The 243,793-nt window shown below is 38.1% G+C and overlaps 2 protein-coding genes across 8 annotated transcripts; both read right to left on the bottom strand.

Annotated features, from left to right (window-relative positions):
* Nucleotides 1–680: 680 nt before the first annotated feature.
* On the bottom strand, nucleotides 681–33,391 carry CSGALNACT2 (chondroitin sulfate N-acetylgalactosaminyltransferase 2). Of its 3 annotated transcripts, none has more exons than XM_050335776.1 (8): nucleotides 33,258–33,391; nucleotides 16,481–17,715; nucleotides 8,926–9,142; nucleotides 8,286–8,387; nucleotides 6,471–6,649; nucleotides 4,804–4,898; nucleotides 3,776–3,857; nucleotides 681–2,679 (listed from the first exon to the last, which is right to left on the bottom strand). In XM_050335776.1, the coding sequence occupies exons 2-8, from the start codon at nucleotides 17,142–17,144 to the stop codon at nucleotides 2,387–2,389; spliced, it is 1,632 nt and encodes a 543-aa protein (XP_050191733.1). In that variant the 5' UTR covers nucleotides 17,145–17,715; nucleotides 33,258–33,391; the 3' UTR covers nucleotides 681–2,386. The 3 variants fall into 3 exon arrangements, with proteins under 3 accessions (XP_050191733.1, XP_050191724.1, XP_050191740.1); XM_050335767.1 differs by lacking the exon at nucleotides 33,258–33,391 and adding an exon at nucleotides 29,777–29,871; XM_050335783.1 differs by lacking the exon at nucleotides 33,258–33,391 and adding an exon at nucleotides 22,583–22,754.
* Nucleotides 33,392–45,555: 12,164 nt separating this feature from the next.
* RET (ret proto-oncogene) lies at nucleotides 45,556–129,325 on the bottom strand. 5 transcript variants are annotated; one of them, XR_007631455.1, is made up of 21 exons: nucleotides 129,046–129,313; nucleotides 86,261–86,512; nucleotides 84,369–84,662; nucleotides 83,652–83,893; nucleotides 81,805–82,006; nucleotides 81,148–81,347; nucleotides 76,577–76,835; nucleotides 75,189–75,314; nucleotides 74,213–74,323; nucleotides 70,979–71,098; nucleotides 69,189–69,445; nucleotides 67,862–68,009; nucleotides 64,502–64,609; nucleotides 62,829–63,043; nucleotides 62,615–62,737; nucleotides 60,410–60,480; nucleotides 56,338–56,475; nucleotides 54,288–54,387; nucleotides 52,591–52,738; nucleotides 47,820–50,678; nucleotides 45,556–47,065 (listed from the first exon to the last, which is right to left on the bottom strand). XR_007631455.1 is itself a non-coding variant. In XM_050335634.1 (20 exons), exons 1-20 carry the CDS (start codon nucleotides 129,089–129,091, stop codon nucleotides 50,521–50,523), a joined length of 3,318 nt encoding a protein of 1,105 aa, XP_050191591.1. In that variant the 5' UTR covers nucleotides 129,092–129,325; the 3' UTR covers nucleotides 45,556–50,520. The 5 variants fall into 5 exon arrangements, 4 of the variants coding, with proteins under 4 accessions (XP_050191591.1, XP_050191602.1, XP_050191611.1 ...); XM_050335634.1 differs by having other exon boundaries at nucleotides 45,556–50,678; nucleotides 129,046–129,325; XM_050335645.1 differs by lacking the exons at nucleotides 86,261–86,512; nucleotides 129,046–129,313 and adding an exon at nucleotides 85,059–85,154 and having other exon boundaries at nucleotides 45,556–50,678.
* Between the last annotated feature and the right edge of the window lie 114,468 nt (nucleotides 129,326–243,793).

Below are 243,793 nucleotides of genomic sequence, written 5' to 3'. Positions count from 1 at the left end.
ACTCAGCTCGGAGCTTCCTCAACTGCCTTCCAGCATTGACACTGTAGACTGTTTTTGATCACACAGATGTGGACAACTGACACTGCTCTCACTGTGCTGATAAGCACAACCACCCAGTGGAAAACTGCACAACGTGAGAGATCTGGTTATCAGCATCAGCAGTCTGCTGTTTCCAAAACATGAGAATTGGAACTGGAGCCTTCTGGAGTAGCATCTGAGTGCCAAGAGCTGAGGTGCAGCAAGGCTATGCACTACCTCAGTATCTGTTTCAGTGCATGGCAAGTTGTGGTGTTGCCAGTGAAAGGCATTTTTTGATGCTTATTCTTGTGCAGCAGAGCCAGGACAGCAGTAGCAGCTGAAATTTCAGTGGCTGGAATCTCAGGAGAACGCCCCACTTGTATCTTTACATCAAGTCATAATACCAATATATTTAATCTTATTCTTACCGGTACATTATAGGTTTTGTAACCATCAAGATATCGAAGACAACATTTGTTATAAGTTTAAGTTGTCTGAGGAACTCACTCTGCATTTGCATATCTGGTCTGGGTAGATGACTTGAGATGCAAAATTGAACTGGTTGAACTTCTCACTGCAAATGTTATTATCTGAATCCAGTGTGTTTCTGCCGTGTAAAATATTATTGTAAAAACTTAATTAAAAGAAACAGCTTAAAACAATTTCTAAAATGCAGAAATTCCATTTATTATATTGAGAATATCAATTGCAAGATGTCTTGCAATGCATTCTCTTCACTCTAAGTACAATACAGTACACTGGTTTCCACAATAAGTTACATAAAGGCAAATTTTATATACATATAAAAAGGATCAGTGCCCAGGACTATTTGCACAGCATATCTGCTATTCAGAAATCAACCATTTAAATCTTCAGTTGCCTTCAAAATTCTTGAGCAAATTAAATTCATAAACAGATCTTAATTACCTGGTTTGAGAAGGGTTTTCAACTAATACCTAAATTCAGTGGAGACCAGGCAAATGGTTTAAACCACTGAATTAGCATTCTCAGCATTCACTCTATAAACAAATATATTAAAAATGAGGCATGCCATATGGTATCATATAAGACAACATGAGAAAAATGACGTGCCTGCATGTTTATGCCTCCCAAAATACCCAAAAGGGAATTAGCGAAGTAGTAGTGCCATTGTACAAGGCACTAATGAGACCACAACATAATTCCACTTATGCATGCTCAAAAAAAACAATCAAGCAAAAAAAAAAAAAAGAAAAAGAAAAGAAAAGAACCCCCAACTCCCTAAACATCCTCCAACTGAAAAAATGAAGAATAAGGCTACTAGGATAATGAGTGGAATGGAAAGCATCATATAAAGGAAGACTGTAATAGCACTTGCTTTTTCAGTCACTGAAACAACTAAGAGTATATGACTACCTTACAAAAACACATCATGAAAATGCCTGAAAGAGAATGCAAAAACAATATTGGCATAATAGCAAACAGGCCTCTAATAAATTTATATGAGGATGAAAAGATGGTTCCTCAACTTAAAGGATGAGACACACAGGCAGGGCCTTTGAATAAGGAGGAGTGGGGCCAAAAATATTTAAACAAACAAGTTTAATAGCACAGCTCAGTTTAGAGAAGGGATTCTGTGATATAGCATCTACTATGGGAAAAGACCAGACCCAGAAACACACAACTGGAACATTCCCAACTTGTCTGATCCATTACAGAGATAAGAAGGTGGTGTCTCCTTTGCAGTATGAAGTTACTATATGCTCTAAAATTCCACTTAAAAGGATTTTCATTCCCCACCCCTGCAAATTATTCTCTATTCAACCATGTTAATGTCTGTTGATACAGCAAATGTAGCACCAAGCCCTTGCTGTGAAATCCACCCCCCAACAGCTGGTGTACCGGTCAGCATGTCCATGTACCTTCCATGGTGAGATTATTTTCCACACCTTTCTCTTGTTTCTATAATGGAGTATAAGTGTAGTATCCTTCTAAAGTCACAGTGCAGTGAGCCATACAGACTGAAAATACTTGACACAAAAGATTATTTCATTTAATTCTTAAAATAATGCAAACATAAGAACTGAAATGTACCACATGGAAAAGTGTTGAACTGTACATTCCACAAATTCTTCCAATCGATACTGAAGACACTTTCCTTGAACTACATATACCTTCCAGTTCATCTGAGGTGCTTGAACTTGCAAGAAATGTAGGTAACAGCGTAACAGTCAAAGAATTACTTGAAAAACAAATACAAGAACCAAAAACCCTCTAAACTCTTCTTCACTGAAAAAGAGAGGCACTGCATTTGTAAGCTGAATTAAGGCTGTAAAATGATGCTGGTTCACTGTGAATTTGAAGTCATCAAATGTCACTGGGGTGACATTTAACCCACTGCTTCACTGTTAGTCCTGTAAGCCTGCTTACGGAGGTGAGTCTCGATCTCCTCCCTGAAAACCAGCATCCCAAGGTGCGAGTGAGAGGCCTCGTTCATGGCTTTGGACTGGATGCACATGCGATACTGCTCCGGAGTGAGCTCGTCTGCACAGTGTTTCTCGTGCCAGAGGTGAAAGAGACCAGGGACCGGCGTCCTGATCACAATGAGGTCACCATGCAAGTACTTTCTGTAAAGGTGAACATCCTCACCGCCCCAGCCTTTCACTTCCAAGTCAAAACCCCCTGTAAAAACAATATCAGAAAATGTTATTGGGGTGCACAGGTTAGATGTAAGGCAAAAAGAGCAACACTCCGTGTGTGTAGCATGTTACCAGATCTGGTACAACATACCAGAAATTCTGGAGCAATTAACCAGTTTTCCATGCCAAAGCATGCCAATTTGAGGGAGAGGAGCTTCAAGAATACCACATCCTTTGTGGTGGAAAATGCCCAGGACACAGATCTGCTGATTTCAGAAGTCTCTTTAGAACAGTGTCTCCAATTTGCATTATGCATGACATCCCATGTGACAGCTGCAGAAAACTGTAGGCAAACATCACTGACTATGCTTTTAGGTTATATTTAGGAAGCATAATGGATTTTAGCAGCCAGAAAATGAAGCTGTCATGCCTCACAGGTCACAACTGAAAAAGCTGGATTAAGGAAAAAAACATGTTTCACCATTTTAAAGTTCTCTTGCTTTTCCAGGACCACAGTGAAGATGGACCCAGGCTCTTGTGCAATTTCAAAACTGTAGAATTATGAAGTCTTTGTTTGGCATATACCATACAGACCACATATGACTGTTATCAGAAATCAGTCTGTATTCAAGCCATTGTACAGCACGTAGGGCTATATCATTACATCTTCTAGCAGACTATCTTCAAGACAGTCTTCCACATCTAAGTACACCAGCCTGTTCTCAGTTTTAAGAGCATGCCACAAGAGGGTGGTCAAAGCACATTGCTAAAGCCTGGAACAACTGTATTCAACTACTCAAAGTTATTAAAAAGAAAGAATTTGGTTCTTGCCTATGTTAGTGGTTACTTATGTTTCTTAAACTTGATTAATTTGCTTCAGACAGACACAACGCACCAAAAAAACATATTTTAGAAGTTTTTACTAAAACTATTATGACTTTCAACAAACACTCATCAGATGGGACAAGAAAATCTACAAAAACTGATTTAAATCTCATTGGTCAAACTTGTCAAGCAAGTCTGACTGCTGGGCTTGAGAAAATAATACAACGAATAAATGCATTACTTTCTTGTCATTAGATAAGACCAGAGAATCAATTTTTAAACACACAGTGTTTCTCTTTACAGTTTCATCTTACCAACAGTCAGGAAGTCCGTCCGATATTGGCAAGTCATCCCAAAGCCAAAATCTCGCCAGAAACCAGAATCCTTCTTGTGTACCTGCAATTTTAAAACAGTATAATTCTGAAACATAAAATACATCAAATGCAGTACATTGCACTTGGTTTTGTAAAAACCTAAGCTCTTCCAATCATTTGCTCAGTGAAAGAGAGAGCATAATAACACTTCTAGTCATGCACTGATGTGGGCTTCCTAATGACCTGCTGATCACCTCACTCTCTCCAAAGAGAGTCAGGCTGGACACTGACCACGGCCATTCCATCTTCAAGTTAAAAAAGACCCAGAAATACAGTACTTCCTTCTTACTGCTGAGCCCCAAGTTATCCTTAAACCTATTTTCTTGAATGTTTGCAGAGTTTGTTTATTATTTTGACTACAGGCTTCACTAGAAGCAGTGTCTCATTTCAAAAGCAAGATAAACTGGCAGTATAACATCCAACAGTTCTGGTAGGTGTTGGATCAGAAATGTGAAGAAACATCTGCATAGAATACAGCTGTCCAGAACAAGAAAAAGCAACTGACTGAACATCTCAGCCCACCTGGAGCTGCATGGCACACTTCCTGCAACTACCATTTGTTAGTTGGCAAGGAGAATCGATACTGAGGAAATCTTATCAATTCAGAGGTTTTTTGTGCTTCACCAGTTCTCTGTTTGCTGGAACACGAGATGAAAGTTGCTGCCATGTCATGCCACCATCCTCCTAAAATAATGGCTTTCCAAGCCAGAATACGCAACAGATCAGCACTACCAACTTCATTTGATTAATAGCATTTTTTTTTAAACTAGGCAGAACTCCAAGTTTATCTGAATTTTGTACCATTTGATAAGCTTCTCTTCCAAGTGCTCTGCCCATAATGGAGAAAAGTGCTTAGATATGCACTGCCAAAGGTCATAAGATATCCCAAACAAACTATTAAGTTACACTTAATTTTGTTTTAATACAAAGCACACCTAATTCTATCCAGATTAAATCACGCTGCTTACCAATTGCTGCTCCACAGGGGGTGGTAGATCTTGGTTGGCATAGACAATAGCAGGATTGTAAAGGCTGAATACCACAGGATAAAAAACCTTTTTCCCTGCAAGGCAAAAGGTAATTGTTACTCACTGTGGGCATGCTTTCTGAAGGCAAGAGGAAACTAGAAACATTCTTTTTATCTAAAACATTACCTATTAGCCATCTAGTGAAAACAAATAAACACAAGGACTAGCTGCTAGGATTTCCCACTCAGGCAGTCCATAACATCAGCTGGGGCAGGGCCCCACAAGATTCAAAAATATATGTACACATATTTAATATATACACTATTGGTCTACACTTACATATAGTTATACATAGTTGTATACATAAAAATATTATATATCTCAGTACCACATCAGGTCACAGTGAAAAAATACCTGCAATAATGGTATGTAGTAAAACTAAAAAATAACTAATTCTAAGTAACACCTTGCATTGCTTGAGTTTTATGAGTTTTCCTGTTTCTACAAACATGTAAAAGCAGGTATATCCAGGACATACTGCAAGAGCATTGAGCATCATAAGCATCCTGATTATGCTGACACCACCAGTTCTATGCCTATTACAGAAGCCAGACAAATATTTATCATAAATGTCTTGCATCGCCAGTGCAAAGGCACTGACAACAGTCCACTAGAATATTCAGTGATCTGATCTCAGCATGAACTCTGAATGTGTGAAAAGCATTTTCAGAACTCACTTGAAGCAAAGGTCAAAAACTGCCAGTATGAATTGTTAAGCAGTCTCTAGAACTCCCTGCCTTGTCAAAGCTCACAAGATGCTCCTATCCAAAATTTTCCATTTATTTATACAACTTGTTTCATGAAGAGCAGAGACAGACAGAATTGAAAGAAACAGCAAGAAACAGAATCCAAATATCTGGCTTATCGAGGATTTTCTTGCTTGTTTATTATGTGAAGAAAAAGTATCTATTCATTCCAAATTGACATTTGGAGAAAATGGTTTCTGGCTGCAACAAGTCTGGAATAAAAGTAAGCATTAAAAAAAGAACCCAAACACATGTTTGACAGGAGAAAGCCTTAAGTAGCACACTTATTAATTCAAGAAAGCTTATCCATCTGGACAGAAGTTTGTAAAACAAGCAAGCCTCACACAACCTTGTGAAAAAAAGACAGTTTCAGAGCTTGGGATGTAAATGTGGAACATTAGCTCAGACTCTGTAAGGAGCACCTTGTAGCTGTACTGAAAACTGTTCATATGTAATGTGCCTTGGCCATACACAAAGTTAGAGATTTCAGTATAACAAAAATTATCTTCCACTGCAGACCATTACACTGAGTTTTGCTACACAAATTTACACGCAGTGTAATTGTTAAAACAGTGAAACTGTCCAGCTTTCTTTTAGACAACAAAATCTTAAGAAAACATGGAAATTGTACATGGTGTACAAAAAAGACCATGTGTTCTTAAAACAAGACACCCTATGGCACAAGTCATTTCTCAGTCTAAATACTACTGCCTTTTCTGCACAGACTGTGCTTCATTTTCCAAGGTGTGTGGTATTAAGTAAGCTCCACAACTCAAGTTAGTTTTCCATGTGCTCAACACATGATCAGTTAAGTCAAACAAGGTGACAAGACTCCGTTACAGCAACAGTAAGGGGACATACCGGGCTCAGCATTTAAGCGACAACTGTTGAGGAACTCAGCTGTGAAATAAACATCAACATCACAGAAGAACATCAGGACCTCGCCCTTTTCCCAGGCTCTGGCACCCATGTCAAGTCCTCGGCCTCGGTTAAATTCCTCATTCAGAGAGACAAGCGTGTAATTGTGGAAGTCAGTTTCTCTACAAGAAAAACAGAGCCAAATCCAAAATAAATCCATGGGGAGGGGTAGAGGGACCGTTTATACTTTTTCAGCATTTTACAGTAATTGCATTGCGGAAATATAAAGAAAAATAAACCAACAAACAGTTATATCATCAGAATGAGGAAAAAAAAAATATCTGTTCCACTTAGTTGTCTATTTTAAGTTTAGACATTGTAAAAAGACAGACCTCGGTCTTACTTCATAACTTCATGTTTAATCATTCAGACAGATTAAAAGGCAACTGACATGATAAACTGCTCTCTGGAATTACAATGTAATCTAAAATTGTTCCCCACGAACTAAGAAGTCCTGACTAAAAGAGCAATATCTCTGTCTTCACTAGTTCATACAGGAGGGCAAACACAAAGCCATAGTCCTGACATCTCCAAACTCAAGAGGCAAAGGCCACCTATGTGGTGATGCCACCATAACCCAATCAGTTTGCTTCTCCTCGCTGCTTCATACCAGAAGCACACATGCCTGTACCCACAGCAGAAGAGGGAAGGAGCTGCAAAAGAAAACTGGAAATACACCCAGGAAAATCTTCAAGCAAACTTAAGTGTCTACTTCAGAAACACTTCAGAAGGCAGCGCTTGAAGAGACCAGAGTGAAGGTACTCAAGAGTACCACCACTGAGAAGATACAGATCTAGATAAATGCCCAGTGATTTTGCAGCACTGCATCTGACTCAGTGCTCTGAGGGCACATCTCACACGGAGCAGGGCAGGCAGCAGAGTGGCCTCAGAGATGGAGGGGTCCAGCACATGGCAAGCTAAGTGCCAATGAGGCTTTGCAGGAGAAAGGCAGAAACTCTCTTCTCTCTTCCTAGAAGACACCTGTGCACACTAGGCCAACTGGCTGCCAAATGTTAAAAGCTGGTGACACAACAGCATAAGCCAAGTATATGTCATCGAGCAGAGCCCTGGCCAGCACTGGGAGACAGGGTTTATATGAGAGCTCAGCTTATTTTTGGCTAAAAAGAGTAACAGGCTTCCAGCTCAGGGATAAGCACAAGAGCTCATGTAGTTAAGAAGCCCCTTGGCTACAGGGTTACAGACCCTCTTACCTGTCCCATCCCTGAGGAGGAAGAAAAAGCAATATTTGGGTATTTTACATCCATACCAACATAACACTACTTGCTGAGACAGCCACGATTAAACTGTGCTTAAAATTTGTTTATAACACAGGGTAAAGTCTAGGCCTACTTAGACTACATTTCTCTTCCTAATCATTAAATAAAATTGTTCCTCCAGTGAAATAACATTGAAGAGTATATCCCAGTACCAAAGACCTTAGACTCTGATCAATCTGTTATCATGACTGGAGATCCACTACAAAACTCACCCCTCTTGTTTTTTGGACTGTCAGATAGAAACGTCATAGTCTTTTCTGGCCTATAAGTTAAGTTTTTGTAGTCTTCAGGAGACTCCTGCAACCTAAGGTGTAAAAATGCCAACCAAAAATAGCCTGGTGCAAATAAAGCTTACTTTTCCTAGTAACCTGTAATGGAGTATAAACTTATTATTTTGATTTTTTTCACCCTTATTTTAAAAAGTATTTTAATTGCCAATCAATATTGTTTGTATTGACTGATGTTGGATCGACACACTTACCTAGCTACAGATTCCAGGATGCTTTGTACTTCTGATAGCCCATCTTGTCCAAAATAGACCACTGTGAGGTGAACACGCTTATCCTGATGAATACAGACATCCCTAAAAGCACAAAGATAAGATGATATTAATAATTACTTGCAACACACCAGAAACTTCAGGTATTTTAAAAAGCTACTGCATTAAAAAGTATTAGCAGACTCAAGTATTCCAGTCAGGCACCAAATAGCTTAAAAAAAACCCCAAGTAAAGACATTTTTCCTCTCTTTTTTCCCCATCTTTCCCATTTGAATCAGAAGGTTCCAATACTGTGTGTCACATTCCAATACCTTATTTTATAAAGGGGCGCTCTACAACTAATGTAAATACAAAAATTATGTTCAAGATCACCTGTGTCCAGGTTCACAATGACCCTGGCATTTGGTCTAAAAGGGTTTTGCTGCAATTTGAGAATCTCTTAAATCATTTTAGAAGGAAATGATTTCTCCATACAGTAGGCTCAATCACAAACATCCTAAGGCAGTTGCACACAATGTTGGAATCATTAGTTCTGTCGCAAATCAACACGAATTCAGTTTGAAAAGGAAACAAAACACTGAAAATCAGCAATACAGCTCGCTATTTAATCTCATGCACCTACCTAAAGTTTTGCATAAATTGTGCAAATGCCTCAGTTCTTCCAGCAAGAGGAACAATAATGTTAATAATGGATCTAGAAATATCAACCGTTTCACTCTTCACTTTCATGAGGGGTCCAAAAGGTCGGAACAAGGTGACATGCCTGTACTCCATGCCATCCATCTTCTTATAAAACAGCTCATACTGTGTCCCCTTATCTCTTTCTGTACGATAGTAACCTGAAGAATAAGTCACACAAGTAATTTGTACAGTCAAATGTACAGTCAAAGATGCCAGCAATTGTATTTCAAAAATACTGAATTTTCCTAAGAACTAAAGAAGTAGGGCCAAAGCTTCAGAGTTTCTCCTAAAAAAAAAAAATGTATATATAAATATATACACAAACCATTATCAATGACAATCACCATTCCACCTTTTAGATCAGATCTGAGAAACAACCCCACACAAACTCCAGCTTCCCCTGCTTCTTAGAGACAACAGGTTTCACAGTCCTACACCAACTTTTTATGCAGAATTAGAGGTGGGCCTTCCCAAAAAAAGGAATTCAGCTATTTGCTATGGAAAAAGATGGCTGAAATCTAATATTGCCTGCTCTTAAGCCCTTCAGTAAAAATCTTGCCCTGAGCTAGACCACAGTAAAAGCTGAGATCATCTGGCCAGCAATCAATACAACACAAGCTGTGGGCAGAACAAATGACAATAATTTGCTTGACAAAGCCTGCAAAATCTGACATGTGGTATCTAAAAAAACCCAAATTTGTGTGATAATGCTGGAATGCTTTAAAGTTGTTTTCACTGCTGACCACTAGCTAGTGCTTTCTATCTGATAAATAAGTTGGTGCTTTACTACAGCCACGGTCCTCTAAGGACATAGGCCTAAGTTTTGTATGTGGCTGTAACACTTCAAGAAAACAATGCTAGTCCTTCAGAAACAGGACTATCTGCTGAGAGATATTTTACTCCTAATGGGTAGGAAAAGTCTGTCCCATTCAGAACATGGTCCTTTCATTTAAGGACCATTAAGAAAGCAAGTTAAACCAACAGCCTCTTTAATTTTACACCACAAAGGAAAAGACCAAGGCTCATCTGTGGTTTTGACCAAACTAACCTCTGTGTGCTAATTCCACATCTACACCAACCTGAAATGACGACAAGAAGAATCCTCCAACAAAACTGCCCTATGTTCATCCCACTTCTGCTTTCCTCTCTCAGCAGCCACGAGCTACGTACGCTATGAAACAAACAATTTCCAGTTGAAGTGGCCACAAAGAAAACTGAGAAAGTTATGAAGAGCCCCAAGGGTGAAAAACACCTCTGCCCTTACATGATGCATTCACGTGGCTGGCCTGAACTGCCCCTTCTTCAAGTCAGCCTCCACAGCAGCTGAAATCCCCTCCAGCCCCCCACCCAGAAAGCAGGTGGTGGTGGGGCACAGAACAGATGAGCCATGCTGGTAACACAAAGGGCTCTCTTTTGTGCTCAGTATTAATATTATCTTTTTGGTTGTTGTTTCTTTTGCAACTGAAATCAACATGGGTATCTGAAGGTAACAGCCCTCCAACTTAGAGTCAGCTTGGTTGTGACTATCTTGGGAACTAGAAAGAAGTGATGACAGAACTTTGTACCTCTCCCTACCCTGGAACAAGTATTCCCTGGCTGACATTACCTTCTCATTCAATACAAGAAGCAGTGTGAATACCACCATGCCCTAACTTTTTTCTCTATACCCCAGGCTCCCTTTACAAAGATCCTTTCCCTAAATCTACCTAACTCCCTCTGTGTTCCTCTGCTCCCACCTCCACCCCCAAAGCAAACCCAGTTTTGTTCACTAATAGTCCCTCCTTACGTCAAACAGCCTCTCTTTTACACCAGGCTCCTTATTCCCCTCCAGTACTCAGCTCCATAATCCACTCTTCCTTGCGGACAAGACATGCACTGGTAGACCTGATGGGAAACATGACCACCCCCACAGAGGGTCTGTGGGAGACAGGGTGTAGCAGAACAAGTTGGTGCCATCTCACTGAAGTTAATGGTGACCAAATCTAACTTTTTAACAGAGATGCTTTTTACTCCTCTGAACAAATTTCTGCATTTTTGCTCTCTTTGAAGAGACAGAAATCCACATTTATACTTTTGTCAACACAGAGCTAAATTAAGTATGCACCACATTTTAATGCTCAGTTTCAAATCACTATTAATTACAAGTCCTGAAAACCATGTTTCAAACAATGAAAGTCAGTGCCTACTGTCAGAAGGAGCAACAGATTTTCAACCCCCATCAATCCTTTTCCTCTCCAACCCTCTGAACCAGACCAGCACTGAAGCTTGAAAACAGCATCTTGGTTATTGGAACAGCTGATGCACCACAATGCTTGCACATTGTGCTCTCATGTAAAATTCAGCAAATACTTTGTACCAGTACTCCTGTGTAAATTAACATCCAGTATTGTATATTATATTCTTTTCTATAGCATCCAATAGCTGTTTACAGATAAAAATACCATTTACAACATAAGTGAAGTTTTTAAAAAGCATCTTGTCTGCCACAAGCTTATCTTTAATCAAAGGATAAACTGTCAGCCTACAATTGAATGCTATAATACAGAATAAATATTTCTGTATTAGACTTGAAAAAAAATGCTGCTTTAACTTCACAAGGACCTTAATATGCAAAATCGAATTTGCAACATTCAACTGCTGGAATGCAAGATTATAAACTTTTAAATCTCAACATGCCACTAGCACCACACTTCTTTTAAATAGTAATTGTCCTTGCTATGAGCTAACCCCTTTTGGTAATCTACTAATTTGAATACTTTTATGGGATTAAAGCTTCTATACATGTAAACCAGAATTGAGAACAGCCAGGAAAAGAACTCACATCTGGTTTACCTCTTAGCATATTCAGGTTTTTAACACCCGGGACTGACTCATGTAATAAAACCTGTTCTCTCACCTTCCAACTAGCATATGCTGGCTGCCATCCAAAATAGAACTCCATAAGTAAAAAGTCAAAAAGCAGTGGAGATAATTTAACAGCTGCTATTCCTGGTCCATGAAGCTTTACTCCCTTTGCAGAAATTCTGTTTCTCACCAAACAAATTAAACATCTGAATACTGGGTATCAGTTACTATCAAAGCCAAAAAGTTGCTTCTACTGCCTTGAACAAGGTGTTTGGTCTATGAATTTAAGACCTATCTCTTTGTTGGCGTGTATTAAAATTCTCCACTGAAGTTCCCAGGACACTGGCCAGTTTCTGGTCTTATGCAGCACACACTGCAGAGGCTGTTTGCATAACAAACAGTCCAGACTGTTCTACGGATGTCAAGGACTTTGGAAGAGTTTTGACTTTGAGTTTGCAGCATGGGAATAAAGGATTTTTATGTGCCAAGGATGGGTGGGGAGTCTTCATTTTAGATTCAGACTAGGCCAGAAAGTTTCTGGCCTTTGCCCAGCTCCAAATGGAAACACAGAAGCAAGAGAAGTGGAGCCAAACAGCAGCACTGCTGGACATCCAATAACAAGACCTTTAATAGATGCTAGCTAATTGATAATTAGCTCCTGAAAATATGCTAATGCTTCTGTTTTCCAAAGGTTAATTTAAAATGGAAGCGCTTTTTAATCTCTTGATAAAGTAAGCCAGTTACCCTGATAAATGTAACCCAAATAAACCAATTACACTGATAGTGAAGTACAGATGTCCATGAAGGCTCCTCAGTGAGTTCTGTATCACCATTAAAGACAATCTCATAGGGTTCTGGAGAAAGGGAAAAAATAGAGGTAATACTATTATGGTCATCTCATCTTAATTACCCTCAATGTTACCAAATAGTGATCTCAAAGAAATCTATTTTTAATCAAGGACTATCTCTGAGTGTGCAGTTCAGCAATTAGGTTCGTTCTTTGCAATTCTAAATCCATCAGTTCCTGAAAATATGTAAAATTGCATCTTTTATCCTCTCTAGGGATACTCTTCATCCATGGGGAATAGTATACTCCTGTTTTTCATACACTTAGATCTAATGGAAATAATAATAAAAAAAACAACTTCAAAGTGTTTCTCAAACAGCAACTGCAAAACAAGGCCTTTTTCAGGTCAGATTTTTGTTTTGTTAATATTAGAATTCTGGAAATTTCATTATGGGTTGCAGCAAAGCAAAACAGGTGATGATGAAGCAAACAGAAGAAACTTGCTGTTTCTCTTCATCAGCAGAGCAAGACAATTGAGCTTTGTGAAGAATAATCTGGAGCTTTCAGAAAACATCTCTGTAGTTGCAATGTATTCTTAAAAGTCTTTTCTTTTTTCCCGGTGTTATTGCTCACCAACAGCCATGATGTGGCTGTGGCAGCTCTGCCTAATAACAACTCCAGAACAGATTTGGGTCATCACTTTGTCTTTCAACTAAAAAAATAACATCACTTTGGAAAACACTTGAACAGACTGCTCCTATCATGGATAGAGCTCCTTTCAACATTGGTAGAAGACAGAACATCTTCATGTAGGGACCACAAAGGCTCAGCATGCAGCAAAGATGTTGCATGAACAGTTAATTTAAGTACAAAGAACAAAAATACAGAGGGACAACAAAGTACTTAGCCAGCATATATTTTGAAGTTTTTTGGCCTACACAGTGCACAGTGTTAGAGTAATAAAAATCAGTCAATTTAGACTACCACGTGTATTATTGACTAATTAAGTCTATTTTTTCAGAAAAAAGTTGGTTTAAGAAGTTTCCAGTTATAAAATAGAAGGTAGATTCATTTTAAATTCGAAGTTCTTCATGTTTGTCATCTCCAGTTACTCCAATATAGATGACTCCTAAAACACAGTAAGAAAAAAAATTCTTGACACTTTTTCAAATGAAGTGAGTGGTACTTCACTGACTGAGCAGAGGCAATATAAATACTGGGGAAGAACTGCAGATATATTCAGCAGAGATTAAAAGATACCATTAGGTAAAACTGTTTTTAAGAAAAGATATTCTAAACTGAAACAGTCACCAAATTCTCTAAAGAAGAGTGTATCTGAAAGTACATATCACAAAAGATTACATAGTTCAAAGTTTAGTCTACTATTTCACAAGTCTATGAAAAAAAGCTGACATAAATCCCAGAAGCAAACTTTTTCCTGCATGAAAATTTAGCTGTTGAGGTAAGAAGCTACAACACTTCAAGAACAAAAATACCTGTTTCTCATTTAGCTTGTACTTGTGTCACAGTTTTGTGGGTAAGGTTTTGTAGATATCTGTGAATTAGTTTTAAGAAAAAAATCCTGCAAATCAGAACAAACCAAAATCACTTTATCTGTACTGAGCATAAAATATGATGGTTATGTATTAACTAATGCAGGATCATGTTTTCTCTTTTGTCCCAGAACCAAAGAAATAAGTACGCACACCAAGTTTCTCAGTCTCCAGTCTTCAAATGACGCAATACTCCAGGTTTAGTCCCAAACCACTTATTACAAAATAATCTATTACCAACTGAAGAAGATACAGAACTTATTTATTTTGACTGAGGACAAGTTTAAAAAATTGTTTCTCTAAATGAGCAGTGCTAATCCAGCAAAAATTTAGATGTGCTCTTAGGACAGCTATAGGACCTGTTCTGACTTCAGTAGATACACCAAGCCTGTTAAGAAACTTAATCCTACCCATTTATGACAGCTTAAGGGAGCAATATTTTCTAAATAGAAAGGCATCAGCTTTCCAATGGACTTCCATGAAACAGGGATGAACAAACTGACAATTGAGGTAGAGTGCCAGAGCTCACCCACAGGGCGGCAGGGCAAGGGACCTGCGGGTACCACTGCTGACTGGTTCCATTTCTCACCCATAACTTTTGCAACAACAAAGGAGGTGGGGGGGAAGGTGTTAATATTCAGAAGCAGACTTGTTTTGGCTGGCTAGATTAGCCAGTAGTATTTGCACACTAAAAAACCACAGAATGCCCACACAACCCACAACTTCTATCTGAAAACAGATACCAATAGATATAGGTATCACTAGGGTTAGTTGCTAACACACCCACATACACCATAGAATACTTTTCTTTCCCTATAGTTCCTGTAACCCTGTGTTTGAAGTGACTGTCTTCACAGCAAAATAAAACTAATTTGATTTCCAAAAACAATTGTCAATATACTGGTGAGAAGAGAGGCAGAATTATGTAGTTCTAAGGTCCTAAAGCTATTTTTTTTCTTGAAGGTCTGTCAAAAAAGGCGGCACGCTAGAAAAATCAACAGCCATTTCAGTCATGATAAAATAAAAATCCACTAGAATATAAGCAGTATCTAAAGCAGCAGTGGAAAAGCAGCTGAATACTTAATGTAGAAATAAAGCAATTAGAAGATTGCAAGAATGACTGATGCCAGACAAAAAAAATATGGGTTTAAATGAGAACTGTACTAAAAGCCTGACACTGTGCTGGCTGTTACACAGACCCAGCTGAGTGGATTGCATACCCTGCCCCACCTTTTGAAATGAACAAGAGTACTTGCAGAAAACTTTAAACACAGTAGCTGTTAAAAACAGAGACTTTTTGCACTACTGACTAATTACATCATCTGAGACTGAAAGAACCAATTATTTCAAGGGCAACACTACCTTCATCCAGCGTGCTTGCTAAACAGCACAGACATCAATACTGCTGAGATCCAGAGTCCCTTTTACAGTAATGGTCTTTTAACATGGTCCACCTTTGGTTCTTTTATGGCAGCATTAACTGCATTTAATACCATAAATATAAAGAAGAGGTACTAAGGCATTTTTTGGTAATACTTATCTCTATCAGCACTAGGCTGTACATTGAAAGAGACCTTCTAAGGGATTTGTCCCTAAAGCATCTTTTAGGGGTGTTACTAAGCGTTGAAAGCTTAAGTGCTACATACACTCATAACGTGTTCTGTTATTAAACTTACAAGCACTGAGACAAAACTGAAGAGAGCAAGAAAACACTTAAAGGCTGCACAACTTAATGGACCTCAAAAGTGGTATAGCAGGAAAGGTATATTGAGGACACCAATTCTTCAGCTGACATGACCAGAACATATTAGCCTTTCAACACTCTCTCCAATGAGTATGCCAGCTCTCTTAAGATTAAGCGTCAAAAGCCTGAATATTAACTAAAAGTGGCATAGAGATGAGTGAAGAAAACCACTGTAGCTTCATATTAGATTGCTTAAATACTCTGAAACAAGAAGTAATTTCTCACTCCCACTGCCACCAGTTTCACTGAAGTCTCTCAGGTTATTTAATACCATAAGTAGTTGTGTCACACTGACTTTAGCTACAGTCTATTACTATCTCAGCATTTTAAACGGATACAGCTTCCCCCGTACACTTCTTGTGGTGAGCCCTTCTCCTGAAATGCATTCCTCACTCCCTACTCAAAACACAAGATAATGAAGCAATAATATTCTCATCATTAGAAATAAAGGTTCTTACTGTGTAATTACTGTTCAAGACTATTAGTAAAACATCTGTAAGTACAAACACCATTAAATACCTGTTGTGACATTCTGCTTAACAGGTTGGAAAGCATGTAATAAACATACCTTCTATAAAATCATTTTCACTATACAGCTGCCTCTCTCCTACTCCATCATCTTCATCTTGTCCATCCTCTTCATCTGGATTATTGATAACTTCTAGGCCAGCCTCGATAACTTCCACCAATTCATCTCGTTTATCCTTTCTAACGGGTTTCTCTTCTGGATGCCGAGTGAGCCCCATTTCCAACTGGAATACTTTCATGGATGTAAAGCTTTCAAAAGGAATGACCCCATATTCACTAGGCAGTTTGGCCCCCATGCTCACCTCAGCTTTGTCAATCTGGGAATGAAGAAACTCTAGGAGATCATTGGATGTTTGTTCTTTGGTGCCCTGGTAGTTCATACCATTGACCTTTGGGGTCTTTTTTTCCTGCAGGGACTTTAATTTATCACTCATTTCCTGAAGCTCTTGCTTCAACTGGGCGATCTGACGTTTCAGACTGGTAGCTCGGTTTTGATAATGCTCTTCTTGTTCCTGCAAGAGAGCTTGGTAATATTCTTTACCCATGTTTTCACCTACAACACCAGGTAAAGATCCATTACCATCTGTTTGAGGAGCACACTCGAGCAAATACATGAGCAAGACTAAACTGAACAGTAAAGCAATGCCCACTAATAGCCAACGAGTCCTGGCTTGAATTACTAAGCCTCTTCTGGGCATTCTCATATTATTTCTGTTTCCAATCCTAAAAGCTCACGCTTTCCAGGGAACATCACCCCAGACATGAAATCTTAGAAAGAGAAGGAAAGTACAGCTGTAATAGCTACTACAAGGTCTGGTAACATAGCTGATGAGCGGTTTTCAATCTTTGCCTTAATTAGGTGTCATTGCAGAGATGTAAATCTGAAGTTCCTATGTCATCCATAACCATCAACTGTAAGTCTGGTTGACGCCATACAGTTTGTTCAGGATTTCCTACCCCAAACAAAAAAACCCTGCAAAAACGGAGGATGATGGAAGACACCAGCAAGGAGTCATATTTCCATTTCCTAATTCAGCCCTATTTGAAGGAGCTCAGCCTATTTCAAGTTCTTTGAGGAAAGTCTGCAAAAGTAATTTTCCAGGCTTTGAACAGACAGCAACTTTTTCCCCCACTATGTGTGAGAGCAGTCTGCAGTTTAGTAACAGTGATTTTCATTGGCTAGTCTTGCTTTTCCTCTGGCATTTGAGTGCTTTATTCCACTTCCCCTCCTTTCCTTGGAATCTGTGGTTTGAGTCAGCAAAATGAAGACAGAACCTAGAATTAAAAGAAAGGTGCATATTAGAACTACACAGCAGCCAGTCATTTGGAAAACACACGAACAAAGTCGTAACACATGGATGCAAAGGACTGCTGGTGGAAGGGGTGAGAAAAGGAGAAAGAAAGCAGTGTTTCTTTCCTCTACATTACCCATCAGTGACTCCCTTTGACATAGTGTCTGGAAAATAATTATATGAACAGCATAAGGAAATGCTTTTGTCACATAGCTAGCTAAAGCAGTAAAGGTTCTTCTAGTTTCATTACGTTTTATTTGTTTTAACTTCCCCACTCCTTCTTAGTTTGTTTCGTTTTACTCTGTGGGAGGAAAAAAACCACCAACAAACCCACTCCATGTCCTTCCTACTCCTCTAGACTGAAAAAAAAAAAAAAAGGTAAATATCTTTCAGGGTGTAACTATTCACTCACGAATAAAGTATTATAGATTTAAATATCAAAGCTTACAGAAATAGCATTTCAGATTAAGTCAAATTCAACAGAACTTAAAATTCAAACCCCTCTTCCTGATTGATGAAAAGGACACTCAGACTATCCATTCATTAACATTTCCATCTTTTGATATGGTTAGACTAGTGTGAAGAGGCATTGACTGTATGCACTCCTACACCACTGACCAAACCAGCCTGGAGGAAAAGACCAGGGAAAGAGACCAGCGTTATGCAAGAGGGGGACACCAAAATCCTACTCAGCAGTGACAGTCAGCTAAACATTTAATGGGTCTCTTCAATGACAGCATAAAAAGCCAAGAAGTAGTCCCAATGCATGTTAGGGTACTTTCTAACATTATTAAAATACTTCCACTTAAAATTTGCTTGCATAAAATAAGTGAATCTCATTAAAATATACTAGGGATATAGATCCATTTCAGCTGTGTTACGCAATTATGGTTTGGGGGAAGCTCTGAGACTTCCTGTTTAGTTTCAGTACACTTATGAGACTCGAAAAAAATTACCCACTCCTTATATATGGGTTGGGCAGACTTATCTAGCACGGCCAGCAGCCACAAAGTCTGTCTTCCTCTGACCTTGCAAGTCAGTCAGGGTGCCGCCATGCACTCCGTGTGTTTACAACAAATACCTTGCAGTGTGGCTCCCCAGTTAACGTCTTTGTGACACTTCTCCCTTGCCTTTGGCTTCCAGCATCAGGGTACTGCCTTAGTAAGAATCAGGTACCCTGATCAGTGGCATAATGATATTCAGTATCCTCATTTGCAAGAAAGCTCCAATTACCAGGCCTGAAAGATTAAGTGATTTATTCATACCACCAACAGCAATGCCTGTGATAGCTGACCCTAAGTTTGCAGGCATGTCAGGCACAAAAAGTTTGGCAACAACTGAACACCTTTGAGTTGTTCAGCTCAAGTCTACAGGGCTGCTTGAAGCAGTTTTCAGTATCTTCAGTGCTAAAAGTCTATTTTAATGAATAATTTAGACAGATTACGTAGGAATTCTTAATACAGCAGTTTAAAGGCAGCAGTTACCTGAAATTGAAGCTTTCTGAACTCACGGAAAAACCACTAGACCTTTGATAGAAAATAAATAACAGTCTTATCAATTGAATACTAAATAACATCATTCCAAGCTGAAATGAGGCAGAAGTTAGTCACTCCTTATTGCACAAACACAACATTATATAAATGCAAATTAAATACCCAAAAAGAGTGATCAGCACCAGATGTATCCTCAGACTACTGACCACCGCCCAGATGTGATGAATCAAGGGAGACAGAAGAAAAAAAACAATCTACAGAATAAAGCTAGTTCACAGAAATCACGTAATATCACCCCAAGATTTCTTTAGTAGAAAGATGACTAGATGATGTTTTTTTACATTTCTTACTGAATTCTTGTTCTATTAGAATGCAAGAGCTGAAGCTACAATTAATAGCATAAAAAACCATAACTTTCTTTAAACCTCACTAAATGCTAGACTGTACTAAACCCACTTCATGCAGAAGCTGGCACATCTTTGATCAGTAAAGGTATATCAAAAAGTGATCAAACTACCTGGCTTACATGAAATATCAATAAATCACATTCCAACTATTTTAACTGTTGACTGATAAACAGATACCCCTGAAGTTGGGACATCAGTCTACCTGGCCTTTGTATTCAATACTTGCTCTACCAATAAATTGCCCTGTGTTCAACTCTGATGAGTCACTAAGTTTCTTTAGGTCTCATTCATGTCTTCCAAGCAAGTGACAACAGATCTCCTGATGTGGTGTCAAGGGAACACAATGCACCACGAGATTAAGATTCCCTCAGGCAGTAGCAGGGGGCAGTGAGGGAACAACTCTGTTCTTCATAACTTTGTTAACTGTGGCCAAACATACATTATCATGGTAAGCATGGATTAAGGAAGTCAAAACGCCTCCACAGGGACTCACCGCTGGCTCCACATCAACAATGCAAGAACAAAAGTTAAGGAATATCTGCACATTTCTGAGCCTTCCCACTGGCACTTCACCTGTTTACATTAGAGGGCTGTTTGGTAGAGGGGTGCTTGGGGAAGAGATACAATAAGCCCTTTCTGTAGCACTAAGAGCTACACGTGGTGGGCTGTAAACAGCTCACTGGTCCTTTTCCTTTTAGGCTCTAATTATTGCTTCATTAGCAGAAACCCTTTATATAGAGGGCTAGTGACAATCTTATTAACGAGACAGCCTTTTTACACAGAGATAGTCATTGCTTATTTACGTTTGACCATTTTTGTGCAACACCGTAAGAACAGGCATTTTCCCTGCTACAGCTTTCCAGTGCCTTTAAAGGCAAGGAATGTTCATGCAACCAGTTATGTTGAATATTAAAATTTTAAATTGCACATGGAGAGCTGAACGGGTAAGCTAGCTTGCTAAAGCTGTGGGGACTGAGCCTATTTGGACAACTCTTTTTTTTTCCCTTCAGTATTACTTCTGCTGAGAAGAGTCATCATAAAGGAGTCAGACACAGATTTCATCTTGCATACTCCAAGGAGTGAAGCAAGAATATTCCCTCTTATCAGAAAAGGAGGGTTTATGAGAACTCTATTTCACTATCCTTTCTTTTCAGAAAAAGCCCTATTTTTACATATTTACAACCCAAATTTGATATGAATTAGGTCTGGCACAGCACTACTTTAGGAATTTCAGTAACTACTCCCAGGCTGTAAAATAGGATTACGAGAAAAAGCAGGCTGTGAAACCCCAGAATGAGCAAAAGCACATGGGATCCCAAGAATCCCAATAGAGAAATTAATTGTGTTACATGGTACATTCTGAAGTTTACAAAAAAAGAGCAATAAGATTACCTGGAAATAAATATGCAGAAGTCCCTGAAATTTAAGTGTTGAAAGGTAAAGTTCTAAAGTTTTAAACTGAACATGCTGATATCTCACTTTATTTCAATTCTTCAGAACAAGTATATTTGCAGTAGTCTCTATGATCTCCAAAGAATGAGACATCTCAGGCTTATACAATGCTTATAAAGATCTGCAAGCTTTCCAGAGGCAACTGGTTGTTAATTCTTCCTGGATTTCCAGGGCCTTATGTATATTCAACTATGGAAATGTTTCTGTTCCTTACAAAAGAGCTCATTGATTCTCTAAGCACAAGGGAATAGACCAGCATACTAATTGAAAATGCTTTTAAATTTTTTTTTATTGTATTAGCATTCTGTTTTGGTTCCTTGTTGCAAAGGATGAGTACATCTTTCTAAAGAGGGGAAATGTTCACACTTAAAGCAGTGACCTAATTCAGTATGCACTTGGCTCCATGCCAGACTGTATGGACATTGCTTGTGTGAGCACGCTTTACTTTAGACATGTCCTTTTCACTCAGCATGCCCTAGATGGTCATTGTTTAGCTGCTTATGAAATTCCAGCTGATAGTTATTTTATTGTTCATAATTTCACCCAGATGCCACAGATATTCTCTGTCTTAAGCCTCCTCCACAAACACATTCTTCTCTTCTTGGCAAGTTATACAATGAAAACATAAGGTCTAATCTCATCCCTTGAATATTCCCTTCTTACTCTGAAGAACAGTGTCACTGAAAACAGAATAGCTTAAGGATGCTGGAGAAACAGTACACAATTATTTTCTCACTTGATGAAACCAACATAAAGCAAACTGGGGGTCTGCTCTCACAGACAATCTTTGCATAAACCCTAGAGTAAGAAACCTCAAATCATACTTTATATACACAGCAACACATCATCTCTGCTTAGACAGTCTGCTGAGATACAGCCTGAGAAGAGACAAAGAAATTTTTTCACAGTTTTATTATACAGTTCTAGTCAAACAAGTACCAAAGTCAGATTTTTCAGCTGTTGGGAAGAAATGCAAAGAGTAAAATACATACACAAGACGAATTAAGGGCCATTTTCCATAGAGAACTACTCTTCACTCTAGTATCTCACCCTCACTGGAGTGACTATAAAAAACATCTTTTTATCACAATTCTGCCATCTGATTTACTTCCAGCTTCAGCTCTGCCTCACAAGCACACGTACACAGACATACACTTCTGGATAGGAGAAAAGTTGAAAGCCACTATTCATTTATATATGGATTATGATAACCTACATTCAACAAAACCAGCAGGAAAATGAAAATAATCACAAAATATTTTAGACCTTACCAGTTTAATATTAAATTCTGAAGAATTTGAATTTTGTACTTCTACACATTGCAAACCACTGCCCACAGTATACCAATCACATCGAGCACATGCAGCAGCGTATTTTCAACCTTTTCAAAGTTCAACAGAGCAGAAAGTTCAACAGAGCACAACATAATGTTCCAATTTATCACAACATGCCAGTTTAGTTGGTAAGCACTGAACTTCAGCTTTGCTACTCACGTTACCTGTTTGACACTAAAGTGAACTTTTCTTGCAGCTACCTCTTATAATTTTCATCAATTTCCTCATGTCCTCCTCTGTACCTTCCCAGCAATCCCATTCTGTAGCGTAGTACCTTGGCGTGCTCACATAGTCAATACCGTGTAGGACAAAACATGCAAGAGCACACATCAGCACTCCTCAACAGGTCAGAGCAGCTTCTGCAGAAAGTTATTCTTCCAGACACTACAGATCTAAACCACAGTTAAACCAAGAGTTAAATAATATTTAACCAAGACTTGATTAATACCCAAAACCGAGACACCTGTCTTGGAAGACTAGGAATCAGAATCAGCTCTCCATCACATCTAACTCAACCCCAACTCTGTGACTCTTAGTTCTTGTAAGCTTATCAGCTCCACTTGTTGATGAAAACAAAAAATGCATTCTGCACACATCTGTCAGTCACACAGCAGACTCCAAGCAGCATCAGAGAGGCAGCTGTGTTTGTCACTGCACCCAGCTCCACCTGGCTGCTCAGCAGCCAACAACCCAGGTAATGCTGAGCTAGCAGGTTAGCACTGCTCCTATTCACTCACTTTCACGCTTTTGTGTCTCCCTCTGCTTTCTTTGTTAGAAACTCCCACTGGTGAACACTGCCAAAGCCGGAGTCCCACGGGGGGGCACAGGGACAACGATGACTGCACACTGATCACTGAGCATCTCACTTCATTTTTAATTAAGGATGGGGGGGGGGGGAATCACACAGTGATTCTGTGAAACTGTACACATTGCAAACAGCCTGTGATGAATTATAAAGTACTCAAGCATATCAGTAATAGGTAACTTCAGATATTTGTTTAATGGGAAGAAATAAAACTTATGCCTTTGGCACAAGGACCATAGCAGTACTCACAGTAGAGCAGGAACAAGTAGTTCAGGCATGGGAACCATAAGAAAACGTTACTTCAGCGATGGGTGCAACAGTCACAGGATTTATTACCCAAAAAATAATATTCCTCATGCAAATGGTTTATTTTACAAAAAGCAAAATTGTGGGTTTGCCAGCAGAAATGCCTTGCTCCAAAATAAAATTAAGACCAAACCTCCACAAGTTTCCACTATCACATTATTGACTCCAGCATATAGGGGAAAATACACAGTGTTTCTCACCTCACTTCTTTTATGCAATAAATCAACTCATTCTCTATACTAGGGAGAGATTTAATCAATAATAAATCCTACCTTTTCCAAGGACCAGATCCTGTTAATTACAGCTTTTCAGGAGATGCAACTGAAGCAACACACTTTATACTAACCTTGAAAACACAGAAATACAGAAAAGAGTAATAATCTACTGTGAAATAACAAGAAAAAAAAATTACCTTTTCCTGAAGCAGTTTTATCTCCTATAAGTGAGAAAAGCAAGCAAGTTATCGCTTGTTTTGGCATTTGTTGTTCCTAAACAAAACTAAACCCATTACATAGTTAAGCAGACAAATGAAAGAACAGCCTTATTCACATTATTTACTTTATACCTAATCCAAAATAAGCCATGAGCTTATGAATACGAGCCCTGCTTTGGCTTCAGTGAAGCCAGAGCAAGTCCATTTGTCTGGAAACTGCTGAATTAAAATTGGAACTTGAAACTTAAACAGCTACACCTGAACTATGCTAGTCAGTATTATCCCATCTCAGATAAGGCCAGGAAATAAAAGTCAACTCACAGTCACTTTACTCTTTGTATGAAGAGAGACATCTTCTTGGCAAGAAAAGCTAAGTAATATGTCCTAGGTAGGACCAGCTGAAGGAGTTCTGTTTGCTTGCTTGCTTATTTTAAAATCACTATTGAATAGCTATCATGACAGGCTCACTACATTCAGCTTCCAGATAAATATTTTTCCTATTTTACACACGCTTTCCTACAGTTATTTAGCTTGAGGGTTTCTGCACTGCTGTAGGTGCTATTCCTCTTTTTAAATTTGGCAAGAAAACCACAAACTCCAAGTTTGGAGAAGCATGTTTTCTTCCTCTTATTGAAAGGGAATTGAAGGAACAGAAGTATTACACGACTACGCTTCTTGTGCCTACTCTGTTGGTTGCTAAAGTTCAACCTAGAACTGGGAACAGAAGTACAAGCAGCTACTTCAGTACAATTATCAGGGAAGCTCTTCCTCCTATTATTCCTCACATCTTGTAAGTAACACTGTTTTTCACATGAGCATTAGGCAAGAACCCAGCCTACTTTTACCTCATGCTTTGTTAAACCCTTATTAACAACACAGCCTCCATGAGGGAACGCATAAATTATATGGGCAACCAACATGGCAGCGAGGTGGTTCCCAGTCCAGGGCGCACCACCTGAGCAACTGCACCCCACTGATGGTACCACTCGGGTCTGCTCACTGAGGGGTGGCAGAACCTCCAAACAGCACTTGTAACACTGCACACCCAACCCAGGGCAAAGTGTCTGCTGTGGAGGACAGCTTAGCAAGACTAAACCCCAGTTCTTACAGCAACTGTTATTATCTTCAAGTAGTACAGCAGTCTCCATTAGACTACACGCTGCAAAACGTTGCTCTATCCTTTCAGTATGATAGAGCAACAGCTGCAGCAAGAGGCAGAAATTAAACTTATGGTGTCCATCAGTCTTTAGAAAGACAATGCTGTAGTAGTGCGTTTTTGCACAGGAAAACAGCCTCCTTTAGAAGGACAGAAAAAAACAGTTACACTTAGAAAGTATCACCTTGAATCAAAGGGAACGTGAAAAGGTGAAATATTCTTTAGATACCCAAAGTGTCTAAACAACTGAAAAGGCTCCAGCTACGTATTTCCCCCATACAAGATGAACACGCTCCAGCAAATGCAATGGAACAATAAAAGGTAACTGGTAATCCTAGCTCAGGCACAGAATAGCTACATTTTCACTGATGCCATGTTCTGTTCATTAAAAACAAACACTAAGAATGATCACAACTGACCACTGTGGAATGGTAACAGGCAAAGCTAAAGAGTAGAGAATAATGTGGCTTTCTTGCAACTGCTTCACCTAAGTTCCACATCTAAATACGTTCTCACAACCAAGTTGTCTTCTGTTTTCTCACATCTCTCATCTAGTTCTCTTCGTATGGAGACTGAGATAACATAGTTACTGTACCCTAAGCATAGTGAAAATATAAATGCCAATGTATGTAAAATCTCATGTGCTGTTTTTAAAGCATAATTATCATTCAAGTTGATACATGGAGCCAGTGGAAGATTTTGCACTGTGGGAGGTAAGGATCCAGTTTCCTTATACTGTAAAGCAAACCTGAAAATGCTGTAGAGCAAAACAGATTCCCTTTGAGGCCCTTGAAGGTACCTAGCAGGTGGTTATCACATAGAGATTTCTTTTTTTTACCCTATGAAAAGAAGAGACAAACCTTATCCAGAGTGTTCTTTCTAACAGTTGCCCATCTAATTAACTAATTACCTAGTATTTAAAAAACTGTTAGAGACTTAATCTTGTGGAGGAGTGATTTTTTTTTTCATTTTTTGGTAATTTTCCTATGGTAACAGTGATAATGTTTTCAAGGATGTAACAATCTAGACTATGATGCAGCTGTAGCAGTTTAAGAGAAAACAGAAGTGCTCAAGTGCCTCCAACTTTCTTAAAAAGACTTTCAAACATCTATTAACATCTGATTTAAATTGAATAAAAGAAGTTTCATTAGGCAACTGAGTACAACAGCAACTTTCTCACTGAAATTATGATTTATTACCAAATATTTTGGAGGAGTACCTTGGACCAGGGAATATTTGCAAAAAAAATCTCTTCATGGCAAGTTTGAAGAGCAGTTAAGACTCCTGAAGTGACCACTGGAAGACATTTCTGTGCATTCTGTCCAACTGGTAGTTTGGCCTGTGAGTTTTAAAATAACTAAACCCAATTTAAAATATTACTTGATACAGAAATTCTGAGAAAATGCTGCCTTGAAAAATCAATCAGCCTCAAGTTATTCTTAAATAAACTGAATCAGCTGGCTTCAGTTCACGCGTGGTCTACAAACTGTGCTCCCTTTGCAATTCCTCAGTCCACAATCTCAGCCGGAAGGAGGAACACAGTCTTTAAATATTTTTAGAATGGCTAAAAATCAGCATAGTAGTTCAGGTTCTGCTTTCAGCACAACAAATCAGCCACGAATATCACCAGATATGAAAGCTGGATGCCAAATGATTGAGAAACATCTGGTGCGTTCCAGAAGCACAGCTAAATGCACTTATGTCATCTGTAATTTTTCAATTTGACATTATAACTAAGCATTACCTTACTCTTGAAGGACTAGCAATGTCAAGCTTCATTAAAAACAGGGAAGCCAGCAGCTTGTCAAACTATCTCTCTTGTTATTTGCCTTACACCGAAAAAGTCACAAGCATGAAAAAACAGAAACACCAAACACTCAACATTTGCACTATCCTGCTTCCTCTCTCTTGTTTTGTTTCTCAAGTCCCTGAAGTCAGTCTTTGGATCACTTGAAACATCTTTCCTCCTCTCTTCTTAAAGGAAGAGATCAACATGGTTTGGAGGGGAGAGAAGCCAGGAGTTTCTGCAAACCTCTGCTAAGTTTTGGCAGGTTCCTTGTCCTGTTCTTTCGTTGTGCTCATATTCCACAACTTTTCTTTTTCCTTTAATTTTTTTTGAATTGTTTTGCTTCACAGCAGGGACATACAGGTTGTTAAGTGACAGACACTTGTCACAGGTGCCACATTTATCTTATGGTCCTACTGGCAACAACTTACATTACACTATTTGAACACTGGTTTAAAGTTTTTTTACCTTCCCCTCTTTTCCCTTCAGACAGTTGCCTTAAATCCCCATCACACTGTCACCTCTCCATCTGATAGTGGCTTAGGGCCTTAGTCAACTGAGGAATACTGAAGACTTAAATGCAAAAAATTCAAAGTCACTGGATTATGTCTGAAATTGATGGGGGGGGGGGAAGAAAAAAAAGAATCCAACCTAAGGAAACATGCTTACTAGTACTTAATAGCAGAATCTAATACAGTATTCTGGATGTCGTTTTCCAAACACTGGGGGTGGTGGGGCAAAATCTGCCCTGCAGAGACATCTTGCTGGAGCACTGCTTCCAGACTGTGTTGGGAAGAGACACGCACACAAGTCACACCAGCCTCTGTCCAGCCAGCATCATCTGCAACCCACACTCACCCCCTACCTCACAAATTGTACATCCCTTCTGCAGAAAGACGGACTAAACTGCTATCACTCTGCAGTCTTAATTTTCACTCTACCAGAGCACTAGGAAGACGTGCAAATGATCTGCTGCCCCCGTGGCTGGGAGTAATATCAACAGTGCTGACAAGTGTCATCATTTTTGACACCAGTGCTTGGGGAAACCTTTAAGAGACAGCAGAAGTCATCTGAAAGCTGTCACCCGAAACACTCTCACAGGACAGATTTTATTTCATACAAACTTATGACTTAGTCCTCCACACAATTCCAGAGACTTGGAATTGTGCTCAAGACTAGCATTTTATATTTCCACACTGTTTCAAAACACAAGCTCATTTACATCATTTCCTCTGCTTTAATTCAACAGGGCTCCCAACAAGCTTCAGTTGCTTCCTATGCATTGCTGCCCAACACTTGCCCTTGCAGCAGCAACACAAACTCAACGCAGAAGAACTGTCAAAGTATTATTTCTACAGAGAAGATACTCAGATAAAAGCACCAGACACGTACACTGGAGTAGCAGGAAATCTGCCTGCTTAGCTGCCTTGTTACAATTAACCATAACATGGTAAATGTCACAGGACATACCCACAACATCTACAAACAGAATTAGCTGCAGCTCCTCTGTTCAGCAGCATAGTTTTCAACTTTCACAGCTTCCTGCAGCTACAAACCCGAAAGCCAGAAGCTGTCCTTCCACATCTTCTGCAACTGGCATCTGAAAAACTATGAGGGCCCTTTTTCTGACATGATTAACTGGGACCAGTTAATACAAAAACACTCTAGATTCAAATACAACTTTGTGGAGAACACAGGTGTCCTGTAAGTTTGGTCTTGTATGAAAGCACTGATCTGTTGTCTTGAAAAAAGGAAAATGAACAATGCAGACACACTAACCTCCTTCTATGGTTCATGTTCATTTGTCAAATACAAGAAGCAGGAATCTACACAGGAACTAAAAAAAAAAACTAAGTTGTTTAGCAATTTTACTTGGAAATACAATAAATGCAAGTTTTGTATTTCTAAGATACTTTTAACTCCTTGGATTTCTACATTGTACTATTTTAACTTTGAACATTGAGAACCAGTCTTGAGTTCAGCAAAACGAGAGGACTGTTCCCGGTGACAGACATTAAAAGTGGGTAGGCCCCATCTCCAGAGAATTTTTTCAGCCATGAAAGAATTTTACCTCTGTTCTACAACTCACATATTGGTTTCCTTGAACAGAAATTCCCTACAGTATGCCAGAGAAGAGTAAAATTAATTTCCTTAGTTTTTGGGAGAACAAGTGCAAAAGTGTCCTGACACTGCTGAGACAGCTATGCCACTTCAATTCTGGACACTTCTGTAGTTGCTTGGTGTGTACTTGCACTCAAACTCCCACTCCTCTACTGACATTTTGGGTCATTTCTGGCCATGGTAAAGAAGCGGATGGGAAGCCTTGTTTTTGACAGCAGGACACATATACTGGCTGTCAGATGCTGATCCAGGCTTTCCAGACAGCTGCCCTAAGTGACATTCCTACCAGAAAACCCAGTAATGGACAAGGATCCTCTTCCAGGAGCTGCTTCATCAGTGAAACACCACCATTTAGTACAGGGGAAGAAAAAGGGGTAAGAACAAAAGCCAGACAGACCTGTCCTTTATCACCCACCCACTCCACCAGTGAAAGAATTAAAAGAGAGAAAAGGTGAAAGAAAAACACCAGCAGCGCTGCCAACACCACTATCCTCAAATACACCTACCCAGGGGACATGCTCACGCTCCACTGCAGGTTGGAGAGGCAGACGGGGTCCAGACCAAGAACCCCAGGGCCACAGTAAGGGCTACAAGGGCACGGTGCTAGAAGGCACCTGTACTACAGGCATCACAAAGCAGTAAACAGGCCAATCACTATAGTTACTTCTCATTACACTTGGGGATGATCGTCAGGAAATGGTTAGATTAAAAAAAGTGCGTGCAAGACTTCCTCACATGACAGCTTCCTCACCTCGTCATATTTGGATGCTCTGAACTTCACTTCGAAACACCAACACTGCTGATGCTCTTTCCAGCACTCACAGCCTGAAATGGCTTGCCAGTTTCATCAACTCGGTAATCACAGTTTTAGAGCACTTGGTTTGTGAATGGAAAGAGCCTTTAAAAACAGATAAGGTAAAGCAGAGACCGTTTCAAGATATTATTCCACCACACTCCATTCAGAAATAATTGTGGAGCAAGTGCCTCCTGCCAGCCTTACCATAAAAAAAAGAGCTGCAGCATGGACAGCCTGGTGCCAGCATAGAAAGAGTGAAAGCTCTCCTTTTCCTTTGAATCCATGATCTTTAGTGACTACATATGGCTTGCAATGATTGCCGTGTTACTCTTTTTTAAGAAGTTTCTCAGCTAGCAGTAACCAACAGAATCACCAGTTTAGATTACACACACCAAAAAGTATAAGATAACCAAGAACTATTAAGCCGAACAACCTGCCCGTCTGCATTTTTAGGTATACACAAGATAACTGCAGCCTTACAATGAAAATTTTTAAAAAGGCTTAGATGAAAGCACAAGCTAGCTGCACCTAAAAAAGCCCTCAGACAGTATCCTGCTCCATTCCTTCTGCACCAACAGACACTCATGACTGGAGGGCTGCAACTTGAATTTTTCCTGCCCTCAAAAACTAATTTTTCTTTTTTTCAAAAGAGCTTCATAAAAAAGAAATTAAGAGCATTAATGTCACTGCACACTTTCAGATTTTTTTAATAAACCATAATATTAATGGATGTGCTGGGCTTTTCTAATCATTATTCAGATTAAAACTGTTCCAGCAGACAGTAAGAAGTGCCCTTCTGCAAATTCTTATAAGCTGTGGTTCTAACTCAGAAATAAAACTATACTGCCATTCCTTTCAAAAGGTATTACATTTCTTTATGAACATCTTATGAGTTATGATTTCATTTTTCCCTTTCTAGCACTAAGCTAGCAAGAACATAATGAGATGTGTAGATAAAGCACAGGGTTTTGAGAGGTTTTTTCATGGTGTGGTTTAATTTTTTCCTAAAAAGAAAATTAAAAAAAAAAAATTCTCCTGAAACATTTTCTTTCCATTGTGCCCTTTCAGAATTCTTTTTAAATGATTTTTTAATTTTTTAAAAGAAAGTCTTGTGCTGTTGAAATACCTGCCTATATGACATTTTATGTTTCCAGAAGCAAGATTATCATGGCCTTTTCCCCATAGTTTTATTCTGGAGGGTTGGTCCTGTAGAGGTTAGATGAGCTAACAGAAAACCAAGGGCATTATCAATTCCAGCACTTATCCAAAGCATGAGTTTCATTCCACCTCTGTCATCCTGTTCCGCATTATTTAAAGAGAAAATACTGCAAGTCATGAAGCTTGCTTCATAATGACAGAAGCGTTTCAGAGTCAAGAAAAACACTGTGCAATTTGTTTTCTGCAGTGCAAAAACCTGGCCTCATATTTCCCAGACCCTCCCCTCCTCCAAGTAAAAGTTCAGATTGTTCTGCTGATCCTTTTTAGAAAGAGGTCCACAGAACACTTCTGGCAAGCCTGAAAATAGCAGACTGTAGTGCTAAGGCTGAAATTCTTGTGCCACATATGCTTGTGGGTTTTTTTGGCAACAGACCATAGCTACTTATCATCTAACTGTGCCCTCAGATGATGTTTCTCACTGACTTGGGGAGACCCATATCCTGGGCTTGGAACATAAAAGCAAAGAATTTAAGAGCAATTTTGTGTAACTTCTACCATGATGTAACAGCTGTACTGACAGGTTTGGGGGTTTCTTGTTTTCCTTCCTTCCCTCCCCCTTTAAGACTTGAGAAAGACACTGAAACAGGGTCATGGGATCAAGAAAGGAAAGAACTATTCAAGATCAACTAATCTTAATCACACCAAAAGTTTCATGTGCTTTCTCCAGAAACAAACAAGCTAAAGAATTTCTATTTGGGCCATACAGTCATGTACTTCAAAAATCATCATTCTTCCTTCCATGCCCATGGTTTAGGACAGTGGTGCTGTAGCAACACTCAGTGTGGTCTCCTGATACTTGTGATAAGGACTTACTGGCAAAGAGTCTTCTGTAAAAGCCTCGGGGTATAACTGAAACTCATAGCTAAAATCCCTCCGCAAAACACATCTACCTCCACTGACAGCTACTGGGAATATTTCCAAGCTGCTGTCTTTGACAGTGTTTGGGGACCCACTATCTAGCTAATAAATAAAGGGAAGCCAGAAGTTTCCTTCAAACACAGTAAAGCAAGATAGGAACTTGCAGCTAGCACATGCTGGAAAAAAAGAAACTGCCCTGTGAGGCCTAGCATTACAATCTCCAAGGAAAAAAATCCAAAAGGGAAAAAAAAGAATTTTTACTCTATGACCTTAACTTGAGGGATACTGGCTCAGTGTTAAAACAACCCTTCTTTTCTGCAGTTCTTTTGAGTTACCCATGAGAGCACTAAAGTCAGTCCTTATCCATCAAGTTTAGCAGAAGAGATCAGTGTCTCAATTTCCACCTTGACAGAGGGGCTTGAAGAGAAAAAAACTACATGCAAACAAAACCACAGAATAAAGTAAACATTAATTAAGCAGATCTTGATTTTCCTTGATAGTACATGAAAACATGTACTATCAAGTTTAAATTTCTCTATATACCGAGGTTTAACAATGGTCTTGCAAAGAGCAATCCCCCGTTTCTGCTTTAGCATTTTTTAATTAACTGACTGCTAACAACGGCACAATTAATTTTTATGTTCAGTACCAAAACGTCCCAACTCTCACAGTACAAGAACACAGGATTTACTGACCAAAAACGTAACTGACAAAAAAAAAAAAAAAAAAAGAGAGATGTAAACCACAGTTAAACAACACTCAATATTTTACTGAAAATAATTAAGTGCCCTCTCATCGTTATTTCCTCTATTTTTGGGGGGGAGGCTGGCAGAAGAAACGGAGGTTTCCCGCAGTCCGACCAAGTGAAAAGGCACCCCCGCACCCCGGTCCGGGCGATGACACGGTACCCAGCCCGGCCCTGACCGCCCGGGGCCGCCGCGGAGGGGGCAATGCGGGGGGGCCGCCCCGCCGCATCCCGCTGCCCGCGCCCCCGCAACCGCGGCGCCCCGCACGCCCACGGCCAGTTAACACAATGGAAACGCAGCCGTGAGGAGACAGACTCATTTTATTGTCGAGACAGCTCCACGGTAAAAACCGAGTGGCCCAGCATGCCCAGCCCCCGCCGCCAGGGCGGTCGGGCCAGGCCCCATCCCACCAGCGGCCCCGACCCACTGCCGCCCGCGGCGCCCAGCGCGGGCCGCCCGCAGCCCCGCTCCGGGCCGGGCCCGCCGCGATACCCCCGTCCGGGGCGGGGGGGTTCTGGGGCGCTGCGCGGCACCTTCGCCCGACAGCGGGGGGTGCGGCCGGGCCCGGCGAGGGGCCGGGGGAGGGCGGAGGGGCGCGGTGCCGCCGTACTCACCGCGCGGGCCGGCGGCGCCGCGGCCGCACTTCCTGCACGCTCGGAAATGAGCGGGCGGGACCCTCCGCCGCGCCGCTTAAAGGGGACGGACCGGCCGCCCCCGACCGCCCCCGGGGCGGGACCGGCCCCCCGCGCACTCCCGGGGGAGAGCGGGGCTCGGCTGCGCTGCTGCCGAGCGCCGGCGGGGAGGGGCGCGGGATCTCTCTCTCTCTGCCGACCGCCCGCCCAGCGCCCCGTGGCGCCCCGCTGCCCGCACACCGCCGGGGTCCGGGGCGCTCCGGGCACGGCGAGGAGCCCGTGCCTGAGGGTCCGTACGAGGGTCGGGAGCGTGATCGATGCCCCCTCCGGCGGCTCTGGGGCAGCGCCCGCCGGGCCATTCGCTCAGCGCCCCCGCCGCACGGACCGCCGGGCCCGCGGGGAGCGCCCCGGGAGCAGCCGCTGGCTCGGCGGGAGCGGCCCCGCAGCCCGAGCGCTGCCCGCCGAGCGCAGCCGCGCACCGGACAGGTGTTCGGGCCCGTGCTCTGGGTACCGCCGCGGCACTGCCCGAGTGCGGCGGAGCTCCGTGGCTCGCTTAGGTCCAGCAGCAGCACAGTGATGCCGATTTCTGAGATGCTAACAAAAAACACGGAATCGTGATTGTAGCCCTTGTGCTGAAAAATCAGGTTTTCCAACAGCAAGCGGAATTCACCAATATTTTTTTTCTGCTTATCCAAATATTTATTTACAGTTCTGTATTTCCAGAACATATCATTGCATTAATTATTATTTTATCTACAGGGTCTGACCTGAAAGGAAGCCAGGTTTAAGAAATCATGCAGCTTTCAGCCATCTGCATGAATGGTGGCCTATAACAGTTTAAAAGGGTAAAGCTTAGGAAGCCAGTGAGGTAGTAATGTTCTTTCACAACTATGTATCGAATGCTTCTGGTCCCACTCATCAAAAACAGTCATATAAAGCCAGTAAAGGCTTATTCTGTAAAGACCTGCACCCTCCACTTGACATCACTCTGCTGGATTGCTTGTGACTGCTCACCTTCCTTAGGTAGGCACTAAGGGCTTACCAGAATACAGCCCCCAATGGTTTCAGCAGCAGAGGCTGCATCCTCTGTCACGTTATTGCTCTGTCGAGGTCTGCACCCCATTTAGCACAGAGGAGCCCTTTGTCTCCAGGCAGGCAGAAACCCATTTGTTCATAAATAGATAAACCACACAGCCTGGGAGGGGGCTGGGCATCCAAGGACCTGCTCTGTTCAGTCTAGATTTCAAGCCCTCAGACAACAAAGGACTTTCCAGGGAATACTTTAAATGAGTGAAGAAAGAGCACTTGGATGGTGTGACCAGCCACGCATCCAAGTGCTTTCCTATCCATTGAAACTTGTCACGATGCTGGATTGTCATTTTAGGTATCCATCAAACATATACTTGAAAAGGCTCACAGAGAAGAGAGTTATCAGCAGGTTTAAGGTTTTCACATATGCACTTCCAAAACTAGGTAAATGTGGGTCCACTATTTTTTTAAAAACCTTTAAAAAGGATGTAAATATACTATTTTAAACCTGACCTCAAGTGAACTTTCTGTTGCATGTTACTGAGGACTGTTTAATATCCCTCAGCACCTGCTTGTCTCCTGCATTGTGGTAAGTGTGTAGGAGTTTAGTAGATACCCATGTTATTTTCCTGACACTGGAGACTGCAGTGTTCTGTAGACATGATGTTATTTGGAAGTAAAAGAAGATAACAGAATGGAAATAACTGAAAGTACTGATTTCATTACTTAATGCTGCAATGTAGGTCCAAAACAAACTCTGACAACCCTGTATCACCCAGTAGTTGGTCTACAGAGAGAGACTAGACTCTAATTATTGTCCTTCAGGCTTCCCAGGTACCACTTTCCTGGACATGAGCTGGTTGCTACTATGTGGGGAAATCTCTACAGTGCTGTACAGGAGATTGTACACAGAATACTTCAAGTGCCAGTTTATTCTGTTTACCAGAGTTCCTTCACTACCAGAACAATTTTTCTTTTTTTTTTTTTTTTTTTCAGATTGAAAGAAGATAAAAATAGGTTTCTTAAGCTCTACTAATAGCTACATGGGTATTCGTAGTCATCTCTATATAAGAGGTCTACCACAACAGGAAAAATGATGGTTTTGCAGTGATGATGCATATAGCTTCCTGACTTTTCTATCAGAATGAGATGTTCCAAGATTTGTAACTCAGACCTATATTTATGCTGACAGATGTTATAGTTCCTATTTGCTGTAACTCTTAAGAGGCCTACAAAGGAAATCCCAGTTTGTTTGTGAATAAAGCAGGCAAGAAAACATTTAGGAAACGTCTATATTTTAAGACATTGCATTTCAGCCTGAGGATTTTCCTTAGAGGGGTAGTTTGCACACCTAGCATCTGAGAGCAATAGTGTATGTGTGTATATATATATAGGTGACACAGCTTTGGATTTTCCTAAAACATTACGATAGGATGATTATTTAAAGACAGACTTTAAAAATGTTTCACTAAACTTTGGTAAACACTGTTCTTAAATTGGTACGGTTAGGGGAAAGGAAGTGGCTGGCAATAGCTTATTCAAAAAAAAAAAAAGAAGAGTTTTCCAGAAGAACCTTAGCTCCAGCCTCTAGTGGTTTTCGGTTTTTTGTTTGGTTGGAGCTTTTTTCCCATGCTTTTTATTCTTTTAAACATATGTGTGGGCTGGAGGGGAAGAAACAAAAGAAAAAAAGAGAGAGGAGCTGATCTGAGAACATGATAACCAAAGTGAAAGAGTAATGTAAATGAGACGAACAGAGAAAAGGCAAAAAGCAATCCTTCAACAGAGGATATTTTTGTTCTTTTATCCTCTTGAGCCGAAATAAAACATGTATGTAGAATAAGAAAGATGGTCTGTTATTTTGCCTGAAAATTCAGAGCTTTAATTGCCAAACAATAGTCATTAGTTTGCCTTGACACAGAGCTTTTTGTCAAATACCACAGCTCAGCTTTACTGATGGCACAATTCCAACATGATCCCATGTGAAGCTGCTTTCTTTTTCCTTGCTTTAATTGTTGCAAATTATTTATAACAGATACCGAACAATGCAAGCAAAAGCATGAAGAATTTTTAAAAGCCTGAAATAAACCACCCTACAGTATTTTAATCATCTTGATTTATATCCCCTAAAATCCTCAGTTTGAGCTTCTTTCTAAGTTACGCTCTCTAACCCTTTGTCACTGGTCCTGTCCAAATACATCTTGTTGCTATGGGCTATAAAATGAGGGGTCTTAGGAGAGGCTGTGTGCTATAAAATTAACTTCTGTCTGCCTTGGGGAACAGTAAGCTTGGCCTCAGACTTTGCTGTTGGTGCTGCAGTGTGAGCACCAACCAGGGCACCGAAAGGCCAGCCCAGGGCTTGCTTTGTTCCTCCCAAAGTAAAAAGGAAACAGTCTTATTGGCACCGTGGGGCATCTACAATGAGTATTAAGTGCTTCGACGGTCAGGATATTTTACTTCACTACCTTAGAGACTGGAATAATCTCTTTGACTTGTGATAGATTTAGGAGAGACAGTGCGTATGTAAACTTTGTTTATACCAACATACCGTGCAGAAACCTCCCTGTATTTATTGTTACTGTGCCCCTTCTTTTGCATTGAGCAACATTTTGATTTTGGCAATGCTTAGACTTTTGACCTCTATGTCTTTGAATGCTGAAGGACTACATTTAGTCATGTAGTGGTTTGGTATCAAATAAATAGTAATTCTTTGGTATTATAGCATACTAAATTTTGGACTCAGAAGCATATAATTTATATAATGTTTGGGAAATGAACTGCTATGGATTGCTTTTTTCCTGCTGTTTTGGGATCATAGTTGCTAAATTACTTCCTTTCAGAAATTCCCATTAGAAAACAGTATCAACCGACTTTAAAATTATATAGAGTCCTTTCATATATTAAAGCAGACTCAGTAATTTCGGTACTAATTCATGAAAGTGGAAGACATTCCTTATCAGAAAAAAATAAACAATACAATTGCAGCTGTAGGTGAATGTAAGTAAGATTTAATTTTATCTACTCTCTGAAAAAGCTTTGTTCTGATAACAATAGTGCTTATTATAGTTCACTTTTGTTTTTCTTTGAATAGTGATAGTTTAACTTCAGCAGTGGTATTAGCACCTGGAAAAGTGTGTGGAAGGATACATCAGAATACAATCTCTTAAAATAACTTTTCCTTTTTGAAATCAATATATAAGTTGCTGTTAGCAACAAGTGTTTGCTGAGCTCTGTGGTGGTAGCAAATGGACTGTGGAAACATTACCGTACAAGAAGTAGGGACGTCGCTCTGGTTTGTGCCACAGGGAACAGGAACACAGAAGGAGAATTCCAGGGAGCTGCATTAAGTGCCTGGGCTCTGCTGCCTGCTCCAGCTGAGAGCAGCAGGCAATATTCTGCAGTGGTAGCTGATCATTTTTCCTGGCCACTCAGCCTTATTTTTCCTGGCAGGCACAATAGGTCGTATGCCCAGGGTTCTACTGCTCACTTGCAACTGCACCAGGGTATCACATCAGAATAACCAGTAACAACGTATATGGAAAGTAATCCATGTATGTAGTGCTGGAATTCTATACCAGTTTATTTCTGCCTATTCCAAACGCCTTTACTATATAGCTTCTGTCTAATGGCACCAAGAGGTGCTGTAGGCATCTTTCCAAAAAGAGAAGAAAATTTTGTCACAAATATATTGACTACAAAACAGCTCAGAAACAAAGTCCAAGTTACTGTATTCTGTACCTAGAATGGAAAACTAATAGGAGGGCTTTGACTAGAAGACTCAATGTTATGCAAAACATATTAAAAAAAAGACATGTTCCTTTTTAATTTTTTGCTCTTCAGCATTGCAGAACATAATTTATGAAAACTATAAATTAATATATTTAAAATCAATCCTATTAAATTACTTTTTAAACTGTAGGCTCGACTATCTAGGATGCAACAAGAGAAAAAAGTTAGGTCATTCTAGAAATGTGAGATTTAAGCCACACAATCTTTTATGAACATTTCTTGTCTGATGAGATAACAATATAAATTATCAAGGTCTTTTGGCTGGTTATGTGGTTGGGCTCTTCCTTGTGCTGGTAAGTTTCATGCACCAGAGCTCAAGTTATTCAGATAAATATCTAGATTAAATACAGTATGTTTATAGAGAAAAATATTTGAGCTTCCTTAATCTGAGATGCTTCGGTTTTTTATAGAAAATACTCAGTATATCAGTATTTAATATTTGTTACTGTACAATCAGTTGTACCCACTAAGCCTGTCCAATAGTCAATAAAACCACAACCACCTTCCACACAAAGTAAAGACAAAACTGTAGAGAGGTACAGTACAGAGATGATCCTCCATGCTGATAGCTTAGCAAAGAGTTACTACAAAGCCAGCGTTCATTTCTTTGTACAATAGACAGGAGCAGAGACCAAGAAACTCCTCTTGTTCTTTGTTTGTACTGTGCTGATCCATTGTTTGCAATATCTATCTACTCCACTCCAGTTTAGGGTTTGGGGTTTTTTTCCTGTTAGCTACAGGCACGTCTGTCATTGCCCAAAATACATCTCCCTCCCTTTGAGTCCGAACTCCAGTCAGTTCATAAAATAAGTTGTTTGTTTCTTTTGTTTCTGGTACCATTCAGTATTGTGTATACATCATTAAAATGTTTGTAAGTGTAACAATTTTAATATTTGTAAACTATGCCTTCAATAAAATGACATGGAAATAAATAATAAAATCACATAACAACTTTGATTTTATTAGTACTACTTTACTACCAATGACTGAAAAAATTCTCACGGGGCTGAAACAATGTAAGACAAGGCAAAAGGAAGGTAGGATCTACACTATTCCCTCATCAAGAGAGAACCCTCCTGGGTACCATGGAATATCAACAGACAACCAGAACAAAACATCATACCTCAACTGAGCAGTTGAAAATACTCTGTTTAGATTTTCATGGAAATTGGCATCTGTTCCTGTGGTGCATAAAAGCAGGGGCTGATTTTGGAAATGTGTTGAAGCGTGCTGTTGAGACCTCACCACTACCATTACAAAACCAGTTGGTAAAGATGATTTGCAAAGTCAGGATCAAATGTCACTGCACTACCTTCCTAGCAGTCTCACAAAGCTCCCCTTTAACTGTTGACTTGTAACAATTCTTTTGTCTTTATCTTTGTTAGGAAAAAGTTTTGCTAATGAGAATCTTACAATGGCTCACATCTGTGGGTAAAATGGAACTCCAAATCAAATTAATTCAAAGCAAGATTTTACATTAGGAATGCAATCACAGGAGAGCTGAATAGCAAGATGCTTTGAAAAATCACTTGAATTTGTTGCCACTCCTTCTCAAGAGCAAGGAAAATGTATTCCTGCTTCTCATTTCCTGTTCCTATTTTTAGAATTAGAATGAGAAAGACCTGATCTGGCATCCTGCACCCCATTTAAATTAAGGAACATCAGGTTCAGAACTATTTACTAGATGGAATTGAATGGTTATAAATTACATTCCTATTCCAGTTTTTAATTTAAATTTAATGGATGTTAGTTACCAGTTCTGACATTGGGCTAGACAAGCAAGGATTTGTACAATTTTAAAAAACAAATCATGACAGGATAAGCATAGAGATAAAAAGTTTTTAAAATTGAATTTTTCTGCAACTCAAGCATCTTAGAAGCTGTGTGCAAGCTGTATTTAAGTTACTGACATTCACTCAAAACATTAAGTTGTTCATTATGAATGCAGAAAAATGTGAATTAAAAAATTTGGCCTTGTGTAGCAGGTGAAACAAAATAGCTTACCCTGGGAACGCTAAAATACTGCTGATAATTTTGTGTATGTTTGTGTGGGGTGAATGTTTGCACTTTTGATCTCTCAGTCAAGGCTGCTGCTTGACAGCTGTTAGCACGTGCAGGCTGGCTGTGAGGTTTGATAAAACCTGGGCTATACACAAGCAGCACATCCTGAATCCTACTGATAAGAAGGCATGAGGCAGAACTGGTGATTAGGATGATGCTCGCTTGTGCTTATGCACCCAGGCCATTTCCATGGCGAAAACCCATTGGGCTGGGGTACTGGAAAGATGAGGGCCAAACAAGAAGGAAGGAGGGGGTCCTTGGACATCCTTTGCCTGAGAGGAGTAACTGCCAGCAGAGGTGGAACAACTTTCTGTCCCAGACACCCAGGCCAGCAGCAACCTTCTTGCTGTGGAGGGAGGTGGGAGCACAGCAAACCTAAATCTGGGGTCAGGGAGCACCAAGGGAGCCACCAAGGGACTGTGTGGAAAAAGCAAGTAGGCTAAAAGCTTAAAAGCTCTAATTTCAGCTTTTAACAGAACTCCAATATCCAGATTAACTAGGCCCTCTTGTTGACTGTGACACATAAGGAGGTGCTGCTTAATTGCTGAGGGGGATGTGATATTTTTGTAAGCTTTCTGTTGTAGTGTGGATTACGGGGTAAATATGCAAGCTGCAGTACTCTATCTTCTCCCCCTGAGCTACACTCAAATCTTGTATGACAAGGTCTTTACTGTAGGTACAATGCCTTTTATAGAATAAAGATAATACGTGCTATTCCTATCACTGCATTTCAAGGTTTAGCACTGTGAACAGTGTTATTTATTGCCTATAAATACGTGATTATAATTTGAAATGGTAACAATTAGAAGTAATCTCTAGTTTAAGGCCTAGCATTTCAAAACATTCATTTCACATTTTATAACATGAATAAACCATAATGGAGACTCAGTTAAGCAAAGAGAAATGATTCAATAAACAGTATTTCTGTTTGGTTGAATGTTGCCTCTGATGACAACTTGTTGCAGTTTGATTGTTTACTTTATCTTTGCGCATATAAAGATGGTGATAAATGATTTGCAGTATTAATTAAAATATTCTTGGTAGTATTTTTACAAAACCCCACATCATCTGTTTCTCTTCAGTATTTAAAAAATTGTCACAGTTCATTTTGATAAGTGATCCTGGAAGAGCAACACTGGGTGAGACCTTCAACAGCCATGTTTTAAAATAAAAGTCCTTATAATCAGCATAAACGTAATGCCTTTCTATTTGCTACGTTGGACCAGGCCACTGTTCAGAAAGTCTCTCTGCCCAGCAAAACCAGTTAAGTGAGCGTTTGAACAATTTCCTGACTCAAGGCTAAAATCTCCCTCTATTCATACCCTGTACCAGAAAGAATAATTCTGGTCTTCTGCTGTCAAATCAATCACTGACAGTCTTGACCAGACAAAAACTACCTTGGATAACAGTGAACTCTGCTTGCTTCTTGCTGGCTGGTTCTTGAAGCTACATATGCATTAAAAAAAAGATACTATAAATCTGGTATTTATCTCCTGGATTTTTCCATAGGCTTTTCCCACATCTCAGTCTTTACAATGTTCTTCCAACCTTTTTATCATCTGAATATTAACCCTTTACCAATTTTCTTAAGAACGAGATCAGCCCTCCCTCACATCCTTCTCATGTGTCAAATCAGCCACCTCTTACTTGAGATTCCACCCTTTCGACATTTTCTTTCATGACAGATGTAAGGCTGTAATGAAGTTATTCCAAATCTCTTCCTTTTTTGTGATATACTCTTGAATAAAGAGATACTTTTCTTGTTATTGGTGGCAATTTGGCAAACAAGTAGGATCACTGTTTCTACTGTTTTAGTGACTTGCATCGGGCCATAGCTTATATCACAAAATCTGAAGGAGGAAATAGAGTTGTTTGGGTTTTTTCCCCAAACCACCCTAAAATACACCTAAATATAGGCAAGCAAGATTCATTGCAAACCAAATGCTTAAAATACATGTTCATTTGATTTTGTTTTATTAAAAAATTTAAAATACTTCCATCCTTAAGCACAGTAAATTCAGACAGGAAATTGCATTGGCAGGAAGCTATGAAAATGGCACATGTTGCAAATGGAAATCAGTGTTCACATCAAACTCTTTCAACTATTATCATGTTGGGAGGGAAAGCCCTGAACAGCTGAAAAATTATATAAGGGCTTTAACAATTATTTATGTGACCTGCTGAGTGCAGAAGAATCAGACTAGAAACTGCAATGATTGACTTGGGACTAAGGGAATACCAGGGTGATAGCAGAGAATAAAGAGACCACACATCTGCTCTTTGCAGTCATATGTTGACTCCTTGTCCAAGAGATGTAGTGCTAGTGTGGTATAAAGTAACTCTACAATTACTTTTGGCACTGTTGTTTTGAAAGCTTAAAATCATGTGTCCCTGAAGTATTCAATAATAAATTATTTTGCAAATATAATTCTAAAAGTACGGCCCTAGATGTGTTGGCTTACATTATCTTTTGTTCTTCCCTTACAGGAGATCGTGAAATACATAAAAACATAGTCCTGCTACAAAGGATAATCTTTCCAGCAGGAAAGTCATCCTTGTCCTGGGCTGCCTTAAAAGTGTGACCAACAGGTCAAGGCTGGTGACTTTCCTCTTCTACTCTGCTCTGGTGAGACCTGACCTGGGGTCCCCAGCACAGGAAGGGCGTGGACCTTTTGGAGTAGGTACAGAGGAGACCACCAAGATGATCAGTGGTATAACTGCAATGCTCTTAAATTTTCCCAACCATTTGGATTACATTGATCCATAGGAAAAAGCTTTCAGGTGAGGTTAAGTTGCATTTTTATGAGATGTACCTTTTTAGCCCAAAGTAAGGAGCTAATTATTTCAGCTCAAGGGGAAATGCACTTGTCAGGTAGGCAAAACGTTTTTGCTTAATTTCAGAAAATTATCAGCAAAATTAACTTTAATAACAGCTCAGAGAAATAGGTTTTAGCAAGAAATGTGTTAAGATACCATGTAACCCTTTATAAAACTAGGTAAAGCCAAAAAAACACACCATAAAAAGAGATGAACTATTAATCTTCTCAAAATGTAGTAAGAATATATATCTCTCTGTTGCCACTGAAGACACAGCCTTCTGTCCCAAACTTTAGAAATGAGAAACAAATACAAAATGCTGATTCACATGAACAACTCAGCTGTACTGAAGAACTCAATAAATACCAAAATGTATTTCACTCACTGTCTCTTCTAGGTAAACATTAGAAATATATTTGTGCTTACCTGTCCTCTATGTCTAGCACCTGCTTCTAAATACTGCTTGCCAACAGGCAAGTTACAATATTGTACTAGGAATGGGTAGACCAAGACTATTGCTACTTTGTCCACATTTTGGTAATATCCTTTGTACTTTTTCTAGCTGATTACTGGGATATTTGATTTTAGACCAGCAAATGTTTATGAATAATTTATTCATTAATGATTCCACTAACTCCAGAGGGGCTACTTAAATTTTATGAAGTTAGATTCAGTGGACCTGAACAGCTTAGGTTTTCTTATTAAAATTTTAAATACTTTTATACATCTGTAGGGAATGATATGGTTCTTTTTCAGAAAGCCTCCTTAGATTGAAAAAGTCAAGCTATTCATCGCACTATGGACAATCCACAATCTGTTTATGGGGAACATTGCCTGCTACTACTTAAAGGCTCGTGCTCTGGAACATTCTCTCTAGTATTTTGTTATATATTTACCATTGTAGCTACAGTGAGAAACCAGGTTTTCAGGTAGGTTGAATTTTGAACAGTAGAAATATTGTTGTTAGATATATTTTGAGGTTTGTATTATTCATATAAGATCGGTAGTAAAACATTAAGGAATAGAAACTTGTTTTTACTGTATGTTTTGGAGAGTTGCTTAGGGCCAGTTGAGTGTACCATAAAGATTCATGCATATTTTGCATAACAAATTGTAGATGAAACCCACAATTGTTATGCACCTTGTATCCATGGGACAGTATGTTTTAAAATTTCTACTATATGAAACACGTTAATGCCTGCAAATTAAAATCTGCAACCTCACAGTAGATTTCCTAACTACCCAACCTCTGGAAAAGTTTGTGCCAACAAATATTGCAATTATTTCCTTGTGCTACTCTAAGGACTGTACTAACACATAAGAATCATGCTCTCCCCCATCTGTCACAACTCAAAAGCACAGACCAGGTAAACCATGTCATTTTCACAGATATTTAGAAAAGGTTAGCAGAAATTTTTAGAAAGTTATTCCCTCCAACCTGTATATTTAGGTGAGTCATTTGTTCCCTTCGAATTCACTTTCCTCAGGGCAGCCAAGTACGTAAGTATTTCTGGCACTGATGGAAATAATCATCTGCTGTATCACTTTTTTCCCATGTGGGAAATACATCTACTCTCTAATGGGGAACTGAAACAAGATTGCCACCATTCTAACTAGTGGCAACACAGAACAAACAGGAAACACTTCAAGGGAAATATTTACAAAAATAGAATACGCAGAAGACATAAGAAGCTTTCATATTGTGAATGAATACTCCAAAGCAATAATCTATTTCTTGCCAATATTCATGAGCAGGAAGGGAATTTTTCATTAAACTGCACTTAATGCAGGTAATTGTGTATGGCATCTGTCGTTATGAGCTATGTGTTTTATATGCAGAATCTATGTCCAGTAACATAGGTGGTAATAACTATTAGTGACACTTTTCACAGGAATTAATGGTTGAAACAACAGACTTATGCTGGAAGTCTAAAATACATAGTACTCCCTGCACCCACTGGCTATTTCAGCATCACGGTCCCACTCACCTACAATATTGTCGCAGGGCTTGTCAGATTAAAAACCGGATGTTTCACATCTCTCAATTGCATACTGTTGCTGAAGGTAGCAAATAAAAAGAAATTCTTCATTTAAGGAACAAAAAACCAAAGCAAATCCAAAAATTTTGATGCCTTGATTGCTCAGGGCAAGTAAAGAATTCCCATTTACAAACATAAAAAAAAGGACTGGACAAAGCAGAAAGTTACCACAAGTGTCATTTTCCTCTCTTTTTTCATAGTACTCTGAATTAAAAAAAAAAAAAAAAAGAAGCCCATATGATAAGCTTAATTTTCAGTGCCATTTGTTTTAAAAGTATGCACTCTGTCAGTTGTGTCATGCCAGTGAAGATCACCATTATATCACAGTGGAACCCCTTCTGGACACATAGCTGTCTCTGTTTACTGTGCATAAGTATTACTCAACATGGCAAATGTTTGTACAAAGAGAAGGTCACTCTGCTTAGTGCTTGTCCAAAACCAGGACAGGATCAAGTATGCAATCCAACAGTGAAAGTCTTTAAATTTCAAAACGCCCATTTTTTGTAAAATGAAAATCTGTGTTCAGGTTTTGGCAGTCTGACTCAAGATCATGTTTCTGAAATCACAGACTTTAATGGAAACATAAAGTTGATACACAAAACAACATCTGAAAACAGATCTGAAACATCTAAATTGGATTGTAAGTGACAGGAGCAAGCTTTGGTAGAATTGGATTATTTAGAATAACCATCACAACGCTAACAAGTCACTCGGGATTTACATCCCAACATTTGTAGCAAACAAAAGGTTACCTTTAACCATGGTAGATTACAAATAAAGACAAAAGTAGTGCTGATCATTTACTCTTCCACACTGAACATGACTCACAGTCTGATTGTTCTCCCAAATATCAAGTCACTGTTGCAAGCATAACATTTTTATGTTTCACCTTAACAAATTCCGATGACATTTTCCTTGTATGGTTCCATCAGTAGAGTTTTAGAGCCATTTCACTGTGCAAGCGTTATTTACTTGTGACTTCCAAGGTAATAGGTTTATTTGAAGTTACGTTGTGGCAGTGTCCTGTGCATGGCAATTTATCCAGTTTGGAGCTGAGGAGGATTCCAACCCATAGAACAAGACTGCAAACAGAATCACTCTATTTGAATGTCTGCAAAAGGTGTGCTGAGGCAGAGGATCTCCTGCAGCAGGTGGTGAGCTGCAGGAGGTGGTGAGAAGGCTGCATAACTCCAGGGAAGCTGAGAAGGAGTTAGAGAGCTGGTTCCAAGCGTAGCCTGCAGTAAACTCACAGCCAAACTGTGCACATACAGAAGGGGAGGGGGGAAGGGGGGGCCACTAAGGCAGAAGAATGGACACTTGAAATGGCAAGGACCTGCAAGAAGAAGAGATTTCCCTTGAAACCTGAGGTGCCCCTGCAGAACCACTTCACCACTCTGCAGGCTGAAGAGGAAAGACCAGACCCATTACATCAGGAGAGAGGTTGATGCTGAGTAAGGCAGCCTGATCTCCTCGTGTTACAAGCATAGCAACTAAGAAAAGGTGGCAGCTGTTAGTAGCAGGGGACTATTCTGAGAGGCAGGGAGGCACCCTGCAACCTGATGTGCTCTCTGGAGAGGTGGGCTGATTATCAGGGATGTCACCAAGAGACTACCAAGCCTCATACAGTCCACAGACCAACTGCTGTTGTTTCATGTGGGCACCAGTGATACAGCCAGGAGCAGTCTGAGGATTACCAAGGAGGATTATAAGAGCCCTGGGAGTGGCAGTAAAGGGACTCCCCAGTATAGGCAGTTTTTTCATCAGTCCTCCCTGTCAAAGGGAAGGGTTTGAAAGGGCCAGTTGAATCTGGCAAATCTGCAAATGGTTACAGGATTAGTGCCACAGCCAGGGGTCTGGCTACCCCTGGGGACTCACGCTGAAAAACCTGGCTGATGGAGTCTGAGAGGGGCCCATCTGCCAGAGAACAGGAAGAGCATCTCTGGTCACAGGCTTGTCAAGCGGATGAAGGCAGTTTTAAACTGAAGTTGCTGGGAGAGGGAATCCTCAATCCATGCCACTCCTAGTTTGATGCCAGCACCAGCAAGAGATGCCCAGAGCCTGGAAAGGGATCACAGGTCAGCAGGAGAGAACCTGAACTGCTGCACAAAGAAATTCCAAATTTTCCTGCCAGTAAGCCTCCTTCATCAGGGGCCCAACTTAAATGTCTCTATGCAAACACACATAGCATGAGGAATAAATGAGCAGTTAGAGACCACGCATACCTGCAGGGATGGGATCTTACTGGCATCAGAGATGTGGCAGGATGGCTCCTATGACTGGAGTGCTGGAGTTAAAGAATATAGGAAGAACAGGCAAGAAAAGGGAGGAGGGGGCATTGCCCTCTATGTCCATGGCCACCTGGAGTGCTTGGAACTGTGCCTGGTGGTGGATGAGGAGCTTATGGGTCAGGATTAAAGGGAGGGCAGGGACAGGGGACATTATAGTGTGAGTCTGCTAAGGCCGCTCAGCCAGGAAGACTGAGTGGATGAGACCCTCTACAGAGACATAGGAGCAGCCTCATGTTGACAAGCCCTGGTCCTCATGGGGGACTTCAACTACCCCAATATCCATTGGAGGGACAACACAACAGGGCATAAGGAATCCAGGAGGTTCTTGGAATGCACTGATAATTTCCTTTTCCAAATGACAGAGAAGCAAATGAGGAAAGTGCTATGCTGGGCCTTGTTCTTACCAAAAAGGAGGGCTGGTGGGAAATGTGAATCTTTGGGGCAGCCTTCGCTGCAGTGACCATGAGTCAAGAGTTCAAGATCCTCAGGCCAGTGAGGGGGCTGCTCACAGCAAGCTCACTAACCTGGACATCAGGAGAGCTGACTTTGGCCTCTTCAGGGATCTTCTGGGTAGAGTACCATGGGATAATGCCCTGGAGGAAAGAGGGGCCCGAGGAAGCTGGTTAATATTCAAGGATCATCTCTTGCAAGGTCAGGAGAGATGTCTCTCAACAAAGAGGAAGTCAGACAAAAGCATAAGGAGACCTGTGTGGGTGAACAAGGAGATCTTTGACAAACTCAAACAGAAAAATGAAGCCTACAGAGGGTGAAAGCAAGGACAGATAGCCTGGGAGGAATACAGAGAAATTGTCCAAGCAGCCAGGAAAGCTAAAGCTCTGACAGAATTAAATTTGGCCAGGGACATCAAGGGCAACAAGAAAAGCTTCTATAGGTATATTGGTGACAATGTGAGCCCTCTCCAGAAGGAACTGGGAGACTTGGTTACCTGGGACATGGAGAAGTCTGAGGTACTCAATAACACTTTTGCCTCGGTTGTCACCAGTAAGTACTCCAGCCACTGGGGCCCAGGTCACTTTGTGGAGAAGGCAAAAGCAGGGACTGTGAGAATAAAGAACTACCCACCACAGATGATCAAGTTTGAGACCATCTAAGAAACCTGAAGGCACACAAGTCCCTGGAACCTGATGAGAAAATATGGAAAATAAGGAGGTGATTGGTGACAGCCAACATGGTGTCACTAAGGGCAAACCCAACAAATGCCCTTCTGTGACAGGATTACAGCACTGGTGGATAAGGGAAGAGCGACTGACACCATCTACCTGGACTTGTGCAGAGCGTTTGACAACATCTTGCATGATATCCTTGTCTCAAAACCGGAGAGGCGTGGATTTGCTGGATGGACCACTCAGTGGATAAGGAATTGACTGGATGGTCACACTCAAAGAGTTGTCGTCAACAGCCTGATGTCCAAGAGGAGAACCACTGATGAGTCGCATTCCTCAGAGGTCATTACTGGAACAGGTGCTATTTAAGATCTTTGTTGGTGACATGAACAGTGGGATCAGTGCAACCTCTGCAAGTTTTTCAACCACACCAAGCAGTGTCGACATGCTGGAGGGAAGGGATGCCATCCACAGGGACCCTGACAGGCTTGAGAGCTGGGCCAATGCAACTTCTTGAAGTTCAACAAGGCCAAGACAAGGTCCTGCACCTGGATCAGGGCAATCCCAAATACAAGTTGGGCAGAGAATGGATTGAGAGCAGCCATGGGAAAAAGGACTTGGAGGTCTTGATTGATGAGAAGCTCAACACGACTGGGCAACATGTTCTCACAGCCCAACAAGCCAAATGTGTCCTGGGCTGTGTGTCATGGCCAGAAAGTCAAGGAAGGTTATTCTGACCCTCTACTCTAATCTCATGAGACCCCACCTGGAATACTGCATCCAGCTCTGGGGTCCCCAGCATAAGAAGGTGGACCTGTTGGAGTAAGGCGAATGGAAAGTCACAAAGACAATCAGAAGGTTGAGAATCTCTCCTATGAAGAGAGGCTGAGAGAGTTTGGGCTGTTTCAGCCTGCAGAAGAGAAGGCTTCAGGGAGACCTTAGAGCAGCCTTCCAGCACCTGAAGGGAGCCTACAGGGTGGCTGTAAAGGAGTTTTTACAAGGGCATGTAGTGATAGCACAGGGGAGTGGCTTTAAAAAGGGCAGGCTTAGATTAGGTATTAGGAAGAAATTCTTTACTCTGAGCGTGGTGAGAAATTGCGGATGCCCCATCCCTGGAAGTGTTGAAGGCCAGGTTGGATGGGGCTTTGAGCAACCTGGTTGACACCTCAGGGAAGGTGTCCCTGCCCACAGCAGGGGGTGTGGGGGGGTGGAACTAGATGATCTCTTAAATTCCTTTCCAACCCAAACCATTCTATGATGCTACTATTCTATTCTATGAATTCAGTCTAAAAATCCTCTATTACCTATTTTTTAACTTATAAGAGAAATTATGATTGTACAAGATTGTATTTTTTAACATTACTAACATGTAGGTGATGGAAAGTAAATTATGTCAGATGAACACTCTTGATTGCCATCAGTCTACGCAACTTATATCAAATTTATCTCCATTGTGCTAAAGGTAAGAGAAGTTAAGACTAATAAAACAAGTTCTCTTCTCATTAAGACAAGACAATACATTTTACAAGACTTCAAATGTTGAATCTTAAGTCCTCTATTGAGTTACTTAATGTTTGCTTCCAAACCAAGATACACACTTCATTAGTGCCAACATCATTGCAACACTTGTCATTTGATAGCAAGCTCAGTAATTTCAGAGCCTGTTTCCCCCCTGCTTTCCATATATTGTTTGTGCTTCCTGCTTAGATCAAGTGGTCATATGCTAACAGCCACTATAAAAGTAGCAGTTCAAGTACATTTTACCATCCAGGAAAGCTGTAACACAGGATGGTTAGTCTAAAAAACATCGAAGATGAAGAGCAGGGCCATTTGCAGTACGAAGTTGCCAAATGGAACTATATGCAAAATGGCAACCTAGAAAGAAGTACTGGAACTACAACTCTTATCCAGCTTGATATGTTTTCTGAAAGGGGAAAGTACCAGTTATAGTCTTCAGCATGAGTAACACATTTTAAAAACTTCCAATAAAAGGGTTTGCCAATTTAAAAGTTAGTTGTTGACTGCACAAAGAGCCAATGGACTTCCCACTCTTTGCCTCTTTGTTCTCCTCAGGAGTCCATTACCTTTCACAAAGAAAATTTTAGCTATCAAACTTGTCCATAAATTTTGCCGCTGAGTGTGAAACCATCCAGTTAGCATATACACTATCATTTGCATATCTTGAAAACACAGAGTTAGTGCCATCGAATCTTGTGAGTGGAACGGGGCTCTCCTCAGGCCAGTTCGGGTATGACATGCCTAAAAATGAAAACAGATAATTTTTTCTGCACTGAAGAACCATAACTTCATGTGCAGACAGTAAGGCCCTTGGCAAAACTCCCGTTAATATTTTAAGCCAGTCCACTGGATTTTGTCCCAAATCAATTCATATAAATGATGTTTTGAAATCCCTGAAGCACAAATTCAGATGTAGGAAAAATCCCTGGAAAAATTAAAGTGCTTACTCGATAAAAAATTGTGTGCATACACTGCACATGTGCATAATAGAAAGCTAAGAATTGTTCTTCTCATGAGCCTCCAACTTTCCACAATTTTATTTTTTAACAATCGTAGCAATGTATTGCTTTGCAAGAGGAAGTTCTTGCTGTACAGGAAATGCTTCAAGAATTAATAAACCTATTTGGGACAGGATCCAAAGTCCATTCCAATGACTGAGAGTTATTTCCATTTACTTAAATGGGCACCTTTCCTTTGGCTTCAGTGAGGTTCTGGGGACACTCTCACACCCTCACCAGGGATCCCCTGCTTAATTTCAGGAAATCCCAGGAGCACAACTGAGTAAAGTCTAACAAAGTCCTGAGCACCCTTGTCTGGATTCAGCATTTAAATATCTATTTCAGGCTTGTGATTATTTTGCCTTGAGTCCAGTAACTGTTTCTCTGTTCAGGCACAAGCAATTACCAAAATGGACACGGAGTGCTCAGCACCATGTTTCAGCTGTACAAGCACAGAACCATACCAGGGTTGAGATTTTCAAAAACAGAAATCTGATTTTGTTGCTTATTAAGTATGTAGCATCTGCCATCAACCTCATGGCAACTTTTCCTGTCCCTTCATTCTTTTAACAATCGGACGACTAAGTGCCCCAAAGTCAATGTGAGTTGGGGAAACCTAATGAAGAAAATAATAGCTAAGGTATAGATCAAAAATGGACCCAAAGCCACGTATTAATGGCAACTTTTAAACTAAAAGATCCAACTTTTCAAAAGTCATACTGTTTGAAGAATGAAAAAAGTATCTGTGATGTTGGTAAATATCTAAAACCATGTAGAATATTTAATCAGGAGACAAAATGTAGGAGTTTTGGCAAGAACCATTTTTACTGTCCATCTCACCATCACAATATGAAAGCATATGTTCTTTTTAAAAACACTTGCTACATCATTCAGTCAATGTTTAGTACTAACATATTCATAACAAATCAAAGGACGTGAAAACAGCTGAGTGTAGTTTCAAAATGACAATTGTTAATTAAATTTTCAAAGGAATTTACATGTCATTTTAGTCTGTATATAATATTTATATACAGTATTTCTACCTTCTGTATATAATACTCTGTTTTCATCCTATGATACATTAAATACATTTCAGCTTATGGATCCAGAATGTATTAACAGCAGCTGAAATTTAGAAATCCTTCTTAACAAATGAAAAATATTGCAGATGGGTCCTATCATTGAGTTATGGCAAAAAACAGTATTTAAAAAAACCCAAAAAGTCTATTGCTTAAATTAGAGGTGCAGAATCTAACATATTTTAAATATTCTAGCCTCCCCCAACAGGATAGTTGAATTAGATACTCATTAGCATTTTATATTTCCCCTGAGAATACTTCCCTGATCTTTTTTTTCTTTTACTGTATGATATCTAGTCATTTTACTTATTTTCACATCCTTTTAAAAATGTTTATTTTAAACACAGCTGCAAAATGACTAAAGGATGATCCTGATGCAAACTTTGACATTTACCAAAAGAAAAAACAAACAAACAAAAGAAACCCAAAAGAAGCTTCCAAGCAAATTTTGATTGGCTTCATTCAGACAAGAAACACTGTAATGGGGTTACAGAGTCTGAGAACAGTGCAGAAGAAAAATCAATTTTTGTGTGTGTGTCTGTTGCTAGAATCTAGTAAATGCATGTGAAATTCTACCATAGAGTTTGTTTTCAATCCATGTGGAAGGGAGGGTTCGAGGGAGGGGAGCATTATTACAGTCCACGAGAGGTGTCTCCTCTTCTGAGAGCCCATCATCATAAAGTAAGGAATCAGAAGGTGTGGAAGCCGCAAGATCTAAGTAGTCCTAAGAAGTGAATACAGAAAAAGCTGGTTAATGTACGTGGCAGTGTTGCTGTTTGGGTATAACTTTGGGTATAACACCTGTTTGGGTATAACATCTGCTTTCTTTACAACAAGGAACTACAGACCCCACTTCATTTGTCTTTTGCTAGAACCTCTGGCACCACAGCATCTTTGGAAGCATCTGATTTGCCTGGACACTGGACATGCTAGAGATACAGTAATACTTCCCCTACTTCATTCTGCACATCAATAAGATGCCCAAAAAATTGAAGCGCTGTGCTGATTTCTTTGATTTCTTTTTTTCTCAGTTTCTGGTATGCTTGATACATATGTATGCCTGAAATACATATATGTAGATACATATGCATGCTTAAAGTAGAAGGTACTGAGATCTCACAATCATTTTAAAAAGCTATTATATAACAAGAAAATATTGTCAAATAAAGCTTTTCATGCTGTTCTAAAAGTAAATATTTAGGTCAACCATAAGAATTCATTGGTTTTCATCTATGCTGCCAAATTGCTTTGATGCAAAAAAAGAAACATGAAGCATTTTCAACTAATCTAAAACACAGTTTTTGCTTTCAAAATGGCTTTTCCTTTGGAAATTTACTGAAATTGAACTTTAAAAGATAAAGTTACCCAATTTTGTAAGTGAAAAAATCTTCAGAATTTGTCATTTAGAAATGCAAGAAGAAAAATGACTAATTTGTCAAGTTCTATTTTGGATTGGTTTTGTTTTAATTATGGTGATCATTTCAGAAAACTTGCCAGATTCTGTATTATAAGTCTGTCAGTGGACATGCATATCTTTGCATACAGATTCTCAGCAGCTATAAGTTAGTGGCTGGCAAATCAGAGTGATTTAATGTACAGCCTGGACCTTTCACTTTGCCATTTTTAATTTAACTTATTTTTACATTCACCTTCTGGAAAACAATTGTTCCCATTTATTAGCTCTTTTTGCACCCAGTGTAGATTCTCAAATCTGATGATATTGATTGCTGCTATTTCCTCTGTTAGTCATTTGTTGCTGCCTCCCTTCCCATAACTAGTAGATGTATACATTTTATAAATACATGCAACTTGGACTTATTTTTAGACCTCAGTATGCATTCATTTAAAGAAACTCTATACAGGGTTATAATAGTTCTAAAGTAACTTAGAATGGTGGGATCTTACAGCTTTCAGATCTCTGATTGCATGAAATACTGCATTATTCTAGTTCTGGTTTCCTAGGGTTATTTATTCAGGAGTGGAATTTAGGAGTAACTTTTCACAGTAATTTTAAAATTATTACTGTTATTTAAAGAAACTAGACAGATTAAAGATAACCCCATCTGCATTTCAGGTTGAAGTCTCCAAAGCCATTATAAGAGGTAGTGCTGTTTTCAAAAAGCTGGATGCATTTTGGAAGAAACTAGATATGTAAATGCTTCAAGATTTGATGAAAAATAAACTACTTTGCTTTAAAATAAAAATAATTATTTTTGTACATTCAAACTCAGATGATCCCAAAACCTTTCAAAAATCATGCTTTCAACACTTACCCTACTCTTCACCATCATTTTCTCTAGTTCCTTGCTGATCTCAGTAAACGTTGGTCTTTTATCAGGTTCTTGCTTCCAACAGCGCAACATGAGGTTATACCTGTGACCCACCACAAGGTGGAAAAAAACCCAAAATTGTTAGAAGTGGGTTGTGCCTCTGCTCAAATAATTTATAGTACTGAAACTGAACTGTGGCATGAAGGCCATCCACAAGTACAATAGTCTCTGCTGTGTTCTGTTAAATGTACCCTTAAATTAACAACTGAAATTCACAACAATGGGCTTTTATTTCCATGAGTCTTTATGAGTTTAAATAATGATGCACTTGGCTGTCCTTGAAGGACTGTAGTCTTAGGTTTCTTTCTCTGTTTCCAGTTTCTCAAGGGACCACCTCATGTGTAGGCAGCAGGCCAGATTTAAATTAATTTTGTTTGCATATGACACCGAAATTTGTATATCGGCCTGAAAAACTCTGCTGTTATACCAGAAAAATTTGTTCTTCATTTGCTTAAATTCTTAGAAGTTTCTGTAAACTTTTCTTCAAAGTGAAGTCTAATCTAAGACTATTTGCACAAACTAATGTTCTTTTGATTACTTCTATTATTGTTATTTGGTTCCATCTGGTTTTATTCTGTCTTTAACTGCATACAGTGTGAAAAGGAAAGGGAACAGAATTAAAGTTTTATAGTTGAAGTGACTATCAGACAAACACTGGTGAAGTTGTGGAAGGGTAACTCTCCAGCCTGTGCTATTCACGTTGTTTTTCTAGCTCAGGTATTTTCAGGACTAAGTGATCTTGACATGTAAGTGCTCTAATTGTGAAACAGTTGGCTATGAGAAGTAGAGTAACCTTTTGAAAAGCATTGCATTTTTTGCCTTCATCCATGATCTCTCTTGCTTGACTCAGTAAAGCAGAGAATGCAATTTAAGAAAAATGGTCCTTAAAGTGAGCTTTCAAAGGCTGTCACAAAATTTTCTGAGTAAAACAGAAAAATTTGAGAAAAGTCAGAAAACCATGATGTGGCTTGAGTAAGAAAATGAAACTCAGACATGGCCAGCTTGCCTAACCTAATAATTATCAATGATGTAACATGTTTGAAGACCAAGGTCTTATTCCCTGTGAGATGAAACAAAGAAAAAAATTAAATATTATACATTTCCTAGAGGATACCTGTTAATCACACTTGTAAACTTCTACACTGCCCTAAATTCATAAATGCTTAATGTTTTTTCTCTATGTATTAAAAAAAAATTGATTTATTATTTATAGTGTATTTTCTCAGCCCGGATGTGGCCAAAGCATCCTTCCAATCGAAAATCAGTCAGAAGAGTGGTCACAGTGATTACAATCTGGTAACTTCAAAAAAAACCATGACCGTGACCAGATTTGAAGGCTGAACAGAAAATCATGCCTCATCTCCAAATGCCGTGGAAGACCACAGACAGAAGATATTTCATATTGAGAGTGTTTTAATAAATCAGCCAACAAATTATGAACTGTCTCCAAATAGGAGAGAAATTGCCATGGCCTTAGCAAGTCAAGGAAAATTTATACTTTCTAGGGTGTAGATTTCTGGGTCAAGGTATTTCTCCTTTGTGATGCCAGGACAATTAATAGAGAATGACTGTAAATGCAACATCTGTCTCATTTGCAGGAAAGCATGAAGATATTTTCTTGAATATTTCACCTACTCCTGTGTTTTATGAAATTTTTCTCCTTCCCCCACCCTTAAAAGTTTTAAATGTTTAAACTCTTTTAATTGTTTGGCAAGCATGTTATTCAATATCCCACAAATATTTTTGGATGTAGCTGTAAGGATTTTGTCGGCAATTATTTTCCATCACTTTACTGTTCCCTAATTTTATTTTAAGCATTCATCATAACATTCATTAAGCACTCATTTTAACATTCTTTTAAGCACTACGTATTTTGACTGTATCTCTGACATATACAGAATAGTATTTCTGTGGTATTTATTTAAAACTTTTTTTTTTAAGTGTATTTATTAACAAGATGTTTATGAATCTAATCGGATCATGAGCTACTTACATTTCTTCACTGCAGTTTTCTGGCCTCTCCATTCTATAGCCTGTTTTTAGGAGGTTAAAGAGTCTTTCAGGAGCAATACCTGGATAGGGATTGCCTCCCAAAGTAACAATCTCCCATAGCAGAACTCCAAATGACCACCTGAAAAAGACAAAATGAGTTTTTATTTACAGTGGTGGGTTTCATGAGCTTAGTGTGCCATTCACACAACAAATCTCTTTGTATTCTTTTCACAACCCAACAAAATTCAAGACGTGCCAAGCCAGAAGGGCTGTACAGACACAAATAGCACCATCCTTGTTCTAAAGTACTGTTCACTGAACAGGTTAGCGACCAAAACAGTAGAGAAAATGGAAACCCCTCCTTTACCCATTGACAAAAGCTTACTATATGCTGGGAAGGTCCATCTTCTCTAGACAGCAGAAAAAGTCCTTCCCATGGTGGCCCAGCCCAAAGGTTTGGTCCTCTTCTATGCAGTGCTCCTGCATGTGCCTCTCTTTTTCCTTTGGCTCAGAGGGAGTGTGACCTCCCTAATTAGCCCGTTTAGTCCTAGTCAGAAATAACTGTCTAAATTAAATTTACACAGTTATCAAGGGACTGGTTTGCTGTCCCAACTACGAGACAGCACAATGTATTTACTTCAACCATAAGCAACACCTTTGGTATCAGCTGGTCTGTTGGGCCATTTCAGTGATTCAGGACTTTATTTTCTTCTTAGAGTTAATGAATGAAAAGGAAAGAATTTATTCTGGAAATACCAGATCCCTAAAATAAAGTTTGACGTAGAACAGATGAAACTATTTTCTGAAATAAACAGAAGAAATGTCGAATTTTTAAACCTACTTTACAGAGGAGCTCAAACAAAAAGACTTTGCACAAGAGGTTGGAAGTATTTAGAAGAATTAGTCCATACTTGGAGGGCAGGCAAGGAGAAGAGAGGCAAAAATGCTTCTCTTTCTTTAGTAAAAGGGTTTTTTGAGACACAAAGAAGCTACACATTCCACTGAATCTGCTCAACTGACAGAACTGACAAAATCTGGATGTTCAAAATAAGGGAACTAGCCAACACTTTTTCACCCAAAGGGAATGCTCAACAGGATTCATCTGGAAGCAAAATTGCATGCAATTTATGAAAAACTGTTACCTTTGGTAATTTCTCTGTAAATTCTACTTTAAAGAAAATTTTAGGAAGCGTTGCACACCTACTGCCAAACCAAACAGCAGTGTCTAATTCCCTATGAAAATTCCATCTCGAAATGTTAGCCAAATACCTCACCTCCTGTATGACTACATTCCACCTGTGCTTCTCTTATTCTAAAGAATAATGGTGAGCCCAAAAGTACAGCAAAAAAACTTCCAAAATGATCAGAGAAGTCAAAGTGACTCTCATGCAGTCCTAAGTGGTATGTTGCCATTCTTCTCCCTAATGCCATTCATTGAATTAATTTTTAATCACTTTGCACATTCTTGAAAGATTATGAATATTTATAGCATTTTCATATACTTTATTAATATTTCTCCTCATACCCTTTTTGAAGCCAATTATGCTCTGCCATCAGGTTATAATTCCATCCATGATTAATTCAAATAAACTTTGGAGCATGGCAGGCTTTATTTTTAAAATCCACTTCTGCTTAAGAGGAATTTTACAGAATTACGGAAGGAGAGATCAGAGGAATAATTTCTTAATTAAAGTTGTTTAGTAAATGGGTGTATTAGAATAGAATGCTATAGAATGCTGCAATACTTTGAAACTATTGACCAAATCAAATACTGTAGGACAACAAATGAGGCATGAAAAATTTTCCTCTGTGTTATGTTTATTGCTGAATAAAAATATGAACAGAAGAAGGCAGGAAAGAAAATTATGTAAAGAGGAAGACAGTATGCTTGCTTTCCACTGATGTAATTGACCTCTGAGGCAAAAATGGGATTTTTGTAAATGCTGGCAACTGGTACTGCTATTAAGCTTTGCTAACCACTAACTATATAGAACAGCTTTAGAGAGCTGGAAAATAGAAACACAAAATATCAGAAAAAAGAGCATATTGGAATGGTTGATGAGTAATATGTTCACCTAAAATATAACTGCATCACCACAAACAACAAAGAATATCCATAAAATGATATTTTCAGTGAGTGCAATTATCTAAAAAAATAGCAATCAATGCTGCAAAAAAAGTGCTTCATTGATCAGTCTGCTGCTGTTGAAATGGCATCCGTGGAACCCAGTGCTGGAGAGGATCTGGATTGCAACTCTGTATGGCCTTGGTTCTGCTCTGTAGGAACATGGCTAAATTAGGAGCTGCTGTACAGCACTCTTAGATTATTTCATGTATAATGACATGGTGAAGGTGACCCCACCAGGGAGTCGAAGGCACCATGTAAGCACGGCAGACATCTAGCTCCGTTATGCCCTTGTACTGAAGCAGACCTACAAAACACAAGGCAGTGCTCTCTTCAGAATGAATGCCTGATGCCTCTCCAAGACAGCCGTAAATCAGCACAGCTTTACACTAATCCAGACCTGGGCAGCAGGAAAGCCACACAGCACCAGCGTGTTGTGTCATTTGGGGCTCTGAGCTCAGCCAATGCCAGCCGGGCAATCTCAGCATGGTGCTGTACAAGAAACAGGCTCCTGGGCTTACATAATAGCAGCCCATCAGGAAAACAAATGGGGAGGAATGATACTGGATCCAGAAGATCAATCAGCAATCAAAGAAGAGGCAGTTACATGACAACACAATCTGTTCTGGCCCCAAACCATAGTGACAAAACTGTTCTGAAGAAAATGAAGAAATTAAAAATATGCTAAGAAGTTTTTAAAGGAATTTTAACAATTCTTTGAGAAAAGTAGATTTAAAGGAGCAAGTCAGCACAACGGATGCTCAGAGGAGGATTAAAAGAGACCCAGAAAAACCTGTAAGTGGACCTAAGTAAAAGTGACGTTCTCTCAAATATTACCCCAATCTTTTTTTCCTTTCTTACTCAAACTGAAACTAAGTAAACGAAAATATTTTGGAAATTCATTTTGTAAAGAATTTCCAAGGCATGCAAAATACTTTATTTCACTAAAGCTGCTCTGACTGCAGAGAAAAGAGTAAAAAATAAATGTAATTAATTTAGAAGTACAAATCAAAAGGTGCTTATTTAGACATATTGCTATTATCAAAGTGTTTTTCCCCTCAAAGTGCAATGCCATTGAAACTGGTAAGTTTTACTCCATTTCAGTGTAATGAAAACATTACTTTAGTCAGATCCTCTCTTTCAAGGAAAACTTGAAAGGTATCAAAATGTTACCCAGTAGAAAAGCAGGCATAAGTACTGCTGCTTTTACAGTCCTTTAGAGGTTTTTCTCCTAAATAAATCATACTTAATGTCTCCCTGGTGAAATCACAAGCATCATTCACCCCAGAGGGGAAGAAATGCACATATCTGATCTCAACATGAAAACAGCTTAGCTGTGGTTGGTTTGTCACCTCATCATCACAGGTGAAGAAGCAGCATATCCATCTTCAGGGTCTCTGTTTCCCTGATCATGCAAATGAACTTGTATCTTGGCACTGGAACTGGACCATTCCCTTAAGGTCTGAACTGACTGTAATTAAAATTAATTGGAGTTCTGTCATTGATTCCAATAGGAGTGAGGTCAGGCATCAAATTCTTCTTCCTTTCTTCCAATCTATCCCTCACCTGCCAGTAAGTGTTATAGACAAGTAATGAATAGAATTGAGAAGTTCAGGTACAGCTATTATCTTTAGATGTACCTAACATAATAAACACTAATCATTTGTATTTATAAATTCAAAGGCAATCATGTCACATGGACATATCCAACCCTGGTTGGTTTCAACAGGAATTATGTACATAAATACCTCTGATAATCTTTTATTCACATTTAATTCAACAACAAAAATCTTATGTATCATTGCCAGTTGATGGTGCCATCCAGACTTGTTTTTCACGTTTCTTTGCAAGAGTAACAGCTCTGGTTCCTATGTACCTTGTTGTGTTTCCTCTCTCATCTGCTTAAACAACTACAGACACCAGAGAGTATGCAAGGATTTACACTTACACATCACTTTGTGTTGTATAGATATGGTCAAATAGGGACTCTATGGCCATCCATTTCACAGGTATTCGACCCTAGGAGGTAAAAATGCAACAATGCAATTATTGGTCAGAAAATTAGGTTTCCTAGTGAAAAAACAAGGTATTTATCTTCAAAATGGTAAAAGATATTCTATCCATACTACAGCATTTTCCCATGGACTTTATGATTTGGCATTTCTTAAGAAAAATAGTGAGGACAGCTGTAATTGTTTTCAAAATCACTTGTTCATTTCATTTCACACACTTGGCAATCTGATTATGTGCAATAAGGTAGTGTGGGTTTTTTGCAGGTAGTCACCAATTTTAAGTCAGATAAACTCAACTCTCTTCTTAACGAAGAAGAGAGTTAAAGAACTTCCAAAGTGTGCAAATGCAAAAATGATAGGGAATGATGATTAAACGGAAAGAGCTATCTCATTTATATAAGGGATGATGCATAAATAGAAGCACCTAGATGTTCAAGATACCTTTGGTTTCAGAAGGGAACCTAGCCAGTCATATTTGGTTACTAGTTTCTAAATGGAATCTACACATTGCTACTTTTCACTGGTAGAAATTCACTGAGAAAATCTGAGAAATACGCCCCAGATATTCATGAAAATCTAGGTTTGCAAAATTTCAAGATGTTTCATAACCTTTGCAATATGACTAGCATTCATATGCCTTACTTTTCATTCTCATGAAATTCATATATATCTATGCAAAACTTGTTTCAGTAGGACTTGAAACTTATCCTTCTTCCTTCCTCTCAATTTTTTATTTTCCCTGTCTCCTCATCCAAGCAGACAGATGCTTGCTGGGCTCTGAATAATACTACAGGCAAAGGGTGTCTCAGAAGTAAAGAGAAAATATCCATTCAGTACATCATGCCCCAGCAAGTGAAATGAATCGGCCTAAATGCCTTTATGTGAATGCATCATCCTTAAAATACAGAGCAACTGGTATGGATCAGTGTAAAACCACTTATATCAGAAAACAGCTAGACAAACATGGCAAAACCCTTTTACATAAGACCATGTCTTCTACAAGGTTTTTTTCTTCTCGGCTTGTTTTGACTTATGAAATATTCACACAAACTGGCCTGAAAAAACAGGGAAAGATAAACTAAAAATCCACAGTATTTATGGAAATCCTTTCATAAAATTCTAACATTTTTACTTGCAAGAATTCTCTTGGCAACTCTTTCATATTAAGTCAGAGAGAGAACTGAACCAACAATGGTCATCTCACAAAGGTAATAGAAAGTTGTGTTCATGAAGATCACAGTCTAGCCTGGGACTGACTCGTGGAAATTCTTCTGATGTCAGAGACAAGTAGATGAAAGCAGGCAGAAAGCAGGATTTATCTTGCTGTATTTGACAGTACCTTTCAAAAGAATAATTAAATGGCAAGCCTTATCTTCTTAGTCTCAAAGTTATAATGCTCAAGTGTTTCTTTTGCAGGAAAGTAGTGACGTAACAACTTCTCTTTCCATCAAATTTCCTTTCACATTCCTACAGGTGAAAGGTTACCATATGCTTTCTACTGCCATGAGCACTGTGAGAAGGCAGAACTGTATCTAAGCACCCAACAATAATTTACTCTGGCAGGAAAACACAACTGCTTTAAATAACCTCTGGCAGGTATCATGAGCTCCTGATCCACTCTGACTTGTGATGTCAAATTTTGATTAATATTTAGCATCTTTCATACATTTGGAAGTGTTTGTAAAAGGGCTTTGCTTCAGGTCTTCTGCATAGAAGTGATCCTAAAATTAGGATCTTTATATAAATTGACTATACTTTTTTCAACTCCTTGAGATTTTTTGTTTATATTTTTAATTATAAAAATGAAGAAACAAAGAAAAAGATGCATGTTTTTGCTTGTGTTTTCATGTAGTGTGATGAGGAACTGGATAAATAAGAAGTGAAATGAGAGGACTAGATAAATAAGGAGTGGAAGAGCTAATAGTGACTTAAATATGATACATCTTTTACACATATATATACTTCTGTCCTAATGATTAAGTTCATGATTTTGCTTCATCTTCATTTTTATTTCTTTAAAATAGAGAATTATTTTAAGTTAATAGCTATTATTCTTTTCATCCATGCTCGAGTGCTGCAGTACAAATTCATTTTCTTGATTAGGTAATAATTTTCACTACTGCTTTTGATGTGCACTGTACCTTGCTCCTCTTTACATACGAATCTTCTTCATATACATCACGTGAGAGGCCAAAATCAGAAATCTTCATTTTGCGCCCTTCTGCCACCAACACATTTCTGGCTGCTAAATCGCGATGCACAAGCTTTTGGAAGGAAACAACAGCAGTGTTAATGCTGCCTGTGGAGGAACCAAGTGCTGATGTGTCTATCACAAGCACTGTTACACTGCCCTACCTTCATCTCCGCAAGGTACTGCATTCCTCGGGATATCTGCCATGCAAATGAGATCAGATCTCCCATTGTCAAGGCTCTCTCATCAGGATTGTCCAAATAACTTGAATTTCTGTTGCCATCACTACCCACGTAGCTTGGGCCTACTTTTCGACTTTCCCTGAGGAAACTACGCAAGGAGCCGTATTTAGCATATTCCACGATTAAATACAGTGGGCCTGAAAGAAACAAACATACAGATAGGTAAACAATTAATAAATAACTATTTTTTTTTCTCAGAAAGTTTCTTCTAGTCAGCACATTGTTTTGAACAGAGACTCCAGACACCTCTGGCCTTTATGTAAAAAGCACTGAATCAGCCAGAGAATGAGAATATTTTTAGTTTACATCCTCTATGCAAAGTGAGTTTCAGCCTAAATCAAAGCACAATGCTGGCTTTTGCCTATATTCCCTCATCGAGATAATTTGAGACCAAAAGAGACACCCTTCTTACAAATCAGATCTGTGAAACAGCCTAACTTAAAGAAACTTTAAAAAAAAAAAAAAAATTCTTGAGTTTGTGATACTGAGCTCAAATCATCTGCTAATTCCAGCATTGAATTTAAGGTGCCTTTTCAGAGCACTTAAAAACATTCTGGCATTGCAATCCATTAATTTCTGCTCCCCATTATCCACATGAATAATACCTACTCAGCGCCTTAATGTTAAATAAATTTGTCTGCTCTATCAAAGCCCTCCCACCTCAGACACTAATGAATTAACTTGATATTTATTAAAAGCCTGTGACTCAGAAAAATTTCACTTCCTTTGGGATGAAAAAATACATTGTACTGAAAAGAAAAAAATAACCCGCCCCACTGGCTCATTGCCTTACTAAGACTCAGAGATGACTCACTCCTGAATTACATTCTCTGTCTACAACTAAAAGTGCCACTTTGCAACAGAATTTGGAGGCAAAGAAGGCAGGCCTTTGCCCAGGGCTGCAGAATCCATACTGTGATTTTAGGCTGCACAACTGCAGAAGAAAAAGGAAAAGAATGTTTCCACACAACTTCATTCAAAATGAGCAGTTCCTACACACAACAACATTTCCTTCATTGGCAGATTACAATACATGTGTCTGAAGATTCTGCCCCTTGAAATATACCTGTCCATGACTGTGGCTTTTAGCAACCATTTCACAAAAGGGAGACAATAGTTTTATGGCAGTGGAGGAAAACTGAGTATTAATCTAACTATCCAGATATATTTTAACAGAAGAATTCTGTAGATGTCTTTTTGCATTGTTTTAGTTTAAATAATAACAACAATACTGAAAACTCAATTAAACTTGAAATATAACCCATATTAGAAAACACTGAGTATCAACATAATATAAAAACATATATTGATTGGAAAAGAATTCATAGGAGACTTGTTAATTTAAGATAGCTTCAAAATCAAAAAGTGCACTGAAGAAAACCAGTGAAGAATGCTTAGTTACACTGGATTAGTATTTCTCCTTCCTTTCAAACGTTGTACTGAATGTTTTCTTATACGCCCCTCATTTTTTTCAGCCAACAGCAAATTTAAAGGGTGCTCAGCAATTATTAAGCAGTGGTCCAAACCCATCAATGAACTGCTTTTTGTTTCCTTGCTTGATGGTTTTGTCTTAATAACAAGCTTCTAATATTTACCATCTTGACTGCAGGCTCCATAAAGTTTGATGACATGGGGATGGTTCACCTGTTTCAAGAGGTTGAACTCTGAAAGTAGATCTCGCAGCTCACTCTGGGAAGCATTTTCTGCAGAAAGTGACCAAACACACAGTTATGATTAGGAAAACATTACTCAAGAGTTCTCTATTTATCATCTGAAGCACGAAATAATCTACCATCAGTCCTGGAGTTAGCAACAGGCTGGGAAACTCTCCATAGGAGAGGAATTTCCCCATATTCACTGTCCTGCAGTCATTCACATCAGAACCAAGGGAAAGTGGCTGCTGCTGTTCTGGCTTGGTAGTGACCTGCTCTGGTCATCATTCTGCCCTAATACAAATGACTACAGGACAAGTAGGTCAGGCAAGAATCAGGACCAGAGTCTGTAATGTGTTGCAGATGCCATAAAATTACTACAGACCTTTCTAGTGTACTAGAGCAATGTTTTTGGGTGAATCAGTGCAACTGAAGCTTCAGAAGCATAAGAAAGCCAAGATTTTATGTTGTTTTACCAAAAAAAGTCCCTCTCAGTTAAATGACGTGATAAAGCCCTCCTCCTCCTCAAAATCGTTTTCCAACAGAGTAAAAATCCTACTAATCTACTGGTTTTCACTTGTAGAACAGATCCAGATTTAGAGTTCAGAAGCTAAATGTACAGTTCAGACTGATTTTACTGGGTGACATTTGCAGAGTCAGTGAGAATCATGTGATAACATATGGTCCCTAGAGGCTTTCTTACCCTTTCTAACGTTTTGGTTTTTTGCAGAATTCTTCAAACTGACAAGCGTCCTCTTTGAACACACTGGGGCTTGAAGGAGATCCCTAGACATAAAGACTCTGTGGGTGAGAGATAACCCTTTTCCTACCTCATCTTAAATCTCTCTGATGCACAGAACCTGCCTGGATAGTTTCTACACTGTCAGTATTGGGCATTTGACAAGTATGGGTTTATCCTGATTTAAGGCTAATAGAAGCAATTTCAGCTTCTGCTCTTTGGTAGTTTGCTGTATGTTTTCCCACAAAGGCTGTAAGCACCAGAAGATTTATTTATATATTAATTTAAAATGTATTTGCAACTAGTTTGCTCTGATCAAAATAATTTTTATTCTATTCTACTATATGTTTGTATCTACCATATATTATCTTATGGTCTGAATCTCCACTCTTAGTAGAGTCTTCTACCCTAGGGAGTACCATATCGGATGGTCTCTCAATACTGAGGACTACAAAAAATACCTATTTATGTAAATCAAAAATTAAGAACATTAACTTAATGCCCATGAGAAAAGTCCTATTTTTGTAGTTCTAGAGTAATGTGACATGAACACACGAAACAGAACAAAATTCTCCACATACCATGCCTGTTTATCTGCTGGAAAAACTAACTTCAAATGGAGACATCAGCCCCGAAGCTTTAAGTCCCTTTTTTTCCACAAATTACCAATAATTTGTATTTACATATTGGCTGCTGCTTTCTGCTTCGATTTTATTGCAATGAGGATATTCATATCAGGCAGGATGTCAGATTTAATTCATATGAGAAAAGTGGGAATAATGGGCTAACGAAAAATTATCCCTCTGTTCCTTTAAACCTCCATCCATAGCTCCAAGACTATTTTAGCTCAGCCAATTGCTTTTTGATCCCCTCCCCAGTACATAATGCCAAGTTGACACAGTAGGCAGAGTCCTGCCCTGGTCTGTTTTTAACCACAGATTGTGCCCATCTACCCAGCTCAGGTAGGAGCTGTCTTTTATGCAATAACCAAGAAGTTTTCTTTCTCCATTAACATACTGGTGCACCTACCATTGCCTTTTAAAGATCAGATATAGTCTGGTATAGTCCCTGGCTTGGACAAATGACCTATTCTGCATCTGTTACTGGGAAAGAACAGGTGATGTTGGTCTGATCCAAAATAATGTCCTTTATGCTTCCCGACAGCATTGTAAAGGGCACTGAAAGCTAATACAATGGTTCTCATACTTTGATTGGCATGTGTGAACAGTGAAGTTAAGCCAATAATAACACATAAATATTTGCAGAATGACAAATGTTCTCCACTGTGAAGTCGTAAAAGAGAATTTCAGGTGACTATTAGCAATTTAATTTACATTACAGAGGGACTCATTAGAGTCTAAAGCATTACTGTAAATGTCAGATCAATTTATTAAAATAAGGTGCTTAAAATAAAGTTTTACTCCTTCGCATTGTCAATTCTGTCAATTCTTGCCTTCATAATAGCTAGGGGAAACAATGTTAAATTATCTGCAAGTAAAAGCAACATTTTTATCACTGCGTCTTGGAATCTAAACTCAGTCACAGGTTGTTGATGAAAATGTGGAAGAAAAAGCACTGCCACTAAGTGCATAAATAAACATGAAATTAAATAATGACTATTGATAATGACAATACTCAATATTACAATGACAATACTCAAGTATTACGAGCAATAATTAACTATTCTTTACTTCTTTTTTACTTCTGAAATATCTTAGTTCCTAGACTTCCTCCATATGACCTATTCTCCACTGAGCGTCTTGCAGTGAAGGCATGCACTTCATAATGCATTTATTTCTTAGGTAAAGTAATGAGATATGCAGCATCTTTCAAGCAGCAGCAGATGTATTTTGAATATAACAGAAATGGTAATAAGTACAACATTTTTCTATAATTACACGCTTTTACTTATAAGCAGCAGGGAGTGGTTGAGTTCAAGGTCTCATAGCATCTTAACATTATCTAGGCATACTTTGTTTTTCCCAGTTTTAAAGTCTCAGGGAAAACGAAGACAGCAGGAGACAGCACTGGGTTATTCAAGCCAGTTTGGCAGAGCTCCTAATGATTGAAAAGCAGATCAGAAGAATAAAACTAGATGGAATGCTCAATCAGAAGAGTAACTTAATAGGTCTGTTCTGTCTCTTCACATGATTATAACAAAATTTATTTGAAAAGTTTTGTCCAAGAAAACTAGATAGATGGAAAAAAAAATCAGAAAGCTTTAACAAACCCTCACAATATTTCCAGCAATGCTAAACAAAATTAAGTACATTAACCAATTGCTTGGTTAAGACAGAAGCTCCTTGCACATCACGATTTAGAATTACCTACTTGGATCAATGTGATGCTAGCTCCTAAAGTCATAAATCTGTCAGAATATGCCAGAAGTCTATCAGAATATGTCAGAAATCTGTCAGAATATGTCAGAATGCTGGAAGAAATAGAGGTGGTGACACTGGTTGTTTTCAGCCAACCTTTTGCTTTCATGCTGGCCCCTCTTAAAATTGATTTAGAGTTTACCACAAACAGTTTGCAAATAATTTCAAACCCAGATGAGAAGGTACCTTTTAACATTTTCACTGCTACAGTGGTATAGCCAGCCCTTCCCTTGAGTCGGAATGCTGTTGCCTTGACGACCTTTCCAAATTCTCCTTCTCCAAGAGTCTTGCCCAGAACTAGGTTCTTCCGAGGGACTTCCCACTTTGGATCTTCCTGCAGGAGAGGAAAGTAACTCTGAGATGAAGCAAGGAAATGAAGTGGTAGCTGTGCCCAAAGTATTAATGTTCAATAGAAGACCATTCCTCGGGAATAGGAACACTTCAGTGTACAGTGTTGGTTTCTCTTTTTATCTGTATCAGTGTATTCCTATAAAACCTTATGAATATGTAGCTATCTTGCAAGTGTTTTTTCCATTACCTTGAAAACACCTCCTTTAAAACAGGCTGTACATGTAGTCTATGGATAACGGATTGCATTTGCAGGTCTGGGAAAGAGGGTACAAATGAAAAATGAAGGGATACAGGAAAAATGCTTGCTTTCAGAATAACTGAATATATGACCTTTGTGAAGAAGTAAGTTAGTTTTACTCACAGAATAAGGCTTTCTCTTAAGATTTCATCAGAAAAAACAATTATCCTCTCTTATGAAATTAGCACTATTAAGCCTTGAGGTTGCAAAATGATGACAAATACAGAAATCAGACAAGCCATTAAAGCAAACAGAGCACAAGACCTCAATATCTAACATTCAAAGAGATGTAATGTTGCAACATATGTCACATAAAGTGTCAGTGCTTCTCTACCAGGTTGGTTCATGAAAATGCACCATCTGGCAGGCACCCTGGGTAGTATGGGATTCAATGCAGAAAAAAATAGATTAAAGGTATGATAGTATGACTGGGCAAAAATCCTTAAATGTAGATAAAACTCCCACATCAATTGACATCTACAATCTGTATGTAAGAAACCAGGAAGAGATCTCAGTAGGGTTTTTTTGTTATGTTTTAAAGTTAGCCTTGTTGTAGTATTATGGCTTATCACAGAGGACAAACCTGCTGATTATTAGGATTTAACTGGACAATGTTAAAAGTAAAACCACACTACTGTCAAATGGAGTTACATTAGGAAAAAACATGAGCTCAAATTAGATGTGAAGTGTTACAATATGTTAAAGCATAACAAAAGTGGAAGAACATACTGGTCTTACAAATTATAATGTTTATCCAATTACTCATTAAGTATCTCCAGTTCCCAGCTTGTACCTGTGAATTCCAATATCATTACTGGTACTGGGTATTTCTATGAATAGACTGCATTTCTGTAACATTTTCTGCATGAATAAACAAGCCTCATATCAAAAAACAGATGACATGCAAAATGACAACAGGCTTACTGGTATTTTAAAGGCGTCTACGGACACCTGGTTCTCCATGGAATCTAGGGAAGGCCGGCGGACATTACTGGAAGAGTAACTGATGGGGTAGGATTGGGCTGGGCGCCGGAACGTCATTTCTGCAGAGGCAATAGGTGGCTTCGGAGAATTCTTGTGGTAACGATGGATGAAATAGGAAGAAAGCAGCACGGAGATGATGAAGGACAGCAGCACTGCCCCTGCTATCACAGTCTTGCATACTTCATCACATAGTTGCTCTGTGGACCAAGAAGAGCTTCTTAGAACGTTCCTTCTGATCTCCTACTTCTGATTTGGGAGGGTACATAACACACACAGGTGTGGTAGAAATAGAGCTCAAAATAATTTAATAACCTAGAGAAAAACTTAATAGCTATTTCTCAAAGAGACTGGAAAAGTTGCAAATATGCCCGTTCCACTACTAATTCTTTTTATTTTGGACAATAGCAAGTAATTGTTTGCCTGTGCCAACGAAGGGACAGTCAGCTTGACCTCACATTCCTCATCTTCATAGACACTGGCTATTTCTGACACTCTTCCTTAACAGCCAGCCTGATATCAGGTACCACTTATCTCTCTGGATACCTATGATCGAATTTTACTTGTGGACAACAGTTTATGGTAGAGTCTTTCAATCTATCAAATAAACTCTCCTTTGAATAAAAAAACAGTTAATTATTTCAACTGTTAGATAATAAAGAATATTTCTCTTCATCTTTCAGATTATAAGGAGACATAGAATATTTCTGCTTTGTATTTTATGAAGTAACTGTTTCTGAAAACATTGCCTCATGCTGCAACTGCTGCTAAAGAAATATGTAGGTTTTTTCTTCCCCATTTACTACTTCTCCTTTTGCAGAAGCACTTTTAGTGTCTTACTTTAGAAACTAGGTTTCTTTAAGTCTCTGTGCCCCCAGATAGCAACCCTAGGGGGTCACTTCCCAAAGAAACTGTGAGATCCAAAATAATGACCTTTGCTCTACTGTATCTGAAGTCAAGATTAACTGTAATTAGCTACATTTGTATGCTGTACCTCAGAAATAAGTGGAAACAGGACACTGCCTTTCTAGAAAGGAAAAAAAATATATATTAAAAAAAATTTAGGGAAGCATAAAGCTTTTTCCTTCCTTTTTTTCTTATGCCTATTTAATTATTTAGAATATATATAGAAAGAGTAAATTTTCAGTTTTAGAGATGCAAAATATTTCATGTTACGCTTATTATTAACCATAACAAAAACAATTTTAAAAATCCATTTTCTGTTTCAATCTGATTCAAACAACTGCACAGAGCTTTTCTGTTTAAACAAAGGTCAATGAAAAAAGTAATCCACCCCTCCTCCTAATACCATGGGGTCTGGCTATCTCTGACATTTTGAAGCTGAGATTTTCAGAAATTATTAGCAAGCTGGAATTACTTAAAAGTAATAGAAGTCATTATTTTAATTCTCCTAGCTGCCTCTGCAAATATCAGGTGAATCTCACTGAAATGCAAATGCTGCTGGAAATCAAAGGACAACTGACTTGTTTGTCATGTGGTAATGAATAAAAAAGAATCTTTAGCCAAGGCTATAAATAACCACTCTGGAAATTTCCAGGTTCCACAGTAGATGTCAAGGTGACAGTTCTTAACTAGTTCTATGGTAGCAGTCTCTGACCAAAGATATTGCTTATTAGCAAGCCCACAAGTGTAGATCATTGTACATATGCACATGGTAGATAAAGACAGAGAAAAATATTACTGTGATAACAGCAGATAATGTTCAGACTCACCTTTGATATCATCTTTCTCACAATAACAGTTCTGTCTTGGGAAGCAGTAACAAATTCCATGTCCTGACTTAATTCCAAGATTTCCAGTGCCCTTCCCATGGCCACCAATAATGTTTCCACCTAATCAAATACAGACAAAAGCTAAGATTCTTACATGTAGGTGAAAGGGAATAAAAGGCTCAGAGTTTGCCATGGATTTATCCAGTATCTGGAATTTGACAGGGCAGCACAATGCAGTGATAATGGAAGGGACTCCTCAGGGGAGACTCTAAATTCTGAAATTTCTGAGATCCTGAAATGGGGGGACTTGGACTGTTTAAACATTAGTCCTCATTAGCAGTTATTGAGTTCCATTCCCGGTTCTGATGCCAATTTCCTCTTACCTTGGAAAAGTCAGCATACTGTTCTAGGTATCATTCGTTCCCCTGCCAAATGGATAATGATAATGATATTTAACCACCTCTGTAAAATGCCACTGGACAGTCTAGTGAAAGCACTAAGAGTAAGTGCCAAGTGTAAGTGATTAAAAAACGGATCTTTCATTATCTAAAAATGCATTGTTTAATATTATGAAAAAGCACAGAAACTCTTACTCTTTGTTTCCAACAGTTTTTCATGCAGAGTAACAGCAACTCCTCCAAGTAAATAATTTTTTTCTGTATATATTATAAAAATTTTCATTACTTAAGACGTTTTCCATCTATAAACTTCCTTTAATCACCAACATCATTGTAAAGACAGAAACCAGTTAAATTCTGAAGCTTAGTTGATTTTCAGAAAAATCACCTAAACCATGAAGGTATTCAAAAGATTAAAAAGTGGTTTTTTCAATATAGCCTTCTTTTTATTTCAGTTCATTTTCCTCCATCCCTTCTAACTCAGTAGTAGAGCAAATATTTCTTTTCCATTTCTTGGGACTTGTAAAATGAATGGAGAAAGATGATATTTTTTGCAACATAAAGGCAAACATCCTTTATTAGGATAGTATTTAAGCAAAACAGATTTTGACCATCTTTCTAGAGAGGCCACACCTACTAAACTGTCTGCAGCTAACTGGTTAATTTTGGAAGAGACTCTGCTGAGTCACTGCTCTCTGAGCTGATACTTCAAGAAGCATCAGTGTTCCCAAAAAGCCTTGATTATCCTCCCTGCCACTCCCTAGCCAATTTTCTCTGTCATGACAAGGTGATGAAATAAAGTTTCCCTTAGCCTCAAAAGATTTTATGTATTTATCTATATTTGCCCATGTTTGAGGACCTGGAAAAAAGGGGAAGCAGGGAATGAGCCAGTCCTACTTAAACTGTTCTTGAGCAAGGGATTTGAAGACAAAGAGGTTTTACATAGCAGGGAAAGGAATAGTTTGTCACTGCATTAGAAACATAGAACTTCCTGTACACATTCCAGAGACCAAAAAGTTTAATTTTTACCAAACCATTGCCGGTAGGGAAATTCCAGGAGTCATCATTATTGTTTTGAATTGTGTGATGTTTCACATAGTCTGTTTAAATCATCAGCTGTCATGTCCCATAGTGGGAAAGAGCCTTCCCTGTTTCAGTGTCATTTGGAAAAACAGAAAAACATGGTCCTATTCCACACTATGTAGAAACTTCAGAAATTCACAAAGTAAAAATACTGGTTGTTGGACTGGACTGGTTGTTTAGCAACTACTGCTAAAAACAAGAAAGCAGCAAGGTATATAGGGCTGAGTAGAAAGCCAAAGAGCAGAGGAACCTACAAAGATCATTAATTTACAACTGTTTATCCAGATTCCCTCACTGCAACCAGCTCTGAAGCAGTTTCTTACTACAAGAAAGTCTCTTGCTCAGAATGCAATTAGGTTGCCTCTATCTGATAGGCACAGCCATGACAGCAGTAGTTTCAGCTGAGTGCCCTTCAATGTAATATTCATAGTGTTCGTGTGAGAAAGCACTTTTGGAACTCAAGTACATGGCCATCATAATGACAAATGAATTACAAAAATAAGTCACAACTGTCTGTACTTACAGAATATCCTTGATCTCAACACATCTGGGCCTTTCTATTTATTGCTTGCCATTCCCAAAGAAATGTTCCCTGCCAGTCAAAGCTGATAAAATGCTACTCCTGCACCTCTGAGCTCCCAGAATACATTAATTTCTTTGTCTGTAAGTTCACTACTTTTGGGTACCAACCCAGGTTCTGATTTGTGTCAAGTCATGTATACAATTATTCAACTTGGGCAATAAAGGGCATGCATAACATCTTGAAAACTTGTTTTACTTGTTTGCTTATTATCTAGTAAGACAATATTTCTTTCAGACTTCTGTTGAGCAAAACATTTGATGCTGCATATGTTGCACATTACATGTTTTAGCATTGTAGCCCCTGGCACAAATATTTTCACTTTTAGAATTAAAACTGATTGTGGTTATTGCCATTAAAGGATTCTTTTCAGACGATTAGAGAAGTTACATTTCCTTCAAGCATTTCTGGCACTTTAAGGATGGTTATTATGCACGCTAATGAAATAATTATCTTTGCAATAACACTAATTTACAATACACAATCCCATTCTTGCATGTAAGAAATACAAAGAAGTCTCTTTAGTAATTCATTTTATTGAAGAACACTAAGTCCTTAGGCCTGTAAGAAAACACTAGTTCCTCTAAGACTGTTTTAAAAGCTAAACTTGGAGTATATGATGTCAGAGTCAGAAGTAGTTGTCAAGAAACATCTGTGTCTTTATTCTTGAATTAGATACTGATGGATAAAAACATCAACTTAAAAATTATCATCTCACAGAAGATGAAAATTGCTTAAGAGTGTTATGTTGTTTTTCTACCCTTTGTCTACCCATGTGATCCTCTGGAAACACATTTATTTCAAGTTGCAATTTGTTTCTTCTTACTTATTTATCTGGGAGTTCAAATAGGCATGGTTCCTATCATACTGTATTTAAGTTAGGAAGTAGGACATTAATGTGCCTAAAACCTATACCCTCTTCCAGCAAGTGCCTCCACTGGAAAACACTACCTGCTATTTAACAGAAAAAACCTTATCCTTCCATCACTGTCAGCCAATAGATATTACCTGCCTGGTTTAAAAAGGACAAGATTAATCCCCATAACCTTAACTCCCTTGTATAATTTGAATGCAGAGATGCTGAACTTGTGAAAGTATCCAGGATCAGGAAAGTGTAATTTGAGAAGTGATCAGTGGTGACACAGATAAGCCCATCCTAAAACATTTCCATACTTGTGCAGTCCTGGGGGCACACAGCCGGATCTCTGCTCTCCACCGCATCACAGATGCCATCTGGACAAGTCTTGATGCTCGGGGTGCACGTGGAATAGTTTGTGGTGATCCCTGTCAACACATAAACAGACAGCTGCAAAAATACCACAAGGCTTGGAAGGAAAGTTTATTGCATCTTCTCACTCCACACTGACACTCCAAAGCACAGGTTTTAAAATAAACATCTAGGAATATAAATATCTGCTAAAGTTACAAACAAGACAACAGCTAAAAGCAACTGGACGAAACTTTTTTTGTTATCTTTTCTGCCTTTGCTATTTTTTCAGCCTTTTGGTCGTGTCACTTGCAGTTAAAGTAAGTATTGCTTAAGCAAATAGAGCAAAAAGAGCTGGCTGATCAATTTGAGACTGAAGAGTGGCTTTCACAACTGAGGATGTCTCTACACAATTTTACACTCAAATATGAGGGTTACAAGAGGTTGTAGAGAATTTGCGATACTTATGCACTTTGAAGAGATAAAGCATTGACACAGAAGCATTGTTCTGGAAGAGTCAAGAACGCTGTCACCTGCCAGATCATTGCTACACACCACAGAAAGCTGAGACAGTGCTTTTGTGCTCACCAACTCTCTGCTGGGGTGTACCTGCTCAGAGGCTCAGTGCTATGTTCCAAACTCAATTCACAGTCACAAAGATCATCTTGCATCTTGCCATGGGTCACCTGTTCCAGTTACACTGCTGCAAGCTCAATTCAGTACCTGGTGTTTTACATTTCATATTCAATAGGGTCAAGATCAAGAACGACCATTCCAACTTAATCACATTTTCCTTCCTAGTGCACATTTCATACAGGAATTAACTTTTTTAGCTCCAGCTTCTCTGTACTTTACTATACCATGTATAAATCAGTTAATATCAGAAGTCAAATGCACTATTACAACTAAACAGAAGTTTAATTTCACACAACATAAATGTACCTTTTCCACTGCCTTGTCTCCACTGGCATCTTCCTGTTAGTACTCCCAGGCCACCACACTCTTCACATTCAGCACGGTGCTTACTTATAGCACAAGAGTCAGGGCAGTCCTCTTCTTTTTTTAAAACTGTTGGGAAAAGTGTTTGATGTAAGTTCATGACAAAGGAGATGAACACACAAGCAAGTCAGTTCAAATTAGGAAAACTCTGGTTTTGGGGATAGATAGGAAGGAAAGAAAAATGAAGAAAGCAGTGAAAGACTGAACACTGACTGACCCAACTATGAGTAAACTTAAATAACCATTTAAGAGAAGTCCAGGTGTTTCTTTTCTATGAAATAAAAGATAAGCAGCAAGACCATAATGGCATGGTTATCTTTGCTTGATAGTACTCTGTCAATACCTAGAACTGTAGATATGTGTGCTAACATACCAATAACAGAGAAATGGAGACCACAAATACTCACAGCTTCATACAGAGCTTTTAATTAAGAGAAAATACTTAGTTCTTAGGTTAACAACAGGGTAGTAGCCCAAACAGCATCAGCTGGAAATGTATGTTTTCAGACAATACAAAATCTTTGCAAAAACACAAGTCCACTGCAAGCTTTCTTTTTCTTCAACCCATTTACTCTTGCCAGAGGAGTTCTGATTTGATAGAAGGGACAGGAGGTGATTATCAGGTAGAATTGTAAGGTTTTGAATAAAATGCAATATTAGTTTGGAGAGAAGTTAGTATGTTTCCAGTGAAATCCTCTTCTGCTGTGGATCTTATAGAATACTTCTAACTTCCTTCCCCTTAAGGGTGGGTCAGCACACTGCCCTTATGAACTTTCCAGTAAAATGAAGTCAAGTGCAATTGCTACAAGAATGTTAACAAAACTTAAAAAAAATTTAAAAAAAAAAAAAAAGGATAGAAAAGATTGCAGAGAGAAGGTGGGGAGAAAAATTATTTATATATTTTTATATCTATATCTACATATATAGGTATATAATAAATATACTTAGGCCAGAGATTTCTTGTTTCATATAGATAGACACATATATGCACAACTCTTTTTTCTTCCATGGGAATATGTGAAATACAAAATAAAGGTCACACAGGCACACACTTATTAAAGATTCTTCTAAATCAAATGTCATCAGGAACATTATGAATTTCATATGATACACTGCATTAGTTCTGTCCATTAGTTCTTCAAACAAATATCTGCTACAGGAAGGTCTGAATCAAAACTCAAAACACAACCTTTGTGATCTGTATCTTGCAGCTCAGATTCATTTCCATCGTTAATGCCATCAGTCTATAGATCACTCTGCTACTGTTACTGGCATCACTAATACCAGTGACACAGTAACAGCAAGTGAATAGTCCTCACTGGGGTACTTACGAGTTCCTTCCAGTACAACAGTGAGGAGGGTCTTGGTGTGTTTCCTGCTCTGCTTGTCTGTAGCTTGAACAGTGTATTGTATTTCCTTGCATTCCGGTCTGCGCAGCACAGAGGAATCATTCACATAAAGGCTTCCATATTTGTCTTCTCGGCCTTGAAGGATGCCAACAGGATAGCAGCTTGCATTGGGGGACAGTAACTTGTAGGTGATGTTTACACCACGGAATTTCATACAGTTTTCAATGCAGATTTTTCCTATCTAGGCTCAAACACCAACAAAGAAATCACAAACAACGGAAACAAAACTATGCATAAGAAACATTAAGTGCTTCCCAAAAACATCAGAAATAAAATGGAGGATATTACTACTTGCAGAATTCATCATTTATTTTGGGTTTATAGATTTTATATTTTACTACAAATGCTTTAAATGAGATGTATTCTCAGTAAAAATGAGAGGTAAAGCGTTACCATTGTCTTTAGGCTAGAAGTGGAAATGCAAAAAGCCTTGACCCAGAGAATCAGCAGTATTTGGTGCCTACTGCAATGGTCAGCAGTGTTCAGTAAGAACAAGACCCTTGGGAAAGTCTCCATTCAGTCCCTGCTCTATCCTAGGCTGACTAGTGAAAAAAAATACGGTCGTCTTTGAGAAAGCAAAGAGCTCAGCATGAACAAAGCTAAGACTCTTTTCAAATAACATAAAAATTGCTATTACTTCATGTTTATAATATTACAGTCAAAAACTTTCTGTCCAGCAGAGTTCTCTGAAAGCCTTAAAAGGAATACAGAACCTCATCAGTTTCCCATTTGCAATTTTAAAACATTTTCATCTAAAAATTAAAATACATTGGTTTGCTATAGTTGAACTTGTGCCTGCCAGAATATCTATGCTACAACACTCCTTAGTTTGAAACACATCATCTAAGAAGCACAGGAATGTGAAGCACAATGTCCTGTCCAGCTCCTACAGGAACTGATCCAAAGCTCACTTTGGTTTTTCCATTTACAAGAGTGGGATTCGGATCAGGCCCAGAGGCATTGGCTTCCTTTGCAGGGAAAACCACAATGTGAAGGGTGGGGTGTTATTCAAGGGAACTTGGTGATGGATTATTTTCAAATGCTGCAGTTCAGAAATGTTTTCAAGTAATACCACTGCTGGTAAAACCATATCTGTACATCTTAGTTTCAGCATTCTTATTTAAAAATGTAACAACAACAAAAAAAAGGTTTTTTATACTAAGACCTCTTCCCATGAACTTGGCCTATTTAAAGTCAGAGAGGAAGCCTTTGAAGTTCTACAAGCATACTTTGTTACAGGATAGTCCCATTTTATCTAACTTATTCCCACTCACATCACCGATTAATGTACATTTGGCACCATTTTTGCTGGGTTCTTTTGGTGACAGGACAACACAGAAAGACTATTAAAGCAATCAGAAGCTAGGCCATTTCTTTCTGGCTGTCTCCTCTGCATAGCATGCTGGGACTGGCAGGAAGAAAAAGAGGACAAGATTTCCACTGTTCATAAACTCTGTCTAGACACAAGGTCTAGACATGTCCCTTCCAGAACCACGTCATCTCAGCCTTGGTGCAGCATTGCAACTAGCAGTGGTTTGCAGCTGCTGAGATGGTGTTCCCTTGAGGCAGTAGGAGAACACAATGATGTTCAATGGCACTGACCTTTATATAGACTACAATGAACTGCCCTTTCTGCCTACTCTGTCATAACTGCTGGTTCCAGGCACCCTTCTGACCAACAGAAATTTCCTTCAATGGAGATGGACAGGATCCTATAAATTCAGGGTCCCTGAAGGGCAGATTATCCTTAGAACAGTACATTGGCCAGTTTTGTTTCTCTGTAAAAATCTGAGGAGAAGCTAAAAAGGCACTCCTCCAGAAATTTCTGCAAGAAAGATTAAGATAGGCTTTCTCTTTTTGCCTGATTCCACTACAGAAAGCCCAACCTTGTAAATTTGCTCTGCTCCACAAGTTCTAGAGTCAGCTCAGCTCTCAGGTGCAGCAAAGCACAGCCCTAGGGAAAAAGGTGGAAGCAGCCAGTTCCCCTTTCTCAGGAGGGTGAAAAAACAGGTAATCAGGGTTACCAGGGTAAAGGATAATCAGGATTAACATCAACTTATAGAGGAGGAAGGAACCTTCAAAGGTGCATTTTGCAAGAGTCTCGATAGTTAACATAGAAATATCATTATCAGAAATAGGAACAAAAAAAATCCATCTCTTGAGCTCCAGAGTTTACTGAAGTCTGGATAATGATAACGTTCCTCTTCACTGAATTCTGGGGACATTTGGACATATAACCTCTCCAAAAATCTCAGCCAATGTTATTCATCATTTGTCTCAGTAAATGTCAATAGATCTTTAAGTCCTTTGATAAGTTAAATGCCACTGGGCAAGCGTGTACCGTCAGGCCATGCTTCTGTTATTCAATTCATTTAGCTGCTCAAATAGACAAATGGCATCAGCCCAGCAGTTAATAATTTCTTCACGCTCCTGTGTTTTCCTTAGGGCAAGAGACAGTTCAGCCTTCATATTGATTTGGCCCAGTACTTTTCCTGACTGCTCTGGCACATCATGGCTAATTATGCAGCCAACTTTAATAATGTGAAGTGCTGGGGACTAAGCTGCTTACATTGACTTGTGCTCCAAGCTGAGCACACTGTAAATTCAAACCCAGTCTCAGAAGTAAGTGGATGACACTTTTAACTGAGATGACACTGACTGAGAATACCACCACCAAAGCCAGGACGAGTTTTGCACTTCTCTGCTCAAGAATCAGAACAAAATCTCTTTGTGAATTTGTGTTTAGAAAGCACAAAGAAAAAGATCTCTCCCCAAAGACTTGAAGGAATTCTTGCCAGGAACAGTTTTCCCTGCTACTACTGCCACCCAGTGAAACTGCACAATTAGTGGAAAGCACCACTGTTTCCAGAAATCCTGTAACTCCTTTTCAGATGTTTGACTCTCATGACAACATGCAAAACCAGCAGCTTTAAAGGTCAACATTTGTGGAGGTTTTTTTTGTTTTGTTTTGTACTCTGGAACTAAAAATAAATGCATACTTCCAGATTTTAAAACTAACGTGTTCAAGCAATCTAGGGTATGCATAGATTGACATGGTTGGTCAAATTTAATGTGGAGCTCATTCATTCATAATATTATTGTATGCATACACCTATATATAAAAACACACAGAGAAAAAAACCCAATCAATTAATCTAAATTCATACGTACCTAACAGGTAAGTTTTCACACTTTTTACAACTACAGTCATGCTGTGACAAAGATACAGTTGGGGCACATTTCTAGATGCTAAAAGCTTAGGCTATGAATATCCTACACACCTATGCTATTAATTCTTTTAGGGGGAAACCCACCAGTTTCACCCTATCCCCAGGCAACAGGGGAGAGTAAAGCTTTCACAATCTGGTGCTACAAAAACCTCAAGCGTAAAATCAAAAATAATTTGATCTGCACAAAAAGAACAAAATAGCCTCTGTAGTTTCTAAAGACTGCAAATTGAAACGTTGCAGCCACAAGGCATCACAAAATGTCATAAAGGAGTAGCTTTTCGTAGGGAGACTGCCATGTGAGCACTCTTGGTATCTTTCTCTTATTTAGGATATTCAGTGCAGACCATGGACAAAATGTCCCTTGTTAGAGCAGTAGCATTTTTATTGCTGATGTACAGCTTGTTCTGTACTTTGAAGAGCTATCAAGCCACAGTGTATTTCATCAGATTAAATAAAAGAACATGCAATATATCTAATCTCCCTTTTTCTTTCTTTTTACAATTAGCCAGAGGCTTAAGGATTAATAAAACTTAATTCTTCCCTAAAAGTCCTCTAATGAATTGGGTTTCTCTGCAATTGGGATGATCATATTTTAATCTCAGTCCTCCTCTCTGCTACAATAGTTACAAGGCATGTTTTCCAGCAGCTCTCCCAGAAAGACTCATCACTGATGTTTTAAATATTCACTTTCATAACATGAATTAAATTGAACTAGTTCATTACTAATGTACATGTTCCATAGGAATTACATTGTAATTTTCACCTGATTAATGTCAACCTGTTAGAAAGTGTTTCTGGGAAGCATTATTAATGGCAATGGTGGTGATTAAGCTAAAATGAGGGTTAAGTTAGGATACACATTAATTACTAACTAGCCATTATCTAAAAAAAGCCACTAATATACTGGAATATGTAGAGCTGGGACTCCAACAGCTGGGCAAATTTCTTTTTTTGCTCTTGATATTGTTCCAGTTATTCATGCCTAAGCCACTCATGGTTGAAAGTCCTCCTGTCCATAACACACATTATTTTTCTCTATTAGTACTTCCATGTGTGGCCCCTTCTCTATTACTATGTGATGGGAGAGCTACTGCCCAGTCTACCTGCTACCCACTGCATCCAGCACCAACCATATTGGTATCACATTTTTCACTGATTCTACATAAAACAGTTAAAACCAACAAAGAGTTTAATGCACCTCACCCCAGTGATCCATGTCTCAGCTCTATCAGAAAGTGAATGTATAATTAACACAGTTCTTACTTGTGCAAAGCGTTCTGCGTTTCTGTTCACTGTGAACTGGTAAGTCACGTTTGAAAACTGAATGCTGACGGGGAGGATGGAGACATTGAAATGAAGCATCACTGTTCTTTCTGGGCCGTGAAATTCCGTGTCATTCACCAAAACATCCAACTGGAAGTAACGATGCTCTGTGACTGAAATGCTTTTATTCAGTACCAGTTCTGCAAAGGAAAAAGACTAGTCTATTACCAGCCCACATTATCTGTAAGTGCATATTTTGATACAGCAACCCCAACAAAAATAGACACAACAAAATTAATTATATATATCAAAATTTCCTAAGAGGAAACAGAAGGCAATACAAATAACAAATATGTTCTTATGGAGTTATGTCTCTGCCATTCAAGATGTTTGGGAGGCCCTCTTCCCTTCTTACCTACCATGCTGAGAATCCTACAATCAAAACCTCTTGCTTATCAGTTTACAAACTATCATCCTATATGCTCCCTATGCCAGAGATGCACAAACTCCATTTTTTCAGTACATGTTTAAAAGTCTGTTTTCTTACCTTGAAATTTCTCAGCTTTCTTTGGCTCAATATTTACAAAATGCTTACAACAGCTTACTGGTCAATTATTAACAAGCAACTTCTCCTTTATTTAAAGGAAGAGACCTTACTGTACTCATGTCGAGTTCCCCTCACTTGGCTGCCATTTGGGCTGAAGTGGATTTCATCAAAGATGTGCTCCACACGAAATGTTTCACTTATCCAGGGATCATCAGTGACAATGGTTCCCGTGTATTTCTTCCTGCTGCTTTCAAGGGGATAAATGGGTGTGGTGTCTGCATCGTACACAGTCAGAGTTGCAAGAACAGTTCCCTAGAAGGAAAAGATAAAAGGACATGTGTTTTGGAGATTGAAATATTGCTCAAACAAAACTTTACAACTTTCACTGAAACTCACTTTCATTCAAATTAATTTTAAGATTCAGGTTATCACTATTTCAGACCTATTCTGGATCTGAGTTAAAAGCTCAAAAGAGGATGACAGTGGAAAAGAATCATTTGAGTCTGAGTCTAAATACAGTGCTAAATTACTGAGGTAGGAAATAAGTGCACATGCACAGTTCATGATCTTTTTCTTTTCTTAAAATCAGTTATTCTACAATGCTACTTTAAAAAGTAGGTAATTAATATTGGCGCTTACAAGACACAAAATACATTCAGACAGGTCAAACTCATTACCCGCATGACAGAAGTGGTCTGGGTTGTCTGCTTAGTCTACTGGATTGCTGTTCTCTACCTGGACACTGCGACCAAAAGGCCTTTAAGATTTTATTAGCAATTCTGTTCTTTCATGTTTGTTTAGTCACTAGACGGAATGTTTCCAGATATAATGCCCTTTTTCTTTTTTTTTTTAACTACAAAAGATCACTGAAATTCACTACATTGTGAACACTTCACAGGTACGTAATTTCAAAAAGAATATTTTACTTTATCAAACAGTTTTATGAGACCTTCACATTCTATCATGCAGAGCTAAATGAAACATTCATTTCTCAAAATTTTCAAAAATAAAAAGGAATTACTTTACGCCCAGGCAAATGGGATCTTCACAGGTGTATTGTCAAGACCTCTTCTAGTCAGGAGATGGCAGCAAACTCCCAAATTAGTCTTTTCCCTTCCAGACACAAATATGATCAAAATGTACTTTGAAGGGAGAGTTGACTACCAAAAGAGATCTTGTTGTTAGGAAACAGAAGTTCTCTCATGACAAACACATCATTTAGGCCCTCAAAGAAATGTTTTCTCTATACCATTGACTTATAAAGGGTTGTTGCTTCCATGGAAGAGCCAAAGAGCCCACCTGTGCACTCCTCTACTGATGCAAGTGGTGTTTGTGTGCAAAGGGCACCAAAGACATGGAGAAATTCAAATCCTTAGAAAGATCACCTTGGTATGGTTAAGGGGGAAGTGAAAGAGCACCATTAAAAGAAGATCCTGGAGCTCTCCCTTAACAGCCTGGCCCTGGAAACTTCACAGGGGTAATGTTTGCCTGCAGAAGTCAACCACTATTTCTACAGCATCCTAATAAATGTTCTGAATGTAGTTCTGATGTCTTATATAGATTTGCATGTATGGGACTGGTACACATATACACTTGCTCTAACACCACTCAATTTTCATCATCTGGGGGAAAGAACCATGTAAAAAATAGAGCAGAGCTCAGTACAGAGAGATACAGCAGTCCTAACCACGGACTCAGCAATTGTCCATCCTGACCTTAGAAACCGCTCAAATTTCTTCACGTTTGATTACTAATCCAAATTCTTCTTTCTTTGGGGTCCAAATAAGATATAATTTGGGGGAGAGGAATCCTACAAACAGCATTTTACAATCTGCAGAGCATGGTGTGGTGATGGGCTCGTTGCTGAGATCCATTACCCAGAACATGGTGCTTCCCAATAATCAAACCTCCCACTGCTGTGCTCCAACTGCAGGCACTGGGTAAAGGAGAACATTACCTCTTTCCTGTTGAACTCCACAACAGCATCCGCAGTATCAGTGCCATTGGGAAGGAAGGGAGGAGAGTCATCTTCATCCAACACATTCACCAGGAAGGGCACCTCAACATGCATTTCCCTGAATCCCTCCCTCACGGTGCACTTGGCAATCAGTTCGTATCTCTCTCTCTCCTCTCGGTCCAGGCGCTGTGTCACACGCACGCTGGTGGTGTTCTCATTGTATCGAAAGGGCAGACCCTCAGCTGGAAAACACAGCCACAGGATAAAGAGGGACAATCACTTCCCAGTATAGGGTTCTGATAGTTTTCTTCTTTAATACTTCTTTGCAATCCATTTGGGCATCATGACTACACAATAAAAGACAGATTCAGAAGTGAAAAAGAAGTAATTCATGCAGTTATATTAGGGTAGGGAGAAAATATGGAATAGATGGGAAGATTCTACAGTCTAGAAGCAGTACCACTGAAAGCTCAGGATACTCTCAGTCTGCTTTTAGCAGGTACAAACTTCTAAAACTAATCTTTTCTTCAGGAAAAGGGATAGTCCTCCTTTCCATCCCCTTTGTATATCTCAATAGAAAAATCTTCAGGTTCAATTTACATTTGCAATGGAACTTCCTTTACAGAATCAATCTAGAGGATCTACTACAAGAGATCTTAAACAGTGCAGCTGTTTGCATCTATAGCTGGTACGCAACCAGCTCAGTTCCAGTTTTACCTGCTAGCAGTTTGTAGGAAATGCTGAGATTCTGACACAGATGATGAACTGAGGGTAACTGGAGCTGATGAAATGTGCCAGGTGGTTTATTCTCCTTGATGTGAAAGGAGAGATCCATTTCTGTGAAGCAAAGTTGCCTTGCTGTCAAGGAACTGCAAGCTGGTGCCGTAGCATTGATCAAAGAGAGGAAAACCGTGGTGCGTGTAGCAGAGTCACATTCCTTCTCTTGGAAAGGGTGGGATGAAAGGAAGACATACAGCATCACCTTTGATAATGGCATCCAGTTTCCTACAGCTTCAAGGGAAAAAAAAACCACCAGAAGAAATATTTTACAGAAGACAAGTCAACATTTCTTTTCCTCATTTTCTACTCTGTTATTTCATAAATGATCATTTAGTCCTATTGTGTGATAAAACAATTATTGTGGTGGGAAGACCTTAAAACTCAATAATCCCAGTGAGCCGAAAAACTAAGGGCTTAGCACCAATTTTACATTATGGAACTTCACAAACAGTATCAGCATTCTGTCTGTAAGACACTGACATAAACCAGGACTCTGTTAGTAATCATTTCTTTGTAGGACTGCTTTCTTAAGGGACTAGAGCAGAGTGGGGTGGAAACAGGAAAAATAATGCATGAAATGGCAACAGATACTCAGGACAGACACATAACTACTGTCATTTCAGTCACCGCATTCTGACAGTTCATTCCAATTGAGGATATGGGTCAAATTGTTCAGGTTTAGAGGATAGATTGTCCGTCATTTTTAAATATAAAGACCTGGACAAAAGATAAAATAGGAGTTAAAATTAACGTGTGGCATCTACTAATACACGCTCAAACCTTATTTTGATTACCTTGGTTTGACTACAGACAGCACAGTAATATCTCTGTAACAGATCTAATTCACTTGAAAAGATGTAGGTCGCTTTGATTTGTAGGAACTAAACAAGGCTCTCAGGTGCTGGATAGATGCTCCTCCTTTGTTCAGTTACAAATAGCTCTCTGATATTCATGAACACCAAGTACCAAAAATGCAGTGAAAATGGTATCATTTTCAGATACCAAACACTCAGCACTCCAAAAAATAAAACAGTAAGTGTGTGAAGTTGAAAATTTCAACATCAAGGTAACTAAGTCAGAGGGTAGAGTTGATATATGGTTCTTACAAACTGAAGACAGTTACTACAGACTCTCCCCAACAGTAAAATTTCTGCAACTGATCACAGCACTGTGCCATTAACTCCTCACCCATTTCCTCCTCCACCGTCTAATGATACCTAATTTCCTCATAGATCAAAATCACCAAAACCAATTTACTGCTAGAGTATAAAAGAAGGGGAAAAAAAGGAGATAATTAATTTCTGTAGTTCAACAGTAAGCTTCTCTAACAAAGCCAAATCTCAAGAGAGGGAGAGAGCTACAATTAGCCATTTCTTCTAAGAGCTCTTTGGTGTTACGTGCAAATGTACTTTGTGAATCCATGTAACCAGAATTCAGGAGTTTGAACCTCTCTAACAGGCTTGCTCTGGGCACTAAGCATTGGAATTGGCCTCACTTGCATCAGTAGATGAGCAAACTTCAAACCTCATAGTAAAGTTGTGACTTACATAGTTGTGGAATGCAGAAAAAAAAAATTTCAAGTAATGCAACTTTCCCACCCGACTGGAGTCCCCAGTGTGAATAACTGGATCTGTCCAAGGTCAGCATTTGCTTTGGCATATTGTTCCCTGTTGTGGGTTTCATTGGGTCAGATTCCTCATTTTAAAAGGGCAGGTGTGGTTTTTTTAAAATGTGATGCTCATCTTCTGCTGGAGAAATCTCATCATCTGAATGTGTTTTTCTCTGTGAACAGACACCTCAACAAGAAAAGCTAGTCTCCTCATACTTACACAACATGTTAAAGTCGTCTCTATCCAGGCTTTTGCTGAGGTAGAGAAGTCCTGTTTTTTCTCTGATTTGAAACCAGTTATTTTCATGGGATCTTGCTCGAGAAATTATGAGGTTCTGGCACAGATGAAAGTGGGCCACTTCCTCAGATGAATCCTTCAAGGCATGGATGCGCAGGAGCGGCATACCTGCTGGCTCATCAATGTACACATTCTCCAAGTACTCTTTCCTGGGGAAGTAGAGACCAAAGGCAACTGCAAAGGAAGGCATACAAGAGAAGAGGTAGTCCCAGTTAAATGATTTTCTGCACTGGCATTTTCTTAAGATACGTATTTCAAAGGAACCAAAGGTTTCATTCTCTAAAAAGCAAAGAAGTACTGAAAAAGATGTGGAAAAAGGCAGATCCTCATCTGGTGTAAATAAATACAGTTTTGCTGCACTCAAGCCAAGGACACAGCCACTAAAAATGTCCTCTATAGTTTATGTTCAAGTTACAAAATCATCTGCTTTTTGAAAGCAAAACTCCCTTGCTGTAGACAAGGTCCAGTTTAAGCAGAACACTTAAGGAAGCTCTGCTTGCCAAATTTTACTTAAGTTTCTACCTGGCAGTCTCAGCTGTAATTCCATTGAAAGCCTAAACATCCTCTCTGTTGAGAGAAAACACAGAAATGTATCAATGGCTTACACACTTATCCTCAGATTACATAAAACCTCTCTTACAGAGGAGTCCTTTTGTGACTCCCTCCTTTTTTCAACACGCCAGCACGATACTTTTGGTACAGAAAATTGAGAGTTGTTTTAAAAAAACTGATATAAAAGTCTTGTAAGTACTTTAAATATGACAGATGAGAAAGCTGAGAACCGAATGAGGATGAAAACATACATTTCTTTTTAGTACAATGGTTGTGACTGACCTGATCATCTCCCACCCTGGCACTGGAGACATTTACATTTAGCAGAGCTCTTACTGCCTTGACGCCCATTTCTTCAACTGGTCTCACCTTACTAGGTCATTTTGCAATGGCCTCTCTACCAGTTTCCAATTCTTCCCTTCCAATTTCATTTCTTGCAAATGTGATCACAATGGAATGCTCAGTAAGCAAGGAAGGGACAAAGTGATGCTCACTGCACTCATATGCACTGAAATACTGGAACTGTCACTCTTGGACTTCACATGCACTGACAGTCAGTACTTGTTCCCATCTAAAGAACACTTGCATACTGCAGAACTGTGCATCATTTAATCCACTTTGATAAGGAGTCAAGCATGTAAAAACTCACACATCTGCTGAACAAATGTAAACAATAACAATTTCCTTATGTCATTACTACAAAGCTCTCTCAGCTTAAATCAAGCCAGATGCAACTGGAAATGATAGTAATGCAGCAGTAGAATTAGGGATATAATGCCAAAATATCTTCAAAATAGCATCAGGCTACAGCACATATTTATTTTGTATTATTATTGGATCCATACACTGTTCTACTGAAAGGAGTGCACCGCAAACAAACTGTAAACAAGAGACCTCTAATTTCATTTGGAAATACCACAGAAACCATTGTACCTTGCAATGATTCATGACATCATCAGTATCCCTGGATGCAATTACATCCATGAGATTTACAGGGGTCCATTATTTTTTCCTACATATACTTTGCAATATATGAATAAGGTGCTAAAGTAATATGGTAGGTGAATTCACTCCAACAGACTTAAATCAAAGAGAAGCCAACAATATTCTTTTTGAGAGTTTTAGAAAAGCATTAAATCCTGACATCCTCTCTCTGGAGAAAATTATTACTTTTCATTATGGTGCTATCAACATCTTCTTTTTAAGTTAAGATTCCTGAACATTTGTAATAAATTTCAAATATTTTTTCAGTCCCTCTCATTTTTGAAGTGAAGGAAAACCTGGGAATATGAGCTATTAGAAGTCCTACCAAGAAGGTTCATTAATGAGAGGGATAAGGTGATATCCAAATAGCAAGCCCAGTCCCAGCCCAAGCACATAGACTCCCTTGGGGTATTTTGTATAAAAACTTGATTCTGGAACAATGAAAATTTCCTCACAAGAAATTCAACACTGAAAATTCACTACTCAAGTTTAAAAAATTACTTTTAACCCACAAATGCATACAAATGAGGCCTATACAACACTGGCTACAGGACAGAGGAATAATTATTATTTCCATATTTCCAAGCCTGTAGTCCTAGCATGAGTGATGCTGTGTGCTCAGCACCACAAATATACCTTGTGGTAGAAGAACCAGCACCACAGTGAGATATGAAATCACCTCCAGTTAAAGGAATATATAGAAAGTAGAGTACATATAAACAGTGTATCTTGAAAGTGAAAAAGGAAAAAAATGGAATATTTTGAGTGGCAATTATTTGCTTCCTTGTCTTAAAGAAGTGTGTTAATCTTTATATGCTTTGCTCTATAAATTGGGGCTCATGATGCATGAGAGTACAGTTGTGTTTAACCAAATACATAAATAATTATGACAGACATGGCCACTTAAATGCCTAAAACCTTGCAAGCAACTACACCTCAGCAGAGGTCAGCATCCTGACTGCTCTGCACTTGAAAGAAAAAGTTAATATTTATACTGCAGACTCTCTGAAGTTCTCTGGCATCAGTTCACAGGAGGAGTCTTCTCCATCATCAAAAAAAGAAAAAAAAAATCCTGTAATATAAAAATCTGATTTCTCTGTAAATAACAGAAATACAAAACCAGGCTTTGTATTTTGAAAAGAGAGGATTCCTTCATAATATAATTTAGAATCAGCACCACAAATTAACCAGAAATGTATTTCAAAAGTTTAAAAACTGAGATTAACTCAGTTGGTTAGAGCATGGTGCTAATAATGCCAAGGTCAGGGTTAGATCCCCAGAGAGGTCATTCACTAAAGAGTTGGACTCGATGATCCTTGTGGGTCCATTCTAACTCAGAATACTCTGTGACTCTATCTTGAATTAAAAGCCACTTCAGACAAGGAGGGAACACTGCTGCAGGGAATTTAAGTAGAAACAAGATCTTTTACTCCTCCATTCACACCTAAAAGCTGATGAAACTAAATTTTGTCCATCAGAAGTGTTAGTTTTTAGTACAGAGCAGATTTCTATATTGAGGACAACACCCAAGGACAGTTTTAACTTACAGCAGTGGATATGTAATACTTCCATGTTTAACTTGAAAATGTAAAGAAAATGTATTTCAAGTGAAGAGACTTTACAATATTATAAAATAAATTTTAAAAAAATAGGAATTTGATTTAGCCATGTAACAAGATTCACCAAACATTTGAAATTACTGGGATTTTGTAAAGTTGTTTGTGTCATCCTAACTCCATTTTAAGCACGGAAAGAGATAAGAGATATGCAACAGGCTGCCCAGGTCACAACTACACTCTGAATATAAATCTCTGGAGTCTCAAGTTAGAGGAGACCTTTGAAGTAGAAACACAGCACCCACATCTCATAGCTGTATTCATTCCTTTAAGCCCTAGTGAGTTAAAACCAGATTCAATAAACTTGCCATCTGGCAAGTATGCTGCAGGAGGAAGAGGTTCTAATCCTGGCCACAGTTTCTTGTGTCCTGGAAAAAAAAAAAAAAAAATCCATTTCCAAGGACTTGTGCAAGCTTCCTATGGAAGCCAGATGAAGTTTTTAATGAATCTACCATTTAAACAAAGAGGAATCGAGATGGTTACATTCAAAACTGATCGTTAAAGTGCTTTTGCTTAGGAATTAGAAGCAGAGAAAAATTTCACATTACAGCTTGAAATACACCACGAGAAGGTTGTGCTCTGTAATATACATGAGTAACATAATAGAGAGAGTGTTGTTGAAATATTTTGGGATCTCTGAACTTTTTTTCAGAGGATGCCTCAGCTCTCCGTACTACAAACGGCACAGGAAACACGGCAACCTCTGACGGATGAGCAATATCATGGGATAATAGCATATCAGTAACACACAGAAGAGAAAAGTGATCACGTTTAAGCGGATGTAATGCTACTAACTAATAGCTCCTACAGGAAATAGATACAGTTATGACAGCAGTTTTCCAGTTCAGGGAGAGAAAGCACGTAAAATGAGAGTAAAGAAATGAGATTATATCTACTTTGAAGCCTTCATGATTGCCTTTTGAAATAAGGCAATTTTTCATGTGGCTTTTTTCAGTCATGAATGATTAGGTAAATAATGCCTTTTTTGATACAAATTGATTTTTTTTTTTTTTGGTACACAATTTGCTGCAGAAAACTTCACATGTTTTCAGTACTTTTTATGCATGTTACTCTGGTTTTGAGTAGCACTGGGGGGCAACTCGATGAAAACTGTTAAACAGACTCTAGAAACATTATGTTCTTACAATCAACCAGGATAACAAAAAACATAGTTTAATTTTTTAGACACAAAATGAAGTGGCATGAAATTTTTTATTAGCATAGAGGAAGACTTCACTGTAAGACATTCTCCCAAACAATGTCTGTAACCATCTTTCAAGGTACAACTGCAGATTTCAGACAACCTGTATTGAAGTGAACCATCCGAGTCACAAGATTTGTCCTGGGAAAGGACATGCTCAGATAACTGGAAAACCATCTCAGGTCTGGGTGGATCACCTGCAGAGTCTCAAAGCACGTGATGGTGATAAGAGAGGACAACTAGCACACAGTGGGGTTGCTGGTCAGGAGCATTCCATTACCCTGGTCCATAAAACAGAAGAATCAACTCCAATGTCCTCTTCCAAAGAGAAGCTTCAAATGGCTGGAATATACCATTAAACTCCTAAGTTATTTTAGGTTTCATTACTCATGTAATTTGAAAACTGTCTCTCAAGCCTGAGTGTTTGTTACCTTCCAACTTCTTTTCACAGATCTCAAGGTGGCTGCTGGACGAATGCGCACTTAAAAACACTGGGCTGTGTTTTTAAAAAGACGTGAAGAAAAAAAATGAGCAAAATGGAAATGGAATGATGGTTTTCATTCAGCAAGTAACATACTCCTATATAATCCGCATCTGCCAAAATTTACTCAGAGTTTCTCAGCATTTTGGAGGATAACACAAGTTATTTAGAACAGAACAGCCCTCATGCAATCAAAATCCTTAATCAAACATTGACATGCATCTCCAAGAAAAGGGGAGTGCTTTTAATGAAATGATAGCCCTATCATTGTAATATACAGGATTTAATGATGTAACAGATGAACATGGGAGTCTGTTGTTAATAATCCTCCATTTGTTATATAGCATCAGATTTCAACAAGCAATTATCTGCCGTTAGTTTTGTGTTCCTGAAATAATTATCTTTACTTCTGACGAGTAGCCATTATGTTCCATTACTAGTATTAATATACCTAATGTTCGATTCATCAAGAACAAGGGCAGTAATGCACTTGTATATTTTAAATTAAAGGACTTCCTCACTTAATTCCCTCCTAGTCCCTACACAATTAGGAAATAAACTTGCCCTCATAAACCAAAAAATCTGTAATTTAGAAAAAAAACCCCACATCACTTAACAGAAAAGCAGTATGAAACAGCAGAGCTAGGAACAACACTTGGGATTCAATCGTCAGCTGACCAGGTGGCCACAGCATGAGTCAGCCTCTCCCAGATGGGAACACAGCTCCGGTGCCAGAGGGACTCTGGGGCCACTGAGCTCCCCCTCACGTGCCCACACAGCCAGGCACCAGGGCAAGCCAGCCTGCCAACCACCCTGGGTGTACGACCACCACCCAGGGGACACTGCTTCTGGCACAGATCATAAAAATTTCTTCCAGTTTTATATGGAGAAGTCAAATTCCACCAACAGCTCACCGAGTTTAGGTTGCAGCATTACTGCCAGGTGTAACTGCTAGTGTGTTTGAGGGTCACTAGGACAATGACAAATAGAAGAAGAGGTATTCACTTAATTAACTAGCAAGACATTAACATGGCTCAGCAGCATGACATTATTTACTTTTAGGTGTGTTATTTTTAAGTTGATCATTACAGAAATTGTAACAGATGTGGTATGGACCAGAAAACATAAGAAACTCTATTAAAGTGAAAATGAAATAAATTGGTTCTTTTTAAAGCTGCTTGTCTGGGCCCCAGGTTAGAGAAGACTGGGGAAAGACCGCTGTAGAGCCTCATATCAGAATTTTCTCAAAGTGTACTCCAGCTTTATAGAGCTGGGTAATTGCTAAGTTTCACCTGTTGTGTACATTTAAATGCAGCACAATTGTTAGAGAACAATAGAATAAATTTCAGTAACAGCAGTATCAGTGAAATACATGTGTTTTACAGAACATGAATGATACCTCCAGAGAGAACAGGTCCTTACGAAGTGATGGTAAGCAGAAACAGTACTTAACTACAATATACTCCAGACCTGTTAAACTGGTCTGCTTTAAGTTAATTGCCTCTCTTGTGATTTTCCTCAACAGATTCCCATGCTCGTACTGAAAAACAACCCTAAATTTTAGACTGAAAATATAGAAATTAGGTAGATAGAAATACTGCATAAAGAAAGCTCAGTCAGCCATATATATTGACCTGCTAGTCAATAAATGAGAATGAATTCCACAAGACAATAGTAAGACAGACCTGGTAAAGCCAAAAGATGGATTTGACAAAATGAAAGCCTCCTTTCTGTATCACGCATATGGAACATAAATTTCACAAATGTCAAGATCAAAGACAGACCCTAAATTTATCAAAAAGAAATGAATTTGGACTTGTAAGAACTGTGGAAAATCTGTGCAGCTCAGTATCTACCAGAGAACAGAACAGCACTTCTACTTAAGCTCTACTTGCCAGTTCAGACCGAGGTCAAACCTGTGCCTAGGCTTTCCTTCCAGAATCTGTACTTCTACGTAAGTTTTAGAAAATCACTTTTTAATTTTAAGTGCAAAAAATGCTACAAGTTTCTTTCCTCTTGCTTTCTTATGATTTGTCACTTGTTTTGTTTGGTTTTGTGTTTTTCAGGAGGGGGCTTGTTTAGTTGGTTGGTTTTTGTGGGTGGTTTTTTTTGTGTGTTTTGGTGGTTTGGTTTTTTTTTTTTTTTTTTTGTGTTTGGGGTTTTTTTTACTTTAGCAAAAGGGCAAATTTTTGATGCTTCACTGTTCTAAATAAGTAAAACTTAAACTATCCCTCATAGAAATTAACATGCATGGAAAGCTTCTGTGAGAGATTGCAGGGGTTTCTGAAAATTCTTCAGATCCTGATTCTGCCACTCCTATAAAGTATGGCTTAATTACTTGAGAATACCTGGATATAATTTTGCTCTGCAGGAATATGGAGCTGAAATGTAAGACAAGGAAACTTACTATTGTTTTGCAGCACAAATTATATCAATAAATATTTAATAGAATTTATTTACATCTGGGTCAAATTTAGGGTGTTTACGCAGCAGCATAAAAAATTAAGATGACATAATGGTTCATTTTTATACCACTCCAGTTCTGCACAGACTCGATTTATCATGTTTCATACTTCTGTATTTCTAGTGACCTCTCTGTATTTTGCTTTGAGAATTAATCCAAATTTGCAAGCATCAGAGAAATGATCTCACAAAGAGAGAGCCCATGCTCGTAGCCCATTTTTGTAACTAAACAGCACCTTATTCAGTGCAAACCTTCTAAAGCAAAAGGAACACTAAGAACAAGAAAAATCAGTTTTTTAAAGTAGTAGCCGAATCTTCGAACACAGACAAAGCTTTCAACAATTCCAGCATCGGAAACCAGGAAGTATCTCCACTGAGGTGCTATCAGTACTTCCCCAGCACTGGAAACATTATACAATCCTATGTACACTTTTCATTATTTTTTAAAAAGGTAAACTGCAATAATTTTCAGTTGAACTTGATGATCCTTGTGGGTCCCTTCCAACTCAGGATATTCTATGATTTAATAATAATAGTTCATAGTATGCATTCCGTAAACAAACTCTCCCCGCAGCAGGAACTGGATAGGGCTGTGGGCTAACCTAACACTGCTGAAGATACACAAAATAAGAAACTCAAGTATTCAAAGTTTCTTTTTACATTTACATCCTCTCTTTTCTGCATTATATAGGTTTGTAGAAAGGGAATAAGATTATTGAGAAGAGAAGCAAAATTGAGAGTAAAGTGTTGCAGTGCGATCTTTGTAAAACTCCCAGCTGTGTCAGAGACAGACTGCAAATCCTGGTTCACTCTAATCTAACACTTCTCAATAATTTTCTTTTGTTTTCACTAGTTTCAATGAATTACAAAAACCCAGCACATTTGAGGCTCATTCATGTTGTTCATATTTCTGTCAAGAGGAATTATTCTGCATTCTATGACAAGATATGCTAAGACGGTGGACTCAGTCTGCTGTTTCATTTCCAATTTTTAATTAAAGATTTCTTTTTCTAGTCACCCTCTGTGCATGCTCTCTCTGTGCCTTCTAGGATGTGTTTATGTATTATATATACATAAAGATTGTGATAATGAGAAGCTAGAGAAGACCAGTGACGTTATGTATCACTGTTCTGTGATAAAACTGACATACACTAGTTGTAAGTCTCAAAACCATAAAATCCTCAACTAACAACGTAGTAACATACAAGTGCTCTAAATTCTTGTTATACTTTAATTAGCTTTCACATATATTTACTCTAACAGTGCTTCACTCATATGGAAGGTAAACATTATAGCACCGATTAGGAGAACAAGGTACTGACAACTAAACATATTCATTTCATAAAAACTTGAAGATAAATCACAAGACACTCTTATCTGCAGAAATTGTTCAGCATACTTGACAAGATGAAAGGATCCTTGAAGGCAAAGACAAATAACTTTAAATTCATTATCTTAGTTAAAAGGACATCAGTATCACAATGCATTTCCTAAATTAAGATATACATTTAGATCACTGTGTTACTCCTCAGTAAAGTACTAAATTTTCACTATCCCAAGTCATGAAAATGAAAGAAAAACAATTAACTGTTGATTTATGACAAAGATTTGTATATGCACAAACTCCTGCATTCCATTACTACTTAAGCTCAAGTTTCCCCATTTCCTTTCCTCCAGCTGCACTTGATTCTACATCATCAAAATGAATGCAAGTCTTCCTGTCAATTATAGATAGATGGAGTCAGGCATAAGGGATCACTTTCTGACAGCTCAGTGCAATTCACAAGCACCTCCATCCATTTCCTATGCCTAAGCCATCACACTCAAGTGAAACAGCTACCAATATTTCTCTCACATAGCAAATTTCCCCCCCCTCAATATCACTGGATTACAACAATTAACAAAACCTTGACCAAACAGTAACAGTGTAAGTTTGGGATAATTGTACAATGTCTAACTCTTCAACAAGATCAACCCCTGTACCTGGGCTGTGGTGAGAGGGACCTGATTTTCAGAGAAAAGCTGTATTTTCAGAGAAAACCTTCTCATTTTCTGGGGAGTGGATGACTTTACAGCATCTGGATTGAATTTTTACTTTGGATTCTCCATTGTTGCACAGGAAAATCTATTTTCTATATTTACTGCAGATGTGTAAAAATTAGCCTGCTAGACCACATATAGTGACATAGGAAATAGTTCAGCCTGAATTGTGTTTTACCCATATCTAATATCTCTAGCTCCCCTTATTTTCTGCAATTCCTGCAGTTTATGAAAGAGAGACATAGCAATGTAATTACTGCCTTACAGCAGGAGGCAATCAATGAAAACTTTTGCTGCTGGTAGTTGAAAAGTTGCCAGAAAAATGGTAATGACATGAATGTCCACCTCTCACAGGAAAGTGCTCTGTTATTAAGAGCTGCTATTCTCTTTCCAAACACTCAAGGGAGCTATGAGCCTGCAGTTCAATTTTTCAATCCAGGAAGCAAAATCTCAGTGTGACTGTGAGCTTATTTACTGATTAATTTATTTAAAGTTTTGTCATGAATTAACAGAGCATTTTGGTTTAATTATTGCATTTAAGGTGTAGTTTACCACATTTTACATGAACTACGAAATGAAATAGAGAATATAAGTTCTTTTTATATTTTTATTTTTTAATATTCAATTTCTATTATCTTTTTAACAGATATACATATAAGAACTAAAACACTAATAGGACACATCTGCATTTGAACCTCTAATTCCTTAAGACACTTGGCAGCAAATACATTTTCCTAAGTACTCTTACAAGGCAGAGCTGCTTCTAAAACAGGTTCACAAAGATCTATCTTACACCTGCCATCGTAAAAAAAAAAAATCATCATAAAAGGACAAGAACCACACACCCCCCCAGCTGTCAAAATCACTGCTTAATAAAACAGAAATTTTCCTTTGGGGACTTTCAGTCATTACTGCACAGTAGCTAGTCATTATGCTGTTGTCTTAAAGCATAAATGTTGTCAGCAAAAGGGCAGAAATTGTATTGACAAGGCTTGGAAACAGGAAGACAGACCACTAATGATATGCATTGGACAGAGAAGACTGTTCTAGACAGCTCTTCTCAACCAGCTTTGAGCCAGACATGAACTACACTGAACTCCTAACAAGTTATAGCAATGAACTAGAGAAGTCTAAAAGAAACAACAATAAAAGCAGCAGTAAAACCTGGAATGGCAGGGGCCTGTACAGGATTTTACAACAGCTTTATTTTCCTTTAAGTGAGCTTCTGGGTTCCAGCCCAATCCCTTGCTGGAGGGCATGCCAAACCACCACAGACTGCCAAGCAATTGCACACACTCTGATTATTAAAGACTGAATTTGCTTAACACATTTCATAACTATTTCAATGCCTTTTTTACTTTAAACACATTTTTACTATATAAGTTAAAACTTTGCCTCATGTTTATATCCTCCAATGCCAACAGAAGACAATTCTTTATGTCTCTCATAAAGTCACTTTTGATAAAGGTTTTAGTGAGGCTGCTAAACAGCAGCTTTTCTGTTGAGTAACTTCTGATTACTTACTGCCTATAATTATTAGCCACTTCTACTACATCAAGGTCTGCACTGAGTCCTGGCTTGCACTGATGCACACAGATAGTCCTTGATGTTGACATTTATTCTGAACTGTAAGACTACCAGAGTAGTCATTCTGATCACACATTTTTGATGTATAAACAAACTGTAAGTGACAGTCCCAGAGTCAAAGGAAGTGCTATCATCGTTCAGCAACTAGCTCCTGGGCAACCCAACCCAAAAAGAATACTGAAGCACAAAGTTTATACATTTACATTTTTATCTGATGGTGAAACTGATGCTTTCTGCTCTGTTTATGAGCTGAAAACACCTCCAAGTGGCATCTCCCGTCACAAAGAAGTAATCCGTTCTTTTTCCAGCACAGTATCTCCATGCATATTTTATCAAGGCAGTTTGATTTTTCAACTCCTCTGCAAAGGTGCCTGTTGCTCTATTTCATCAAGAGCTCATGTTTTAAATTTAAAGTATCAGTAAAAAACCTCATTTCCTCTGCTTCCCCTCTTTCCTTATCAAGGCAGTAATATTCCCAGGCTAAAAGACTGTAATGTGTAATGAAAACACAAGCTCAGATTTCAACTGAATACCAGAGAAATGTAAATTAAAAATTGCAGGTTTGGTGGCTCTGCTCAGAAACTCTCACCTGTGCCTTAAACCCTCCATACAGGCACCACAAACATCAGCAGGGTTTTAAAGTCATGGCACATGCCAAGTGCATTGACTTTTCCATGAATGCTTTTCATGAGACCGTTTCCCTGCTCCAGGAATGAATAGCTGCCTGGCTTAATGCTTTTTCTTGTAAGAACTTAACATAGCTTAAGTTTATAGCATACACTTATCTATTCCCATTTTATCATTAATGACAACTGTTACATTTCATGCCAAAAGGAGACCACAACACACAAGCCTTTATAACTTACAGATTTCTTTCTATGCTACAGTTACCAATAACATGCTTGCAGTAGAATGTACTCTTCCTTTCATAAATATCCTCTGCCAACAGGTTCAGGACTCAAGGCTGAAGCTAAATGTTCCTAGAACTTCTGAAGTCAGTGTGACAGAAATCAAAAATTGGGAAAAAAAAGAATGCTGGACTAAACTCCTGGGGTTCTCATGCTACACGGGATTAAAAAATGCCGGACCAGGAAATTTCAGATGGAAGTTCCAATTTGCAGTTGCAATTAAAAAAAAAATAAGAAAAAGAATAAGGAAATACAGCATGATCTCTATAATATAATGAAAAGTCCATAAAAAACATTATCTGTGTACATTTTTGTATTCAAAACTTGATCAGAACTCCAGAGATGATTCTTCTAGCGGGAAAAAAATACCTAAGGCATTATTTGCTAACCCAGGCTTTACTGAAAACAAACTCAGTTTCAGTTTTAACGTGGATCCACATTGACTCCAGACACCACCACAACATATATGATGCAAAATGCACATAAGAACCAATCTGGATATCTAGAAAAATTTTTGAACAATATTCTCCTATTTTCAGGCTAAAGAATAAAAGGTTCAAGGTATAAATCAATATTCAGATCCCAGAGGCCTCTTGCAGAACGAGGCACTAAAGCTACTTCTCAGAGCATTACCCAACCACAGGTGTCCATATTCACATTTTTGGTGCACAGTTCTTTTGCTGATGTGCCAATATTTTTCTGTGGACAGTAAAATATACTGGGCAACTTTGCTACTGAGACTTCAATGTGATAAAAGTGAGGGCAGAGTTGCTTAAAAGTATTTTGTAGCTTTCCCATTGCTCTGCTCTGGAATGAACACTGACAAGTGTTGCTGGCCCTCACTAGGAGTTCCCACATACTGGCTGGCAAAGACAAAAGCAGTCAGAAGGAAAATAAGTAAGTGTCAGTCCATTCCATGTTTCTCCAATTTAAAGCAATTAACAACTTAATAAACACGGATTTCAAAGAAAGAGATAAGATTCTGGTTTTGGGTTTGTATGAATCAGTTAGAAGGCAATGCTGTTTCCAGTGACTATTCCCTAGTTATTATATGTTATTAGAAAGGGCTTGACCTCCCGTATTTTTCCATTCACTGGAGAAGACTTTGCTCAGCTATCTAACCCAATTGCTTGTGTATCTTGAACACGATTTAGAATTAAAAAGAAAACAAAATAAAACAAAAAACAAACCAACAACTTGGTTTCTGGTACAAAGGGACTTCCAGTGAAGCCTGGCACCCTCATACCTCTCCCTGCACTCTCTGAAGGGACTCTGCATAGATCTGTCTCCAAGTACCTCAGCACACCAATTCCATTGAATGCTGCAAATACAGTAGCCCACTGAGAGGCAATACAATTGTGGGAAGGAATTTAGACAAAGGTTATTTGATCTGCTGCAAAGGTGTCATCCTCACTAACATTTTTAAGGACGGCATGACACAAACAACATTTTAATACTATATAAAAAATAAAATGTCAAAAGCACTGGAAGCCCTCACCCCCACTTCCTGTGGTGCAATCACAACATTACTGTGTGGCCTTCAGCATATACTTACACACTTGCACACAAAACTGAGTGCTTCAGAAAGATGCAGAACAACTGACAGGCATCAGACGCTTAGTTACATGGATTACAATTAGTGTTGAAAAGAGGGTAGATATTTGGGTAGCAATGTGTAAGTGTAAGATTTGTAGAAATAGACCTACTATTTGCCAGCAATTTTGTCTAACTTTCAAGCTCACCATCTGACTGGTCTTGCTGAAAGAGGAGAATCCTGAAATCCACAGACTGATGACTATGTCTCACTAAAGGGTGCACAGCAGGCTCAAAATTTTCCTTAAATGCTTCAAGTTTTAAGGGCCAGGAGTTTTTCATAAGCAGTCTTGACTCTTAGATTGAAAACAGCTTGAGAAGAGCTGGGTGGAAGGTAGAGGTGAATTGGCAGAAGTTTCACCTCAACATGAGGAAGAACTTCTTTACACTGCGGGTGGCAGAGCATCCTGGCTGCCCAGGGATGTGTTCCTGTGTCACTTGCTCCAGCTGATCCTGCCTTGGTGGGGGATTGGACTGGATGACCTCCAGAGGTCCCTCCCAACCCTAACAATTCTGTGATACCACAGCTGGCACTACTGTGCCAAGCCTGCCCACACTTCACAAAAGAGTCCCTGGACATGCAGCACTTCAGCTCTCCTCAGAGACCACGGATTAAAAGTACACAAACAGTACTTCATTCTACTGCCTCAGTAATGCTGAGCCTGTACCAGGCTACAGACTCAGAACAGCTGACAAGTGCAGACATATCTCACGAAAACACCTATTTTTAATACAATCACTGGCCTTATCCAAATTTGCTGAGGTCAAGAACCCTGGAAGACTTCACCAGCTCTGAGACTACATGCAACACTTTGTAAATACTTGTAGACAGAATAAGAACACAAATTTTAGCATATCCACAGTGACATAAATGTGTGAGAGTATGGGTTACACCTAAGGAGAGAAGGATGCATGCTTGGGGACTATTGCATGAAAATGTTTAGTCAAAAAGAATGATAAAGTGCTATATTTTAAGAACTTATGCTAAGGAAAACATATTTCAAAGTCTTGGCTACAATTCCCTGGGTAATGATGTACATTGCTTTAAACATTTTTGTCCAGAATTTAGGTTCAAAATAGTATTTGGACAATTAGCACTACTCTAAGAGTTTAATGTGTTTTTTTCTGTAGCTTTAATGCAGTAACATTTTGTTTTCAAGGTTGAACAATATCCCCTTTTAAACCAAAATTAATGTAGCACATCAGCTGTAATTCTTCAATGATCGCCATCCATTTGAATGAATGCTACTTTACCAAAAAGCCCAGTGGAGTCAGTCAGTCTATATATCATTAAACCCACTATTTTTTATTGGATGCCATAAGGACTTTGTGGGCCTACTCAACTCAAATCTTTTTGGCCGACCCAATTTTTGCTGAAATACCACTTTTTACAAAGACCACATTGCTCTGACTCTGAAAATGGGAATGCCTAGCTGCACATATTTTATTTTGTACTGTACTTTGCACATTTGATTGGCCAACCTCAGAAAGGATCTCGCATGTTGCTGCAGTGAAGATCAACAATGTAATTTTAAAATTAGATTTATTCATTAGGGGTTTAATTCACTTTTCTCCGAATAAAGGCAGAGCAAATCAACTTATACAGCTGTACGAGTAAAATATAACTCTCTCCTGGAGCAAGAGAGAGAGTTCTACAGCAGGCCTCCACAGTCATAAGGCTGAGGTCCAGAACAGAATGGGCAATCTCTATGGACATATGTCTTGGATCCTTTGTAAAACAGTTTGCTCACCTGCAGACAATATTTCTGTCTCCTCAGCATTACCCTACTCATAGTAGATTGGATTTATTTTTGAGACACCTTGTCCATCTCTGAAGCATATATAGTTACCAATATCATTTCCACTTCTAAAAGAAAATTTGAGAAGGCACAGATGGTATTTTTTCAGAAATGGTAGTCTTGTGCTATAGATTCTTTAAGGAAACAACACCCCACAAAATCACAGAATGCTTGAGGTTGGCAGGGACCTCCGGTGATCATCTGGTCCAATATTGCTACTCAAGCAAAGCCACCTAAAGCCACTTGTCCTGTTACTCAAGAGAACCTTTTTTATGCCAAGTCCAAGAAGTACACTAGCAAAAAGACATTTTGATCACACAGAGACATTTACAGTCCCAATATTATTTTCTACGTTTCACCTTCGATTCAATAAATTAAGTTATATGCAATTGAAAGATGACCTTCCTGGAAATGTGTAGGTTTACAAAACGAGAGCCATCTGTCAAAGATTGAGTACAATGATAAAAGATTTAAAGTAGCTGCATTAAAAAGTTGCTATGGATTTGATATGTATAAAAGCAAACATATATATACAAAATCCACAAAATAAATATATATGATAACACAAACAGCACTGCGTAGATATTAATTATAATCAGGAAAAAATTCAAATTGCTTCTTTAACCTGTAATCATGTTTTTTCTAGAACAATTTGGATTAAATCTGTTTCTTCTTAAGCATGAAGAATATCTCGTTTTCTAAAACAATTAATTTATCCTAGAAAGCTCATTACAGAGTCCAATGTTTAAAATACAGAAACAAAGCAAGGAGAAGATTAATACTGCTCATATTTATATTCTGATTTAAACAATTTACATCTCAACACTTAAATTTCATATTGGTTGTGCACAGACTAGACTATGTACTAGTAGTACATGCTCATTCATAATCATGTATATGCATCTGTGAACATCAAACAAAAGTAGCAATACAGATACACACAAACAGACTTTGGATCCAAATCTGTTGGCTACAATCAAGAACTGTTCAGCATAACTGTTCATATGCTTTTTTCTAGATATTTATAGGTATTTCTATACATATTAGGTAGAGATTTTATATCTGAATACATCACTACATCCAGTAGACTCTATAAAATTGTAATTAGTGTTTCCAACGTTAACTTATAGAAACCTGTTTGTTCTTATGGTTTCACATCCCTCCTAACTTCCTGCACAGCTCCATTTCCCAAGTTTTCTTTCAATTGTCACAAGGTTGGCACCCACAGCACTCCAGAGCTCAAGCAAACAAAAAGCCTTCTATTTTTCAGCTTCTAGTTATCAACAGATAAAAGTGAGTAGAAGTAGGTTTTTTTTCCTAAAATAATGCACCACAACAAAGTTTCCAGTCCTGGAAACACAGTTCATATGGCTATATAGAAGCACACAAGTGGTTCCTGTGAAGCAAAGTTACTCATATGGTCCGTGCTGAGCTTGTGCCTCGAGGCTCTTGGACCTTAATGCCACAGACCTTTGCTGTTACTGGCAAAACTGGCAGAAGCTGTTCTCATCCACATGTGGTCTTTTCCCCTCTCACTCCATCACCTCAGCTGTGTCAATGCACCGCAGAACTGTGCATGACTAAATGAGTGAGCTGGGTTTAAACCAACTCTGTCCAGAAGAAGGGCTGTGTGGCACAAAGGAGAAGAGTGCTTACCCATCCTGTCTCTTCTCCCTTTCGCTCTGACAGAGGTTTCAGCCAAAGCAAGGAAAAACTAAGTGCCCTTTAAAAGCTGCTGTTTACAATACAGTTGATTACAATTAGCCAAAATATCCTCAGCTGAAGATGATGGTGGTTCAAAGTGATTTTCCAGAATTTTTTCACCTGCCTTCGAGGTGCCGCATGTTCTCTGGGAGTGGAAGGCCTCGCAGCCAGGAGACACTATGAGGCACTGTTAACTGAGAGTAAAAGCTTTATACTTTCACTAGATCAAGTCCTCTGGGTAGTTCCTCACAGAGACTACAACCTAGAAACTCCAGCTCATTGGCACAACTGAAAGGTTTTATGAGATAGTAGCACAGAGTTCTTTGTTTGGGAGATACATGTGACTTGTCCATCTGCATGAAAAGCGTATGCTAAGGTCTTCTAATGAGGACTACATGCAATGTTTGATAAGAGAACAGATTGGTGTATTACCTGTTCCAGCATAATCCAGACAGATTGTCAAGAACAGACTGGGTCAATCACCATGTGTCATGGGGGGGGGGGGTGTTGTTGTTTTTGTTGGGGGTTTTTTGTTTGTTTGGGGGTTTTTTGGGTTTTGGGTCTTTTTTTTGCAATTCCTCTGAAGATTGACAAGAGAAACACAGAAAACCTGAATGAAAGAGTTGATGGCTTTTGTATTTTAGCATTACTTTACTCTGCCTTTGGGATGATGAACTTTCTCACACATTTGATTGATGTAACTGGCTTAACTGATTAATCACTTTGCCTTCTAGCAGTTCCTTCCTGCTTATATCCAAGGAAACAGTCAATTAGGACTATAATTAATTCTTCCTTTCATGATGGGGTAAATTTGGAAGGTTGTGACCACATAAATGCAGGCAGTGCAGCTGGTTAATCTGCAACCCTGAGCCTCATGGTCCTAATGAACAAACTACAGCTCTTCTACTTCAAACAACAGACAAAACACTCAAATCCTCTACAGTCCATTTGGATACCTACAAAATAGCACATGGAGGAAACACAACATTTAATCAGGCAGTAGCACTGAAAATTTATGAACAGGCTTTTATGCCAAAGATATATTAATGGACATTTCAACAGAAACCATCAGAAACTACAAGACAAAACAAGATACTGGAAACTGGTAAACCAAGCACGTTCAACAACTAGGAGGGCACGGCTAGAGAAACCGGAGTAAGATTTTTTGCACAAAGATAACAATGGAAAGCCTCACCTGGATAAAATGCAGATTGTTCCTTCATGTTTTAAGATCTAAACTAGTTGCTGGTCCAAAACAAACTCCACCATGGCAACAGACCTTGAGAGGTAGAAATTAATTCAGAGAAAGTGCAACTACAGGTTGTTCAAAAGCCAGTTTACACAGCTATCTAACACCTTTCTCACCTTAAAGTAGCAGTGTTCAGCAAACATTTAAGGAGGAACTCAGAGAATTTTATTAGGCTGACTGCACTCTTACAAGTTTCAGTGGTTTATCTTGACAACATTGACTCCAGAAAATACAGAGATCTCCTCCTCCAAGGTATTGTGACTTTGCAGATTGCTAGGTTATTTTTATGAAGTATTTTTTGAAAATACATTCTAAACATCTAAAAATTATTCTGGTAGGTCATACCATGTGAAATTTAGAATACTTTAAATTATTTAATGTATTTCTTGAATTGAGCATAATTTGCTACGTTAATCTGATAAAGGCACGAGACAGGCAGATTATCAAACAAGCGGGAATAAGCTTCTGAAATTACAAGTGAGCTAGAAAGGAGGCCTCAATTAAAATTTTTTGAATGAGTGAAGAGGTGATACTGAATTCCATATATACAAATTTCCTCTGAGATTTACAGATCTGGATCAGACTTCAGACAGAGAAGCTTGGTTTCCTGCCCAGATCAGCTGCAAAGCAATTTCATGAAATTTTCACAATTCAAGAGACATGAAAAACCTTAACCCCTGTTTTGCTTCAGCCTTGAAAAATGCTGAATTTACATACATACATACATTTAATCTGGGTCTGTACTTCACTCTTCAGGACATTCCAAAGAGGAATATCAACTTAATCCAAGTCAGCATTACCTTCATACACTGAGCTCCTACCCTGCTCACTCCTTTTCTTTTTTTTTTAAACCCCAATAAAAGGAAAAATTGCTAACAAACATGCTAAGTAATGTAGCAGTTCCCTATTGCTCATCATGATTTACATGGAAACAGAAAATGGGTACTTAAAATAATGATAATAGTCACTTGGTAATTTGATCACAGATTCCAGATGATTTTTCCAATGTTAAAGATATTAACCACAATAAAGTTTCATTTACTATTACATTTTGTCTACTTTTCTCCCATGAATGGAATAAAACTGTCACAAAGGAGCAGATAAGTAAAACAAAAATGACCTTTCATTACTCTGCATGTGTATAAATGTGCACCCAGAAAAGCACTAGATAAACTTTTCATTAAAATCCAAAATATTTTTTCAATCAAATAATATTTGAAATAACAACTAAAAAAAAAAATCAAGTCAACTTCATGCCATTTTTTTTTCAAATAACCGAACAGATGTCCCAATGAAATTTGCCATTATTCTTTCCAGGGGGAAAGCATCCATGACCTTTCCAATAACTTTAACAGAATTCACTCGAATTCTGTTTTCCTGGACAACATACTAGGAAAAAATGGGAAATTGGTTTTTGGAGCATTTCTTATGAGGAAAATACCATTAAATCAATCTTCATTGATACTGTAACACCAGATTGAGCAGTCAAGTGCCATCTTATGCATGCTGTTCTACTTAATTTGGGTTTTATTTTTTTTAAACTTGTGAGTGATGGCAAAGATTACAGTATTGTTAGGTGGCCACATATACAAATCATCAATTAGTCTGCCTAAATAGAAAAGTGTCTCTGCCTTATTGGTGTATACAGCTTCGCTATAACTGGTGCCTAATTCTTCTGTGTGTATTTTCCTATACATTCTTAAAACCATGGGAAGCATACTGCTGAGCTCTTCCCTTTTTTGTAGGTTTTGCTCTCTGAACTATTTGTAAGGACTACCATTTTGCCAGTTTTCCATGTAAGGACAACTACTAAAGCTGTTCACAGAACTGGGGGGGAAAAACATCAAAACAAAACAACAAAACCAACCAACAGTGAAATAGAAGCTTTAAGACAATTTGTTGGTATTAGTTAGATATTCATGAAAAAGAAAAGAAGGTCAAAAAAGTAAATGAATCGTTCCTTAGAACCACTGTCAGTAAGATGTGAGGTGCTCTGGAAACACTGCACTATCGACCTGCACACCTTAGAAAATAAAAGCATCCTACTAATACGCAGATGATATGGATGTAGGCTGCAAGCCTGGCAATTGAGTTCTGATTTTATCAACACTTAGAAATAAAAGAAATCTACCTCCTGTCAGGAAACCATACAAATGGGAAGCCTGCTACACTGATCACTGTTCCAAGTCACTGATCTGACAGGGAAGGCTACAGTGGCTCCGGAAGCAAAGCCTCAACTGGGAGCTCTAACAACTGGTTGAAAAAACACCTCCAGGATCACACTGTTGTTGGCTAGATCATTTCAGTTCTGTGTACATTGTCAAGTGGTTGGAAAAAAGGCAAATCTGATCTTAAATGTCATTCCTGCCCTGAGAATCCCCTGTAAGTACTCAGTATGTTAGTTCTGTTCTCAAACAAAGTAACATCCACTGAAAGATGATTACGGTTACTGAAAAAATAAGGGTTTGAGAAATGTCTAATAGGGACTGTCACCCTGAGGATCAAAATATCCGCAAAGAATCTCACTGTCCAAGGTCTCCCAGTCCAAATCTTCTCCAGGTTGAACCCCAACAGCATAAAATGATGGAATACTTTTGTGCTGACTGCATGAGTGCTCATTTGGCTTAACAACAAATGAACAGGGAGAAAAAGAGAAGCCATGTTTGTTTACATGTTCATATTTTGTGTAAACAAAGTTTTTAAATCCCCAGCATATTTCCTTCATCCTTTTTCACATACCCTTTTCACAGATTTCTTTTCACAATATCTGACTTACGACAAGAAGAAGAATTTCCAACGTAGATTGAGAAATATTTACTTGCTCAAACAGAAAAGCACAAGACAGCTTGAATGTGCAGGTCTATAACAGCTCTAAGATACGAAAAATTCCTTCCCTGCAGAAGGTTTTTATAGACTAATGGACACAAATTTGCGGTGTAGTTTCTGTGCAGATAAGTGTTTCCAACCCTTAAAAACAAATGTGAAATAGTATCTCCTCATTACAGAATCCCTCCCCATCACTGTAGTACTAAGTGGTCTCATCATGTTTAATGTATTTCCACTTCTTCCTTGTGTTGTCAAGAATCTCACCCCTGCTTTACACCTGGGGAACTGGGGCACAGAAAGGCTAAGGATATATCTAAATGGCAAAACTATATCCACCAGGTAAAGTCTCTAACACAGATGTGTTTTCAGTACAGACCTAATCCATCTACAATCTGCTTTTAAGGGTATAATTTCCTTTGCAAAGAGGAGCTGTAAGTAGAGGGGGGTTATGTCCAAATACAAAGTTCCTCTCTAAGAGTTCTTTGCACTGACAGTTCTAATACACTGCATACCAAAGGACCCAGGGAACTTAACCAAAACCATGCACCCTGCTTTGTCACAGGCACCTCATTTAACTGAGGTCTAATAAATAATAGATTAAAGCCCTGGCCGCGATATCATCTCTTCTCTTGCTGTGATTCTTGTAAAATTGTACAAAAGGGACTTTCAAAAACAATTAAAAAAAAAAACCCAGAAGGTTTCCTCATGAAAGCAGCTACAAAGATTTAAAAATTACAACAAAGAATCAAAGCAGTGGAGTAAGGCTTTGCTTAGATGGTATCTGCTAATGGCCAAGGCATGCTCCACAGCGAGCGCCGCAGGCATCTCCTGAGCAGCTGGGGATGTGAGCACCCTACACCCACACAGTCTGCAGGGTCCTGCACAACTCCACAGGCTCCTCTGGTCTAAGTGACACGAGACCAGGGCTGTAGAAGGGGATACTCAAGGACAAGGACTGCAGGGCGAACTGCCACAACTCCGTGTCTGAGGAAACATCGTTCAATGTTGGCTTTAAATTCACTGGATTAAGGCAATGCAACAGCAGTGTCACTGAAATAGCTTTGAATATTCTTAGGTGTCCTTGAGTTCCAAGATTTTAACTAATTATTTTGATGCTTATCCATCAAACCAAGAAAGGTCTGATAGGAAATGATCACCACAAACATCAGCAGCTGCTATGCAGAGATGCTACTGATACGGAGACAGCTGGGTACACATTTCTGTGGTCATTTCCTTGATGAATAGAGAGTGCACTGTTGTACATAAAAATGGCATTGTCGCCCTCTCTCAAAACTCTATAGGTTCAGTCTTGATCTGAATGACTGAGACTTGTTTTTAAGAGACAGAAAGACTCCAAATTCTGTCAGTCCTTGTCCTGATGACATTCCACTCCTAGGAAGATGATAGCTTTCACCAGCAACTCTCCAAACCATCAGACATGGATCTGATTCTGCAAGAGGCTGCAATGGACATGTCACTTAAGTGCACAGAGAACAGAGATTTTAGAAAGAATACTCATTCAGCCAGCTAGGTTCATGCTCCAGCAGGAGCAAGAAAAACATGTCACAAACCCTCTGGGAAAACAGAACTAAGTGCTCTGGGCAGGCAACCCAGGACAGTTGGCAAATCAACATATGAGAAAAAGAGGAAATCTCTTCAAAGGCTAACAGGGAAAGGGGCAAAACATGGGCATGTTGAAGCCTGCTCCTAAATGTCATTATTCAAGAGGAAGCTAATGACTCTTCCCCTCTTCCACAGGATGTGTTCTTCCCCCATAAGCTATCATTTAAAGAATCAACTAGTACTAACTAAGCATGCTATTAGCTGTTGATATTTAATAATACAAGAACAGAAGCCATAGTCCTGGTCTTGCAGGCCTCTTGATTAAGGGCAGCATTGTAACTAACAGTGCCTTTGGCACTTTGACAGGTTCAGGAGGTTAATGCAAATTTCTGACAGGATTTGCACATCAGTGCTTTCTTTACTGAATCACTCACTGATCAACCTATCTGGACCGAAAAAAAATCCTGTGGGTTCAGAAAAAACCCAGCAAAATTATGAAATTTTCTCACAAAGCATTGCTCCAGACCTTTAGATGTGGTAAGCAACAAGGTAAATCTTGGATAGTTGAATTTCTCCATTGTGTAAACAAAATTATTATTCAGTAATTGATATTCTGGTGCCCCAATCAAAAAGTGCCCAAGAGTGACTGATACCCCAGTACCTCATGACCCAAAGGAAACTGTCAATAGCAGAGAGTTGATGAAGAAAAATTTAAAGGTACTTCTAAATTAAAGCAATATAGATCAGTAAATAGAAAAGTTTCAGAGCAAGGACACAGCAATTTCCCTCTGTAGAATCCACATTTACACCCCATACAACACCCTGAATACTTAAATCAGTCTTGGCCCTTAGAAAACCAACCAAAAAAACCCAACAAACAAACAAAAAACCACAACCAAACAAAAACACCCACCAAAAAACTTCCCACACAACCCTATTAAACCATCTCCACAAAAGCAACAAATTTTGGAAGAAGATACTACCCGCATTAACCAACTAGAAAGCTTTAAAAGGTTGTAAAAATACAAGAGCAGATATACAAGGAAATGTATAAGCAAATGCAAAAACAAGACTAAAACCTAGGAAAATAATTTTCCAAGCTTCCTTCTAGTGAGATGAATTAGACCATGGAACAGTCCCCATTCCTTTAGCAGGCTGAAGTTGGACAGAACACTGGAAATGCATACTGCAGGGAAACTTGGAAGCCAGACACTTTCAAACGTCCTTTCCATCTTTAGTGTTTCTTATTCTACAACTAACAGGTCTAAGTTGTTACGCAATTATATAGTTTCCAGGTTTTCACTAAAACAAGGATGAGATACTTGCCATAGCAAAGCTGCCTCTAACAGGCAGTTCTAACAGCAGATTGAAGGAACAAGATAAAACAGACAGATGTCAGAGCTCTCCCGCTGAGCGTTTCAGTCCGAGCGCTCAGTTTAGCAACATGAAGATGTTTGTGCTGGCTGCAAGAGGACTTCAAATGGCTTGTCTACAGAAATTACTTTAGAGGAATATTATACATGACATCATCCAACTACATTAAGTCAGTTCAATTACTGGTAATCAACTTAGAATATATCTGTGTAGTTATTTTTAGAGGTTTTACTGAGGTTTATTAGGAGAACATATTCTAGCACTCCCTTTATTAAGATGCCATAATGTTCTGCTATTTTGAAAAAGGACAATTTTATTTTTATGCCTTTTGTGTAACATTAGGGTTTCTGAACAGTTTTATCCTTTCTTACACTCTCCAGAATTAGTTACTTCTGAGGACGAATGTCCATTGATTAACAATGAAAACACACTGGTTGCAGAGAATTTAATTTAGGGACAGACTACAGAGTGCCAGATCTAACTATCCAGGAATTTGCTTCTCCCTTCTCAAAGAAGCTCAAGGAAAACACTCACAATCCTGACAGCATCCAAAGCAGTTATGTGTCTTGTTTTCAGAATTCAAAACAGCATTAGAGTGCACAGGACAGTGGAGCTCCCAATAAATACACTGAGACAGACAATTTTACATTTTGGACTCTGGATGCTACTGGGCTGCAGTAACTCGCTTACAGGGGGACTCTGCACCCCTACCCATGCTGTGGTGGGGGCACAGAGCCCCTGCAGTGCACACTCAGCACTATTTGCTACCATGCAAAAGATTTTAAGCAGCACAAAATGGTTATGGCTGCCTCCTCTGCCGTACAACCACTATATAGGAACACTTTAATTCTTCTGGGAGCTGGGAGAGGGAGTAAGTATATTTTAAAACCATATTCTGCTTAGCTATTCCACATGGATCCCATCTTAACTCTCATGCCACAATAAATCAGGATAGAATCCATAAAAATAATATTAACATGAGTGAAGTGAGGATGTCTTTAAAGGCAAGGCAAGTTAAAAAAAAAGTCACCCTCCCACTCTTTATTTCCACCCTATCTTTAGACTAGCTTTTATTACTTGACCAACATTTTTTAAGGGTCTGTTTTGTTTTCTATACACATGTAACTCCCATTACTGTCAGTGGAAATTATGTATGCACATCAGTAGCAAACCAGACTGCAGGATATTTAGCTCTCTAAGGTATCCATGTCCTTGTTACAGTCATGTTTCAGGAGAAAAGCCAACAAATATATTTGGAATTCTGCCTTTAAACAAACACCATATTACAACAGGCACAAGCACTGCCTGATTCTTCCAAATGGAGGCAATACCCAAGAGAGAATCCTACTTAAACCAACAAAAGAGTGGATTAACAACATTTGTCTTTTCCCACCATTCCCACAATGCTGCAGTGTCTCGCATGATGAAATTAATAAGAAATATCTCTGCAAGAGAAATAAATAAAACAAGTATTTTTCAATAACCTATATACTGAAATACTAAAAAAAAAATACGGCAATGCTTGAGAATAGCAAGGAAAAAGACTTTAGTTACTAGAACTAGGAGTACTTTTCCATTTGCAGACCACAAAGAGCTTTTACAATATTGGATCCCTATCACCATAAACTGGAGGAGGAAATAATGGGTGAAGGGGAAGAAATCTGGCCAAGAACTGAAATGACAAGGAAACCGTTTTTCCTAACTCCTCATCTGACATTTTGTCCTCTGTAGCCTGTCAAGCACTTCTTGACAAGCCAGTGTGCTGACCTCTCAGAAGCCAGAATCCCATGAGATCATGAAGGTTATTCTTTTCCACATAAAGAATCCTGATATGCAAAAGCTCTGACAATAACTTGTTCATTCAACTTGTCATTATTTTCCAAAGTATGAACAAACCTCCCTTCAGATACCTAGTTTTCTTTCCAAGGCATTTATATTCACATATTCACTTCAGTGTTCCCCTGCTTCTAAGGCTGAGTGAAAAATGCACATTAGCGGTGGCATATTCATCACTGTATGCCTCAAAGTCAGAGGAAAGCACTTGGTTTCCAGTAAAAGCATGTCTTTTCATTCCACCACTAATCATCTCACTGCAATGTTTTCCCTAAACCACACTTAATATTTTTATTAAGAAATTAAATCTAATCATGAATGCAGGGATATGAACTACAGAGTCTTTGGGCAGAGACACTTGTCCTGCCAGGCTACACACCAGCAGACTGTAAAAGCAATCATGATTTCTAAAACTCTGTGTTTCTTCAATGAACTTACTGCTCTCTCTGTGCCAAATGAAATTCTGACAGGGTCTCAAAACCAACACAAAAGGTGAAATGAAACTTAATGAGAGTTTTGCAGCTGAAAACCACAAAGCTTGATCCTATCCAAAGTTATTTCACTTCTGTCACAGGAGGAAAATTCATAATAGACCTTAAGCTCCCTTTGAACACCTCTGTTTGAAAAAACAGACCCATATTAGCAGTGTATTAGCAGTCACAAATGCTAGTCTAGACATTACAGCTACAGCCCACTCCCTTAATCCTCGCTGGCTTGTGTGTATCTGCATGCACTAGGCTGTCTTCATCCACATGGTTTTCTCTTGGTAATTTGGATATCTCAAGGATCCTGGCCTGAAAATAGCTCTATAAATATCCACTGCATCAGTTTTACTTATAAAAGTGATTAATTGAAGACTCTAAGCTGTTACTACCTTGAATAGGAAATAAAATGTCACTCAGCAAGCCATAAATCATGAAAGCTGCCAATAAAAACGCCTGAACCGTACTGCAAGTCAGCATCATGCAAGCGTATTATCTGGGAAAAAAAAAGTACATCCTTGCAACAAAATTATACCAACTACTTGTTTCATTAAACAGCTATAAACTTTTCAGGCAATAGCTGACTTTGTGCAAAATATCCTTCCCTGATTTATCACAGATAGTAAGCTTGTGGATGCAAACGCTCAGGTACTTTCAGATTGTTTAATTTTTTTTTCTTAAGGGTGTGAGTCATAAGCATTGGTCCAAGCCCTCTGAAGGCAGCAGTGCTTGTCAATGTTTGGACAAAACTTAACCTCTTTTGATAGATGGCTATCTTATTTCCTACTCGTTCATTTATTTGTTTTGCTCCCTTAATCATTTAGCATGCTGACATCAAAGAACTGATTGATTCTCAAGTATCATACTGACTTTGTAAGGAATAAATGAAATAAATTAAGTCATTTAGTAAAACTTACTTGTAATGGAGATATATCTATCATAAGATTAATTTTATCAAGCACACTGTTGATTAGCTTGTAAAGAAATACTGGAAAATAAAAGCAGCCTTTCTGGCACACTGTATTGTCTTCCATAAGGTGTTTGCTAAACAGTGTAGCTATATTGTGATAATGGCTTTCACTGTAAATCTGTTTCTCTCATCAGTGTTGTTTTCTCTACTTTCAATAAATCTCTTTTGCATGTGGTAGCATAGGAAGACAGAACACTTTAATAAGGCGACTCCTACTCTGCTTTACCATAACTGTGGAAGGATGGCTTTGAGTATTTCCTTTATCTTCAACAGACCTTGTATAGAGACGTATATGTAGCATGTTAAAATGTACACAAATAATTTAACACACTCCCATAATTTAACACTTCTCCCATTTTCACAGTGGAATGGTACACAGCAATCATCACAGTCTGTGATACACGGATCTAGCAGTTTTCTAATAAATCAAATGGCCTCATGAAGAAAGGTATCTTAAGTTGCGTTGTTCTCAGGAAATTAAAAATGCTTTGTGGTACACGACACATATCAAGAGTTGTGAATAATGATAATCACAGTCTAACAAAACCAATCTACTTCATAATTTTTATAGTGTTTTTGACTGCCATACCTAAATGCTGCCTAAACAAATGACTTCTATACTCAAAGATTAAGGGTGGCTATAACAGAAGAATCTGGTCTTTTCCCCCCATCTCCAAACAGAGCCTCTCAGAACAGAGAGCTGTCTTTAAATTTGTCTCAGATCCAGTGTTTCCTAAGGTTTTTTGGACTGTTTAAAAACAGAGTTTCTCCTGTCTCAAACCGGTCCATGTTCCCCCATTAGCAAACAGTCTGATTCTGAATTTTCATGGTTTTTGCTCAAGGTCTTACAAAATGCCTTGCTCCAGAAGAACACAGTTAATGAAGATATAATACTCTTGACTTAGTAGGAATGTTTTCTTGATCCCAACACCCCTACACACACACACATCTGCAGTAAAAAATGTCATTTCTTTGAAACAGCTAATGATAGCAGCAACAATCTGACTGTCAAACACAACAACATGATTTTGTGTACCAGAAGCAACCCAGGTGATGAACAGAGAACTATGGATGGAACTGCCACTGAAGAGAGATAGATACAATTTGTTTCTGAAAAAAGTAACTCTCTGAAATATCCTTCTGTGGCCTGTTATTACGTTAGATTTTTCTTGCTCCTTTGCTGCAGCTGTCTTTAACAAGAAAATTTAAAAAAAGCAAACACAGGTGTTTACTCAGGGATCAATTCACCTGCTGTTCCTGTGCTCCACCTGCCCCTGTCACCTCACTACCTGATCCAGCCATACAGCTGGGATGACTCATCTCTGCATGAGTACATTTTTAAATGATCTATTTTCAGGGGTTTAGTTCTGCAAAAGCAGAAGGAAGGATAAAGACCTTTCTTTAATACCACATAATTTATCTACTTTGCATCTCTCTTTTACCTTTTTGAAGCAGCAAAAGCACAGCGGTTGAATCCTCCAGGCTTCTGAATGCCAGTCTAATGTGCAATTCACCCCTTCGTAATGAAAGGCATCATAATTCAAGGGCATCTGCATCATCCTCCCCCAGATAACAATTTACTGAAGCAGCGAAAAGGAAAGAGCTTTCCAAGTTTGTTTCAAAATTTCAGATCCGTGTTTGAATGCAGTTGATGGATTTCCAGAAGCAGAGTGGAGTGCTCTGCTTTGAATTAGCCATTATCTTTTACATCCCTCCATGTTTCCTGTCATCACAAAAGAAGATGAGTTACCCTTTAACTTACTGTAGAATAATCTCTGACTACCAGCAAAGGGGTAGTTAATGCTATTGGCAAGGATGATTTAGGAGACAATTTCAAAGTTCAGCTAACTATAAAAACAGAAGTCGTACTAAAACAGCCTCATTCATTCCGCATACTAAGTGTGAGGGAAGCAGGGCTCCATACCCCAACTGCTGGGAGATGTGACAGTATGATGTGAAACGGCCGTTTCTCACTTTCTCACTTGACAAACGCATCCAGCTTTGCTGAAAAGAATAGATGTTCATCAACTGCTGCTAAAGTATAATATATTAAGTATGACATCAGTGCCCAGACCAGATCTGACAGGCCTAAGTGTATAAAGGGGAAATCCTTACCTTACAGATCCAGCAGACTAATCCCTACTTTACAAATTTTATTTAAACAAACCACGTAATCTGACAGCTGCAGACAGGCCAGCAAACTTTTAATATTCTGAAGAAGGCTTGAATCTAAACTTATTTTTGAACATATTTTTAAGTGTCCTATAATGAAAATGTCCATTGTTTCAGGAAGTTACTTTACAGTCTTTTTCTGTACCTTAAAAATAACAGCAAACTCCCTCAAGGCATTTGACAGTCAGAAGCTTTTGTTTGCTTTGACTTTTTCCTTGACTGGTTTGTAATTTTTACACACATATACATGTATAATTGAGGAAAAAAAAAAAAAAAAAAAGAGGACTATCTGTGTATTCAAAATCGCTTAACAAAAATTTTGTTATGGAATATTGTCACCCACAAGAGGGGTTCCTGCATTTTGCATGTCTCTCAATACTCATGCTCTTTTTAGGACAACATGCATGTTTATCATCGAGGCCTTAACTGCAAGCACTACTGAAACAGCTGTTTAATATAGCTTCTCAGATCTTTACTGTGGCTGACAGTCCATCAGAGGCCTATAGTTCAGGAACCGGTGATCAAAACCTAACACATTTTCCCATGGATGCTGAGCTGCTGGAGGCACAATGCAGCAACACTGACATGGAGACAAAGACCACCAGCATCTGTCAAATATGTACTGAGCTAAACCACAGTTTGAGAAGCACTACTCCAGAGACAGTAAAAGCAAATAAACTTGCACATATTTATCTGTGTACTTGAAAATAAATTGACTCTTGATTTTATAATGAGAAACACAGACTCCGGAAAATGCAAAGCACCTGTAATGCACCTGATTCTCCATCAGCATTTGCAAAATAATGGGAACATTATTTAGTGAGATAAAATCAGCAAAACAGTCCAAGTGGCCAATTTAATTTCTCGTATACTTATTTTATGTGAACCTCCCACTTCATATATCACCATACAATATCTTGTTATTCAAAACCAGCAGTAGATACTTCAAATAGAGAGCCCCTGCAAAATTTGTGTGATACTCTAGATGATCTTTGACTAAGACTTCAGTGTTAATGTCTCATTGAGATAAATGGAACAACTCCTCCCTTTTACAGCATTTATTCCAAAATAATTTACAAACTCTGGAAATTGTCACCAAATTTGTCTTTCATTACTTCATGTTGGGAAAAGTTACCATGGCAGAAGGAATGAAAACTAGTCTCAGTGTGCTCTCCAGAAGCAAGTGTAGCATCTTTAAAAGGAACAAACCCACTATTCATAATATTGGCAATTTCATTCGTTTTAATTATTTTACAGTCCACAGGTTACCTGAAAACTAGGTGAAAAACAATCAATCTTCATTAAGTGATGCTAGAAAAGACTATGACCCCATTAAACACACTAGTGAACCACTATATGAAAATTTTGCCCATTCTGCATTTGACAGTACTTCTGCATTGACAATTTCCTGATTTTCCCTAAGCTTCAGTCTGTTTTCCCTCATCCAGTAGAACTGACATTAGGAACAGGAAAGAAACTAGCATTTTCACACCCACTTTGCTGGAATTTCTCCAGGCAAGTAAGACAGGCACAGAGGCTGGTGTGTAATACCTGAATTAGTTTCATTGTGGGGATTTTTTATTATTTTATTTTTAATTTATTCTTTCATTGACAACTTTTTTGTCAAGCTCATTCTTTCTAAGCAGGGTTATATTCTGGAACTCTGGTCAATCCTAGATATATGTGGGCTTTTAACAAAGAAAGGTACAGGCAGGCCTTTGCACAAAGAACTTCAGTGTTGTTACCAGTTTAGGTGATATACTCCCTGATACAGGGATATATCCACACCTATTATCTAGTGATATCTAAGAGCAGTCATAATTAAAGCTGCTAGAAAGGTGTCTGTCATAAAAAGGGAAAGATGAGCTGTTCTGCAGTTTCTCCAAATCACCTCTGTGACAATAATGCTCCTTCCTATCTTTGTAACGAATGTAAAAAGAGTTAAGGCTCAAGGTTTTCTTTCTATTGCGAGACTGCCTGGACTCACAAGCCATTCAAAAGTTAAATGTGGAAAAAAATCCAAACAAAACATTCCTCCCAGACCAAATCACATGTCTAAACAATCACAGATGCTGTGACAGTGTCTGCGCTCTCTATCAGGACATTTGGAAAGGTAATCACACAGCCCAGTGCAATTTCATTTTCAATGGCAGTTCCACACATTTGTAGGTTTCTGTCCAAATGCCAGAAAAGGTGACAAGGTAACAATTCTGCTTCAAATCAAGACTAACTAGGATTGAATTCAGTCCTTGGAAAGAAGGAATAATAGTCTCTCTTCATAGTGATTTCCTCCCTCTTTCTTGCATTCAGAATAGGACACAACCTATTGTTATGCCACGCTGGTACAGACAGTGTAAACAAAAAATCATCTCAGAATGGGAAATAGGATAACATGATAGAATTGCACCATATTTCCCCAGAGTTTTATTTGTAAAACACCTTATCCTCAGTTCCTTCCATGAGACCAGTGCTGCCAAACAACAGCGGTTGAGTAGCTCATGCCCCAAGCTCCATGTTAAATTAAGCACATTTAAACATAAACACTTAAATTGAAAATCTGAAACTACAATGAATGCATTACTGCAGTGGAAAATGCTAACTGTGAAACAATAGAAATAAACAAGCTGCAGGTCTTCAAAGATTAAAATCTAAGAAAGCATTTCATTGATAAAATGGGGACTTCTCAGCAGCAGAAGACAAAGAGATAAACGGGCCTGACAATTGCAATTTAGAATTGAGAGTGGAAAATACTGACAAGTAGAGTTATAATCCCAGTGCTGATTTTTTTCATGGTCTTTCTGCTATCATTAAATTCTCATTTAATAAGAACTGCCTACCACAGCATAAATCCAGTTTAACTCTTAAGAAAATGGATCATCAAATCCTGTGTCTACTTCAACAAACATCATCTCTCCAATGCATTTCCCTCTTTGTCTGAAGAACACAGCACTCTTAATTCTTCTGGGTGACAAGGTTAGGCCATATGTATATAGACTTTTTCAAGGCCCTAATTAGAAGTGCTCAGTGCCAGTGTGAGGTCCCTAACTCATTGGCTGGGATTTGAGAATGCTGAGCATGGTATTAGAACTTGATTTTTGAGAGGACAAAGACCACCGTATATCAAATACATCCCTGGGGATATTCTGAAAACCAGAAACTCCAAAAGCTCATCATGACATCAAAGGCATCTAACTCCTGCCTATTCAGCTGCTGCTGTTTAACAACATAAGTATTTTGATATCAACTCTCAAATTACATTAACTGCAGATGCAAGTTATCATGATTTCCTAAGGAGCCCTGATTGATCAGATACCAGGCATTAACTTCATCAGACACACAAAAGCTGCATTTGTCCTATTTCTTACACTTAAGCACAAAACTGTAAGATGAAGTCAGAAGTTTCCAAGAGAAGTCATCCAACCATTCAAGGTAGGATCAATTATAAATAACCAATACAATAAATGTTGTCCCACCCATTCTTAAGACATTCCCAAGTAACAGAAATCCCACAGAGATTGCAGACAAGAGATTCCTGCAGCTGCCTGTTACCAAAATGTCTTCCTTATATCACTTGTTGCGATATATCTCGTGTCATTTCCACCATTACATCCATCTTTATAATATTTCCGCATAAACTGAAAAGTTTGAACTCTGTTCTCTGTGAATAAATACTGCCAATCCTTTCTAGTTTTCTTCAAAAACAGTATTTCCAAAGTTCTTGTTATAACCCCTTGCACTCCAAGAACTATGAAGTCCAAAATGCACCATTCAAAACTGGATACTCAAGGCATCACCAGGAAATAAACTACTGCACCAGGTGGATTTTTAGTGTGACTCTGTGCAGTAATTCTTACCCTATCACCATCACCAAGGATTACCAGTGGAAGGAGAAAAAAATCTTTTGCCACATGGATTCTTTAACAACAGAACATTTTATAAAGTAAGTCCTGTTACCAGTCTCCTTATTATTCTGACATGTGTAACTACTATAATCTAAATACTTAAATAACGTACACTTCCTGTATTGTCTCCCAGATATTGTGCTGTGGACAAACATATTCTGAAAAGCCAAAGTAGAGACTAATATAGATTCTTCAAATTTGCTTTCAAGTTGTCAGTAATGTAGGATGGCTAACCCAAAAGGGCCTGTGCAGAGACAGAGTTCAGAATGTTTTCCGTCAAGTGAAAAACTGACACCTAACTGCACGATCCCAGGAGACAAGGCTTAATAAATTATTGGAAAAGTTATAAAAACACAAACAAAAATAGTCTTTTGCAGCCAGATTTTTCTAAAAATAAAAGGGGGGGGTGGAGAGGAGCACAAGAAAAGGTAAGAAGTAAAACCTTGGGATTGCCATTGTTGCTTATTTTCTTAAGGCATTTACTGCTCTTAAAACTTCTGGTCCAATTTTCATTTCAAATTCTATTAGACTAAAATCTAGGAAAATAAAAAAATAAAGACCCTTTACCCAACAACAGGCTCACTTAAATGCCTCAATATTATAAGCAAAAATAATTTTATAAATGTGTCTAGTTTTTACAGAGCTTTTATGGGCGATCTATTGCAGCCTCTTAAGATGATCCTGCTTGTTGCTGGATCTACAGAAGCTAAGTTTTAAATGTTTGGATTTTTTCTCTCCCTTTTTTAAATACAAAAAAATCTGGAAAGTGTATGCTATAAACTCTCTCACTAGCCAAAAAGTCCTTAGCAAAGCAGCTTAGGACAACTTTTCTGATTTTCCCAAAGGCAAAAGTTTACCAAAGCAATAAAACTGTTTAAAATGCTTTCTCATCCAGAGCATGTCAGCAATGCTGAATTGAAATGTGCAATAAAATTTATATTACAGCCATATTGTTTCCTCTTCATTACTTTAAAATGTGTATGTTCAAACCCAAAATTTAAACATTCCCATTGCCTTTTTTTTTTTTTATAATTGGAATTGGGATGAGTCATGATACAGAAATCATTTTCTTCCTTTTTATTTCATTGACATCCACAGGCTCAGCTAGAGAAGGCTCTATCCAGAATTGCTCAAAAGCAGTAACAGATAATCATAATTCTTTTATATTTGCTTCTCTTTCCAAAGACACTTTGACTATCAAAATAAACAGGGTACCTAGTATATAACTCACAGTTCAAAAGCAGCACAAGTGAGCCAAGGTAGCACCAGAAACCATTGCTAAACATCTGGAGTTCATGGAAACCACCATATTGAAAGCTTTAAGGACATCTTACCTGATCTAACTCAGGGAAGACAGACTATTAAAAAAGCTACCCATTAAAACTATCCAGTTAAATAAATCGTTCTCAATATACATACACACACAACTTTGTTCATGCTGTCAGTGAAACGTATCTCAAATGTGTACCTTAGCCACGTAGAGAAAGCAGCCAGGAACATTGTACCCAAACCTCGGGTGACAAGGGAGGACAAAGCTATCCAAATCAGCTCTAAACATACCAGCCTTGATATTGTAAACTAAGGCAATACAGAGTTCTGTGCAAGGTAACCTCACCTGCATGCCCGAGCAGCAGCACATGCAGCTCCCAGACTAGGTGAGTCTTTGTATTTTGCACACAGCAAAAGAAGTCTGAGATGTTACTCCGACTTTGTCATGTGTTAGTCACACAACAGGGAAACCTGTACCTCGGAGCCATACCCATTGTTAGACTGGGCACACACCAGGAGAGGGGAACTTGATATCAAATGGCAGCAAAGAGACATTTGGCACTTGAATGTACTGCCAGAGTTTTAACTTCAGGAACTGCTGTGCAATTCTTTACAGGGCTTTGATGCAGCAGTCTCAATCTAAAGCACTTTGCTGATACAGGATAAACCTAAACATATGCCTAAGCACTTCAGAGACGGGAGCAGGCTCTGTTAAAATGCTTTACAAAATTATGTTTTCATACTGGAGGTGCCAAAGCAGCACTTTGCTGTTATTAATAATCAGCATTGGATACTTTCTCCAGAGGTCCTGTCAGAACGCCCCAGTCATCACAGTGCAACTTCACATGATGTCCAATGCCCTCTACCCAAATCCACTCCCATTGCCCTATTCCCCATTTGAATCTTTGTGGTTTTTTTTCCTAGGAAAATAAACTTCTTTGCCTAGTAAAATCAAAACTTTAAGCCTCTTCCTGATGAGAGTTTTTTTGTATCCCTGCCTTTCCCCTCCGTGTTATTTAGATTTCAAGAACAGCACTCCTTTGACTTAGTCTTGCACACAACAATCTGGCAATATAAATGTGTTCATATAATTTCCCAGTATCTGCTTTTATTCTGTGTAAAAGAAAGTCTGATTGCTGCCCTAGAGTATATACACATTTTAAACCCTCTGCTACTCTGAGATTACCAACTGCCATAAACGTGTGTATTAATCATTCTATACTGGGTATTCCCATCCAAATAGACATAATTACTTACTTCTTTGAAATCATCTTTTTAAAGACATAGATTGTTATGGGCTAAATTTCAGTAAACCATAGCTTTTCTTTGACTTTATGTTCCATTTTATTTGTACTAATCTAAACTATTACCCTCCTTCTTGACCAAACAGCAGGAATACTGGCTGTCAGCACCTTCCCCTCAAATGCACAGCAGCAATGCAAAGAGCTACTTTCAACATGAGAGGTAATTTTTGAGCAACACAGTGGCACGGGGTGGATAAGATAACCTAGTGAATCCAATCCATTCTCACGAACATCTTGTGAACCATTGATATTTCTTACAACCTTATTTCTCTTTGCACAGAAATACTTTTCAAAGTCCACATTAGACATTGCAATATGGAAGGCAAACTTATCAACAAATGCCAAAAAGCTCCAGAAGCCAAGCAGTGCAGAACTATCACCTCTTAAGGGAGTCAAGGGGAGCTGTTCTGCACCATCCGTGTAAGGGGTCACTCTGAAAGTATCAGCTCTTGATGTAAGAATGGTAAAGAACTACACATGATTATGCATCTACACTTCGCAACACCATTTTTGTGTCCTTAAGCCACTGGGAGGATTTAAGTCTCATCTGCAAGACACATTTGGAATGGCACTGAAAAGACTACTGGATGCCTGTTCTAATTCAGTGGCAAAATTAGTCTTTAAGGGGCTTCAGAGAGATGTGAAATTCTTGTTTACTGATGTCAATATGAGTTTTGCCATTTCACATGTGAAAAAAACAGATAATGGAATTGCCCATATCGGAAAACCTGGTGTCTCTGAATTAGGAGAAAAACCTAGATTTAATTTTATTATGTGAGATTGAAATTTGTCTCACTTACAAGAAAGCCATAATGGACACTAAAGAAAAAAAAAAAGCAACCACCCATTACAGCAACACAAGCAACTTTGTTATATCAGTTAAATATATTGTTTAATTAGTTTTCTAAAGGCATACACTGAAAAGCCATTAGACAGCCATTAGGAGTAATATATCCATTTTCTTTTTACAATCACCTGATTTACAATCAGCCAAATTTCTACTGTAATTCAGTCAAACAACATTTTTGGCAGTGTTACCCCAGCAAAGTTTCTAATTCCCTTTTTTTTTTAACTGCGATCATGCTAATTTTCCCTTAAGCTCTAAAGCACTGATGATCATCTTCACTTCAGCAGATTTACAGAGCATCTCAGAGGTAAAAATGTGCTTAGTATGTTTATGGTCTCATTTCAAGATCTAGAAATCTGAAACTATTCATCTACTTCTACAAAGTAATCTTTAACAAAACCAGTTTTGTGTTTTCCTCATGTGGGAAGAAAGGGGATCACTTCTGATACCTTTTAAAAAAGGTGAACTCCCAAAGGAGCAAAATTCCTCTGGCTGACTTCTTGTTTTATTAACAAAATCTTTCTTAATAATCTTAATAATCTTATCAACATGAAAATTTGTTCAAAGGCTCATCGCACTGATGAAAAACAAGATCACATTGTAAAAATAAAGCCTCTGAACAGATTTTATTCTACAGCTTCTCTGATGCTGTTTTTCACTGATGCATCATCGCTCTAGAGATTCTGTAAGATTTCCCAGTATGTTTTCCCCACTTTGTGTCAGCTCCAGTACGCCCCAGTCTGGAATTATGTGTTAGTCAATCAACAACGCATACGATCTTCAAAGGAGAAAGTTTTTGATGGCGGTACTGCACAGAAAACAAAAGAGAGAGTGTGAGACAATGAGCAAATCTGTAGCACAGCTGTTAACTGAACTTGAATCCTGATCTAACCAAACTAAAATGCAAACCTCAAATCTATCCTTCTCCCACAGAAATTGCTGTATTTATCCCTGCAATGCTTCAGTCGCTTGCTTTCCAAAATGTAATAGTTTTAAAAAATCATCTGGAGAATAAACAATTCTGAAGTTTCTTTAGAATGTTTTGGTGAATTTTTAAGCTCTGCTTCTGCCAAACCCAACAAAAGTGGAAAGTAAGGGCTAAGAACAGACTGTACCATGAGCGTGCCTCAATGCTGAAAGAGGATGATGTTAACATACACCTCCCTCACACAGGGAACCACCACCTGTGTTCAGGTAAGCTTTGCAATGTTACTAGTACTAATATAAACACACCCAACTTGTTGCATTTCCTACAGGCAATTGGTTATATTTCAGAACCAAGAGACAATTGCAGTCCATCACCAGCTGGCACCACTCACAGTTCTGCCAGAAAGCTGAAGGATGCCAATTTCTGAATAAAGCAAAACCTCTCCTCACAGCAGACAGGCTCTAAATGACCTTTACGCAACAAGGCTCTCTAAAAAACACTAGGTTTCTGTAGTAAGGATTTTTTCCAACCCATGGCATGTTTGTGTTTGCTACTTTGCATTATGGGCAAGAAAGCATCCTGGAGGAGCAGGACCAGCAGTGCCAAGCATGGAGGTACAGCAACAAGAGAATAAATCCTTTCCTTCCTTCCAGGGGCCAAACTGGGAGGAAAGGGACAAAATGAAAATTAACAAAATACATGTGCTCTCACCAGTCATGTCTGTCGCTTCAGTAAAAGAAAAAAAAAAAGTAAGAGACTATAATATGGCATATGAATGGAAAACTGAAGGTGGACACGCTACTGAATATGCATCTCACATTCAGGTGCAATACAAACTGACTGCTTATGTTAATGCTACAAGAAATCTTGTCTGCTAATCAAAGCCTAACAAATGAGTTTTAAGCATTAAAATGATGGCTTTTTGTAATCTTCATATTCATTTCCTTTATGATAGTAACAAAACTCTTGAATGAAGCCAAAGACCAAGACTCCAACAAACTGATTGGCAGAATTAATCACACCAATACCACGTATTGCCCTGACTCACATCCTCAGAAGGCAGCACACAACAATGACAAGGGAACTAAATATAACACAAGTATGGATCCTATTAGCATGAGTTACAAAAAAACAACACAGTAAATTACTTTCTGTGAAACGTAAAATGCTGCAGGTTGTGAACTTCAGTGCAAAATTTCATTAGTGAAGGAACAGGAAGGTGAAGGACCTGGGAATGGGAATAGAATGAGGAGAGACACTAAGGCTAGAGGGCCACAGAGGGTCCAGGCACCTTCCCTGGTATTTCACAGGAGCACTGGGGTGAACCCTGCGGTCAGTCCTGTGCGAGTGAAGCAGCAGTTTCACGGTCCAATGCAGGCAGCAGCAGGTAGCCAGAGAGAGGGCAAGTGCCACCAGTAGGCTGTGGGGTGCCTGGGGAAGAGCCAGCAGGTAAGATGTTGAACCTCTGGGCAAAGAAAAAGAACAAAGTAGAAAGGAACCAAAGCACTGTAACTGATACTGTGTTTTCTATCAAAAAGAGAAGCGAGGTCTGAAATTTTCACATAACCATTGTTCGATCCTCCCCAAATAGGACACATATCTAATGAAGAACCTCTCATATTTCTTCACAGATTCCCTTTGACCTTACCCTACATTCAGGGATATAATAAAACAGAAGTAAAATCCCGATCATATTGTCTAACCAGAGCACTGTCAAAAAAATAGGCACACAAATTTGTGTCTGTCTTAGCTCTAGTCTCTGACTCAAGTCAATGGTCTGTGCTTCACCATTCGATCTGATCAGCATTGCTTTGATCTGAAGGTGTCAGTGCACAGGAGATATTTTTTTTTTTTTGGAAGAATCACATAGGTGTTCTTTTCCTAGAGAAAGCATCCATTTACTATCAAGAAATACAAATATTACACAGAATATCTAAACTTTGGGGAGAATAATGTTAATATTTGCACAGTTTGTTTCTAAAGTTGGTCTGTCCTTGATTTAGATGCATGAGTTAAGCCAGGACTTGCTGTAAATTGTAACCAGTCGAAATAAAACATTAACAGTAACCCTAGCAGCATGGAAACGTACTGTAAGAATCGATCCCAAACAGATCCAAATTCATTCTTAATGCATATCAGAACCAATACATTCATCAGTAGCTTCACATCACAGTCAATGAAACATAAAAAAGTTGAATAATCTGTATTCAAGAGCACATTTTTTGAAGCAGGATCCCTACTATTTTCATGTAGAAGCAGGTTTCCCATCCAATTTTACAAAATATGCGAAGTGTAATGCTTGCAAACTTTATTTATTCACTGAATATAAATTATCTCTTCAAAAGTATTCCTTTTAATTACAAAAATGACTTCCCAGACAAGAAAATCCTAACAAGCCTTTCCCACAGGCACTCTTTTCTACATTTAACTGAACAAGGTCCTCCTCTGATATCAATGAGCTTTCAGAAATGAATGAAAACTCCAGCACCAAAAAGCCATGCAGCGCGATGTGCAAGTAAACACCCTGAAACACCACAACTAACAGGATGTGAAACTTTTGAAAAATCCATGTACACACTCTGTAACAAAACCCTGAATTTCTTTTAATTGATATTGATGAAAGGGACATAAGCCTTAATTTGAGAAGAAACATTCCTTTTGTTTTTGCTATTTCTAGGCTGCTGCATGTTAATATCAGTGCCTGCAGGAGACTTTTGGTGCAAAAGCAGCACGGTTGCACTTTTCTACTTCAGAACAAATGCTCCAGCGTGCTTTTTGAAGCCCAGCAATACAAAATAACCACATCTAATCCTTTCAACTAACAGCATGCTCAACAGATTGATTACTCCAGCTTACTTAGTAAAATACCTTTGAGTTTGTTGTGAACACAACAAACTTTGTTGTTTTAAGAACTATGGCACTTTTAAGCTTTCCAAAACCCCACATTTAGATAAGCCAAAGATGCACCAACAACAGGTGAGTGCAAGGGTATCACTGCATGTTAACATGGGGTGGGAACTCTCTATGATGAGGTCTTGGCCAGGTGAGAGAGATTCCTTCACAACCCCTGGCAAGAGCATGACACAGTTATCATTAACTAACTCTGCCTCTCCCCCAGGATGGAGCCCACTGGAGTTTCACTGCATTCCTCCTCTTATGAGGGGATTGCATCATCACTCCTAAGATAGCTCTGCTTCTAAACTGGAACTCCACACATGCAGGGATTTTGCCGGTACCTCCAAGACATAAAACCTCATCTTACCCCTGTTGTCAACTCAGTTTTTATTACATAAAATAGGAGTTAGTGTCACACATCTAAACGGTGTGAAACAGTGCTTCTCCACCAACAGACACCCGTACAACATTGCTAATATGCTAGACTTCTGGAAATGACTGTGAATACAATTACACTAAAGCGTGAGCATAAATGTACACAACTTTTCTTCACCATAGTTTTAGTAAAAATTAAGTCAAAGCTGAGAGCATAAACAAAATATTTACAGTTATAAGTATAAGCAAGTGGTATATAAAAAAGTCTATTTGGTAGCCTACCCTACTCAAATAAATTAACTCCTATAATATTCCTCCAAACTGTGGACAGATCCAAGAGTTAACAATTTATGGTCACATTTAACAATAAAAAGTCTTTAAAACTATTTCCAACTGCTGAGATCTTACGCTTAGAAAGGTTTAGATATCTATCTTGAATGGGGAGAATACATAGAAAACAGAATCATTTTTCCCCTTGAGAGTTTCAGAGTGTGGTTCATATAAAGCTATGCAACTAAAAACAAATAAGGGTTTTAGGTATGCAACTGAAGGGAAACGATGAAAAAAACTAACAAAAAAAAAAAGTCCAAACCAAATACCACCAAAACTTATGAGGAAGCAGCTTGGGAGTTCCAAACACCGGTTAATTCAGTATATACAACAATCTGGGCTATCACAGCAGGAACTAGAGTAAACTCATCTGTCCAGCTTAAACAGAAATCACTGAAAATCATCTTCAAGCAAATGCACGTGAATCATTTTGGCTAATGAAAATACACCCCTCAAGCTGAAGAACTTGCCTAAATTACATTTCTCCTAATTCTGCCAAAAACATTAAAGGAAATGGATCTGCCAAAGATAAAAGCAAAGTAGGCATGGTAGATCATCCATTAGCAATACAAGTACGGCTAATTCTTCTTGACAGTGAAATGTCTTGGGATACAACCCATGTTATTTTTTTCCTAAGCGTTTACATGCAGTATATCCTACGCATTTTATCCACAGATATCCTAGATTTCAGCACCAATGAGTTTTTACAAAGATCAGACCTTAACAATAATGTATTAGAAAGAGAAAGAATACAGGCAACTTGAAGCATTTTAGCATACTAAAGGAAAAAATGAAATTAAAAAATGAAACAAAATAATTAAACAAAATAGCAGCTTTATAATCTTTGAAAGTTACACAGGACAGAATTAATAGTTCACTCTACCTACTGTTAAATCAACTGGTGAACGACGGAGCTAGTTTAGGTTTTGCTTTTTTTCATAAAATAATTATTGGTGTACAAAGTTACACTACATTCTCTAGCATACAAGAACTTTGATTTATTCATGTAAACGTCAGAAATCCATCAGCAAACAAAGCCATATGGAAGAAAAAGAGATATAATGGATTTTCTGTTTGCTTTAGAAACTTGACATCTGTGGGCATCGTCATCCAAGTTACAACCCAGTAACTTTTCGTATTCTGGTAATTTTCATTTACTAATCTGAAATGCATTTTATCTGATGATACGAAAAGCTCTGGTAGGAGAAAAACAGAAAAGGAGTAATGTTTTAAAAATTTAAAATAGGAATACGCTTCAGTATTCTTCCCTTTCACATCATAAATTTAAAGAACCAGAAAACTCACATCTGTTCTAACTTAGCGCTTAAGAAACGAAGAAAACGTATCAGGGTTATTTATATCTTGTCTGTATTTTGGGAAAGATCTTCGGAGCCGGACCCAGGAGCTGGTGACACCCGTCACCCAAGCTCCGCGAAGTTCCCGTGCTCGGCGGTACTTACCCCCGCAGAGGAGGAGGGCGCCCGCCGTGCGCCCCGCCGAGAGCATCTTCGCCGGCGCTGGGGCTGCTGCGGCCCCGCCTCGGCGCTCGGGCAGCACCGGCCGGGCTGCGGACGGACCCGCGGGCTCTCAGTCGGGCCGGCCCATGGCCCGGGGCGGCGGCAGGGGGCTGCGATAGGAGCACCGAGCCGGGCAGGGACGGGATGGGATGGGACGGCCCGCGCCGGGATGCCTCTTCGCCGGTCTTTCCCTCGGTCCTCCTGGGTCCGATGCCGCCCCGCCGCCACCGGCCGGGAAAAAGCGCCTCGTCCCCTCAGCGGTGCCGGCGCCTCTCGAGCTCTGCGGGGAGAAGCGAAGTCACCAGCGAAGCCCCGCTGCCTGCGCCGAGCCCCCCGCGCTGGCCGGGCAGCGGCACCGCCCGGCCCCAGCCAGCCCCCAGCCCTCCTCCCCGGGCCGCCCTGCACTTGCTGCCCCGCCTGGCGGGCGGCCCCGCCCGCCCCGCCCGCGGAGCCCCCGCGGAGCCGGCCCCGCCCCGAGCATCCCCGCGGGCAAGGTGCGGGGGCCGGGCGGCTGCGGCGGCACCGGCGGTCCCGGTGCGCGTCCCGGTGCCCCGGCCGCGTCCTCCGGCCCCGCGCGGAGGGAGCGGGGTGCGGGCGGGAGGAGCAGGAGGCGGCGGCTGGAGGGAGAGGAAGGCGGGCGAGCCGCGCAAACACACCAGGTGCGAGACAAAGCGGGGACAGGCGCTGCGGCACCAGGATATGCCCGAGTGGCCGCCTCCCCCCCTCAGCCCCAAACACATTAAACGTGTTGAATAATTAATCCTTGGAAGAGGAGACAATTTTTGCTTGATGGTAGGAGGATGCTGTAAAAGATGTGCGCTACCTGGCAGGCAACCAAAGTAACGCGGAACGCACGCGTCTCTCTGAGCGGCGAAACGCCACTTTCAAACCGCAGGCGGGAGGGGAAAAGGGGAAAAAAAAAATCTAACCAAGCCAAAGCATGAATACGCTTTAACAGGTCGGGATCGCTGAGAAAAGCCCTCCGAAAAAGCCGCCGCTCGCAAACACTGCCCAGACCACTCGCTGCGCCGCTGCCGGAGCAGCCTCCGCCCGGCGAACTCTCCGCAGCGCCGAGCCTGCCCCTCGCCCGGCCACGGCCCCGCTGCCGCAGCCGCGCAGCACCCGCGGGGAGCCCGGGACGGGGCGGGCACAGCCCCGCAACGCCCGCCGGCACCGCGCCCGCGCAGGCTCCGGAGGGGACACGGCGACTCCCGGCTGAAGGAAACCCTGCCCCTCTCCTCTCAGGGCATCTTCAACCTGCTGGGGAAATGGGTTTTCCACCCCTCTCCCCAAAGATGATGCTGCCTCCACACAGCTGCGCTGCTCCAGAGATCTGGGCGTCAGGATTCAGACAGACACAGATCAGCAGCTACAGCGCTGATGTTCCCAAGCCTTCACACTCTGAAACGCCCAAGCAAGAGCAAGGAGACACGCACAGTAGATTGGTACTCAGTGCCATTGCACCTAGCAAGAATTGCTATAGCTTATTTAAACACAAACCAAATAGGAAATTCTCTCTCTAGACCAGTGAGGACTCTGCTTACAATACCCAGCACTCTAAGAAGCAAAGTACGAGAAACTACCCAATAGAACTGGTAAAAGAACTAGCCTATTTTAACTTTTCTGTTAGATGTCCATCAAGCATTCGCAGGGTCCTCATAAGGCTTGGGAAAACAATAAGCCAAGTCCAAGCACCTGGAAAGGTAATAATGAATTTGAGATGAACACTAATAACCACCATTAATTGCATTTGAAGCTGCCTGTCAGATAGTATAAATTAAACTTTTGAATACTTACTCACGTGCTCAAGCATTTGTGGGGCTTTTGCAAGTGCCTGAAAGAGGGAACTGGGGAAGTCTCCATAAACCAAAGGAAAGGCTATAGCAAAGAAAGCAACATATAAAACATTAACATTAAATCAATGCTTTGTAGAAAAATGTCTTACGTTAAGCTAAGCTTTATCTTAAATCATATTTAAAAGCTCGTGCAGTGTACAAATCAATATTGATGCCATCTAAAATACAGCACTATCATCTGCACTGATAAATGCCAGTTTCCATCCAGGACAAAGTGACTTCTTGGAAGAATTTCAAGGACTTACAATCTCTTCTGGCATCTCAGCAACTGAAGCCAAAGCTATACTCTTCTGCCAACTTCAGGCTCTGCTCCAGCGCACTAAAACTGGTTTTAGATGCCATCATGTTCGTCATACCAGGAACAGAAGTAAGGTCACCAGAATAATTTTTTCATTTGATTCCCAGGCTTTTAAGTTAAGCAGATTTATTCATTTTCAGAGGATCATAGCTTATGCACAGCACACCTGGAAAAAACTGGCCAACTTGGATGAGAAAGGGACTAAATACTGGTGTCTTCATTGTTCCAGCTGCAGTGATGATCTCTCTCAAGTTAATGTAGTCACCATTCTTTCTGGAGCTGTTCTCCTTTACAGTCTCTTCATGGTGAACAAGGAAAAGTGATGGTATATTAAGGAAACATAATTCATCCAGGAGACATAGCCCACCATAGGAAGGCAAAAATAACTTAACTGCAGCACCTTTGAAACCCTGAAAAAGCCTATCAAAATGGAGGCATTTTAAATTTTCCACTCAGAATTGAAACTTCGAGGGGAAAAAATGAAACCCTTCCTGCCCAGCCTGGTTTCCACATCCCTGAAGGTGCCCAACAGGCTGTGAACCATCTGCCCTTGAGTTTACATGACGAATACAAGCCTACAACAACCATCTCCTTCCCACAGCTAACTTCTGCTCTGATATGCATAAAATACACGTTCATGTCATTCACTTGGTTTCTTTGTCTGAAGGCCTTTTGAAAACTGAATGAAAATTGGTGCTTGTAAATGGGGAATAAAAAAAGTGAGGTGTCCTTAATTTCCCAGATTCGCAGCACTCTCCTAGGAAAAATACTTTGGAAGTAAATCAACACTTTCCTGCAGGCTAGTGCAATTGTGAAACTATGGCTCATACTCTCCCCTGCTTTGACTCATTCATTTGGCACAGCAGGCTGAGCTATTAAATTATTGTAGGTTTTCCTTTTATAAAGGCACCCTGAGATGTCTTGATACCATAATGCTTCCTGAAACTGATGCTAATTGATAACTGTTTCTTGGTTCCATCAGAAGTCTTAGGTCAGGCTCATTTAGCATCAGGGCAGGACACTTGAGGACTGTTCCACCTTGCCGTGTTTTCTAAACACTCACACATGAACACTGAAATATTTTCAGGCAAAAATGCTCCTAGAACATTGTTTAAAATCCAATTCCCAATCAGTTCGGGACTCGAATATTTTTACCCCCATGCTATGAGGTTGGTTACTGTAGAGTCTTAGAGTCTGAAGTGCTGCTGTTGATCACGTTAGAAAAAAATATTATTATAAAATTGCACTCAACACTGCTTTGTGATCAAACTGTCAAGTCTTTTATACAGTACAACTAGGGTGGCACTAAACAGATATTCTTTGTGAGGTAGATGTAATAGTAAAAGGAGAGATCAAATTTTGATCCTGACTATGGCAATTTATCTGCATAGCATACTTAATTCAAGTTCTTATATACATCTTTTTCCATGATTCCTGGGCTTTTTCCCCTGTCCTTCTGTCTATTCCTTTCTTCTCTACTTGATACATACATCTAACATTTGAACATCATCTATTTCATTTTTGTCCATTTGAGAGGGCTAAAAGCAGTGTGTTTTCCTGGAATATTCATCTGACAGTGCCATAAATTGGTCAGAAACACCCAGTACCAAAGAAAACAGCAAACCTGTGCTAAGAGATGTCTCTAGCATGGCACCTAGAGAAGGGAACCAAGAAGCTATTTCTGACAAGGCAGGAGGAATTAAATTATTCTTATGGAGAAAGAGTGCTACCAACTGTGTTGATAACATGAAGTTTAAGCAAGAGCTCAGTGTTGTCCAATAAACAGATGTCAAGGCAAAACCAGGATTCTTGTGAAAACAGACAAGGGACTGGCATAAGTGAAGATGATGTGTGAGGGAACGCAGAACAGATCATGAACCTGGACCAGGATCATGACCAGGAAGAACCAGTGTTCCTTGGTGACCTGTCAAAGCTATCCCTCCCCTGAGCTGGCTCCAACAGGGCTCATCTGACCTCACTGCTGCTTCTTGGCAATAGGAGTTCCTCCAACAACAGTAGTTTGTGCCACTGTAAATATAATATAGGACCTTTTTGAAAATACAGTAGTCCTCAAAAATTGCCTGATTTCTTACCATCAGATTGTTTCACTGAAAGCATAAACTTAACTATCAAAACCATAATAAAATCATAAATCACAGCCATCTGTTTTCTTGGGCGAAAGACCAATGCCATCAGAAGTCAGTAACAAAATAGTTTTCTAACCATTGATTTAACTGAAAGTTTCACCTGCTTGACCTCATTGCTGCAGGTTCCCATGAAGCACAGGGTGATTATGCTACAGCATTTCCATGCAAAGAGGAAAACACTCTCCCAGTACTTGCCCACAATGGGTATTTTCTTGTTTCATTTCCACTCAGGATCTCATGTCATCTTGCATCTGTCTTGTTACATTAGCCCTTAGAACTGACAGAAAACTCAATCTCAGTTTTCCTACCACTGTTAAAAGACTGTCCACGTATGTTACCTATTATGTCAGTAACAAGGCATATGGAGTGTGTGTTGTTGTGATGCACTGACACTCGACTGTTGCCCTTTCAATAATGTAAGTTTCAAAACTCAGTGAAATCAAAGCTGCATTTTCTATACTATTGTGGGCCAGCTGGATTACAGGAGCCCAATGAAATCAGGATGTAACCTCTTGCTGGGGTGATGCGCCCTGCCCCACGTGAGAGAGCCCCCGTCATCGCAAGGCTGGTGTGCATGCTGCAGGGCATCCAGCAGAGCTGTGCTGGTGGCTGTCATTCCATCGCCGCAGGAATATCCCCCTGCTAGCATCAGGGACAGCAACAGGGCTGATGACTCATGATTATCTCATTTGCAGAGACAATCCTTTTTTGCCTGGGACCATACAACAACATAATCCTAACAGTTGTAACCCACGGGCACCTTGGCATTGAGGCTCAACATTTATTCCATTACTCAAGAGGCATTGATTTCCCTGAGGTATTAGCAAACATTAGTATGATAAATCTCTCCATATCAGTATGAGCAATAAAGTTCTTGTGAACTTTGAAGACTGGATTTTTCTAGCTTTTAAACAAACATTTTGGATCTGCCTGGAAATGTTATGAACGTGCACAAGCACATTCACACATACCCCATCAGAATTTGAATGGTAGGGGGTATATCCTTTTCCAGAAGTTACAGTACAACTATTTAGAGAAATATATTGAAACTGGCAGCTGATAAATTAAAACCAGCTAACAAAATATAAAACATCCTTTGTTGACTCTTCTCCAGGTCCATTTCCAGCAGATAATGTACTACTATGATTGTAACAATAAAAAGATTATTTTCATCCTAGTTTCTTAGAATTCAATGTCAAATATAACAGCCCACCTGAGAGATGTGAAACCTTCATTCCCTACTTGTTTATAAAGAACTTACAGCCTGAGTTATGACCAAGTTCACTGCCCAGCTGAAGTACCCCTGTAGTGATTCACCCTAGGTGAATGTGTTGGAGAGTAATTTTGTCCAATGTACAGTCAGATCTACTCACCATGATTTACAACTCACCAAAACTATTTCTGAAGTTTGTTGATGACCCTAAAAATACTTCATCTCCAACTCAAATAAAAATAGTAACAGCCAGATAAAGCTGTGATACATCTTAAATGACCAGTAAATATTTGTGAACCTGAGCTTACATTTTATTTCTTTGTTACATAGTACATTTGGGTGCAGAAAACTTGAAAACATGACCACAGTATACCTCAGGGGTTTCAAACCTGAAAAGCAAATCTAAGGAGTTTCAAATATCATAATTTTAAAAATAACCTTTAAGGTAAAGAAACTAAGTCAAAATAAACAAATACTTGGGGTTCAGTATGAAATGTAGTCAAACTGGACTGACAAAAGTATATCTTCCTTGAGCAGCATCAAAAATGGTATTCTTTAAGCTCAACAGCTAAGCTCCAAAATCTTTTCAGGTTTAACTTTGCCACGTTCCTCCTTAGAAGAGGCTTCACTTTCCTTGCACAGACAACTTTGCATGGGGGAGCCAAAAAAGACTTCCCTACGCTACTCTTCATACCAGTTCCTGCCACCCACAGAAAGGTTCAGTACGTGCCATAGTGACAATGACAATGTCACCTGCTATCACAGATGTGGTCCTGCCAGAGTCAGCAGTCTTCAGTCCTAGTGGGATACCATGGTGGGATGTAAGCAGTTGGGAAAGCATGGTAGCTGCTGACTCACCACCCTACAGAGTTCCCGTGCAAATGAAACAAAATCCTGACGGAGCTTTGACAGAGCCCAGGGCCAAAGGTGCAAGGCACAGACACTCAGATCATTCTGTCTTCCACAAAATAAGGCACTGGGACAGAAGTGTCAGACCCTGCTACACCTGTGTATGATTTAGTATGGGAATAAAAAAAAAATTTAAAAATACACATTATCTTCTTTGTAACACAAGAGCTTTATGGTAATAGCAGGTAAGGGCCTTTGTTGTTATAAACTTTCATAGGTTTGGAATAGAGGTACTATGATTCATGTTACTGGTGGATTAGCCCCAATTCCTTAAGGGGAAATGGTGATCTGATAGTTTTCTTTCTTCTAAATCATCAGGTCAAATTCTGTCAGGGAAGAGCTGACAAACTCATGGCCGTTATTCAGGCATGAATATAAGCATAAAGGCACGCTAAAGTTAATGAAAAGAAGATCACGTTCAATGGAATAACAATTAATTTTGTCATTATAGGAATTAGTATAAAAATATCAGAATCAGGACTTACAAGGGATTTCACCTCTAAGTTAACCTGTATTGGGTCAAATGATCTACGTAATCTGATTTACTTTCAGCCCCATATGTTACTAAATTGCAATCATTAGAAACCAGGAAATATGATCCTAGGCTAATTCAAGAGATCTGGATTCACACTAAACTGTATATTGAAATATATGGTATCATGGCCATAAAAGAAAGCACTCAGATAGTCAGGTCACACATCTTCATTTGCGCCACGGTTTATAGAGGCACGTTTGCCCCTGCATTCTATCGATCTAACAGGATGTGTTTTTCTATTACACATGTCTCTACATTTAAAGAACATTACATTAAAAATGAAATCAAGAGGAAATGTGAGGGCTGAGATTGCCCCATGCATTTTTTATTTGCTCACTGGTATGGCTTACAAGTCTTACTCAGGAACAGCCAGAAATAATGTCAGAACTAGTGCTGGAACTTGTAAATTCCTGGGAATCAACCCAAAGATGCAACCTCAAATAACATACCTGATACTAATGAAGGACTCTGCCTCGTGTTTCCTGTGCATTGAGTAAGCTCAGAGTCCTGTAAATGCAAGAATATACAATTACATATACAAATACTCTGAATAAAGGGGGTGAATTCAGATTGAAAAGGTAAACTTTGTTCCTGTTTTGAGTGCCCAATACTATAATACTGTTCTTTAATGTAGGTTCTTCCATTCATAACCTTCTTTAAATTAAATTTGCAGAATTGTACCACATGGAACCACAGTCAGTGCTGCATAAGCTACCACGAGACTTTAAATGGCTGAAAAAAAAATCATTTCAAAGGAAAATAGTCTGTTGATCTAGTTAGTGTAGGTAACCATGACGTATTATAAATACACAAGGCACCAAGCATATTACTGGGTTCCCTAAAAAAAAAAAAAAAAACACAAAAAATGAGCCCCAACGCAAGAACAGCACACAACAAAATAAGTGCCATAACTCATATCTGGTTTTTAACTTTGGAATTTGATCATAACTTGAACTTAAAAAGGACTAGAATGTTCTCAAAATCATCCTGGCAAATAAAAGTAGAAATGTCCTGGCCAGCCCAGTAGAGATTCACCCTGCAGCAAGAGGTCCATGACCTTCTAATATACTGCATGGCCCAAAGGCTCTGTAGAGTGCAAAACACATCATGGTCAAATGGACTACTCTGGAATTTTAGGAGAAAGTCTTCAGAAAGTGCTGAGTGTGCCAGTTCCTTTAGTCAGAGGCTTAACAGGAAGGCAGATGTGGGTTAATTTTTCAAGGAAATGGGAAAACCCCTTTTTTCCCTCAGGTCCCTGTTCAGAGTGCCAGGTCATGAAAGTTTTTCAGAGTATACACTGACAGAGGATTTCTTACCATTTCTTTTCTAGAAGATACCTTACCTATATGAAAGTGCAAAATATTATATAAGGTTTACTTGGGGAGAGGAGACAGGGTCCCTGTCACAATTACCCATTATCTAGCACAAGGCTCTGACTGCACTTTCTGTAGTACAAACAGCAACAACAGCATGAGATAACAGTAAACTCAATTCTACCTATAATGCACATATTAAAAATATTATAAAAGTAGTATTTTTTTTCTCTCGGTGTTGTAAATCAAATCACCAAGGAGAGTTTCATATTTATTTTTCCTCATTTCCAGATAGATATTTTGATGAAATAATGCCCACCTTTACTCACATGCATAGTAATAATATAAACCCTTAGAAGCTCGTTATGTTATTCCTTTGTGCCTTGACTTCCATGAACTTAAAGAGCAGGAATCAGAGCCCAGGGGAGAAAGACAAGAGAAACTTTAAGTGCCTAAAGCAGATAACCGAAAGTAGGTTACCATTGTATTTTTAATTTATGCATATTACAAGATGAGCTGACAGTCATATATGTCTCCTATTAGCAACGGCTAGGCAGTTTTCTCTTTTAAGTTAGCACAGTCAGTTAAGCTACCTGGAGTCTATTTCTATTTGTTTGGGCTGTGAAGCATCCTGTATTTTAGCTCAGAGAAATTCGTCTTGCTTGGGAATTTCTCTGAAGTGGTATATATGAAGGAAACAGTTTCTTGTTTCTGATTCATGGCAACTCAGAGCAACTCAACTCAGCTGTTTCAGTTTTGTTAGCAGATAAACAGCATTTAACTAAAGCTGAGAGCTCAGTGAATACAAATAAGGCCACACCAGGCAGTGTTTGATGCAGGCTCACCACTCATTAACCAGAAAACTTTGAAATATTGGCTATTGTCCCTTAGATTCTGACAAACAAAATTCATGACATACAATCTGAATTTTTTTTTCCCATTATGCTTACTGCACTGGAACATTGCCCGATTAACACCTGGGAGAAACTGGTTTGACTGATCCAGGTAAACAGAAATCAGGTAAGTCAAGGCTCTATCAACCTACAATCAACAACTTTACAGGTCTAATATTTCTAAGTTAAACCAGACCTTTTCATCTGTCCTATAATACATCCCATGTAAACTAGCCACAGCTGGTCTCTCCACCAATGAATCAACCATTGAGGGAGTAACAAAATACATACAGCTAAGGCACAGACAGGACAAAAGATTGTGATTGAAAGAGAAACCGTGCAGTGAACCTAAGAAGTCAATTTAGAGAGTCTTGACATGTTTCATCAACATGTACTAAGGAAGTGCTCCCTTGGGGAAGGTGGTTTTGTCCTAAGTTTTTTACACTGGTTCCTCAGCAAATGCTTTGCATAAGGCATCTCTGAATGAAATGAATGCCTGGTATATTAAAAAACTGCAATGCTTTATCTATTGATGATGGAGACTGTAAATCCTAGGGCAGAGAGTTGTAGGTATGTTGACATACAGGATGTTGACTTCTGCAGCCAGTGCAGTCCCCAGGCACACGGGCAGGCTGGCTCTCCTGGAGGTGCCCCTCTAAGTTGTGGTGCCACAGAAGCAGCCTGATAAAGACCCCCTAAATAATAGTAACTATTTATATATTATTTGGAGGGAATTTTATCTCTACTCTGCTGACCACAATCCCAGCTCTATTGGGATCATTTGTAGAAGTGCTGAACTCACTCTTTTCAAAGGATGCTGTGTGTCCACATGGAAAAGATACTTAGTGCCAAACCAAACCAAACAAAAAATTTCCTGTCTGAAACAAACCATACATATCTTTCTATGCCACTGGCCAGAAAACACAGAAAAGCACATGTTCAGTGTACCTGAGATTGGCTTGATAGAGTCTTCCAAGAAGCTAAGCGGGTAATTGCCTGTGGTGAATCTACTTTATTTTGCACGCCTAACACAATAATTCTTAACAAGATTCCACAGATTAGAGGACATGAAATTAAGCAGTTTGCATTTAAATACAATGTTAGACATTAAGCTGACAGTCCTCAGTACCCACCAGCTAAGATGCTAGTGGGAAACAGTGTCAGAATAATAAGACATTCACAAGAAAGGGATGTAGATTAAGTCTCTTTAACCTCGTTAACTGTATTAAGGAAACACTGGTTGTCACCTGCTGACATCTTGTTCAGTAGAAAACTGCAAACAAGAATGCCTGCTCTGTCAGAACTGATTTCCAAGTCACTGGGGTCTCAAAGAAGTTTAAATAGACAGAGAATGACAAGAGGCTCTAGCACAAACCAACTGGAACCACATTATCAGAGCATCAAGTTAAGAATATTATCTTCTTCTAAGCTATTAAACAAAAACTCTCAAATCCTTCAACATCTTCCATTTTGTATTTCAAGGCTTTAACCTCACCTAACTGTGCCACAGATCTCAAATTTGTGGGTGTTAGTTTAGGAGTTTTGCTTTATAATATTAATTGAACTATTTCCTGGATGTTCTCAAAGTTATTTTGCTCTGTGCATTCATTGTGAATCCTATCCAGGTTTTTTTAAATACATCCTGAAATGCCATTGTTACCTGCATCAGCAACATACCTACCTCCTTCAAACTTCCTGTGATTACCCATGAGAGAGAACTCCAGAAAAGAGTTTTCCCTCCAGGGAATGCTTGAATAAGACTGAAAAAAAGTTTCTATTGATTATTGCCATAACAAACCTGCAGTGACTTCATAAAGATGATTCAGAGCTCAGCTTAGGCAGGGTGACTTAATGTCACTACACAATCCTACATGAGTAGGAATTTAAAATAACTCCACTGTGTGATCACACTAAAAATTTGTCCTCTGAACTTTTCTTTTTTGTACTTCCAGCTTCCTCCCTGAACTCTGAGGTACACTCTCTGCTTGTCTACATCTTATTGTACTTCTTTACATAATTCCTCGCTCTTCTATGTGAGCCTTCTGCAATCAACTGTTCAAGTGCGTCCCCACAGACTGTATAATACAGACATAACACCACTAAGGCTGGCATGAGGTCCATGAAGGGATCTGAACTAAGGGCATGCATCGTTGCATGGGAGCAGTGAATGCTATCCAGGAGGACATTCTCAGGGCAGAACAAGCTCAGTCCTTGTCTATGTCCTGTCCAACAAGTCACCTTTCCATCACCAATACTGAGTGAAATGTCAGGATTGACTTACGATGGCTTACCTGTACAGGGCTCACCAGGATCAGCTTCCTGAGGGAGTCAGGATCCCGGGGCTATGCTGTTGCGTAGGCTTTGGTACTGGGTGGCTACAGATGGGCTGCAAGTCACAGAGCAGGGACAAGAGTGGCCCAGAGCCTGTTCACAGGAGTGGCCTTATTGCTCCAAGCTGTGCAGTGAACCTGGGAAAGTTGTTTTGCTGCCATCCATGACCCAGTACAAATTGACAAGCAGCTAATAGAGCTCAGCTTGCAATCTACATAGGCAGAATCCAAAGCCAGTCCCAGGTGTTAGAGCCTGCAACATTTGGGACAGGAGGGATGATCGAGTTTAAAGACCAAGGGAACAGAGTCAGAAAATTTCTTTCCCAAATAGAATGTGTCATCTGTTCTGTTTTTCAACTGCAGAGTAAGAAGATACTGACTCCCCAGCTAATAGTAGAAGGATCTCATCAGCTGAACTGGGCTCCAGTGAATAAACCCAATGATTTTGTCACCAGCCAGTTGAGCTCAGAGCCTGGCTGAGGCAGCTGCTCAGTGTCTCCACTCTGTGAGTGGACAAGCTCTGAAACGCAGGATCTGGCAACGACAGTTTTCCCTTTTGCACATCATCTGCTTCACTGCTCTTGCATAAGGGTGATCTAAAGCTTAGCAAAGACTTGTAGCTGGAAATACTACACACACAAAATAATTACAGCAATGCTCTTTCATTTGCAGACAGCAATTCATTAGTTACCCAAAAGAACTGAATGGCTCAAGAAACTACAGCTAACAGTAGGCATTTAAACCATCTGGTACCAAAAAGTAGAGCTATGGTGCCTTAACAGGGGTGGAGTATTTCTTATTTACATAGTTCTTGTGGCAATAACACTACTACTGCTTCCTATCTAGATGCCATAAAAAGAGTTCACTACAAATATTAGAATGGCATGCTGTACTGTTGTTGCTCCAGTGAAAAAAAAAAGCTTATGATTTATCTTTCTGTAAAACAAATGCAGTGTTGTTCACAGAAATAACTCAGATCTGTTGCCTTTAGTGTTGCATGAACATTACCACATACTCTCCATTCTCAGAATCATTATGGTTATTCCTCTTCTCAAAAGAGAATCAGTGAAAAACACATTCCCTATTAGATACCCCAAAGGTGGACTGTGATATAAAATAATTTGCCCAGAGTCAGTAGCTGGGAACAGAGCTCAAAGTCAATACATACAGACCTGGACCACAGTATTTGACAGGAAGGAGGAGACAAAGGAAAGTTTCAACTGTCTGTTGGAAGTTGGCAGGGAGCCCCAGGTAAGCTTGGCTGTGTACATTCCTCATTCCCTGTAATGTGCAGTCTTCACAAAGCACCCACTACCTGACCTGGTTGAAAATCAGTTGACAGGCTGCTTCATCTTGAGTCAGTTTGATGTTTTCTCATTAAACCTTCATCCCTTGAAAATCATAAATGTGTAATTCACTCTGATCCTGCAGGAGTTAGTCAGACTTCTAGGCCTGTGGATGAACTGACGGTAGAATTTGGAAAACTTCAGTAACATTGCTGTGTTACTGTTCTGGGACACTAGTCTAATAAAATGCATGTATCAGGACAAAACAAGCAAGCACAAACATTTTCTCAATCAAGGGAAACAGCCAACATGGTCAGTGACAGGCCCTGGAACATAAAATGAGAAGGTCCTCAATGCTAGAACAATATAAAGACAATGCAATGAAGAAAAATAAAGCTGAGTCCTGGTCTATATACCTGGGTAAACTGCTTTGCTTAGACTCTTTTATTCAAGGCTCACACTTTCAAGCCTAGCGTCCACTACAACCCAGCATGCAGTGTACAGCTCAGGTCATTTCCCCTGGAAGGCTTAGTGTAACAACTTACTTATGATGCTCTTTCAGTGTTTCCAGGCAGTCTGCAAACTCACTTCTGTGATACATATAGCATATTGCCACTCCACAGATGCTACCACAAGCTATAATGACATACATGTGTGGATTAGGATTTCATGAACCAAATCAATGTCATCACTTGTTTACTGTGATGGGTCCTGCTAGCTACAGCAAAGCTTGCCTTAGACTTATGATGAGCAGATTCATATGCACATAACTACCCACGATAACACAGTTTGCCTCTTCAAGAGTTCAAGAAGCATTTGGACAATACTCTGAGGCACATGGTGTGAGCCATGGGGAAGGCTCTTGGGGCTGTCCTGTGCAGGGCTGAGTTGGACTTGATGGGTTCCTTCCAACTCAACATATTCTATGATTCTATAATCTGTGTGCAGATATATATATATATATATAAAACTATGAGTTGCAGTGTTAAGAAAACTGTAAGCATTAGGTTTATTATTTAGTAAATATAAGAGTATTTACAAATTATACAATCAATGTTATTACAGAGCATGGAAGAAGTGTTATAATATTAAACCAAATCCCTTTCATCATGAAAAAAGCGTTGATTTTTGGCTAAAGGCAGTAAACTTCAAAAAAATGTGTGAACCCTCACAACACTTTCACAGAGCCTTCAAATATTTTTATCAGACTAGCACTGATTGGTAGTACCTTTAATATCTTTTTTTCCTGACAGATGTCAGTATTCCTTTCCTCTGCAAACTTTTACTCTTTCACTCCCTCAGAAGCGATAAAAACCTTCTGCACTTTGATAATAAAGTATTTAGCTCAAATAAAAATTACCTTGTAATAAAGCAAGTGTTAGCCAGATCAAAAAAAAAAATAATAATAACCAGTGAGGATTTTTATTAGTCAATCATGTAACTAATTAAAATCACTGATTGATAAACATAGCACAGCAACAAAGATATTTTACTCCTAACCCGGCAAAATGATGTGCTTGCTGCACATGCAGATAGTATGGGATAACCTGCTTACAGATAAGTCTGCAACTGCTGACCAATCTATTTTTACTTAGTAGTAGTATTTCCCCAGCTCAGCAGTTCTGACAGATGACAGCTTTGAGTCTGAGACATTTGTGAACCATCTCTTTGTTAGTCACAAATAGCAAAGTGCACATCGATAAATCACACCCTTTGTCTCTTTCTTTTCCCTCCCCCACACAGTTGCTGCTTTTTCTTGTCAAACCAACCCAGGCTGAACACTATTAACCTGAAAGAAATTCTAAAGAACAGATCCTATGTAATAGAAAATGACCTCAAATAATTAACATTTTTGAAGTGGTTTTTATCTGAATTTTGTCCAAGGTACATAAATCATCATTCAACTTTCCTCTTCCTGGCAGTGCACTTAGACATAGCAAGTCTTAAAATAATGACATCACCATCCCGTGATCCTTCATTATAAGTAATTAAAGCAGTAATGTGGCTCCTCTCATGCACTAATCATCAAGCAGACTTCCTCATATGAAATCTCAGGCACAGTGCACCTGAGGTGAATCAAAAGAGCACAGGACTCAATGTTTTTGGTGAACTGCTGGTACTTTTGTGTGAATTTATTGCTGCTGAGAGAGTAGTGTATGTTAACATGCAGGGAGACTAAATTCTGCTATTAATCCATGAGACAGGCACTGCAGAGGTAATAATAGGTTTCCTATTCACGTACAGTATCAAGGCCATAACAAAGAAGGAAGGGAGGACTTAGTTTAGTCTGTGCCTCTTCAGATTTTGGTCTGTCTCGTAAACACACTGGTAAAGCTATCAACATTAATGTCTGGATAATATGTTCAGTGACAGGGACAGTACCCAACAGGAACTCTGTGAGACACTCAAATACCTTTCTGCAAAGACTAATGATGATGAAAACTTTCTTATGCTTTGGTCCAAAAGCAGTAAACTAGATCAGCTATGCAATAGCAGCTTACCTGTCTAATGATGTAGCCTTTACAGGTTTTTAAACTGCTATTGCATTAATTCCAGACCATTGTTTTAACTCATTACAAAGCTTCAAAATATGCACTGCTATTGTCTACATAGCAAACAATAAAGCATTTGTCTGCCACGGGCAACTGCGACACAATGCATCACGTTATATTTTAATTCCATCCCACTTGGCAATCTCATCTATGTCTTTCTCTTTAAGAGATGCTGCAAAATATGGTCCAGTTTAGGGGACTCCTTGGAAAGCCCCATTCCAGCCTTAGTTGCTTCCTTGCAGGCAGGAGTTGATAGTCCCCACTGCTGCAGACATATTTGTACTATCGCTGTTCTGTATATCTCTCTTTTCTGTCCCATTATGGATTCCACTAGCCTGGCATAACTAATACTATTTATGCTGCTCAGTTTAGCTAGGTGACTATCATGGTTACACCAAAAAGTTTTTGCAAGTAGACCAACCTGCACTGATATTTGCAATCAGCATGGTAGATATGCAACCAAATAAGGCATCTAGGAAAGAAGAAGAATATTGATAAAGAATTTTTCTGTATCCATAATTTCACTCATGACCAAAAAAAATCTGTATTACAGCTACATCTTTTTATTGCTTTCCACGAGTTATTAGATTAAATGATGCTCACTTTTCAAGAAAACTTGGAGAAACAGCTATTCAGAACCTGATAATCTAGAATAACACCTTCATTTCTTTGGCTATGGTGATTCAAACTGTATACCTCCCCTATACCTACTTTTGTCTTCCAAGCCTAACTTCTGCCTCCACCCATCCTGAATCCACACGATGGCACTACACCACACCTGCGTCAAAAACCACCAAAGAAACAAAGCTTAGAGCTCAGCATATGAAAGAGGAGAAGCCTTGCCAAAACTAGGTGTCAGTTAGAATTTACCCTGCATCACTAAGTATAAGGTTTCTTTTTAACCTTCTCTCCAGCTGGGAAATGCAAATAGAGGCAAATCTGAGAGCATAGGGAGGATCTTGGGAGTGTGGTTATGGTTCCTCAGGTACAATCAGCTTTGGCAAGGTCCATAGAATCATAAAATCTAAGAAACCCTGCCCCATTTCATCTGAAAACAATGAAAAGAAAGAAGGGGGGGGGGGGGAAGGCAGAAGCCATTTCATGTGAAAATGATGAAGTGCTTACTGACTTTCTCATCAGTCTTTTTAGATAGGTAATGCATGATTCCTTCTACATTCTTCATTCTTCTACAAAGGTTACACACTCCATCCTCTGTTCCAGAGAAAGATCAGACATGACTGTCATTCCTAATATTTGTTTAACTACTTCTTGAAAAAAAAAAAAAAAAAAAAGAAATTACAGAGTCTGGCTAGGCTTTCTCTTCCAATGCTTCATTTCATCAATATTAGAAGATAGAAGTTTTTCCTTACACTAAATGCAAATTTACCATGCTGCAATTTAATGAGCTTTATCAGCTGTATTCCCACCTATCTGCAGTGTACAAAACATATAGTTTTCCTGTCTTCCTATCTATATTCCACCTATTAGGAGATCTATCATTATATTGACCTGATTTTACAGATAAGCAAGCCAGAGAAAAAAATTACTACACTATTTTAAGAGTAGACAGAGAAGCATTATAAGAAGAGCAAGCAAGCAAACCAGCTTGCCAGCTTGTTTACATATTATTAAAAAAATATATCCTGCTCCCTGAATACTATCAATAGGAGTAATACTACATGGAAGAATAATAAGTTACATCTAATATAGTATTCAGGACCAGGTATTATTAGTTCCCCTTCAGTTTCATCATCCAGTATTCAGAAAATATATTTCCATGGATAGCTGTATTTTACCATTACCCACAAGAAAAGGTTGGCTAAAGAGTATTTGATATTTCTGACCAAAACAATGAGTTATTGACCTTTTGCCTTGATACAAAAATTATCATCTTTTCTGTCCTATCATTATCATCTCTTAATTAATCCAATACAAATGGCTGCTTAATTAGTTCATTCTTCTATTTATTTAATCTGTTTACCAAGAAAAAATTTCACTAAAAAAATTAATTAAAAAATTTTGGACTGCAGGACTTAAAGTGTGATCACCTCTGTAAGATTAATGTGTAATGTAAATTCAGTTATTTTATGAAATGTATAGATAATATTTATAAAATATTTTCTAATTAGAATTGTAATCCATTTTCTCTCTGTGTGAAGAACGTTAATAAAAAAAGGGTTTATATTTCTTTGTTTGAATGAACATTCAGTTACAATTCCGGTTTATTTGTTCAGACTGCTGACATTTTCATGGTCTTTTATTAAAGACCTGATTAACCTGCAGAAAGAGCACGATGTTTGTACAGAGCTTATGTTCTCTAAGCCTACTTCACACCCACATATTGCCTTCTGCTAGGGGAACACCAGTAATGTCAGCATCCCCTATCATATGACAACACCTTCAGAGGACTGACCCCTCTGTCAGTGCTTCAGCTCAGCCTTTGTCCTGAGCCTGAGCAGTCCCAAGAGACAGAAGAGAGCATTTTCCAACCAGCAAGGTACATACTGACCATCTGAATCTTCACAGTGTTCTGGCTGTGAAGATTATACACACAGAAAATATCAGGGTAGAACAAGAAGGTTTGTCTTTCAGAATCAGCAGGATAGCAGCCTGTAATACCATGCAATTTTTTACAGACTAGTGAGTGGTGGAGTTGTTGGGAGCCAAATTTTTTAAGGTACTGTAAGAATGATCAACTTACAGTGCATACATATACCTAAATACATTTCAAAAGTATACAAGAGTATACAACACATGCACACATACACGAAAGTTAGATAAAATTACATACAATATCTTTAAAGCTTTACCCTAGAAAGTGCTAGATGTAAGATAAACCAGATATTAAACCAGAGCTGAATTCGATCTTAGTCAAAAGGGTATTTGCCTGTGTTCAGTTTTGAGTAACATCTATATCAGATTGGCACTCATAGCCCATACAGTGACCTTTTTAAAATTCATTTCTAACATTTGGTTTTATATAAGCGGGAGAAAACTTCAGCCCAGATGCTGCCTTTAAAGGAGTGCATTTGTACTACAGAAGGAAGGAAGATGGGAGGAAGCACCTCACGAGGCCATAGTTGTTATTCAAAAGAAAACAGACCATCTATGTTATCCAAAAGGTATAAAAATCTCTCTAGGATATCAAAAGCAAGTTCTGTTCACAGAGAATTAACCTTAAAGAAACAGCTGGATGCAAACTAGAACATCATGTTATGTTGCATAAATGTGGAATTTGGGATTAAAATGTTGTTTAATGGAGTTGATTAATGAAAATGGTTTTGTTTTTATTATGGAAAGAACATGTGCTCCTAGTCCTGGCTAGCAACTGAAAAGTATAGAAATAGCAGAGCAGCTATCTCTGATGTCTAGAATAGGGCAGAATATTTCGTGGCATATTGAAAAGGCTTTTCTTGCCCAGCTGGTTTTAAATGATACCAGCTACAAAGTCCTTTGGACTTTAATCATTCCAGCAAAGGAGAGAAGGTTTGGAAGAGTTTAATACCTAACTCTTAATCTGGTTGCTCTCTGTTCTAAAGATGCAGGCAAATGGCTGTTTCAATCCAATAACTTTTTCATTTCTGAATTCTGCCTCTCAGAGCAACAAAACAACAGCGTTGTTCTGCTCAGTCACACAATGAGACTTTAAGAAATGCAATAGCAAATCTTGGAGGGTAAATATTAAAGCTACCTTCCCCTCTGTGCAGCCAGGGCTGCAGTCAAATACGCGTGAGTTCTGCTGACAGTGCCTTCACGCCAGCTCTAAGTGACAGCAAGCAGAATAACGGGAGAAATATCTGTAGGCTTGTCATGTACTAATATCCTTTTGATAATGCAAACTGTTAATCCTAACCCAGGTAAAGAGAAGAAAAGAAATTGGGTTCTTATCTTAAAGAGTCCACATTGGCCAGATGAACACTTCAAGGTCATTCAGTATCGCTATAAACAAAACAAACCTATCGGCTCTATTATGTTGCTAAAATCCCATCTGACTGACACCATTTTCACCAAACATAACCAATTTATTTTTGTTTTAAGCTTTAATTAAGTATTATAGATTGAAGTGAAGTAATTAATAACTTTAAAGTACACTGACCCACAGAGAGCAAATACCTCAGTCAGGTGAAGTCTGGGGAAAGGAAATGCATGAACTAAATAAAACAATTCTGCTCCCTCAGTCTCTCCAAATAAATCAAAGAAAAGAATTTTTATATTAATTGGCAATGAGTCTATGTCTAGTCTGACTGCTGACACAGTTAGTCATAATAATAAAAAACATGTCTGTGGGAAGTGAAAATGCAGTTTGAATGTTAATAATGTCTTCATTTTCTGTTCTGATTGATTAGTTTGAATAAAATTCGAGCAGCAATGTCCTTACCTCAATTTCTTATCCTGGGAAAATCACAAAAATCAAGTAACATATGAGGTAGTAATGTATATAAGTGACTACCTGTATAGGGAAATCCATTTCAGAGACAGTTCTCAAAAATACATAATGATGAGTAGGTGGGAAATGATTGCAGGACAAGTTTCAATTTCTGAACATTTTTCCATTCCACACTGCTTACAGTTATCACAGATAGAATTTGCTTAGCAAACAAAGTATGGAAAACACTACTTAGAAAAATCTGGTAGGTAAAATTAAAATTGCTTGGCCTACGTCCTAAAAAAATTAAGTACTCGGATGACATTTCAGAAGTAATAAGCAGACATTATATTTAACTCTTTCATGAAAACCTCAAAACAGGGTTTTATTAAATTACTAAAATCTCTCCAAAATCTGACTCAGCTTGCTGATACACACAAAAGCTGATATTGGTGAACCAAGTCTGTGTATTAGGTTTGCATTTCATTACAACACTTAACATATTTACATTTCCATTTTCCAAACAGCTAAGGAGATATTCTGTTATTAAAAATAGTATTTTTCACGTTCTGACACTGGAACCCTCAATTTCAATGTTTTCGTTATATGTTAAATGTGAATGACTGCTCCTCATGAAGTTCATGGCATTAAACTTGTGCTTATACATTTGTTAAAGGCCTCACAGGTCATTTGCTTTCTTAGTAATATGGAATAAAAAGATCTTAACATAATTCATAACCCATTAATAATTCCTGTTACGTTACCAGAGTCATTGTTCCCAAATAACAAATATCTTGAAACACTGAAGCCCAAGAGGCAAAATATATCATTGGCTATTTGCTGTTTATTCTTTTCTATAGGAAGAAGTATTTCTTCAAATGTTACTGCCTCTGAGAGAGATGTACCTAGGAGGCTTGCAAAGAGGAGCTGAGCCTGTAAACTTTGGCATTAATTTCCTAATCTATAGGGAAGTAGGTGACCCAAAATGACAGCATTCAAACCTTAAAACTATAAAATTCAAACATTTTGCTCACTCGTGGGATTAAATAATACTGCACATACAAACAGATGAAAAAATCTGGAAGAAAAAAAATCTTTAGAAGTGGAAACATGAAAGGATGGCATGCAGCAATATGCAGATAAAGCCCTATTTCCCATAGAGGAAAAAAGGAATCAAGAGGGAAGCAATCCTTGTTGTGAAAGATTTGAAAACTGATAGACTATTTACATTTTTCTTTGCTGAAGTCAGTCCTGGAAGTCAGATTCACATATTTTGCCTACTCCCTCTCTCGGGGCTGAGCATCATCAGCATGCTGCTGTGTACTCAGTGTTGAATTATGACCTACTGCAGAAACAGTATATTTGGCATCACAACTTCATAAATTGCAAATTGATATCCATGCACAGATACAAGTTGAGTTTTTCCAAATGTGTTCAGAGGAGATTTTGAATTAAGCAAAAATGATGATCAAAAATGATCCCTGACTTCCCTTGGAAATATACACCCTGTTTTCTAAGTTTTTCATACTAAAAAGCACATAAAATACATCGGAGAACAGCCTTTTCACTTATTTGGATGAATGTCCTAGCATATTAGATGAACAGAGGTTTATTCAAACAGCAGTCATTTTTCAGTAAGCCAGACTGTTTTGGGAATGAGCTTATGGTCCTCACTGCTGAGAGCTCCTGCACAATTCCTTTACTGCAGCAACAGAGTAATGATTTAGTTTCAGTGTCCTCCCCAAGATAAATGGAAGACTGGCCACTTTGCCAGAACTCCAAATCAACATCACACAACATTAGTCTCAGAAGGACAGAAAAGAAACAAATCACTGTAGTCACAGAGGGCAGAGGTGTGACAAAGGAAAAAAACATCGTCAGACTGATAGTGGAGAACATTGATAAGTCACATTTAGATTTACATTTCCCACTGCAGTAGAGAAAAGTGCAGAAAACAATTAAAGTGCACAGTAGCAATATCTGGGTTCAGTTGACATTAAAAAGACCAGCAAAATACATGGAACTGGATCTTCAAGCAGATGTACCACTGCATTGCTGCAGGTAGGCAAATAGAGTTTTATTGCCTTCACACTTCCTAAGGAGTTTTCCTTGGAGCTGAATGCCTCAGCTTTAGGAGGAGGTATACAGTTACCTTTAACTTGTGCCGTTAACGAAGACCAGTGAGGCAAGTACCAAAAATTCAGGCAGCTAGCTGAAAAGAGCAGATTTGTAGCTTACTGTCACCAAAGGAAAGAGAAGTTAGACATACACCATGCCGACAGGGACACCACGAGCAAAAATATTTATACAACTATACTGGAAGCAGAAATACTCAAAATATTTAAAAATTCTCTAAAATTGCTTAATTCAAATTGCCAAAAGAAAGTGATATAAAGTGTTCCAAGCAAGTTGCAAAAAACATCTTGCCAATTTGAGTGCCTGTTTCACTCATACCAACCCTTTCTGATCTTGGTAAGTCCATACTTTTACAATAAAACAAATAAAACAGTAACAGCTTCAATGCATTAACATTTGGATAGACTTTTAATTATCCAGCAAAGACAGAAGGGCAACAAGAGCAGTTTCATTCTGCTTGTCATGCAGGATTAATGCATTTGATTCAGAAGTATCACAGTATTAGAAAGACATACCTCAAATTGTAGGTGCCATTTTGAATTATCATAATCTTATTTTAAAGGTTTTATGCTGAATTGTTTTGAACAATAAATTCAAAAAACAAAACCAAACAAACACAACAAACCACGCAATAAAAAAACCAAACAGACCCCCGCAGCATTTTGGGTTGGGGCTTGCATAATAAAAGTACTCTGGACAAAGCACAGCTCTTGGGTGACACTCAGGAAACATCAGGCCAGAAAGATTGGAATCTCTAATGCTCTCTGACATCATGAGGCAGCAACTGGCCTGCAAGGATTGAGAAGTGGGCCAAGGTGTATCCCTGGATCTGATCTCAGGTGTCTTACCGCACCATAGCCTTTTGCTTTCTCTTGTATACTAAAGGCTGCTTGCTAAAAGAATTTTTTTTGCCTAGGGTTGCATGAAATCATGCAATCTTTTTAGAAAGTTACAATTATCTAAAAATGAGATATCAAAACTGTTCTGAACTTTTAAGTGACAGTAGCTGAAATTGCTTATCTTGTAATGAAGTCACGTTTCATTAAGATTTTAATTAAATCAACATTCAATTTCACTCTTTTGCCCCCACTACTGCAGTATTAACAGTTTTAAAATATAGAAATAGATAAACAGCAAAAACATTTAGCTATTACGTTTTCATAAAAATGAACACATTTACTTTCTGCTTATAATTCATCTAGTTAACAGTCAGAAGGTTCTTTTAGGAGCTGTACTACTCTAGGAATCAAATCAAGACGCCTACTCTCGAGATCACTGCTTCCCATGCTCACACTGTTTGGTTTTTTTTACTTTAATTCTAATATTTTATCTTAGATTTTCTAGTTACCAATTTTAAACTAAAATGTTGTGATCACAAAAACGTCCAGGATTTCCTACAGTGGAAATTATAAGCAGCGATTGATTTCTCATCTGATTTTGACAGTGGACTTGAGGAGTAAGAAAGCAAGGGCAGGGAAAGAACAATTTCCAGCACACAAGTCCAAGTTACAGAGAAGGTGGCAGCAGGAATCAGGACTCTTAAGAGCTTTCTGATGGCATTTTCTAACTAGTTCAGGGACCGGTGGTTATTTTAACAACTGGTTTGATTGACTCAAACCAGACAGTCTCCACCATTGTATTCATCCTCAGTATACATACTAAACAACAAGAAAAACTCAGACAACTATCAGATGCTCCCCCCAAAAAAGAAACCAGAACTTTGGCAGTCTATTAATTATACCTTCCAGACATGTGTGAGGACAGATGATCAGTTGAAGTTCTCCAAGATTTTGCCCAAGAAATTCCTAGAAGCCAGGTTTCCCAGCAAAACCAGAACTTTCACTGAAGCATTTGTCAGTAATCATGTCATTCCACTTAATCTGGAATTACTATTTCAGCCCCACTCAGTGCTTGGAAAGTCTGATGGCTAGATCATTCTCACTACTCCATCTTGGAAAGCTGAATAAATAGTCAGGTATGCAATGAATTATTTCCTTAAGGCATAAAGAGTAGGTACTTAATACTCTTACACCTCACCACATCCTTTCTTTAGTGGAACCAGTAACTTATTCATGCTTTCACCACTCATAATTGTAATGCAGTGATCCAGGGACACATGCCAATGTAATATTTGTAGCATGCACTTAAGAAGCTATGATGCACAAAATATTTCAAATCTTTTACATTGAAATATTTACACATGCAAAATACTTCTTTATATACAGACATTTAAATTCTACACAACTAAAAAAATATAACCCATTATTCTCTTGAAACCCTCCGTAGAAAGCCTTTCTGAACAAGACAGTTTTGTAGTGGTGGAAGGCTGTGTTTCACACAAATAGGCCACATCAGTTCCATGCCTTTTTCTCTGAAGCAGTTATTGCTAGGATTTGGTTTGCAAAGTATTTGAACGCAGTAAATTACTCAAGCAGGCTCTTGTCAACATGCATTAACACCTTTTACAGCTTTGTTTATAAGAGACATTTTCCCTCTCTGCCTCCACAGCATTTGTATTGAAGTTCATTGTTCTACAAGTTGTATTGATGTTACTGTGCAAAGTTCAGACTTAGCAAAGCTGCTTATCTGCATACTGCAATACTCTAAGTAGCTGCCTATTGATTTTTCCTTCTCCTTTAAAACCATCATGGCTTCTTTCAATATTTTTCTTAAACACCCAGTGTAAAGGACTGGGAGATAATACATGGTTTTTCAAAGAAACTGTAAAGTCTTAAGACTTGTTAACTCTCTATTAAGAGAAATGCATTTCCTTGTGTTTCATGAAGAATATAAAATAAATTCAATATCTTAATGAAATTCCCTTTATTCACTAAAGAAATAAAATTTAGGACATTGTGAATTAATATATCATATCATAATATCACATTAAAATAGTTGATTTTTTCCCCATACTTAAGGAACTTCTAGAAGCACAGTAGCCTTAGTAAAATTTCTAGGCATAAGCATTTTCAAAGGCACATATTAGAACCATTCAATTATGGAGACAGACAGCAGTATTTTTAGCAAGACCTTTCTAAGAAGTCATTTAAGATATATTACACGTAGGTGCCCAGAGTCTTGTCATATATCTTGAGCATGGACAATATGTCTGCAAGAATGCTGTAGTTTCATATCAATTTCTCAAATTCTATTCATGGGTTTAATAATTTCTCCATTTTCAAAAGATATCAGCTTTTTTGGCCTTCAGAGCCCTGCAATTTTCTTAAAAAGTTAATTTTAAAAAATGGCAGCATGGCTCTTAGCAGAGAGAAATCTTTAGAATTATGTTTTCTTTAATGCTTCTCTCAATACTGATCAAAAAGACATGAACATTCAGATGGAGGAACTCTGGCCTTTATGGCTTCTGATAATTCTAAGGTGGGCAGTTCTCCAACATGTAACATTAACCTACTGTCTTCTTTCAGTTAGCAGACAACTGCTCTTGGTTTGATATCTTATGGTGCATTTATTACCTTCTGATAGACAAGGCATCTTTCTACAATATAAGATCTGTGCTGTGTTTAGTTAACTTTGTGAAAGCTTTTAATCTAGCTGCTTTTTTGTGGTGGCACACTAGATGGACTGTGAAAATCCTAATTTTGAGCAACACTAGATGACTTGTTCTGTCCAAAAAAAAACCCCAAAACAAAACAAAAATCCCCACCACACAACAAACAAAACCCATTGGTGAACATCACTAGCATTTTTTTTTCCATGATCAGTATGCAAAAATTCAGGTCTTTCTGGTGACAGCACGACTCATTTGTGATTTGTCTTTTGGCCAGTTTCTCAGTTTCTTGCATGCTTTTGAAGAGGAACAGCACAAATTGTTTGTAATGAAATCCAAACCTGCTGACAGGTTTTATTATGAAACCTCCATTTGGGCCCTTTAAAAACTTTCTCCGTGATGCTAGACTGACTGTGAGCAGATTTATGATTTCAGGTGGAAATTATGCTGAACACAGAGGTTGTGTATCATTTAATGTGAAACCTGGCAAACCTTAGCAATTTTGGATTAATTTTATTCTGCACTCTTCCAGAGGTTCAAACATGAAAGTCAAAGGAAGGCCAGGAAAAGAGACAAGAGATCCCATGAATCTCTGGAAACAAAGTGATATTTTTGCCTGTCTTGATAAACAAGCAGAAGGATTTACAAAACTGTAATGTTCAAGAGTTGCTAACGCTATGTAGTTCACAATTTTCATAGCATTTCCTCTTGATTTTGGTTAGAGAGTATTTTTGCTCATGGTCTTCTATTCATCTGCTTCAAATGACCAAAATAATCTGCATTCCTCTTGTTATTGATGTGACACTTGGAGTCCTTTTACCTAAGTGCAGCATGCTTACAGCCTAGGTGAGTGCACAGAAGAATATTACTATTTCAGATGGCTACAGAGCATTAAAGCTGTACTTTTCTCAGGCAAGATGATGGCCCCTTCACCACTGATATATAATCAGCTATGGAATTAAAAAGCCTGGCACAGGAGATGAGATTTTTGAGGGCAGAAAGAAAATGGAGTGATCACACAGTGCAGAGGCACACACTGAAGAGAAAGGATATGGGGCATGAAATGCAGAAGGAGTCAGAAGACAATCATCAAAGAGTACATGAGTCAGGAATTCTAGGAGTGGAAAAAGGAGTCTAACCTAGGTGGTGAGGATGATCACAAAAGGTGATTGTAAAGAGGTAAGAACTGCCAGAAAAGACAAACTAAAGGGTTCAAATAGTGATCCACGGCAGTCTTGGGTTTAACAAGTACTTCTGAGGGGTCTGACAAGAAGTTGCCCAGTACGCACACGTGGTGTCACTTCTTCATCTTAGAAGATACTACTGTGACCAAGGTCCTAAGGAGATGTTAGTCCTTGTGAATGAGCAAGTGGTTTCAAACGTTTTAAAACAGTAATATTCACTGCAACGATTCTACATATTTTTCTAAGCTATGTATACATCTAGTCTTCTGTTGGAATAGCTACACTAATATTCTGTTTTGAAGTGGAAGAAATTTATTATTGCTTTCCCATCAAAGAGCAAGTAATGAACCCTATAGAAAAGTCTTTGAAGGAGTTTCTTCTCTATAAGTTCCTTCAGTGGTTTAGTGTAAAAAAATTGTAATCTATAAACATGTCTAACAGAGAACATTTTGATTTGTTCAAAAAATGTCTCAACATCATTTTGTATAGTGCAAGTGAGAATAAATAAATGCAATTTTTCTTAGCCCCTTCTCTCTTGTGCTGGCTAGGGCCAGTAATTTATTTTCCACTTTATTAACAAAATCGTGTCCAGTTTGATGAAGACATCTCCTCTCAGATGGCTTCTATGGTTACTAGTAAAAAACACATTAATAATAAAGAAATAACAATATAATGTTTGTTACTGACTAAAGGATAGCATTAAGGCTATTTTTAAATGTTGATTTGTTAGATTTGTGATGGATTAGCTTGATGCCTGTGAACTGCTTGATCTCCCTGGTTCAAACATATTTCCCTAGTTAAAAAGTGGGTGTGAAAGTCAAACATTCTCCATTTGACAAGAGGGGATGATTTTTTTGTTAGTTTCTTAATAACACTGAGCGAATCCATATGGAGATCAGACTTCTGATTCAGAAGCATTTCATTTGCACTTTCTAGGCAAACCCCAGTTTGGTCTGGAAGTGAAGTGGGTGGTGCTAATTTTCAAGTTGAACACTACCAGAAAGAAGAGAGAAAAGTAAAACTGAAAAAACCCTAAGCACAGCCCTGAAGGAATCTGCCAAACGTGATATGATCATGAAAATCAACACCCCATTCAACACTAATAGATAAAATCTCTGGCTAAACATAGTATTTTCTACTATATTTCCCCATAACTATCAACTCACACGTATTCTGCTTCTGATTTGAAAGCACTTACCAGAGATTTTGTTTTTTGAGAGGAGAAATCCTTGACTTCACATGCATGCAGCTAGGGCAGCCTAAATAATCCCGTTAACGAGAACCAGGACTTGGGTCCATGACGAGCAATATCTGCTGTAGAAATCACAGAAAATAAAGAGTGAGAGGCCAAGGAAAGCATCAGCATCCACACCAAGCTGTTTGTATTGATTGGGTAATCAAAAGGTGAATTGCTCAATGAGAACAGCAGTTAATCTGTACAGTAGCGACAGGGAACCAATTCTGACTTTAGACACAGCTCTGTTGCAACATGAGAATTACACAAACTCTTGAAGGGGGAGGGGGAAGAAGAATTTTATTAAATAAACTATACTGATGGAGAAAGTAAATCTAATTTGGTTGTGGCATAAATACACACATTTAGCTGTAGACATAAGGTAAAAAGATATTTAGAAATTGATATTATTATGAAAATAGATCCTCTGTGTGATTTCTTCTTAGCATATGATTCTGTACTACTGAAATTTCTGTGCTGTTTTCTCTCTCTCATCTCTACCTTTTGATTAATAAACTTCCAAAAAGTCTAAGCGAGTTGTTACCTCAGTGACATTCGCCTTTTCTAATTATGTAGGTCACTTCTAAAATTAAGATATAGTTCCTACACTGCTTTAACTCATTTTTTTCCAACTACCATGAGTCCTTTTATAATTGTCTAACACAATAAAATATTGGGGGTTTTTTCAGTTTTATTTGTTGAATGCTGCCTAGAGTTCTAGCAATCCTAATTCTAGCACTGTGGAAACAACCCTAGTTTCTGTAATAATGCTTTTCCCTTTGTACTAATTTTACCCAGTATTGGGAAATAAAACCAGCTAAGAAACACTGAAGCTTTTCAGATGAAGGACATACATTTTAACAGAGCTTTTATTTTACAGTTTTGCTACTAGTGAAAAACCTTTCATTTCTGTGTTTTCATTCAATAAAAATAAACTATGTTTTTTGTAAATATTCATTTATAGAAAAACTAATGAGGAAAATACAGTTTAAAAGCTTGAATGCTTTTGAGGACTATTCAACTGGTTTTATTCTTTCTTCTACCAAAAATTATCACTTTTATTTCCTTACATATGAGAATAATTGCATTCTTATGGCTCATAACTGCAGCAAGATCAATACTACAAAATAAGTGTTACACATATAGATATTTTACATTGACTCAGTTAAACTGTACTTCGCGTTTTACTGGGATTTACTCAGGCATGGACTTTGCCCCCATTTTAAATGGCCACTGGAGAAATATGATGACAAAAAATTCTGAAACTTCAGCTTTCATTTGATTTCTCAGAGTTATGTCCACCCAGCCAAGAAGCATAATTAAATACCTCTCTCTTGCTCTCTCTCGTGCACATGCGCACACACACATATATCTCAGAATATATTACATTTCGAATGCTTCTTTTCTATTAACTTGTCTTATCTATTTGATATGAATCTTTTCAGCACAGAGATCATGACTTCCTGTGTCTGCATACAACTGCTGCCTAAACCTGCGCCCCAATTTCCGATTTCTGCATTATATAAATGCACTATGATTTTTGAAACCATCACCAGGAAAGAGTCTCATGTTTGCAACCAGCATGATACCAAATCACAGGTGTGGATTTGCAATGCTACTGATTTTATCTCTTGGCACCTATAGATTTCACTGTTCCACCCAAAGTAAAAGAGGGTGTTTGTGCCATTTCAAGATTATATCCAAGAAGGGTATTCAAGAAGCATATTCTTAAAATTGTTAACACCTCAACTAACAGTCTGGCCCCAGGTACACCCATTTTCAGCATTCAAAAGTCATTAGGGATACACCAATGTGATAGGTATTTTTTTGGTTGAGAAAATATATGGATCATAACACAAGATTGAGGTTACCAGTTCTGCTCCATGGCAGCACTGTTAGTTAAGCAGCTTTAGGTCCAATCAGCTGTTTTGAACTCTCTCTTGGCTGCTGCTTGAAAAGAACAAGGGAGGACACAGTGAGGCAGAGGATACTTAAAATAAATCTTGGCTGTTGTGGTGGCTGAGGAAAGAGTTACACCACTTTATCACATACCCTTTGTACAATGTTAAATCTAAATTAATTAAATAAATCAGTTGATGAAATCACCCTGTAAATGTGACAGCACATCATAATTCACTGCAGCTGCAAGATCAGGGAGCAGATGGAAGACGCTGGATTTTCCTTTGAGCTGAAGTGCCATTTTGCTGGTCCCATTCTATTTCTTTTAAGATTACTACAAGCGCATGTGTACAAAGGGCCTGATTCTGCAGCTGCTTCTTGCACAGTACTTCACTGTCAGGAAACTTTCCACAAAAACAAAGCAGCTGCAGAACTATACCTTTCACATTCTGTTCACTCATAGGAGGAAAATCCTGGCCTCTGTTATGCTGGTGAAAGTGAGGACAAAAGTTTGTTTTAAGTTTAATTGTAGTCCATTAAGCAGTGAAATGATCCTCCCTGTTGTCCTCTCATTATACAATGAACATTAAACAGAGTTCTCTTAACAGGGGTAATTGTTTCCTCTAAAGTTCAAGCCTCAGTACTAATAAGCAATCTGGATTTTTCTCATGACAAGCAGTGCCTCAAACAAAATACTACATGCTTTAGGCTGGCTAGAGCTGAATATTCTTAATTCACCTTTACAACATAAAAAAAAGTGAAAAAGGAGGAAGGGAAAATATTAAATAAAAATTTTTTTAATAGTCAATATGTCCCAAATGAAAATTGAAGTGACTTAAAAATTGCTTCTGGAATAACTTATAGCTGTGTGTAAGGGAGTGCTGCCAGCCAGGCTCCCAGGAGCAGGCTGACCACCTCAGCCATGAGTCAGCGTGAGTGGATTTACTGCAAGTGGAGCTGCATGATGCTTGCGGCAGCCCTGATAGCCTGCTGCAAACTGCCAGTCATAATTTGCTCTGCACTTTATTCTTTATGTCATGACAAAGTGATGTGGAAGAACAGGAGGCTGCTCTTGCTCTTCATTTTCATCATCAGGTTCCCAGGTTAAAGAAAAGATACAGTGCAGAGCAAAGTACATTCCTCATCAAAGGAAACAAGCATGCATTTTCATTCCTTGTCTTGGGAGGGGACTGCAATGCTGAAGAGTCAAATAGGGTTGATTTGCAGCAACATACAGTCTCATCCTAAAGCATAGCACTCTACCTTTGGCTGAATTTATGTTGTTGGGGGGTTTTTTCTTTAAATTCTCTCTCAAAATAGTTATAAAACTTAGATGAGTAGCAAAGATAATCTCCAAAACATGAATCAAATGGGAAAGGAAGACAAAGGAATCTGGAAAATGCCCATATCTATTGACTGCTTGGAGAAATGGGAATGATTGCTCTAGAGTACATGCTAAGGCCACTAGAAGATTGGGACTCATCTGCCCTTCTCACTCAAAGCTGCCTTAGAAATGAGGATTAACACTGATTAATATATTACATATTCTCATGAGTATCTACCCAAACAGTAACTACTAAAGACAATAAAAGATGGAGAAAGCTCCCTTTATTTTACTGAGAGCACTACTTGATATTAGTGGCAGGCATGGACAGAGCTCAAGCTGTAGGGAGAAGAGATGGGCATTTCTTTCCCCACGGAGGTGCCTGTGCACAGTAACTACACGGTGTCTCCTGGTTTCCCACTCTGCAGTCATAATGTTCATAGACAGAAGCATGCAAAGAGAAGTAATACATCTATCCTGAGGTGGACACTCATCATGATCAGTCAGAATTTAAGTTTCCAGAAGCCAGTGTAATCAAGGTCAGTAAAGAGCTGAACAAGTTACATCATGTTAACTCTACCTTCACATTTTCTCATCTACCATGCTTTTAAAGTTTACTTTCAAAGTTTAAGGTCTCTGTGGACCATTGTAGCTGTAACTTAGATTACCATTCTTTCTTCCTACTTAGTTATTTGTTAGGCATATTTGAAAGCTTAAACTTATAAAACCAATCCTTCAGCACTTAAAGATCAAGAATGACTTTTAATGAACACAAGCATTACAACCCCAGAGCTACAAATTACAGATCCAGAGCATTTTCTTTAATATCAGTTTTCAGATCTCAAACTTACTAGATGATTGCAGCCTGTTTATATTAGAAGCTGAATGGTTATTTTGTTTGTCTTTAATCGTGGCAATCAACAGCCTGTTTGATAAGACCATTGCACATTCAAGCAAAAGTGAAACTGTTTAATAAGACCACCTTTTACGTGGTGTAGATAAAGTACCTTAATGATTGCTTCTGTAAGAGAATTCTAAACTTTCTGAGTTTCATGTTCTGATAATGGTTACAATGGTTTTGGAATCAAACCTTTGGGTGAGGTACAACTGAGAGAGAAGAGCATGGATATTCTCTAATTAGAGAATGAACAGAAACAATTGTTTCCAGTTGTTCTCTGTTTCAGCCACTAACCTGCAAATGAGAAGGCACACAAGAATGGTACACCAAGGTGAATAATTTAATGAAGAGGTAAAATTAGGGATTTTCTTGCTGTTGGGTTGGGTTTGGATGAGTTTTTAGGTTTGGGTTTCTTTTTTTTTTTTTTGGTGTGGTGGTTTTCTTTTGCTTTTTTGTTTGTTTGCTTTCTTTTTTGTTTGTTGGGTTTTTTGTTTGCTTGTGTATGTGCCTGTTTGTTTGCTTTCATCAGACCTATTTATGTGATAAACCATTTCACATTGATTTGCAGGGTCAGAAGTAGAGATCATAATCAAAAAACACAAAATGAGCAGTAAAAATAATACCACATACAATTAATAAAATATGTTTTAGTGAAGTATATTAAAGAAAAAAAGCAGCCAAAATGGATCTACTTCCATTAGGGAAGAATCCAAGCAGCCTAATTTAGGTTTGAATTCAAGACTAATCCTCAAAAAGTACCAGTGAAAGAACAGGGAGATTCAGATTTGATTGGGTTATATTAATCTCTAAAGTACTTAATGTTAACAGCTGTCATGCAGCATGTGAGAGCAAGTTTTGCACAGAAAAATAAAGCCTTTCCCACGCAGATTAATCACAGAAAAGAAGAAAAATTGATGGCCAGCTGTGATTGTGGGATCATGGGAGAGGTTGCCCATTTTTAACTTTCTGTCCTTCTCTAGTCTACACTATGACACAGTAATTCATCCACTGATGACAGGAGATTTCAGAAATGAATAAACTACCTTGAGCACTGGGGGGATAAATACCCTTTATCATGTTTCAATGGTGATTTTATCAAAGAATTGTAGGTGATATGAGATCTTTAAACCTTTCAGATGCTTATGGTGCTGTTGTGACACATGGCAATCTTAGAGCACTCTGTCTTTATTTTACAAGAATACTGAAGATATAACTGAAGGGAACTGATAAATCCTGTGCATGACTTTTGTTCCAGGGCTGTGCTCCTACTCTGGTGTAGAAAAGCTTTATAGTAGGCTTCCTTCATGACTCATAATATTGACTTTAGTTTTTTTAATACCTAATCTAATAGTTTCAAATTAAGCAAAGAACACCCCACCTGATCTGTGAACTATCTTAATACGATGAACTGCTAGAAATATCTCTCTCAGCCCATTTATATGAACTCCAAGCTTTACAAAATACAGCTTGAACTCTTTCTCACCTATCACTGCTATCTTATTAACATTACTTACATCTACTCATCATTATGACAGAAAAACAACATGATCATATTTACAGCAAGAGTCTCAGCTGTGGGTGTCCCTTACAAAATGAAATTAGTTTTGATTTTGTGTCATGACAACGTTCATTAATGACATGGACTCTAAGAGGGCAAGATCAGACAGAACTATGAATCATTGCAACAACAATAAATTAGTATCTTAGTGAGCATCCACATACCTCTCTCCTCTGTCTGACATATATTAGGTGGTCTTCATGTAAGACTGCTGGAATTTGACTCTCTGCCCTTCAAGGAGGAAACTCATGGATTACATGAATGAAACAATAGATACATATATTGAAGTATCAACAAAGGCTCAACAGGCCCTGTTGTCCACCTGAAAGTGCTACGCTAATGGATACTATGACAACAACTAAAAAAACAAAACAAAACAAAAACACACCAACAAAAACTGCACATGGCCTTGTGCCCCTCCATTTTGTTTGAACTCATGCTGGAAATAATCCTACTATCATAAATCAGCTGTCTTTGATAAAGCCTTTAGCTTAATTTGCAAGACAAGTATGAAATGCTTTATTTTGGAAAAACTATTTTGGTATTTTCAAATATAAGCTGAGAAAATAAAGTAGCCTAAGTTATAAGATATTTGAGGCGAGGAGCAGTTTTGCTCTGCATCTGCAAAATGTCTGATATGTTATTGGGAAATGGATAAATAATAGAAATTAATATTACTTCTTACTTCTCAAGCAAAATCTGAATATTTTAAAATCCAGGCAAATCTACTTATCTATATGACGCTAATAAGAAAAATATTTATAAAGAACAGAAAGTGCTGTATGAACCAGCAATACTGGAAAAACTGAAATAGTACTAAAATTAATCTTTATAGGAGCATGGAAGGCTAGAGATGTGCACAAATAAGTTTCAGTTTAGTTGTATGTGTGAAAAAATTAGAAGATAAAGTTTAAACAAAATAATTACAAGGAACTCCATTGGTGTCTTGTTGATTATCTATCAAGTAAATATTGATAGAAATTGCAGTAAATATCTTTACAGTTGGAAGCACAACTTTTCTCCTTCCATGTGTCAAAGAGTATGAGTACTGTTTGTACACAATGTAATGAAAGAAATATCACAACTTTTCTCACCAAAGGTTCTTTCTCCTATGCTTAATTCAATACATATTAAAAGTTCACTAATTGAATGAGTATTTTTAGAGAATATCTTATTGACTTTTTTCTTCTCTATTTCTTTTAAAAACTAAAATTAATAATTTCAATTAAACAGCAATGCTTGCTCTTCATAGCAAACTTTAAACACAAATTGGATTGATCCAGTTTTTGGGAAACTGGTTTTAATGTGATCTCGATAAGCAATTAAAGTGGAATATAAGTTCATAATTTTCCAGATTTTCCTAGCTAATTACTTTGCTGCCAAGAATACAGAATATTTACAGGACTACCAGTTTAAAAAACACTTGCCCTCAGCAACCAAAAGTCAGGAAACTCATAAGAGATGGTAGGAAAAGCCGTATATGCTTATGATCTGATTCAGTTTTTAATTCTTACCAAAATAACATTAGAGTTCATTAGTTTGCTTTTACATTGGCCAACTCTTTAAACCATAAGGTAAGTTAGAACTCTAGATTGTTTCTTATAATCTCAGAGACAAGTGAACAGCCTTTGTTCTCAAACCTGTTTCAAAGTTAATGGCCCTGCAGGTTGATCTGCTATCTCTTTAGTGGCAGTCATGGAAAATCTTTCATTTTAAAAATCCTGTGTAATTGCCATTACTGACACTTAACATGTTGTAAAGGTGAAAGGTTTTTTTTCCTCGAGAGACAGACACTACTGAATAGTAGTTTGTGAAATGCATGTTCAAAGCTTTCTCATGTCTAGAAATAGAAAGACCTATTTGACTCTTGGGGAAGGTCCCGTGCAGGACCAGAAGTTGGACTTGATGATCCTTGTGGGTCCCTTCCAACTCAGCATATTCTGTGATTCTGTGATTTCTCAAATTGCATACAGTCTAAAACCTTAACCTTGTGGTTAAGGTTTATTACTTCAATTTTATGCTGAAAAAGAATAAAATTGCTGAATTTTGTATGCTAAAAGGCTTAGGCAGAAGACTTGTCTGTAGCATAAAAGATAATCTTCCAAACTTGCAGAGGATTGCAAACATTTAAATGCAGTCAGTGCCCAAACAGCCATCACTTCCTTCTCCATAGGCAATATTACAGTTTCCAGATAGCTAATGTTCTCTTCATACCAAATAAGCCAAAAAGCTTGGTGCAAGAGGTAATTGCTACTGCTCAGAAGGAGTGGATGGACTTAACAAAGAAGGTAAATGTGCTGAAAGGTTGTGCTGTCCCAGCCTAGCCACCTTATTTCATATCCTCTTTTGGCAAGTGAGATGGAAAAATCCATTCAGAGGATGAGAAAATACTTCAAGCAGGCATGCTGCAGCTTCCAACAAACTTTTCAGAGCCACTAGAAAACCTCTATTAGGAAATATAAAACTGGCACAGTAATAACCCTTCAAAAAGGGGGAAAAATTACAAAACAGGAATATATGATAGTCTCTAGGACTCTTTCACATACATGCTAAGCAGAAATAATTCCACTGAAGTCATGTTATAAATATAACTTGACTTATGCATGTTAAATAGGTCTCAGCACTCTTTCTTGTCCTGCCAGGTGTTTAGTTCTACCATCCAGAATCGTAATTCAAAATCTTCTTAGTGTTGACCTCGGAAAATCATTTCTGTAAACAACTACCTATGTATATATGCTTACACAAAGATAAATTGGCTTATCATTTCTACTGAACAATGGTTAAGGTTAGTCTTTAAACCTAAGTTTTAGGTTTTAAGGGTAGCTTTTATGAAGATAATCTAAAAATATATGGCTAGCTGCCTCTGACAGGCTTCATTTCCAATTTCACACATTATGTGGGCTCGTGGATCAATGGCTCAGAAATTTTCCTGTTCACTCCATCAGTTGTGCCCTGCGGTCTTGTTATGCTATGGCTGGGCAGGCACCCAATTCCCAGCTTGCCACCTCCCTGACAGATGTTATTTCCAGTGATGTTGATAGCTTCTAAAGAAAATGTCAAATTAAAAGCACTCAGTAGTGGCCACCTTGCCCAAGACAAGTTTGACAGAAGGAAACGGAAACTGAAGTGATCCAGCGGTTAATCCACAACCAAGGAAGTGTGTGAGAGAAGGGAGAAATGCTTTCCCAGCAGCCAAGGTGGGTGACAGTCATCCTAGAGATCCCACAACCTACAGGGTGCACCTCAGCAGCAACTCCTCACCACTCTTCAGAGCCATGGATCTCTCCCCAGTCCAAGGATTATTTAAAAGGGAGAGACTATTTAAAATTTGTCTCCAGGCAAAAGTGCAGCTTCTTTCTTGCTCCAGATAGCTGTGTCAAAGCAGGAAGGCTTCAGCCTGTGGACCTGAAAGCACCTGAGGCTTTGAGGTAAAAGATGAGTACTTATAACGTATGACATAACCCAGGGAGGCTGAGGTATTCACTGGTACTTCCGAGCCTTACACCACTGTACTTGTAAAACACTGATGAATAGAAGCAATAAGGATAAAATAAGGTGAAGACTCTGAAGAAATAACAACCAACTCAGACAAAGAACAAGGTACCACTGAAGCATATAACTTAAATTGCTCTCATGGGCCAAACAGGTTTAGAATTTTTTTCTCTTTTGTTAAATTCATCATGAATTAGACTTTGACTTTAAAGTACCAAAAACTGTTATTTTAACTGATTTTTTTAAATTAATACATTGATCAATTGGGTGCCCTTTAACTCAAATACCTGAAACACATTGTCATTCTCCTGATGAATCATCTCGAGTTCAGAAGGAAAAGTTTTTCAGGAGTTTGTCTTCTTTGTGACACCAACGAGGGAAGGAAAGGCACTTTTTCAGACAAGAAGGTGGAGCAGAAGCTCTAGCATGGAAATGCCTGAAAGCATGCAGTCATGGTGGGTCACACACTGAGGAGGAGACACACTTTGTAATTTTAAATTCAGAATCTGAAGTCCATACTCTGAGACTCTTTCTGATACCCCTGTGAACCTTGCTGCATTAAGCAAATTTGTCAGACTGTTGTTGGCAAGTCACTTGATATCACATGGTTTCCAAATGCAGCAGAGTGGTCCTGAATGGTGGCAGCAGAGACAACACAACAGATGGTTTTGGAGATATAACCAGAGCTACAGGTTCTTCGAAACTTCTTTCAGACTCTGTCCATCTCTTTTTAAAGGGACACCACATGTGCAAGTAGTACCCTTTTTTTCTGCTGAGGTGACTACTGTGTTTGCCAGCTTGCAAAGATGCAGTGAAATTGATTTTAGTTTCATGCTTAATGGCTGTGACGCAAGTGGCACCTGCACACTGAGGAGCAGAGCTCCCCCAGCACTGACCTTTGGCCACAGCACTCACGGCTCTAAATGGATCTTGGCAACCTACTATTTTGTGGAACAAATTATTAGATGATTACTATGGAAATACGGGACACTAGCAGAATATTAGCAAAATAAAATATAAGCCAATAAATACAGCAGTTACTTGTTGAAATATAATTTCCAGTCAGGTAACTATATAGCAATACAAACAAAAGAAAACATTCACAGTTTCTATCCCCTTTTAAATATTTAGCCTTTGAATGTTCTGGAAAATTATACCAGTGGTTTTGGATTTGAGTTTTTCTATACTTTTTTTTCTCCCCTAGAATATTGCCAGCTCAAATTTTTTCTCCCCAGCACCACTCCAGGCTCAAAGTTCTTATTTCTCCCTGACAGATTACTAGCTGAAATCAAACAATCAGTGTTGATTAAGTTTATAAAAATGGAGTTCCTCATCTTCTAATCAATATTTTTGTTGAATTGCAACACTATAAATTTTCTTGGCCATTTACTTTAGCCCCCTTCCCATACGAACTAACCCTTCCCAACTAGTAGTTAGGGATGTAACCTATTCATACATTAAAATGATCTATTGCCCAAATCCCCAGTGTGCTGTTTTCTGTAATAGATGTTTAAGTACCATACCTTATATGCACACACACATGCACATGAATAGATAAATCACTACGATCTTTTTGAGGTTCATCCCATGGAAACTGCACGTATCCCTTAATCCCTCCCAAAATATTGACCTTTAATTAACCCAAGCCACAAATGAACATGCAAATCTCTATTTCAATTGCCTCTGGAATAAAGATGCACTTAAAAACACCTCAGCATCCCAAAGCCTGGAAGAAAAAAATGCAGAAGCAAAGGAATAGGTGAATAGTCATCCACTGAGCATCCCTTTTTTCTCATTACCTTACATTTTTGTCTCTATTTCTAGTATTTTTCTATTTAAAATATAGAGTGAAATTTTATAAAACTTCACCCACTTTGCCATGATTTTATTCAGCTGTGACATGAATGGGAATGCTACAGAAGTAGCTATGTTGCTGTTTTCCTAGAAGCATGGATCACATGAAGTACTAAAACTTTAATTACTCTCCCTACTTCTCGCTTCACAATGTAAATGAAATTCAGTCCACATTCCCTATCGTGAACCTTTCTTACAAATGCAAGATTTCAGTTGTGCCCACAGGAGCCTGACTGTGCACTGTGAAGTGCAAGGCAGCTAATGACATATCTAGTCTTGAATACTTTGACAAGTACATCAACAGGCCACCATTTTTAACACATGGTTAACTGGACAAGGATTGATTCACCAAGTGTCTTTTTTTCTGTGCTAAACCTATACTTCAAAGGTGCTTATGTTGCTGTCTTCATTGCCACACCTGCCCAGTGCCATGACCTCTTTGTAGCTACATCAGTCAGGAAAAGTTATATTAACCCTTCTGAATGTGCTCTAAGACCCATACATTAGAAAGAAATTAAAAAAGAAGAAAATATCAAGGATTTACCTTTCACATCTACAGTAAAAACAGCTTCTCAAAAAAAAAAAAAAAATTAAAATACCAGTGAGTAAATAATGGCTTTTGTGTTGACTACATTTGATTCAAAGGGATTAGCTATTGCAAAAAACACTACCAACTACCAGTGGCCAAACACATTCTTTGACCTACAAGTGACACATTACTCTAGTAGGATATCCCTACAGAGAAGACTGTATGTTTTTGCACTCATTAGAAACCTCACAGGTTTCCTCTATCACAAAAGTCACCTCATATCCCATCAGCAGAGTAAAGGGAGAGACAAGAGGAATCAAGTCCATATATATGCAACTACTGAAATCGGGATTAAAAGGCTAAGGTTTGAGCACTGTGGTTCCCATTATCTAATTATGTGGAATATACTCTCTCAGTCCTCACAGAGTCCCCCCAATATTTTGGGAGGATTTTGATAACATTTTATCAGTTCAGGTGTGTATACAATAAATCAGCAATTGCTCAGTTAAAATATACAGGAAAGTATAAGGAATATATTGGGAATAAAAAAAAAAGTGTTTAAACAACCTGGGGAAAATCATGATCAACTTTTACAGAGAAAGTGTTTCATTTTGCACGCTGGATTATTCTGATTTTAGCATATTGAGTGTTAATTCGCATCCAAGTAACTATAACTTTCTAAATTACAGAGCACGATCGTATGAGAAAGTGCCACATTTCATGTCTGTGGATGAAGAAAATGCTCTAAAATTCATACATACAACACTAAAATTCTCATCACAGAACTCAGCTCTTAAGAGGCACCTGTAACATTTGTGATACCAGACTAAATGTAGGCACTGGAGAACAGCAAGCAGTTATTATTGCAAGGAATGTTTTATACCACGCAGGGAAGCATTCTTAATTTAGAACTTTATAAGTCCTTTAAAACATTCCAAAAAAGGAGGTGATGGGAGGCACAGAAACAATTGCCTTCAAATGTATAATGAAAAGTATTTACATGCTTAACTATGCATACTATCCATCTGCCTTACTTCAAAGTTTGTGGAGCATATTATATTCTCAGATGAACTCATCAAATAATTATATCTCAGATTAAGATACCTGGATGAAAAGACACCTGAATCTCCTTCTATCTCCTCCATTAACTTTCCTGTGATCATTGGCCTATCATTGAGATGGGATTTTGTAATGACACCTAAGGAAATTCCACAGGGAAATTCCAGTGGACAAAAGGGCATCTCACTTCTTTACATTTCAAAAGTCTCAACCATGATATTATCAGTTTGACCATCTGCAGAATAATCTAGGGCTTTGACTCACAAGACTCCTGTGACTGAATTAATATTAAAAAATTACTTTAACATTTTATCTGAGGAAGAGCGTAACACAGTTGAATAAAAATGTACATGTACTTGAATGCATATATGAATAAAATTATTCCCACTCTAATAGATTTACTTCAGCATATATGCAGAAATCTACTCTAAAGAATTATCACCTCCCTAGTGCATTTCACTGGTGTCTAAGGGAGTTCAAACCACTGGGATATGAAGCACCCTTTTGCTTATGAAAACACAATACCTCTCTCAACTGTTTATGATCCTGGCTGTGGAAAATGAAGGCAGAGGTGTATAGACCAAGAAAGAGCCACCAGAGAAGTGAAGCAGATCACTCACTGAGCTTACACAAGTAACAGAACACTTCAAACTGAAGAGTTCACTGCAAAACGTGCATTAGAGGTCAATACTCTCTCTATCCATGTATGGTTCTGGTATGAACAACAGAAAACTCACACTGTTGTACCCTTATACACACACATAGTTAATATATTCCATATAAATGACACCTAATGACAATTAGACGTGCAAAAAAAAACTCAGAAAAGAAAATGAATATGTTGAGTTATGTGTAGGAAACTGGAACTATTTTGACTTTAACACAAATTTGATCCTGTGTGGAAATATATTGTGATCCAGTCTTTGATTCTATGATTTTTCCCTACATTTTCTTTCATGAGACCTGCCTAATTTAGGCTTTGGGTATATTAGATTGTACATTCTCGAAAGAAGAAAGAGAATGGAGAAGCTTTGTGAGGAATGAATTTATTGTGCCTTGAAAGATTTAGAGATTCTGCATGTTTCAGTTCTGAAACTACTTTCTCCTTTTCACTCCACACATGTGTACTGACCACACATATGACTGGCATAGAAGTAAGAGTAACAACATTGTGATATAGTTACTTGCACTTCAGTTCCCGTTATGGTAATGATCACTTTGGGTTTATGTTTTTAAGCTCCCTTATGGCAGAATATTACTGAAAACTGCATCTGTTTTCATAATATACACTGGAAAAAATATGGGGCTCAAAACTGACAAAATAGCCTGTCAGAGTGAAAACCACAAAAACTGCATACTTAAGTGACAACATGCACAAGTGTAGTTAGGAGACCAGAGTCAAGGAAAGTTTGGTTGTTCTGAGTTCATATGTTCTTTGCTAAGAGGAATATTTGGATGACCAGCTACAATACATAAGTAAATACGCTAAGGATTAGAATTATATTTAAATCAAAATACAGCCCTAGAGTCACATCAATTAAACTAAAACAGAATTATTTGGAAAGATGTAGTAGAAAGTGTGTCCTTGCTGACCTCACTCTTCAAAATTATTTCCATACACAGGCAACAGAATTACACTTTTCCCAGTTATGTCTTCATTGACCATCAAAGAAAGGCTTCTGATTTATTTAAACAAAAACACATTCACATAAATGCGTATGCAAACACCCATTCACTTCTACGTGTGTTTAGGAAAAACATAGTGGAGGGTAAGCCTTCCCTTGCTGTCATAAATTAGGACAGATACAGAGATATTGAATGCTTCCAAGTCATGAATGTTTGAACTACAACCACGTTACTGTCCTGGAAAGTACATCTTATGGAAACTGTTATTGCATGATTAACTAGTGTCTAAATCCCTGCAGGGAAGCAAAACAATTATTCTTAGCCACAGCACAGTTACTGTGTTTGTATTAATGGGAGAGAAGAAGTAGACCATCTGCAGGGCCTTCTAATAGGCAGCTGCAATAAAAAAATACCCCAACAAATTAAGTAAGTGCATTTTTGCTGCTCTCCTCAAAGCTGTAAAATCCCTGCTTTGGACACTGCAAGACATGAGAGTAAGACTAGTTCTACTTTTGCTTTTAGCACTGCATCCACAAAGCAGCAATACCAAATTCACAGGGGAAGATCAGAACACTGAGACACACATGCCTAGGTAGCTATCAGACAAACCCTGAAGGAGCAGAGCAGATACAGGATAAAAAGAAACTACCAGGGAATGGGAAATGGACTATTTGTATCCATGTCCACGAACACTTTGTTTATAAGCTGAAAGGAGCCAATGGAAACCATTGCCTAGAGCACTGGTCCTCAGTTTCTCTACACTGTGACCGGAAAATTCAATGACAGTTTCAGAGCTATTTAAAGCATGCAGTTCACACAAATAAAAGACAAACAGCATTTCAACCTAGTAGGTGGTCCACTATCAACTCTGATGCATAACTGCTTCAACACAGCTGCTTATTGCTCATTTGTGAAGAAATATCTTATTAACAAAGAGAGAAAGAAAAAAACGGATAAAGATATGCATATACATTTAGCCTACGTGGGGCTAGGTTGCTACAATTTAAAACTGTATTTGATGTAATTTAATTAGAAATATTGATTAAAATGAAGCCAGCTCGCTGGAAGGATGATGATAATAGGCTAATAATAACAATTGATTTTGCTTTGATAAATGAACCAAAAAGCAAGCTGAAGGTACTTAGATTTTGACCTATTTAAGACCCACATTCCCTTTTCTTCTTTACTTCATTGAATTTCTGAGATTTGTCCAAAGTATTATTAGAATGATACATCTGAAGAACACATAATTCACAGAAAGATTTGACAACTGCTGCTTCTATGATGGTCCATTTTGAAATGCAGAGTTGTTGGGTCCCCCCCCTCACTCCACTCCAGCTTTACTGAATTACATGTAGTGTGTGAGCAGCAGCAATAGTAATTAAAAATAATGAGGCCTGCTAGGTCTCCTAATTCTATTATCTTTATAGCATCAGGCTTCAAGCAACTCACCAGCAAAACAGCCCAGATGAGAAATCTCTTCAGAAGGTTCAGTGGTTGTTTACAGTGCCACAGGATCATCTTTCCAGTCTGGAAATAAATAAATAAATAAATAAAGCAGAAAACAAAGTCAAAAGCAGACATTAGTAGATATGGCTGCAGAAAAAGTAAAGGTTAACTAGTTGATAATTGGCATAAAATTATTCTTTTTTCTTTGATTTCCACAAGAAAACCTGAGGTAACTGAATAAGGTGCTGTGTCATTAATTTTATTTTCTTTTTTTTTCAGAACCTCTTATTTCTTTATGGAATAAAATGAAGATCAGAATTTTAAATATACTGACTTTCTGTGTACCCTATTAATTCAATATAAGCCCCACAAAAGTTACTTTCAGTTTCAGTGGAGCTGACAACAGTAACTTGCAGGGTGGTAAAAAGTGGAAATAAAGTGTAGGTCTAAACCAGGACTAAACACAGTAGGTCCTTTGTCTCTCCAAAACTATTAACCACAGAACTCTGTTTATTGCTGCTACACTCTGATACTGTCTCTGAGCCCCACAAGCTACAACTGACCAGTAGGAGATGTTTTTTGCAGCTCACTAACACTTAATTCCTTACATCACAAATGAAACAGCAGAATTTCAGTTCCTAGATCTAATATTTGCAAAACAACTTTCAGAAGACGATTAAACTTGTGCAATCTTCCTGTTTCTGCAGGCAATCAGAAGCAACAGCCTCCTGGAAAACTAGGAGTAGGTACCCTCTGACTCTAGAGCCTCATTCGACAGCTCATTTGTGTTCATTGCATCACCAGCTCTCAAGTAAGGTCTTTCCCCACCGTGGAATAGTTTCGCTTGCAATAATTACAGTATCAATATTTTTTGTTATCCAGTATCACAGGTTTTATCAAATGAATAGAGTGCATCTCTCTGATTACAGCATTGGACCTCATTACAAACATCCTCAAGTCTTTCAATCAAAGGTGACCGATGTCATTAAGATGTTAAAAAAGTAGCTATTTAGGATGATGATCACAATGGGTCACAGTTGAAGCACATGGAAACTACACATTACTATTTCTAAATGTTTTCCAACAACTTGATCCTATTGCAGCAGAGTTTAGAATGGCAAAACTGGCAGGCATTGTGGTAGCAGATATTACTTGCAGATTTGGGGTGGGGAATTAAAAATAAAAACATTCAAGAAACAGAACCTGTATTTTGCATGAAAATCTAAAAAGAATAAATTTATTTTTTTAAAACTCATTTATTTTAAATGGAACTGAAAACAGAAATATAAAAAGACAATTTATCTCAAGTATATTTTCATGTTTTGGAACATTATACAAAATAATGCCGTTGACAGTAGACTCCACTTATTCTTGCAATTTAAATGGTAAAATCAAAAAACCTGCAATCTACTGCAAAACAGATGTTTTGGGTTTTTTCTAATTTTGTGACACACTCATTTATTTGGAATGCTTCAACCAGCTTCAGGTCTTTCCAAAAATTAAGATATATTTCAGAATATGTTTTATTTTTAAGATATGTATCTTAAAAATAAGGGGTTGTAGGTTTACTCTTTTTAACATTTTTTTCCTAAGGGTTTTTTTAAGATAATGATACAGCATACTTAACAATTCTGAAAAACATGCACTTACCTCAACAGCCAAAAATATAGGACCAATTTTTCAGGTACATATTTATACTCCTGGATCAGGAAGATATGCAGCTAAATTCAGGTTGCTTAATTAAGGGATAAGTTACAATGAAATGACTGCATCTCTATCCAGTGTAACCCAATAAAACAGGTAAAAGACACAAACAATAAGATAAAAATGTAAAGCTTTGCATGAGAAATAAAAAAAGAGAAAGCCACACACTTAAGTGTTCAATATACAGCTTTTTCCCACATTTCTTTTTTGTATTTCCTACAGCAACAGAAATATCTGAATAATAATGCAAATTAGTTCAATAAACAATGTCCTTTGCATTACTTGCTTTCTCTGTGATTTGCTATTATTCTTTCAGCGTGTATACCTTATAATCCCAGTATTGCTATAAAATTATCAAATCCTATGCCACATCTCTTTGGCACATATGGTATAGACACAATCTCTTCAGAAAGCGTGCCTGTCTACCTGAGTTGCATTACCTGTGGACTCCTTCACATCAGAAGTCAAAAAAAGTAACAGCAAAAGCAAAGTTCAGAGGCCAGCAACAGAAACTGAGACTCTCTTACATATTTCTATTAAATAGATTAGAAAAATACTGAAATTCAGCACAAATGGAAGCAAAGAATACTACCTTATCTGAGACTGGTAGTTAACACCCTGGAATCTGGGCATCATTTGCAAAAAACAAGTGCTATAGCCAAAGGGGACCTGAAGGAGATGCTTACAAATACCTTTGGCATGTAGCAATCACAGTATCATCAGACTTCCAACTAACCTGGACTCTTGACCACCTTCCCTTCAGAAATGCACAACCATGTTTTCCTGGGACTCAGGTATAAATCTGCTTTCCCTCCTATCTTATATCCCTAGTATGAGTGTTATCAAACGTGGATGTTGATATTGTAGAACAAATTCACACAAGAATCTTCACATGGTTCTCCACACACCTCTATACGAATGTGAACTTCGTTTTCATCTGTTTGGAAAATAACAGTCTGGCCTTGGTTCTCACATGTAAAAGAGCAAAGACAACTCTGCACTATGTTTTTTCAAATACCTTAGCAGAGATGAGTTGAGTTCAAACACAGGCTTAATAAATAAAGATCAAAGCACTGGACTTGCAAGCATAGAAGCAGAATCCTCGATGGTTTTAATGACAGTTTTGAAGAGAGCCTATGTTGAGACACGTTATGTATTTGATTCAGCAGTGGTTGTTTAGTTCACCATCTGATTTTTTTATCCTCAATACCCTCTTCCAGCTATCTCATATATCATATTCATAATTGCTGTGGATTGGAGAACACTGTTCTGTGGACTGAGTGGAAATGGAAAGCTTAGGAGGAAAGTCACAGATAATTACACTGGTTAGCATTAGTCAGGGTCCAAGTAGTGCTGGCAGAGAAATGCAAGGAAATATTAAATTGTTTTTCAGCTGAATGCTGGAGGGCTGCTGTATGGAATCACAGGGAAGGCTCTCAGGGAAAAATGTTTTAAAAAACAAGCAGTATGTTCCAAAGAAAAGCAGCCCATCCCTTCTTCCTTTCAGGGATTCACAACGGAGCACTGGAACTCCTAAAGGAAAAAGGCAGTAACTTCAGATATAACCACTGAAAAAACACATAAACAACCTCTATGGAATTAAGAAAAAAAAAAAAGGGGGGGCAGGAGGTGTGGAGCAATAGACCCTTTTGAATATGTAGATTTAGGCACCAGAAGCAATCGATCTCACTAGTGCAAGAAAGAGCACAAAGGAAATGTATGACTCCGGTGAAACAGATCATATATCCACTCTCATTGGGAACTTTCACAGCAATCATCTGCATCATTGTTACTTTTAATTAAATGCACATTAACACAATGATGATAAAGGGCTTTTGTGAGATACAGACAAAATGACATCTTACAGGACTCAACATGGTTTGTATCTAAGGAAAGCAGAAAAGTAATAATTAGGAGGTTAATTATAAAATCATCTTAATCAAACATCATTACAAGCTGCCATGTAAAGTGTGGCCTTACCCTCTGTTCCCAATTCTTTACTCCTATGTTGGGCTCACCCTAATGAACAAGCCAACATAGTGTGTACTGGATCAAGAACCTGATTCAACCAAAAACTTCCTAAGTAAAAAAGGTTGTTTTTCAGGCTGGATCAGGTCCCTTGTTCGAGGTTCAGGGCACAATCACACAGACACTTACTCAAGAGCACAGGTGGAACAGAGTGAGTATCTGGCAATGATAGGGAGGGAGTATGGAACTGCCCCTTGCAACAATACTGCAGAATTACACCAACAGGAGATGGCTATATAACCCCAGCCTGGGCTCCTGATCTTCTCTGAGGCTACAACCAGACAGAATAACACTGTTAACAGGTCCTGACAAACAGAACATGTTCCAAAATACGTGCATCAACCGTACATCCTAAAGTACTTCTGAAAACTACAGGGACAGTTCCTTCTGTCTCTGTCAGCAGAAAAGGCAAAACCAGTCTTTTAAAATTTGTGATAGAATTACAGAGAGAGGAAATGGCTAAGCAAGAACAATTAATGCATTTCTCAATTATGCCTTGATAAAAGTTCATTCCCTGCACACACTATCTACTTACTTTCCAGATGGAAATAGATTAAATTAATTGGGCTAAGTATGTTTTGCTATTGGCACTACAGAAAGGGTATCCACAGACCTACAATGAACAGGTACAGCAGCTATGCAAGTGAATCACCTTGGCAAAGAATTACAGAAAGACTCATTTTTATATATACCGATTACTTATTGCTCTTTCATATAAAGAATAGAAAAGGAATATTTTTCTAAATGTCAACAGCTTCTCATAAACTCCTGACTTACACTATAGTTAACATTTTTACACTATTATCAGCCTCACAAAGTCACAATTTGTCATTTTGCAAATAGGCTGATATTATAATTGTTTTCTGGTTCTTATTAGTGGAAATTTTAATTTGCTGAGAGTACATATGCCAGAACTGGTATTTATTCTAAAAGTGATTATATATATATTTCCCAAATTCTATGCTAATAGCTCACAAATATATGCAGTTATGGGAGTGATAGTGAAGACAGATAGAAAGAGCAGCCAGGTTCCAGTTTAGCCTCCAGCATTGCCCAAAGATATTTTGCAAGGATCCTTTCTAGCAGGTCATCAGGGGACATTCATAAAGTGGAAAATAAATCAAAATATCATTGACATGTGTTTCCTATTGGCTCTAAGACTAGAAACAGGATTTCTCTGAACATGTGCCTAAAATGTTTTCTTTTGATGCTAAGGAGATTGAAATTGGCTTCTTTACATAGGATGGGTGTATCTGCATGTCTCAGTCTGATATCTGTTAAGCAGAATTAAAGCTTATTTGTTTAATCTAAATTACTGCATTAAGTTGAAATAGCTCTGCCACTGAGAAAAACAGATGCTGGAGCTGGTCTTTCTAAACTCAAGGCAAAGTTTGCCATGAAATATAATAATGGCTTTTTTTGTCTTGTCTTCGTATCCATGTGTCCTAAATCTATATCATTTCCAAAACAAAAGTAGTATCACAAATACCTTTGCTATACTACTTGATAAAAATTACTGTATCTCCGACTGAACAGTTTAATCTGTCTTGAACATAAACATGGAAATCATAAAAGCCTGTATTCATGTCCTTTACCTTAGCATACCTTTCAAATTTTACAGAATTTTACGAGATGCAAAATCTGGACAAGTAGAACAAACACTGCCATTAGTGTGTTACCACAGCAGGACTGGGAGATAAATGTGCTCATGAAAGTCACCTGCACAAATGACAAGAAACTCAACTGTTCACCCTGGTGAGAATGCACTCCCTGAGGGCACCCTCCTGGTCCTGGCTTGGCCTGATCCGGCTCCTGACTATGACAGTCATTTCTGCCTCCCTCCTATTCATTCCTACTTTTCCCATTTGCCTACCACTGGCACACACACTTAACTGTGCCAAGAACTGGGTTCACAGAACTGATTCAGCTGAAAATTTGCTGGGGAGGAGGGGAAATAGGGACAATGAGGGTCAACAGGAGATGTCTGCAATTAGATTGGCTTAAACTAATCTTGAAACAATACCCTTAGTTCCCAAAGAGGCCATTCCTCTTTGTATCTATCAAGATGCACAGAGAGTGAGCTACCTCATTTAATTGCACAGGCATAGCTAAAAGCTATGAATGAGAAAGGAAGGAGATAGCCTTGTCTGAAACTTTATAATGCAACCTGGTGCACTGTAGACATAATAAAATTATTTGCTAAGCCAGTCCACACATTAGAAGACCAGCTGCCTAGTGCCTAGCTATGAAATTACTCTGCAAATGAAAAGCAGGAATAAAGAGTAGCCAAATGGAAAAATACTTCCTGACCCAGCCAAAGAAAATAATTTACAACAGTTTCACAGCACAGAGAAAGACAGAAGGGTGCATAAGCAGCACTAGGATGTAGAAACTGAACTTCAGAATAGTCAGTGAATAATTAGATATTTGAATGTGTGTTTCAAAGACCCACCCAAAGTTATAGGGTGGAAATGAAGCAAGATCTTTTATATGGTATAGTTTAATGACAGAGGATGTTTAAGATCTAAAATTTGGCATGTTGCACATAAGAACAAGCAACTGATACTGTATCAATATTTATATGAAAGTAAAATCATCTGCATCTCCACGCTACCTTTCATTCAGTGATCCCCAAGTTCTTTACATATTGTGAACAATTGTTGCAAACCAAGGCTACTTCTCTAAAGTCAGTAAAGGGACTATTTCATAATGTAAGTCCACCTCTAAATGGAACTTAGAGCATTATATAGGCATGAAAATAGCCACAGATTTGCCCCATTGCATGTCAAAGACAGACCCTAAGGCAGAAGGCAGACCCAAGGGTATCATTCCTTCTCCAGTGAAATAAAGGATAAAAAAGCATGTTGGCCTTCCCTTGTGTTTTTCACCATAGGATTTGTATTCTCAGCAAGTTTAAATTACCTTAATTTCATTTAATTTAATTGATCTATAGCAATTTATTTGCACAAATAATGTGCCTTAAGTATTCTGATGTACCATTCAGCTATAACTAGGAGAATTCAGTTCTAAGTATTACCCTCATTTTTTCCCCCCCTCAAAAAAACCATATTTTTTTACTTCTGCCCAAAACAGCTGTGGGACTATGGTTAGTAAAAATAAGTGCCTGCCTTCTTAATCTTGTCATCACATGGCTAATTAAAAACATGTATCCTTTTTTGGAGGCCCAGGCCTTGGAAAAACAAAAGTTTTGGCAGCCTCGTCCCAGTTGCTATTCTATGTTTTTTGATGTTATGCAGTTTTGGACTGAAAGTGTTCTGCACACAAGAGGACCAAGAGACATATTTTCTGCATAGAGAGAGCAGAGAGTGTAATTTGGAGTGTACTGCCCGCTCCGTGCTCTTAACAAGAAAAATGCTGTTAATATAAAAATTTTATACCTACCTACCTACCTACCTACCTACCTACCATCAGGTTTATTCTTTCTTTGTTGTTTTTCCAAAATTCTATCGATTTAATAGAAGCCTCATGTCTTTTCAATGAACCTTAAACATATACACATTGACATGAACAAATATAAGGACCACATATGGTCTGCTGACCCCCTGGTTCTCTTGGATACGGCAATTTAAGTAAATGTTACTGAACATTCTCACAGAGTTACCATGGAAAAACAAGAATATATTTCAATATTTTAAGATCACAGCAGAGGTAGGGATGGAAACCAATTCCCGCAGACTTCTATTCCACACCTCAAACTTTGGAGAGAGCTGCATATTCTTATAAAGAGATTTGGAGTGTTAAACAGTTACAATGTAATTGCTGATTACTTCTTCAGGTAAGGATCGAGCTCTTCCTAACTTTCAGTTGCTGGATTTTTCAGGCTGTTTCATTGTTTAAGTTTCATGAGGTGTGCAAAGCTCAAGTCTTGGCTCCCAGTGTCAACACTGAAAAATTTATACCTACGAATAAGGAGATTTCAGTCGCTTGGTTGGTGGTAATATTCCCTCTGGCACAATCCATAAAGAACTTCATTCACAGAAATAAAAAGAAAAGCCTCTAATAGAAAAATACAAGCACACTGATGTATTAAACTTGTTCTTAATTGTGCATATTTCATCAGAATAAGAGTGTTAAGCCCTCTTATCTATGCAAATTATAGAATTTCGAATTTGCCTGCAACAGTTACATTGCCACCCATCATTTTGCAACATAAACCAATTCAGCAAGTTATTTGGATTTTCTGTGTAACAAAATAATTATGTCAGAGTGTTATTGATAATGAAATAGCTGGTATTATCAAAGGCTCTGACAGAGCGTATGAAGGCACATGTTCCCAGCACTAGACAGAACAGAATACTAAGAAACAACAAAAGATATTTAGAAGCCAATGATAAAAATTGCTTGATATTTGCTAATATAAGCAGGTGATATCCGTTTCCTATGGCATATAGTGCCTCTTTCCACTCTTCCACTTATAAGCCAGGGAAAACACAGACCAAAAAAAAAAAAAAAAAAGACATAGAAAAAAAAATACAGTCTTATATATATGTGTATACATCTTTTATTTGACACATTCACCTTTTGAGTACTTGAGATACCTTTCTAAATGTTTAGTAACCCCATCTGATGTGAAGCAGGAAACAGAGACAGAATCTTTTCCTACAGAGTGAAATGGAATGAAAATGAGTCCTCTAAGCTCAGGTGCAGGTTGCATAACCCAAAGCTGACTCACTTTGCTTCTACATTCAACAAATTTAATCAAAACCCTGTCACCAACTGACTTTTTGAGAAGACTTCTGATATTTGATGAGTTCAACTTAAAAGTGTCAGTGGACCTATACGGACATGGGAATTAGTCAAGACTTCTGCAAACCAAAAAATTATAGAAAACATAGTGTTTGGCAAAAAAATTAATGAAAATTTATCTGAAAACATGGTGCTCTCTGGATAGAAAGTAATAAAGAAAGCATTACATTTTGCCAGTCCTACTGAAAAACTGCCAAATAGAGACATTAATGTAAATATTAAGTTTTAAAAGAAAAAGAAAATATACATTTATACCTTAATGATAATATCTTCTGATACTCTCTAAAATTCTAGAGAACACAAACAAACTTACAGACAAGAAAAGTCATTTATTCCAAGGTCAGAGGAGAGGTGGAGGGAGATTGACAAACAAATTTATAGCTTTCTTCTTAGTAACATATTTTTACACACCAGAAATGTTCTTCACTTGTTTGTGAACTCAAAATTTAAACTTTTCTGAAATGTTTCTGAGTATTTCAGATTTTTTGCCACATTGATTCAAAAGAATAATGGATCCTTGCCGGTTTTATTCAGAGACAAGACACAATATTACAATATTTGAGAAGATTCTATTCTCTTGAATGATACAACTGAAAAATGCACCAATAGGATATTCCATCTGGAAATTTTTACTGTGATAAAAGTGATTATGGCCCTTCAACAGGAACAGAATTAATATTATGAATTCTAGAGAAATTTAAAGAAAAAGAGTCTGCAAAATTGAATTGTATTGAAACAAGGATCTGATGCAGAATAAAATATCCCATTTACAGGGGAAAAACTAAGAAATATGACCATTGTAAGGGATACTTAAACCTGTCTGAGTTACCACAGCATGTGGGAGTCCAGTCATGAAACCAGACTTGGTGTAAACTGGGCAAACTCTAAGCAAAAGAAAAGTCACCTAGCTAGAGTATTCAGCGTAAACAGAAGATGGCAGAAACAGAAGGGCCAATATATAGCTTTTAGGTATTTCAGTAATCTCATGCTTTCTGGAGGAAATGATTACAGCAGTAATTGGTTGTTTTGGTTGATATTACTGAATGAAATTTTGTCGTACTTGGCTAATTTTTACTCATCTGATATACCAAATGACTGGTAGTTACTCACTATCAATTCACTTTTGGCCAGTGTTTTCATTTCTGACTTTCTGCTTGGATATTTGCAGATGTGGTGGGAATGTCAATATGCTGAAGTTTCTGTTGGAGGGCTTTTTATAAGTATTTGTGGGAACTTTCCTGTTAGTGACTTCAAGCAGAGTATTATTCAGTGCCACAGTGACATAATTAAAATGCATGACTTGAAAAGTTCAGGCTTTTTTTTCCCTTCTTATCTGTTAGTGATGCAAAACATTAATAACAAGGTTCATAGTTCTGCAAAGACCTACATTAAAGTCAGCCAGGTAAACCTTAAGCATCACTCACCTCTGTCCAGCTCACAGCTGTAGGGGAAGGACAATGCATCACTTTGTCACTGTGTATTGGGCTCCTCTGAAGGACAAACTCAAAATCATCAGTCAGTAGGAGCCTTTTTGGCCCTCTGTGAAGCTGTAGCAGGAACCAAGACAACTGTTAGTGTTTAATAGGCTTTTTAATACAAGTGTGGTGAATGACACTTTTCAGCCTGCTTCCATTTCCTCTCCCCAGCTTTCCTTATCTCCTAGAGAAAGGAACCAGAGGAAAAAGAGAAAAACAGTAAGGTACAACACATGGTAGCTGATATTTCACCATGGACACTAAACTGGAACTTCAAAACACTGCCTCTGGTTTTTAGCTGCAAAGTCCCTACAAAACTGCCAAGGCATGAAACTAATGCCAACTTGGAAAATAATGTTTTTCCCTTCCTAATAACTCAAAAATGTTAAGTCTTTTTTTGTCTCTTCTATGCCTTTTCCCATTAAGACAACCTCTCCATTCAAAGAATGTCATTATGTCTTTTAGCAGCAAAGTGCACACTTGTAGCAATAAAGTGGCTGACAAAGACAACTTCATAATCTATTTATACTAAGATTTTTTTCCCACATTCAGCAACAAGCTATAAACATTTTAACATTGATTTGTGAAGCGAACAAAATTTTTCATTCTTCCACTATTACCACTAAGAGACAAGCAGGTTAACTGTGTACTAACAACTTCCCTGACCACCTGTATCTCAAATAGGTATTGCAGGCATAAGACTTGCCTGCAGTCTCATGTCTGCAGTTTGTAAAATTGTTTGGGACTTTTTTGTTGTTGTTGTTTCAGTGTTTGGGTTATGGGTTGTTCATTTGTTGTTGGATTTTTTTTAATTCAGAACAACTGCTACACCAAGCTGCACACTGAATTATTAGATCAAGTGTGTGCAAACTGCATCTCCAACTGTCACAGTTGGAGTATGGCATGAAAAGCCAAGATTTTGACAAACACCTGGAAGTCTCCCTCAATAAGATGCAAAGGGTGTTTATCCGGCTATGTAACAGTCCTGCACATTCACCTACAAAAGTAGCTTTGGTTTAGAAATGCTTTTTTTAAAAAATAAATTATTATCACTTTCTTGAATGCGTTCTAAACTTCAGAATAACTTTAAGAGATTGATTACAGATTAATTCTGCTGAGCTGTTTTAAAGCACACATTAAGACCAACAAACAGTCCAATAACTTGATTCAGGAAAATCTTGTTCAGGAGAAATTTATCTTTCCAAGAAAACAAAAGAAACAGGCCTCTTTATTTTAAACAACTGAAAACTTCATCCTATGGACTGTTCTCTGCAGACATTAGGTAACAGATTTTCCATTTATAACTCATGATAATTTATTCTCATTGATACTGTAAAGGAAAAATCACCACAGAATGAAATCCACACCAATGGACAGCAAGAGGAGACTGTTTTTCTCCTCTCTGGGTTTGTTTTTACATTGCTCTGCAGTTTCTTTTCACCCTCATGTAACACTGAAAGAAATAATGAAATCCCCTGAGAGGGCATTCACTGTTTTCCATTTTTCAAGGTGAATATGTTGGTTGAGAAAGGAATTAGAAGGATTTAGAGACTCACTCTAAATTGCAGAACTGCTGAAGAGCTGGTAGTAAAGGCAGATACAAACTCAGCAAGCTGGGTAGGAGCAGGCACAGCTTAGAAGTCTGGGAATTAACATAAATGCCAAAGACATGACTCCTTCTCCTGGGTCTTTAGAAGCCATGCTTTTCCAGGGAGGTGGTTTCATAGTGCCCAAAACACAGGGTAAGTTGTTCAATTGCATTTTTTTCAAATACTATATAATTGTAATGCAAATTACTGATATTTCTTCCTCACATCAGTAAAAAATGAAAATGTATTATTTATACAAAAATAGAGTGTTTGGACACACAAAAAGTACAGTGAGAACATAAATGGGAACAAGTGTGTACTACTTGCAGACTCGAAGTTCATCATCTGAGACCTCAGATAACTGAAGACTTAATACCTTCCCAAAAGCCTGAGACCTTGCAAATACAAGAAAACAGAGCCAGTCTCAAATACCTGTGAGTCAAAAAATAGAAATAAAATAACTACACAGTGAAGTTACTTTAGGAGGAAGCTTAATAGATTTATTATTTATTCACTCAACATCAGGCTAAGCATTGTCCCAGGGAAATGAGACAGAGGCACAAACTGCTGATTCAATTTAAGTGGAAATCCTAACCACCCCTCTGGCTAATGCTTTGCACATATGTTAAAGTCAATAACAAATTTCAAAGCAAATCCTCTGTGGGGTTACAAAAATGCTGTGAAGACAGTATACAATCAACTGTTCTTCCTACTGAAGCACCAAAATCAGTAACAGCAACTGAACTAATTTAAAATCACACTCAACACTATAATGCTCACATATACAATGAGACACTGTTTGGTTTTGTTTAAACAACTGTGAATAAACAAGGGAATATTAAAAGACACTGAGAAAGGGAATCCTTGCTCAGAAATGGAGCAGCAAAATAATTTAAAATCATATTAAAATTAATTTTAAAGAATTAATTAAAATTAATTTCAAATTCACTGTTATGTAATTAAAACATTAAACCAATTGGTCAAATCCTTAGCAACCAGTAGGGCAAATCAAAGCAACTGTTGCAAAACAGTTATCAGAATGATAAAGGTTCATGTATAACTTCAATATTTACCATAAAAATAAACAGTCAAAGAGAAAACTGCTTAAATAAACAAACAAGATTAGGGAAAAATTGCTGAAAAAAACTTTCTGAAAAAAAATCGAAACAACTAAATCTGTATGAAATATTAAATGTCTGTTTGGCAGAATGGTTGAAGTGTATTTTTTATTGAAATCTGAATCTTTGCTTATTACAACTCCCCACCCTTGCTACTTTTATTTTGTGAAGGAAGGAAAACAGTTTTCCTATTCACAGGTTTTCAGGAAAGATATTTTAGTTTCTCAGAAGAAAAAGATTGGCGAAGAAAAAGATGGGCAAAGAAAAAGACATAATGCTTCATAGCTAATTCATCTCCTGAGTAGAGCTGATACTGAAAGATCAGGAACATTTTCATCAAAAACAAAGTTAAAAATAATCCCTTCAACTGATATTCAAAGTGTGGACAAACCCCACTGTATAACTTAAAAACTACAGTGCCCCCAAAAGTGTGACTGCACAAGTGCAATGTTTGGTAAAAGCAGTAAAAGAAACAAATTTCTTAATAAATTCTTTGAAAGTTCTGAAAAAATATGGCATCTCCCTGTCCTAGTGATGCCACAGTGTGCGGCTTAGAGACTCCAATCAGGTTCTGTTTTTCCAAATGGAGCAGATACACATGAATCAAACATGTCCAAGTCCAAAATAGAAGCATTCTTCCTGGCTCTACTAAAATTAATACTGTACATACTAATGGCTCTGAACAATGCTTACAAGCACCTGCATTAGGGCGTAAAGTTAGTTACAAATGTGTGTGTCTGGTCCCTTATCAGTGAGTTGCAGAGGGCAATTGGTGGTTAATGTCTGATCTCCCAGTGAGAACTCAGGATCAGCAGTGTCAGAGCCACTGCAAAATCGTTTATCATTAAACCATCATGCTCCCGTCTCAGCTTACAAAATAAAAGTATTCTTCCATATAGGGAAGAAGAAAACAGAAAAAAAAACTGACAACACTTGTGGTCCTTTAACACATATGGATGGGAGAAAAATGTCATTTAAATTAAGTTCTAAAAAATTAATCCAGTTGGCTGAAGATATAACACCAAAAAAGAAAGAGTTGTAAGGAGTAAAGAGAGTATTACTAGAGCAAGCTCTGTACAACTTTGCTTTAAAGCTGATTTGTCCATATAATCTTACACTAAGCATTCCCTTGCCCATTATTATAAATGTCTAAAGCACTAGAAAGAAGCATGAAGCCATAAATAAGGAAGTGATATTTAACCAATAAGACATGACACACAAATAATTTCTGGACCATTAATGAATGTCTCAGGTGTATTGTAAAGCATGGGGCCAAAGGTCTAGATTGTCTTATCTTTCTCATAAAACAGGAATCATGAAAAATGTGGGAAGAGGGCATCAGGGAAGAGTCATACTCCTGGTTTTCCAGATGGATGACATGGTTAAAATATGGCTCAAAGCCAAGATGGGAGCCATATTTTTCATCAAAGACTAATTAATTTCTTGGATATGAAAGGTGACTGTATCTTGGTTTAGGCTTAAATTTAAAGGTTTACATTTTGCCAATCACTAAAGTAATTTATAACTTACACAGTCTCATAAAGGGATTTGAAAGCTTTCCCCTCTTATTCAAATTTACCAGCAAACCAGAGAACAACCTAAATGAATTGGAGAGACATCTCTGGGAACTACGAATTGACAAACCTTCTAAAGAGCAATGCTGACTTGCTTGGAATAGCAAGGAGTGGGAAAATGCCAACAGCAGAACTTTCTGGAGAACTATCTGCATCTTTTTCTCAATAGCCAAGTCTGTCACTGGGTTTCGTAGCTGTTCCTTTTTGTTCCTGTATTTACCAAGGGTTTTTCTCTCCTTCCCCTCTGCACTCTCACTATGCCTGCAGGGACAACTTTCCCACCTCTCCCTTGTAGTTACAGTACAAAGGTAGTGTTTGCATTACATCATTACAGCAGCTTGCAACTTCAACATTACAATCAAAATCTAAAACAGACCTTAAAAAACTGTCCACCAATTTCTAAAACTTCAGGCAGATTTACTCCACATATGCACTTATTTCAGTGGTGCGAATCAATAGTAAGTATGGGGGGGGAAATACTTTTGCTCTTTTGTTTGGGCAACATAGTAGTTTTCCCATTTCAATATTCATATTACAAAGTAGACACGTTATACACTTTTTATTTACCATTCTGCTATCACTAATTATTAGAATTAGCACATGATTAGGATTATGAATTTGCCTTTAAAACAACAAAAAAAGTACTTATTACTAATTTTTTAACTAAGAAGTAGGAACCTTGTAGATAATTCAGCCCACATAGCATTCAAAATACTATGAGGTGTTCTATTACTCAAAGTGCTACCATGTCCATTGTATATAGAAGGTAATTTTGTTTGACAACAATAACTTTTAATTTTTGGTAAGTGACTTGTTTCTCCTAACTGTGTAGCACTTAAAGAGCTGTGAGAAAAAAACCTGAAAGTAAAAGATATTCTTATACGTTTGTCTTTAATTTCAGCTACAAGAAACTACTCAGAGGATTTTATCTGACACTTTAATCTCAATATTGATTAGGGAAGAGGAAGGAATTTGTTGAACTTGTTGCTTTTTAATTGATTTTCTGCAACATCGACATTATGACTTCCATTTGTTGGCTATCACAGATAGAGATCAACAAAGAAATACTTAGTCCTAAGGAACCAACAAACCTCCACAGGCACAGGGAAAAAGCCAGAAAGTTTGCCTCAGTCCTCACATAATTCTCAAGGTAATCTGTGAGCGTTTTTAAGTAAATGACTGAAAGAAGAGGTGAATAACCCTTATTCTGATCTCTTTGTAGGGAGAAAACCTTGAACATACCCATTTCAGAAGAGGAGGGAAAAAAAAAACCCACAAAAACAAACACCACAACAAACACCTAGTGAAGAACTGTGTTCTCTGAATTCCACATTTCCTTAAATTTTATATCAAGGCAATAGTTTACTACTGTCTGGTAACTTAGGTTCCCATAACACTGATAGAGCAGCTTGGAAAAACATTACATTCATCACAGGGTTTCTTTTCATCTAGTAAACAAATATTTCATGTTTATAAACAAATGTTTGCTAGTCTTTAAAGCAACAAAATAGTTAAAAATGCAGCACTGACACCAGGCTGGACTAAATTTCCCAGCAAATTACCCAGCAAAAGTCTGTGGGGATTTCTAGTGCACACCATGATGTCACAGCACAGCAGCTGCACGGAAGGGAGCTCTGCTGAAAGGCCACTGACAACACACGAGACACACTGGGGAGAATGCTTTTCCTGACTTGCTTGCTAATCCTCCTCCTCACAGCTGACAGCCCTGACACCTCAGACAAGGTTGAAAATTAACTGTCATTATAAAACGAATGAACAAGAGTCTCATAAAGTTGAGTAGGCTTTGAGCTTATGAATTCTGCTGGAAAGTAGTCTTTGAGTAGGGGACTCATAAAAAAAATCTTTTAAAACATGACTTTTCTAAGAATTTGTGTCCCTTTTTCAGAATTTTTCAACAGAGGTTACAGGTCTTTTGTTTCACATTCTCATGAAACAAGTCATCTGCTAAACAGCTTAAGCCTTAAAATGTCTGGAAGCAGAACGAACACACACATTTTTCTCCTGAAAGGCCCAACTCCGTACATTTTAGGATTATTCTAATTAGGGTTGAATTTTCCTATTTTGATAAAGAAAAAGAATATTTCTAACCAGTGTTCACAGACTGAAAGTAACTGCATCTTTGTCAGAGCCTTATGAAATAAAAACAACAGAAACAGCAGAAGTCTGGGTAGACAAGTGGCCTCCTAACAGGGGTTGCTGGACAGTATCCTGCCATAGACCAAAGCTACACATGTTTTGTAAGAAATGGGTTTTTACAGATTGCATGGAGGTTGTCCTGAAAGGTATCAGAGGGCAGAGGAAAGAGGTTATAGAATAATGAACCATGGAATTACAAAAAGTGGAAATGAAAGAGGCATGTCAGGTTAATAACCAATTGTGCAATAGCTGTACATGGTTACCATTTTTCTGACATTTTTCTCAGTCTCTTTTAAATGTCTGAACCTCGTGGGTTCCTATCTCTTCCTTTGAGATTCAGTTCCACTGTTTAATACAACTTCCTGCCAGGAAACTTTTCATAATGTTCAACCTAAATTTCTCCTTTCTCAATGGTAATACATAATTCCAGGTTACAAGCTCTTCTACAAGAAGACAAAGTATTCCTAATTTTTAATGTTTATTCACAAAAAGTTATTAACAATTATGTTCTTAGCTCTCTGTCAATTAGCCACACTTTAAACATATAAGATGCCATAAATCAGCTGTTGTGCTAGTTTTTTTCTCAGCAGTCCCTGAAATTGCATTACAGTTTTTTAATGCTGAGACTCCAATAAAAGGGGGAAGGTAGGCAGGTGGCTTATGGACTATTTTTACCTAAATAATATTATTTGTTCCTTAAGCAAAAATTGCTGTTTGGCTGGGAAAAAAAAAAATCCACAGCTGCTCTATCAGGATTCTGTTTTCTCAGTTTCTGCTTTAAACCTAAGAGACACACAACTTCCTTCCAGTTTATAGCAATAATTCAAATTCCAATAGCCTTTCCGTGGGATGACCATGGAATAAAAGCAACTGGCTGCTAGTATTTCAGTCTTTAGGCCTTCTGAACTTTTCTAGTGTTGCCAGCATAACTGTAATACAAATAGCTGTAGCATGTTGCATGTGAATACACTGCATACACAGTCAAAACAACAATTGTTACTGTAATAAGTATATAGACAAGTCTTGGCAGGGGGCAAAAATTCCAGCACACAAACACACGCTTAATGGAAAGTCTTTTAGCACTGATCCAACACTGCAAGTGCAGTTTCATGGGACTAGATTTCTGTACTTTTGTATGTTCTTTCCCCATATTCACTTAAATCCAAATTCAGATCAAATTCTATCACAATCTTTGATTGCCTAATTCCTGACATAATTCGGGCACAGGTTGAGATACACCATTTTGTAGCAGCAAACAAAAATATATTTAATTTGCAAAGCAATTTTTCTTTACCAGCTTCAACAATGTCTTTGGGAGGGCATAATAACAGATACCCTGCCTTTATATTGTTTTCTTCTCGTCTATGTAGTGAGAGTAAAGACAAAGGAAGCACTGGAGGGGAGGAACATCAGCAAAAACTGTATGCATTCAGTTTTTGCTCAGTAAAAGTCACATAGAAGACCGATAGTAAAAAATTTGGAATAAGTCTGAACCAGCTGGAAAAGGAGAGGATCTTTGCTCAACAGGCCAGGTGCATTGCAGGCTGGCCATGCAATGCACCTTTTTTTTTTTTAATGCTGTAAACAGGATACTTAGCCATCAGTATTTTTCAGTATAACTCTTTCTATGACTGTTTTCCAAATCTTTACCTTATTTCCCAGTAGACTTACAGTATTAAATAGCAATTTCATATTGTACATAGGACTACGGAAGTAATGAAAGAACAAGCATCGCTGTGATTACCTAAAAAAGGATTATGAGTAGGAGTGACAATAAGAAAGCTGATGGTTTTGCTCACCTGCCACAAGAACTGACTTGACTCTACCCAAAACACCTTCAGGGTCAAAAGGCTGTGCAGTTTTAGTCAGTTCCCACAACGAAGAAGAAAAAAAGCACATTGCTTGTATTAAGTCAAAACAACGATGCATTTGCAGTGGGAATCTGAAACAATGACAAAAGAAGACGTTTGGAAATGTTTATCTCAGCCACCTTTACAAGAGAAATCTATATACAAAGTTATAATGAAGAGGATTAAATGGAAGCTCATTTAAGGTCTCTTTCTGCTAACACCATTGCCTCAGCATATGCTTTCTTTATTCCTCACTTTTCTTTCTCTCATACTAATTCTACTACTTTACTGGGACACAAACACACTCTAATTTACATTTAGTTAACATTAACTTTCTTGGTAGTTGGAAGCATTTATGCCATAGAGAGGAAACAGAAAGCATATGCAAGCATCTGAACAGTTCCCAGTTCTTTTACCTTCTGTACTTCATGCTCTCTATACAAACATACACATTTAAATATCAACTTACCTTCTGCACTTCCTGCACCCTCTGCACATACTTAAATATAAACTTTTCACAGTTAATAATCTCTGGTTTAAAGACCTCATGTAATTACAAAGGACAAATTGTTACAGCAGTAGCTACAGCCAATTTGAATAATTAGGGTTGGGTGATTTTAGAATAAGCTACTTTTAACAACAGCTGAAAACGCCTCAAAGAAAGTCTGAGTATATAATTTATCTGGCAATGTCCAAATGTCTAAGGTAAGAATGCATACAAAAATGTATTTAAAGTTTTAAGTTTAATCTTTCATTGAATGTGGGAGAAAAGGTGGCATTATTGTTATTTTTAATGGACAGGATTGTTCACCTGCCAGAATGTGTACATGATGATACTCTGAAAATCAGCAGTAGGATACTAAGGTCATGTTTACTATATTTCTTCAACGGGTTTGCACAGACCCATTTCTTGCCCTGTCCCTGGGACAGCTCAGGCCAAAGCTGAACACTGGCTGTCCTGTGGCTGCCCCCTCAAAGCCAAGGCAGGCTGTCAGCCAGCAAACATTCAGAAACTTGCAGGACAGACATGGGCCAAATTTCTCCCTCTCAGGACAAGTAAACTCATCACTGTTGTTGGCTGTATACCAGTGACTCCCCCCCAGTTTTAAATTAGAACAGGCTCACAAGAACTGTATCAGACAAATGTCTGAAGAGCAAAGCAGAGGCCAGAAAAATAATTCTAACCATGCCTAACCCTAAATCCAGTGGCAATTAAGACGTAACTCCGGGGTTTTTTTCCTTCTTTTTAACACAGTTTATTGACCAATATTCATCTTTGTGGCTCACTGAAGAACTCAGTAGACTGCTGAGTAAAGCTGGAAGACCATTCTTTGCTTCCAGTCCTGCAGTATTACAAGTGTCTTTCTACAGAGCTGAAAGTTATTTGCCATTATTTTTCACTTTGGAGAACACAATACAAAGGCCTGTTCCAAACCCCATTGTACTTTCTGGATTTGTATTCATTTGACATTACACTACTTCTGAATCAGGCTTTACATTCATAAATATCAGAAAGCATTGCTGAAGAAGTAATGCATGTCAAGTGGCCTGTAGTCCTTGAACAAAGCAGACCTTCCTCCCCCCATCATCATTATTCACCAGACATGGCAGAATGAAAGGCTGAAAGGATCAAAGAGCAGAGCAGCAGCAGTATCTGCTAATAATTGACAGTGTAAGCAACACCACTAATCAAGGCCAAAATACAGGACATCATAAAGGACAGACATTCAGGTTCTCTGGCTTAGTTAACATAATTTAAACTTGGACCAGCTAAGCAAAATAAAGTCCTTTATAAAAGGAAATTTTTAAGTAAAATACACAAGGGCAAAGTTGCACTTGATAAAAGTAAAACCAAAACTAAACATGAGTTAATTCCAGCTAACATCATGCTGTACTGAGATTTTCAGATCCCTCTTCTTATGCAATAGATAACTGTTATTCATGCATAGAAATAAATGTAGTTTGAGCAAATTAACACTGCCATACAAATTTTAAATTTTAGATTTTGCATTTCTTGATGTGTCCTCTAAGTACAACATGACAAAATAAGCACCTCTCCTGCCTCCCTCAAAAAGGTAGGGTGAAGAGGAAAGAAATCCACTGATACTGTCCTCAATTGTCAAAGAAAATGGTTGAGAGAAAAAGCTCTGGCTGCTGTCCTGATCAGTATTGACTTTCATAATCTCTTTTTCCTGAACTTGTGCTTGTCAACTGAAATATTTCTACAGGAGCAAAATCTCACCATATTTTAATTTCCAATGATTTAATACCCTAAAACAACAATTCATTTGCTCTCATTGTAGTCAGTATTCTTTGTCTTTAATGCTAAACAAGGAGAATAGCTGTCCAAGTGACTGGAACCCTCTGACAGTAAATGGCAAAAGTTAGGCAACTATGAAAAATTGTGTTCTCTCTTTCCAAACCAACCAAGTAATTTAGATATACTAACATTCTTGGAATTTGACCTGGAAAATTTAACTCGAGCACAGAAATAATTTAGTTTCACCACCTTATCCAAGCACTGACTTTTCTATTTGAAGAGCCAAAAATGTTTTCAAGTTATGAGTGCTAGGATGGACAGTTATACAGCGGCAACCTTGTGCTTCTTGCCCACCACACACTTCAAAGGAATTTCAGCTGAAAGAACTAAAGCAAAATATCCCATGATCTCAGTTTCAACCATATTTTAGTATTCAATTCTTTTTAACAAACTAAAAAATAAATGAAATTTCAAATATCTGAAGTCTTTAGACTACTATTTTTCACAGCCAGGGACAACAGACAGAGAATACTTTGTCACTTTCATGGTTGCCCTGGAGCCTTTGAAGAAAACCATAATATGTTCTCAAACTTAGCTGAGATCAATAGTGTTTATAATTATTCTATGCAATATTCCTGATAGTTGAAAATCCTGTGATATAGAAAAAAAAACCCTGTAAAAGAGAAGACAATGAAAATAGCTTAGACAAAAGCAGAACTCCTGTTCCAAATGTACCTGGCAGAAATGCTTTGACCTGATAGCAATGGGAAGTATAAAACAGCAAGAACTATCTTAAAATTAAATATTTAGAATGATAAATGAAATACCATAATAAACACTTAGCATTCAGGTAGAAAATTACTAAGAAACCCACTTTTGCCCATTTGTGGTTTTTTGAAAGAAGTTCAGCTTCATCTGCAATGTAAGACAAAACTCATTTTTTATATAATTCATTATCCATCGATAAAGAGGTTGGCTGCAGCACGAATAAATGTGACCCATTTCCCTCAGAATCCCTCAAATTCCTTTGCTTTTTTTAATCCAGAATACTATGAAATAGTCTTCCAAGCAGAAGAACACAAGCACTACTGTTACAATTTGACTGATTAAGGATCTATTCCAAACAAAAGGATTGTCATGAAAGTACATCTTCTCTGAGTAAACATCACAGCAGTAGTAACACAAACATTTTTGTGTTTTTACTTCCTCAATAGGAGCTATGAAATCAAAGATGATTTAATCCTTTTTTTATTAATTCTAAGGCTACCCAAGTTATTGATGTATAATCAGTGGTAATTGTAGCAGTTAACATTACATCCTCAAGATACCTGCCTCTCGAGAGGATTTAGTGAATTCCTAATATTCAGTTTTCTCAGCTGCATGACAGTTTGCTGAAATACAGAAATAGTACTTCACCTTACATGGTTATATCTAAACATTTAAATGCAATTTATAGAAAACTATTTCACATGGCAGAAGCTTTGGATCAAATGAAATAGAAGTGCAATTCCTCAATTCAGTTTTGTGGTCCTGGAATTATTTCCTTTGCCAAATAAGCAAACACAACAAGAAGTTGATATTTTTCTATTTTGTTACTGTTCTCGTCATGATAGTGTGCCTGCCACATCTAGTAAGTGACCTATGAAATTTTACTATACCAACAGGTACTTTTCTAAAAATTAGATGCAAAATAAATCACCTCTTGTAAAATTCACAGTCAGATAATCCCTTGTGCAACCAGCTGCCCTTCATGCAAGGCAGCGGTAGATCATGTCATCTCTTGTACAACCTGCTGCTTTCCTCCTACACAACTGATGTATTTTCCATCATCCCTTCTAGTCCCAGGTAACTTCTGTGTAACTCAAGCTAAATTAATTTCACGGACTAACTATTTTGTTACATAATAATACTGATATTTTGGCGGGAAAAAATTAAACAGAATAAGCAGTTTGTTTGCCATTCATGGTTACTACTTAATGTAATACATTACTATTCTGTGCAAAACACAGCCTGATGATAAAAGAACCAGAAAAAAAAATCCTTTGTTTTGTTATGTTTGATCTTTCACTCAAACTGAATTTAATTTAAAAGTATAATAAGCCAACAGAAAATATTTTCCCTAATTGAGATGTACCATCTGCTGCAATAATCAGCAAAACACATCTCAAACTCATTTGGATGTTTGATGCACTGCTTTTGTACAACTGACAACAGGAAATATGATCATGATTAGAGTACAAAGTAATTTTTTGTCCTAGCAGTATTTGTTTTACACGTGCAGTCAAGGGAACTGCTTCTGTTAAAGCTAGTTGGTCCTCCTAGTCTCCTACCCCAATAACTTTTATAGGTATTGCATTCTCAGAGAGTCTAAAATAATGATTTCATCTGTTAGCCACTGAAAAAAAATTAATTTAAATGCATTTTAGACTGGGAATTATCTGAAAGTAGTTATTTTTCACAAAGACTTTCACACAGATTACTCTCTTACAGAAAGCTCCATTCTAAATTATTCCTCTGCAATTTGAAATTTTTTCCTTTTTTTTTTTTTAAGTTCAAATGCTCTGATTCAGTAAAATATTTAAAATTTGGAAGTGAATTTGACAGTTTGAAACAGGATTCATATCACGTACCAAACCAAATGTGGTTCAAAAGTGTGAGTTTGAGGTCCATGCTATTCTGGCTTATATTAACCTGTCAATACTGAGCAAGCCTTGAGAGTATTTTGCCCCATACAGAGGACAGGACTTCTTCCAGAAACATAGTCTGCACCCTGCAAAATAAATTAGTTGTAAGAGGACTAAGTTTACAGAACAACCTGCCTCTAAGATAGACAGGGACTTCTGTAGCAGAGAATCATTTTAAAACTTGAGGCAAAGCAACTGAAAGAATGACATTAAAGAGAACATTTTGAAGTAATTGTATATAAATAAATCTTCCACTGTAGGAGGATTAACCTGCAGTGAATCAATGACATTTTGACTTAATCTCCTTGTGTTCCTCGTACAAGAAAAGGATTCTGTCTTGTAGGACAAGCATAAGACAGATATTTAAATGTCATACAAAGAGAGTTTTCCCTTTGTTGCCTGTATAAACTGTACTTTAAACAAGTTTTCCCTTCATCTTATAAACCCAAAAATGCCTATTGATTATCTGGATCACCAGTGATCCTGAATTGTATAAGACAGTTACAAAGCTTAAGGCTGCTTTCTCTGAGAAACAAACATTTTAGCTCATTGCTTCATTTGTTTATTTGAACTAGTTTGAGTATAAATTTCTTATTTTGAGTATACTTTCACTTTATGTGAGATTGTCCCAGATTTATATTGAAAAAGGTTTTGGTTTTGTACAGTTCTTCTCATATTCTTTACATGAATAGAGGGACCAAAGGCTGGCACTGCTTCTAAGGTTGGAAAATGGATGAAAAAAAAGTTTTTGAATTACCAGAAAAGCTACATAATAACAAAAATTACAGTTTAATTCTTCCATAACAGAAGATAATCAAGAGAAAGTTAAAAATTACACACACGTTACCTTTTTCTGATGTTTTAGAATCTGTGTGAAGGAAACTGTACTTCAGAGCTCTGGTCTCTTAAGTTCTTACTTCCCTTTTTCTCTGTCAAACACAGTGTTCTTTTGTATTTAAATTATCCCATTTATAATAAGTTGGTTTCATTTTTTATATGTAGAAAAAATTACTAAGGCTTCAAGAGGAAGTAGGATGGTGTGAGGAGACCTGGTGAGGCACAAAAGGCTCATCTAGTTTTGCAATATCTTAGCATCTTCCAGTAATAATAATTTTCAGTACTGTGCTTTTCCAACTCTGATCTCAAATCTGGTGGAAAGATTATATTTTAGATGAAATAACAGTACTAAAAGCAGAGCAGTTAAATATCAGCAGGGCTCAAAAGAGAATCAAGTGGTCCCATTGTCCCAATGAGTAATCCACCAAATTATTCCAATTAATATTAATCAAATATAGTTAGTTACTAAGACCACAGGTACTGTAAGTCAAACATTGTTCAGTTCATCAAGTGATATTTTTTCAGAGGTTTTGGACTTAACTGACAACATTGCTGTAAAGTTCAACATCACTGAGATACTTTGTTTCAGTTCTATTTCAGAGTTCTGCTGTAGTAATACATTCATCTTTTAAACCTTGCAGTGAGGATGTACTAAAATTTCAAATTTCTGCAAACTGTCTCCTCTACTTTATAACTACTATTTAGCTGTGAGCATCTACTATTTTAACTGATTTTCGCAAAATGATAACATTTTTCATTGAACTCAAGACCAAATTCTTAATTTCAGAAACACAAGGGCCAAAAAAATAAACAAGGTTTGCTATATTTCAGTATTTTAAATCTGTTTGAAAAAAAAATCAATCCCAAATGTTGGGAGTTTTCACGAACTCCAACTTCCAACAAAAAATGTATACAAATAAACCTGTATCCGAAGGAAATGCTTTGTTTCTCAATTTTCTATTGCAACTGAAAGAAAGATGTTTCCTTTTAACTAGATATTTATATGGAAATTTTAAAAAATAGGAAATTTTAATTACAAATCACGTAGCTGATATTTGGACCTGCGTGTCTTTCCACCAGTGAAACTATTAGTGTGTTAGTTGTGCATAAATCCTTGCACATTGTCATCATACGATATAGTTGATTTTACTTAAAGAAAGGCTAATAATTTTCTCCACCACTGAGGTAATTCTTTCAGAGAGAATGAGACAGCTTAATCTTTCTAGTTATGCAGCTCAAAATGCCCACAGATTGTGAATAAATTTCTCTCACACTTCTGCTGTTCTCTGTCTGGATCCTTTCAAATTTTAACTATGGGAAGAAAAGACTTAAATATCCATTTTATTAGAGTTTATATGTAGTCTTATATGTCATACAACCCTCTCATATGAAAAAGCACATTTTCTGTCTCAGATTCTGAGTCAGTAAGGTTGGGCAAAGGAAGAGTCAGAAGGGAAAGAGATACAATAACAGTATCTCATGCATGAGCATCAGACCCAATTTTAAAATTTTCTGTGGAAGCATGGGAATCTAACTATACAACAAACAATATTCCCAGAAACCCAGTTCTATACTTAATGAGTTTAAATAATGGATGTTAGCTAAACCACACAAAATGCTTCTTCCATAAGTTTTCCTATTAATCTTTACATATAAGTAACTAACAAGCAGGCTACAAATTCGCTGTATTAGCAATATGCTTCTCTCTCAGCTGTCTCCCCAGACAATGTGTGAATACAGGTTATGCAAAAGTCATTGTCACCCATATGGAGGTGAGTGCTCGCCTTATTTCCAATATTTCAGGGTCCTAACTTGGGGCCTATTAGCAAGAAGGCAGACTGCTTTATTATTTGAAAAGCTGTTCCCTGTGATTTATGGCCTTGTATTAGCCTCCTCATCTTGAGATATTAGACAATCATACTTTGTCATGGACAATCTGAGGTGGGGAAAACATACAGCATTCATCTTCTCTTGCCATCCAGGACACTTCTTTTCATCTATTGTTTTTTCCTCTGGCATATCATTTCCTTGTAATCAATTTAAATTGAAAACTTTAATGACCTTCCCCGAGCACTACACAGCCTTTTCACCTACTTGGAGAGGGTTTTTTGCAAAGAAATTAAAACCCCAAAGCCTTTTAGAGTTTGCAGCATTTTCCCTAGCAAAAAAGCATGCAAGTCTCACTGGTGATTATCAAAGGATTTTAGCTAATTACCAATTAGGCAGACCCAAAATACTCTGTCTAAGTATTTCCACATTTTAAATTATTGTTGTGGTTTAACCCTAGCCAGTAACTAAATACCATGTAGCAGCTTTCTCACTCCCCCTCTCCCACCCAGTGGAATGAGGAGTAGAACTGAAAAAAGGTAAAACCCATGAACTGGGATTAGAACAGCTGAATAACTAAAATAAAGTAAAATGTAATAAAAATTCTAATGAAAAGGAGAGACAGGGAGGAATAAAACCCAAGAAAGACAAGCGATGCACAACTCAGTTTGTCACCACCCACTGACTGATGCCCAGTCCTCCCCTGGGTATTGATTTGCACCTCCTGGCCAACTCCCCCAGTTTATATAATGAAAATGACACTCGGTGGTGTGGAATATCCCTTTTGGACAGATCAGGTCAGTTATGCTGATTGTGCTCCCTCCCAGCTTCTTGTGCATCAGGAGGTGCACTGGCAGGGGATAGGGAACTGAAAAATCCTTGACTGAGGATAAGTATTGCACAACAACAACTAAAAAAAAAAAAAAATCAGTGTGTTATCAACATTATTCTTATAGTTAATTCAAAACACAGCACTGTACCAGCTACTAGGAAGAAAATTAAACCTATCCCAGCCAAAACCAGGACAGTTTCCCCCTTATTCTGTACCATTTATGTCATGCCTAGGTCCCACATTTTCCAATACAGGTAACCACTATCATTCTTCTTGGTCCTTTGATATATACACAGATACCATTCCCCAAATCTATGCACCTTTACTGTAAAACTCCATTGAGTTAATTTAGTTCATGACTTTGGGTTCGACCTTTTGTAAAGGTCTTTCAGGGCAGAAAAACTAGTATGTGTTATTGAGTTGCTGCATTAAGAAGCCAGTTCTGGTTCCACCACTGCTGTGCTTGTCCAGTTCATTCTTCATTAATCTGGGTGATTTTTACAGTAGTATCCTTGATATGGCATATAGTCAGCACAGAAGTGATTATATACAGTGTTACATAGCAATTAACACCATACAATTTATTTCATTAGCTACTCTCACCTAAAAATCAACTCCTCTTAAGGTACACACCAGACTTCCCCATTTCCATCTAAACTAACAAACAACTACATGCAAAATACGTGCAGAATACTGACATTGGAACCACTGTGCCACAAAGCAACTGCACGCCGTAGGCAGAGTCTGCTGCAGGTCGTTTAAAATGATAAACCCAAAGGTCACAGAGGATATAACAACTGATCTTTACCATTGCCTTTCTGAAGGATGTAACACCTGAGGACACAAAAAATTGTTCAACAGCAGTAGTGGACTCACAGCAATGAGAACTCAGTGAAAAAGTGATGATGGAATACAGAAGCATAAAGACATTATGGCTGTTTTTATGAAACCTTGGAAATGAAAGAGGTTGGCTTTGCTGTATGAGGAAGAGATGGACATAGCTTGACATTTTGTCTCTTTACCCTTAAAGTACAAGAGGCCTTTCACTAGGAACCCCAAGGTATTCCTTCATACTAGGAGGAAAATAGAAAGCAAAAAGTCTGGTATTTATGGATTTAAAAAAATTAAAAATATTAGAAAAAAACTACTACCATAAGCAGAGACTTTTTGCCAATGACTTCTTTTTGTCCTCCCGGTCCCAAACAAGAAAAAAACCAAACCAAAATAAAACCAATGTGTTACAAAGACAGTCCACAAATAGAGTGCTTTGTGATAGAAATCTTCCCCCATAATGGTAGCAAAGCTGCACTGGGCTGCTTGCCTTGAGGAAGAGCATCTGATTGAACTGCAGACTCCCATTGCCATATGAGTGTCCTAACACCAGGCCATCAACAACTCTTAAGTGCCCTCTTTTAGTTTCATCAAAATTTTCTCTGTTGATAACTCAGAAACCTCTCCAACAGCATCTGAAGAAATGTACCGGTTTTTCCAAAAAGTTAATGCTTCAAGAAATCTTAACTGTACCAGCTCTGCTTGGGACCAGGATTTAGGTTCTCACATCTAAAATACCTGAGCTGAACTCAGAGCTAAGGAGGGAAATAATACTGAGTGTTTAACTGTCCTAGGAGTTCAAACGCTACTGAATCAGAAAATCTGGGCATTTAGAACCTAAAGGCTGAGTGAAATATCGATAGGATTTAAGTCTCAATGCACCACTGATACTTAAGAAATAACACTTCTGCATTTTTGGCACTTAGTTTTGCCAGTTATACCAGACAACATAAAATTATGTAGCACATCTTCAAGTTGTGTTAAGCAACAACACATGAAGCTGCCAAATCCACTTGAAAGACCAAAAAAAGCTAGACAAAAAAGCTAAACCATTAAAACTTAACTGGTTGATTGATAAGGCTTCTATTTGCATTATTATTTTAGAGTCTGACATACCTGTAATAAATGCCTTGATGAAATGATTAAGCCAGAAAAAATTGTCAGCAATTCTATGAATATATTATTTTTGAAAACAAGGCTAAAACTCTTAATCTCTTTAGTCATTTGGAGACTGCTATTTGTCATCAGCCAAAAGGTGTCATGTAAATTGTGCCATTATAGGTATCCTTACGTCACCATAAATTTTTCTGCAGGCAGAGACAGATAAAAAGATTACTTTTGAGATATGCTCTCCTGTTCACAGTAAATCATTCCTACTGAAGTCTCAGATACAGATATAGCCTTTCTCTTGTCCTGTGTGTTAACCCTTTGAACCTCTTTAAAATGTCTTTACATCAAGCAGACTTGAAAATGGCTGTCTTGCTGAAATCATGTGGTTAGAGAGCTGGGCAACTTGAGAGGAGGAAGGTTTGATAATGTGTTTACAAAAAACAATCCAGGGCTGACAAACATGGTTGTGAATCCAAGTTAAAAAAAAAAGAAAAAAGAAAAAAAAAGAAAAAAGAAAAAAAAAGAAAAAAGAAAAAAAAGAAAAAAGAAAAAAAAATCAGTCTGTATTTTCTAGCTGAAAAAGGTTAAAAAAAAAATGTAAAATTGACATAATAAACTTCAAACATTTTGATGATTCATTTTGCTTCAGTTAACTTGAAAAAATTTTAAAAACCCAGTTGCTGGGTATCTTTGTAGTTTAAAAATAAAATACTTATGTCCTGCCTCAAGTGAAATAGTTCCTCAATCAAAGACTGAACAAAACAAGAAGAGGGGAAAAAAATCTATTCATTCTGGTTTTATATCAGTGACATACCTAAAATATTCAGCTGCCAGCAGGAAGGAGATCAGACACCCACACTTGCCCAGGGAACAGCAATGGTCAGGAGGGATGGTGTCCTGGACTGGAACCCCATAGCTGCCAATTAGAAAAAACACAACAAATATTATCAGAAAAATACACTTGAAAAGGTCCATCTGGGCCCTTTAGAATGCCTTCAGATACACATCAATATTTAAAACACTGTCTTCTTTCATGCGAATCAGCAGGAAAATCTGTTTTAGCCAGACTGCAGACAGTCTGAGAAAGCAGCAATTAAAATCTGTTATCCACATCCTATCACTTTCACTTCAGGGATTTCTTTTCCTTCCACTCTCCACAAAACAGCAATACAAGGTTTAGCCTTTATGATTTAACATTGCAGGGAGCAGAAAGCAGACTGTTGGTTGTCAGTATTATCACAGAATCAGAGCTTGGTTGGGGCTGGAAGAGGCATCTGGAGGTCATCTAGTCCAAGCCCCCTGCTAAAGTGGGATCACTTAGAGCACAGGATCATATCCAGGTAGATTTTTAGCATCTCCAGAGATACTTCACAACCTCTCTGGGCAGCTTGTTCCAGTGGCTCTGTCAGCCTCAAAGTATACAAGTTTTTCCCCATATTCAGATAGAATTTCCCATGTTCCCAGTTGTGCTCATTGCCCCTTGTCCTGTCACTGGGCTCTACTCAAAAATGCCTGTCCCCATCCTCTTGACGATCGCCCTTGAGACAATAAGAGCTGCAGTTAGGTCGGGGCTATAGGCATGGACTGAGGATTTAGTTTAATAAATAATTCCATGTTGGGATAGTTTCAAGCTTGCATATACACCGGTACACAGCACAGTACTCAAAGTTATGGGGATGAAAGGAAGCCTATAGACGCTCAATCCTCTCTCACTATCACCTCTGCTTTGTGAAGCTGCCAAAGAAATTAAGATACATCATACTGATAATTCACTTAGCAATGGGTGTAGAGGCTCTAATGACAAAACTCAGAGGATGAACAGCAACAGGAGGAGCCCCAGTGCAGTGAGGCAGCAGCAGTGCAAACCATCACAAGCATATGGAGAAGACAGCTGACTACCACACAGTTAACCTGGAATTTACAGTTGAAGCCAAAGGACAACCAGTTTAAATCATGTCTTTATGTGGGCACAACACACAGGCTAAGATCCCACTGCCCCAGCCTGAAGTGCTGTTGACACAGTGCCGTACCTAAAGTAAAATATATGTGTGGGCTTCTGAGAGTCCTCAGTTGCTTAAGCAAAGAGCTGTTCTAGCACAAAGTGGGAATAATCTTGTGCCTTACCAGGCGAACAGTCAAGAGATGAACACACACCCATATAAAATACTTCCCTGTTTAATGTTCCTGAACTCCATAGAGTTGGCTGATATCTTCTAAGAAATATTCAGTTAAAAAATGACAACTGCTGAGTTGTTTGAATGTCTCCAATTTGACAAACTTTTAGTATATCAATAACACATTTCTGAAGAATTTTAGTTAACATTCACATTCTTCTTCATCTGAATGCTTTCATACTAATACAATAAGAACAGTGTTGAAGGAAAAAAATATAGGTTATTGATCCAAGTGCTTTGAGACATAACTGATTATTAACAGGAGGCAGTAAGAAATACTACCTTTTGGTCCAGTGCAGTGTAATTAAGGATATTAATCAAGTCCACATTTCCTTGTGCAGATTCTTGCCTTTGCTATAAATAGTAGCTTGGGATCCAAAAGGGTAATGAATACCATAGCTACTATAGGAATAACTACATAGTATATGGAAAAATACTGCCATCAATTATCAAATAGTGGTAGAATCAATAGTTTCATTTTCTTTAAAAAAATAAAAAAATTATCTTTTAAAAGACAACAAGCTGTCAGCATTGAAAATAGTAAAAAGCAAAGGATGCTGGTAGCAAACAGCATTTCTACAGATGAACACAAGTTGCTAGAAAGTTTTTGACAAATTGCATATGTGAACAGTAAACCAATGTCACACAGAAATCAAAGGCAAAGGACACTTCCTAACCCAAAATATTGTCTCCTTAGAAAAAGAAACAAACATTGAAAACGAGATGGCACTCCTCAGAGGAAAAGAAAGAAAAAAGAAAGAAAAAAAGAGAGGGGGAGGTGGTGGAGGGTGGGGAAGGAGGGAGTGGAATAAAAGCAGTTCAGAAACTCTGGAGCAAAGCAAAAAGGATAAACCTTTTTTTTTTTTTTTTTGGCCCAGCTTTGTTCCTGTGTTCCCCAAACTTCACAGAAAACCTTACTCCCTGATGCAGTTTCTTAGCAGCTCTCCTCAAATGCCTGGAAATTATTTCCTACCTCAATACATCCCAGTGCTTGTCACTTCCCCACCTGCAAATACACACCTTTTGATAAATCTTTATTGCATAAGAGCTACCATCATTTTCAAACTACCCTCCTAGACTTTAAAGTACACACAGTGTTACATATGAGAAAGGGGATCTAAGGATTAATTACAGGCTTCATCCCCTTAAGTGTTGGGCTTCATCCAGGCTGTGTTGTCCACTTTGAAAGTATTCCCATCAGTACATTACCATCATTATACTTAACGCACTCTTAAGCTTTTGTTGTGCAAGCATAAAGGGGACAAAGACAGATGAGGATGATCTTTCAGAGTGTTCTGCTTTCTGTTTTTTCCCCATACAGAAGAATCTCTGTGCATAAAGCTCAGAGTAATAATGTTAAGGATATCTGACTAGTCAAGAGATATTACTTACAACAGATAAATCAGAATTCCCCTACTCTTTTCTTTGCAGTTTTTCCTTTAAGTATTTATGCATCTATTAGAAAATCCCCTTCAGATTCTACCTGGAACATCAAGCATTAAATGAGGTTTCCATGTTTCCATTTTAGTACAAAAGAAAACAAAATGCCACCATCATTTGCATGTAATTTTGTTGTTCCTGTACATACAAGATACCAGATATTGCAGACACAACTGACAAGCTGCAATATGTGCAGAGAACTCCAGTTGCTCTGCATGTGATCTGTAAGAAGTTGATATCTGATCTCCATCATCATTTTACCAGGACTTCTCAAATGGTGGCCTGGAGGTCAGGGCAGCAGGTGACCTGCTGTCAGCACCAGTTGGACTCCTATTGCATATGGCCCTTGCATAAATCTCTGCACCATAGGATCCAAGGTAGACAAAAGATATACAGTCAGCTACAGTCTTAATTACATGTAGGTTTTATCTTATCTTGCCCAGTTAATTAAAAAAAAAATTAAAAAAAAGAGAAATACTCCTTTATTCATATGACCTCAGCATAGTCTAATTTTAAATGAAACAGAACAAAACAAAAGAGAGGTGGAAAAAAACCTCCCAAGGTCTGAACATTCTTGAACTTCTCTTCCCTGTAGATCATTCAAATGACACCTTAACTTTCATATACTCCCATCAGATACAGAAGTGAGAAGAAACGGCCTCCAGTTCCACACAGATCCTTACTACAGCTCCACAGTTTTCTCCCTTACTAGCTAATTTCAGGTGAAAAGTTCACAATGCTCTTTCCACTTGGCTAAGTTTATATGGACTCCCTATTAGTCTAGTGACAAGTAAGAATTATTTAATGCAGTTATGTGTCTGAAACTGCATGAGATTCTGGATTACAGCAGACCACTTTCTTGTACAAGCTGAAGTTGGGTTCTTCTATAGACTTCTTTTAACCTGTAACTATGCAGAAAGACCTATTATAGACATATGGAGGGCATACAGGTCATACATTATAGATGTATCTGGATTTAACACATGAAGCATTCTGAGAGGTTGTAAAATACTTTCCCCCAGGTCTGCCAGTTATCTATACTGTGAAAACAGAATCATTCTACATATTTACTTCTTTCCCCAAAGAAGAAAGTACATCTATCTGAGTAGTAACATGAGCCTTAAAAGCAGCACTATCAACAAGCATGGCTCAGGACATCAATTCTGGAGTATACATATTCACCAAAATAAAAAAAAATGAGTAATTGAGATAAATCACAGCATAAGATGACTAACTCCCACTGCATTACAAAATTTCTGTTACAACGTGTTGGGATGTCATTACATTAGCATTTATTTTGGGAATATGATACTCAACAGTGTCCCTCTTGGGAACATGCTCAGGAGGAAAGGACTGAAGGTGAAACATGCTTTTTCTGGTTCATTAAGCTATTTTTTTAACCAAATTCAGGAACCTGAGAAGAGTATGTGTTAAAGGTCTTGTGCCATACCAGTGCTATAATATTTAACACAATATTTGGCACGTTTACTTCATTTATGTACTTTCCCTTTCTCTAGCAGGATTTCACCAGTTCTTCTTAATACAATTTATTTTCAGAGTTCTAACTTTCCTTTAAGTCTACATTGGAAAACTTGGCTCTTTGGCACTTAACTGGTAGAATAACACTACTGTATCTAAACATACTACCATTCACCAGGGGTTCGGAACCTTGTTGTGCCAAAGTATTCTAAATGACTGATTTCACCCTGATTTTCCCCAGTGGCAGCTAATGCCTGTGTATTATCTACTGGCCAGCTGGCAGCTTACTCAGAGGAGAAAGTCTTTTCCAGGACACGCTAATAGTACAGATGATCATAGAAACAGAGAATTACTGGGAAATGGAGTATGCCAGAACCTGTAGGGCACCAGTACTGACCTAAGTGTCGTACAGCAAACTCTACAATAGAGGCCTTAAACTCCAACTGGCTATTGCTCCAGTGAATTTCATCCATGGCAGCGCTCAATGCCTGGAAAAAAGTGCAACATCCTTAATTTCCCAAGGCAAGCCCAACTCAGTCACTGTTTTAAATGACACTAATAGCATGTGAATATTAGAGGTAAACACTTGAACTGTGCTGTATGCTACCTACCCATCCAGAAATTCATAATCATGCCAGACAACACTTGGATTTGTTTATAGCATCTAGTTATACAACCTTCCAAATCGAGTATTGAAACTTAGACAGGAAGTGGTGGGTTTGATTCCTGGTTAGATTGGTCTGTTAGGTTTATGAAGGAGGCCACTGTATATGTTTGCTGGTTTTTTCGATTTTGTAATCCAACTTCAAAAAAACTAAATATTAATAATATATGTTCTGCCTCAAAATATTTGTCTTCAGTACTCTCAATATCAGTAAATTTAACTGAAACATCTAACAAAAGGTAAAATTCAGAGTATTTACACAGTCATTTGTTTTGTCTCCAATACTGATGCACATTTTTACTACAAAACACACTATCTATAAATAAATTTAAGCTTTGTCAGAAGTACAACTGTAGTTGCACAAAATGTAAACATGGTTTTTGAGAGAATTCTATTCCAGAAACCAGCAACCCAGTTAGTCAGGTCTGACCTACTCATATTGAGTGTACTTTATCTGTATGTGATGCAGCAGTATCATGGACACTGATGCTTTTTCCTAAATGCAGCACTTCCTCCTCTCACCTGTGAGCACTATAATGCACTGCAGGGAGGAAAAAAAGTAAACTGGACCATATTTGCAACTTTTTGTCATCCCTGTCTCCCACAGTCAAAACAACTGGGACACGTGAAATGTGAGAAAGTCCAATCCAACACTTCCCTATATGAGATTCCTATGAACGCCTGGATTTTGCTGTTCAGACAGGGATTCTTGATATAAATTAACTGAGGCATGAGATATCTGTGCCTTTGCCACTCCATCTTACACATCCATTTCACATAGATGATTCAGAGAATCACACCAGACAGGGCAAAAGGTAAGGCAAGAGGAACAGTTCAGCCTCAGTTAGTCTTCTCTTTCCCATTTCCTTGCAGAGTTCATTTGCCACAACACTTTATCTATGTTCCTTGGACAAAAAATTAATCTAACTGCTAATTAGGCCCTTTGTAACCTTAATTTGAATTAATTAGGTGGTGTTGAACCTGCCTGTACATTTGTTAACTTATCACTAACTCAAGGCACAATCCTTTCTTTCTCTGGTCGTGTGCCTAACTGTTCATTCCCCACCAAAAAAAAAAACCCATGCTATGTACTTGAATGCATATTCATAGCCATCTTCAAGTTAATCTGCCAAAAAGGCATGAAATTACTACCCCAGAAAAAGGGGGTGAAATCTCCCCATGAAGCTGCATCATCACTGCAAGGGATTCAAAACTTTGACCGGTTCACAAGCCACATGTACTGACAAATCCTCACTCTGGGTTTGCTCTTGCTCTCTCACATGTTGCATCAGATGTAGCAAACCTCTAAAAATGTAGTGAGGTGCAGCTCTCTTGAGGTTTATTGTATCTGAGCTTTCAGCAAAAATGTATGCAGTCATCACCTATAGATCTTCAGAAAAGTCTAAACCATATTTGTCTGCAATTATAGTGTCCAAACATAAGGTTTCATAAACAGCAGCAAAAGCAAGGTTGCCAAGTATCAGCAGAGGGAGAGTCACAGCACTGATCTCAAGTCTAATGACATCTCAAAAAAACCCAAATCCTCTTATAAAAAGAAAATCATGGTAGAGTTTTAAAAAAATAATCTAACTTCTGACACATTTTCGCATTAGTTCACCCATAAGTACTAACCTGAAGCAGTTAATATATTACCATGGCAGGAGAAAGCCTGATGATGGGATACCTGGTTCAGAAATAAAGAAAGTAAATGATGAACTCTTTCTATCACTTCAGGGTTCTCAGGAAGCCCCCATGTGTGGAGCAGTTAATAAGCCAAGGATTAAATAGCTTTAGGGTCCACGCATGTGCATCTCTCTCATGTCACACTTCACACAAAATGTCTTTCCCTGAACACTTTGATTTAGGTCTGTAGATGTTCTCAGCAAGGTCTTCTGAGGTTCTCTGAGGATTAGCTCTTCCACACCTTCAGTGTAAACCTCTTATGCCAGTCAGGGTTTGTTTGCTTTCAGTATCCAGAGATTCGATACACAAAGTGCAAAGAATCCCACAGGAGCTACTCATCTCCCAGGTATCCTTGTCTTCTGTCGGCTGCCTACTCATTATAAATCCAGACAAGTCACTCAGTGTGCAGCAATCCAAGTGCTCAGTGGGATGGCTATTGCAGCAGACTGGCGTTGGTAGCTCAGGCAGTTGAGGACTCCCAGGACACACACACATAGTTGGCAGAAAAAGTCACTTATCACTGTACTCAGTCAACATCTGACATGCATTGCTCTAGGGCAACTGGGATGGGACATGTCTCAGAATCAACTCATTCTCCCTCAGAACAAGATCAAGATGCTTTTTGAGAGACACCTAGGAAAGCTGTATTTTTGAAACTCCCTACCAGGTTTCCACAGATACAATCTAACACACTGCTCCAGTACTTTAGCCATGGTACTACATACCTTGGCAGGTACCAGAGGTGTCTCACAACAATCCTGGCCAAAGCTAGGCTCTCAGATACAACTTAGTACAACCTACTCATTTATCCACAACTGCTGCAAGGCCATTTGCCTCCTGTTTATGTCAGAATCTCCATGGTTTACTTCTTACCCATAGTTACGTACTTCCGTTTCCTTTTCATAAAAAGAGCTTTTTTGTCTCGTCTGAACAACAGAAACTGAGCAAAAGAGTAAACAAAGAAATGATTCAGTAAATACATGAATCACTAACATTAGCAATACTTCATATATTGGTTTCCAAAAACAGTTTCAACGCCTGAAGCCTTTGCCATGGGGCAGCAGAAATGACACACCGTAATTGTTGTTTCTGAAAGTCTACAGATCTGATTATTGGCACTAAAAGTATCACTGTATTTTACTAAACTGAATTAGTGAGCTATTCTTGCTGGAAGCAGCAAAGTGCTAATAGCTTGTTGTTACAACATTCACTGCACTAAATGCCCAGGTTTTCGCAGACTTGCTATGCTGCTGGTAAGTCCTGCAGCATGCAGTAATTCACAAAGGAAAAGTGTTGATTATGAATTTGCCCAAAAGAACACTTAGCAAAATGCCAGGATTTTAGTAAAATCTATGAATGTGGTTGAATATTTCCATTCCTTTAAAATATAAGCACTGGTGGCCCTCTACTAAGCAGCAATATTTCAGCCACAATGCAAAGAAAAATAGTTTTAAGTTACTGAGAAAACAAAAACCAAACCCACAGGTTACTAAAATGCAAAGGGACACATTCTCTTGGCAAGTACACCTACTAGCTAGGTCAAAATCCCACAGTTTTGGACTCCAGAATGGTAAGATTCCTGTGCCCAAACAAAGCTCATAGCAAAACTGATTTGGCTTAAAGGAACAGACACAAAACTATAGTCCTGGCAAAGAAAAATATTGCCTAGATCTGCGTGTTTAATGTATGTTTTCAGTGTACCACCAGAGTAATGTTGGATTTCTCATTAAAACTTTTTTCTCCCCTCTTAGCGGGCCTCACCAAAGTGCACAGAAATAGTGAAATGAAAACTTTAACAGAAAGTGTAGTTTTTCTAGGTTCATGAGACACCATAATCTTAAATCTTTGCTAAATACCTTTGAATGAAAAACCACATCTCACTTGTTTTTAATTTCATGATTATTACAAATCTATATACAAAACTAAACTTGATAGTGTTGAACCATCTCCACAACATAAAGTGATCAAAGAATTAACTAGAGATGGATAGGAATTTACTTTTGTACTATCATCTTCAAGATGTTAGTGTTAACTTTTTACATCATATTAAAACCACGATAATTCCAATTTTCAGAAAAGAACAGGAGAGTGGCTCCAGCCCCCAAGTACAAGGTCAAGGCAATTACATAAAATGAACTTTACAAAATCAATATTAATCCAACAAAAACAGCCTGTTAAATACTCCCAGCAAACTCAATTCATATCTCCTTCAGATACCGTAAGGTTTAAATAGGACAAGTAATACAAAAACATTTACTCACTCCTCCACCAGCATTCCTCTTTACCATTTCAGCCTGTTTCTGCTCACATTCCAGTTACTGATGAGCAACATCATTTATTAGAACAGAAAGAGGAATTCAGTCATTAAACTACGCTCTCCTTTCCAAAACTTCAAGTTATCTATTTAAGTAAAACAAACATGAACCCACAATAACTCAAACCAATTGCAATAAAATATAAATCTTTTTTAAAAAGAATTAAAATCCTGCATAAAAGAAGACCATGGCTTTGTGCTCATTCTCACCTCCATCCAGTGCAGATGGACACAGACACAGTCACAGACAAAGCACAGTGTCCACAGCAGCTACCTCTGCCTGTCATCAGTGACATTACTGTCCCCCATATCTAAATACATCCTGATTATACTTCCATCACTTCCTTTTTTGACACTGAGAAAAAAGCTATATTCAAAGAAGTCTTTATGATGAAAACTGACCAGTGATAAAAGAAACATGATGGATCAGCTAGGATGCTCTGTTTGTCATTTCTCCCTTCATTTGAGAGATTTCAGATTAATGACCAAAGCGAGTCCAAAGGTATAGAAGCTAATTTTTTCTCCTGTATGGTTTGCATTCACAAAGAAACAGAAGCACTAGTGAGCTTTATTTAACTCCAGTACTCCTGTGGAAAGAGCCCCAGATATATGAATGAAGGATCACTGACTAAACAACTTGTTCAGGAACTTTTTCATTTAGTCTTAAACAAATACAAAAAATTTTAAAGGAACTTGATTTTATCAACAATAAGCATAGAGCAATTTAACCTTTGTACAATTTCCCTCATCTATTTTGTACTTCAAAGCTCTTGATTCATGTCCTTTCCCATATCAAACTGGTTTTCATGAGGCAGGTGACCTATGTTGCTCTAAAGATGTGTTTTCTTTTCCTTCTCTTGATTGTGTCTCTTCTTTCTGGGTAGATGGAAGCCACCAGCACCCCTATTTTGATTTTTTTGTTTCTATAATACTGCTAGTACAGCCTTATCACTAGCATACCTGCATTGCTTTTGCCTTTATTAAAAACTGTTGGTAGTTAACCACTTGTTCCTATTTTAAATGTTTGATTTTACAGCAGCTAAAACCATACCTGTGTAATGGTGGACAACTACTGTCACTGCTTCTTTGTGTTTACTTTTACTACTGGTAGTATAGCACTAAACCATTGTTCTTACCTCAGCTTTTAGAAAAATTTCTCGTTTATAGCTATATCTGTCGTGATCATTCCATCCCTGAAGAAAGACGAAGGAACAAAGAGTATGAAAGGGCACCCAGACAGAGCATGGAGGTGGTGAGGGATATAGCACTTTAGAAACATCACTAACAGAAATACAATAAAAGGTTTTCTTCCTCCTTCTTATCACTTTAAAGAAAAAAAAAAAAAGGAAAACCCAAAATTACAAAACATCTTGGAAACTACATCACTGAAGCGGTGAACACACAGTAACGTATTGTGTCTAAAGGACTCCACTTGGGACTTCCTGAATGGAATTGACTTTACAATTCCTGCAGCTGCACAGTGTGGGTCACCCTGCCTCCCCTTGGTTTTTTTCTCACAGATGTTATGATGGATATGTCAAGCAAATACGATCCAGCTCACAAACCTTGCGTCACTCTTAAGTCTGGTCTTGATGGACATCCAGTTCCTTCCCAGGCAGCCAAAAAGCACATTCTACTCACTGACATGCTGCAGTTACTGAGGAGATAAATGAGTGTTCCTGGCAAGAAGTCAGGTCACCTGTAAATGCCTTTGAGTCAGAGCAACACAGGCAGATAGGAATGCCAGGCAGAAATGATGGCATGACGATTCCCCCCAAGCTTCACAGGCTCTGTGCCAAATGCAAACAGGCCTGTAGCATAGCCCTGACCAGCCTGGAAATGTTCAAATCACTGGCAGTACAAACCTCCGCAGACCACCCTACATTAAAGGCAGAGGTGCAGCAGCCTGATCTGTGCCCAGAAGCACTGCAGTACAGAAGCAACTGAGCTTGCTGAAAAGCTGCTTCCAGCCTGGAGACAGGGAAAGCAACGGTGACACAAACATTGTAGTACCAGCACAGCAAGGGAAGCGTCTGTGCATGTTGCCCCCCATGACCTAGTGTCTGTTCATTGCTCAGATGAAGGGGGGCTTCAGGCGTTTCTGTAGGGCTGGTCCAACCCAGCCTTCATTATTATCTCTTTCCCATCCTGAATAGAGTGCAGAAATGCAGTATTCTCACATTCACAGCAACGCCCATTGTCATAAGTCACTCTCAAGTTCCAGGACCTCCTACAGAAGCTGTGCAGACAACAGAGGAGGTACTAAGGTTATGACCACCATTTTAACAAAATTAACTCAGTGGTGAAGTGCAAATTACACAGGACAATCCCAGCACTTGAACATGAAACATATCTGTCATTAGGTGCAATATTTACTACAGGCAAGGATGCATGCAGTCACCCCAAGCACAGATGGGATATTAGAAATAAAGGCGATCAGACTCAGGTGTTGCCTTCCATCTCACCTTACTCCCAGGGACTTTGGAGGCCAACATAACCACAGAGATTTCCCTGAGAAGCTTGTATCTGACATTTATACAGAATTACTCAGGGAAATAAATCTAAAAGGCAACCTGGAATATCAGACAACATATCTAAAAGGTATGTTGGCATCTAGCTAAGCCAATTGAAACAAGAAAGGAGCCCATCACATAATACCTTGCATTGGATAAAACCTGATCCAGCAGATGATACAGATACATGTAGATTCTGCATAATTGCTCTGAAAACTAGTGCCAGCAGTCTTTTACCATCTTCCTGCGACATTAGTGGTTAAAGGGCACTGCAGAGCCAAACAGAATTTCCTCCTAAAGTTGTGACAACATCCAGTAGAAGTTGCCATAGAATTTACTAGCTGACATTCAGGCTACTCAGGGAGCACAAGTGGTTTCCCACATGACAGGCTTAGCCATCCACCTGCATTAATTTATGTGACAGCCACAAACATCTGCAACTTCTTCAGTTAGGAATAAAGACAGAAGCTTTCAGTACATGTGCTACAGGGCATGTGCTGATCATGGACTGGTGTCAAGAAAGAACATACCCTCCTTACACACTATTATACAATTACAGGTAAACATATTATGGGGATTTATATCTTCATTTGAAGCATCTGGTATAAATCAACATTGTGGGCAGGATACAAGATTAGAAGGGTCATTGGGTCTTTCCTGATACAGCAAATAATTTGCTCTGTATCAAGTAAAGTTTGGTTTTTTTCTTTCTTAATTCCAGTAACTCCATTCAACAGCTTCAATTTCCCTTGAATTGCTTTCTTGCAGCCTCCTCAGTGTGTCAATCACAAAGCAGAAGCTAATCATCCAAAAATGCCTTTTCCACTTCCCCAAACATCTACTAAATAGGATTCAGACAAAGAGATTAAAAAGCTAAACTCAGCAACTTGTTCTGACTCTCCCCATTGCATTCCAGTCACCAAGGGGGTAATTCTTTTTGCTTCAAATATAAAAAAACATTTATAATGGAGTTTATTTAGACCTTCTTGCTTTAAGTAAGCAAGTTTTTAATCTATCACATACATTCCTGTAATGTAGGTTTGATGTTAATGGGTTGTAAAGTGGGTAATAATTTTCTAACTGACCTCTTCAATCAGATTAGATCATATTATTGACCATGCTGTTTGTTTTATAACCACAATCATATTGTGGAAGAACCTCTCTTGCAAGTAGCACATTTGTAAGTGCCCATTAAGGCAAAGGATGACAGGTCTGCATGTTTGGCACTTTTTTAATATTTCTTTTTTACCTTGCTGGCAGTATTCCCATCAGCATCCTAAAGCTATCCATTTGTGTGTTGCTGGGTTCCTACTGTCTGGGGGTTTTTGCTTTGTTTTGAAAAATGATGTACTATAAAAGCAATAAAATAGAAAAATATGCAAACTTTGTAACTTTAGAAAAAGCACAGAAGTCCACCCACCATTCCTCCATTGTCTGAATGGTTCTTTTGGTCACTGAGATATTTCTTTTTAGAGTAAACTCTACATATTTTTTCATAGTTGCACAACAGGAATTTTTCAAACAACTGCTTGTAGGAAAATGATCATTCACGTGTTCTTTTCAGCACCCACTTGAGCATTCAATAGCTGCATTTAGCAGAGATTTTTGAGCTTCTTATACCTCCTAAACAGGAATGATAACTTGTGGTCAGGCACTGGTCTGGGACTGAGACTAACACACTAAGTCCCCAAGCCCTCAGGCCCACAGTCATCCAAAGAATGTTTCACATCTCTAGTTTCTCAGACAGTGGTTTTACTTTCCTTTATCACAGTTTGCTGTGTCTTCTGTGGGTGCTACTGCAACTTACTTTGAGAACAGACTTGTGAGAAGACAAATAGCCTGAGTTCAAAATACAAATCTGAAAAACAGCAGTGGAGAAAAGCTAACAAAAAAAACACACTGGGAGCTGCTTTTGCTGCTAGAGGAAATAGAGCATCAATTTTTTTGTCATCCAGCCCTGTAGTGTGGCTTTGGCAAAAACAGCTTTCTTCTAATGTGCCAATTGTTCCTCTTTAAAATGAGGATAATATTTTCCCTCACGGCCCTCACTTGTTAATTTGCTCATCAAGTTTTAAGGTTTTCCAAGGCAAGATTTATATTCTTGTGCTATTCAACATAATAGGATCCCAATATTAACTTTGGATATTAAAAATGAATATACAGTCCCATAAAGATTTCAATTTTCTGACGTGAGGGTCCCAGCTAAAACAGTTGAAGTATTTATGACAGGCAAGCAAGGGAAAAAAAAAACAACTGTCTTCCATTTTCATTTTATTGCACTTGACTGAATCTCCAAATTGTGTTTCAGAGCTGCAATTGAAATGATAAACACAGAAAAGTAAAGTCAAACGCCAGAAGGAACAGTAGTGGTGTCAGCTACACATTATTCTTTTCTAGTTGTTATTTCTAGTAATGAACTAAGCTGTTTTCCTTCAGTTCAGTGAATATAAGTATCCAGATATTCTCTCCCTCCCTAAGTGGGGAGGTTTTCTGAGTAGGTTCACTATTAAACAGCACTGACTGATGCTGAGTTGTTAGTTTTTTGTTACAAAACTCTTTTCTCTTTATGATATAAAGATTTTTCCTACTGCAGCTGAAGTAACTTTTCCAGAATTGCCAACACAAAATGAGATTCTAACTGTTGCTAAATCTGTTACTAAATCCCTACTGAATTTTAATGCAGAGTAATTTGAGTAATCTTTACCCTGCAGTAACTTGTTCATCAGGCTAAATTTTTATGCACCTAAATTACCCAATATAATTTGGATTTGTGGAACGTATTTCTTCACTATGTACACAGAGATTATTCAGCCTTTAGTCAGGAAAACATCAATTAAGTTTTAAACTGAAGAATTGGAATTTAGCCCAACAACTGCTCATTGTTTTCAGTTTGTTTAGATTAGGCTGCATCACATATTTTAGGAAGCATGAACACAGTACAAAATGCAGATAGAAGTAAGTTCCCAAATGTGAATTTCTTGCACACCACAGCAGACATAGCTGAGTAAGCTGTTAGTCATATCCACAGAATCATGGGACCATTTAGGCTGTAAAAGAGTCTTTTTCCTATAATGAGGATGGTGAAACACTGACACAGGTTGCCCAGAGAGTTGTAGGTGCCTCCTCCATGGAAACGTTCAGAATCAGATTGGACAGGGCTCTGAGAAACCTGATTCTAGCTGAAGGTGTCCTTCCTTACTGCAGAAGGTTTGGGCTAGATGACCTTTAAAGATCCCTTCCAACCCAAATAATTCTCTGATCATCAAGCCCAACCACAAACCTAACACTGCTAAGTCCACCACTAAACCCCATCCCTGAGCACCGTGCCTACACGCCTTTTAAATACCTCCAGGGATGGTGACTCCAACACTTTCCGTGGGCAGCCTGTTTCGATGCTTGATGACCCTTTTGGTGAAGAAGTTTTTCCTGACAGCTGATCTAAACCTCCCATGGAGCAACTTGAGGCCTTCTCCTCTTGTCCTGTCACTCGCTCCTTGGAAGAAGAGACCAACACGCAGCTGCAGTCAATGTACTTTCTAGGAGCAGTAATACTGCCACCACGCTTAGATATTAACTACAGACATAGTAAACAGTAGGAAACTTCTACTTGAATTAAACATACAGGGTTTACATACAGCTAAAAAATTGTAAATCTGTACATGCAAGTATCACCTCAACACTGAAATCTTCCTGTGTTACATTCTGTAAAGCTGCTTCAATTTGTTTAGACAAAAACAGAAGCTTCTGTCAAAAGATATTTGACTTTACAGAGTAAATGCTGAGGCTAACTTTTGATTTAAATTTCTGATATAAACAAAAAAGGGAATTTTATTTTCAAAACTACTGATTATAAAAACATTGTCAAACATTCAGATTCCCTGGTTTTTCCTTCTTTTCCCTTGCCTTTGATTGCTGTAGAGTTGTGTGATCATTAAAGCCTCTTTTCCAAAATCTTCTAATGCAGGAATGCCCAGATCAGATATTTCAAGACTTAGGAAATCGCTGAAACTCTTCCATTTTACCAGTCAAAATCCACTTGTGAAAGTAGCAGGATTAACCTACAGATATATGTGGTTTACCAAGATTAAAATATATATGTAATTACACTGTATGTTATAAAGATGGTGGTTTATAATCAGAATTAATTGATTTGTAAGTATGAAGTACAGCAAGAAGCAATTATTGTACTTGGCATCTGACTTACCCATTAAATGGACAGCTCCATACCAGGAACCCTAGTTATGTGTTGCTGAGACTTTTGGTGATGGTAACTTGATCTTAAAAGCTTCCCTTTAGCTCTCCCATGTCAATACATTCTTTTGAAAAGAAAAGATCAGCAAAACTGGGTGGTTACAAGCCTTGCTCAAACATAAAGACAGTTTTCATAGACAACACACCAGGGCTATAAAAGTAAAGGATGAACTCCAGCTAAATAAAGTAATGGTCCTCCAGTGGAAAGACAAAACACAATTAGAATTCACATACTTATTTCAAGATCAATATTTTTCTACTGATTTGCTGAGGAGGCTTTTATGAAATTTAAGCATAGTTCACTTTTAAATACTCTTACCGCCAAAGGGTATGGTAGGCTGTATTAATTCCTTTCCTTTTATAAATCAATAATTAGATTGCCAATTTGCTTGAAGTGCTTTGGAAAAAAAAGGAAGGAAGATGGAAGCTATATTTTACCATTCTACATCACGTGTTGAAAGGCTCAGTAACTCATACCATCACACTTAATGAAGATTATGACACTTGGAGACAACATAGAAAGGAAACAAGACCAACTATGAAACTTTTTTCCTCACGAGTGTAAATAAATAAATAAATGTTCACCATGACAAACAACACCCAAACACAAATACAACTCTTGAGCTAAGGCCATCTTCTCAGTGTAACTTGTGCACCATAGGGGTGGAAATGCAAGCCTAGAGACTGAAGCAAAAAGATATTATGAATATATTTTGATGACAGCTTCTAGATTGTTAATGTGATACCAGTACTATTTCTGTTAGCTAGAGGTAGGGAAGAAATGAGGGGAGGACAGAAGAAGTTACCCAGTCACCATACAGATAAAAAGTTGTTTTTGTGCATGAAACACATTCTCAGTACCATCCAGCTCAATCCACCACAATGACTCCAAAATGAGATGAGCTACAGGATCAGCAGGAGTGAATTTCCTTACAGAGAAAGATTGTGACTTGGAGAAAGCGCATAAATAATGGAAATTGTCTGTACTTGTGGATGGATAACCAGAACAGACTCAGGTTCATAAGAATAGATGCAAGTTGTGTAGAGAAGATTTAAATCCCCTAGAACATTTGTAGGAATCCTTTAAGATATTTGCTAGCATTAAGCTTCCTGGAGTAGGCTGACTCCTTGAGAAATCCCTTAAGGAAATTTAGATAGTTTGTCTTCAAATTATACTTAGAGACAAAAATTAGGAATCATTACATCCTGTTGTACTTTTGTACCTTGCAGTATTTTCATAATATTCTTGAAAATCTGAATTGGATAAAAAAGCACAAATCCACCATAGATGGTCAGGGAAATGTCTTTTATGATAGACCACTGTGCGCTCTGGCTTCTTTCTTCCATTCCAATATTTCCAAATAAATTTTGGTGCAATAAGAAATTACTCGTTTCACCTTTTCCTCATGGAGATTTCAGCTTCTGGGAGCATATAAGTGCCCCAAAATTGTCCTAAATATTTGGCTGGGGCAAAGTCTGATACTAGAGTATCTCTTTTATGTTACGTAAGAATCGCAAACGCTCCTCTCTCCTGTATGAATGGCAGGTCCTGGGCTGTGGATCCCTGCAGCTTCCTTGCATTGTAGAAGCAATAAAGCAAGTAATGTCTAACCTTCTCTGACAGAGAGCTGCATAAACAAAAGCCCAGTTAGTTATAAGCAGCATTCTGAAACAAGAGATAACAGTAGTCACGGAAATTGATAATTTTGCAGGTTTTGTTTAGGAAGGAGGCACCATCCACAGTTTAGTTTTAATCTGCTTTAGAGAAAAAACTATATTGCTTTTGGCATCAGATAAATATAAAAAGGAGACTGAGGAGATTAATTAGTTTTAGTTTACTGAATGTCCTTCATTATTATTGCTGGAATAATGCACTTAGGCGGCTAATAAGGAAAGTATTTTAACTCTAATGGACATAAACATTGTATTAGGTTTGGCATTAGAAAATGGAAACAGAGTTGTCTTAAGGCTGGCTGACATATTAAATACTATCTTCTATTCTTCCATATTAGAAATTTTAATTGAACAACAAAAGACATCAATACACCAGTGAAGTTCTCCTCAAGTATTAGCAACTTTCCCCAGTGACCTGACAATACTGGATAGGTGAACAGCTGCTCAGGAGTGCAACCATTATGAATTTTATCCCACTTAATAGCAGATGCAGGAAATGGAAGGTTATATTACAGATCAATACACAGGCTAAGGGAACCTGACAACCTTTGGTTGGAATCAGAAGAATAAATGACATTAATTAATTCACAGAGTTGTTGGGAAAAAAAATACTAATTTTTTGTAACTGAGACAGACTAGAAATGTTCTGCTGTGAAATGTAATATTGATTAATGTGAATAGCAGCCTCAGTTATAAGTATGCTGCCACAATAGAGCTTGTAAATTCTAATTAGGCTGCCACTTGAAAAAATCTTAACTATTTCTTTTGATCCTCAAATATTTAGGTTACATGATAGTATATAGCTGTATTAACTGTATTATTAAACTACTTTCTAGTTTAATAATAATTGCACTATAACAGCACTTAATTTTAAAAACCGTATGTGATAGCATTTGCAATTATTCTCATATATTTACAGGCCCCTAACTCTAAAATTCTAGCCTTGAATGTCAACAGCATGCAAGACACTACAAACTCCATCTATAATTGGAGAGTTTTTAAGCTTATCACTTAAGAAGAATTGTATAACAGAAGTGTGACACACTAAAATATCCCTCAGACAGCTTTAGCCTCTGGATACATTCATAGGATATAGGAATGCAAAAGGTTATTTCTGTGACAGGGGTTAACACACATTAACTCCAGAGTGCTGCACAAAGGATGCTAAAAACAGGCTCACATTCACAGCAGTTTATTAGAAGGATCCATCACTAATGGCATATATTAAGTCTAAAAGTGAAAGTTACTTTTAGGGGAAAAGAGGGAAGGAAGGAAAGTTGGAATATTTTTCATGAGGGGCAGATGCCACATGGTTGATTGACAGTAAACTCTGTCGAGGCAAATTATGTGGTCACCTACTGCAAAACTACAATCAAGGACTAGAAAAAGAGGTATAAAGGGGTGACTTGCACATCAGTATGAGAATCTGGCATAAGAGTAATATCACTCTTTACAGCTGCCAGTCTTTGTGAGCAACAGCAGAACAACTGCAAGCAAAAAATACTGTCCTTTTGCCAGATTTGGGATTTTGGGTGATTTAAATAGTGTTTTTATTTGGGAAAATAAAAAGGGAAAAGCTGAACTGTTTAGAATATACAATTTAAGATAAAATGTCATTTCACAAGGCTATTACTTACCTTGACAAAAATCTCTCTCTGTTCCTTAATATGCACCTTAATAAGGTCTAAGTTTCTATTTTTATTGAATGTTTCTAGCACTTTTTCTTAGAGCACTGTTCAATTCTTGTTCCCAGACCTTCCCAGAGTACAGCAGAATCTTCTACATTTTAGCTAACAGGAAGCACCTCCTAACAGAGGTGACTCAGAAAGACTGTTTTGCAGCATTTTCACAGCATTTCATACCTGACTATCAAAAACATACCCTAAAAAGCATGAGCTAGGGGGAACAAGAAAAAGAAAGGATTTGCTTTATCAAGTTAGTTCTTGAAGAGACTTGTCCCTGACAGTACTAATGAACTGACTCTGAGGCAAATGACAACCAAATCTGTGTCCTCAGTGAACAGAGAAAACACCACTTATTCCTGGGAATAGTTGGCCTCTCTACCTGGACTGAAACAGTCCCAAGCTGGGGCAGTCAGACTTGTTGGACTTAAATTGCTTGGGGAATTCTCTGTATGCATTATTAAAGACAGATCTAAATATGAAAAATACCATTAATGCCTTACTATTCACTGGTGCAATGCCATCCTGAGAGCACCTCCATAAATTCTGTGTATACACCTTGTACTAAAAGAAAGGACATGAAATCACTCCCAGTTTAATTCACACCACTTACACTCAGCTTACTGGCTCTTATATTTTGACTTTCTTGCAGCAGTGACTAAAGCTGCTGTCATAAATTGCAGAACATGTAATCAAAAAAGGCTCCATGAATGTAGGTAAAAAATCTCCATGAGCTTGTTTTCTGCACCTCACTCTTCCATCATGAGCACACCTAGGGTTGATCGAACGCCTTCTCCTGAAGAGCCCGAAGTAAAAAGCTTCCTAGGTCAGGGCTTCCACTTTCCCTCTCCGGACTCACTAGGGCAGGATGGGAAAGGAACAGTTTCATAATGTTTTCTCTTCCAGGACAGCAAACACTCACAGTTATTACGATTTGCCAGCAAAGGTGCATCTTGTTTTACATTGTCTTCTCACCAAGCCTGTCAGTTCAGCCTCTTAGAGAGCTCTTTCCCTATGCTTGTCTTCAGTTCATGTATTCTTTGCAGCCTCTCCCCTACAAATACAATTAGGCCACAAACTATTTACTATTCCCTTCACTGCTTGACTCCTTCCCTTCCAAGTTTCCTTTATCCTGCATTCTCCTCCCACCTGCTCATATTTGTGTGATGTTATGGGTATATTTTTTTGTGCACATGTTAAGGAAACATCACATTCATAGTAAATGTGGAGAAGGCAACTGGTGAGGGACTGATTCAAGAATGAGAGAACAGGAGAATGACTTTTAAATCCTCCAGGTGGAGCAAAATCATTCGTGTCTGAATATCACCTGGGATCTCTGAGCATCCTGAGCATCAGAGCCCTCATACCTACTTGAAAAACAACCAGAATGTAGGGGGAAAAAAAACAAAACAAAAAAAACATAGCAGAAGTGACAGTCTAGATGTGAATCCTGGCTGGCCATTATTTTGAACTATAAAAGTGATTATGTTATGCTGATATTCCATCTTCTCTGTATGAACATCCTACTAGGAAATTGTTCCAGAACATCCTCTTGGGGATCTGCAGGAGGATGACCATTCAATTAAAATTCATGGCTAGTATTCCCAAAAGCCTGGCACATTAATGGCTTGCAACTGTTAAGGAGCAGATACTGCATCTGGAAGAAGTCATTCAACAGTCCTTCCATAACCATAAGTTTCCTGTAATTTTTGCCAGGTTTTCCAGACCTGCCTTTGATTTTATCAGGATTCATCTGCTAACTGTCTTTTCAAGCTGCGTATTTCACTAGATAAGGGGGTTTTAATGTTATTATTACTGCCTGTAGCCCAAGATGACTCATGGTCACTCTAGCAAAAAAACTCTTGTAGAAGTGGCCGTGGACTTCCAGCACCTCTATGTAATTTTAACAATTGCTGAAATTAGTGCCAGTTATCTTTTTGAGCTACAAATTCTACTACTTTAGGTCCATAGTCATTTTCTGAAGTCCTTTCTGAACAACTCATAGTAAAGATATTCTCTTCCAGCCGTGCAACATATTAGGTATAGATTTGGTTTTCAGACTAACTAGGTCTAGTACAACAGCAGCAGCTACAAATTCAGAGGGGCTTTACTATGTGGGTGTCTGAGCACTGGAACAGGTTGCCCAGAGAGGTGGAGTATCCCTCACTGGAGATATTCAGAAGTTACCTGGACACAATCCTGACTACTGTGCTCTTTGGGACCTTACTTGAGCAAGCAGGTTGTACTAGATGATCTCCCAGTGGTCTCTTATTCTCTGGTCATTTCATATTCACTCACTGCATGGTTAACTCTCCAGGAGGTCAGAAATGGAGTTCCCCAGCACGGCAAAGTCTCCTGACTGACCTTGAGATCATACAACTATTCCCAGCAACTGGCAAATCAGGAATGCACCTGGTTAGAAGGATGCACCTTCCTGAGTAGTATTACAGCCTTCAGCACAGCACTCTTTTAAATCTGCAAAGTCGGTAGCTTAAAATAAGCAATTTTAATACAGTATCCTCCTGGAAAGTGACAGAAGTATACAGTTCAGCCAAGCTCCCTTCCTCATTTTAGAGCCATGGCATCATTTTGGGTTGGGTTTTCATGACCCCTTGAATCTGTCTGCTTATACTCAGTTTGTGACCACGTTACTCAGTATTTTCTGTGATTAAGTAAAAAACTATGACTGACTGATTGAATTACTTCAAGCAAATCCATAAAGCAAGTACACAGATTAAACACAATTCTCATAGCTTGTGTTTCTCTAATGCTACATGCATTACAGTGATAAACAGGGTATGTTGAAAAGCTATGTAATTAATGTATTTTCCACCCTCTGTTGTCTACTTTGCCTACTTTCTACCATCAAAAGTATTTCCCATAGGACTCTTAAATATTTTATACCCTTAAGCAACTTTACACAGCTGTGAACTTTAAATAATAATCACCTAGTCCTAAAACTGTATTTCTTCAATCTACTCTCAAAATTGGTTTTCTTGCAAACACCCCCTTGGATCTCAAATGCGTGAATTTCAGTCATGCAAGAGTGGCATGGTTTTGTCACTGTCATGGGTTTTAGTAGCTGGAGGGGGTTATAGAGTGATTTCAGTTAGAAGCTACTAGAAGTTTCACCATCCTATCCTATCAAGAAGCCAATGGCAGCCAACTCCAGGAGGGACTTCCTTGGTGATGGCCAAGGCTAAGCCAATGAATGTGCTTTTGTGATAACATATTTAAGAACAGAGGAAGACAAGCCAGTTGTGCAGAAGAAATTCCAGCCCAGAGAAGAGCAGAGGAGAACATGGGATAACAAGCAGACTCCAAGGTCAGAGCAGCAGGGGGAGGAAGAGAGGTCTGAGGGGGGGCCTCCCTCTCCCCCTCCAGCAGGGGAAAGACTGAGAGCTGATGCCCCTGCTGCTGGTGGAAGACCATTGGGGTTCGGAGATTTTTCACCCCCCTGCAGCTCATGGAAGAGCACCATGATGAAACTGGTGGAAGGATAGAGTCCTTCAGAAGACCTGTGGCCCATGGAGAGGAAAACCCAAGCTAAAACAAGTTTTCCCAGGTAGGACTTGTCCAGAATGACCCATGGGGCAGCAGACTGAAGAGAACTGTTGCCCAAGGGGTGGATGGACCCACAGAGAGAGGTCCATCAAAGACTGTCTCCCGTGGGGAGGGACCCCACAGAAGCAGGACAAGGACTCAGAGCCATGACCCCCTTGTAATCTGTGGGGAAGACAGTGGTGATGCAGGTTGTCCCCCTGCAGCCCATAGGAGACCATTGGGATGCAAAGACACACCCCCTGCCCCTTGCACCTGACGGAGGAGTAACCCACAGGACAGCAGATTGGCAAGAATTGCCAAAGGACAACTGAGGTGTGGACTCAAACTGATTAGAAAACCCCTTCCCATCCCCCTGCACTGCTGAGGGGAGGAGTGAGAACTTGGAAGAAAGTGGTGGGGGGGAGGTGTTTGTTTAAGACTGTTTTATTTCTCACTCTCTTAGTTTTATCTTGTTAGTAATAAATTTAAGTTTTATTCCCTACGTTGAGCCTGCTTTGCTCTTATCTATCCTCATGAATTCCTTGCTGTTTTTTTCCTCTCCTCTGCTACTTTGCAGAGGGAGGGTGAGAGAATGGCTTAGTGGGTATCCTGGCATCTGGCCAGGGTCAAACCACTACAGTCATCTACAGGTTAGTCAGGCATCATATCTTGAGGAAGAATAAAGTCAGCTTTGCATTCTCTTAGAGAGAAAAGAGGCAATTTCTCAGACTTTTGCTTTTAACCTGAAAAATCCCCAGAATAACAGGCTCAATGAAACATGACACTTTTGGTATTCACAGGCTATAATTTTTTCCTACATGGTTCCCTGCAATTAGAGTAATGAACAAATGAAGTATACAGCAGTTTCAAGCTAGTAATTTCTTCAAAAATTTCTTCCCCCTTCAATACACATCATACATTGTGCTGTAGCATTCTGCTGAATGTGATATTGACACCTATGGTTACAACTCATTTGTGCTCAAATAGACCACAGCAATGTGTAAAATCTTCAGGGCCACACCCATGCCATTAAGAACAGTTATGCCTTTTATCTATTTTCAGTATTACTGAAAATAAATTTTTTTAAAACTATAAATAGTATGAGTGTGATGATATATAACCTACTCAAAGATTGTCCTCAGGTCTAGGCAATTTTTGGTGTGAATTAATAAGAAGCCCAAGTTTCAATATCCAAAGTGTGATGACTTCCTCATGCAAAAGTAGGCTAAATCTTGCAGGAAAGAATATTAGAAAGGAGAGTAGTCCCTCTCACACTGGCTGTTGATGCACACAGAGCTGGTGTTAAACAGGTTGTTCTAGGGAGTGTTACATTTTTCTCCTCAAGCCTTTCTGTATATTTCTCCCTTACAAAGATAAAAACGTAGTATTGGCAACAAACTACAATAGCACTAAAACTTTCAAGTTAGACCTTCTAAAGACCAATCATTGGTGTTCCTCAACACCTTCAGACAAACTCAGTTTCTTTGTTTTGGAAAATCAGTAAATCAAATCACACCATTACAACTTATGTACAAATGAACTGGATTTTTCTAAATGTAGAATTCTATACTCCAAGGGGGAAAAGTACTATGCAGTTGTCCTAATCCACTCTTTTTTCCAAGGTGAAGAAAAGACAATTGGGGGGGAATTAAAGCTGCCAAACAGTAGTATTCTGCTTTGCCAAAATATATATGCTGCAGAGCCACTATTCATTAAGTGCATAGCACAGAAAAATTTATACAGGGATAGATGCCCACATTTTCTTTAATTCAGCACAGTTTAATAGGAAATGACAAGGTTTCACAAGCCTAAACAGTAATTTACTTACACTTTGATTTTGAAATGGCTATCACCTCTTCCTGGTTTTACAGGCACTGCCACACCCCGATGTATTTAAAATGCAATATTCAGGGATGTAATTGCAACTAAATGCCCTTGACACCTGAATTAATTTCATATCAGGCATTTTCACTGCACACAGTTTCAGAGTGATGTTCACACGCTGAACAGGACCGTTCAACAATGGCTATCACAACCTGGCTTGTAAGTAAAGAGAATTGTGTTTCTAATGGTTCAAAACTAATATGCTGCAGATCTATTGGTATCATTTCACTATATATGGTTAATGACATTCATTGTAACAATAAAGGTAGAGTATAAGCACACAATTTCATTTCAGTAGGTATGTTGCAATTTTCTATAGCTAAAGATAAAACCCTACTTTTAGTACACAGATTACACACAATTTTATTGATTTAAACTGAAATTGTTTGGGTAGTTCTACTAGCTGCATTCTAATTTTTTGCACTTTTCTTTCCCTATTCTAATTTTTCAGATTTTCCCCCTTTCAAAATCAATTCAATTGTGATCTGCAACAAATGAACACTGTGTTCTTTTTCAAAACGATTTAACATTTTCATTTAGAAGCTTGTTTGCCAGAATTCTATCTCAGATTGTCCTTCTCTCTCTAAGTCCCAAGGGACAAGTTGTTACATGCATGAGAAACATAAGAATAAATATTTGCAATGGTTGTTAACCTTCTACCCTAGCAGTTAGGTGTAGAAGTGTGATTTACTAACTATTCTGTTGTGATTAGCTAGTATTTTTCGAGATTTTGGGGGCTTTTACTAAAAAAGTCAATTTGAAAAGAAATAAGATATTTTTCCTTTATAAAATAATAAATATCAGAGTAGCTTATCCTCAGCAGAAAAGTGATTGCAGAAGTTTATTTCTGAAGTAGAGGCATGCTTAAAAGTTCTAGAATTAGGGCCAAACTCAAATGTAAAGTAATAAAGCTATTTATACAAATATTACTTTAGTTCTTTATCTTTTATACCTTTGCCAAGGTATAAAAACTATTGTCAATAACTTCAAATGCAACTTGTCAATACTTTAGTACTAGTGGTCTAACAGCACTAGAAGGTTTTCAGTAAAAATACTGAATCATTTTTTGCAGTCTTACCTTGTCTAATTGAAAACAGAGCCGTAGTGTAAGACAGAGTAATTTAATTTTTAATGGCTCAGGCTCTTAATTTTCAAGTTATATTTAGTTCAGGAATTCTGTAATGCTGGAATAAAATTTCTTTCCAGCAATGTTTTTAAAAACAAAGTCAAAGAATATTTGTAATTTTTTTCATTCCATATGGTGCTATAAAGTCATAAATTGCACAAATTTTCAAATTAATTTGCCCAGTTACATGTACTAATAAAGGAATAAAGGAAAAGCAAACAAGCTATGCAATTAAGTTGTATGATGTTTCAGGCCCCTCTTCTTCTCCTACAACTAAGTACTGCTTATTCTGCCACTTCCCTATTGTGCCCCATTCTTGGGCTTCAGGGGACATTGCATACATATAGGAAAGCAAGGTAAACAAGATGCTGCAGGAGGAAAGTCTCAAATGACTGAATCCTTGGTTTCAATAGGTGATTGCAGAAGCTTAAATCTATGATTCTGTGATGTACATTTTGCCCTGTCACACTGTATGATGATATTCTATTCATTGTCATCTTTAAGAGCCTAAATTTTAGAGATGGATCAGGTCAGTAGGAAAGTGCACAGAGTGCATCCCTTTCTTCTCAGTAAAAACCATAATTTCCTTGGACTCCAGTTCTGAATATTTTCCAATAAAGAAACAACATATTAAATGTTCCATTTTGTGTTCTTTTCATTGGGGGAAACAGTGCAAATTAGAAAGTATAGAGTCTAAACATTGTTTAAAAGACCCAATCAAATTCCATATGGGCAGAGTGACAGACATCACCTCAAGGGCACATATTAAGCTCTCTTCAGAACTCCTATGGCTATTTCAGAATAGTATTTTATCATAGGGCCCAGGTTCATTAAGAACCTTAAGGTCCAGCAAGTAAAGGAGGAAAAAAGTGGTTTTCATGGGTTTTGCCTAAAAATGTAATTCAGGATATTTTATGATGTATGATCTAATTCTTAACTCTCTGCTGATTCAATATAGATTGGTGATAAGATTCCATCAAACACATTATTCTAAATCCCAGTAGAATAGCCACGGCCATTTCCAGATTATATCGCAAATTATTATACGTACACTGCTGCATTAATGAACTTAAGTATGACATCATTATGTTTTAGAGTCCAAACTGGAAGGCTTTGAAACATGAAGCAGTACCAAAAGATAAAATGTGAAAATTGAACTTAAAGTATGGAAGAGACACTTCTGGATATATTTTACTAACATCACATTTTAATCTTTCAGCATCATGATACCCCAGCAATTTAAAAAAGCTTTAGGCTCTCCACTTGCTGTCTATATGCACCCAGTTACAATTATGTCCATTAGTTGCCTTAGCAACAGAGGCAGAGGTTAAGTCATTTTCTAGAAGAGGCCCAGTGCAAATTATGGCATTATACCAACTTATTGCCAATCGTTTTAATTAAAACATTTTGCTTTCAACTCAGCTAACAGCAGAGATCAGTAAACAGGGCAGATCAAATTACTGATATTTAAACTCCCTTGCCTTTGGAAAGGCCCACTGTAGCTTAATTACTGTTGGGCACAACTGATGGAGAGAGAGCAAAGAACCGAGTTCATTCAGGTGTGGCTCAACATATGAAAAATACAATATCATAATTCTAAAAGTGTGCAATACCAAATAAAACTGATAGAATTCCTAGACAATTACCACTGTGCTTTGGCAACGTCCATAATCCTGGCAACAACAATACCTTTCTCCATAGTATTTTTCTGCCAGTTTTCCACTTCTTTCCATAAAGCAGTTGAAGAGGCAGAAGGGGCTTGCCCCGCTTTTCCCTTCAGATGGTGCAAAACAATTTTTGTCCTTTCCAAGGAATGTGATAGAGCACAGAACAAGCATACCCAGGCTCATGCACCTGGGCACTAGGGGAACACCTTGGAGCCACAGAAAACAAGAGAGGACCTTGCACAGGGAACGGATTTTAAAGAAATCACAGTGCATGCAGGATACGTCAAGGAACACGGAAACTGGTGAGGAGACTCTGGGAGAAACTCTCAGCACAGGCAGAAAGCAAAAAAGAAACGGGTCCAGCATGCAGTCATTACTGTGGGGCAGTCACAGTATCACAATGCTTGACAGTCAGTACAGAAGGAACCACAATCCACTCCCTTCCAGTCCCCTTTTCTCATTCCCTCAGGCATCATTGCCTACCTGCAGGACAAAAATTCATTCACAGACAAGATTCCCATGCTTATCTAGTGAAAACTCTATTTAAACCCAAGCAGGAGGAGAAACAAACAAACAAACAAACAAAAATACCAGACTCAAACTCACTGCATTTTTTGTCTGTGGCATAACATTCTTCCACGCTCCTAGTGAAATATTATTGCTGTTTTCAAAGGATTCAGGATGCAGGGCAAAAATCCTTTGAAATACATAAAGTAACTGGTAGAGTGGGACTCATCACACCCAATTTCACCTCCCTAAAGATAAGATATCTAAGTGTTCTCCATCCAAGGGTAGCAAATTGTCCAGATGCAGGGATTTCTCTTCAACTGTAAACAGAACTTCGCTCAGCTTGCTCTGACTTATGTATCTAATTAATAAAACCATTGTTATGACAGCAAATCCTATCTTTGGCTTCTGGAAAATAAAACTGCCCTTTTCAAAGCTTGTACAAATCCCTCCATTTGATCTAGAGAAGCAAAACATAGTTTTCCCATCACTAACCATATGGCATTCACAAAACCTTATCTTGCTTTTGGGCTTTTTTTCTTTTCCTCTCCAAATATATATGTAACCAGCCTTCATGCATTTAGAACTACCACATCCTGATTAGTCAAGATGGATGGCTCAGTAAGAGAAAAGTCAGGACTTTCGAGGACAAGTAGGAAGGATTCCTTTGGGATTGTTACTAAAGCTTGAATTTCTTCATGGTAATATAGCTGGATTTATCTGATAAAAGAAAAAAAAAAAAGAAACCCACAACAGCTAAGCAAGAGCAGAAACTCTGTTGAGCAAGTTTCTCTTTGGCACAGATAAACAATACCTCTAAACCACATTTTTTCAGGCTTACTTCTATGCATACAGGAATTTTAGAAGATGAAAGCTTTGGTTTAAAATTTGTAAATAAAATTCTGAATATATAAAAATAGTAACTCATTCATGTGCTGACAGATTTCCAAAATGCACTAGCATATACCTTAGGCTGCTATCTTATTATACATACCATTGTCATGAAGAAGCATATTCAAAATAAGATGGTTAAACTGGAGTAAGAAGAAAATATCCATTAAGGAAAAGCCACTATTCTTCAGCTGATTGCAAAAGTTAATCAGAATAATTAACCTAGGAGGAATCATAAAAAGACACCTACTCTCTAAAACATACAAATGTATGTAAAAAATCTAGGCCTATTTCTACAGATGACCTTCTAAGTTATCTTAGCAACTACTGTTTCTACCTATTTTTTTTTTTTTACAAATTACCAGTATACTATCGGCATGAAAGTCTCTTCATAAAAGCTAAGTTTCCAAGGTGCTTCAAGCAACAGAACATTTTAATGTTTGTTTTTCTCTTCCTCTGCTAATCACCTACTTAGTTCCATACACAGCAAGATCGAATTTGTATGATTTTTTTTAAATCCCAAGAAGTTTGCCACACATTTTTGGGAAACAGAAATAGATGGTAGCTATGTAGAGTTTTGTCACAGATTACGAGCTGAGCATAACCCAATGATAACAACATGAAAACAAGACTTTATCTTTAAAGAATATAGCATTTGATATGATAAATCAAATTCTTTTTTCCTACTCCCCAAAAAACTTATAATACAAGCCCTTTGCAAGCTTTCACCTAGCATTGCAAGTGCTTTGAAATTTTAGATTCTGAAGTCACGTTAAAAGAACTCTTGCAAGAATGGGACCGTTTTTTTCTAAAAGACAATTTTTAATCTTTCTGTCTGTCCAGAAAACTGTAAATGTAACTCTAATCCATCATCTCAAAAGCCTAACATAAAAAAACCCTTAACTTTGGGTTTTAGGTTTAATTCTTATTATTTCTAGATTGATAATTTGATACTAGAATTTGGAAGAGCTGATATAACAAAACCACAGCACATCACATTCTTTTATATGCTGAATTCATTACCAATACTATTAATTAAAGATAAATTTTGACTTGTACCAAATACTGATGGGATAAAACTGTTTGACACTCACTTGCTCTTAATACTAACAAAGCCAGCACAGCAGAATGTCGATATGTGTGCTTTATAGAGATTTTTTTATGATGTTTTTTCATTCCATTTTAATTCTAAAACAAAGTTTCTTCATTAAGTATTGGCTTCTCCCCACCTCTGCAAGAACAGAATGACAAATCATAATTTCCTGATACCACACTCACTTAAATTCAAGTCAAGTCCTTAGTTATTTTGCTAAACCAAGGCCTTGCATAGAACAATATAATTTTTTTCCAACCAATCAGTACTTTAGAAAAAGTAGGACATTTCATACATCCACAGACCCAAGTTTCTAAATGGTTCCTCTTCTGTTCTAAATTCATGATAATATTTTGATGATTCAAATACTACTTTGTTGAGTCTTTTAAGCCACTGATTTGATTGATGGCAAGGTTTGAACAAATTACAGGATGACAATTATGTAAAGCCTGATAAGGAACAGTTCAAATTGAATTTCATCACAATAAAGATGCTCTTAAGCCTACTGCATGCTGTTCCAGACTGCATCTGATATTTGAACTCAGAATAAATCTGTATCACCAAAGAATACTGCTTTTAACTGACTCATAACTTAAGTTTAGCTCTTTTTAAGAAGGAAACGCAAACATTCATGAATTCTATCACATTTAGCACTCCAGAAAAGCACAGAGATAAAAAAATTACTGACAAAGTTTATATGGTTTCAAACGAATACTGTCATGTACTCCTAAATTTTTCTTATAGTTTAGCAGCTAAAAAAACAAAACCAAACAAAACACCAAAACAATCACAATTCTTTGGAAAAGCTTATTTTACTAGTGATTTCAGTGATTTACAAGGATCAAATAGATTGATGCTTAATCTCTTGAAACAAGGCAAAGCCATTAATGGGGAGAAAATTGCTAAAACAACTCGCAATCAATCTCCACCCACACACCCACCATGGTACTTTTCAGGGCAACGAGAGGCATCCTGTAAATCAACCTTGTCCCAGCTTCCTCATCACTTGGCATTCTGTCTTGTACAGGGGCTTTGTCAACTGATAACATACACATGTATAGCTTCATTACATCAAGACTTTGATTGTAACACTGTAGTCTCAAAAAACCTCAGCTTTGGGCCAGCTTTAACCTGGAGAAGGAACAGAAAGAACCCAGTATAGTACTGCAACATAATTTATAACAATAAAACAAGAGTATGTTTGTTTAAAAGTAATACTGCAATAAGAGCCAAGATGCTGACTGAAGAAACAAAAGTTGTTTGCATTTTTCCATTACCACCTTCACATGATTTTAGGCCTTACAGCGCATTCCAGTACCTAAAGGGGCTACAAGAAAGCTGGAGAGGGAGTTTTCACAATGGCATGTAGTGATAGGATGAGTGGGAATGGCTTCAAACAGAGAGGGCAGGTTTAGATTGGATCTCAGGAAGAAATGCTTTATATGAGGGTGGTCAGGCACTGGAACATGCTGCCCAGAAAAGTTGTGGATGCCCCACCCCTGAAAATGTTCAAGTCCATATTAGATGGGGCTTTCAGCACCCTGGTCTAGTGAAAGGTTCCCTGCCTGTGGAGAGGGATTTGGAACAAGATGATTTTAATGTCCCTTCCAACATAAACTATTCTAGATTCTACTATTCAGTGTCTTCATAGGAAACAGAACCTTTGCAAACAGATTCCTGTGAATTTTTTTCAGTACCAAAATGTTTACTTAGTTCCCATAAACTGTGCTGGATTTCCACTTCAGCCACAAAACCTTCAATCATCAATTCTCTAAAATCTATGCTTTAACATCACCTTTCTTTCAGCAATGTGATATGTTGTAAGGTCAGAGGTCTTCTTTTCATCACAGCTATCTATGTCTTGGTCAAGATGCCTAACCTACAAAAAAAAACCCCTTGATGTAATGATTTTAGATTTATATATGATGATATTTTACAGTCTTCATTTAGATTAGGAAAATAGTAAATTCAGTCGTGTGTACTTGGATTCTTTTGGTTTGCATTTGCTTACAACTTTTCCTCATGCAAAGCCCCTAATCCAACATAACACAGATTGACAACACAGGATACTTCATTCCAATAAAAATATTTGGGGTATAATATTTTACATAAACTAAGAACACCAGGCCACATAAAAACATTGGTCAGGGATGGTGCACTCATCAGACCAAGACAGCTCTGAAAACTCTAAAATCCTAAATCCAGCTATTCAAGAAGTCGAAACTAAAAACAAACAAGCAAACAGAAAAGGAGTGCATAAAACTGCTCAAACACCAACTAAGAAGGCAATTCAGTCATGTAGGACTGTATTATATGAACATAAAAGTGAAGGAAGAAACTCCAGTAGTGTAGATAGATACATTGCTATGAAGAATCAAATCTTTGAGGCAAGAGGTTTTACATTGAGGCAATTTTTTCAGTTACATTGACTACAGATACCTCATATTGGCCTCAAAAAAACTGTAAGGTTATTTTTTTTTCACTTATTTAGAAGACTGAAAAACAGCCCAGTAACACAAATTCTACATGGACCAAGAATTCTCTAGCATTTTGGAAGTTTTCAGTGGGAATGGAAAGAAATACAAAGCAAGTGAACCTCTCACTTTTGGGAAAGACCCAGTACACTACTCCCCCTCTTTCACTGTCACTAACTCAGTATGTAAAACGTGGATGCAAATGAGACTAACCTCAAACCTGAGACATGCATCATGGAACACTGTCCAAACATTACATGGCCAAGCAACAGGAGATGTAAATTCACTTTGCTACACTCAGAGTCAGAAAATGAGTCTCAGCTACGTCAGTAACTAAGGATAAACCAAGATGGATTGGGCTTTATCACATTTGATTTCTACCCACAAGAAATAAAGACGTCTGCTGCTAATACGCATGGACCACCTGCCAACAAGAAACCTTAGTAAACTAAACAAAAAAGGATACAAGGAACCATCCTAAAGATCCCTCAGACTTGCCACAAATGGTACATCCTTTCACACCTCAATGAGGTGGCAAGAATGAGCCATTCTCTCATTTACGGTTTCTTCCCTGAATACCTGCATACTTCTATTGCTTACTTCTCCTTACTGCCCCTCTGGGAGCAATGCCTGTTAATTGAAATGGTCCCCCTTTGTAACAGTCAGCAGCTGGTTTGATTACTGTATTCCAATAAATAATATGGCTGTATTAATTCAGACAGAGCAATTAACACGCAGGCCAGACATTTTTACTGTGTCACTTTTACTGTATACTACCAATTAGGTGTTTCTGTCTGAAATACTATCCCCTATTGAAAGCCAAATAAATTCCGCTGCAAATTGATGTTTCCAACAATTGTGTCCCCCATTAAGAAGCATCTGACAGCACCTTTCAGACCATTCACATTGATCCTCCATGCCCCAGACTTGCATCTAGATTCACACTCAATCCTTTGCATTTGCCTTTTATTTTTAAGGAGCAAAAATTAATGCTCATGCTTTGGATCAGACATTAAAAAATGACATTGGGTAATTAGATCCATGTTCCACTTTCTGTTATTTAGATTCACAAGTATCATTCACATGGAAAGAAAGTAAAACTTGCTCTCTAGAAAATTTTATCTTCTATCAATGCTAATGCTAAATCTTTACCAGATTTGGAAGGATAGGGGAGAAGAAGGAGGTATTTGTAAAGCACTACAGTATTTGCATAAGGACATCACATCTTCTGTCAAAGATGTTGCATTACCTCTCAGAAATTTAGTTTTCAAGGAGCACAAAGAAAATAGTAGTTTGGTAGGCCATATAAGCTGTTAATAAAGGGATCACAGGACAGGTTTTATTCACTGGAAGAATTTTCTTAATTGAGCAAAGTTTAAAAATCCTATATCATGTATGACAAATCATAGAAGTAATTACTTTTTTTTGCTCTTTTAATTGGTTTGCACTTAGTGGGCTATATTATTACAATGTTTTTGTAAGTTTTTAAGATGCTGAAAGAGTTCTTTGTATCCATATTTCTCATATAATAAAAAGGCTTTACAGTTCTTTGCTTGGACAGTCCCTTGACAGTTTCTGGTGTTTTCCAAAGAGCCTGTGCTATTAGTCTAATTCAGACAGATGTAAAGGTGCCATAAAATCATATGGGATAGAGAAACTGAAGCTGTATTTGCGTGTAAGGATATTTCATGTTTACCAATCTCACATTCTCTTTAGGTTACAACTCTAAAATTGAAATAAGATTTATCATCAGTTGTTTTTCCCATCTCTATCTTCACTGGAATCCTGGTCTAAATGGCCTCAGGAACAATTATTTTTCTAACTGTTGATAACTAAAAGAAAAATCAACACCATCAGGAATATTCTGAGTACAGTCTAAAGGGAATGGGAGTGAAATGCTCAAGAGTGAGTCCTTTCTTGAGAGAAGTATGTTATATATTATCTGTTAGTTTAGAATAAACCTTCATCATACAGCCTTGTTTTGGTTTTAAAAATAAACACTGAAGTTTGTTATTAAGGTTATTCAATAGAAGAAGGACGTAATAGTGGTTTTATACTTTAGAGACCTAATCAGGTTATTTATCCTCCCTCACTCAATCACATGACTATGAAGAGCTTTAAGCACTACGCAGTGTAAAGACAATGCAGGAACTAGGCAGTATTTCATTGCATGATTTCTCCAGAAACAGGTTTCCCATTCTTCATTTCAATAAAAGCCAATTTGCAAAAAATGATGGACAGAAAGCTTGAGATACCAATCATGGCATAATATATTTGATCCTGACTGCTTTCTACATGCTATGATTGTGCACTACAAACTGTCCTGTTCATTCAAAACATCCAAATTTTAGTTCATGGCAGTTCAAGAGAGCGATAAACACTAAACAGAACAGAAAAATACATCTGAGAAGTTCCTGGGTACATTGTCTTTTTTTTCCTTAAAGCTTTCTTCAACCCCTCACTGCACAGGCAGGTATCAGCTTTCTCCCCACAGAGCCTCTGAGCTGCACTCCCACAGTGGCAGCTGTGAAATGAAGCAGAGTCAGTAAGTGCAGTAGCTTTGCAAGTTTCCTTAAGGAGCTCATAGCCATTAAGTGCTGTAAGTAACACAGAAGCAATCACCTCAGCAATGTAAAGTCTGCTTCCTGGAATCTTGCAGTCAGGGAAAGCAGTCACAAAGAAACACATACAGACCCACTGCTATCTTACATTTGGGATCTCCTGTAAGCTCCTCAATCAGGTATAAGTCAGTGTAGGTGTTCATTACAATTCCTTGAGAAATGGGTGCGACCTGTTAAACAATCAATTGGTCTTCATCATCTTCCTGTCACCTGACTGGTCAATTATTTTAGACATAAAAACCCAATTGCTCATATACAAACTAATGGGGTGCTAAGAAAATGTAGTAAGCTTGATGTTAGTGAATTTCAGAGCTAGCAGAAGTTCATGTAGGCCTTCCCCTCCCCCCCTTTCTTTAAATTTATCAGATAAAGGCTTTAAACATTCTTTGTTAAATAACAGAAAATACCATGTGATGACAACTCATTAGCTTAAATGATCATCATCCAAATAAATATTATGCACTGGAAACAATTTACAAGCAGGAGGAGAGAAAGTCAGCATTTGCACAGACACTCCCAGAACACAGTAATAAAACACTTGACTCCTCTGCAAGCCTTTAGAAGGAGAATTAAGTGGGTTGTAAAAACTTCCTTTCTAACCCCACTGCAAACACACAAAAAAATTCCTTCAGATCAAAAACTTTTTTATTTGTTCGTTTTATGAAATATAGTGTCAGATCTAAGCTATTTCCTCTTAGCATTACCCTTGTGCTCCTTCACTCTTGCACTCTGAGCAAACGAAAATACCCTCTCACAGATCTTCCTAGTAGCTCTGGAAACTCAGAATTGGCTTTAATACTCTCATTTCAGCAGTTCTATGATTTCTAAATACTTCAAGTTTTTCAGTTAATTCTATTCTTCCAGTTTCCCATATCATCACAGACAACACATTCAAATTAAAAGTATATAGGGACATGGAAAAATGGCAGCTCTCCAGTGTTCACTCACATATAACACACATTAGTCTTAAATTTACAGATGATGGCAGATTCAGTAATACCAGAAAAGTCTGATGAGCACCATGAAGTATCATGGTAAGGTCTATTTCACATTGCATCAAGTCACCATTATCTTCAACTCTTCTGTAAAATTGACATCAGGGGAAAAAGGGTTCTGGATCTGTAGAAAACTGTATTGTAACTAAAGAGTAAATAAATCCCAGTGAACAGGCAGCAGCCATAACTATAGAAGCAATAGTCTTCCTTCCATCAAAAATTAAATGACTCACAACTCACAGTCATTCTTTTCAAAGATGCACAAAACCCAGGGAAGTAATTTAAAAGTCCTTGAGTCTACTCAGCAAATAATATTAAAATAATGATCAGCTGCATTTAAGAAATTAAACTTATATTCTGACTCAGCTGCATTTCTGTAGACAGTACTAGAGGTGCTCATTACTTGAAAAAGCTGTGAAGTCCCACGTCATCCCTCTCTCCCTCCTATTGCTCCTCTAATCTGTTTGGAGAACATCCACAACTCTAGAGGCTTTGTAGGCCAGAGCTTTATTATCACCAGCTTTCCTTATTTTGTTTCGCTCCAAATATTGAGAAAATTATTTGTCATAGCTTTTCTATATCTCTGAGGACTGCTATCATGTTTCTTCATAGCATAAGGACTTCAGATTCCACCTTTCTCAATAGCTTTCTTATTTATACCACTGCTCTTTTCTGGATTTCCAATCAGGCCATCTTTTCTTGAAACTGTGGGCAATATGAAGATACATCTCTGTTGATGCCTCACCAGTGCTGAGCAGGGCAAGGCTATGTCATGTGTCATGCAGATTCTACATCTGTCTATAAATCCCTGTTCAGTATTCACAACAGCATGAAATTGCTGACTCACATTCAATTTCTGATAGACTAAAACCCTAAATCCTTTTATACAGAAACTGTTGGTTAGACTGTTTACATCTGGTCTTAAATATTCAACATGGATTTTAGCACTTTTTTCTCAGAGCAATTCTGATGAAGTAAATATGTATACTGCAAACATATTAATCAAAAGAATCTGAATTTCTAAAGTTACATGTGTCACAAGTTAATGCAGAGCTACTGGCAGCTCAAACAAGAACTCTGTACATTTGAATATCGTATAGCCTAACTCCTTTTTCATTTCCAAGAACAGTGTCTCTGTTTCATAAACAGCATCACAATAAATACAGCCATTTGTCATGTGGAAGAGAAACATAAGGCAAATGTACAGTATTTCTTTTACCTTAAGATATGATGGAGCCTTTAGAAGGAAAGATGTCAATCAAAGGCAGCAGGACCCTACCTCTAGAACTGCTACAACTCACCAAGTGCATATGGCTGGTTTTGGCTCTTTGTTGGCAGTGAGACTTTTATTCACCTGCAGCTCAGCACTAAAACACCTCCTGCATCTGTGAAGATTTTGCAATGGGGTGATAATTTTATGCAAGATGCCTAATGTAGGATAGTAAAAAAGATTTACTATATTTGATTCATGCACTGAACTTTCAAGACCAAACTTTAATCTCTGCTAGTTTAGTTTTATTGCTTTAGTTTATAATGTGCTACTTCATTTCATTTAGTAAGATTCAAACCTATGCAGAATGTCAAAAGGAAGAGAAAGCTATTTTATTCTGTTGAGTTGAACCTGGCAGATCAATCCATTCCTCAGTGAGTTAAAATGTTAACAGTCCTCCTGGACAAGTCGAGATAACATTATAGTACCTAGACAGCACTGACAAGGGAAGTATGTCAGAACAGAAAAGTAGGAATCACAAAAAAAGACATAAAATAAACTGCTAATGTTTTCTTAATTTAGTGCTGATCCAGGAAAAAAAAACATTAAAACACATGAGATTTTGTTTATCTGATGTTTTCTCCCACAAAACAATCAGCATCCTCAAACCAAAGCTTCTATCAGTATAGCAATATCATGGAATAAAACACTCGACAATCAGCCTTGTTACTCTTTATTATTAACACTTGTACTTTTGTACAAGTTACAAATTACTCTTGTATTATTAACACAAGAAACACCATAAAATATTGTTTAAAACATGCAATAAATAGCACCCAAGAGCTGGTTTTGACACATAATAAGTCTTGACAAGCTTTGGGCTGACTCTGCTGGCCTATTGACCCTGCCCACGGGCAAAGCACGTCTCTTTGCCACAGCTAATCTTTTCTGGACACTCCTGTCACAGTACAACTCCATTTGAAATAGCTGAAAAGGTCAAAGACTGTCTCTCCACTTTCAGACTGAATTCAAGTCAATTCATATCTAGGCATCCAAAGTGCTGCAATTTGCTACAGGATCTTTGCAAATGCACTCTGTTCTTTTTCCGCTCCTTACCCCCATGGCTATATCCAGCACCTTCTAAAAGCATGTTTGGCTTATTCATACAGCTACAAAATTGTTAATTAAAGGCCTTATTCCTGTGTTTTACAAAGCTGTGCATGCCCTGAAGACAGCAACCAAGTACAAATTCAGAGATCAGGCTCTTTTTATCCATCTTTTACCCAGATGAGAAACATAGAACTCTGGACTCTATTTCCCCACCTTGGACCCTTGTGGCCACTGCAGTCACAGGAGTAATTTCCAGATAGGCACCTCCTGAAGTGGAAGTCAGAGGAGATCCACTGCTAAAAAAAAACTCTCCTTCAAATAACTCCACTGACTGTCTCTCAGATGCTGTTGCTGGGTTCCTGAAAGCCAGAGCAGTCGCTAGCTATTCACTGCTGCTTCCAATTCCTTGCCACTATGAGGAAGAGAGAAAAACCAACTATTGCTTTGACTACAAGACCCATCCAGTAATACTGCATTCATTACATATTTGTAGTATATTGCCTACAGAAAAGAACCAAAAGCTAAAAATTAACTTGAATGCTCAATTTAGAACTGACTGGAAGAATAAAATGAAAAGTAATGGAAATAATAAAAATGGTATATATTTGCCAAGGTATCTAATACACTGTTTTATTTAATCTTATCTCCTAGTCAAACCTTACAGGTTGATAAGCTTTCAAGTCAGATTTGCCATTAAAGGACCTGTTTTGACACAGAAGCAGCAGTAAAATTACCTTTTACTTAAAAGCAGGCATGAACCATTGAAGGACAAATGTACCTTTGATCAATATAACACATACTGTGGGAAAGAGGTGGTTTTTTTCTCTTTTAATCTTGGTTTTCTCTTTTTTTTTTCCTCTGATATGAAAATCATAGATTCCAAGATGCATCTTTTTTCAAAAAGTAAGAAAACATTTTATTTTTGAGATCTTTAGTTGTACATACTGGATTTCCAAAAAAATAAAGAATTTTGAGGCAACAAAATTAAATGAGGTAATCTCCAACTCTACCCCTGATTAGAGTACAATAAATGCTATTTTCCAATGTGTAATGCGGGAAGACACGCTTTAACCTCCTGTTATTAAAAAGAAAACAGGATGACTTCCAAAGCCATAAAGTGCGTTAGACTGTCAAGTAAAGTATTTTAATGATTTGGAGCAAGTGTGAAGACTTTAAAATTGACTTCAGCCAGGATAAATTATATCCAACTTCTAATTCTGTTGCTTTTCCTTCCCAAGCCCCATCCCTAAAACTGAATCACATTCTGCTGCTTAGGTTTAACCCAAAGCTCACACGTGTCAATGGGAAGGCACTGGCCTTGTCCGTTTCTCATAAACACCTTTATGTCTTTCATCAAAAGTAATGTACAAAGAGCAGTATGAACAGAAAGCTAACTTCCTGTTGAAGACAGTGCTCACTCCCACATCCCCAAATACTGAAACAAATTTCATTTGGGGAAAAAAATTATTCATTCCCTCAGATTATAATTTAATCAGCACAGTTCCCACTGGAGAAGTCTCAAGAAGATGGCTCCTTCTACAGAGTCATTCCGAGCCTACCATCTCAGAAGTACATAGCAATAACAATCCAAGTAAGCCACACAGCTGTCTGGTGTCACCAGTGGAAGGAAGGTGAAATGTGAAATGACAGTGAAATGAAAGCAAATATAGCATTTTCATCATTCCCAGTGAAGGTGCCATGCAGCACTTGAGCTTCGTTATCACATTATTGTTCCATGGTAACATGGAAAGGGAGTTGGCCTGAGTACAGATTTTGTGTCCAAGTCCAAAGCAATCAATATTATCCATGAGCATAAAGCCTTCAAGGGCAAAATTCCCCTTTCAAGGGGGTAGATTTTACTTTAAATACAGTGTTGTGTTGTCCCTGAAAATGCAACACTTAAAGAAAGGTGAAGAGGAAATGTGCATAGGGAAAAAAGGCTAAGAGTGAAGATCTTTCCTTTGTGAACGTCCTGTTTCTTGAATCTGAGAGAGAAAAGAAACACTAAATTTCTTATGCTCCAGTTGTTTTCTCTTTTCATATTCCCTAAAAATAATTTCTAAATAACTTCTGTTTTTTCTCCTCCAAGTTTTGAAGAACAATCAGATAAGTGGGTTTTTAACATGCACAGAACAGCCCTAATCCCAGGGCTGTTCTCAGCGCTATTACTATACAATGTCAGCAGAGAATGACACCTATGAATAAAAGTTACTGCTATCTTCCAATTTCCTCCTGTCTCAAAATAATGAAGCTACTCTTAAAACAATGCTCTAGTGGATATATTCTCTTCTATGTTCTATCTGCAGCACACACAGTGTATAGTAACACAACTTGTTCCATACACACATGACACTAAGCCTTTGGCCAACATAAAGAATTTGAACTGGCAACCTCCAGACTCACACATCTGTCCTGTTTCAGTCTGAGTTTAGAGCCAAGCAGCTGAAAGTTAGCGTATCCTCTGTAGATTCACACAAAGTAGGCTTAGCAACCGTTCACTAGGATCACACAAAAATTGCCTTTTACTACCAAAAATGTGTTTATTTGATCTAGAGCCTTGCTTCATACTTGAAAATAGATTAAAACACAGATGTGTTTTTTCATGTCAGATGTGATAGGCTTACAGTCAGCTCCAGGTCAGGTCCAAAGTCTAGAGCATAGGCCTACTATTATATGGTTCTTTCAGACTGCTCTTATCTTCCAACGATTTTACACCTCTGAGGCATCATTTGGGACTTCTAGAAATGTCCAGGGTTTGGCTGAGATAGAGTTAATTTTCTTCTCAATAGCTGGTACAGTGCTGTGTTTTGGATTCACATTTGAGAACAGTGTTGATAACACACTGATGTTTTGGTTGTTGCTGAGCAGTGCTGACCTGAAGTCAAGGACTTTTCAGTTTTCCCATGCCCTGCCAGTGAGCAGGTGCACATCTATTAAACTGTTCTTATCTTAACCCACAAGTTTGCTCACTTTTACCCTCTTATTCTCTCCCCCATCCCACCAGGGGAGAGTGAGCGAGCAGCTGTGTGGTGCTTACTTGCTGGCTGGGATTAAACACACCAGGAAAAAGAAATATTTTGCAGTAAATGCATTTTCTCTAACAAATTCTACCTTTATACAAATTATCACAAATGTAAAATGAAAGCAAACAGAACTGTGTATTATCAGCTGTATGCACTATACAGTTATTTTATATATTATAGTTAAATAAATAAAAAGAAAAACCACACACACACACAAAAAACATCTAAGCCTATGTTAGTCCTTTACAGTTGTGTCTACTGGTGTAGGTGAGGTTCAAGACGTTTGCTGGTTGACAGTGGGTTTCCAAAGAGTTAACATATTGCAGCCAGAGCCCTCTCTGCCAGCAACTGCTTTTCTGTTCAGTTCTATAAATGAAATTTATTAAAACCATTACATGCACAGTGATGCCACAATATCCAGAGCAAAGTTACTAAATCTAAAAGAGCTTTTATTTAATCAGGAGATAGCTAACAGATGTAATGACTGGGGGATGAGGCAGAACCTGGTTTTACATTCAGACCTTGACAACATGGTTTTACCACTTTCAGTAATGTGGATTCCTCATTTCTCTAAATCTATTA

The sequence above is a fragment of the Myiozetetes cayanensis genome, unplaced genomic scaffold (genome assembly GCF_022539395.1).
Source record: "Myiozetetes cayanensis isolate MyiCay16 unplaced genomic scaffold, myiCay2020 scf10, whole genome shotgun sequence".
Lineage (NCBI taxonomy): Eukaryota > Metazoa > Chordata > Aves > Passeriformes > Tyrannidae > Myiozetetes > Myiozetetes cayanensis.
Note: the sequence above shows the minus strand (reverse complement) of the source record. Positions and strands in the feature narration are given on the sequence as shown.

Bases quoted from the DNA above. Each gene is read 5' to 3' on its own strand.
- CSGALNACT2 (XM_050335776.1), bottom strand. From the start codon at position 17,144: ATGAGAATGCCCAGAAGAGGCTTAGTAATTCAAGCCAGGACTCGTTGG. The intron at 9,143-16,480 runs GTATGTTTATTA...CTTATTCTTCAG, and splicing joins TGAAAATGATTTTATAGAAG to GTTACTATCGTACAGAAAGA. The intron at 3,858-4,803 runs GTAAGCAGCGTG...TTAAAATTGCAG, and splicing joins CCCCTGTGGAGCAGCAATTG to GTACACAAGAAGGATTCTGG.
- RET (XM_050335634.1), bottom strand. From the start codon at position 129,091: ATGCTCTCGGCGGGGCGCACGGCGGGCGCCCTCCTCCTCTGCGGGG. The intron at 75,315-76,576 runs GTAAGTACCCCA...TTTTCCCAACAG, and splicing joins TGTTGTACTGGAAGGAACTC to TTTTAAAAAAAGAAGAGGAC. The intron at 52,739-54,287 runs GTAAGTGTTGAA...TTCACTTCTTAG, and splicing joins AAATGATGGTGAAGAGTAGG to GACTACTTAGATCTTGCGGC.